The following is a 285,539-nucleotide window of genomic DNA, read 5'->3' as shown; positions in this document are numbered from 1 at the left end:
TGGAGTGTGTGTGTGTGTCAGTGTGAGGTTGGAGTGTGTGTGTGTGTGTCAGTGACAGATTGGAGTGTGTGTGTGTGTCAGTGTGAGATTGGAGTGTGTGTGTGTGTCAGTATGAGTTTGGAGTGTGTGTGTGTGTCAGTATGAGACTGGAGCTTGTGTGTGTTTGTCAGTGAGAGATTGGAACGTGTGCATGTGTCAGTGTGAGATTGGAGTGTGTGTGTGTGTGTCAGTGTGAGGTTGGAGTGAGTGTGTGTGTGCCAGTGACAGATTGCAGCTTGTGTGCATGTCAGTGTGAGATTGGATTGTGTGTGTGTGTGTCAGTTTGAGGTTGGAGTGTGTGTGTGTGTGTCAGTGACAGATTGGACCGTGTGTGTTTGTCAGTGTGAGATTGGAGTGTGTGTTTGTGTCAGTATGAGGTTGGAGTGTATGTGTCAGTGTGAGACTGGAGTGTATGTGTTTGTGTGTGTACATCAACGTGTGCGTGTGTGTGTGTGTGTGTCAGTGTCAATGTGAGATTGGAGTGTGTGTTTGTCAGTGTGAGATTGGAGTGTGTGTGTTTGTCAGTGTGAGGCTGGAGTGTTTGTGTGTGTGTCAGTGTGAGATTGGAGTATCTGTGTGTGTCAGTGTGAGATTGGAATGTGTGTGTGTGTCAGTGACAGATTGGAGCGTGTGTTTTTGTCATTGTGAGATTGGAGTGTGTGTGTGTCAGTATGAGTTTGGTGTGTGTGTGTGTCAGTGTGATACTGGGGTGTATGTGTTTGTGTGTGTGCATCCACGTGCGCGTGTGTGTGTATGTGTGTGTCAGAGTCAATGTGAGATTGGAGTAGGTGTTTGTCAGTGTGAGATTGGAGTGTGTGTGTGTGCCAGTGACAGATTGGAGCGTGTATGTGTGTCAGTGTGAGATTGGAGTGTGTGTGTGTGTGTCAGTATGTGTTTGGAGTGTGTGTGTGTGTCAGTATGAGGTTGGAGTGTGTGTTTGTGTCTGTGTGTGTGTGTGTGTGTGCCAGTGACAGATTGGAGCATGTGTGTGTGTCAGTGTGAGATTGGAGTTTGTGTGTGTGTGTCAGTATGAGGTTGGAGTGTGTGTGTGTGTCAGTGACAGATTGGAGTGTCTGTGTGTGTCAGTGTGAGATTGGAATGTGTGTGTGTGTGTCAGTGTGAGATTGGAGTGTGTGTGTGTCAGTGTGAGATTGGAGGGTGTGTGTGTGTCAGTGTGAGGTTGGAGTGTGTGTGTGTGAGTGTGAGATTGGAGTGTGTGTGTGTCAGTATGAGGTTGGAGTGTGTGTGTGGGTCAGTGACAGATTGGAGCATGTGTGTTTGTCATTGTGAGATTGGAGCGTGTGTCTGTCAGTATGAGGTTGGAGTGTGTGTCAGTGTGAGACTGGAGTGTGTGTGTGTGCCAGTGACAGATTGGAGCATGTGTGTGTGTTAGTGTGAGATTGGAGTGTTTGTGTGTGTGTCAGTATGAGGTTGGAGTGTGTTTGTGTGTCAGTATGAGGTTGGAGTGTGTGTGTGTGTGTGTGTGTGTGTGTGTGTGTGTGTGTGCCAGTGACAGATTGGAGCATGTGTGTGTGTCAGTGTGAGATTGGAGCGTGTGTGTTTGTCACTGTGTGATTGGAGTTTGTGTGTGCGTCAGTATGAGGTTGGAGTGTGTATGTGTGTCAGTATGAGGTTGGAGTGTGTGTGTGTTTGTCAGTGAGAGATTGGAGCGTGTACATGTGTCAGTGTGAGATTGGATCTTGTGTGTGTTTGTCAGTGTGAGATTGGAGCGTGTACATGTGTCAGTATGAGGTTGGAGTGTGTATGTGTGTGTCAGTGAGAGATGGCAGCGTGTCTGTGTGTTTGCCAGTGTGACATTGGAGTGTGTGTGTGTGTGTCAGTGTGAGATTGGATTGTGTGTGTGTCAGTGTGAGATTGGAGTGTGTGTGTGTGTGTGTGTGTAGCAGTGTGAGTTTAGAGTATGTGTGTGACAGTGTGAGATTGGAGAGTGTGTGCGTGTGTCTGTAGCAGTGTGAGTTTAGAGTATGTGTATGACAGTGTGAGGTTGCAGTGTGTGTGTGTCAGTGTAAAACTGGAGTGTGTGTGTGTGGTAGTGTGAGATTGTAGTGTGTATGGGTGGAAGTGTGAGATTGGAGTGTGGCAGTGTGAGATTAGGGTGTGCGTGTTTGTGAGAGATTGTAGAGTGTGTCTGTGTCAGTGTGAGACTGGAGTGTATTTGTTTGTGCGTGTACATGCACGTGCATGTGTGCGTGTGTTTGTGTGTGTGTGTGTCAGTGTCAATCTGAGTTTGGAGTGTGTGTTTGTCAGTGTGAGATTGGAATGTGTGTGTGTCAGTATGAGGTTGGAGTGTGTGTGTGTGTCAGTGACAGATTGGAGCATGTGTGTTTGTCATTGTGAGATTGGAGGGTGTGTGTGTGTGTCAGTGTGAGGTTGGAGTGTGTGTGTGTGTGTCAGTGACAGATTGGAGTGTCTGTGTGTGTCAGTGTGAGATTGGAGTGTGTGTGTGTCAGTATGAGGTTGGACTGTGTGTGTGTCAGTGACAGATTGGAGCGCGTGTGTTTGTCATTGTGAGATTGGAGTGTGTGTGTGTGTCAGTATGAGTTTGGAGTGTGTGTGTGTCAGTGGGATACTGTAGTGTATGTGTTTGTGTGTGTGCATCCACGTGCGCTTGTTTGTGTATGTGTGTGTCAGTGTCAATGTGAGATTGGAGTGTGTGTGTGTCAGTGTGAGATTGGAGTGTGTGTGTGTGTGTCAGGGTGAGGTTGGAGTGTGTGTGTGTGTGTGCCAGTGACAGATTGCAGCATGTGTGCGTGTCAGTGTGAGATAGGATTGTGTGTGTGTGTGTGTCAGTATGAGGTTGGAGTGTGTGTGTGTGTGTGTCAGTGACAGATTGGAGCGTGTGTGTTTGTCAGTGTGAGATTGGAGTGTGTGTTTGTGTCAGTATGAGGTTGGAGTGTGTGTGTCAGTGTGAGACTGCAGTGTATGTGTTTGTGTGTACATCAACGTGCGCGTGTGTGTGTGTGTGTGTGTCAGTGTCAATGTGAGATTGGAGTGTGTGTTTGTCAGTGTGAGATTGGAGTGTGTGTGTTTGTCAGTGTGAGGTTGGAGTGTTTGTGTGTGTGTCAGAGACAGATTGGAGTGTCTGTGTGTGTCAGTGTGAGATTGGAATATGTGTGTGTGTTAGTGTGAGATTGGAGTGTGTGTGTGTGTCAGTGTGAGATTGGAGTGTGTGTGTGTCAGTATGAGGTTGGAGTGTGTGTATGTGTCAGTGACAGATTGGAGCGTGTGTGTTTGTCATTGTGAGATTGGAGTGTGTGTGTGTCACTATGAGTTTGGAGTGTGTGTGTGTCAGTGTGATACTGGAGTGCATATGTTTGTGTGTGTGCATCCACGTGTGCGTGTGTGTGTATGTGTGTGTCAGTGTCAATGTGAGATTGGAGTAGGTGTTTGTCAGTGTGAGATTGGAGTGTGTGTGTGTGTGTGCACGTGACAGATTGGAGCGTGTATGTGTGTCAGTGTGAGATTGGAGTGTGTGTGTGTGTGTGTCAGTATGAGGTTGGAGTTTGTGTGTGTGTCAGTATGAGGTTGGAGTGTGTGTGTGTGTGTGTGTGTGTGTGTGTGTGTGTGTGCCAGTGACAGATTGGAGCATGTGTGTGTGTCAGTGCGAGATTGGAGTGTGTGTGTGTCAGTGTGAGATTGGAGTGTGTGTGTGTGTGTCACTGTGAGATTGGAGGGTTTGTGTGTGTCAGTGTGAGGTTGGAGTGTGTGTGTGTGTGTTTCAGTGACAGATTGGAGTGTCTGTGTGTGTCAGTATGAGGTTGGAGTGTGTGCGTGTGTGTGTGTGTGTGTGTGCCAGTGACAGATTGCTGCGTGTGTGTGTGTCAGTGTGAGATTGGAGTAGGTGTTTGTCAGTGTGAGATTGGAGTGTGTGTGTGTGTGTGTGTGTGTGTGTGTGTGTCAATGACAGATTGGAGCTTGTGTGTGTGTCAGTGACTGATTGCAATGTGTGTGTTTGTCCTTGTGAGATTGGAGTGTGTGTGTGTGTGTGTCAGTGTGAGTTTGGCGTGTGTGTGTTTCAGTGTGCGACTGGAGTGTATGTGTTTGTGTGTGTGCATCCACGTGCGCGCGCGTGTGTGTGTGTGTGTGTATGTCAGTGTCAATGTGAGATTGGAGTGTGTGTTTGTCAGTGTGAGATTGGAGTGTGTGTGTGTGTGTCAGTGACAGATTGTAGCATGTGTGTGTGTCAGTGTGAGATTGGAGTGTGTGTGTGTCAGTGTGAGATTGGAGTGTGTGTGTGTGTCAGTGTGTGATTGGAGGGTGTGTGTGTGTCAGTGTGAGGTTGGAGTGTGTGTGTGTTTCAGTGACAGATTGGAGTGTCTGTGTGTATCAGTGTGAGATTGGAGTGTGTGTGTGTGTCAGTATGAGGGTGGAGTGTGTGTGTGTGTCAGTGACTGATTGGAGCATGTGTGTTTGTCCTTGTGAGATTCGAGCGTGTGTTTGTTTGTCAGTGTGAGATTGGAGCGTGTGTGTGTTTGTCAGTGTGAGATTGGAGCGTGTGTGTGTGTGTGTGTGTGGCAGTGTGAAATTGGAGTGTGTGTGTGTGTGGTAGTGTGAGATTGTAGTGTGTGTGGATGGAAGTGTGAGATTGGAGTGTGACAATGTGAGATTAGGGTGTGCATGTGTGTGAGAGATTGGAGAGTGTATGTGTGTCAGTGTGAGACTGGAGTGTATGTGTTTGTGGGTGTACATGCACATGCGTGTGTGTGTGTGTGTGTGTGTGTGTGTGTGTCAGTGTCAATCTGAGATTGTAGTGTGTGTTTGTCAGTGTGAGATTGGAGTGTCTGTGTTTGTCAGTGCAAGACTGGAGCTTGTGTGTGTGTGTCAGTGAGAGATTGGAGTGTGTATGTGTGTCAGTATGAGGTTGGAGTGTGTGTGTGTGTGTCAGTGACAGATTGGAGTGTCTGTGTGTGTCAGTGTGAGATTGGAGTGTGTGTGTGTGTCAGTATGAGTTTGAAGTGTGTGTGTGTCAGTGTGAGACTGGAGTGTATGTGTTGGTGTGTGTGCATCCACATTCGCGCGCGCGTGTGTGAGTGTGTGTGCGTCAGTGTCAATTTGGACCGTGTGTGTGTGTTAGTGTGAGATTGGAGTGTGTTTGTGTGTGTGTCAGTATGAGGTTGGAGTGTGTTTGTGTGTCAGTATGAGGTTGGAGTGTGTGTGTGTTTGTCAGTGAGAGATTGGAGCGTGTGCATGTGTCAGTGTGAGATTGGAGTTTGTGTGTGTGGTAATGTGAGATTGTAGTGTGTGTGGGTGGAAGTTTGAGAGTAGGTGTGTGTGTGTGAGAGAGAATGGAGTGTGTGTGTGTGTGTCAGTGTGAGATTGGGTGGGTGTGTGTGTGTGTGGCTGTATGAGATTGGTGTGTGTGAGTGTGTGTGTGGCAGTGTGAGATTGGAGTGTGTGTGTGTGGAAGTGTGAGATTGTAGTGTGTGTGGGTCGAAGTGTGGAATTGGAATATGGCAGTGTGACATTAGGGTGAGTGTGTGTGTGTGTGAGACTGGAGTGTATGTGTTGTGTGTGTACATGCATGTGCGTGTGTGTGTGTCAGTGACAGATTGGAGGGTGTGTGTGTGTCAATGAGAGATTGGAGCGTGTGTGTGTGTATCAGTGACAGATTGGAGCATGTGTGTCTTTGTCAGTGTGAGATTGGAGCGTGTGTGGGTGGAAGTGTGAGATTGGACTGTGGCAGCATGAGATTAGGGTGTGTGTGTGTGTGTGAGAGAGATTGGAAATTGTGTGTGTGTGTGTGTCAGTGTGAGATTGGGGTGTGTGAGTGTGTGTGTGGCAGTGTGAGATTGGAGTGTGTGGTAGTGTGAGATTGTAGTGTGTGTGTGGGTGGAAGTGTGAGACTGGAGTGTATGTATTTGTGTGTGTACATGCACATGCGTGCACGTGTGTGTGTGTGTGTGCGTGTGTCAGTGTCAATCTGAGATTGGAGTGCGTGTTTGTCAGTGTGAGATTGGAGTGTATGTGTTTGTGTGTGTGCATCCACGTGCGCGCGCGTCTGTGTGTGTGTGTCAGTGTCAATGTGAGATTGGAGTGTGTGTGTGTGTCAGTGTAAGGTTGGACTGTGTGTGTGTGTGTCAGTGACAGATTGGGGCGTGTGTGTTTGTCAGTGTGAGATTAGAGTGTGTGTGTGTGTCAGTATGAGGTTGGAGTGTGTGTGTTTGTGCGTGTACATGCACGTGCATGTGTGCGTGTGTTTGTGTGTGTGTGTGTCAATGTCAATCTGAGTTTGGAGTGTGTGTGTCAGTGTGAGTTTGGAGTGTGTGTGTATGTCAGTATGAGGTTGGAGTGTGTGTGTGTGTCAGTATGAGGTTGGAGTGTGTGTGTGTTTGTCAGTGAGAGATTGGAGCGTGTGCATGTGTCAGTGTGAGATTGGAGTGTGTGTGTGTGTGTCAGGGTGAGGTTGGAGTGTGTGTGTGTGTGTGCCAGTGACAGATTGCAGCATGTGTGCGTGTCAGTGTGAGATAGGATTGTGTGTGTGTGTGTCAGTAGGAGGTTGGAGTGTGTGTGTGTGTGTCAGTGACCGATTGGAGCGTGTGTGTTTGTCACTGTGTGATTGGAGTTTGTGTGTGCGTCAGTATGAGGTTGGAGTGTGTATGTGTGTCAGTATGAGGTTGGAGTGTGTGTGTGTGTGTCAGTGACAGATTGCAGCATGTGTGCGTGTCAGTGTGAGATAGGATTGTGTGTGTGTGTGTCAGTATGAGGTTGGAGTGTGTGTGTGTGTGCGTGTGTGTGTGTGTGTGTGTGCCAGTGACAGATTGGAGCATGTGTGTGTGTCAGTGTGAGATTGGAGTTTGTGTGTGTGTGTCAGTATGAGGTTGGAGTGTGTGTGTGTGTCAGTGACAGATTGGAGTGTCTGTGTGTGTCAGTGTGAGATTGGAATGTGTGTGTGTGTGTCAGTGTGAGATTGGAGTGTGTGTGTGTCAGTGTGAGATTGGAGGGTGTGTGTGTGTCAGTGTGAGGTTAGAGTGTGTGTGTGTGTCAGTGACAGATTGGAGTGTCTGTGTATGTCAGTGTGAGATTGGAGTGTGTGTGTGTCACTATGAGTTTGGAGTGTGTGTGTGTCAGTGTGATACTGGAGTGTATGTGTTTATGTGTGTGCATCCACATGCACGTGTGTGTGTATGTGTGTGTCAGTGTCAATGTGAGATTGGAGTAGGTGTTTGTCAGTGTGAGATTGGAGTGTGTGTGTGTGTGTGCCAGTGACAGATTGGAGCGTGTATGTGTGTCAGTGTGAGATTGGAGTGTGTGTGTGTGTGTCAGTATGAGGTTGGAGTGTGTGTGTGTGTGTGTGTGTGTGTGTGCCAGTGACAGATTGGAGCGTGTGTGTGTGTCAGTGTGAGATTGGAGTTTGTGTGTGTGTGTCAGTATGAGGTTGTAGTGTGTGTGTGTGTGTCAGTGACCGATTGGAGCATGTGTGTTTGTCACTGTGTGATTGGAGTTTGTGTGTGCGTCAGTATGAGGTTGGAGTGTGTATGTGTGTCAGTATGAGGTTGGAGTGTGTGTGTGTTTGTCAGTGAGAGATTGGAGCGTGTACATGTGTCAGTGTGAGATTGGAGTGTGTGTGTGTGCGTGTGTGTAGCAGTGTGAGTTTAGAGTATGTGTGTGACAGTGTGAGATTGGAGAGTGTGTGTGTGTGTCTGTAGCAGTGTGAGTTTAGAGTATGTGTATGACAGTGTGAGGATGCAGTGTGTGTGTGTCAGTGTGAAACTGGAGTGTGTTTGTGTGGTAGTGTGAGATTGTAGTGTGTGTGGGTGGAAGTGTGAGATTGGAGTGTGGCAGTGTGAGATTAGGGTGTGCGTGTTTGTGAGAGATTGTTGAGTGTGTCTGTGTCAGTGTGAGACTGGAGTGTATTTGTTTGTGCGTGTACATGCACGTGCATGTGTGCGTGTGTTTGTGTGTGTGTGTGTCAGTGTCAATCTGAGTTTGGAGTGTGTGTTTGTCAGTGTGAGATTGGAATGTGTGTGTGTCAGTATGAGGTTGGAGTGTGTGTGTGTGTCAGTGACAGATTGGAGCATGTGTGTTTGTCAGTGTGAGATTGGAGTGTGTGTGTGTGTCAGTGTGAGATTGGAGGGTGTGTGTGTGTCAGTGTGAGGCTGGAGTGTGTGTGTGTGTGTGTGTCAGTGACAGATTGGAGTGTCTGTGTGTGTCAGTGTGAGATTGGAGTGTGTGTGTGTGTCAGTATGAGTTTGAAGTGTGTGTGTGTGTCAGTGTGAGACTGGAGTGTATGTGTTTGTGTGTGTGCATCCACATTCGCGCGCGCGTGTGTGAGTGTGTGTGCGTCAGTGTCAATTTGGACCGTGTGTGTGTGTTAGTGTGAGATTGGAGTGTGTGTGTGTGTGTGTCAGTATGAGGTTGGAGTGTGTTTGTGTGTCAGTATGAGGTTGGAGTGTGTGTCAGTGTGAGATTGGAGTGTGTGTGTGTGTGTGCCAGTGACAGATTGGAGCGTGTGTGTGTGTTAGTGTGAGTTTGGAGTGTGTGTGTGTGTCAGTATGAGGTTGGAGTGTGTGTGTGTGTCAGTATGAGATTGGAGTGTGTGTGTGTGTCAGTGACTGATTGGAGCATGTGTCTTTGTCCTTGTGAGATTCGAGCGTGTGTTTGTTTGTCAGTGTGAGATTGGAGCGTGTGTGTGTTTGTCAGTGTGAGATTGGCGCGTGTGTGTGTGTGTGTGTGTGTGGCAGTGTGAAATTGGAGTGTGTGGGTGTGTGGTAGTGTGAGATTGTAGTGTGTGTGTGTGTCAGTATGAGTTTGAAGTGTGTGTGTGTCAGTGTGAGACTGGAGTGTATGTGTTTGTGTGTGTGCATCCACATTCGCGCGCGCGTGTGTGAGTGTGTGTGCGTCAGTGTCAATTTGGACCGTGTGTGTGTGTTAATGTGAGATTGGAGTGTGTTTGTGTGTGTGTCAGTATGAGGTTGGAGTGTGTTTGTGTGTCAGTATGAGGTTGGAGTGTGTGTGTGTTTGTCAGTGTGAGATTGGAGTGTGTGTGTGTGTGTCAGTATGAGGTTGGAGTGTGTTTGTGTGTCAGTATGAGGTTGGAGTGTGTGTGTGTTTGTCAGTGAGAGATTGGAGCGTGTGCATGTGTCAGTGTGAGATTGGAGTTTGTGTGTGTGGTAATGTGAGATTGTAGTGTGTGTGGGTGGAAGTTTGAGAGTAGGTGTGTGTGTGTGAGAGAGAATGGAGTGTGTGTGTGTGTGTGTGTCAGTGTGAGATTGGGTGGGTGTGTGTGTGTGTGGCTGTATGAGATTGGCGTGTGTGAGTGTGTGTGTGGCAGTGTGAGATTGGAGTTTGTGTGTGTGTGGAAGTGTGAGATTGTAGTGTGTGTGGGTGGAAGTGTGGAATTGGAATATGGCAGTGTGACATTAGGGTGAGTGTGTGTGTGTGTGTGAGACTGGAGTGTATGTGTTGTGTGTGTACATGCATGTGCGTGTGTGTGTGTCAGTGACAGATTGGAGGGTGTGTGTGTGTCAATGAGAGATTGGAGCGTGTGTGTGTGTATCAGTGACAGATTGGAGCATGTGTGTGTTTGTCAGTGTGAGATTGGAGTGTGTGTGTGTCAGTGACAGATTGGAGCATGTGTGTCTTTGTCAGTGTGAGATTGGAGCGTGTGTGGGTGGAAGTGTGAGATTGGACTGTGGCAGCATGAGATTAGGGTGTGTGTGTGTGTGTGAGAGAGATTGGAGATTGTGTGTGTGTGTGTGTCAGTGTGAGATTGGGGTGTGTGAGTGTGTGTGTGGCAGTGTGAGATTGGAGTGTGTGGTAGTGTGAGATTGTAGTGTGTGTGTGGGTGGAAGTGTGAGACTGGAGTGTATGTATTTGTGTGTGTACATGCACGTGCGTGCATGTGTGTGTGCGTGTGTCAGTGTCAATCTGAGATTGGAGTGCGTGTTTGTCAGTGTGAGATTGGAGTGTATGTGTTTGTGTGTGTGCATCCACGTGCGCGCGCGTCTGTGTGTGTGTGTCAGTGTCAATGTGAGATTGGAGTGTGTGTTTGTCAGTGTGAGATTAGAGTGTATGTGTGTGTGTGCCAGTGACAGATTGGAGCGTGTGTGTTTGTCAGTGTGAGTTTGGAGTGTGTGTGTATGTCAGTATGAGGTTGGAGTGTGTGTTTGTTTGTCAGTGAGAGATTGGAGCGTGTGCATGTGCCAATGTCAGATTGGGGCTTCTGTGTGTTTGTCAATGAGAGTTTGGAGCATGTGCATGTGTCAGTGTGAGATTGGAGTGTGTGTGTGTGTCAGTGTAAGGTTGGAGTGTGTGTGTGTGTGTGTCAGTGACAGATTGGGGCGTGTGTGTTTGTCAGTGTGAGATTAGAGTGTGTGTGTGTGTCAGTATGAGGTTGGAGTGTGTGTGTTTGTGCGTGTACATGCACGTGCATGTGTGCGTGTGTTTGTGTGTGTGTGTGTCAATGTCAATCTGAGTTTGGAGTGTGTGTTTGTCAGTGACCAATTGGAGCGTGTGTGTTTGTCACTGTGTGATTGGAGTTTGTGTGTGCGTCAGTATGAGGTTGGAGTGTGTATGTGTGTCACTATGAGGTTGGAGTGTGTGTGTGTTCGTCAGTGAGAGATTGGAGCGTGTACATGTGTCAGTGTGAGATTGGAGGTTGTGTGTGTTTGTCAGTGTGAGATTGGAGCGTGTATGTGTGTCAGTATGAGGTTGGAGTGTGTATGTGTGTGTCAGTGAGAGATGGGAGCGTGTCTGTGTGTTTGCCAGTGTGACATTGGAGTGTGTGTGTGTGTGTCAGTGTGAGATTGGAGTGTGTGTGTGTGTAGCAGTGTGAGTTTAGAGTATGTGTGTGACAGTGTGAGATTGGAGAGTGTGTGTGTGTGTCTGTAGCAGTGTGAGTTTAGAGTATGTGTATGACAGTGTGAGGATGCAGTGTGTGTGTGTCAGTGTGAAACTGGAGTGTGTGTGTGTGGTAGTGTGAGATTGTAGTGTGTGTGGGTGGAAGTGTGAGATTGGAGTGTGGCAGCGTGAGATTAGGGTGTGCGTGTTTGTGAGAGATTGTCGAGTGTGTCTGTGTCAGTGTGAGACTGGAGTGTATTTGTTTGTGCGTGTACATGCACGTGCATGTGTGCGTGCGTTTGTGTGTGTGTGTCAGTGAAAATCTGAGTTTGGAGTGTGTGTTTGTCAGTGTGAGATTGGAATGTGTGTGTGTCAGTATGAGGTTGGAGTGTGTGTGTGTGTCAGTGTGAGATTGGAGGGTGTGTGTGTGTCAGTGTGAGGTTGGAGTGTGTGTGTGTGAGTGTGAGATTGGAGTGTGTGTGTGTCAGTATGAGGTTGGAGTGTGTGTGTGTGTCAGTGACAGATTGGAGCATGTGTGTTTGTCATTGTGAGATTGGAGGGTGTGTGTGTGTGTCAGTGTGAGGTTGGAATGTGTGTGTGTGTGTCAGTGACAGATTGGAGTGTCTGTGTGTGTCAGTGTGAGATTGGAGTGTGTGTGTGTCAGTATGAGTTTGGAGTGTGTGTGTGTCAGTGTGATACTGGAGTGTATGTGTTTGTGTGTGTGCATCCACGTGCGCTTGTGTGTGTATGTGTGTGTCAGTGTCAATGTGAGATTGGAGTGTGTGTTTGTCAGTGTGAGATTGGAGTGTGTGTGTGTGTGTGTCAGTGACAGATTGGAGCTTGTGTGTGTGTCAGTGACTGATTGGAGCGTGTGTGTTTGTCCTTGTGAGATTGGAGTGTGTGTTTGTTTCTAAGAGTGAGATTGGAGTGTGTGTGTGTGTCATTATGAGTTTGGAGTGTGTGTGTTTCAGTGTGCGACTGGAGTGTATGTGTTTGTGTGTGTGCATCCACGTGCGTGTGTGTGTGTGTCAGTGTCAATGTGAGATTGGAGTGTGTGTTTGTCAGTGTGAGATTGGAGTGTGTGTGTGTGTGTCAGTGACAGATTGGAGCATGTGTGTGTGTCAGTGTGAGATTGGTGTGTGTGTGTGTCAGTGTGAGATTGGAGTGTGTGTGTGTGTCAGTGTGAGATTGGAGGGTTTGTGTGTGTCAGTGTGAGGTTGGAGTGTGTGTGTGTGTGTGTCAGTGACAGATTGGAGTGTCTGTGTGTGTCAGTGTGAGGTTGGAGTGTGTGTGTGTGTCAGTGACTGATTGGAGCATGTGTGTTTGTCCTTGTGAGATTCGAGCGTGTGTTTGTTTGTCAGTGTGAGATTGGAGCGTGTGTGTGTTTGTCAGTGTGAGATTGGAGCGTGTGTGTGTGTGTGTGTGTGTGTGGCAGTGTGAAATTGGAGTGTATGTGTTTGTGGGTGTACATGCACGTGCGTGTGTGTATATGTGCGTGTGTGTGTCAGTGTCAATGTGAGATTGGAGTAGGTCTTTGTCAATGTGAGATTGGAGTGTGTGTGTGTGTGCCAGTGACAGATTGGAGCGTGTATGTGTGTCAGTGTGAGATTGGAGTGTGTGTGTGTGTGTCAGTTTGAGGTTGGAGTGTGTGTGTGTGTCAGTATGAGGTTGGAGTGTGTGTGTGTGTGTGTGTGTGTGTGCCAGTGACAGATTGGAGCGTGTGTGTGTGTCAGTGTGAGACTGGAGTTTGTGTGTGTGTATCAGTATGAGGTTGGAGTGTGTGTGTGTGTCAGTGACAGATTGGAGTGTCTGTGTGTGGCAGTGTGAGATTGGAATGTGTGTGTGTGTCAGTGTGAGATTGGAGTGTGTGTGTGTGTCAGTGTGAGATTGGAGGGTGTGTGTGTGTCAGTGTGAGGTTGGAGTGTGTGTGGGTGTCAGTGACAGATTGGAGCATGTGTGTGTGTTTGCCAGTGTGACATTGGAGTGTGTGTGTGTGTCAGTGTTTGATTGGAGTGTGTGTGTGTTTGTCAGTGTGAGATTGGAGCGTGTATGTGTGTCAGTATGAGGTTGGAGTGTGTATGTGTGTGTCAGTGAGAGATGGGAGCGTGTGTGTGTGTTTGCCAGTGTGACATTGGAGTTTGTGTGTGTGTGTCAGTGTGAGATTGGAGTGTGTGTGTGTGTCTGTATGAGGCTGGAGTGTGTGTGTGTTTGTCAGTGTGAGATTGGAGTGTGTGTGTGTCAGTGTGAGATTGGAGTGTGTGTGTGTGTGTGTGTGTGTAGCAGTGTGTGTTCAGAGTATGTGTGTGACAGTGTGAGGGTGCAGTGTGTGTGTGTCAGTGTGAAACTGGAGTGTGTGTGTGTGGTAGTGTGAGATTGTAGTGTGTGTGGGTGGAAGTTTGAGATTGGAGTGTGTGTGGGTGGAAGTGTGAGAATGGAGTGTGGCAGTGTGAGATTAGGGTGTGCGTGTTTGGGAGATATTGTCGAGTGTGTCTGTGTCAGTGTGAGACTGGAGTAAATGTGTTTGTGCATGTACATGCAGGTGCATGTGTGCGTGTGTTTGTGTGTGTGTTTGTCAGTGTCAATCTGAGATTGGAGTGTGTGTTTGTCAGTGAGAGATTGGAGTGTGTGTGTTTGTGTGCAAGACTGGAGCTTGTGTGTGTGTGTCAGTGAGAGATTGGAGCGTGTGTGTATGTCAGTGTGAGATGGGAGCGTGTGTGTGTGTCAGTGAGAGTTTGGAGTGTGTATGTGTGTCAGTATGAGGTTGGAGTGTGTGTGTGTTTGTCAGTGAGAGATTGGAACATGTGTGTGTGTGTCAGTGTCAGACTGGAGTGTGCCTGTGTGTGTGTGTCAGTGACAGTTTGGAGCATGTGTGTGTCAGTGTGTGATTGGAGTATGTGTGTGTGTCAGTGTGAGATTGGAGTGTGTGTGTGTGTCAGTGTGAGATTGGAGGGTATGTGTTTGTCAGTGTGAGGTTGGAGTGTGTGTGTGTGTGTGTGTGTCAGTGACAGATTGGAGCCTGTGTCTTTGTCATTGTGAGATTGGAGTGTGTGTGTGTGTCAGTATGAGTTTGGAGTGTGTGTGTTTCAGTGTGCGACTGGAGTGTATGTGTTTTTGTGTGTGCATCCAAGTGCGCGTGTGTGTGTGTGTGTGTGTCAGTGTCAATGTGAGATTGGAGTGTGTGTTTGTCAGTGTGAGATTGGAGTGTGTGTGTCTGTGTCAGTGACTGATTGGATTGTGTGTGTGTCAGTATGAAGTTGGAGTGTGTGTATGTGTCAGTGACAGATTGGAGCGTGTGTGTTTGTCATTGTGAGATTGGAGTGTGTGTGTGTCAGTATGAGTTTGGAGTGTGTGTGTGTCAGTGTGATACTGGAGTGTATGTGTTTGTGTGTGTGCATCCACGTGCGCGTGTGTGTGTATGTGTGTGTCAGTGTCAATGTGAGATTGGAGTAGGTGTTTGTCAGTGTGAGATTGGAGTGTGTGTTTGTGTGTGCCAGTGACAGATTGGAGCGTGTATGTGTGTCAGTGTGAGATTGGAGTGTGTGTGTGTGTGTCAGTATGAGGTTGGAGTGTGTGTGTGTGTCAGTATGAGGTTGGAGTGTGTGTGTGTGTGTGTGTGTGTGTGTGTGTGTGTGTGCCAGTGACAGATTGGAGCGTGTGTGTGTGTCAGTGTGAGATTGGAGTAGGTGTTTGTCAGTGTGAGATTGGAGTGTGTGTGTGTTTGTCAATGACAGATTGTAGCATGTGTGTGTGTCAGTGTGAGATTGGAGTGTGTGTGTGTCAGTGTGAGATTGGAGTGTGTGTGTGTCAGTGTGTGATTGGAGGGTGTGTGTGTGTCAGTGTGAGGTTGGAGTGTGTGTGTGTTTCAGTGACAGATTGGAGTGTCTGTGTGTATCAGTGTGAGATTGGAGTGTGTGTGTGTGTCAGTATGAGGGTGGAGTGTGTGTGTGTGTCAGTGACTGATTGGAGCATGTGTGTTTGTCCTTGTGAGATTCGAGCGTGTGTTTGTTTGTCAGTGTGAGATTGGAGCGTGTGTGTGTTTGTCAGTGTGAGATTGGAGCGTGTGTGTGTGTGTGTGTGTGGCAGTGTGAAATTGGAGTGTGTGTGTGTGTGGTAGTGTGAGATTGTAGTGTGTGTGGATGGAAGTGTGAGATTGGAGTGTGACAATGTGAGATTAGGGTGTGCGTGTGTGTGAGAGATTGGAGAGTGTATGTGTGTCAGTGTGAGACTGGAGTGTATGTGTTTGTGGGTGTACATGCACATGCGTGTGTGTGTGTGTGTGTGTGTGTGTGTGTCAGTGTCAATCTGAGATTGTAGTGTGTGTTTGTCAGTGTGAGATTGGAGTGTCTGTGTTTGTCAGTGCAAGACTGGAGCTTGTGTGTGTGTGTCAGTGAGAGATTGGAGTGTGTATGTGTGTCTGTATGAGGTTGGAGTGTGTGTGTGTGTGTCAGTGACAGATTGGAGTGTCTGTGTGTGTCAGTGTGAGATTGGAGTGTGTGTGTGTGTCAGTATGAGTTTGAAGTGTGTGTGTGTCAGTGTGAGACTGGAGTGTATGTGTTGGTGTGTGTGCATCCACATTCGCGCGCGCGTGTGTGAGTGTGTGTGCGTCAGTGTCAATTTGGACCGTGTGTGTGTGTTAGTGTGAGATTGGAGTGTGTTTGTGTGTGTGTCAGTATGAGGTTGGAGTGTGTTTGTGTGTCAGTATGAGGTTGGAGTGTGTGTGTGTTTGTCAGTGAGAGATTGGAGCGTGTGCATGTGTCAGTGTGAGATTGGAGTTTGTGTGTGTGGTAATGTGAGATTGTAGTGTGTGTGGGTGGAAGTTTGAGAGTAGGTGTGTGTGTGTGAGAGAGAATGGAGTGTGTGTGTGTGTGTCAGTGTGAGATTGGGTGTGTGTGTGTGTGTGTGGCTGTATGAGATTGGTGTGTGTGAGTGTGTGTGTGGCAGTGTGAGATTGGAGTGTGTGTGTGTGTGGAAGTGTGAGATTGTAGTGTGTGTGGGTGGAAGTGTGGAATTGGAATATGGCAGTGTGACATTAGGGTGAGTGTGTGTGTGTGTGTGAGACTGGAGTGTATGTGTTGTGTGTGTACATGCATGTGCGTGTGTGTGTGTCAGTGACAGATTGGAGGGTGTGTGTGTGTCAATGAGAGATTGGAGCGTGTGTGTGTGTATCAGTGACAGATTGGAGCATGTGTGTCTTTGTCAGTGTGAGATTGGAGCGTGTGTGGGTGGAAGTGTGAGATTGGACTGTGGCAGCATGAGATTAGGGTGTGTGTGTGTGTGTGAGAGAGATTGGAGATTGTGTGTGTGTGTGTGTCAGTGTGAGATTGGGGTGTGTGAGTGTGTGTGTGGCAGTGTGAGATTGGAGTGTGTGGTAGTGTGAGATTGTAGTGTGTGTGTGGGTGGAAGTGTGAGACTGGAGTGTATGTATTTGTGTGTGTACATGCACATGCGTGCACGTGTGTGTGTGTGTGTGTGCGTGTGTCAGTGTCAATCTGAGATTGGAGTGCGTGTTTGTCAGTGTGAGATTGGAGTGTATGTGTTTGTGTGTGTGCATCCACGTGCGCGCGCGTCTGTGTGTGTGTGTCAGTGTCAATGTGAGATTGGAGTGTGTGTGTGTGTCAGTGTAAGGTTGGACTGTGTGTGTGTGTGTCAGTGACAGATTGGGGCGTGTGTGTTTGTCAGTGTGAGATTAGAGTGTGTGTGTGTGTCAGTATGAGGTTGGAGTGTGTGTGTTTGTGCGTGTACATGCACGTGCATGTGTGCGTGTGTTTGTGTGTGTGTGTGTCAATGTCAATCTGAGTTTGGAGTGTGTGTTTGTCAGTGTGAGATTGGAATGTGTGTGTGTCAGTATGAGGTTGGAGTGTGTGTGTTTGTGCGTGTACATGCACGTGCATGTGTGCGTGTGTTTGTGTGTGTGTGTGTCAATGTCAATCTGAGTTTGGAGTGTGTGTTTGTCAGTGTGAGATTGGAATGTGTGTGTGTCAGTATGAGGTTGGAGCGTGTGTGTGTGTCAGTATGAGGTTGGAGTGTGTGTGTGTTTGTCAATGAGAGATTGGAGCTTGTGTGTGTTTGTCAATGAGAGATTGGAGCGTGTGCATGTGTCAGTGTGAGATTGGAGGGTGTGTGTGTGTGTCAGGGTGAGGTTGGAGTGTGTGTGTGTGTGTGCCAGTGACAGATTGGAGCGTGTGTGTTTGTCACTGTGTGATTGGAGTTTCTGTGTGCGTCAGTATGAGGTTGGAGTGTGTGTGTGTCAGTGGGATACTGGAGTGTATGTGTTTGTGTGTGTGCATCCACGTGCGCTTGTTTGTGTATGTGTGTGTCACTGTCAGTGTGAGGTTGGAGTGTGTGTGTGTGTGTCAGGGTGAGGTTGGAGTGTGTGTGTGTGTGTGCCAGTGACAGATTGCAGCATGTGTGCGTGTCAGTGTGAGATAGGATTGTGTGTGTGTGTGTCAGTATGAGGTTGGAGTGTGTGTGTGTGTGTGTGTGTGCCAGTGACAGATTGGAGCATGTGTGTGTGTCAGTGTGAGATTGGAGTTTGTGTGTGTGTGTCAGTATGAGGTTGGAGTGTGTGTGTGTGTCAGTGACAGATTGGAGTGTCTGTGTGTGTCAGTGTGAGATTGGAATGTGTGTGTGTGTGTCAGTGTGAGATTGGAGTGTGTGTGTGTCAGTGTGAGATTGGAGGGTGTGTGTGTGTCAGTGTGAGGTTAGAGTGTGTGTGTGTGTCAGTGACAGATTGGAGTGTCTGTGTATGTCAGTGTGAGATTGGAGTGTGTGTGTGTCAGTATGAGGTTGGAGTGTGTGTGTGTGTCAGTGGCAGATTGGCGCATGTGTGTTTGTCATTGTGAGATTGGAGTGTGTGTGTGTCACTATGAGTTTGGAGTGTGTGTGTGTCAGTGTGATACTGGAGTGTATGTGTTTGTGTGTGTGCATCCACATGCACGTGTGTGTGTATGTGTGTGTCAGTGTCAATGTGAGATTGGAGTAGGTGTTTGTCAGTGTGAGATTGGAGTGTGTGTGTGTGTGTGCCAGTGACAGATTGGAGCGTGTATGTGTGTCAGTGTGAGATTGGAGTGTGTGTGTGTGTGTCAGTATGAGGTTGGAGTGTGTGTGTGTGTGTGTGTGTGTGTGTGTGTGCCAGTGACAGATTGGAGCGTGTGTGTGTGTCAGTGTGAGATTGGAGTTTGTGTGTGTGTGTCAGTATGAGGTTGTAGTGTGTGTGTGTGTGTCAGTGACCGATTGGAGCATGTGTGTTTGTCACTGTGTGATTGGAGTTTGTGTGTGCGTCAGTATGAGGTTGGAGTGTGTATGTGTGTCAGTATGAGGTTGGAGTGTGTGTGTGTTTGTCAGTGAGAGATTGGAGCGTGTACATGTGTCAGTGTGAGATTGGAGTGTGTGTGTGTGCGTGTGTGTAGCAGTGTGAGTTTAGAGTATGTGTGTGACAGTGTGAGATTGGAGAGTGTGTGTGTGTGTCTGTAGCAGTGTGAGTTTAGAGTATGTGTATGACAGTGTGAGGATGCAGTGTGTGTGTGTCAGTGTGAAACTGGAGTGTGTGTGTGTGGTAGTGTGAGATTGTAGTGTGTGTGGGTGGAAGTGTGAGATTGGAGTGTGGCAGTGTGAGATTAGGGTGTGCGTGTTTGTGAGAGATTGTCGAGTGTGTCTGTGTCAGTGTGAGACTGGAGTGTATTTGTTTGTGCATGTACATGCACGTGCATGTGTGCGTGTGTTTGTGTGTGTGTGTGTCAGTGTCAATCTGAGTTTGGCGTGTGTGTTTGTCAGTGTGAGATTGGAATGTGTGTGTGTCAGTATGAGGTTGGAGTGTGTGTGTGTGTCAGTGACAGATTGGAGCATGTGTGTTTGTCAGTGTGAGATTGGAGTGTGTGTGTGTGTCAGTGTGAGATTGGAGGGTGTGTGTGTGTCAGTGTGAGGCTGGAGTGTGTGTGTGTGTGTGTGTCAGTGACAGATTGGAGTGTCTGTGTGTGTCAGTGTGAGATTGGAGTGTGTGTGTGTGTCAGTATGAGTTTGAAGTGTGTGTGTGTGTCAGTGTGAGACTGGAGTGTATGTGTTTGTGTGTGTGCATCCACATTCGCGCGCGTGTGTGTGAGTGTGTGTGCGTCAGTGTCAATTTGGACCGTGTGTGTGTGTTAGTGTGAGATTGGAGTGTGTGTGTGTGTGTGTCAGTATGAGGTTGGAGTGTGTTTGTGTGTCAGTATGAGGTTGGAGTGTGTGTCAGTGTGAGATTGGAGTGTGTGTGTGTGTGTGCCAGTGACAGATTGGAGCGTGTGTGTGTGTTAGTGTGAGTTTGGAGTGTGTGTGTATGTCAGTATGAGGTTGGAGTGTGTGTGTGTGTCAGTATGAGATTGGAGTGTGTGTGTGTGTCAGTGACTGATTGGAGCATGTGTCTTTGTCCTTGTGAGATTCGAGCGTGTGTTTGTTTGTCAGTGTGAGATTGGAGCGTGTGTGTGTTTGTCAGTGTGAGATTGGAGCGTGTGTGTGTGTGTGTGTGTGGCAGTGTGAAATTGGAGTGTGTGTGTGTGTGGTAGTGTGAGATTGTAGTGTGTGTGTGTGTCAGTATGAGTTTGAAGTGTGTGTGTGTCAGTGTGAGACTGGAGTGTATGTGTTTGTGTGTGTGCATCCACATTCGCGCGCGCGTGTGTGAGTGTGTGTGCGTCAGTGTCAATTTGGACCGTGTGTGTGTGTTAGTGTGAGATTGGAGTGTGTTTGTGTGTGTGTCAGTATGAGGTTGGAGTGTGTTTGTGTGTCAGTATGAGGTTGGAGTGTGTGTGTGTTTGTCAGTGAGAGATTGGAGCGTGTGCATGTGTCAGTGTGAGATTGGAGTTTGTGTGTGTGGTAATGTGAGATTGTAGTGTGTGTGGGTGGAAGTTTGAGAGTAGGTGTGTGTGTGTGAGAGAGAATGGAGTGTGTGTGTGTGTGTGTCAGTGTGAGATTGGGTGGGTATGTGTGTGTGTGGCTGTATGAGATTGGCGTGTGTGAGTGTGTGTGTGGCAGTGTGAGATTGGAGTTTGTGTGTGTGTGGAAGTGTGAGATTGTAGTGTGTGTGGGTGGAAGTGTGGAATTGGAATATGGCAGTGTGACATTAGGGTGAGTGTGTGTGTGTGTGTGAGACTGGAGTGTATGTGTTGTGTGTGTACATGCATGTGCGTGTGTGTGTGTGTCAGTGACAGATTGGAGGGTGTGTGTGTGTCAATGAGAGATTGGAGCGTGTGTGTGTGTATCAGTGACAGATTGGAGCATGTGTGTGTTTGTCAGTGTGAGATTGGAGTGTGTGTGTGTCAGTGTGAGATTGGAGGGTGTGTGTGTGTCAGTGTGAGGTTAGAGTGTGTGTGTGTGTCAGTGACAGATTGGAGTGTCTGTGTATGTCAGTGTGAGATTGGAGTGTGTGTTTGTCAGTGTGAGATTGGAGTGTGTGTGTGTGTGTGAATGACAGATTGGAGCATGTGTGTGTGTCAGTGTGAGATTGGTGTGTGTGTGTGTCAGTGTGAGATTGGAGTGTGTGTGTGTGTCAGTGTGAGATTGGAGGGTTTGTGTGTGTCAGTGTGAGGTTGGAGTGTGTGTGTGTGTGTGTCAGTGACAGATTGGAGTGTCTGTGTGTGTCAGTGTGAGGTTGGAGTGTGTGTGTGTGTGTGTCAGTGACAGATTGGAGTGTCTGTGTGTGTCAGTGTGAGGTTGGAGTGTGTGTGTGTGTCAGTGACTGATTGGAGCATGTGTGTTTGTCCTTGTGAGATTCGAGCGTGTGTTTGTTTGTCAGTGTGAGATTGGAGCGTGTGTGTGTTTGTCAGTGTGAGATTGGAGCGTGTGTGTGTGTGTGTGTGTGGCAGTGTGAAATTGGAGTGTATGTGTTTGTGGGTGTACATGCACGTGCGTGTGTGTATATGTGCGTGTGTGTGTCAGTGTCAATGTGAGATTGGAGTAGGTCTTTGTCAATGTGAGATTGGAGTGTGTGTGTGTGTGCCAGTGACAGATTGGAGCGTGTATGTGTGTCAGTGTGAGATTGGAGTGTGTGTGTGTGTGTCAGTTTGAGGTTGGAGTGTGTGTGTGTGTCAGTATGAGGTTGGAGTGTGTGTGTGTGTGTGTGTGTGTGTGCCAGTGACAGATTGGAGCGTGTGTGTGTGTCAGTGTGAGACTGGAGTTTGTGTGTGTGTATCAGTATGAGGTTGGAGTGTGTGTGTGTGTCAGTGACAGATTGGAGTGTCTGTGTGTGGCAGTGTGAGATTGGAATGTGTGTGTGTGTCAGTGTGAGATTGGAGTGTGTGTGTGTGTCAGTGTGAGATTGGAGGGTGTGTGTGTGTCAGTGTGAGGTTGGAGTGTGTGTGGGTGTCAGTGACAGATTGGAGCGTGTGTGTGTGTTTGCCAGTGTGACATTGGAGTGTGTGTGTGTGTCAGTGTTTGATTGGAGTGTGTGTGTGTTTGTCAGTGTGAGATTGGAGCGTGTATGTGTGTCAGTATGAGGTTGGAGTGTGTATGTGTGTGTCAGTGAGAGATGGGAGCGTGTGTGTGTGTTTGCCAGTGTGACATTGGAGTTTGTGTGTGTGTGTCAGTGTGAGATTGGAGTGTGTGTGTGTGTCTGTATGAGGCTGGAGTGTGTGTGTGTTTGTCAGTGTGAGATTGGAGTGTGTGTGTGTCAGTGTGAGATTGGAGTGTGTGTGTGTGTGTGTGTGTAGCAGTGTGTGTTCAGAGTATGTGTGTGACAGTGTGAGGGTGCAGTGTGTGTGTGTCAGTGTGAAACTGGAGTGTGTGTGTGTGGTAGTGTGAGATTGTAGTGTGTGTGGGTGGAAGTTTGAGATTGGAGTGTGTGTGGGTGGAAGTGTGAGAATGGAGTGTGGCAGTGTGAGATTAGGGTGTGCGTGTTTGGGAGATATTGTCGAGTGTGTCTGTGTCAGTGTGAGACTGGAGTAAATGTGTTTGTGCATGTACATGCAGGTGCATGTGTGCGTGTGTTTGTGTGTGTGTTTGTCAGTGTCAATCTGAGATTGGAGTGTGTGTTTGTCAGTGAGAGATTGGAGTGTGTGTGTTTGTGTGCAAGACTGGAGCTTGTGTGTGTGTGTCAGTGAGAGATTGGAGCGTGTGTGTATGTCAGTGTGAGATGGGAGCGTGTGTGTGTGTCAGTGTGAGTTTGGAGTGTGTATGTGTGTCAGTATGAGGTTGGAGTGTGTGTGTGTTTGTCAGTGAGAGATTGGAACATGTGTGTGTGTGTCAGTGTCAGACTGGAGTGTGCCTGTGTGTGTGTGTCAGTGACAGTTTGGAGCATGTGTGTGTCAGTGTGTGATTGGAGTATGTGTGTGTGTCAGTGTGAGATTGGAGTGTGTGTGTGTGTCAGTGTGAGATTGGAGGGTATGTGTTTGTCAGTGTGAGGTTGGAGTGTGTGTGTGTGTGTGTGTGTCAGTGACAGATTGGAGCCTGTGTGTTTGTCATTGTGAGATTGGAGTGTGTGTGTGTGTCAGTATGAGTTTGGAGTGTGTGTGTTTCAGTGTGCGACTGGAGTGTATGTGTTTTTGTGTGTGCATCCAAGTGCGCGTGTGTGTGTGTGTGTGTGTCAGTGTCAATGTGAGATTGGAGTGTGTGTTTGTCAGTGTGAGATTGGAGTGTGTGTGTCTGTGTCAGTGACTGATTGGATTGTGTGTGTGTCAGTATGAGGTTGGAGTGTGTGTATGTGTCAGTGACAGATTGGAGCGTGTGTGTTTGTCATTGTGAGATGGGAGTGTGTGTGTGTCAGTATGAGTTTGGAGTGTGTGTGTGTCAGTGTGATACTGGAGTGTATGTGCTTGTGTGTGTGCATCCACGTGCGCGTGTGTGTGTATGTGTGTGTCAGTGTCAATGTGAGATTGGAGTAGGTGTTTGTCAGTGTGAGATTGGAGTGTGTGTTTGTGTGTGCCAGTGACAGATTGGAGCGTGTATGTGTGTCAGTGTGAGATTGGAGTGTGTGTGTGTGTGTCAGTATGAGGTTGGAGTGTGTGTGTGTGTCAGTATGAGGTTGGAGTGTGTGTGTGTGTGTGTGTGTGTGTGTGTGCCAGTGACAGATTGGAGCGTGTGTGTGTGTCAGTGTGAGATTGGAGTAGGTGTTTGTCAGTGTGAGATTGGAGTGTGTGTGTGTTTGTCAATGACAGATTGTAGCATGTGTGTGTGTCAGTGTGAGATTGGAGTGTGTGTGTGTCAGTGTGAGATTGGAGTGTGTGTGTGTGTCAGTGTGTGATTGGAGGGTGTGTGTGTGTCAGTGTGAGGTTGGAGTGTGTGTGTGTTTCAGTGACAGATTGGAGTGTCTGTGTGTATCAGTGTGAGATTGGAGTGTGTGTGTGTGTCAGTATGAGGGTGGAGTGTGTGTGTGTGTCAGTGACTGATTGGAGCATGTGTGTTTGTCCTTGTGAGATTCGAGCGTGTGTTTGTTTGTCAGTGTGAGATTGGAGCGTGTGTGTGTTTGTCAGTGTGAGATTGGAGCGTGTGTGTGTGTGTGTGTGTGGCAGTGTGAAATTGGAGTGTGTGTGTGTGTGGTAGTGTGAGATTGTAGTGTGTGTGGATGGAAGTGTGAGATTGGAGTGTGACAATGTGAGATTAGGGTGTGCGTGTGTGTGAGAGATTGGAGAGTGTATGTGTGTCAGTGTGAGACTGGAGTGTATGTGTTTGTGGGTGTACATGCACATGCGTGTGTGTGTGTGTGTGTGTGTGTGTGTCAGTGTCAATCTGAGATTGTAGTGTGTGTTTGTCAGTGTGAGATTGGAGTGTCTGTGTTTGTCAGTGCAAGACTGGAGCTTGTGTGTGTGTGTCAGTGAGAGATTGGAGTGTGTATGTGTGTCAGTATGAGGTTGGAGTGTGTGTGTGTGTGTCAGTGACAGATTGGAGTGTCTGTGTGTGTCAGTGTGAGATTGGAGTGTGTGTGTGTGTCAGTATGAGTTTGAAGTGTGTGTGTGTCAGTGTGAGACTGGAGTGTATGTGTTGGTGTGTATGCATCCACATTCGCGCGCGCGTGTGTGAGTGTGTGTGCGTCAGTGTCAATTTGGACCGTGTGTGTGTGTTAGTGTGAGATTGGAGTGTGTTTGTGTGTGTGTCAGTATGAGGTTGGAGTGTGTTTGTGTGTCAGTATGAGGTTGGAGTGTGTGTGTGTTTGTCAGTGAGAGATTGGAGCGTGTGCATGTGTCAGTGTGAGATTGGAGTTTGTGTGTGTGGTAATGTGAGATTGTAGTGTGTGTGGGTGGAAGTTTGAGAGTAGGTGTGTGTGTGTGAGAGAGAATGGAGTGTGTGTGTGTGTGTCAGTGTGAGATTGGGTGGGTGTGTGTGTGTGTGGCTGTATGAGATTGGTGTGTGTGAGTGTGTGTGTGGCAGTGTGAGATTGGAGTGTGTGTGTGTGTGGAAGTGTGAGATTGTAGTGTGTGTGGGTGGAAGTGTGGAATTGGAATATGGCAGTGTGACATTAGGGTGAGTGTGTGTGTGTGTGTGAGACTGGAGTGTATGTGTTGTGTGTGTACATGCATGTGCGTGTGTGTGTGTCAGTGACAGATTGGAGGGTGTGTGTGTGTCAATGAGAGATTGGAGCGTGTGTGTGTGTATCAGTGACAGATTGGAGCATGTGTGTCTTTGTCAGTGTGAGATTGGAGCGTGTGTGGGTGGAAGTGTGAGATTGGACTGTGGCAGCATGAGATTAGGGTGTGTGTGTGTGTGTGAGAGAGATTGGAGATTGTGTGTGTGTGTGTGTCAGTGTGAGATTGGGGTGTGTGAGTGTGTGTGTGGCAGTGTGAGATTGGAGTGTGTGGTAGTGTGAGATTGTAGTGTGTGTGTGGGTGGAAGTGTGAGACTGGAGTGTATGTATTTGTGTGTGTACATGCACATGCGTGCACGTGTGTGTGTGTGTGTGTGCGTGTGTCAGTGTCAATCTGAGATTGGAGTGCGTGTTTGTCAGTGTGAGATTGGAGTGTATGTGTTTGTGTGTGTGCATCCACGTGCGCGCGCGTCTGTGTGTGTGTGTCAGTGTCAATGTGAGATTGGAGTGTGTGTGTGTGTCAGTGTAAGGTTGGACTGTGTGTGTGTGTGTCAGTGACAGATTGGGGCGTGTGTGTTTGTCAGTGTGAGATTAGAGTGTGTGTGTGTGTCAGTATGAGGTTGGAGTGTGTGTGTTTGTGCGTGTACATGCACGTGCATGTGTGCGTGTGTTTGTGTGTGTGTGTGTCAATGTCAATCTGAGTTTGGAGTGTGTGTTTGTCAGTGTGAGATTGGAATGTGTGTGTGTCAGTATGAGGTTGGAGTGTGTGTGTTTGTGCGTGTACATGCACGTGCATGTGTGCGTGTGTTTGTGTGTGTGTGTGTCAATGTCAATCTGAGTTTGGAGTGTGTGTTTGTCAGTGTGAGATTGGAATGTGTGTGTGTCAGTATGAGGTTGGAGTGTGTGTGTGTGTCAGTATGAGGTTGGAGTGTGTGTGTGTTTGTCAGTGAGAGATTGGAGCTTGTGTGTGTTTGTCAATGAGAGATTGGAGCGTGTGCATGTGTCAGTGTGAGATTGGAGGGTGTGTGTGTGTGTCAGGGTGAGGTTGGAGTGTGTGTGTGTGTGTGCCAGTGACAGATTGGAGCGTGTGTGTTTGTCACTGTGTGATTGGAGTTTCTGTGTGCGTCAGTATGAGGTTGGAGTGTGTGTGTGTCAGTGGGATACTGGAGTGTATGTGTTTGTGTGTGTGCATCCACGTGCGCTTGTTTGTGTATGTGTGTGTCACTGTCAATGTGAGATTGGAGTGTGTGTGTGTCAGTGTGAGGTTGGAGTGTGTGTGTGTGTGTCAGGGTGAGGTTGGAGTGTGTGTGTGTGTGTGCCAGTGACAGATTGCAGCATGTGTGCGTGTCAGTGTGAGATAGGATTGTGTGTGTGTGTGTCAGTATGAGGTTGGAGTGTGTGTGTGTGTGTGTGTGTGTGTGTGTGCCAGTGACAGATTGGAGCATGTGTGTGTGTCAGTGTGAGATTGGAGTTTGTGTGTGTGTGTCAGTATGAGGTTGGAATGTGTGTGTGTGTCAGTGACAGATTGGAGTGTCTGTGTGTGTCAGTGTGAGATTGGAATGTGTGTGTGTGTCAGTGTGAGATTGGAGTGTGTGTGTGTCAGTGTGAGATTGGAGGGTGTGTGTGTGTCAGTGTGAGGTTAGAGTGTGTGTGTGTGTCAGTGACAGATTGGAGTGTCTGTGTATGTCAGTGTGAGATTGGAGTGTGTGTGTGTCAGTATGAGGTTGGAGTGTGTGTGTGTGTCAGTGGCAGATTGGCGCATGTGTGTTTGTCATTGTGAGATTGGAGTGTGTGTGTGTCACTATGAGTTTGGAGTGTGTGTGTGTCAGTGTGATACTGGAGTGTATGTGTTTGTGTGTGTGCATCCACATGCACGTGTGTGTGTATGTGTGTGTCAGTGTCAATGTGAGATTGGAGTAGGTGTTTGTCAGTGTGAGATTGGAGTGTGTGTGTGTGTGTGCCAGTGACAGATTGGAGCGTGTATGTGTGTCAGTGTGAGATTGGAGTGTGTGTGTGTGTGTCAGTATGAGGTTGGAGTGTGTGTGTGTGTGTGTGTGTGTGTGTGTGCCAGTGACAGATTGGAGCGTGTGTGTGTGTCAGTGTGAGATTGGAGTTTGTGTGTGTGTGTCAGTATGAGGTTGTAGTGTGTGTGTGTGTGTCAGTGACCGATTGGAGCATGTGTGTTTGTCACTGTGTGATTGGAGTTTGTGTGTGCGTCAGTATGAGGTTGGAGTGTGTATGTGTGTCAGTATGAGGTTGGAGTGTGTGTGTGTTTGTCAGTGAGAGATTGGAGCGTGTACATGTGTCAGTGTGAGATTGGAGTGTGTGTGTGTGCGTGTGTGTAGCAGTGTGAGTTTAGAGTATGTGTGTGACAGTGTGAGATTGGAGAGTGTGTGTGTGTGTCTGTAGCAGTGTGAGTTTAGAGTATGTGTATGACAGTGTGAGGATGCAGTGTGTGTGTGTCAGTGTGAAACTGGAGTGTGTGTGTGTGGTAGTGTGAGATTGTAGTGTGTGTGGGTGGAAGTGTGAGATTGGAGTGTGGCAGTGTGAGATTAGGGTGTGCGTGTTTGTGAGAGATTGTCGAGTGTGTCTGTGTCAGTGTGAGACTGGAGTGTATTTGTTTGTGCGTGTACATGCACGTGCATGTGTGCGTGTGTTTGTGTGTGTGTATGTCAGTGTCAATCTGAGTTTGGCGTGTGTGTTTGTCAGTGTGAGATTGGAATGTGTGTGTGTCAGTATGAGGTTGGAGTGTGTGTGTGTGTCAGTGACAGATTGGAGCATGTGTGTTTGTCAGTGTGAGATTGGAGTGTGTGTGTGTGTCAGTGTGAGATTGGAGGGTGTGTGTGTGTCAGTGTGAGGCTGGAGTGTGTGTGTGTGTGTGTGTCAGTGACAGATTGGAGTGTCTGTGTGTGTCAGTGTGAGATTGGAGTGTGTGTGTGTGTCAGTGACAGATTGGAGTGTCTGTGTGTGTCAGTGTGAGGTTGGAGTGTGTGTGTGTGTCAGTGACTGATTGGAGCATGTGTCTTTGTCCTTGTGAGATTCGAGCGTGTGTTTGTTTGTCAGTGTGAGATTGGAGCGTGTGTGTGTTTGTCAGTGTGAGATTGGAGCGTGTGTGTGTGTGTGTGTGTGTGGCAGTGTGAAATTGGAGTGTGTGTGTGTGTGGTAGTGTGAGATTGTAGTGTGTGTGTGTGTCAGTATGAGTTTGAAGTGTGTGTGTGTCAGTGTGAGACTGGAGTGTATGTGTTGGTGTGTATGCATCCACATTCGCGCGCGCGTGTGTGAGTGTGTGTGCGTCAGTGTCAATTTGGACCGTGTGTGTGTGTTAGTGTGAGATTGGAGTGTGTTTGTGTGTGTGTCAGTATGAGGTTGGAGTGTGTTTGTGTGTCAGTATGAGGTTGGAGTGTGTTTGTGTGTCAGTATGAGGTTGGAGTGTGTGTCAGTGTGAGATTGGAGTGTGTGTGTGTGTGTGTGCCAGTGACAGATTGGAGCGTGTGTGTGTGTTAGTGTGAGTTTGGAGTGTGTGTGTATGTCAGTATGAGGTTGGAGTGTGTGTGTGTGTCAGTATGAGATTGGAGTGTGTGTGTGTGTCAGTGACTGATTGGAGCATGTGTCTTTGTCCTTGTGAGATTCGAGCGTGTGTTTGTTTGTCAGTGTGAGATTGGAGCGTGTGTGTGTTTGTCAGTGTGAGATTGGAGCGTGTGTGTGTGTGTGTGTGTGGCAGTGTGAAATTGGAGTGTGTGTGTGTGTGGTAGTGTGAGATTGTAGTGTGTGTGTGTGTCAGTATGTGTTTGAAGTGTGTGTGTGTCAGTGTGAGACTGGAGTGTATGTGTTTGTGTGTGTGCATCCACATTCGCGCGCGCGTGTGTGAGTGTGTGTGCGTCAGTGTCAATTTGGACCGTGTGTGTGTGTTAGTGTGAGATTGGAGTGTGTTTGTGTGTGTGTCAGTATGAGGTTGGAGTGTGTTTGTGTGTCAGTATGAGGTTGGAGTGTGTGTGTGTTTGTCAGTGAGAGATTGGAGCGTGTGCATGTGTCAGTGTGAGATTGGAGTTTGTGTGTGTGGTAATGTGAGATTGTAGTGTGTGTGGGTGGAAGTTTGAGAGTAGGTGTGTGTGTGTGAGAGAGAATGGAGTGTGTGTGTGTGTGTGTGTCAGTGTGAGATTGGGTGGGTATGTGTGTGTGTGGCTGTATGAGATTGGCGTGTGTGAGTGTGTGTGTGGCAGTGTGAGATTGGAGTTTGTGTGTGTGTGGAAGTGTGAGATTGTAGTGTGTGTGGGTGGAAGTGTGGAATTGGAATATGGCAGTGTGACATTAGGGTGAGTGTGTGTGTGTGTGTGAGACTGGAGTGTATGTGTTGTGTGTGTACATGCATGTGCGTGTGTGTGTGTGTCAGTGACAGATTGGAGGGTGTGTGTGTGTCAATGAGAGATTGGAGCGTGTGTGTGTGTATCAGTGACAGATTGGAGCATGTGTGTGTTTGTCAGTGTGAGATTGGAGTGTGTGTGTGTCAGTGACAGATTGGAGCATGTGTGTCTTTGTCAGTGTGAGATTGGAGCGTGTGTGGGTGGAAGTGTGAGATTGGACTGTGGCAGCATGAGATTAGGGTGTGTGTGTGTGTGTGAGAGAGATTGGAGATTGTGTGTGTGTGTGTGTCAGTGTGAGATTGGGGTGTGTGAGTGTGTGTGTGGCAGTGTGAGATTGGAGTGTGTGGTAGTGTGAGATTGTAGTGTGTGTGTGGGTGGAAGTGTGAGACTGGAGTGTATGTATTTGTGTGTGTACATGCACGTGCGTGCACGTGTGTGTGCGTGTGTCAGTGTCAATCTGAGATTGGAGTGCGTGTTTGTCAGTGTGAGATTGGAGTGTATGTGTTTGTGTGTGTGCATCCACGTGCGCGCGCGTCTGTGTGTGTGTGTCAGTGTCAATGTGAGATTGGAGTGTGTGTTTGTCAGTGTGAGATTAGAGTGTATGTGTGTGTGTGCCAGTGACAGATTGGAGCGTGTGTGTTTGTCAGTGTGAGTTTGGAGTGTGTGTGTATGTCAGTATGAGGTTGGAGTGTGTGTTTGTTTGTCAGTGAGAGATTGGAGCGTGTGCATGTGCCAATGTCAGATTGGGGCTTCTGTGTGTTTGTCAATGAGAGTTTGGAGCATGTGCATGTGTCAGTGTGAGATTGGAGTGTGTGTGTGTGTCAGTGTAAGGTTGGAGTGTGTGTGTGTGTGTGTCAGTGACAGATTGGGGCGTGTGTGTTTGTCAGTGTGAGATTAGAGTGTGTGTGTGTGTCAGTATGAGGTTGGAGTGTGTGTCAGTGTGAGACTGGAGTGTGTGTGTTTGTGCGTGTACATGCACGTGCATGTGTGCGTGTGTTTGTGTGTGTGTGTGTCAATGTCAATCTGAGTTTGGAGTGTGTGTTTGTCAGTGTGAGATTGGAATGTGTGTGTGTCAGTATGAGGTTGGAGTGTGTGTGTGTGTCAGTATAAGGTTGGAGTGTGTGTGTGTGTCAGTGTAAGGTTGGAGTGTGTGTGTGTGTCAGTGACAGATTGGAGCATCTGTGTGTGTCATTGTGAGATTGGAGGGTGTGTGTGTGTCAGTGTGAGGTTGGAGTGTGTGTGTGTGTGTCAGTGACAGATTGGAGTGTCTGTGTGTGTCAGTGTGAGATTGGAGTGTGTGTGTGTCAGTATGAGGTTGGACTGTGTGTGTGTGTCAGGGACAGATTGGAGCGCGTGTGTTTGTCATTGTGAGATTGGAGTGTGTGTATGTGTCAGTATGAGTTTGAAGTGTGTGTGTGTCAGTGTGATACTGGAGTGTATGTGTTTGTGTGTGTGCATCCACGTGCGCGCGCATCTGTGTGTGTGTGTCAGTGTCAATGTGAGATTGGAGTGTGTGTGTGTGTGTGTGCCAGTGACAGATTGGAGCGTGTGTGTTTGTCAGTGTGAGTTTGGAGTGTGTGTGTATGTCAGTATGAGGTTGGAGTGTGTGTGTGTGTCAGTATGAGGTTGGAGTGTGTGTTTGTTTGTCAGTGAGAGATTGGAGCGTGTGCATGTGCCAATGTCAGATTGGTGCCTCTGTGTGTTTGTCAATGAGAGTTTGGAGCATGTGCATGTGTCAGTGTGAGATTGGAGTGTGTGTGTGTGTCAGTGTAAGGTTGGAGTGTGTGTGTGTGTGTCAGTGACAGATTGGAGCGTGTGTGTTTGTCAGTGTGAGATTAGAGTGTGTGTGTGTGTCAGTATGAGGTTGGAGTGTGTGTGTGTGTCAATGTGCGACTGGAGTGTGTGTGTGTGTGCATCCAAGTGCGCGTGTGTGTGTGTGTGTCAGTGTGAGACTGGAGTGTATGTGTTTGTGTGTGTGCATCCACTTGCGCTTGTGTGTGTATGTGTGTGTCAGTGTCAATGTGAGATTGGAGTGTGTGTTTGTCAGTGTGAGATTGGAGTGTGTGTGTGTGTGTCAGTGACAGATTGGAGTGTGTGTGTTTGTCAGTGTGAGTTTGGAGTGTGTGTGTGTGTGTCAGTATGAGGTTGGAGTGTGTGTGTGTTTGTCAGTGAGAGATTGGAGCTTGTGTGTGTTTGTCAGTGTGAGACTGGAGTGTGTGTGTGTGTGTCAGTGACAGATTGGAGTGTGTGTGTTTGTCAGTGTGAGATTGGAGTGTGTGTGTGTGTCAGTGTGAGATTGGAGTGTGTGTGTGTGTCAGTGTGAGATTGGAGTGTGTGTGTGTGTCAGTGTGAGATTGGAGTGTGTGTGTGTGTCAGTGTGAGATTGGAGTGTGTGTGTGTGTGTCAGGGTGAGGTTGGAGTGTGTGTGTGTGTGTGCCAGTGACAGATTGCAGCATGTGTGCGTGTCAGTGTGAGATAGGATTGTGTGTGTGTGTGTCAGTATGAGGTTGGAGTGTGTGTGTGTGTGTGTCAGTGACAGATTGGAGCGTGTGTGTTTGTCAGTGTGAGATTGGAGTGTGTGTTTGTGTCAGTATGAGGTTGGAGTGTGTGTGTCAGTGTGAGACTGCAGTGTATGTGTTTGTGTGTACATCAACGTGCGCGTGTGTGTGTGTGTGTGTGTCAGTGTCAATGTGAGATTGGAGTGTGTGTTTGTCAATGTGAGATTGGAGTGTGTGTGTTTGTCAGTGTGAGGTTGGAGTGTTTGTGTGTGTGTCAGAGACAGATTGGAGTGTCTGTGTGTGTCAGTGTGAGATTGGAATATGTGTGTGTGTTAGTGTGAGATTGGAGTGTGTGTGTGTGTCAGTGTGAGATTGGAGTGTGTGTGTGTCAGTATGAGGTTGGAGTGTGTGTATGTGTCAGTGACAGATTGGAGCGTGTGTGTTTGTCATTGTGAGATTGGAGTGTGTGTGTGTCACTATGAGTTTGGAGTGTGTGTGTGTCAGTGTGATACTGGAGTGTATATGTTTGTGTGTGTGCATCCACGTGTACGTGTGTGTGTATGTGTGTGTCAGTGTCAATGTGAGATTGGAGTAGGTGTTTGTCAGTGTGAGATTGGAGTGTGTGTGTGTGTGTGTGTGTGTGCCAGTGACAGATTGGAGCGTGTATGTGTGTCAGTGTGAGATTGGAGTGTGTGTGTGTGTGTGTGTCAGTATGAGGTTGGAGTTTGTGTGTGTGTCAGTATGAGGTTGGAGTGTGTGTGTGTGTGTGTGTGTGTGTGTGTGTGTGTGTGTGTGTGTGTGCCAGTGACAGATTGGAGCATGTGTGTGTGTCAGTGTGAGATTGGAGTGTGTGTGTGTCAGTGTGAGATTGGAGTGTGTGTGTGTGTGTCACTGTGAGATTGGAGGGTTTGTGTGTGTCAGTGTGAGGTTGGAGTGTGTGTGTGTGTGTTTCAGTGACAGATTGGAGTGTCTGTGTGTGTCAGTGTGAGATTGGAGTGTGTGTGTGTGTCAGTATGAGGTTGGAGTGTGTGTGTGTGTCAGTGACTGGAGCGTGTGTGCTTGTCCTTGTGAGATTCGAGCGTGTGTTTGTTTGTCAGTGTGAGATTGGAGCGTGAGTGTGTTTGTCAGTGTGAGATTGGAGCGTGTGTGTGTGTGTGTATGTGTGTGTGGCAGTGTGAGGTTGGAGTGTGTGTGTGTGTCAGTGACTGGAGCATGTGTGCTTGTCCTTGTGAGATTCGAGCGTGTGTTTGTTTGTCAGTGTGAGATTGGAGCGTGAGTGTGTTTGTCAGTGTGAGATTGGAGTGTGTGTGTGTGTGTGTGTGTAGCAGTGTGAGTTTAGAGTATGTGTGTGACAGTGTGAGATTGGAGAGTGTGTGTGTGTGTCTGTAGCAGTGTGAGTTTAGAGTATGTGTATGACAGTGTGAGGAGCAGTGTGTGTGTGTCAGTGTGAAACTGGAGTGTGTGTGTGTGGTAGTGTGAGATTGTAGTGTGTGTGGGTGGAAGTGTGAGATTGGAGTGTGGCAGTGTGAGATTAGGGTGTGCGTGTTTGTGAGACATTGTCGAGTGTGTCTGTGTCAGTGTGAGACTGGAGTGTATTTGTTTGTGCGTGTACATGCACGTGCATGTGTGCGTGTGTTTGTGTGTGTGTGTGTGTCAGTGTCAATCTGAGTTTGGAGTGTGTGTTTGTCAGTGTGAGATTGGAATGTGTGTGTGTCAGTATGAGGTTGGAGTGTGTGTGTGTGTCAGTGACAGATTGGAGCATGTGTGTTTGTCATTGTGAGATTGGAGTGTATGTGTGTGTCAGTATGAGTTTGAAGTGTGTGTGTGTTAGTGTGATACTGGAGTGTATGTGTTTGTGTGTGTGCATCCACGTGCGCTTGTGTGTGTATGTGTGTGTCAGTGTCAATGTGAGATTGGAGTAGGTGTTTGTCAATGTGAGATTGGAGTGTGTGTGTGTGTGCCAGTGACAGATTGGAGCATGTATGTGTGTGTGTGAGATTGGAGTGTGTGTGTGTGTGTCAGTATGAGGTTGGAGTGTGTGTGTGTGTGTGTGTGTGTGTGTGTGTGTGTGTGTGTGTGCCAGTGACAGATTGGAGCGTGTGTGTGTGTCAGCGTGAGATTGGAGTTTGTGTGTGTGTATCAGTATGAGGTTGGAGTGTGTGTGTGTGTCAGTGACAGATTGGAGTGTCTGTGTGTGTCAGTGTGAGATTGGAATGTGTGTGTGTGTCAGTGTGAGATTGGAGTGTGTGTGTGTGTCAGTGTGAGATTGGAGGGTGTGTGTGTGTCAGTGTGAGGTTGGAGTGTGTGTGTGGGTGTCAGTGACAGATTGGAGCGTGTGTGTGTGTTTGCCAGTGTGACATTGGAGTGTGTGTGTGTGTCAGTGTGACATTGGAGTGTGTGTGTGTTTGTCAGTGTGAGATTGGAGCGTGTATGTGTGTCAGTATGAGGTTGGAGTGTGTATGTGTGTGTCAGTGAGAGATGGGAGCGTGTGTGTGTGTTTGCCAGTGTGACATTGGAGTGTGTGTGTGTGTCACTGTGAGATTGGAGTGTGTGTGTGTGTCTGAATGAGGTTGGAGTGTGTGTGTGTTTGTCAGTGTGAGATTGGAGTGTGTGTGTGTCAGTGTGAGATTGGAGTGTGTGTGTGTGTGTAGCAGTGTGAGTTTAGAGGATGTGTGTGACAGTGTGAGGGTGCAGTGTGTGTGTGTCAGTGTGAAACTGGAGTGTGTGTGTGTGGTAGTGTGAGATTGTAGTGTGTGTGGGTGGAAGTGTGAGATTGTAGTGTGTGTGGGTGGAAGTGTGAGATTGGAGTGTGTGTGGGTGGAAGTGTGAGATTGGAGTTTGTGTGTGTCAGTATGAGGTTGGAGTGTTTGTGTGTGTCAGTGACTGATTGGAGCGTGTGTGTTTGTCCTTGTGAGATTGGACTGTGTGTTTGTTTGTCAGTGTGAGATTGGAGTGTGTGTGTGTGTCAGTATGAGTTTGGAGTGTGTGTGTTTCAGTGTGCGACTGGAGTGTATTTGTTTGTGTGTGTGCATCCACGTGCGCGTGTGTGTGTATGTGTGTGTCAGTGTCAATGTGAGATAGGAGTAGGTGTTTGTCAGTGTGAGATTGGAGTGTGTGTGTGTGTGTGTGTCAGTGACTGATTGGAGCGTGTGTGTTTGTGCTTGTGAGATTGGAGTGTGTGTTTGATTGTCAGTGTGAGATTGGAGTGTGTGTGTGTGTGTGTCAGTATGAGTTTGGAGTGTGTGTGTTTCAGTGTGCGACTGGAGTGTGTGTGTGCATCCACGTGCGCATGTGTGTGTGTGTGTGTGTGTGTCAGTGTCAATGTGAGATTGGAGTGTGTGTTTGTCAGTGTGAGATTGGAGTGTGTGTGTGTGTGTCAGTGACAAATTGGAGCATGTGTGTGTGTCAGTGTGAGATTGGAGTGTGTGTGTGTCAGTGTGAGATTGGAGGGTGTGTGTGTGTCAGTGTGAGTTTGGAGGGTGTGTGTGTGTCAATGTGAGGTTGGAGTGTGTGTGTGTGTGTGTGTCAGTGACAGATTGGAGTGTCTGTGTGTGTCAGTGTGAGATTGGAGTGTGTGTGTGTGTGTCAGTATGAGGTTGGAGTGTGTGTGTGTGTCAGTGACTGATTGGAGCATGTGTGTTTGTCCTTGTGAGATTCGAGCGTGTGTTTGTTTGTCAGTGTGAGATTGGAGCGTGTGTGTGTTTGTCAGTGTGAGATTGGAGCGTGTGTGTGTGTGTGTGTGTGTGTGGCAGTTTGAAATTGGAGTGTGTGTGTGTGTGGTAGTGTGAGATTGTAGTGTGTGTGGATGGAAGTGTGAGATTGGAGTCTGACAATGTGAGATTAGGGTGTGCGTGTGTGTGAGAGATGGGAGAGTGTATGTGTGTCAGTGTGAGACTGGAGTGGATGTGTTTGTGGGTGTACATGCACATGCGTGTGTGAGTGTGTGTGTGTGTCAGTGTGAGATTGGGGTGTGTGATTGTGTGTGTGGCAGTGTGAGATTGGAGTGTGTGGTAGTGTGAGATTGTAATGTGTGTGTGGGTGGAATTGTGAGACTGGAGTGTATGTATTTGTGTGTGTACATGCACGTGCGTGCATGTGTGTGTGTGTGTGTGTGTGTGTCAGTGTCAATCTGAGATTGGAGTGTGTGTTTGTCAGTGTGAGATTGGAGTGTATGTGTTTGTGTGTGTGCATCCACGTGTGCGCGCGTGTGTGTGTGTGTGTCAGTGTCAATGTGAGTTTGGAGTGTGTGTTTGTCAGTGTGAGATTGGAGTGTGTGTGTGTGTGTGCCAGTGACAGATTGGAGCGTGTGTGTTTGTCATTGTGAGTTTGGAGTGTGTGTGTATGTCAGTATGAGGTTGGAGTGTGTGTGTTTGTCAGTATGAGGTTGGAGTGTGTGTTTGTTTGTCAGTGAGAGATTGGAGCGTGTGCATGTGCCAATGTCAGATTGGGGCTTCTTTGTGTTTGTCAATGAGAGTTTGGAGCATGTGCATGTGTCAGTGTGAGATTGGAGTGTGTGTGTGTGTCAGTGTGAGATTGGAGTGTGTGTGTGTGTCAGTGTGAGGTTGGAGTGTGTGTGTGTGTGTCAGTGACAGATTGGAGCGTGTGTGTTTGTCAGTGTGAGTTTGGAGTGTGTGTGTGTGTGTGTCAGTATGAGTTTGGAGTGTGTGTGTGTGTCAGTATGAGACTGGAGCTTGTGTGTGTTTGTCAGTGAGAGATTGGAACGTGTGCATGTGTCAGTGTGAGATTGGAGTGTGTGTGTGTGTGTCAGTGTGAGGTTGGAGTGAGTGTGTGTGTGCCAGTGACAGATTGCAGCATGTGTGCATGTCAGTGTGAGATTGGATTGTGTGTGTGTGTGTCAGTATGAGGTTGGAGTGTGTGTGTGTGTGTCAGTGACAGATTGGACCATGTGTGTTTGTCAGTGTGAGATTGGAGTGTGTGTTTGTGTCAGTATGAGGTTGGAGTGTATGTGTCAGTGTGAGACTGGAGTGTATGTGTTTGTGTGTGTACATCAACGTGTGCGTGTGTGTGTGTGTGTGTCAGTGTCAATGTGAGATTGGAGTGTGTGTTTGTCAGTGTGAGATTGGAGTGTGTGTGTTTGTCAGTGTGAGGCTGGAGTGTTTGTGTGTGTGTCAGTGTGAGATTGGAGTATCTGTGTGTGTCAGTGACAGATTGGAGCGTGTGTTTTTGTCATTGTGAGATTGGAGTGTGTGTGTGTCAGTATGAGTTTGGTGTGTGTGTGTGTCAGTGTGATACTGGGGTGTATGTGTTTGTGTGTGTGCATCCACGTGCGCGTGTGTGTGTATGTGTGTGTCAGAGTCAATGTGAGATTGGAGTAGGTGTTTGTCAGTGTGAGATTGGAGTGTGTGTGTGTGCCAGTGACAGATTGGAGCGTGTATGTGTGTCAGTGTGAGATTGGAGTGTGTGTGTGTGTGTCAGTATGAGTTTGGAGTGTGTGTGTGTGTCAGTATGAGGTTGGAGTGTGTATTTGTGTCTGTGTGTGTGTGTGTGTGTGCCAGTGACAGATTGGAGCATGTGTGTGTGTCAGTGTGAGATTGGAGTTTGTGTGTGTGTGTCAGTATGAGGTTGGAGTGTGTGTGTGTGTCAGTGACAGATTGGAGTGTCTGTGTGTGTCAGTGTGAGATTGGAATGTGTGTGTGTGTGTCAGTGTGAGATTGGAGTGTGTGTGTGTCAGTGTGAGATTGGAGGGTGTGTGTGTGTCAGTGTGAGGTTGGAGTGTGTGTGTGTGAGTGTGAGATTGGAGTGTGTGTGTGTCAGTATGAGGTTGGAGTGTGTGTGTGTGTCAGTGACAGATTGGAGCATGTGTGTTTGTCATTGTGAGATTGGAGCGTGTGTCTGTCAGTATGAGGTTGGAGTGTGTGTCAGTGTGAGACTGGAGTGTGTGTGTGTGCCAGTGACAGATTGGAGCATGTGTGTGTGTTAGTGTGAGATTGGAGTGTTTGTGTGTGTGTCAGTATGAGGTTGGAGTGTGTTTGTGTGTCAGTATGAGGTTGGAGTGTGTGTGTGTGTATGTGTGTGTGTGCCAGTGACAGATTGGAGCATGTGTGTGTGTCAGTGTGAGATTGGAGCGTGTGTGTTTGTCACTGTGTGATTGGAGTTTGTGTGTGCGTCAGTATGAGGTTGGAGTGTGTATGTGTGTCAGTATGAGGTTGGAGTGTGTGTGTGTTTGTCAGTGAGAGATTGGAGCGTGTACATGTGTCAGTGTGAGATTGGATCTTGTGTGTGTTTGTCAGTGTGAGATTGGAGCGTGTACATGTGTCAGTATGAGGTTGGAGTGTGTATGTGTGTGTCAGTGAGAGATGGCAGCGTGTCTGTGTGTTTGCCAGTGTGACATTGGAGTGTGTGTGTGTGTGTCAGTGTGAGATTGGATTGTGTGTGTGTCAGTGTGAGATTGGAGTGTGTGTGTGTGTGTAGCAGTGTGAGTTTAGAGTATGTGTGTGACAGTGTGAGATTGGAGAGTGTGTGTGTGTGTCTGTAGCAGTGTGAGTTTAGAGTATGTGTATGACAGTGTGAGGTTGCAGTGTGTGTGTGTCAGTGTGAAACTGGAGTGTGTGTGTGTGGTAGTGTGAGATTGTAGTGTGTATGGGTGGAAGTGTGAGATTGGAGTGTGGCAGTGTGAGATTAGGGTGTGCGTGTTTGTGAGAGATTGTAGAGTGTGTCTGTGTCAGTGTGAGACTGGAGTGTATTTGTTTGTGCGTGTACATGCACGTGCATGTGTGCGTGTGTTTGTGTGTGTGTGTGTCAGTGTCAATCTGAGTTTGGAGTGTGTGTTTGTCAGTGTGAGATTGGAATGTGTGTGTGTCAGTATCAGGTTGGAGTGTGTGTGTGTGTCAGTGACAGATTGGAGCATGTGTGTTTGTCATTGTGAGATTGGAGGGTGTGTGTGTGTGTCAGTGTGAGGTTGGAGTGTGTGTGTGTGTGTCAGTGACAGATTGGAGTGTCTGTGTGTGTCAGTGTGAGATTGGAGTGTGTGTGTGTCAGTATGAGGTTGGACTGTGTGTGTGTCAGTGACAGATTGGAGCACGTGTGTTTGTCATTGTGAGATTGGAGTGTGTGTGTGTGTCAGTATGAGTTTGGAGTGTGTGTGTGTGTCAGTGTGAGATTGGAGTGTGTGTGTGTGTCAGTGTGAGATTGGAGTGTATGTGTGTGTCAGTGTGAGATTGGAGTGTGTGTGTGTGTCAGTGTGAGATTGGAGTGTGTATGTGTGTGTCAGGGTGAGGTTGGAGTGTGTGTGTGTGTGTGCCAGTGACAGATTGCAGCATGTGTGCGTGTCAGTGTGAGATAGGATTGTGTGTGTGTGTGTCAGTATGAGGTTGGAGTGTGTGTGTGTGTGTGTCAGTGACAGATTGGAGCGTGTGTGTTTGTCAGTGTGAGATTGGAGTGTGTGTTTGTGTCAGTATGAGGTTGGAGTGTGTGTGTCAGTGTGAGACTGCAGTGTATGTGTTTGTGTGTACATCAACGTGCGCGTGTGTGTGTGTGTGTGTGTCAGTGTCAATGTGAGATTGGAGTGTGTGTTTGTCAGTGTGAGATTGGAGTGTGTGTGTTTGTCAGTGTGAGGTTGGAGTGTTTGTGTGTGTGTCAGAGACAGATTGGAGTGTCTGTGTGTGTCAGTGTGAGATTGGAATATGTGTGTGTGTTAGTGTGAGATTGGAGTGTGTGTGTGTGTCAGTGTGAGATTGGAGTGTGTGTGTGTCAGTATGAGGTTGGAGTGTGTGTATGTGTCAGTGACAGATTGGAGCGTGTGTGTTTGTCATTGTGAGATTGGAGTGTGTGTGTGTGTGTGCCAGTGACAGATTGGAGCGTGTGTGTTTGTCATTGTGAGTTTGGAGTGTGTGTGTATGTCAGTATGAGGTTGGAGTGTGTGTGTTTGTCAGTATGAGGTTGGAGTGTGTGTTTGTTTGTCAGTGAGAGATTGGAGCGTGTGCATGTGCCAATGTCAGATTGGGGCTTCTTTGTGTTTGTCAATGAGAGTTTGGAGCATGTGCATGTGTCAGTGTGAGATTGGAGTGTGTGTGTGTGTCAGTGTGAGATTGGAGTGTGTGTGTGTGTCAGTGTGAGGTTGGAGTGTGTGTGTGTGTGTGTCAGTGACAGATTGGAGCGTGTGTGTTTGTCAGTGTGAGTTTGGAGTGTGTGTGTGTGTGTGTCAGTATGAGTTTGGAGTGTGTGTGTGTGTCAGTATGAGACTGGAGCTTGTGTGTGTTTGTCAGTGAGAGATTGGAACGTGTGCATGTGTCAGTGTGAGATTGGAGTGTGTGTGTGTGTGTCAGTGTGAGGTTGGAGTGAGTGTGTGTGTGCCAGTGACAGATTGCAGCATGTGTGCATGTCAGTGTGAGATTGGATTGTGTGTGTGTGTGTCAGTATGAGGTTGGAGTGTGTGTGTGTGTGTCAGTGACAGATTGGACCATGTGTGTTTGTCAGTGTGAGATTGGAGTGTGTGTTTGTGTCAGTATGAGGTTGGAGTGTATGTGTCAGTGTGAGACTGGAGTGTATGTGTTTGTGTGTGTACATCAACGTGTGCGTGTGTGTGTGTGTGTGTCAGTGTCAATGTGAGATTGGAGTGTGTGTTTGTCAGTGTGAGATTGGAGTGTGTGTGTTTGTCAGTGTGAGGCTGGAGTGTTTGTGTGTGTGTCAGTGTGAGATTGGAGTATCTGTGTGTGTCAGTGACAGATTGGAGCGTGTGTTTTTGTCATTGTGAGATTGGAGTGTGTGTGTGTCAGTATGAGTTTGGTGTGTGTGTGTGTCAGTGTGATACTGGGGTGTATGTGTTTGTGTGTGTGCATCCACGTGCGCGTGTGTGTGTATGTGTGTGTCAGAGTCAATGTGAGATTGGAGTAGGTGTTTGTCAGTGTGAGATTGGAGTGTGTGTGTGTGCCAGTGACAGATTGGAGCGTGTATGTGTGTCAGTGTGAGATTGGAGTGTGTGTGTGTGTGTCAGTATGAGTTTGGAGTGTGTGTGTGTGTCAGTATGAGGTTGGAGTGTGTATTTGTGTCTGTGTGTGTGTGTGTGTGTGCCAGTGACAGATTGGAGCATGTGTGTGTGTCAGTGTGAGATTGGAGTTTGTGTGTGTGTGTCAGTATGAGGTTGGAGTGTGTGTGTGTGTCAGTGACAGATTGGAGTGTCTGTGTGTGTCAGTGTGAGATTGGAATGTGTGTGTGTGTGTCAGTGTGAGATTGGAGTGTGTGTGTGTCAGTGTGAGATTGGAGGGTGTGTGTGTGTCAGTGTGAGGTTGGAGTGTGTGTGTGTGAGTGTGAGATTGGAGTGTGTGTGTGTCAGTATGAGGTTGGAGTGTGTGTGTGTGTCAGTGACAGATTGGAGCATGTGTGTTTGTCATTGTGAGATTGGAGCGTGTGTCTGTCAGTATGAGGTTGGAGTGTGTGTCAGTGTGAGACTGGAGTGTGTGTGTGTGCCAGTGACAGATTGGAGCATGTGTGTGTGTTAGTGTGAGATTGGAGTGTTTGTGTGTGTGTCAGTATGAGGTTGGAGTGTGTTTGTGTGTCAGTATGAGGTTGGAGTGTGTGTGTGTGTGTGTGTGTGTGTGCCAGTGACAGATTGGAGCATGTGTGTGTGTCAGTGTGAGATTGGAGCGTGTGTGTTTGTCACTGTGTGATTGGAGTTTGTGTGTGCGTCAGTATGAGGTTGGAGTGTGTATGTGTGTCAGTATGAGGTTGGAGTGTGTGTGTGTTTGTCAGTGAGAGATTGGAGCGTGTACATGTGTCAGTGTGAGATTGGATCTTGTGTGTGTTTGTCAGTGTGAGATTGGAGCGTGTACATGTGTCAGTATGAGGTTGGAGTGTGTATGTGTGTGTCAGTGAGAGATGGCAGCGTGTCTGTGTGTTTGCCAGTGTGACATTGGAGTGTGTGTGTGTGTGTCAGTGTGAGATTGGATTGTGTGTGTGTCAGTGTGAGATTGGAGTGTGTGTGTGTGTGTAGCAGTGTGAGTTTAGAGTATGTGTGTGACAGTGTGAGATTGGAGAGTGTGTGTGTGTGTCTGTAGCAGTGTGAGTTTAGAGTATGTGTATGACAGTGTGAGGTTGCAGTGTGTGTGTGTCAGTGTGAAACTGGAGTGTGTGTGTGTGGTAGTGTGAGATTGTAGTGTGTATGGGTGGAAGTGTGAGATTGGAGTGTGGCAGTGTGAGATTAGGGTGTGCGTGTTTGTGAGAGATTGTAGAGTGTGTCTGTGTCAGTGTGAGACTGGAGTGTATTTGTTTGTGCGTGTACATGCACGTGCATGTGTGCGTGTGTTTGTGTGTGTGTGTGTCAGTGTCAATCTGAGTTTGGAGTGTGTGTTTGTCAGTGTGAGATTGGAATGTGTGTGTGTCAGTATCAGGTTGGAGTGTGTGTGTGTGTCAGTGACAGATTGGAGCATGTGTGTTTGTCATTGTGAGATTGGAGGGTGTGTGTGTGTGTCAGTGTGAGGTTGGAGTGTGTGTGTGTGTGTCAGTGACAGATTGGAGTGTCTGTGTGTGTCAGTGTGAGATTGGAGTGTGTGTGTGTCAGTATGAGGTTGGACTGTGTGTGTGTCAGTGACAGATTGGAGCACGTGTGTTTGTCATTGTGAGATTGGAGTGTGTGTGTGTGTCAGTATGAGTTTGGAGTGTGTGTGTGTGTCAGTGTGAGATTGGAGTGTGTGTGTGTGTCAGTGTGAGATTGGAGTGTGTGTGTGTGTCAGTGTGAGATTGGAGTGTGTGTGTGTGTCAGTGTGAGATTGGAGTGTGTATGTGTGTGTCAGGGTGAGGTTGGAGTGTGTGTGTGTGTGTGCCAGTGACAGATTGCAGCATGTGTGCGTGTCAGTGTGAGATAGGATTGTGTGTGTGTGTGTCAGTATGAGGTTGGAGTGTGTGTGTGTGTGTGTCAGTGACAGATTGGAGCGTGTGTGTTTGTCAGTGTGAGATTGGAGTGTGTGTTTGTGTCAGTATGAGGTTGGAGTGTGTGTGTCAGTGTGAGACTGCAGTGTATGTGTTTGTGTGTACATCAACGTGCGCGTGTGTGTGTGTGTGTGTGTCAGTGTCAATGTGAGATTGGAGTGTGTGTTTGTCAGTGTGAGATTGGAGTGTGTGTGTTTGTCAGTGTGAGGTTGGAGTGTTTGTGTGTGTGTCAGAGACAGATTGGAGTGTCTGTGTGTGTCAGTGTGAGATTGGAATATGTGTGTGTGTTAGTGTGAGATTGGAGTGTGTGTGTGTGTCAGTGTGAGATTGGAGTGTGTGTGTGTCAGTATGAGGTTGGAGTGTGTGTATGTGTCAGTGACAGATTGGAGCGTGTGTGTTTGTCATTGTGAGATTGGAGTGTGTGTGTGTCACTATGAGTTTGGAGTGTGTGTGTGTCAGTGTGATACTGGAGTGTATATGTTTGTGTGTGTGCATCCACGTGTACGTGTGTGTGTATGTGTGTGTCAGTGTCAATGTGAGATTGGAGTAGGTGTTTGTCAGTGTGAGATTGGAGTGTGTGTGTGTGTGTGTGTGTGTGCCAGTGACAGATTGGAGCGTGTATGTGTGTCAGTGTGAGATTGGAGTGTGTGTGTGTGTGTGTGTCAGTATGAGGTTGGAGTTTGTGTGTGTGTCAGTATGAGGTTGGAGTGTGTGTGTGTGTGTGTGTGTGTGTGTGTGTGTGTGTGTGACAGTGACAGATTGGAGCATGTGTGTGTGTCAGTGTGAGATTGGAGTGTGTGTGTGTCAGTGTGAGATTGGAGTGTGTGTGTGTGTGTCACTGTGAGATTGGAGGGTTTGTGTGTGTCAGTGTGAGGTTGGAGTGTGTGTGTGTGTGTTTCAGTGACAGATTGGAGTGTCTGTGTGTGTCAGTGTGAGATTGGAGTGTGTGTGTGTGTCAGTATGAGGTTGGTGTGTGTGTGTGTGTCAGTGACTGGAGCGTGTGTGCTTGTCCTTGTGAGATTCGTGCGTGTGTTTGTTTGTCAGTGTGAGATTGGAGCGTGAGTGTGTTTGTCAGTGTGAGATTGGAGCGTGTGTGTGTGTGTGTATGTGTGTGTGGCAGTGTGAGGTTGGAGTGTGTGTGTGTGTCAGTGACTGGAGCGTGTGTGCTTGTCCTTGTGAGATTCGAGCGTGTGTTTGTTTGTCAGTGTTAGATTGGAGCGTGAGTGTGTTTGTCAGTGTGAGATTGGAGTGTGTGTGTGTGTGTGTGTGTAGCAGTGTGAGTTTAGAGTATGTGTGTGACAGTGTGAGATTGGAGAGTGTGTGTGTGTGTCTGTAGCAGTGTGAGTTTAGAGTATGTGTATGACAGTGTGAGGAGCAGTGTGTGTGTGTCAGTGTGAAACTGGAGTGTGTGTGTGTGGTAGTGTGAGATTGTAGTGTGGCAGTGTGAGATTAGGGTGTGCGTGTTTGTGAGAGATTGTCGAGTGTGTCTGTGTCAGTGTGAGACTGGAGTGTATTTGTTTGTGCGTGTACATGCACGTGCATGTGTGCGTGTGTTTGTGTGTGTGTGTGTGTCAGTGTCAATCTGAGTTTGGAGTGTGTGTTTGTCAGTGTGAGATTGGAATGTGTGTGTGTCAGTATCAGGTTGGAGTGTGTGTGTGTGTCAGTGACAGATTGGAGCATGTGTGTTTGTCATTGTGAGATTGGAGGGTGTGTGTGTGTGTCAGTGTGAGGTTGGAGTGTGTGTGTGTGTGTCAGTGACAGATTGGAGTGTCTGTGTGTGTCAGTGTGAGATTGGAGTGTGTGTGTGTCAGTATGAGGTTGGACTGTGTGTGTGTCAGTGACAGATTGGAGCACGTGTGTTTGTCATTGTGAGATTGGAGTGTGTGTGTGTGTCAGTATGAGTTTGGAGTGTGTGTGTGTGTCAGTGTGAGATTGGAGTGTGTGTGTGTGTCAGTGTGAGATTGGAGTGTGTGTGTGTGTCAGTGTGAGATTGGAGTGTGTGTGTGTGTCAGTGTGAGATTGGAGTGTGTATGTGTGTGTCAGGGTGAGGTTGGAGTGTGTGTGTGTGTGTGCCAGTGACAGATTGCAGCATGTGTGCGTGTCAGTGTGAGATAGGATTGTGTGTGTGTGTGTCAGTATGAGGTTGGAGTGTGTGTGTGTGTGTGTCAGTGACAGATTGGAGCGTGTGTGTTTGTCAGTGTGAGATTGGAGTGTGTGTTTGTGTCAGTATGAGGTTGGAGTGTGTGTGTCAGTGTGAGACTGCAGTGTATGTGTTTGTGTGTACATCAACGTGCGCGTGTGTGTGTGTGTGTGTGTCAGTGTCAATGTGAGATTGGAGTGTGTGTTTGTCAGTGTGAGATTGGAGTGTGTGTGTTTGTCAGTGTGAGGTTGGAGTGTTTGTGTGTGTGTCAGAGACAGATTGGAGTGTCTGTGTGTGTCAGTGTGAGATTGGAATATGTGTGTGTGTTAGTGTGAGATTGGAGTGTGTGTGTGTGTCAGTGTGAGATTGGAGTGTGTGTGTGTCAGTATGAGGTTGGAGTGTGTGTATGTGTCAGTGACAGATTGGAGCGTGTGTGTTTGTCATTGTGAGATTGGAGTGTGTGTGTGTCACTATGAGTTTGGAGTGTGTGTGTGTCAGTGTGATACTGGAGTGTATATGTTTGTGTGTGTGCATCCACGTGTACGTGTGTGTGTATGTGTGTGTCAGTGTCAATGTGAGATTGGAGTAGGTGTTTGTCAGTGTGAGATTGGAGTGTGTGTGTGTGTGTGTGTGTGTGCCAGTGACAGATTGGAGCGTGTATGTGTGTCAGTGTGAGATTGGAGTGTGTGTGTGTGTGTGTGTCAGTATGAGGTTGGAGTTTGTGTGTGTGTCAGTATGAGGTTGGAGTGTGTGTGTGTGTGTGTGTGTGTGTGTGTGTGTGTGTGTGTGTGCCAGTGACAGATTGGAGCATGTGTGTGTGTCAGTGTGAGATTGGAGTGTGTGTGTGTCAGTGTGAGATTGGAGTGTGTGTGTGTGTGTCACTGTGAGATTGGAGGGTTTGTGTGTGTCAGTGTGAGGTTGGAGTGTGTGTGTGTGTGTTTCAGTGACAGATTGGAGTGTCTGTGTGTGTCAGTGTGAGATTGGAGTGTGTGTGTGTGTCAGTATGAGGTTGGTGTGTGTGTGTGTGTCAGTGACTGGAGCGTGTGTGCTTGTCCTTGTGAGATTCGAGCGTGTGTTTGTTTGTCAGTGTGAGATTGGAGCGTGAGTGTGTTTGTCAGTGTGAGATTGGAGCGTGTGTGTGTGTGTGTATGTGTGTGTGGCAGTGTGAGGTTGGAGTGTGTGTGTGTGTCAGTGACTGGAGCGTGTGTGCTTGTCCTTGTGAGATTCGAGCGTGTGTTTGTTTGTCAGTGTTAGATTGGAGCGTGAGTGTGTTTGTCAGTGTGAGATTGGAGTGTGTGTGTGTGTGTGTGTGTAGCAGTGTGAGTTTAGAGTATGTGTGTGACAGTGTGAGATTGGAGAGTGTGTGTGTGTGTCTGTAGCAGTGTGAGTTTAGAGTATGTGTATGACAGTGTGAGGAGCAGTGTGTGTGTGTCAGTGTGAAACTGGAGTGTGTGTGTGTGGTAGTGTGAGATTGTAGTGTGGCAGTGTGAGATTAGGGTGTGCGTGTTTGTGAGAGATTGTCGAGTGTGTCTGTGTCAGTGTGAGACTGGAGTGTATTTGTTTGTGCGTGTACATGCACGTGCATGTGTGCGTGTGTTTGTGTGTGTGTGTGTGTCAGTGTCAATCTGAGTTTGGAGTGTGTGTTTGTCAGTGTGAGATTGGAATGTGTGTGTGTCAGTATGAGGTTGGAGTGTGTGTGTGTGTCAGTGACAGATTGGAGCATGTGTGTTTGTCATTGTGAGATTGGAGTGTATGTGTGTGTCAGTATGAGTTTGAAGTGTGTGTGTGTTAGTGTGATACTGGAGTGTATGTGTTTGTGTGTGTGCATCCACGTGCGCTTGTGTGTGTATGTGTGTGTCAGTGTCAATGTGAGATTGGAGTAGGTGTTTGTCAATGTGAGATTGGAGTGTGTGTGTGTGTGCCAGTGACAGATTGGAGCATGTATGTGTGTGTGTGAGATTGGAGTGTGTGTGTGTGTGTCAGTATGAGGTTGGAGTGTGTGTGTGTGTGTGTGTGTGTGTGTGTGTGTGTGCCAGTGACAGATTGGAGCGTGTGTGTGTGTCAGCGTGAGATTGGAGTTTGTGTGTGTGTATCAGTATGAGGTTGGAGTGTGTGTGTGTGTCAGTGACAGATTGGAGTGTCTGTGTGTGTCAGTGTGAGATTGGAATGTGTGTGTGTGTCAGTGTGAGATTGGAGTGTGTGTGTGTGTCAGTGTGAGATTGGAGGGTGTGTGTGTGTCAGTGTGAGGTTGGAGTGTGTGTGTGGGTGTCAGTGACAGATTGGAGCGTGTGTGTGTGTTTGCCAGTGTGACATTGGAGTGTGTGTGTGTGTCAGTGTGACATTGGAGTGTGTGTGTGTTTGTCAGTGTGAGATTGGAGCGTGTATGTGTGTCAGTATGAGGTTGGAGTGTGTATGTGTGTGTCAGTGAGAGATGGGAGCGTGTGTGTGTGTTTGCCAGTGTGACATTGGAGTGTGTGTGTGTGTCAGTGTGAGATTGGAGTGTGTGTGTGTGTCTGAATGAGGTTGGAGTGTGTGTGTGTTTGTCAGTGTGAGATTGGAGTGTGTGTGTGTCAGTGTGAGATTGGAGTGTGTGTGTGTGTGTAGCAGTGTGAGTTTAGAGGATGTGTGTGACAGTGTGAGGGTGCAGTGTGTGTGTGTCAGTGTGAAACTGGAGTGTGTGTGTGTGGTAGTGTGAGATTGTAGTGTGTGTGGGTGGAAGTGTGAGATTGTAGTGTGTGTGGGTGGAAGTGTGAGATTGGAGTGTGTGTGGGTGGAAGTGTGAGATTGGAGTTTGTGTGTGTCAGTATGAGGTTGGAGTGTTTGTGTGTGTCAGTGACTGATTGGAGCGTGTGTGTTTGTCCTTGTGAGATTGGACTGTGTGTTTGTTTGTCAGTGTGAGATTGGAGTGTGTGTGTGTGTCAGTATGAGTTTGGAGTGTGTGTGTTTCAGTGTGCGACTGGAGTGTATTTGTTTGTGTGTGTGCATCCACGTGCGCGTGTGTGTGTATGTGTGTGTCAGTGTCAATGTGAGATAGGAGTAGGTGTTTGTCAGTGTGAGATTGGAGTGTGTGTGTGTGTGTGTCAGTGACTGATTGGAGCGTGTGTGTTTGTGCTTGTGAGATTGGAGTGTGTGTTTGATTGTCAGTGTGAGATTGGAGTGTGTGTGTGTGTGTGTCAGTATGAGTTTGGAGTGTGTGTGTTTCAGTGTGCGACTGGAGTGTGTGTGTGCATCCACGTGCGCATGTGTGTGTGTGTGTGTGTGTGTCAGTGTCAATGTGAGATTGGAGTGTGTGTTTGTCAGTGTGAGATTGGAGTGTGTGTGTGTGTGTCAGTGACAAATTGGAGCATGTGTGTGTGTCAGTGTGAGATTGGAGTGTGTGTGTGTCAGTGTGAGATTGGAGTGTGTGTGTGTGTCAGTGTGAGTTTGGAGGGTGTGTGTGTGTCAATGTGAGGTTGGAGTGTGTGTGTGTGTGTGTGTTAGTGACAGATTGGAGTGTCTGTGTGTGTCAGTGTGAGATTGGAGTGTGTGTGTGTGTGTCAGTATGAGGTTGGAGTGTGTGTGTGTGTCAGTGACTGATTGGAGCATGTGTGTTTGTCCTTGTGAGATTCGAGCGTGTGTTTGTTTGTCAGTGTGAGATTGGAGCGTGTGTGTGTTTGTCAGTGTGAGATTGGAGCGTGTGTGTGTGTGTGTGTGTGTGGCAGTTTGAAATTGGAGTGTGTGTGTGTGTGGTAGTGTGAGATTGTAGTGTGTGTGGATGGAAGTGTGAGATTGGAGTCTGACAATGTGAGATTAGGGTGTGCGTGTGTGTGAGAGATGGGAGAGTGTATGTGTGTCAGTGTGAGACTGGAGTGGATGTGTTTGTGGGTGTACATGCACATGCGTGTGTGAGTGTGTGTGTGTGTCAGTGTGAGATTGGGGTGTGTGATTGTGTGTGTGGCAGTGTGAGATTGGAGTGTGTGGTAGTGTGAGATTGTAATGTGTGTGTGGGTGGAAGTGTGAGACTGGAGTGTATGTATTTGTGTGTGTACATGCACGTGCGTGCATGTGTGTGTGTGTGTGTGTGTGTGTGTCAGTGTCAATCTGAGATTGGAGTGTGTGTTTGTCAGTGTGAGATTGGAGTGTATGTGTTTGTGTGTGTGCATCCACGTGTGCGCGCGTGTGTGTGTGTGTGTCAGTGTCAATGTGAGTTTGGAGTGTGTGTTTGTCAGTGTGAGATTGGAGTGTGTGTGTGTGTGTGCCAGTGACAGATTGGAGCGTGTGTGTTTGTCATTGTGAGTTTGGAGTGTGTGTGTATGTCAGTATGAGGTTGGAGTGTGTGTGTTTGTCAGTATGAGGTTGGAGTGTGTGTTTGTTTGTCAGTGAGAGATTGGAGCGTGTGCATGTGCCAATGTCAGATTGGGGCTTCTTTGTGTTTGTCAATGAGAGTTTGGAGCATGTGCATGTGTCAGTGTGAGATTGGAGTGTGTGTGTGTGTCAGTGTGAGATTGGAGTGTGTGTGTGTGTCAGTGTGAGGTTGGAGTGTGTGTGTGTGTGTCAGTGACAGATTGGAGCGTGTGTGTTTGTCAGTGTGAGTTTGGAGTGTGTGTGTGTGTGTCAGTATGAGTTTGGAGTGTGTGTGTGTGTCAGTATGAGACTGGAGCTTGTGTGTGTTTGTCAGTGAGAGATTGGAACGTGTGCATGTGTCAGTGTGAGATTGGAGTGTGTGTGTGTGTGTGTCAGTGTGAGGTTGGAGTGAGTGTGTGTGTGCCAGTGACAGATTGCAGCATGTGTGCATGTCAGTGTGAGATTGGATTGTGTGTGTGTGTGTGTCAGTATGAGGTTGGAGTGTGTGTGTGTGTGTCAGTGACAGATTGGACCGTGTGTGTTTGTCAGTGTGAGATTGGAGTGTGTGTTTGTGTCAGTATGAGGTTGGAGTGTATGTGTCAGTGTGAGACTGGAGTGTATGTGTTTGTGTGTGTACATCAACGTGTGCGTGTGTGTGTGTGTGTGTCAGTGTCAATGTGAGATTGGAGTGTGTGTTTGTCAGTGTGAGATTGGAGTGTGTGTGTTTGTCAGTGTGAGGCTGGAGTGTTTGTGTGTGTGTCAGTGTGAGATTGGAGTATCTGTGTGTGTCAGTGACAGATTGGAGCGTGTGTTTTTGTCATTGTGAGATTGGAGTGTGTGTGTGTCAGTATGAGTTTGGTGTGTGTGTGTGTCAGTGTGATACTGGGGTGTATGTGTTTGTGTGTGTGCATCCACGTGCGCGTGTGTGTGTATGTGTGTGTCAGAGTCAATGTGAGATTGGAGTAGGTGTTTGTCAGTGTGAGATTGGAGTGTGTGTGTGTGCCAGTGACAGATAGGAGCGTGTATGTGTGTCAGTGTGAGATTGGAGTGTGTGTGTGTGTGTCAGTATGAGTTTGGAGTGTGTGTGTGTGTCAGTATGAGGTTGGAGTGTGTGTTTGTGTGTGTGTGTGTGTGTGTGTGTGCCAGTGACAGATTGGAGCATGTGTGTGTGTCAGTGTGAGATTGGAGTTTGTGTGTGTGTGTCAGTATGAGGTTGGAGTGTGTGTGTGTGTCAGTGACAGATTGGAGTGTCTGTGTGTGTCAGTGTGAGATTGGAATGTGTGTGTGTGTGTCAGTGTGAGATTGGAGTGTGTGTGTGTCAGTGTGAGATTGGAGGGTGTGTGTGTGTCAGTGTGAGGTTGGAGTGTGTGTGTGTGAGTGTGAGATTGGAGTGTGTGTGTGTCAGTATGAGGTTGGAGTGTGTGTGTGTGTCAGTGACAGATTGGAGCATGTGTGTTTGTCATTGTGAGATTGGAGCGTGTGTCTGTCAGTATGAGGTTGGAGTGTGTGTCAGTGTGAGACTGGAGTGTGTGTGTGTGCCAGTGACAGATTGGAGCATGTGTGTGTGTTAGTGTGAGATTGGAGTGTTTGTGTGTGTATCAGTATGAGGTTGGAGTGTGTTTGTGTGTCAGTATGAGGTTGGAGTGTGTGTGTGTGTGTGTGTGTGTGTGTGTGCCAGTGACAGATTGGAGCATGTGTGTGTGTCAGTGTGAGATTGGAGCGTGTGTGTTTGTCACTGTGTGATTGGAGTTTGTGTGTGCGTCAGTATGAGGTTGGAGTGTGTATGTGTGTCAGTATGAGGTTGGAGTGTGTGTGTGTTTGTCAGTGAGAGATTGGAGCGTGTACATGTGTCAGTGTGAGATTGGATCTTGTGTGTGTTTGTCAGTGTGAGATTGGAGCGTGTACATGTGTCAGTATGAGGTTGGAGTGTGTATGTGTGTGTCAGTGAGAGATGGCAGCGTGTCTGTGTGTTTGCCAGTGTGACATTGGAGTGTGTGTGTGTGTGTCAGTGTGAGATTGGATTGTGTGTGTGTCAGTGTGAGATTGGAGTGTGTGTGTGTGTGTGTGTGTGTAGCAGTGTGAGTTTAGAGTATGTGTGTGACAGTGTGAGATTGGAGAGTGTGTGTGTGTGTCTGTAGCAGTGTGAGTTTAGAGTATGTGTATGACAGTGTGAGGTTGCAGTGTGTGTGTGTCAGTGTGAAACTGGAGTGTGTGTGTGTGGTAGTGTGAGATTGTAGTGTGTATGGGTGGAAGTGTGAGATTGGAGTGTGGCAGTGTGAGATTAGGGTGTGCGTGTTTGTGAGAGATTGTAGAGTGTGTCTGTGTCAGTGTGAGACTGGAGTGTATTTGTTTGTGCGTGTACATGCACGTGCATGTGTGCGTGTGTTTGTGTGTGTGTGTGTCAGTGTCAATCTGAGTTTGGAGTGTGTGTTTGTCAGTGTGAGATTGGAATGTGTGTGTGTCAGTATCAGGTTGGAGTGTGTGTGTGTGTCAGTGACAGATTGGAGCATGTGTGTTTGTCATTGTGAGATTGGAGGGTGTGTGTGTGTGTCAGTGTGAGGTTGGAGTGTGTGTGTGTGTGTCAGTGACAGATTGGAGTGTCTGTGTGTGTCAGTGTGAGATTGGAGTGTGTGTGTGTCAGTATGAGGTTGGACTGTGTGTGTGTCAGTGACAGATTGGAGCACGTGTGTTTGTCATTGTGAGATTGGAGTGTGTGTGTGTGTCAGTATGAGTTTGGAGTGTGTGTGTGTCAGTGGGATACTGGAGTGTATGTGTTTGTGTGTGTGCATCCACGTGCGCTTGTTTGTGTATATGTGTGTCAGTGTCAATGTGAGATTGGAGTGTGTGTGTGTCAGTGTGAGATTGGAGTGTGTGTGTGTGTGTCAGGGTGAGGTTGGAGTGTGTGTGTGTGTGTGCCAGTGACAGATTGCAGCATGTGTGCGTGTCAGTGTGAGATAGGATTGTGTGTGTGTGTGTCAGTATGAGGTTGGAGTGTGTGTGTGTGTGTGTCAGTGACAGATTGGAGCGTGTGTGTTTGTCAGTGTGAGATTGGAGTGTGTGTTTGTGTCAGTATGAGGTTGGAGTGTGTGTGTCAGTGTGAGACTGCAGTGTATGTGTTTGTGTGTACATCAACGTGCGCGTGTGTGTGTGTGTGTGTGTGTCAGTGTCAATGTGAGATTGGAGTGTGTGTTTGTCAGTGTGAGATTGGAGTGTGTGTGTTTGTCAGTGTGAGGTTGGAGTGTTTGTGTGTGTGTCAGAGACAGATTGGAGTGTCTGTGTGTGTCAGTGTGAGATTGGAATATGTGTGTGTGTTAGTGTGAGATTGAGTTTGTGTGTGTGGTAATGTGAGATTGTAGTGTGTGTGGGTGGAAGTTTGAGAGTAGGTGTGTGTGTGTGAGAGAGAATGGAGTGTGTGTGTGTGTGTCAGTGTGAGATTGGGTGGGTGTGTGTGTGTGTGGCTGTATGAGATTGGTGTGTGTGAGTGTGTGTGTGGCAGTGTGAGATTGTAGTGTGTGTGGGTGGAAGTGTGGAATTGGAATATGGCAGTGTGACATTAGGGTGAGTGTGTGTGTGTGTGAGACTGGAGTGTATGTGTTGTGTGTGTACATGCATGTGCGTGTGTGTGTGTCAGTGACAGATTGGAGGGTGTGTGTGTGTCAATGAGAGATTGGAGCGTGTGTGTGTGTATCAGTGACAGATTGGAGCATGTGTGTCTTTGTCAGTGTGAGATTGGAGCGTGTGTGGGTGGAAGTGTGAGATTGGACTGTGGCAGCATGAGATTAGGGTGTGTGTGTGTGTGTGAGAGAGATTGGAGATTGTGTGTGTGTGTGTGTCAGGGTGAGGTTGGAGTGTGTTTGTGTGTGTGCCAGTGACAGATTGCAGCATGTGTGCGTGTCAGTGTGAGATAGGATTGTGTGTGTGTGTGTCAGTATGAGGTTGGAGTGTGTGTGTGTGTGTGTCAGTGACAGATTGGAGCGTGTGTGTTTGTCAGTGTGAGATTGGAGTGTGTGTTTGTGTCAGTATGAGGTTGGAGTGTGTGTGTCAGTGTGAGACTGCAGTGTATGTGTTTGTGTGTACATCAACGTGCGCGTGTGTGTGTGTGTGTGTGTGTCAGTGTCAATGTGAGATTGGAGTGTGTGTTTGTCAGTGTGAGATTGGAGTGTGTGTGTTTGTCAGTGTGAGGTTGGAGTGTTTGTGTGTGTGTCAGAGACAGATTGGAGTGTCTGTGTGTGTCAGTGTGAGATTGGAATATGTGTGTGTGTTAGTGTGAGATTGGAGTGTGTGTGTGTGTCAGTGTGAGATTGGAGTGTGTGTGTGTCAGTATGAGGTTGGAGTGTGTGTATGTGTCAGTGACAGATTGGAGCGTGTGTGTTTGTCATTGTGAGATTGGAGTGTGTGTGTGTCACTATGAGTTTGGAGTGTGTGTGTGTCAGTGTGATACTGGAGTGTATATGTTTGTGTGTGTGCATCCACGTGTGCGTGTGTGTGTATGTGTGTGTCAGTGTCAATGTGAGATTGGAGTAGGTGTTTGTCAGTGTGAGATTGGAGTGTGTGTGTGTGTGTGTGTGCCAGTGACAGATTGGAGCGTGTATGTGTGTCAGTGTGAGATTGGAGTGTGTGTGTGTGTGTGTGTCAGTATGAGGTTGGAGTTTGTGTGTGTGTCAGTATGAGGTTGGAGTGTGTGTGTGTGTGTGTGTGTGTGTGTGTGTGCCAGTGACAGATTGGAGCGTGTGTGTGTGTCAGTGTGAGATTGGAGTGTGTGTGTGTCAGTGTGAGATTGGAGTGTGTGTGTGTCAGTGTGAGATTGGAGTGTGTGTGTGTCAGTGTGTGATTGGAGTGTGTGTGTGTGTGTCACTGTGAGATTGGAGGGTTTGTGTGTGTCAGTGTGAGGTTGGAGTGTGTGTGTGTGTGTTTCAGTGACAGATTGGAGTGTCTGTGAGTGTCAGTGTGAGATTGGAGTGTGTGTGTGTGTCAGTATGAGGTTGGAGTGTGTGTGTGTGTCAGTATGAGGTTGGAGTGTGTGTGTGTGTCAGTATGAGGTTGGAGTGTGTGTGTGTGTGTGTGTGTGTGTGTGTGCCAGTGACAGATTGGAGCGTGTGTGTGTGTCAGTGTGAGATTGGAGTGTGTGTGTGTCAGTGTGAGATTGGAGTGTGTGTGTGTGTCAGTGTGTGATTGGAGGGTGTGTGTGTGTCAGTGTGAGGTTGGAGTGTGTGTGTGTTTCAGTGACAGATTGGAGTGTCTGTGTGTATCAGTGTGAGATTGGAGTGTGTGTGTGTGTCAGTATGAGGGTGGAGTGTGTGTGTGTGTCAGTGACTGATTGGAGCATGTGTGTTTGTCCTTGTGAGATTCGAGCGTGTGTTTGTTTGTCAGTGTGAGATTGGAGCGTGTGTGTGTTTGTCAGTGTGAGATTGGAGCGTGTGTGTGTGTGTGTGTGTGGCAGTGTGAAATTGGAGTGTGTGTGTGTGTGGTAGTGTGAGATTGTAGTGTGTGTGGATGGAAGTGTGAGATTGGAGTGTGACAATGTGAGATTAGGGTGTGCGTGTGTGTGAGAGATTGGAGAGTGTATGTGTGTCAGTGTGAGACTGGAGTGTATGTGTTTGTGGGTGTACATGCACATGCGTGTGTGTGTGTGTGTGTGAGTGTGTGTGTGTGTGTGTCAGTGTCAATCTGAGATTGTAGTGTGTGTTTGTCAGTGTGAGATTGGAGTGTCTGCGTTTGTCAGTGCAAGACTGGAGCTTGTGTGTGTGTGTCAGTGAGAGATTGGAGTGTGTATGTGTGTCAGTATGAGGTTGGAGTGTGTGTGTGTGTGTCAGTGACAGATTGGAGTGTCTGTGTGTGTCAGTGTGAGATTGGAGTGTGTGTGTGTGTCAGTATGAGTTTGAAGTGTGTGTGTGTCAGTGTGAGACTGGAGTGTATGTGTTGGTGTGTATGCATCCACATTCGCGCGCGCGTGTGTGAGTGTGTGTGCGTCAGTCAATTTGGACCGTGTGTGTGTGTTAGTGTGAGATTGGAGTGTGTTTGTGTGTGTGTCAGTATGAGGTTGGAGTGTGTTTGTGTGTCAGTATGAGGTTGGAGTGTGTGTGTGTTTGTCAGTGACAGATTGGAGCGTGTGCATGTGTCAGTGTGAGATTGGAGTTTGTGTGTGTGGTAATGTGAGATTGTAGTGTGTGTGGGTGGAAGTTTGAGAGTAGGTGTGTGTGTGTGAGAGAGAATGGAGTGTGTGTGTGTGTGTCAGTGTGAGATTTGGTGGGTGTGTGTGTGTGTGGCTGTATGAGATTGGTGTGTGTGAGTGTGTGTGTGGCAGTGTGAGATTGGAGTGTGTGTGTGTGGAAGTGTGAGATTGTAGTGTGTGTGGGTGGAAGTGTGGAATTGGAATATGACAGTGTGACATTAGGGTGAGTGTGTGTGTGTGTGAGACTGGAGTGTATGTGTTGTGTGTGTACATGCATGTGCGTGTGTGTGTGTCAGTGACAGATTGGAGGGTGTGTGTGTGTCAATGAGAGATTGGAGCGTGTGTGTGTGTATCAGTGACAGATTGGAGCATGTGTGTGTTTGTCAGTGTGAGATTGGAGCGTGTGTGGGTGGAAGTGTGAGATTGGACTGTGGCAGCATGAGATTAGGGTGTGTGTGTGTGTGAGAGAGATTGGAGATTGTGTGTGTGTGTGTGTCAGTGTGAGATTGGGGTGTGTGAGTGTGTGTGTGGCAGTGTGAGATTGGAGTGTGTGGTAGTGTGAGATTGTAGTGTGTGTGTGGGTGGAAGTGTGAGACTGGAGTGTATGTATTTGTGTGTGTACATGCACGTGCGTGCACGTGTGTGTGTGTGTGTGCGTGTGTCAGTGTCAATCTGAGATTGGAGTGCGTGTTTGTCAGTGTGAGATTGGAGTGTATGTGTTTGTGTGTGTGCATCCACGTGCGCGTGCGTCTGTGTGTGTGTGTCAGTGTCAATGTGAGATTGGAGTGTGTGTGTGTGTCAGTGTAAGGTTGGAGTGTGTGTGTGTGTGTCAGTGACAGATTGGGGCGTGTGTGTTTGTCAGTGTGAGATTAGAGTGTGTGTGTGTGTCAGTATGAGGTTGGAGTGTGTGTGTTTGTGCGTGTACATGCACGTGCATGTGTGCGTGTGTTTGTGTGTGTGTGTGTCAATGTCAATCTGAGTTTGGAGTGTGTGTGTCAGTGTGAGTTTGGAGTGTGTGTGTATGTCAGTATGAGGTTGGAGTGTGTGTGTGTGTCAGTATGAGGTTGGAGTGTGTGTGTGTTTGTCAGTGAGAGATTGGAGCGTGTGTGTGTTTGTCAATGAGAGATTGGAGCATGTGCATGTGTCAGTGTGAGATTGGAGTGTGTGTGTGTGTGTCAGGGTGAGGTTGGAGTGTGTGTGTGTGTGTGCCAGTGACAGATTGCAGCATGTGTGCGTGTCAGTGTGAGATAGGATTGTGTGTGTGTGTGTCAGTAGGAGGTTGGAGTGTGTGTGTGTGTGTCAGTGACCGATTGGAGCGTGTGTGTTTGTCACTGTGTGATTGGAGTTTGTGTGTGCGTCAGTATGAGGTTGGAGTGTGTATGTTTGACAGTATGAGGTTGGAGTGTGTGTGTGTGTGTCAGTGACAGATTGCAGCATGTGTGCGTGTCAGTGTGAGATAGGATTGTGTGTGTGTGTGTCAGTATGAGGTTGGAGTGTGTATGTGTGTGTGTGTGTGTGTGTGTGTGTGTGTGCCAGTGACAGATTGGAGCATGTGTGTGTGTCAGTGTGAGATTGGAGTTTGTGTGTGTGTGTCAGTATGAGGTTGGAGTGTGTGTGTGTGTCAGTGACAGATTGGACTGTCTGTGTGTGTCAGTGTGAGATTGGAATGTGTGTGTGTGTGTCAGTGTGAGACTGGAGTGTGTGTCTGTCAGTGTGAGATTGGAGGGTGTGTGTGTGTCAGTGTGAGGTTAGAGTCTGTGTGTGTGTCAGTGACAGATTGGAGTGTCTGTGTATGTCAGTGTGAGATTGGAGTGTGTGTGTGTCAGTATGAGGTTGGAGTGTGTGTGTGTGTCAGTGGCAGATTGGCGCATGTGTGTTTGTCATTGTGAGATTGGAGTGTGTGTGTGTCACTATGAGTTTGGAGTGTGTGTGTGTCAGTGTGATACTGGAGTGTATGTGTTTGTGTGCGTGCATCCACATGCACGTGTGTGTGTATGTGTGTGTCAGTGTCAATGTGAGATTGGAGTAGGTGTTTGTCAGCGTGAGATTGGAGTGTGTGTGTGTGTGTGTGTGCCAGTGACAGATTGGAGCGTGTATGTGTGTCAGTGTGAGATTGGAGTGTGTGTGTGTGTGTCAGTATGAGGTTGGAGTGTGTGTGTGTGTGTGTGTGTGTGTGTGCCAGTGACAGATTGGAGCGTGTGTGTGTGTCAGTGTGAGATTGGAGTTTGTGTGTGTGTGTCAGTATGAGGTTGTAGTGTGTGTGTGTGTGTCAGTGACCGATTGGAGCATGTGTGTTTGTCACTGTGTGATTGGAGTTTGTGTGTGCGTCAGTATGAGGTTGGAGTGTGTATGTGTGTCAGTATGAGGTTGGAGTGTGTGTGTGTTTGTCAGTGAGAGATTGGAGCGTGTACATGTGTCAGTGTGAGATTGGAGTGTGTGTGTGTGCGTGTGTGTAGCAGTGTGAGTTTAGAGTATGTGTGTGACAGTGTGAGATTGGAGAGTGTGTGTGTGTGTCTGTAGCAGTGTGAGTTTAGAGTATGTGTATGACAGTGTGAGGATGCAGTGTGTGTGTGTCAGTGTGAAACTGGAGTGTGTGTGTGTGGTAGTGTGAGATTGTAGTGTGTGTGGGTGGAAGTGTGAGATTGGAGTGTGGCAGTGTGAGATTAGGGTGTGCGTGTTTGTGAGAGATTGTCGAGTGTGTCTGTGTCAGTGTGAGACTGGAGTGTATTTGTTTGTGCGTGTACATGCACGTGCATGTGTGCGTGTGTTTGTGTGTGTGTGTGTCAGTGTCAATCTGAGTTTGGAGTGTGTGTTTGTCAGTGTGAGATTGGAATGTGTGTGTGTCAGTATGAGGTTGGAGTGTGTGTGTGTGTCAGTGACAGATTGGAGCATGTGTGTTTGTCAGTGTGAGATTGGAGTGTGTGTGTGTGTCAGTGTGAGATTGGAGGGTGTGTGTGTGTCAGTGTGAGGCTGGAGTGTGTGTGTGTGTGTGTGTCAGTGACAGATTGGAGTGTCTGTGTGTGTCAGTGTGAGATTGGAGTGTGTGTGTGTGTCAGTATGAGTTTGAAGTGTGTGTGTGTGTCAGTGTGAGACTGGAGTGTATGTGTTTGTGTGTGTGCATCCACATTCGCGCGCGCGTGTGTGAGTGTGTGTGCGTCAGTGTCAATTTGGACCGTGTGTGTGTGTTAGTGTGAGATTGGAGTGTGTGTGTGTGTGTGTCAGTATGAGGTTGGAGTGTGTTTGTGTGTCAGTATGAGGTTGGAGTGTGTGTCAGTGTGAGATTGGAGTGTGTGTGTGTGTGTGTGCCAGTGACAGATTGGAGCGTGTGTGTGTGTTAGTGTGAGTTTGGAGTGTGTGTGTATGTCAGTATGAGGTTGGAGTGTGTGTGTGTGTCAGTATGAGATTGGAGTGTGTGTGTGTGTCAGTGACTGATTGGAGCATGTGTCTTTGTCCTTGTGAGATTCGAGCGTGTGTTTGTTTGTCAGTGTGAGATTGGAGCGTGTGTGTGTTTGTCAGTGTGAGATTGGAGCGTGTGTGTGTGTGTGTGTGTGGCAGTGTGAAATTGGAGTGTGTGTGTGTGTGGTAGTGTGAGATTGTAGTGTGTGTGTGTGTCAGTATGAGTTTGAAGTGTGTGTGTGTCAGTGTGAGACTGGAGTGTATGTGTTTGTGTGTGTGCATCCACATTCGCGCGCACGTGTGTGAGTGTGTGTGCGTCAGTGTCAATTTGGACCGTGTGTGTGTGTTAGTGTGAGATTGGAGTGTGTTTGTGTGTGTGTCAGTATGAGGTTGGAGTGTGTTTGTGTGTCAGTATGAGGTTGGAGTGTGTGTGTGTTTGTCAGTGTGAGATTGGAGTGTGTGTGTGTGTGTCAGTATGAGGTTGGAGTGTGTTTGTGTGTCAGTATGAGGTTGGAGTGTGTGTGTGTTTGTCAGTGAGAGATTGGAGCGTGTGCATGTGTCAGTGTGAGATTGGAGTTTGTGTGTGTGGTAATGTGAGATTGTAGTGTGTGTGGGTGGAAGTTTGAGAGTAGGTGTGTGTGTGTGAGAGAGAATGGAGTGTGTGTGTGTGTGTGTGTCAGTGTGAGATTGGGTGGGTGTGTGTGTGTGTGGCTGTATGAGATTGGCGTGTGTGAGTGTGTGTGTGGCAGTGTGAGATTGGAGTTTGTGTGTGTGTGGAAGTGTGAGATTGTAGTGTGTGTGGGTGGAAGTGTGGAATTGGAATATGGCAGTGTGACATTAGGGTGAGTGTGTGTGTGTGTGTGAGACTGGAGTGTATGTGTTGTGTGTGTACATGCATGTGCGTGTGTGTGTGTCAGTGACAGATTGGAGGGTGTGTGTGTGTCAATGAGAGATTGGAGCGTGTGTGTGTGTATCAGTGACAGATTGGAGCATGTGTGTGTTTGTCAGTGTGAGATTGGAGCGTGTGTGGGTGGAAGTGTGAGATTGGACTGTGGCAGCATGAGATTAGGGTGTGTGTGTGTGTGTGAGAGAGATTGGAGATTGTGTGTGTGTGTGTGTCAGTGTGAGATTGGGGTGTGTGAGTGTGTGTGTGGCAGTGTGAGATTGGAGTGTGTGGTAGTGTGAGATTGTAGTGTGTGTGTGGGTGGAAGTGTGAGACTGGAGTGTATGTATTTGTGTGTGTACATGCACGTGCGTGCACGTGTGTGTGCGTGTGTCAGTGTCAATCTGAGATTGGAGTGCGTGTTTGTCAGTGTGAGATTGGAGTGTATGTGTTTGTGTGTGTGCATCCACGTGCGCGCGCGTCTGTGTGTGTGTGTCAGTGTCAATGTGAGATTGGAGTGTGTGTTTGTCAGTGTGAGATTAGAGTGTATGTGTGTGTGTGCCAGTGACAGATTGGAGCGTGTGTGTTTGTCAGTGTGAGTTTGGAGTGTGTGTGTATGTCAGTATGAGGTTGGAGTGTGTGTTTGTTTGTCAGTGAGAGATTGGAGCGTGTGCATGTGCCAATGTCAGATTGGGGCTTCTGTGTGTTTGTCAATGAGAGTTTGGAGCATGTGCATGTGTCAGTGTGAGATTGGAGTGTGTGTGTGTGTCAGTGTAAGGTTGGAGTGTGTGTGTGTGTGTGTCAGTGACAGATTGGGGCGTGTGTGTTTGTCAGTGTGAGATTAGAGTGTGTGTGTGTGTCAGTATGAGGTTGGAGTGTGTGTCAGTGTGAGACTGGAGTGTGTGTGTTTGTGCGTGTACATGCACGTGCATGTGTGCGTGTGTTTGTGTGTGTGTGTGTCAATGTCAATCTGAGTTTGGAGTGTGTGTTTGTCAGTGTGAGATTGGAATGTGTGTGTGTCAGTATGAGGTTGGAGTGTGTGTGTGTGTCAGTATAAGGTTGGAGTGTGTGTGTGTGTCAGGGTGAGGTTGGAGTGTGTGTGTGTGTGTGTGCCAGTGACAGATTGCAGCATGTGTGCGTGTCAGTGTGAGATAGGATTGTGTGTGTGTGTGTGTCAGTATGAGGTTGGAGTGTGTGTGTGTGTGTCAGTGACCGATTGGAGCGTGTGTGTTTGTCACTGTGTGATTGGAGTTTGTGTGTGCGTCAGTATGAGGTTGGAGTGTGTATGTGTGTCACTATGAGGTTGGAGTGTGTGTGTGTTCGTCAGTGAGAGATTGGAGCGTGTACATGTGTCAGTGTGAGATTGGAGGTTGTGTGTGTTTGTCAGTGTGAGATTGGAGCGTGTATGTGTGTCAGTATGAGGTTGGAGTGTGTATGTGTGTGTCAGTGAGAGATGGGAGCGTGTCTGTGTGTTTGCCAGTGTGACATTGGAGTGTGTGTGTGTGTGTCAGTGTGAGATTGGAGTGTGTGTGTGTGTGTGTGTGTAGCAGTGTGAGTTTAGAGTATGTGTGTGACAGTGTGAGATTGGAGAGTGTGTGTGTGTGTCTGTAGCAGTGTGAGTTTAGAGTATGTGTATGACAGTGTGAGGATGCAGTGTGTGTGTGTCAGTGTGAAACTGGAGTGTGTGTGTGTGGTAGTGTGAGATTGTAGTGTGTGTGGGTGGAAGTGTGAGATTGGAGTGTGGCAGTGTGAGATTAGGGTGTGCGTGTTTGTGAGAGATTGTCGAGTGTGTCTGTGTCAGTGTGAGACTGGAGTGTATTTGTTTGTGCGTGTACATGCACGTGCATGTGTGTGTGTGTTTGTGTGTGTGTGTGTCAGTGTCAATCTGAGTTTGGAGTGTGTGTTTGTCAGTGTGAGATTGGAATGTGTGTGTGTCAGTATGAGGTTGGAGTGTGTGTGTGTGTCAGTGACAGATTGGAGCATGTGTGTTTGTCATTGTGAGATTGGAGGGTGTGTGTGTGTCAGTGTGAGGTTGGAGTGTGTGTGTGTGTGTCAGTGACAGATTGGAGTGTCTGTGTGTGTCAGTGTGAGATTGGAGTGTGTGTGTGTCAGTATGAGGTTGGACTGTGTGTGTGTGTCAGGGACAGATTGGAGCGCGTGTGTTTGTCATTGTGAGATTGGAGTGTGTGTGTGTGTCAGTATGAGTTTGAAGTGTGTGTGTGTCAGTGTGATACTGGAGTGTATGTGTTTGTGTGTGTGCATCCACGTGCGCGCGCGTCTGTGTGTGTGTGTCAGTGTCAATGTGAGATTGGAGTGTGTGTGTGTGTGTGTGCCAGTGACAGATTGGAGCGTGTGTGTTTGTCAGTGTGAGTTTGGAGTGTGTGTGTATGTCAGTATGAGGTTGGAGTGTGTGTGTGTGTCAGTATGAGGTTGGAGTGTGTGTTTGTTTGTCAGTCAGAGATTGGAGCGTGTGCATGTGCCAATGTCAGATTGGTGCCTCTGTGTGTTTGTCAATGAGAGTTTGGAGTTTGGTGTGTCAGTGTAAGGTTGGAGTGTGTGTGTGTGTGTCAGTGACAGATTGGAGCGTGTGTGTTTGTCAGTGTGAGATTAGAGTGTGTGTGTGTGTCAGTATGAGGTTGGAGTGTGTGTGTGTGTCAATGTGCGACTGGAGTGTATGTGTTTGTGTGTGTGCATCCAAGTGCGCGCGTGTGTGTGTGTGTCAGTGTCAATGTGAGATTGGAGTGTGTGTTTGTCAGTGTGAGATTGGAGTGTGTGTGTGTGTGTCAGTGACAGATTGGAGTGTGTGTGTTTGTCATTGTGAGTTTGGAGTGTGTGTGTGTGTCAGTATGAGGTTGGAGTGTGTGTGTGTGTCAGTATGAGTTTGGAGTGTGTGTGTGTGTCAGTATGAGACTGGAGCTTGTGTGTGTTTGTCAATGAGAGATTGGAGCGTGTGCATGTGTCAGTGTGAGATTGGAGTGTGTGTGTGTGTGTCAGGGTGAGGTTGGAGTGTGTGTGTGTGTGTGTGCCAGTGACAGATTGCAGCATGTGTGCGTGTCAGTGTGAGATAGGATTGTGTGTGTGTGTGTCAGTATGAGGTTGGAGTGTGTGTGTGTGTGTGTCAGTGACAGATTGGAGCGTGTGTGTTTGTCAGTGTGAGATTGGAGTGTGTGTTTGTGTCAGTATGAGGTTGGAGTGTGTGTGTCAGTGTGAGACTGCAGTGTATGTGTTTGTGTGTACCTCAACGTGCGCGTGTGTGTGTGTGTGTGTGTCAGTGTCATTGTGAGATTGGAGTGTGTGTTTGTCAGTGTGAGATTGGAGTGTGTGTGTTTGTCAGTGTGAGGTTGGAGTGTTTGTGTGTGTGTCAGAGACAGATTGGAGTGTCTGTGTGTGTCAGTGTGAGATTGGAATATGTGTGTGTGTTAGTGTGAGATTGGAGTGTGTGTGTGTGTCAGTGTGAGATTGGAGTGTGTGTGTGTCAGTATGAGGTTGGAGTGTGTGTATGTGTCAGTGACAGATTGGAGCGTGTGTGTTTGTCATTGTGAGATTGGAGTGTGTGTGTGTCACTATGAGTTTGGAGTGTGTGTGTGTCAGTGTGATACTGGAGTGTATATGTTTGTTTGTGTGCATCCACGTGTGCGTGTGTGTGTATGTGTGTGTCAGTGTCAATGTGAGATTGGAGTAGGTGTTTGTCAGTGTGAGATTGGAGTGTGTGTGTGTGTGTGTGTGCCAGTGACAGATTGGAGCGTATATGTGTGTCAGTGTGAGATTGGAGTGTGTGTGTGTGTGTGTGTCAGTATGAGGTTGGAGTTTGTGTGTGTGTCAGTATGAGGTTGGAGTGTGTGTGTGTGTGTGTGTGTGTGTGTGTGTGTGTGTGTGCCAGTGACAGATTGGAGCATGTGTGTGTGTCAGTGTGAGATTGGAGTGTGTGTGTGTCAGTGTGAGATTGGAGTGTGTGTGTGTGTGTCACTGTGAGATTGGAGGGTTTGTGTGTGTCAGTGTGAGGTTGGAGTGTGTGTGTGTGTTTCAGTGACAGATTGGAGTGTCTGTGTGTGTCAGTGTGAGATTGGAGTGTGTGTGTGTGTCAGTATGAGGTTGGAGTGTGTGTGTGTGTCAGTGACTGGAGCGTGTGTGCTTGTCCTTGTGAGATTCGAGCGTGTGTTTGTTTGTCAGTGTGAGATTGGAGCGTGAGTGTGTTTGTCAGTGTGAGATTGGAGCGTGTGTGTGTGTGTGTATGTGTGTGTGGCAGTGTGAGGTTGGAGTGTGTGTGTGTGTCAGTGACTGGAGCGTGTGTGCTTGTCCTTGTGAGATTCGAGCGTGTGTTTGTTTGTCAGTGTGAGATTGGAGCGTGAGTGTGTTTGTCAGTGTGAGATTGGAGTGTGTGTGTGTGTGTGTAGCAGTGTGAGTTTAGAGTATGTGTGTGACAGTGTGAGATTGGAGAGTGTGTGTGTGTGTCTGTAGCAGTGTGAGTTTAGAGTATGTGTATGACAGTGTGAGGAGCAGTGTGTGTGTGTCAGTGTGAAACTGGAGTGTGTGTGTGTGGTAGTGTGAGATTGTAGTGTGTGTGGGTGGAAGTGTGAGATTGGAGTGTGGCAGTGTGAGATTAGGGTGTGCGTGTTTGTGAGAGATTGTCGAGTGTGTCTGTGTCAGTGTGAGACTGGAGTGTATTTGTTTGTGCGTGTACATGCACGTGCATGTGTGCGTGTGTTTGTGTGTGTGTGTGTGTCAGTGTCAATCTGAGTTTGGAGTGTGTGTTTGTCAGTGTGAGATTGGAATGTGTGTGTGTCAGTATGAGGTTGGAGTGTGTGTGTGTGTCAGTGACAGATTGGAGCATGTGTGTTTGTCATTGTGAGATTGGAGTGTATGTGTGTGTCAGTATGAGTTTGAAGTGTGTGTGTGTTAGTGTGATACTGGAGTGTATGTGTTTGTGTGTGTGCATCCACGTGCGCTTGTGTGTGTATGTGTGTGTCAGTGTCAATGTGAGATTGGAGTAGGTGTTTGTCAATGTGAGATTGGAGTGTGTGTGTGTGTGCCAGTGACAGATTGGAGCATGTATGTGTGTGTGTGAGATTGGAGTGTGTGTGTGTGTGTCAGTATGAGGTTGGAGTGTGTGTGTGTGTGTGTGTGTGTGTGTGTGTGTGTGCCAGTGACAGATTGGAGCGTGTGTGTGTGTTTGCCAGTGTGACATTGGAGTGTGTGTGTGTGTCAGTGTGAGATTGGAGTGTGTGTGTGTGTCTGAATGAGGTTGGAGTGTGTGTGTGTTTGTCAGTGTGAGATTGGAGTGTGTGTGTGTCAGTGTGAGATTGGAGTGTGTGTGTGTGTGTGTGTAGCAGTGTGAGTTTAGAGGATGTGTGTGACAGTGTGAGGGTGCAGTGTGTGTGTGTCAGTGTGAAACTGGAGTGTGTGTGTGTGGTAGTGTGAGATTGTAGTGTGTGTGGGTGGAAGTGTGAGATTGGAGTGTGTGTGGGTGGAAGTGTGGGATGGGAGCGTGTGTGTGTCAGTAAGAGGTTGGAGTGTTTGTGTGTGTCAGTGACTGATTGGAGCGTGTGTGTTTGTTCTTGTGAGATTGGACTGTGTGTTTGTTTGTCAGTGTGAGATTGGAGTGTGTGTGTCAGTATGAGTTTGGAGTGTGTGTGTTTCAGTGTGCGACTGGAGTGTATTTGTTTGTGTGTGTGCATCCACGTGCGCGTGTGTGTGTATGTGTGTGTCAGTGTCAATGTGAGATAGGAGTAGGTGTTTGTCAGTGTGAGATTGGAGTGTGTGTGTGTGTGTCAGTGACAGATTGGAGTGTGTGTGTGTGTGTGTCAGTGACTGATTGGAGCGTGTGTGTTTGTCCTTGTGAGATTGGAGTGTGTGTTTGATTGTCAGTGTGAGATTGGAGTGTGTGTGTGTGTGTGTCAGTATGAGTTTGGAGTGTGTGTGTTTCAGTGTGCGACTGGAGTGTGTGTGTTTGTGTGTGTGCATCCACGTGCGCATGTGTGTGTGTGTGTGTGTGTGTCAGTGTCAATGTGAGATTGGAGTGTGTGTTTGTCAGTGTGAGATTGGAGTGTGTGTGTGTGTGTCAGTGACAAATTGGAGCATGTGTGTGTGTCAGTGTGAGATTGGAGTGTGTGTGTGTCAGTGTGAGATTGGAGTGTGTGTGTGTGTCAGTGTGAGTTTGGAGGGTGTGTGTGTGTCAATGTGAGGTTGGAGTGTGTGTGTGTGTGTGTGTGTCAGTGACAGATTGGAGTGTCTGTGTGTGTCAGTGTGAGATTGGAGTGTGTGTGTGTGTGTCAGTATGAGGTTGGAGTGTGTGTGTGTGTCAGTGACTGGAGCATGTGTGTTTGTCCTTGTGAGATTCGAGCGTGTGTTTGTTTGTCAGTGTGAGATTGGAGCGTGTGTGTGTGTGTGTGTGTGTGTGGCAGTTTGAAATTGGAGTGTGTGTGTGTGTGGTAGTGTGAGATTGTAGTGTGTGTGGATGGAAGTGTGAGATTGGAGTCTGACAATGTGAGATTAGGGTGTGCGTGTGTGTGAGAGATGGGAGAGTGTATGTGTGTCAGTGTGAGACTGGAGTGGATGTGTTTGTGGGTGTACATGCACATGCGTGTGTGAGTGTGTGTGTGTGTCAGTGTGAGATTGGGGTGTGTGATTGTGTGTGTGGCAGTGTGAGATTGGAGTGTGTGGTAGTGTGAGATTGTAATGTGTGTGTGGGTGGAAGTGTGAGACTGGAGTGTATGTATTTGTGTGTGTACATGCACGTGCGTGCATGTGTGTGTGTGTGTGTGTGTGTGTCAGTGTCAATCTGAGATTGGAGTGTGTGTTTGTCAGTGTGAGATTGGAGTGTATGTGTTTGTGTGTGTGCATCCACGTGTGCGCGCGTGTGTGTGTGTGTGTCAGTGTCAATGTGAGTTTGGAGTGTGTGTTTGTCAGTGTGAGATTGGAGTGTGTGTGTGTGTGTGCCAGTGACAGATTGGAGCGTGTGTGTTTGTCATTGTGAGTTTGGAGTGTGTGTGTATGTCAGTATGAGGTTGGAGTGTGTGTGTTTGTCAGTATGAGGTTGGAGTGTGTGTTTGTTTGTCAGTGAGAGATTGGAGCGTGTGCATGTGCCAATGTCAGATTGGGGCTTCTTTGTGTTTGTCAATGAGAGTTTGGAGCATGTGCATGTGTCAGTGTGAGATTGGAGTGTGTGTGTGTGTCAGTGTGAGATTGGAGTGTGTGTGTGTGTCAGTGTGAGGTTGGAGTGTGTGTGTGTGTGTCAGTGACAGATTGGAGCGTGTGTGTTTGTCAGTGTGAGTTTGGAGTGTGTGTGTGTGTCAGTATGAGTTTGGAGTGTGTGTGTGTGTCAGTATGAGACTGGAGCTTGTGTGTGTTTGTCAGTGAGAGATTGGAACGTGTGCATGTGTCAGTGTGAGATTGGAGTGTGTGTGTGTGTGTCAGTGTGAGGTTGGAGTGAGTGTGTGTGTGCCAGTGACAGATTGCAGCATGTGTGCATGTCAGTGTGAGATTGGATTGTGTGTGTGTGTGTGTCAGTATGAGGTTGGAGTGTGTGTGTGTGTGTCAGTGACAGATTGGACCGTGTGTGTTTGTCAGTGTGAGATTGGAGTGTGTGTCTGTCAGTATGAGGTTGGAGTGTGTGTCAGTGTGAGACTGGAGTGTGTGTGTGTGCCAGTGACAGATTGGAGCATGTGTGTGTGTTAGTGTGAGATTGGAGTGTTTGTGTGTGTGTCAGTATGAGGTTGGAGTGTGTTTGTGTGTCAGTATGAGGTTGGAGTGTGTGTGTGTGTGTGTGTGTGTGTGTGTGTGTGCCAGTGACAGATTGGAGCATGTGTGTGTGTCAGTGTGAGATTGGAGCGTGTGTGTTTGTCACTGTGTGATTGGAGTTTGTGTGTGCGTCAGTATGAGGTTGGAGTGTGTATGTGTGTCAGTATGAGGTTGGAGTGTGTGTGTGTTTGTCAGTGAGAGATTGGAGCGTGTACATGTGTCAGTGTGAGATTGGATCTTGTGTGTGTTTGTCAGTGTGAGATTGGAGCGTGTACATGTGTCAGTATGAGGTTGGAGTGTGTATGTGTGTGTCAGTGAGAGATGGCAGCGTGTCTGTGTGTTTGCCAGTGTGACATTGGAGTGTGTGTGTGTCAGTGTGAGATTGGATTGTGTGTGTGTCAGTGTGAGATTGGAGTGTGTGTGTGTGTGTGTAGCAGTGTGAGTTTAGAGTATGTGTGTGACAGTGTGAGATTGGAGAGTGTGTGTGTGTGTCTGTAGCAGTGTGAGTTTAGAGTATGTGTATGACAGTGTGAGGTTGCAGTGTGTGTGTGTCAGTGTGAAACTGGAGTGTGTGTGTGTGGTAGTGTGAGATTGTAGTGTGTATGGGTGGAAGTGTGAGATTGGAGTGTGGCAGTGTGAGATTAGGGTGTGCGTGTTTGTGAGAGATTGTCGAGTGTGTCTGTGTCAGTGTGAGACTGGAGTGTATTTGTTTGTGCGTGTACATGCACGTGCATGTGTGCGTGTGTTTGTGTGTGTGTGTGTCAGTGTCAATCTGAGTTTGGAGTGTGTGTTTGTTAGTGTGAGATTGGAATGTGTGTGTGTCAGTATGAGGTTGGAGTGTGTGTGTGTGTCAGTGACAGATTGGAGCATGTGTGTTTGTCATTGTGAGATTGGAGGGTGTGTGTGTGTCAGTGTGAGGTTGGAGTGTGTGTGTGTGTGTCAGTGACAGATTGGAGTGTCTGTGTGTGTCAGTGTGAGATTGGAGTGTGTGTGTGTCAGTATGAGGTTGGACTGTGTGTGTGTCAGTGACAGATTGGAGCGCGTGTGTTTGTCATTGTGAGATTGGAGTGTGTGTGTGTGTCAGTATGAGTTTGGAGTGTGTGTGTGTCAGTGGGATACTGGAGTGTATGCGTTTGTGTGTGTGCATCCACGTGCGCTTGTTTGTGTATGTGTGTGTCAGTGTCAATGTGAGATTGGAGTGTGTGTTTGTCAGTGTGAGATTGGAGTGAATGTGTTTGTGTGTGTGCATCCACGTGCGCACGCGTGTGTGTGTGTGTGTGTGTCAGTGTCAATGTGAGTTTGGAGTGTGTGTTTGTCAGTGTGAGATTGGAGTGTGTGTGTGTGTGTGCCAGTGACAGATTGGAGCGTGTGTGTTTGTCATTGTGAGTTTGGAGTGTGTGTGTATGTCAGTATGAGGTTGGAGTGTGTGTGTTTGTCAGTATGAGGTTGGAGTGTGTGTTTGTTTGTCAGTGAGAGATTGGAGCGTGTGCATGTGCCAATGTCAGATTGGGGCTTCTTTGTGTTTGTCAATGAGAGTTTGGAGCATGTGCATGTGTCAGTGTGAGATTGGAGTGTGTGTGTGTGTCAGTGTGAGGTTGGAGTGTGTGTGTGTGTGTCAGTGACAGGTTGGAGCGTGTGTGTTTGTCAGTGTGAGATTAGAGTGTTTGTGTGTGTCAGTATGAGGTTGGAGTGTGTGTGTGTGTCAATGTGCAACTGGAGTGTATGTGTTTGTGTGTGTGCATCCACGTGCGCGCGTGTGTGTGTGTGTGTCAGTGTTAATGTGAGATTGGAGTGTGTGTTTGTCAGTGTGAGATTGGAGTGTGTGTGTGTGTGTGTCAGTGACAGATTGGAGTGTGTGTGTTTGTCAGTGTGAGTTTGGAGTGTGTGTGTGTGTCAGTATGAGTTTGGAGTGTGTGTGTGTGTCAGTATGAGATTGGAGTGTGTGTGTGTGTGTGTGTGTCAGTGTGAGGTTGGAGTGAGTGTGTGTGTGTGTGTGCCAGTGACAGATTGCAGCATGTGTGCATGTCAATGTGAGATTGGATTGTGTGTGTGTGTGTCAGTATGAGGTTGGAGTGTGTGTGTGTGTGTGTGTCAGTGACAGATTGGACCGTGTGTGTTTGTCAGTGTGAGATTGGAGTGTGTGTTTGTGTCAGTATGAGGTTGGAGTGTATGTGTCAGTGTGAGACTGGAGTGTATGTGTTTGTGTGTGTACATCAACGTGCGTGTGTGTGTGTGTGTGTGTCAGTGTCAATGTGAGATTGGAGTGTGTGTTTGTCAGTGTGAGATTGGCGTGTGTGTGTTTGTGTGTGTGCATCCACGTGCGCTTGTTTGTGTATTTGTGTGTCAGTGTCAATGACAGATTGGAGCGTGTGTGTGTGTCAGTGTGAGATTGGAGTGTGTGTGTGTGTGTGTCAGTATGAGGTTGGAGTGTGTGTGTGTGTCAGTATGAGGTTGGAGTGTGTGTGTGTGTGTGTGTGTGTGTGTGTGTGCCAGTGACAGATTGGAGCGTGTGTGTGTGTCAGTGTGAGATTGGAGTTTGTGTGTGTGTGTCAGTATGAGGTTGGAGTGTGTGTGTGTGTCAGTGACAGATTGGAGTGTCTGTGTGTGTCAGTGTGAGATTGGAATGTGTGTGTGTGTCAGTGTGAGATTGGAGTGTGTGTGTGTCAGTGTGAGATTGGAGGGTGTGTGTGTGTCAGTGTGAGGTTGGAGTGTGTGTGTGGGTGTCAGTGACAGATTGGAGCGTGTGTTTGTGTTTGCCAGTGTGACATTGGAGTGTGTGTGTGTGTTAGTGTGAGATTGGAGTGTGTGTGTGTGTCAGTATGAGGTTGGAGTGTGTATGTGTGTGTCAGTGAGAGATGGGAGCGTGTGTGTTTGTCAGTGTGAGTTTGGAGTGTGTGTGTGTGTCAGTATGAGTTTGGAGTGTGTGTGTGTGTCAGTATGAGACTGGAGCTTGTGTGTGTTTGTCAGTGAGAGATTGGAACGTGTGCATGTGTCAGTGTGAGATTGGAGTGTGTGTGTGTGTGCCAGTGACAGATTGCAGCATGTGTGCATGTCAGTGTGAGATTGGATTGTGTGTGTGTGTGTCAGTATGAGGTTGGAGTGTGTGTGTGTGTGTCAGTGACAGATTGGACCGTGTGTGTTTGTCAGTGTGAGATTGGAGTGTGTGTTTGTGTCAGTATGAGGTTGGAGTGTATGTGTCAGTGTGAGACTGGAGTGTATGTGTTTGTGTGTGTACATCAACGTGTGCGTGTGTGTGTGTGTGTGTCAGTGTCAATGTGAGATTGGAGTGTGTTTGTCAGTGTGAGATTGGAGTGTGTGTGTTTGTCAGTGTGAGGCTGGAGTGTTTGTGTGTGTGTCAGTGTGAGATTGGAGTATCTGTGTGTGTCAGTGTGAGATTGGAATGTGTGTGTGTGTCAGTGACAGATTGGAGCGTGTGTTTTTGTCATTGTGAGATTGGAGTGTGTGTGTGTCAGTATGAGTTTGGTGTGTGTGTGTGTCAGTGTGATACTGGGGTGTATGTGTTTGTGTGTGTGCATCCACGTGCGCATGTGTGTGTATGTGTGTGTCAGAGTCAATGTGAGATTGGAGTAGGTGTTTGTCAGTGTGAGATTGGAGTGTGTGTGTGTGCCAGTGACAGATTGGAGCGTGTATGTGTGTCAGTGTGAGATTGGAGTGTGTGTGTGTGTGTCAGTATGAGTTTGGAGTGTGTGTGTGTGTCAGTATGAGGTTGGAGTGTGTGTTTGTGTCTGTGTGTGTGTGTGTGTGTATGTGCCAGTGACAGATTGGAGCATGTGTGTGTGTCAGTGTGAGATTGGAGTTTGTGTGTGTGTGTCAGTATGAGGTTGGAGTGTGTGTGTGTGTCAGTGACAGATTGGAGTGTCTGTGTGTGTCAGTGTGAGATTGGAATGTGTGTGTGTGTGTCAGTGTGAGATTGGAGTGTGTGTGTGTCAGTGTGAGATTGGAGGGTGTGTGTGTGTCAGTGTGAGGTTGGAGTGTGTGTGTGTGAGTGTGAGATTGGAGTGTGTGTGTGTCAGTATGAGGTTGGAGTGTGTGTGTGGGTCAGTGACAGATTGGAGCATGTGTGTTTGTCATTGTGAGATTGGAGCGTGTGTCTGTCAGTATGAGGTTGGAGTGTGTGTCAGTGTGAGACTGGAGCATGTGTGTGTGTCAGTGTGAGATTGGAGCGTGTGTGTTTGTCACTGTGTGATTGGAGTTTGTGTGTGCGTCAGTATGAGGTTGGAGTGTGTATGTGTGTCAGTATGAGGTTGGAGTGTGTGTGTGTTTGTCAGTGAGAGATTGGAGCGTGTACATGTGTCAGTGTGAGATTGGATCTTGTGTGTGTTTGTCAGTGTGAGATTGGAGCGTGTACATGTGTCAGTATGAGGTTGGAGTGTGTATGTGTGTGTCAGTGAGAGATGGCAGCGTGTCTGTGTGTTTGCCAGTGTGACATTGGAGTGTGTGTGTGTGTGTCAGTGTCAATGTGAGATTGGAGTGTGTGTTTGTCAGTGTGAGATTGGAGTATGTGTGTGTGTGTCAGTGACAGATTGGAGTGTGTGTGTGTTTGTCAATGAGAGATTGGAGCGTGTGCATGTGTCAGTATGAGGTTGGAGTGTGTGTGTGTGTGTCAGGGTGAGGTTGGAGTGTGTGTGTGTGTGTGTGTGCCAGTGACAGATTGCAGCATGTGTGCGTGTCAGTGTGAGATAGGATTGTGTGTGTGTGTGTCAGTATGAGGTTGGAGTGTGTGTGTGTGTGTGTCAGTGACAGATTGGAGCGTGTGTGTTTGTCAGTGTGAGATTGGAGTGTGTGTTTGTGTCAGTATGAGGTTGGAGTGTGTGTGTCAGTGTGAGACTGCAGTGTATGTGTTTGTGTGTACCTCAACGTGCGCGTGTGTGTGTGTGTGTGTGTCAGTGTCATTGTGAGATTGGAGTGTGTGTTTGTCAGTGTGAGATTGGAGTGTGTGTGTTTGTCAGTGTGAGGTTGGAGTGTTTGTGTGTGTGTCAGAGACAGATTGGAGTGTCTGTGTGTGTCAGTGTGAGATTGGAATATGTGTGTGTGTTAGTGTGAGATTGGAGTGTGTGTGTGTGTCAGTGTGAGATTGGAGTGTGTGTGTGTCAGTATGAGGTTGGAGTGTGTGTATGTGTCAGTGACAGATTGGAGCGTGTGTGTTTGTCATTGTGAGATTGGAGTGTGTGTGTGTCACTATGAGTTTGGAGTGTGTGTGTGTCAGTGTGATACTGGAGTGTATATGTTTGTTTGTGTGCATCCACGTGTGCGTGTGTGTGTATGTGTGTGTCAGTGTCAATGTGAGATTGGAGTAGGTGTTTGTCAGTGTGAGATTGGAGTGTGTGTGTGTGTGTGTGTGTGCCAGTGACAGATTGGAGCGTATATGTGTGTCAGTGTGAGATTGGAGTGTGTGTGTGTGTGTGTGTCAGTATGAGGTTGGAGTTTGTGTGTGTGTCAGTATGAGGTTGGAGTGTGTGTGTGTGTGTGTGTGTGTGTGTGCCAGTGACAGATTGGAGCATGTGTGTGTGTCAGTGTGAGATTGGAGTGTGTGTGTGTCAGTGTGAGATTGGAGTGTGTGTGTGTGTGTCACTGTGAGATTGGAGGGTTTGTGTGTGTCAGTGTGAGGTTGGAGTGTGTGTGTGTGTGTTTCAGTGACAGATTGGAGTGTCTGTGTGTGTCAGTGTGAGATTGGAGTGTGTGTGTGTGTCAGTATGAGGTTGGAGTGTGTGTGTGTGTCAGTGACTGGAGCGTGTGTGCTTGTCCTTGTGAGATTCGAGCGTGTGTTTGTTTGTCAGTGTGAGATTGGAGCGTGAGTGTGTTTGTCAGTGTGAGATTGGAGCGTGTGTGTGTGTGTGTATGTGTGTGTGGCAGTGTGAGGTTGGAGTGTGTGTGTGTGTCAGTGACTGGAGCGTGTGTGCTTGTCCTTGTGAGATTCGAGCGTGTGTTTGTTTGTCAGTGTGAGATTGGAGCGTGAGTGTGTTTGTCAGTGTGAGATTGGAGTGTGTGTGTGTGTGTGTAGCAGTGTGAGTTTAGAGTATGTGTGTGACAGTGTGAGATTGGAGAGTGTGTGTGTGTGTCTGTAGCAGTGTGAGTTTAGAGTATGTGTATGACAGTGTGAGGAGCAGTGTGTGTGTGTCAGTGTGAAACTGGAGTGTGTGTGTGTGGTAGTGTGAGATTGTAGTGTGTGTGGGTGGAAGTGTGAGATTGGAGTGTGGCAGTGTGAGATTAGGGTGTGCGTGTTTGTGAGAGATTGTCGAGTGTGTCTGTGTCAGTGTGAGACTGGAGTGTATTTGTTTGTGCGTGTACATGCACGTGCATGTGTGCGTGTGTTTGTGTGTGTGTGTGTGTCAGTGTCAATCTGAGTTTGGCGTGTGTGTTTGTCAGTGTGAGATTGGAATGTGTGTGTGTAAGTATGAGGTTGGAGTGTGTGTGTGTGTCAGTGACAGATTGGAGCATGTGTGTTTGTCATTGTGAGATTGGAGTGTATGTGTGTGTCAGTATGAGTTTGAAGTGTGTGTGTGTTAGTGTGATACTGGAGTGTATGTGTTTGTGTGTGTGCATCCACGTGCGCTTGTGTGTGTATGTGTGTGTCAGTGTCAATGTGAGATTGGAGTAGGTGTTTGTCAATGTGAGATTGGAGTGTGTGTGTGTGTGCCAGTGACAGATTGGAGCATGTATGTGTGTGTGTGAGATTGGAGTGTGTGTGTGTGTGTCAGTATGAGGTTGGAGTGTGTGTGTGTGTGTGTGTGTGTGTGTGTGTGTGTGTGTGCCAGTGACAGATTGGAGCGTGTGTGTGTGTCAGCGTGAGATTGGAGTTTGTGTGTGTGTATCAGTATGAGGTTGGAGTGTGTGTGTGTGTCAGTGACAGATTGGAGTGTCTGTGTGTGTCAGTGTGAGATTGGAATGTGTGTGTGTGTCAGTGTGAGATTGGAGTGTGTGTGTGTGTCAGTGTGAGATTGGAGGGTGTGTGTGTGTCAGTGTGAGGTTGGAGTGTGTGTGTGGGTGTCAGTGACAGATTGGAGCGTGTGTGTGTGTTTGCCAGTGTGACATTGGAGTGTGTGTGTGTGTCAGTGTGACATTGGAGTGTGTGTGTGTTTGTCAGTGTGAGATTGGAGCGTGTATGTGTGTCAGTATGAGGTTGGAGTGTGTATGTGTGTGTCAGTGAGAGATGGGAGCGTGTGTGTGTGTTTGCCAGTGTGACATTGGAGTGTGTGTGTGTGTCACTGTGAGATTGGAGTGTGTGTGTGTGTCTGAATGAGGTTGGAGTGTGTGTGTGTTTGTCAGTGTGAGATTGGAGTGTGTGTGTGTCAGTGTGAGATTGGAGTGTGTGTGTGTGTGTGTGTAGCAGTGTGAGTTTAGAGGATGTGTGTGACAGTGTGAGGGTGCAGTGTGTGTGTGTCAGTGTGAAACTGGAGTGTGTGTGTGTGGTAGTGTGAGATTGTAGTGTGTGTGGGTGGAAGTGTGAGATTGTAGTGTGTGTGGGTGGAAGTGTGAGTTTGGAGTGTGTGTGGGTGGAAGTGTGGGATGGGAGCGTGTGTGTGTCAGTAAGAGGTTGGAGTGTTTGTGTGTGTCAGTGACTGATTGGAGCGTGTGTGTTTGTTCTTGTGAGATTGGACTGTGTGTTTGTTTGTCAGTGTGAGATTGGAGTGTGTGTGTCAGTATGAGTTTGGAGTGTGTGTGTTTCAGTGTGCGACTGGAGTGTATTTGTTTGTGTGTGTGCATCCACGTGCGCGTGTGTGTGTATGTGTGTGTCAGTGTCAATGTGAGATAGGAGTAGGTGTTTGTCAGTGTGAGATTGGAGTGTGTGTGTGTGTGTCAGTGACAGATTGGAGCGTGTGTGTTTGTCCTTGTGAGATTGGAGTGTGTGTTTGATTGTCAGTGTGAGATTGGAGTGTGTGTGTGTGTGTGTCAGTATGAGTTTGGAGTGTGTGTGTTTCAGTGTGCGACTGGAGTGTGTGTGTTTGTGTGTGTGCATCCACGTGCGCATGTGTGTGTGTGTGTGTGTGTGTCAGTGTCAATGTGAGATTGGAGTGTGTGTTTGTCAGTGTGAGATTGGAGTGTGTGTGTGTGTGTCAGTGACAAATTGGAGCATGTGTGTGTGTCAGTGTGAGATTGGAGTGTGTGTGTGTCAGTGTGAGATTGGAGTGTGTGTGTGTGTCAGTGTGAGTTTGGAGGGTGTGTGTGTGTTAATGTGAGGTTGGAGTGTGTGTGTGTGTGTGTGTGTCAGTGACAGATTGGAGTGTCTGTGTGTGTCAGTGTGAGATTGGAGTGTGTGTGTGTGTGTCAGTATGAGGTTGGAGTGTGTGTGTGTGTCAGTGACTGAAGCATGTGTGTTTGTCCTTGTGAGATTCGAGCGTGTGTTTGTTTGTCAGTGTGAGATTGGAGCGTGTGTGTGTTTGTCAGTGTGAGATTGGAGCGTGTGTGTGTGTGTGTGTGTGTGGCAGTTTGAAATTGGAGTGTGTGTGTGTGTGTGGTAGTGTGAGATTGTAGTGTGTGTGGATGGAAGTGTGAGATTGGAGTCTGACAATGTGAGATTAGGGTGTGCGTGTGTGTGAGAGATGGGAGAGTGTATGTGTGTCAGTGTGAGACTGGAGTGGATGTGTTTGTGGGTGTACATGCACATGCGTGTGTGAGTGTGTGTGTGTGTCAGTGTGAGATTGGGGTGTGTGATTGTGTGTGTGGCAGTGTGAGATTGGAGTGTGTGGTAGTGTGAGATTGTAATGTGTGTGTGGGTGGAAGTGTGAGACTGGAGTGTATGTATTTGTGTGTGTACATGCACGTGCGTGCATGTGTGTGTGTGTGTGTGTGTGTGTCAGTGTCAATCTGAGTTTGGAGTGTGTGTTTGTCAGTGTGAGATTGGAGTGTATGTGTTTGTGTGTGTGCATCCACGTGTGCGCGCGTGTGTGTGTGTGTGTCAGTGTCAATGTGAGTTTGGAGTGTGTGTTTGTCAGTGTGAGATTGGAGTGTGTGTGTGTGTGTGCCAGTGACAGATTGGAGCGTGTGTGTTTGTCATTGTGAGTTTGGAGTGTGTGTGTATGTCAGTATGAGGTTGGAGTGTGTGTGTTTGTCAGTATGAGGTTGGAGTGTGTGTTTGTTTGTCAGTGAGAGATTGGAGCGTGTGCATGTGCCAATGTCATATTGGGGCTTCTTTGTGTTTGTCAATAAGAGTTTGGAGCATGTGCATGTGTCAGTGTGAGATTGGAGTGTGTGTGTGTGTCAGTGTGAGATTGGAGTGTGTGTGTGTGTCAGTGTGAGGTTGGAGTGTGTGTGTGTGTGTCAGTGACAGATTGGAGCGTGTGTGTTTGTCAGTGTGAGTTTGGAGTGTGTGTGTGTCAGTATGAGTTTGGAGTGTGTGTGTGTGTCAGTATGAGACTGGAGCTTGTGTGTGTTTGTCAGTGAGAGATTGGAACGTGTGCATGTGTCAGTGTGAGATTGGAGTGTGTGTGTGTGTGTCAGTGTGAGGTTGGAGTGAGTGTGTGTGTGCCAGTGACAGATTGCAGCATGTGTGCATGTCAGTGTGACATTGGATTGTGTGTGTGTGTGTGTCAGTATGAGGTTGGAGTGTGTGTGTGTGTGTCAGTGACAGATTGGACCGTGTGTGTTTGTCAGTGTGAGATTGGAGTGTGTGTCTGTCAGTATGAGGTTGGAGTGTGTGTCAGTGTGAGACTGGAGTGTGTGTGTGTGTGCCAGTGACAGATTGGAGCATGTGTGTGTGTTAGTGTGAGATTGGAATGTTTGTGTGTGTGTCAGTATGAGGTTGGAGTGTGTTTGTGTGTCAGTATGAGGTTGGAGTGTGTGTCTGTGTGTGTGTGTGTGTGTGCCAGTGACAGATTGGAGCGTGTGTGTGTGTCATTGTGAGATTGGAGTGTGTGTGTGTGTCAGTATGAGGTTGGTGTGTGTGTGTGTGTCAGTGACAGATTGGAGCATGTGTGTTTGTCAGTGTGAGATTGGAGTGTGTGTGTGTCAGTATGAGGTTGGAGTGTGTGTCAGTGTGAGACTGGAGTGTGTGTGTGTGCCAGTGACAGATTGGAGCATGTGTGTGTGTTAGTGTGAGATTGGAGTGTTTGTGTGTGTGTCAGTATGAGGTTGGAGTGTGTTTGTGTGTCAGTATGAGGTTGGTGTGTGTGTGTGTGTGTGTGTGTGTGTGTGTGCGTGTGCCAGTGACAGATTGGAGCATGTGTGTGTGTCAGTGTGAGATTGGAGTTTGTGTGTGTGTGTCAGTATGAGGTTGTAGTGTGTGTGTGTGTGTCAGTGACCGATTGGAGCGTGTGTGTTTGTCACTGTGTGATTGGAGTTTGTGTGTGCGTCAGTATGAGGTTGGAGTGTGTATGTGTGTCAGTATGAGGTTGGAGTGTGTGTGTGTTTGTCAGTGAGAGATTGGAGCGTGTACATGTGTCAGTGTGAGATTGGATCTTGTGTGTGTTTGTCAGTGTGAGATTGGAGCGTGTACATGTGTCAGTATGTGTTTGGAGTGTGTATGTGTGTGTCAGTGAGAGATGGCAGCGTGTCTGTGTGTTTGCCAGTGTGACATTGGAGTGTGTGTGTGTGTGTCAGTGTGAGATTGGATTGTGTGTGTGTCAGTGTGAGATTGGAGTGTGTGTGTGTGTGTGTGTAGCAGTGTGAGTTTAGAGTATGTGTGTGACAGTGTGAGATTGGAGAGTGTGTGTGTGTGTCTGTAGCAGTGTGAGTTTAGAGTATGTGTATGACAGTGTGAGGTTGCAGTGTGTGTGTGTCAGTGTGAAACTGGAGTGTGTGTGTGTGGTAGTGTGAGATTGTAGTGTGTATGGGTGGAAGTGTGAGATTGGAGTGTGGCAGTGTGAGATTAGGGTGTGCGTGTTTGTGAGAGATTGTCGAGTGTGTCTGTGTCAGTGTGAGACTGGAGTGTATTTGTTTGTGCGTGTACATGCACGTGCATGTGTGCGTGTGTTTGTGTGTGTGTGTGTCAGTGTCAATCTGAGTTTGGAGTGTGTGTTTGTTAGTGTGAGATTGGAATGTGTGTGTGTCAGTATGAGGTTGGAGTGTGTGTGTGTGTCAGTGACAGATTGGAGCATGTGTGTTTGTCATTGTGAGATTGGAGGGTGTGTGTGTGTCAGTGTGAGGTTGGAGTGTGTGTGTGTGTGTCAGTGACAGATTGGAGTGTCTGTGTGTGTCAGTGTGAGATTGGAGTGTGTGTGTGTCAGTATGAGGTTGGACTGTGTGTGTGTCAGTGACAGATTGGAGCGCGTGTGTTTGTCATTGTGAGATTGGAGTGTGTGTGTGTGTCAGTATGAGTTTGGAGTGTGTGTGTGTCAGTGGGATACTGGAGTGTATGCGTTTGTGTGTGTGCATCCACGTGCGCTTGTTTGTGTATGTGTGTGTCAGTGTCAATGTGAGATTGGAGTGTGTGTTTGTCAGTGTGAGATTGGAGTGAATGTGTTTGTGTGTGTGCATCCACGTGCGCACGCGTGTGTGTGTGTGTGTGTGTCAGTGTCAATGTGAGTTTGGAGTGTGTGTTTGTCAGTGTGAGATTGGAGTGTGTGTGTGTGTGTGCCAGTGACAGATTGGAGCGTGTGTGTTTGTCATTGTGAGTTTGGAGTGTGTGTGTATGTCAGTATGAGGTTGGAGTGTGTGTGTTTGTCAGTATGAGGTTGGAGTGTGTGTTTGTTTGTCAGTGAGAGATTGGAGCGTGTGCATGTGCCAATGTCAGATTGGGGCTTCTTTGTGTTTGTCAATGAGAGTTTGGAGCATGTGCATGTGTCAGTGTGAGATTGGAGTGTGTGTGTGTGTCAGTGTGAGGTTGGAGTGTGTGTGTGTGTGTCAGTGACAGGTTGGAGCGTGTGTGTTTGTCAGTGTGAGATTAGAGTGTTTGTGTGTGTCAGTATGAGGTTGGAGTGTGTGTGTGTGTCAATGTGCAACTGGAGTGTATGTGTTTGTGTGTGTGCATCCACGTGCGCGCGTGTGTGTGTGTGTGTCAGTGTTAATGTGAGATTGGAGTGTGTGTTTGTCAGTGTGAGATTGGAGTGTGTGTGTGTGTGTGTCAGTGACAGATTGGAGTGTGTGTGTTTGTCAGTGTGAGTTTGGAGTGTGTGTGTGTGTCAGTATGAGTTTGGAGTGTGTGTGTGTGTCAGTATGAGATTGGAGTGTGTGTGTGTGTGTGTGTGTCAGTGTGAGGTTGGAGTGAGTGTGTGTGTGTGTGTGCCAGTGACAGATTGCAGCATGTGTGCATGTCAATGTGAGATTGGATTGTGTGTGTGTGTGTCAGTATGAGGTTGGAGTGTGTGTGTGTGTGTGTGTCAGTGACAGATTGGACCGTGTGTGTTTGTCAGTGTGAGATTGGAGTGTGTGTTTGTGTCAGTATGAGGTTGGAGTGTATGTGTCAGTGTGAGACTGGAGTGTATGTGTTTGTGTGTGTACATCAACGTGCGTGTGTGTGTGTGTGTGTGTCAGTGTCAATGTGAGATTGGAGTGTGTGTTTGTCAGTGTGAGATTGGCGTGTGTGTGTTTTTGTGTGTGCATCCACGTGCGCTTGTTTGTGTATTTGTGTGTCAGTGTCAATGACAGATTGGAGCGTGTATGTGTGTCAGTGTGAGATTGGAGTGTGTGTGTGTGTGTGTCAGTATGAGGTTGGAGTGTGTGTGTGTGTCAGTATGAGGTTGGAGTGTGTGTGTGTGTGTGTGTGTGTGTGTGTGTGTGCCAGTGACAGATTGGAGCGTGTGTGTGTGTCAGTGTGAGATTGGAGTTTGTGTGTGTGTGTCAGTATGAGGTTGGAGTGTGTGTGTGTGTCAGTGACAGATTGGAGTGTCTGTGTGTGTCAGTGTGAGATTGGAATGTGTGTGTGTGTCAGTGTGAGATTGGAGTGTGTGTGTGTCAGTGTGAGATTGGAGGGTGTGTGTGTGTCAGTGTGAGGTTGGAGTGTGTGTGGGTGTCAGTGACAGATTGGAGCGTGTGTTTGTGTTTGCCAGTGTGACATTGGAGTGTGTGTGTGTGTTAGTGTGAGATTGGAGTGTGTTTGTGTGTGTGTCAGTATGAGGTTGGAGTGTGTGTGTGTGTCAGTATGAGGTTGGAGTGTGTATGTGTGTGTCAGTGAGAGATGGGAGCGTGTGTGTTTGTCAGTGTGAGTTTGGAGTGTGTGTGTGTGTCAGTATGAGTTTGGAGTGTGTGTGTGTGTCAGTATGAGACTGGAGCTTGTGTGTGTTTGTCAGTGAGAGATTGGAACGTGTGCATGTGTCAGTGTGAGATTGGAGTGTGTGTGTGTGTGTCAGTGTGAGGTTGGAGTGAGTGTGTGTGTGCCAGTGACAGATTGCAGCATGTGTGCATGTCAGTGTGAGATTGGATTGTGTGTGTGTGTGTCAGTATGAGGTTGGAGTGTGTGTGTGTGTGTCAGTGACAGATTGGACCGTGTGTGTTTGTCAGTGTGAGATTGGAGTGTGTGTTTGTGTCAGTATGAGGTTGGAGTGTATGTGTCAGTGTGAGACTGGAGTGTATGTGTTTGTGTGTGTACATCAACGTGTGCGTGTGTGTGTGTGTGTGTCAGTGTCAATGTGAGATTGGAGTGTGTTTGTCAGTGTGAGATTGGAGTGTGTGTGTTTGTCAGTGTGAGGCTGGAGTGTTTGTGTGTGTGTCAGTGTGAGATTGGAGTATCTGTGTGTGTCAGTGTGAGATTGGAATGTGTGTGTGTGTCAGTGACAGATTGGAGCGTGTGTTTTTGTCATTGTGAGATTGGAGTGTGTGTGTGTCAGTATGAGTTTGGTGTGTGTGTGTGTCAGTGTGATACTGGGGTGTATGTGTTTGTGTGTGTGCATCCACGTGCGCGTGTGTGTGTATGTGTGTGTCAGAGTCAATGTGAGATTGGAGTAGGTGTTTGTCAGTGTGAGATTGGAGTGTGTGTGTGTGCCAGTGACAGATTGGAGCGTGTATGTGTGTCAGTGTGAGATTGGAGTGTGTGTGTGTGTGTCAGTATGAGTTTGGAGTGTGTGTGTGTGTCAGTATGAGGTTGGAGTGTGTGTTTGTGTCTGTGTGTGTGTGTGTGTGTGTGTGCCAGTGACAGATTGGAGCATGTGTGTGTGTCAGTGTGAGATTGGAGTTTGTGTGTGTGTGTCAGTATGAGGTTGGAGTGTGTGTGTGTGTCAGTGACAGATTGGAGTGTCTGTGTGCGTCAGTGTGAGATTGGAATGTGTGTGTGTGTGTCAGTGTGAGATTGGAGTGTGTGTGTGTCAGTGTGAGATTGGAGGGTGTGTGTGTGTCAGTGTGAGGTTGGAGTGTGTGTGTGTGAGTGTGAGATTGGAGTGTGTGTGTGTCAGTATGAGGTTGGAGTGTGTGTGTGGGTCAGTGACAGATTGGAGCATGTGTGTTTGTCATTGTGAGATTGGAGCGTGTGTCTGTCAGTATGAGGTTGGAGTGTGTGTCAGTGTGAGACTGGAGTGTGTGTGTGTGCCAGTGACAGATTGGAGCATGTGTGTGTGTTAGTGTGAGATTGGAGTGTTTGTGTGTGTGTCAGTATGAGGTTGGAGTGTGTTTGTGTGTCAGTATGAGGTTGGAGTGTGTGTGTGTGTGTGTGTGTGTGTGTGCCAGTGACAGATTGGAGCATGTGTGTGTGTCAGTGTGAGATTGGAGCGTGTGTGTTTGTCACTGTGTGATTGGAGTTTGTGTGTGCGTCAGTATGAGGTTGGAGTGTGTATGTGTGTCAGTATGAGGTTGGAGTGTGTGTGTGTTTGTCAGTGAGAGATTGGAGCGTGTACATGTGTCAGTGTGAGATTGGATCTTGTGTGTGTTTGTCAGTGTGAGATTGGAGCGTGTACATGTGTCAGTATGAGGTTGGAGTGTGTATGTGTGTGTCAGTGAGAGATGGCAGCGTGTCTGTGTGTTTGCCAGTGTGACATTGGAGTGTGTGTGTGTGTGTCAGTGTGAGATTGGATTGTGTGTGTGTCAGTGTGAGATTGGAGTGTGTGTGTGTGTGTGTAGCAGTGTGAGTTTAGAGTATGTGTGTGACAGTGTGAGATTGGAGAGTGTGTGTGTGTGTCTGTAGCAGTGTGAGTTTAGAGTATGTGTATGACAGTGTGAGGTTGCAGTGTGTGTGTCAGTGTGAAACTGGAGTGTGTGTGTGTGGTAGTGTGAGATTGTAGTGTGTATGGGTGGAAGTGTGAGATTGGAGTGTGGCAGTGTGAGATTAGGGTGTGCGTGTTTGTGAGAGATTGTAGAGTGTGTCTGTGTCAGTGTGAGACTGGAGTGTATTTGTTTGTGCGTGTACATGCACGTGCGTGTGTGCGTGTGTTTGTGTGTGTGTGTGTCCGTGTCAATCTGAGTTTGGAGTGTGTGTTTGTCAGTGTGAGATTGGAATGTGTGTGTGTCAGTATGAGGTTGGAGTGTGTGTGTGTGTCAGTGACAGATTGGAGCATGTGTGTTTGTCATTGTGAGATTGGAGGGTGTGTGTGTGTGTCAGTGTGAGGTTGGAGTGTGTGTGTGTGTGTCAGTGACAGATTGGAGTGTCTGTGTGTGTCAGTGTGAGATTGGAGTGTGTGTGTGTCAGTATGAGGTTGGACTGTGTGTGTGTCAGTGACAGATTGGAGCGCGTGTGTTTGTCATTGTGAGATTGGAGTGTGTGTGTGTGTCAGTATGAGTTTGGAGTGTGTGTGTGTCAGTGGGATACTGGAGTGTATGTGTTTGTGTGTGTGCATCCACGTGCGCTTGTTTGTGTATGTGTGTGTCAGTGTCAATGTGAGATTGGAGTGTGTGTTTGTCAGTGTGAGATTGGAGTGTATGTGTTTGTGTGTGTGCATCCACGTGCGCGCGCGTGTGTGTGTGTGTGTGTGTGTCAGTGTCAATGTGAGTTTGGAGTGTGTGTTTGTCAGTGTGAGATTGGAGTGTGTGTGTGTGTGTGCCAGTGACAGATTGGAGCGTGTGTGTTTGTCATTGTGAGTTTGGAGTGTGTGTGTATGTCAGTATGAGGTTGGAGTGTGTGTGTTTGTCAGTATGAGGTTGGAGTGTGTGTTTGTTTGTCAGTGAGAGATTGGAGCGTGTGCATGTGCCAATGTCAGATTGGGGCTTCTTTGTGTTTGTCAATGAGAGTTTGGAGCATGTGCATGTGTCAGTGTGAGATTGGAGTGTGTGTGTGTGTCAGTGTGAGGTTGGAGTGTGTGTGTGTGTGTCAGTGACAGGTTGGAGCGTGTGTGTTTGTCAGTGTGAGATTAGAGTGTTTGTGTGTGTCAGTATGAGGTTGGAGTGTGTGTGTGTGTCAATGTGCAACTGGAGTGTATGTGTTTGTGTGTGTGCATCCACGTGCGCGCGTGTGTGTGTGTGTGTGTCAGTGTCAATGTGAGATTGGAGTGTGTGTTTGTCAGTGTGAGATTGGAGTGAGTGTGTGTGTGTGTCAGTGACAGATTGGAGTGTGTGTGTTTGTCAGTGTGAGTTTGGAGTGTGTGTGTGTGTCAGTATGAGTTTGGAGTGTGTGTGTGTGTCAGTATGAGATTGGAGTGTGTGTGTGTGTGTGTCAGTGTGAGGTTGGAGTGAGTGTGTGTGTGTGTGTGCCAGTGACAGATTGCAGCATGTGTGCATGTCAATGTGAGATTGGATTGTGTGTGTGTGTTTCAGTATGAGGTTGGAGTGTGTGTGTGTGTGTGTGTGTCAGTGACAGATTGGACCGTGTGTGTTTGTCAGTGTGAGATTGGAGTGTGTGTTTGTGTCAGTATGAGGTTGGAGTGTATGTGTCAGTGTGAGACTGGAGTGTATGTGTTTGTGTGTGTACATCAACGTGCGTGTGTGTGTGTGTGTGTCAGTGTCAATGTGAGATTGGAGTGTGTGTTTGTCAGTGTGAGATTGGAGTGTGTGTGTTTGTGTGTGTGCATCCACGTGCGCTTGTTTGTGTATTTGTGTGTCAGTGTCAATGACAGATTGGAGCGTGTATGTGTGTCAGTGTGAGATTGGAGTGTGTGTGTGTGTGTGTCAGTATGGGGTTGGAGTGTGTGTGTGTGTCAGTATGAGGTTGGAGTGTGTGTGTGTGTGTGTGTGTGTGCTAGTGACAGATTGGAGCGTGTGTGTGTGTCAGTGTGAGATTGGAGTTTGTGTGTGTGTGTCAGTATGAGGTTGGAGTGTGTGTTTGTGTCAGTGACAGATTGGAGCGTGTGTGTTTGTTACTATGTGATTGGAGTGTGTGTGTGTGTCTGTATGAGGTTGGAGTGTGTGTGTGTGTCAGTATGAGGTTGGAGTGTGTATGTGTGTCACTATGAGGTTGGAGTGTGTGTGTGTGTGTCAGTGTGAGATTGGAGTTTGTGTGTGTGTGTCAGTATGAGGTTGGAGTGTGTGTGTGTGTCAGTGACAGATTGGAATGTCTGTGTGTGTCAGTGTGAGATTGGAATGTGTGTGTGTGTCAGTGTGAGATTGGAGTGTGTGTGTGTCAGTGTGAGATTGGAGGGTGTGTGTGTGTCAGTGTGAGGTTGGAGTGTGTGTGTGTGTCAGTGTGAGATTGGAGGGTGTGTGTGTGTCAGTGTGAGGTTGGAGTGTGTGTGTGTGTCAGTGTGACATTGGAGCGTGTATGTGTGTCAGTATGAGGTTGGAGTGTGTATGTGTGTGTCAGTGAGAGATGGGAGCGTGTGTGTGTGTTTGCCAGTGTGACCTTGGAGTGTGTGTGTGTGTCAGTGTGAGATTGGAGTGTGTGTGTGTGTGTGTGTAGCAGTGTGAGTTTAGAGTATGTGTGTGACAGTGTGAGGTTGGAGTGTGTGTGTGTCAGTGTGAGATTGGAGTGTGTGTGTGTGTCAGTGTGAGATTGGAGTGTGTGTTTGCGTCAGTGTGAGATTGGAGTGTGTGTGTGTCAGTGTGAGATTGGAGTGTGTGACTGTCAATGTGTGGTTGGTGTGTGTCAGTGTGAGATTGGAGTATGTGTCAGTGTGAGATTGGAGTGTGTGAGTGTTAATGTGGGGTTGGAGTGTGTCAGTGTGAGATTGGAGTGTGTGTGTCAGTGTGAGATTGGAGTGTGTGTGTGTGTTAGTGTGAGACTGGAGTGTGTGTGTGTGGGCAGTGTGAGATTGGAGTGTGTGTGTGTGTCAGTGTGAGGTTGCAGTGTGTGTGTGTGTCAGTGTGAGATTTGAGTGTGTGTGTGTCAGTGTGAGATCAGAGTGTGTATGTGTCAATGTGAGATTAGAGTTTGTGTGCATCAGTGTGAGTTTGGAGTGTGTATCTGTGTATGTGGCAGTGTGAGATTGGAGTGTGTGTGTCTGGCAGTGTGAGATTGGAGTGTGGCAGTGTGTGTGAGAGATTGGAGAGTATGTGTGACAGTGTGAGATTGGAGCGTATGTGTGTGTTAATATGAAAATGATATGTGTGTGTATTTTGGTGTAAGATTATAGTGTGTCGATCTGCCAGTGAAAGTTAAGATTGTGCGTTTGTGTGTTCCGGTGTCAATGTATGTCAGTGTGTGTATGTGTGATTGGAGTGCATGTCAGTCTGAGATTGGAGCATATGTGTGAAATGAGAGTGTGTGTCAGTGGGAGATTGGAGTGCGTGTGTGAAATGGGAGTGTGTGTGTGTCAGTGGGAGTTTAGGGTGTGTGTGTCAGTGTGAGATTGCAGTGTGTGTGTTTGTGTGTGCGTGTGAGCGTGTGAGTTTGTGTGTGTGTCAGTGTCAATGCGAGATTAGGGTGCTTATGAGATTGGAGTATGTTTATGAATGTATGTGTGTGTCAGTGTGAGATTGGAGTGTGTGTGTGTGTGTGTGTGTGTGTAGCAGTGTGAGTTTAGAGTATGTGTGTGCGTCAGTGTGAGGTTGGAGTGTGTGTGTGTGTCAGTGTGAGATTGCACTGTTTGTGTGAGTTTGGTGTGTGTGCCAGTATGAAATTGGAGTGTGTGTGATAGAATGGAGTATGTGTCAGTGTGAGTTTGGAGTGTGCGTGTGTGTCTGTGTTTTTCAAGCTGTGATTGAGTGTGTGTGTGTGTCAGTGTGAGATCAGAGTATGTGCGTGTGTGTGTCAGTGTGAGATTGGAGTGTATGTGTGTCACTGTGAGATTGGAGTGTGTGTGTGTGTCAGTGTGAGATTGGAGTGTGTGTGTTAGTGTGAGATTGGTGTGTGTGTGTCAGTGTGAGATTGGTGTGTGTGTCAGTATGAGATTGTAGTGTGTGTGAGTGGAAGTGTGAGATTGGAGTGTGTGTGTGTGTCAGTGTGAGATTGGAGTGTGTATGTCAGTGTGAGATTGGCGCGTGTGTCTCAGTGTGAGATTGAAACATGTGTGTCAGTGTGAGATTGGAGTGTGTGTGTCAGTGTGAGATTGGAGTGTGTGTGTGTGTGTCAGTGTGAGATTGGAGTGTGTGAGTGTGGCAGTGTGAGATTGTAGAGTGTGAGTGTGTCAGTGTGAGGTTGGAGTGCGTGTGTGTGTGTCAGTGTGAGATTTGAGTGTTTGTATTTCAGTGTGAGATCGAAGTGTGTGTCAGTATGAGATTGGAGTGTGTGTATTGTCAGTGTGAATTTGGAGTGTGTGTCTGTGTATGTGGCAGTGTGAGATTGGAGTGTGTGTGTCTGGCAGTGTGAGATTGGAATGTGGCAGTGTGTGAGAGAGATTGGAGAGTATGTGTGACCGTGTGAGTATGGATTGTATGTGTGTGTTAATATGAGAATGCTATGTGTCTGTATGTTGGTGTAAGATTATAATGTGTCCATCTGCCAGTGAGAGTTAAGATTGTGCGTTTGTGTGTTCCGGTGTCAATGTATGTCGGTGTGTTTATGTGTGATTGGAGTGCATGTCAGTCTGAGATTGGAGCATATGTGTGAAATTAGAGCGTGTGTCAGTGGGAGATTGGAGTGCGTGTGTGAGATGGGAGTGTGTGTGTGTCAGTGGGAGTTTAGGGTGTTTGTGTCAGTGGGAGATTGAAGTGTGTGTGTTTGTGTGTGTGTGTGAGCGTGTGAGTTTGTGTGTGTGTGTCCGTGTCAACGCGAGATTAGGGTGAGTATGAGATTGGAGTATGTTTATGAATGTTTGTGTGTCAGTGTGAGATTGGAGTGTGTGTGTGTGTGTGTGTGTGTGTGTGTGTGTAGCAGTGTGAGTTTAGAGTATGTGTGTGTGTCAGTGTGAGGTTGGATTGTGTGTGTGTGAGTCAGTGTGAGTTTGGTGTGTGTGCCAGTATGAAATTGGAGTGTGTGTGATAGAATGGAGTGTGGGTCAGTGCGAGATTGGAGTGTGCATGTGTGTCTGTGTTTGTCAAGCTGTGATTGAGTGTGTGTGTGTGTGTCAGTGTGAGATCGGAGTGTGTGCCTGTGTGTGTCAGTTTGAGACTGGAGTGTATTTATTTGTGTGTCTGCGTGCACATGCAACTGTGTGTCTCTGTGTCAATGTGAGACTGGAGTATGTATGAGATTGGAATGTGTATTTGTGTCAGTGTGAGATTGGTGTGTGTGTGTCAGTGTGAGATTGGAGTGTGTGTTTGCGTCAGTGTGAGATTGAAGTGTGTGTGTGTCAGTGTGAGGGTGGAGTGTGTGTTTGTGTGTCAGTGTGAGATTGGAGTGTGTGACTGTCAATGTGTGGTTGCTGTGTGTCAGTGTGAGATTGGAGTATGTGTCAGTGTGAGGTTGGAGTGTGTGAGTGTGTTAGTGTGAGATTGGAGTGTGTGTGTCAGTGTGTGATTGGCGCGTGAGTCTCAGTGTGAGATTGAAGCATGTGTGTCAGTGTGAGATTGGAGTTTGAGTGTGTGTGTCAGTTTGAGATTGGAGTGTGGCAGTGTGTGAGAGAGATTGGAGAGTATGTGTGACAGTGTGAGATTGGAGTGTATGTGTGTGTTAATATGAGAATGATATGTGTGTTTATGTTGGTGTAAGATTATAATGTGTCCATCTGCCAGTGAGAGTTAAGATTGTGTGTTTGTGTGTTCCGGTGTCAATGTATGTCGGTGTGTTTATGTGTGATTGGAGTGCATGTCAGTCTGAGATTGGAGCATTTGTGTGAAATTAGAGTGTGTGTCAGTGGGAGATTGGAGTGCGTGTGTGAGATGGGAGTGTGTGTGTGTCAGTGGGAGTTTAGGGTGTGCGTGTCAGTGGGAGATTGGAGTGTGTGTGTTTGTGTGTGCATGTGAGCGTGTGAGTTTGTGTGTGTGTGTGCGTGTCAACGCGAGATTAGGGTGTGTATGAGATTGGAGTATGTTTATGAATGTGTGTGTCAGTGTGAGATTGGAGTGTGTGTGTGTGTGTGCGTGTGTAGCAGTGTGAGTTTAGAGTATGTGTGTGTGTCAGTGTGAGGTTGGAGTGTGTGTGTGAGTCAGTGTGAATTTGGTGTGTGTGCTAGTATGAAATTGGAGTGTGTGTGATAGAATGGAGTGTGGGTCAGTGTGAGATTGGAGTGTGCATGTGTGTCTGTGTTTGTCAAGCTGTGATTTAGTGTTTGTGTGTGTGTCAGTGTGAGATCGGAGTGTGTGTGTGTGTCAGTTTGAGACTGGAGTGTATTTATTTTTTTGTCTGCGTGCACAAGCAAGTGTGTGTCTGTGTCAATGTGAGATTGGAGTATGTATGAGTTTGGAATGTGTGTTTGTGTCAGTGTGAGATTGGTGTGTGTGTGTGTGTGTGGTGGTAGTGTGAGATTGGAGTGTGTGTGTGTGTCAGTGCGAGTTTGGAGTGTCTGTGTGTGTCAGTGTGAGATTGAGTGTGTGTGTCAGTGTGTGGTTGGATTGTGTCAGTGTGACATTGAGTGTGTGTGTGTGTGTCAATGTGTGGTTGGATTGTGTCAGTGTGAGATTGGAGTGTGTTTGTCAGTGTGGGATTGGAGCGTGTGTATTTGTCAGTGTGAGATTGGAGCGTGTGTGTTTGTAAGTATGAGATTTGCTCTGTGTGTGTGTGTGTGTGTGTGTGTGTGTGTTTGTCAGTGTGAGATTAGAGTGTGTGAGTGTGGCAGTGTTAGATTGGAGTGTGTGAGTCTGTCAGTGTGAGGTTGGAGAGTGTGTGTGTGTCAGTGTGAGATTGGAGTGTATGTGTGTCACTGTGAGATTGGAGTGTGTGTGTGTGTCAGTGTGAGATTGGAGTGTGTGTGTTAGTGTGAGATTGGTGTGTGTGTGTCAGTGTGAGATTGGTGTGTGTGTCAGTATGAGATTGTAGTGTGTGTGAGTGGAAGTGTGAGATTGGAGTGGGTGTGTGTGTCAGTGTGAGATTGAAGTGTGTGTGTCAGTGTGAGATTGGCGCGTGTGTCTCAGTGTAAGATTGAAACATGTGTGTCAGTGTGAGATTGGAGTGTGTGTGTCAGTGTGAGATTGGAGTGTGTGTGTGTGTGTCAGAGTGAGATTGGAGTGTGTGAGTGTGGCAGTGTGAGATTGTAGAGTGTGAGTGTGTCAGTGTGAGGTTGGAGTGTGTGTGTGTGTGTCAGTGTGAGATTTGAGTGTTTGTGTTTCAGTGTGAGATCGGAGTGTGTGTCAGTGTGAGATTGGAATGTGTGTATTGTCAGTGTGAATTTGGAGTGTGTGTCTGTGTATGTGGCAGTGTGAGATTGGAGTGTGTGTGTCTGGCAGTGTGAGATTGGAATGTGGCAGTGTGTGAGAGAGATTGGAGACTATGTGTGACAGTGTGAGTTTGGAGTGTATGTGTGTGTTAATATGAGAATGCTATGTGTGTGTATGTTGGTGTAAGATTATAATGTGTCCATCTGCCAGTGAGAGTTAAGATTGTGCGTTTGTGTGTTCCGGTGTCAATGTATGTCGGTGTGTTTATGTGTGATTGGAGTGCATGTCAGTCTGAGACTGGAGCATATGTGTGAAATGAGAGTGTGTGTCAGTGGGAGATTGGATTGCGTGTGTGAGATGGGAGTGTGTGTGTGTCAGTGGGAGTTTAGGGTGTGTGTGTCAGTGTGAGATTGGAGTGTGTGTGTTTGTGTGTGCGTGTGAGCATGTGAGATTGTGTGTGTGTGTGTGTGTGTGTGTGTGTCCGTGTCAACGCGAGATTAGGGTGCTTATGAGATTGGAGTATGTTTATTAATGTGTGTGTGTGTGTGTCAATGTGAGATTGGAGTGTGTGTGTGTGTGTGTGTGTGTGTGTGTGTGTGTAGCAGTGTGAGTTTAGAGTATGTGTGTGCGTCAGTGTGAGGTTGGAGTGTGTGTGTGTGTCAGTGTGAGATTGCACTGTTTGTGTGAGTTTGGTGTGTGTGCCAGTATGAAATTGGAGTGTGTGTGATAGAATGGAGTAGTGTCAGTGTGAGTTTGGAGTGTGCGTGTGTATCTGTGTTTGTCAAGCTGTGATTGAGTGTATGTGTGTGTGTCAGTGTGAGATCGGAGTATGTGCGTGTGTGTGTCAGTTTGAGACTGGAGTGTATTTATTTGTGTGTCTGCGTGCACAAGCAAGTGTGTGTGTCTGTGTCAATATGAGATTGGAGTATGTATGAGATTGGAATATGTGTTTGTGTCAGTGTGAGATCGGTGTGTGTATGTGTGGGGGCAGTGTGAGATTGGAGTGTGTGTTTGTGTCAGTGAGAGGTTGGAGTGTGTGTGTGTGTCAGTGTGTGGTTTGATTGTGTCAGTGTGACATTGAGTGTGTGTGTGTGTCAGTGTGTGGTTGGATTGCGTCAGTGTGAGATTGGAGTGTGTTTGTCAGTGTGGGATTGGAGTGTGTGTATTTGACAGTGTGAGATTGGAGCGTGTGTGTTTGTCAGTATGAGACTCGCTCTGTGTGTGTGTGTGTGTGTGTTTGTCAGTGTGAGATTAGAGTTTGTGTGTGTGTCAGTGTGAGATTGGAGTGTGTGAGTGTGGCAGTGTGAGATTGGAGTCTGTGAGTGTGTCAGTGTGAGGTTGGAGAGTGTGTGTGTGTGTCAGTGTGTGATTGGAGTGTATGTGTGTCAGTGTGAGATTGGAGTGTGTGTGTGTGTGTGTGTGTGTGTGTGTGTCAGTGTGAGATTGGCGTGTGTGTGTTAGTGTGAGACTGGTGTGTGTGTGTCAGTTTGAGATTGGTGTGTGTGTGTCAGTATGAGATTGTAGTGTGTGTGAGTGGAAGTGTGAGATTGGAGTGTGTGAGTGTGTGTGCGTGTGTGTCAGTGTGAGATTGGAGTGTGTGTGTTAGTGTGAGACTGATGTGTGTGTGTGTCAGTGTGAGATTGGTGTGTGTGTGTCAGTATGAGATTGTAGTGTGTGTGAGTGGAAGTGTAAGATTGGAGTGTGTGAGTGTGTTAGTGTGAGATTGAAGCATGTGTGTCAGTGTGAGATCGGACTGTGTGTGTCAGTGTGAGAATGGAGTTTGTGTGTGTGTGTCAGTTTGAGATTGGAGTGTGTGTGTGTCAGTGTGACATTGAGTGTGTGTGTGTCAGTGTTTGGTTGGATTGTGTCAGTGTAAGATTGGAGTGTGTTTGTCAGTTTGGGATTGGAGCGTGTGCATTTGTCAGTGTGAGATTGGAGCGTGTGTGTTTGTCAGTATGAGATTTGCCGTGTGTGTGTGTGTGTGTGTGTGTGTGTGTGTGTGTGTTTCTCAGTGTGAGATTGGAGTGTGTGAGTGTGGCAGTGTGAGATTGGAGTTTGTGAGTGAGTCAGTGTGAGGTATGGAGAGTGTGTGTGTCAGTGTGAGATTTTAGTGTGTGTGTGTCAGTGTGAGATTGGAGTGTGTGTTTGTATGTCAGTGTGATTTTGGAGTGTTTGTGTGTCAGTGTGAGATTGGTGTGTGTGTGTCAGTGTGAGATTGGAGTGTGTGTGTGTGTGTGTGTGTGAGAGTGTGAGATTGGAGTGTGCGTGTTAGTGTGAGACTGGTGTGTGTGTGTCAGTGTGAGATTGGTGTGTGTGTGTCAGTATGAGATTTTAGTGTGTGTGAATGGAACTGTGCGTTTGGAGTGTGTGTGTGTGTCAGTGTGAGATTGAGTGTGTGTGTCAGTGTGAGATTGGAGTGTGTGTGTGTGTCAGTGCGAGTTTGGAGTGTGTGTGTGTCAGTGTGAGATTGAGTGTGTGTGTCAGCGTGAGATTTTAGTGTGTTAGTGTGTCAGTGTGAGATTGAGTGTGTGTGTCAGTGTGAGATTGGAGTGTGTGTGTGTGTCAGTGCGAGTTTGGATTGTGTGTGTGTCAGTGTGAGATTGAGTGTGTGTGTCAGCATGAGATTTTAGTGTGTGAGTGTGTCAGTGTGAGGTTGGAGAGTGTGTGTGTGTGTCAGTGTGAGATTTGAGTGAGTGTGTGTCAGTGTGAGATCAGAGTGTGTGTGTGTCCGTGTGAGATCGGAGTGCGTGTGTCAGTGTGAGATTGGAGTGTCTGTGCGTCAGTGTGAATTTGGAGTGTGTGTCTGTGTATGTGGCAGTGTGAGATTGGAGTGTGGCAGTGTGTGAGAGAGATTGGAGAGTATATGTGACAGTGTGAGTTTGGAGTGTATGTGTGTGTTAATATGAGAATGATATGTGTGTTTATGTTGGTGTAAGGTTATAATGTGTCCATCTGCCAGTGAGAGTTAAGATTGTGTGTTTGTGTGTTCCGGTGTCAATGTATGTCGGTGTGTTTATGTGTGATTGGAGTGCATGTCAGTCTGAGATTGGAGCATATGTGTGAAATGAGAGTGTGTGTCAGTGGGAGATTGGATTGCGTGTGTGAGATGGGAGTGTGTGTGTGTCAGTGGGAGTTTAGGGTGTGTGTGTCAGTGTGAGATTGGAGTGTGTGTGTTTGTGTGTGCGTGTGAGCATGTGAGATTGTGTGTGTGTGTGTGTGTGTGTGTGTGTCCGTGTCAACGCGAGATTAGGGTGCTTATGAGATTGGAGTATGTTTATTAATGTGTGTGTGTGTGTCAATGTGAGATTGGAGTGTGTGTGTGTGTGTGTGTGTGTGTGTGTGTGTGTGTAGCAGTGTGAGTTTAGAGTATGTGTGTGCGTCAGTGTGAGGTTGGAGTGTGTGTGTGTGTCAGTGTGAGATTGCACTGTTTGTGTGAGTTTGGTGTGTGTGCCAGTATGAAATTGGAGTGTGTGTGATAGAATGGAGTAGTGTCAGTGTGAGTTTGGAGTGTGCGTGTGTATCTGTGTTTGTCAAGCTGTGATTGAGTGTATGTGTGTGTGTCAGTGTGAGATCGGAGTATGTGCGTGTGTGTGTCAGTTTGAGACTGGAGTGTATTTATTTGTGTGTCTGCGTGCACAAGCAAGTGTGTGTGTCTGTGTCAATATGAGATTGGAGTATGTATGAGATTGGAATACGTGTTTGTGTCAGTGTGAGATCGGTGTGTGTATGTGTGGGGGCAGTGTGAGATTGGAGTGTGTGTTTGTGTCAGTGAGAGGTTGGAGTGTGTGTGTGTGTCAGTGTGTGGTTTGATTGTGTCAGTGTGACATTGAGTGTGTGTGTGTGTCAGTGTGTGGTTGGATTGCGTCAGTGTGAGATTGGAGTGTGTTTGTCAGTGTGGGATTGGAGTGTGTGTATTTGACAGTGTGAGATTGGAGCGTGTGTGTTTGTCAGTATGAGACTCGCTCTGTGTGTGTGTGTGTGTGTGTTTGTCAGTGTGAGATTAGAGTTTGTGTGTGTGTCAGTGTGAGATTGGAGTGTGTGAGTGTGGCAGTGTGAGATTGGAGTCTGTGAGTGTGTCAGTGTGAGGTTGGAGAGTGTGTGTGTGTGTCAGTGTGTGATTGGAGTGTATGTGTGTCAGTGTGAGATTGGAGTGTGTGTGTGTGTTTGTGTGTGTGTGTGTCAGTGTGAGATTGGCGTGTGTGTGTTAGTGTGAGACTGGTGTGTGTGTGTCAGTTTGAGATTGGTGTGTGTGTGTCAGTATGAGATTGTAGTGTGTGTGAGTGGAAGTGTGAGATTGGAGTGTGTGAGTGTGTGTGCGTGTGTGTCAGTGTGAGATTGGAGTGTGTGTGTTAGTGTGAGACTGATGTGTGTGTGTGTCAGTGTGAGATTGGTGTGTGTGTGTCAGTATGAGATTGTAGTGTGTGTGAGTGGAAGTGTAAGATTGGAGTGTGTGAGTGTGTTAGTGTGAGATTGAAGCATGTGTGTCAGTGTGAGATCGGACTGTGTGTGTCAGTGTGAGAATGGAGTTTGTGTGTGTGTGTCAGTTTGAGATTGGAGTGTGTGTGTGTCAGTGTGACATTGAGTGTGTGTGTGTCAGTGTTTGGTTGGATTGTGTCAGTGTAAGATTGGAGTGTGTTTGTCAGTTTGGGATTGGAGCGTGTGCATTTGTCAGTGTGAGATTGGAGCGTGTGTGTTTGTCAGTATGAGATTTGCCGTGTGTGTGTGTGTGTGTGTGTGTTTCTCAGTGTGAGATTGGAGTGTGTGAGTGTGGCAGTGTGAGATTGGAGTTTGTGAGTGAGTCAGTGTGAGGTATGGAGAGTGTGTGTGTCAGTGTGAGATTTTAGTGTGTGTGTGTCAGTGTGAGATTGGAGTGTGTGTTTGTATGTCAGTGTGATTTTGGAGTGTTTGTGTGTCAGTGTGAGATTGGTGTGTGTGTGTCAGTGTGAGATTGGAGTGTGTGTGTGTGTGTGTGTGAGAGTGTGAGATTGGAGTGTGCGTGTTAGTGTGAGACTGGTGTGTGTGTGTCAGTGTGAGATTGGTGTGTGTGTGTCAGTATGAGATTTTAGTGTGTGTGAATGGAACTGTGCGTTTGGAGTGTGTGTGTGTGTCAGTGTGAGATTGAGTGTGTGTGTCAGTGTGAGATTGGAGTGTGTGTGTGTGTCAGTGCGAGTTTGGAGTGTGTGTGTGTCAGTGTGAGATTGAGTGTGTGTGTCAGCGTGAGATTTTAGTGTGTTAGTGTGTCAGTGTGAGATTGAGTGTGTGTGTCAGTGTGAGACTGGAGTGTGTGTGTGTGTCAGTGCGAGTTTGGATTGTGTGTGTGTCAGTGTGAGATTGAGTGTGTGTGTCAGCGTGAGATTTTAGTGTGTGAGTGTGTCAGTGTGAGGTTGGAGAGTGTGTGTGTGTGTCAGTGTGAGATTTGAGTGAGTGTGTGTCAGTGTGAGATCAGAGTGTGTGTGTGTCCGTGTGAGATCGGAGTGCGTGTGTCAGTGTGAGATTGGAGTGTCTGTGCGTCAGTGTGAATTTGGAGTGTGTGTCTGTGTATGTGGCAGTGTGAGATTGGAGTGTGGCAGTGTGTGAGAGAGATTGGAGAGTATATGTGACAGTGTGAGATTGGAGTGTATGTGTGTGTTAATATGAGAATGATATGTGTGTTTATGTTGGTGTAAGGTTATAATGTGTCCATCTGCCAGTGAGAGTTAAGATTGTGTGTTTGTGTGTTCCGGTGTCAATATATGTCGGTGTGTTTATGTGTGATTGGAGTGCATGTCAGTCTGAGATTGGAGCATTTGTGTGAAATTAGAGTGTGTGTCAGAGGGAGATTGGAGTGCGTGTGTGAGATGGGAGTGTGTGTGTGTCAGTGGGAGTTTAGGGTGTGTGTGTCAGTGGGAGATTGGAGTGTGTGTGTTTGTGTGTGCCTGTGAGCGTGTGAGTTTGTGTGTGTGTGTGCGTGTCAACGCGAGATTAGGGTGCTTATGAGATTGGAGTATGTTTATGAATGTGTGTGTGTCAGTGTGAGATTGGAGAGTGTGTGTGTGTGTGTACGTGTGTGTAGCAGTGTGAGTTTAGAGTATGTGTGTGTGTCAGTGTGAGGTTGGAGTGTGTGTGTGAGTCAGTGTGAATTTGGTGTGTGTGCTAGTATGAAATTGGAGTGTGTGTGATAGAATGGAGTGTGGGTCAGTGTGAGATTGGAGTGTGCATGTGTGTCTGTGTTTGTCAAGCTGTGATTTAGTGTTTGTGTGTGTGTGTCAGTGTGAGATCGGATTATGTGCGTGTGTGTGTCAGTTTGAGACTGGAGTGTATTTATTTGTGTGTCTGCGTGCACAAGCAAGTGTGTGTGTCTGTGTCAATGTGAGATTGGAGTATGTATGAGTTTGAAATGTGTGTTTGTGTCAGTGTGAGATTGGAGTGTATGTGTGTGTCAGTGCGAGTTTGGAGTGTGTGTGTGTCAGTGTGAGATTGAGTGTGTGTGTCAGTGTGAGATTGGAGTGTGTGTGTGTGTGTGTGTCAGTGTGAGATTGGAGTGTGCGTGTTAGTGTGAGACTGGTGTGTGTGTGTCAGTGTGAGATTGGTGTGTGTGTGTCAGTATGAGATTTTAGTGTGTGTGAATGGAACTGTGCGTTTGGAGTGTGTGTGTGTGTCAGTGTGAGATTGAGTGTGTGTGTCAGTGTGAGATTGGAGTGTGTGTGTGTGTCAGTGCGAGTTTGGAGTGTGTGTGTGTCAGTGTGAGATTGAGTGTGTGTGTCAGCGTGAGATTTTAGTGTGTTAGTGTGTCAGTGTGAGATTGAGTGTGTGTGTCAGTGTGAGATTGGAGTGTGTGTGTGTGTCAGTGCGAGTTTGGATTGTGTGTGTGTCAGTGTGAGATTGAGTGTGTGTGTCAGCGTGAGATTTTAGTGTGTGAGTGTGTCAGTGTGAGGTTGGAGAGTGTGTGTGTGTGTCAGTGTGAGATTTGAGTGAGTGTGTGTCAGTGTGAGATCGGAGTGTGTGTGTCAGTGTGAGATTGGAGTGTGTGTGCGTCAGTGTGAATTTGCAGTGTGTGTCTGTGTATGTGGCAGTGTGAGATTGGAGTGTGGCAGTGTGTGAGAGAGATTGGAGAGTACGTGTGACAGTGTGAGATTGGAGTGTATGTGTGTGTTAATATGAGAATGATATGTGTGTTTATGTTGGTGTAAGATTATAATGTGTCCATCTGCCAGTGAGAGTTAAGATTGTGTGTTTGTGTGTTCCGGTGTCAATGTATGTCGGTGTGTTTATGTGTGATTGGAGTGCATGTCAGTCTGAGATTGGAGAATATGTGTGAAATTAGAGTGTGTGTCAGAGGGAGATTGGAGTGCGTGTGTGAGATGGGAGTGTGTGTGTGTCAGTGGGAGTTTAGGGTGTGTGTGTCAGTGGGAGATTGGAGTGTGTGTGTTTGTGTGTGCGTGTGAGCGTGTGAGTTTGTGTGTGTGTGTGCATGTCAACGCGAGATTAGGGTGCTTATGAGATTGGAGTATGTTTATTAATGTGTGTGTGTGTCAGTCTGAGATTGGAGTGTGTGTGTGTAGCAGTGTGAGTTTAGAGTATGTGTCAGTGTGTCAGTGTGAGGTTGGAGTGTGTGTGTGTGTCAGTGTGAGATTGCACTGTTTGTGTGAGTTTGGTGTGTGTGCCAGTATGAAATTGGAGTGTGTGTGATAGAATGGAGTATATGTCAGTGTGAGTTTGGAGTGTGCTTGTGTGTCTGTGTTTGTCAAGCAGTGATTGTGTGTGTGTGTGTGTCAGTGTGAGATCAGAGTATGTGCGTGTGTGTGTCAGTTTGAGACTGGAGTGTATTTATTTGTGTGTCTGCGTGCACAAGCAAGTGTGTGTGTCTGTGTCAATGTGAGATTGGAGTATGTATGAGATTGGAATATGTGTTTGTGTCAGCGTGAGATTGGTGTGTGTGTGTGGGGGGGGGGGCAGTGTGAGATTGGAGTGTGTGTGTGTGTGTTCAGTGAGAGGTTGGAGTGTGTGTGTGTGTCAGTGTGAGATTGAGTGTGTGTGTCAGTGTGTGGTTTGATTGTGTCAGTGTGACATTGAGTGTGTGTGTGTGTCAGTATGAGATTTGCTCTGTGTGTGTGTGTGTGTGTGTGTGTTTGTCAGTGTGAAATTGGAGTGTATGTGTGTCACTGTGAGATTGGAGTTTGTGTGTGTGTGTGTGTTTGTGTCAGTGTGAGATTGGAGTGTGTGTGTTAGTGTGAGACTGGTGTGTGTGTGTCAGTATGAGATTGTAGTGTGTGTGAGTGGAAGTGTGAGATTGGAGTGTGTGAGTGTGTTAGTGTGAGATTGGAGTGTGTGTGTCAGTGTGAGATTGGCGCGTGTGTGTCAGTGTGAGATTGGAGTTTGTCTGTGTGTGTCAGTTTGAGATTGGAGTGTGTGTGTGTCAGTGTGACATTGAGTGTGTGTGTGTCAGTGTTTGGTTGGATTGTGTCAGTGTAAGATTGAAGTGTGTTTGTCAGTGTGGGATTGGAGCGTGTGTATTTGTCAGTGTGAGATTGGAGCGTGTGTGTTTGTCAGTATGAGATTTGCCGTGTGTGTGTGTGTGTATGTGTGTTTCTCAGTGTGAGATTGGAGTGTGTGAGTGTGGCAGTGTGAGATTAGAGTTTGTGAGTGAATCAGTGTGAGGTTGGAGAGTGTGTGTGTCAGTGTGAGATTTTAGTGTGTGTGTGTCAGTGTGAGATTGGAGTGTGTGTTTGAATGTCAGTGTGAGTTTGGAGTGTGTGTGTGTGTTAGTGTGAGATTGGTGTGTGTGTCTCAGTGTGAGATTGGACTGTGTGAGTGTGTCAGTGTGAGGTTGGAGAGTGTGTGTGTGTGTCAGTGTGAGATTTGAGTGTGTGTGTGTCAGTGTGAGATCGGAGTGTGTGTGTCAGTGTGAGATTGGAGTGTGTGTGCATCAGTGTGAATTTGGAGTGTGTGTCTGTGTTTGTGGCAGTGTGAGATTGGAGTGTGGCAGTGTGTGAGAGAGATTGGAGAGTATGTGTGACAGTGTGAGATTGGAGTGTATGTGTGTGTTAATATGATAATGATATGTGTGTTTATGTTGGTGTAAGATTATAATGTGTCCATCTGCTATTGAGAGTTAAGATTGTGTGTTTGTGTGTTCCAGTGTCAATGTATGTCAGTGTGTTTATGTGTGATTGGAGTGCATGTCAGTCTGAGATTGGAGCATATGTGTGAAATTAGAGTATGTGTCAGTGGGAGATTGGAGTGCGTGTGTGAGATGGGAGTGTGTGTGTGTCAGTGGGAGTTTAGGGTGTGTGTGTCAGTGGGAGATTGGAGTGTGTGTGTTTGTGTGTGCGTGTGAGCATGTGAGTTTGTGTGTGTGTATGCGTGTCAACGCGAGATTAGGGTGCTTATGAGATTGGAGTATGTTTATGAATGTGTGTGTGTGTGTGTGTGTGTGTGTGTGTGTAGCAATGTGAGTTTAGAGTATGTGTGTTTGTCAGTGTGAGGTTGGAGTGTATGTGTGAGTCAGTGTGAATTTGGTGTGTGTGCTAGTATAAAATTGGAGTGTGTGTGATAGAATGGAGTGTGGGTCAGTGTGAGATTGGAGTGTGCGTGTGTGTCTGTGTTTGTCAAGCTGTGATTTAGTGTTTGTGTGTGTGTCAGTGTGAGATCGGATTATGTGCGTGTGCGTGTCAGTTTGAGACTGGAGTGTATTTATTTGTGTGTCTGCGTGCACAAGCAAGTGTGTGTGTCTGTGACAACGTGAGATTGGAGTATGTATGAGTTTGAAATGTGTGTTTGTGTCAGTGTGAGATTGGAGTGTGTGTGTGTGTCAGTGCGAGTTTGGAGTGTGTGTGTGTGTCAGTGTGAGATTGAATGTGTGTGTCAGTGTGTGGTTGGATTGTGTCAGTGTGACATTGAGTGTGTGTGTGTGTGTCAGTGTGTGGTTGGATTGTGTCAGTGTGAGATTGGAGTGTGTTTGTCAGTGTGGGATTGGAGCATGTGTATTTGTCAGTGTGAGATTGGAGCGTGTGTGTTTGTAAGTATGAGATTTGCTCTGTGTGTGTGTGTGTGTTTGTCAGTGTGAGATTAGAGTGTGTGAGTGTGGCAGTGTTAGATTGGAGTGTGTGAGTGTATCAGTGTGAGGTTGGAGAGTGTGTGTGTGTGTCAGTGTGCGATTGGGGTGTATGTGTGTCACTGTGAGATTGGAGTTTGTGTGTGTGTCAGTGTGAGATTGGAGTGTGTGTGTCAGTGTGAGATTGGAGTTTGTCTGTGTGTGTCAGCGTGAGATTGGAGTGTGTCAGTGTGGCAGTGTGAGATTGTAGTGTGTGAGTGTGTCAGTGTGAGGTTGGAGAGTGTGTGTGTGTGTCAGTGTGAGATATGAGTGTGTGTGTGTCAGTGTGAGATCGGAGTGTGTGTTAGTGTGAGTTTGGAGTGTGTGTATTGTCAGTGTGAATTTGGAGTGTGTGTCTGTGTATGTGGCAGTGTGAGATTGGAGTGTGTGTGTCTGGCACTGTGAGATTGGAGTGTGGCAGTGTGTGAGAGAGATTGGAGAGTATGTGTGACCGTGTGAGTTTGGAGTGTATGTGTGTGTTAATATGAGAATGATATGTGTATGTATGTTGGTGTAAGATTATAATGTGTCCATCTGCCAGTGAGAGTTAAGATTGTGCGTTTGTGTGTTCCGGTGTCAATGTATGTCGGTGTGTTTATGTGTGATTGGAGTGCATGTCAGTCTGAGATTGGAGCATATGTGTGAAATTAGAGCGTGTGTCAGTGGGAGATTGGAGTGCGTGTGTGAGATGGGAGTGTGTGTGTGTCAGTGAGAGTTTAGGGTGTGTGTGTCAGTGGGAGATTGGAGTGTGTGTGTTTGTGTGTGCGTGTGAGCGTGTGAGTTTGTGTGTGTGTGTGTGCGTGTCAACGCGAGATTAGGGTGTGTATGAGATTGGAGTATGTTTATGTATGTGTGTGTGTCAGTGTGAGATTGGAGTGTGTGTGTGTGTGTAGCAGTGTGAGTTTAGAGTATGTGTGTGTTGGAGTGTGTGTGTGAGTCAGTGTGAATTTGGTGTGTGTGCCAGTATGAAATTGGAGTGTGTGTGATAGAATGGTGTGTGGGTCAGTGCGAGATTGGAGTGTGCATGTGTGTCTGTGTTTGTCAAGCTGTGATTGAGTGTGTGTGTGTGTGTGTCAGTGTGAGATCGGAGTATGTGCCTGTGTGTGTCAGTTTGAAACTGGAGTGTATTTATTTGTGTGTCTGCGTGCACATGCAACTGTGTGTGTCTGTGTCAATGTGAGATTGGAGTATGTATGAGATTGGAATGTGTGTTTGTGTCAGTGTGAGATTGGTGTGTGTGTGGGTGGGCAGTGTGATATTGGAGTGTGTGTGTGTGTCAGTGTGAGGTTGGAGTGTGTGTGTGTTTTTCAGTGTGAGATTGGAGTGTGTGTGTCAGTGTGTGTCATTGTGAGGTTGGTGTTTATGTGTGTGTTGGTGTAAGATTACATTGTGTCCATGTGCCACTGAGAGTTTAGATTGTGCATCTGTGTGTTTCGGTGTCAATGTATGTTGGTGTGTGTCAGTGTGAGATTGAGTGTGTGTGTGTGTCAGTGTGTGGTTGGATTGTGTCAGTGTGACATTGAGTGTGTGTGTGTGTGTGTGTGTCAGTGTGTGGTTGGATTGTGGCAGTGTGAGATTGGCGTGTGTTTGTCAGTGTAGGATTGGAGCGTGTGTATTTGTCAGTGTGAGATTGGAGCATGTGTGTTTGTCAGTATGAGATTTGCCGTGTGTGTGTGTGTATGTGTGTGTGTGTTTGTCAATGTGAGATTGGAGTTTGTGTGTGGGGGGCAGTGTGAGATTGGAGAGTGAGAGTGTGGCAGTGTGAGATTGGAGTGTGTGAGTGTGTCAGTGTGAGATTGGAGTGTGTGTGTGTGTGTCAGTGTGAGATTGGAGTGTGTGTGTTACTGTGAGATTAGTGTGTGTGTGTCAGTGTGAGATTGGTGTGTGTGTGTCAGTATGAGATTGTAGTGTGTGTGAGTGGAAGTGTGAGATTGGAGTGTGTCAGTGTGAGATTGGAGTGTGTGTGTCAGTGAGAGATTGGAGTGTGTGTGTCAGTGTGAGATTGGAGTGTGTGTGTGTGTGTCAGTTTGAGATTGGTGTGTGTGTGTGTCAGTGCGACATTGAGTGTGTATGTGTGTGTCAGTGTGAGATTGGAGTGTGTGTGTGTTAGTGTGAGTTTGGAGTGTGTGTGTGTGTCAGTGTGAGATTGGAGTGTGTGTGTCAGTGTGAGATTGGAGTGTGTGTGTGTGTTAGTGTGAGATTGGAGTGTGTGTGTGTCAGTATGAATTTGGCGTGTGTGTCTGTGTATATGGCAATGTGAGATTGGGGTGTGTGTGTGTCAGTGTGAGATTGGAGTGTAGCAGTGTGTGTGAGAGATTGGAGAGTATGTGTGACAGTCTGAGATTGGAATGTATGTGTGTGTTCGTATGAGAATGATATATGTGTGTATGTTGGTGTAAGATTATAATGTGTCCATCTGCCAGTGAGAGTTTAGATTGTGCGTTTGCGTGTTCCGGTGTCAATGTATATCGGTGTGTGTATGTGTGATTGGAGTGCATGTCAGTCTGAGATTGGAGCATATGTGTGAAATTAGAGTGTATGTCAGTGGGAGATTGGAGCGCGTGTGTGAGATTGGAGTGTGTGTGTGTCAGCGGGAGATCATGGTGTGTGTATCAGCGGGAGATTAGAGTGTATGTGTGTGTCAGTGTGTGCTTGGAGTGTGTGCGTCAGTGTGAGATTGAAGCATGTGTGTCAGGGTGAGATTGGAGTGTGTGTGTCAGTGTGAGATTGAGAGTGTGTGTGTTTGTCAGTATGAGATTGGAGCATGTGTGTGTGTGTGTTTGTGTGTTTGTCAGTGTGAGATTCGAGCTGTGTGTGTGTGTATCTTTGTCAGTGAGAGATTGGAGCATGTGTGTGTGTGTGTGTTTGTGTGTGTCAGTGAGAGATTGGAGCGTATGTGTGTGTGTCAGTGAGAGATTGGAGCGTGTGCTTGTGTCAGTGTGAGAATGGAGCATGTGTATTTGTCAGTGTGAGATTGGAGCGCGTGTTTCTTTGTTAAGGTGCGATTGGAGCATGCATGTGTTTGTCAGTGTGAGATTGGACCATGGGTGTGTGTCAGTGTGAGGTTGGAGTGTGTGTGTGTGTGTCAGTGTGAGGTTGGAGTGTGTGTGTGTGTGTCAGTGTGAGGTTGGAGTGTGTGTGTGTGTGTGTGAACTTGGAGTGTGTGTGTGTGTGTGTGTGTGTGTCAGTGTGAGATTAGGGTGCCTTTGTGTGAGAGATTGGAGAGTGTGTGTGTGTTTGTCAGTGTGAGACTGGAGTGTATGTGTTTGTGTCTGCATGCACGTGCATGTGTGTGTGTCAGTGTCAATGTGAGATTAGAGTGTGTGCATGTCAGTGTGAGATTGGAGTGTATGTGTGCGTCAGTGTGAGATTGGAGCTTGTGTGTGTGTTTGTACCAGTGAGAGATTGGAGTGTGTGTGTGTGTGTGTGTCAGTGTGAGATGGGAGTGTGTGTGTGTGTCAGTGTGAGATTGGAGTGTGTGTGTGTGTGTGTGTCAGTGTGAGATGGGCGTGTGTGTGTGTGTGTGTCAGTGTGAGATGGGAGTGTGTGTGTGTGTCAGTGTGAGATTGGAGTGTGTGTGTGTGTCAGTGTAAGATTGGAGTGTGTGTGTGTGTCAGTGTGAGATTGGAGTGTGTGTGTGTGTCAGTGTGAGATTGGAGTGTGTGTGTGTGTCAGTGTGAGATTGGAGTGTGTGTGTGTGTCAGTGTGAGATTGGAGTGTGTGTGTGTTTGTGTGTGTGTGTGTTTCAGTGTGAGATTGGAGTGTGTGGGGGGGCAGTGAGATTGGAGTGTGTGTGTTTGTGCGCACGTGTGAGCGTGTGTGCGTGTGAGTTTGTGTGTGTGTGTCTGTGTCCGTGTCAACATGAGATTGGGGTGTGTATGAGATTGGAGTATGTTTATGAATGTGTGTGGGTGTCAGTGTGAGATCAGAGTGTGTGTGTGTGTGTGGCAATATGAGATTGAAGTGTGTGAGTGTGTGTGTGTGTGGCAGTGTGAGATCGGAGTGTGTCTGGGTGGAAGTGTGAGATTGGAGTGCAGCATTATGAAATTAGGGTGCGTGTGTGTGAGAGATTGGAGAGTGTGTGTGTGATTGTCAGTGTGAGACTGGAGTGTATGTGTTTGTGTGTGCATGCATGTGCATGTGTGTGTATGTGTCAGTGTCAATGTGAGATTGGAGCATGTGCGTGTGTCAGTGTGAGATTGGAGGGTGTGTGTGTGACAGTGTGAGATTGGAGTATATGTGTGTGTTAATATGAGGCTGATATGTGTGTGTATGTTGGTGTAAGATTATAGTGTGTCCATCTGCCAGTGAGAATTAAGATTGTGCATTTGTGTGTTCTAGTGTCAATGTATGTCGGTGTGTGTATGTGTGATTGGAGTGCATGTCAGTCTGAGATTGGAGCACATGTGTGAAATTAGAGTGTGTGTCAGTGGGAGATTGGAGCGCATGTGTGTGTCAGTGTGAGATTGAAGCATGTGTGTCAGAGTGAGATTGGAGTGTGTGTGTCAGTGTGAGATTGGAGTGTGTATGTGTGTGTGTGTGTGTGTGTCAGTGTGAGATTGGAGTGTGTGTGTCAGTCTGAGATTGGTGCATGTGTGTCAGTGTGAGATTGGACTGTGTGTGTCTGTGTGAGATTGGAGTGTGTGTGTATCAGTGTGTGGTTGGATTGTGTGTGTGTGTGTGTGAGATTGGAGTGTGTGTGTGTGTGTGTGTCAGTGTGAGATAGAAGAGTATGTGGGTGTGGCAGTGTGAGATTGGAGTATGTGAGTGTGTGTGTGTGTGTCAGTGTGAGATTGGAGTGTGTGGGGGGGGCAGTGAGATTGGAGCGTGCGTGTGTGTGTGTCAGTGAGAGATTCGAGCGTGTGTGGGCGTGTCAGTGAGAGATTAGAGTGAGTGCGTGTGTCAGTGTGAGATTGGAGCATGTGTGTGTGTGTCAGTGTGAGTTTGGAGTGTATATTTGTGTCAGTGTGAGATTGGAGTGTATGTGTAGTGTGAGATTGGAGTGTGTGTGTCAGTGTGAGAGTGGAGTGTATGTGTAATGTGAGATTGGAGTGTGTGTGTCAGTGTGAGATTGGAGTGTGTGCATGTGTCAATGTGAGGTTGGAGTGTGTGTGTGTGTGGGTCAGTGTGAGGTTGGAGTGTGTATGTGTGTGTGTGTGTGTGTGTGTGTCTGTGTGAGATTGGTGCATGTGTGTCAGTGTGAGATTGGACTGTGTGTCTGTGTGAGATTGGAGTGTGTGTGTATCAGTGTGGTTGGATTGTGTGTGTGTGTGTGTGTGTGTCAGTTTGAGTTTGGACCGTCTGTGTTTGTCAGTGTGAGATTGGAGCGTGTGTGTTTGTCAGTGTGAGATTGGAGCGTGTGTGTTTATCATTATGAGATTGGAGCGTGTGTGTGTGTGTTTATCAGTATGAGATTGGAGCGTTTGTGTGCGTTTGTCAGTGTGAGATTGGAGCATGTGTGTGTGTGTGTCAGTGAGATTGGAGCGTGTGTGTTTGTCAGTGTGAGACTGGAGTGCGTGTATGTGTGTGTGTGTGTGTGTTTGTGTGTTTGTCAGTGAGAGATTGGAGCCTGTGTGTGTGTATCTTTGTCAGTGAGGGATTGGAGCATGTGTGTGTGTGTGTGTGTGTGTGTGTGTCAGTGAGAGATTCGAACCTGTGTGTGTTAGTGAGAGATTGGAGCGTATGTGTGTGTGTCAGTGAGAGATTGGAGCGTGTGCATGTGTCAGTGTGAGAATGGAGCATGTGTGTTTGTCAGTGTGAGGTTGGAGTCTGTGTGTGTCAGTGTGAGGTTCGAGTGTGTGTGTGTGTGTGTGTGTGTGTCAGTGTGAGGTTGGAGTGTGCATGTGTGTCAGTGTGAAATTGGAGTGCGTGTGGGTTGCAGTGTGAGATTGTAGTGTGTGTTGTTAGAAGTGTGAGATTGGAGTGTGTGTGTGTCAGTGTGAGATTGGAGTGTGTGTGTCAGTGTGTGATTGGAGTGTGTGTCTCAGTGTGAGATTGAAGCATGTGTGTCAGTGTGAGATTGGAGTGTGTGTGTCAGTGTGAAATTGGAGTGTGTGTGTGTGTGTGTCAGTTTGAGATTGGAGTGTGTGTGTGTCAGTGTGAGATTTAGTGTGTGTGTGTGTGTCAGTGTGAGGTTGGAGTGTGTGTGTCGGTGTGTGATTGGAGTGTGTGTCTCAGTGTGAGATTGAAGCATGTGTGTCAGTGTGAGATTGGAGTGTGTGTGTCAGTGTGAAATTGGAGTCTGTGTGTGTGTTTCAGTTTGAGATTGGAGTGTGTGTGTGTCAGTGTGAGATTGAGTGTGTGTGTGTGTGTCAGTGTGTGGTTGGATTGTGTCAGTGTGAAATTGGAGTGTGTTTGTCAGTGTGAGATTGGAGTGTGTGAGTGTCAGTGTGAGATTGAAGCATGTATGTCAGTGTGAGGTTGGAGTGTGTGTGTCAGTATGAGATTGAGTGTGTGTGTGTCAGTGTGTGGTTGGATTGTGTCAGTGTGAGATTGGAGCGTGTGTGTTTCAGTGTGTGGTTGGAGTGTGTGTGTATGTGTGTGTGTCAGTGTGAGATTGGAGTTTGTGTGTGTCAGTGTCAGTGTGAGAGTGGAGTGTGTGTGTGTCAGTGTGTGGTTGGAGTGTGTCAGTATGAGATTGAAGTGTGTGTGTCAATGTGTGGTTGGAGCGTGTGTGGCATTGTGAGATTGGAGTGTGTGCGTGTGAGATTGTAGTGTGTGCGTGTGAGATTGGAGTGTGTGTGTGTCAGTGGCAGTGTGAGATTGGAGTGTGTGTGTGTCAGTGTGTGGTTGCAGTGTGTCAGTGTGAGATTGGAATGTGTCAGTGTGAGATTGGAGTGTGTGTGCGTCAGTGTGAGATTGGAGTATGTGTGTGTGTCAGTGTGAGACTGGAGTTTTTGTGAGTGTGTCAGTGTGAGATTTGAGTGTGTGTGTGTCAGTGTGAGATTGGAATGTGTGTGTGTCAGTGTGAATTTAGAGTGTGTGTCTGTGTATGTGGCAGTGTGAGATTGAATCAAGTGTGTCAGTGTGAGGTTAGAGTGCGCAGGTCAGTGTGAGATTGAGTGTGTGTGTGTCAGTTTGAGATTGGCATGTGTGTGGGGGGGCCAGTGTGAGGTTCGATGGTGTGTATGGGGGGCAGTGTGAGATTGCAGTATGTGAGTGTGTCAGTATGAGATTGGAGTGTGCCGGTAAGTCTGTGTATGTCAGACTGTGATTGAATGTGTGTGTGTGTGTGTGTGTGTGTGTGTGTGTGTCGGTGTGAGATTGGAGTGTGTGTGTGTGTGTGTGTGTGTGTGTGTGCGCGGCAGTGTGAGATTGGAGTGTGTTTGTCAGTGTGAGATTGCAACGTGTGTGTGTGTGTGTGTGTGTGTGTTTGTCAGTGAGAGATTGGAGCCTGTGTGTGTGTGTGTGTCAGTGAGATTGGAGCCTGTGTGTTAGTGAGAGTTTGGAGCATGTGTGTGTGTCAGTGTGAGATTGGAGTGTGTGTGTTTGTCAGTGTGAGATTGGACCATGTTTGTTTGTCAGTATGAGATTGGAACGTGTGTGTGTGTGCGTTTGTCAGTGTGAGATTTGAGCATGTGTGTGTGTTTGTCAGTGAGAGATTGGAGCCTGTGTGTGTGTGTGTGTTTGTCAGTGAGAGATTGGAGCCTGTGTGTGTGTGTGTGTGTGTGTGTGTCGGTGTGAGATTGGAGTGTGTGTGTGTGTGTGTGTGTGTGCGCGGCAGTGTGAGATTGGAGTGAGTGTGTTTGTCAGTGTGAGATTGGAGCGTGTGTGTTTATCAGTATGAGATTGGAACATGTGTGTGTGCCTTTGTCAGTGTGAGATTGGAGCCTGTGTGTGTGTGTGTGTTTGTCAGTGAGATTGGAGCGTATGTGTGTGAGTCAGTGAGAGATTGGAACGTATGTGTGTGTGTCAGTGTGAGATTGGAGTGTGTGTGTCAGTGTGAGATTGGAGTGTGTGCATGTGTCAATGTGAGGTTGGAGTGTGTGTGTGTCAATGTGAAGTTGGAGTGTGTGTGTGTGGGTCAGTGTGAGATTGGAGTGTGTGTGTGTGTCAGTGTGAGGTTGAAGTGTGTATGTGTGTGTGTGTGTGTGTGTCAGTGTGAGATTGGACTGTGTGTGTCAGTGTGAGATTGGAGTTTGTGTGTATCAGTGTGTGGTTGGATTGTGTGTGTGTGTGTGTGTGTATGTGTGTGTCAGTTTGAGATTGGAGCCTGTGTGTGTGTGTGTGTGTGTGTCAGTGAGATTGGAGCCTGTTTGTTAGTGAGAGATTGGAGCGTATGTGTGTGTGTCAGTGAGCGATTGGAGCGTGTGTGTTTGTCAGTGAGATTGGAGCATCTGTGTGTGTGTTTGTCAGTGAGATTGGAGCGTATGTGTGTGTGTCAGTGAGAGATTGGAGTGTATGTGTGTGTGTCAGTGAGAGATTGGAGCGTGTGCTTGTGTCAGTGTGAGAATGGAGCATGTGTGTTTGTCAGTGTGTGATTGGAGCGTGCGTGTGTCAGTGTGAGATGGGAGCGTGGGTGTGTGTCAGTGTGAGGTTGGAGTGTGTGTGTGTCAGTGTGAGGATGGAGTGTGTGTGTGTGTGTCAGTGTGAGATTGGACTGTGTGTGTCAGTGTCTGGTTGGATTGTGTGTGTGTGTGTGTCAATGTGAGGTTGGAGTGTGTGTGTGTCAGTGTGAGGTTGAAGTGTGTGTGTGTGTGTCAGTGTGAGATTGGAGTGTGTGTCTGTCAGTGTGAGATTGGAGTGTCTGCGTGTCAGTGTGTGGTTGGAGTGTGTGTGTCAGTGTGAGATTGGAGTGTATTCGTGTGAAATTGGAGTGTGTGCGTGTGAGATTGGAGTGTATATGCGTCATTATGAGAGTGGAGTGTGCGTGGGAGTATGCGTGTGTCAGTGTGAGAATGGAGGGTGCATGTATGTGTCAATGCAAGATTGGTGTGTTTGAGTCAGTACAAGATTGTAGTGAGTGTGTGTGTCAGTGAGAGATTGGAGTGTGTGTCAGTGTGAGATTGGAGTGTATGCATGTGTGTCAGTGTGAGGTTTGAGTGTGTATGTACTGTGAGATTGGAGTGTGCGGGTGTCAGTGTGAGATTGGTGTGTGTGTTTCAGTGTGAGATTGGAGTGTGTGTCAGTCTTAGATTGGAGTGTATGCGTGTGTGTCAGTGTGAGGTTTGACTGTGTATGTACTGTGAGATTGGAGTGTGCGAGTGTCAGTGTGATATTGGTGTGTGTGCTTCAGTGTGAGATTGGAGTGTGTGTGTGTGTGTGTCAGTGTGAGATTGGAGCATATGTGGGGGTCGCAGTGTGAGATTGGAGTGTATGTGGGGGGGGCAGTGAGATTGGAGTGTGTGTGTGTCAGTGTGAGACTGGAGTGTGTGTGTCAGTGTGAGATTGGAGTGTGTGTGTGTGTGTGTGTCAGTGTGAGATTGGAGTGTGGGGGGGGGCAGTGAGATTGGAGTGTGTGTGTTTGTGTGCGCGTGTGAGCGTGTGTGCGTGTGAGTTTGTGTGTGTGTGTGTCCATGTCAACACGAGATTGGGGTGTGTATGAGATTGGAGTATGTTTATGAATGTGTGTGTGTGTCTCAGTGTGAGATCGGATTGTGTGTGTGTGTGTGTGTGTGTGTGTGTGACAATATGAGATTGAAGGGTGTGTGTGTGTGTGTGTGGCAGTGTGAGATTGGAGTGTGTCTGGGTGGATGTGTGAGATTGGAGTGCGGCAGTATGAGATTAGGGTGTGTGTGTGTGAGAGATTGGAGAGTGTGTGTGTGTTTGTCAGTGTGAGACTGGAGTGTATGTGTTTGTGTGTGCATGCACATGCATGTGTGTGTGTGTCAGTGTCAATGTGAGATTGGAGTGTGTGCATGTCAGTGTGAGACTGGAGTGTGTGTGTGTGCCAGTGAGAGATTGGAGTGTGTGTGTGTGTATGTCAGTGAGAGATTGGAGCGTGTGCGTGTCTGTCAGTGTGAGATTGGAGTGTATGTGTGTGTGTGACAGTGTGAGATTGGAGTGTATGTGTGTGTTAATATGAAAATGATATGTGTGTGTATGTTGGTGTAAGATTATCGTGTGTCCATCTGCCAGTGAAAGTGAAGATTGTGTGTTTGTGTGTTCTGGTGTCAATGTATGTCGGTGTCTGTATGTGTGATTGGAGTGCATGTCAGTCTGAGATTGGAGCATATGTGTGAAATTAGAGTGTGTGTCAGTGGGAGATTGGAGTGCGTGTGTTTGTCAGTGTGAAATTGAGTGTGTGTGTGTTTGTCAGGGTGAGATTGGAGCGTGTGTGTTTGTCAGTATGAGATTGGAGCGTGTGTATGTGTGTGTGTGTGTGTTTGTGTGTTTGTCAGTGAGAGATTGGAGCCTGTGTGTGTGTATCTTTGTCAGTGAGAGATTGGAGCATGTGTGTGTGTGTGTGTGTGTGTGTGTGTGTATGTGTGTGTGTCAGTGAGAGGTTGGAACCTGTGTGTGTTAGTGAGAGATTGGAGCGTATGTGTGTGTGTCAGTGAGAGATTGGAGCGTGTGCATGTGTCAGTGTGAGAATGGAGCATGTGTGTTTGTCAGTGTGAGGTTGGAGTCTGTGTGTGTCAGTGTGAGGTTCGAGTGTGTGTGTGTGTGTGTCAGTGTGAGGTTGGAGTGTGCATGTGTGTCAGTGTGAAATTGGAGTGCGTGTGGGTTGCAGTGTGTGTTTGTAGTGTGTGTTGTTGGAAGTGTGAGATTGGAGTGTGTGTGTGTCAGTGTGAGATTGGAGTGTGTGTGTCAGTGTGTGATTGGAGTGTGTGTCTCAGTGTGAGATTGAGGCATGTGTGTCAGTGTGAGATTGGAGTGTGTGTGTCAGTGTGAAATTGGAGTGTGTCTGTGTGTGTGTCAGTTTGAGATTGGAGTTAGTGTGTGTCAGTGTGAGATTGAGTGTGTGTGTGTGTCAGTTTGAGATTGGAGTGTGTGTGTGTCAGTGTGAGATTGAGTGTGTGTGTGTGTGTCAGTGTGAGATTGAAGCATGTGTGTCAGTGTGAGATTGGAGTGTGTGTGTCAGTGTGAAATTGGAGTGTGTGTGTGTCAGTTTGAGATTGGAGTGTGTGTGTGTCAGTGTGAGATTGAGTGTGTGTGTGTGTCAGTGTGTGGTTGGATTGTGTCAGTGTGAGATTGGAGTGTGTGAGTGTCAGTGTGAGATTGAAGCATGTGTGTCAGTGTGAGGTTGGAGTGTGTGTGTCAGTATGAGATTGAGTGTGTGTGTGTCAGTGTGTGGTTGGATTGTGTCAATGTGAGATTGGAGCATGTGTGTTTCAGTGTGTGGTTGCAGTGTGTGTGTATGTGTGTGTGTCAGTGTGAGATTGGAGTGCGTGTCTGTCAGTGTGAGATTGGAGTTTGTGTGTGTCAGTGTCAGTGTGAGAGTGGAGTGTGTGTGTGTCAGTGTGTGGTTGGAGTGTGTCAGTATGAGATTGAAGTGTGTGTGTCAGTGTGTGGTTGGAGCGTGTGTGGCATTGTGAGATTGGAGTGTGTGCGTGTGAGATTGTACTGTGTGCGTGTGAGATTGGAGTGTGTGTGTGTCAGTGGCAGTGTGAGATTGGAGTGTGTGTGTGTCAGCGTGAGATTGGAGTGTATGTGTGCGTCAGTGTGAGATTGGAGTGTGTGTGTGTGTCAGTGTGAGACTGGAGTTTTTGTGAGTGTGTCAGTGTGAGACTGGAGTGTGTGTGTGTCAGTGTGAGATTGGAATGTGTGTGTGTCAGTGTGAAATTAGAGTGTGTGTCTGTGTATGTGGCCGTGTGAGATTGGAGTGTGTGTGTGTGTGCGTGTGTCAGTGTGAGATTGGAGTGTATGTGGGGGAGGCAGTGTGAGATTGGAGTATGTGGGGGGGGAGGCAGTGAGATTGGAGTGTGTGTGTGTCAGTGTGAGATTGGAGTGTGTGTGTGTCAGTGTGAGATTGGAGTGTGTGTGTGTGTGTGTGTGTGTGGCTGTCAGTGTGAGATTGGAGTGTATGTGGGGGAGGCAGTGTGAGATTGGGGTGTGTGTGGGGGGGGCGGTGAGATTGGAGTGTGTGTGTGTCAGTGTGAGATTGGAGTGTATATGTTTCAGTATGAGATTGGAGTGTGTGTGTGTGTCAGTGTGAGATTGGAGTTTGTGTGATTGTGTCAGTGTGAGATTTGAGTGTGTGTGTGTCAGTGTGAGATTGGAGTGTGTGTGTCAGTGTGAATTTGGAGTGTGTGTCTGTGTATGTGGCAGTGTGAGATTGGAGTGTGTGTGTGTGTGTGTCAGTGTGAGATTGGAGTGTGGCAGTGTGTGTGAGAGATTGGAGAGTGTGTGTGACAGTGACAGATTGGAGTGTATGTGTGTGTTAATATGAGAATGATATGTGTGAGTATGTTGGTGTAAGATTATAGTGTGTCCATCTGCCAGTGAGAGTTTAGATTGTGCGTTTGTGTGTTCCGGTGTCTATGTATGTTGGTGTGTGTATGTGTGATTGGAGGCATGTCAGTCTGAGATTGAAGCATATGTGTGAAATTAGAGTGTGTGTCAGTGGGAGATTGGAGTGTGTGTGTGAGACTGGAGTTTGTGTGTGTGTCAGTGTGAGATTGAATCATGTCTGTCAGTGTGAGGTTGGAGTGCGCGGGTCAGTGTGAGATTGAGTGTGTGTGTGTCAGTTTGAGATTGGCGTGTGTGTGGGGGGGCCAGTGTGAGATTTGATGGTGTGTATGGGGGGCAGTGTGAGATTGCAGTATGTGAGTGTGTCAGTATGAGATTGGAGTGTGCCGGTATGTCTGTGTATGTCAGACTGTGATTGAATGTGTGTGTGTGTGTGTGTCGGTGTGAGATTGGAGTGTGTGTGTGTGTGTGTGTGTGTGCGGCAGTGTGAGATTGGAGTGAGTGTGTGTAGAAGTGAGATTGGAGTGTGGCAGTGTGAGATTGGAGTGTGTGTCAGTGTGAGATTGGAGTGTGTGTGTGTCAGTGTGAGATTGGTGTGTCTGTGTATCAGTGTGTTTTTGGAGTGTGTGTGTGTGTCAGTGTGAGATTGGAGTTTGTGTGTGTCAGTGTAAGATTGGAGTGTGTGTGTGTCAGTGTGAGATTGGAGTGTGTGTGTGTCAGTGTGAGATTGGAGCGTGGCAGTGTGTGTGAGAGGTTGGAGTGTGTGTGTGTGTCAGTGTGAGATTGGAGTGTATGTGTGTGTTAATATGAGAATGATATGTGTGTGTATGTTGGTGTAAGATTATAGTGTGTCCATCTGCCAGTGAGAGTTTAGATTGTGCGTTTGTGTGTTCTGGTGTCAATGTATGTCGGTTTGTGTATGTGTGATTGGAGTGCATGTCAGTCTGAGATTGGAGCATATGTGTGAAATTAGCGTGTGTGTCAGTGGGAGATTGGAGTGTGGGTGTGAGATTGGAGTGTGTGCGTGTGAGATTGTAGTGTGTCAGTGGGAGATTGGAGTGTGTATGTGAGATTGGAGTTTGTGTGTGTGTCAGTGTGAGATTGAATCATGTATGTCAGTGTGAGGTTGGAGTGTGCGGGTCAGTGTGAGATTGAGTGTGTGTGTGTCAGTTTGAGATTGGCGTGTGTGTGGGGGGGCCAGTGTGAGATTCGATGGTGTGTATGGGGGGCAGTGTGAGATTGCAGTATGTGAGTGTGTCAGTATGAGATTGGAGTGTGCTGGTATGTCTGTGTATGTCAGACTGTGATTGAATGTGTGTGTGTGTGTGTGTGTGTGTGTGTCGGTGTGAGATTGGAGTGTGTGTGTGTGTGTGTGTGCGGCAGTGTGAGATTGGAGTGAGTGTGTGTAGAAGTGAGATTGGAGTGTGGCAGTGTGAGATTGGAGTATGTGTGTCAGTGTGAGTTTGGAGTGTGTGTGTGTCAGTGTGAGATTGCTGTGTCTGTGTATCAGTGTGTTTTTGGAGTGTGTGTGTGTGTCAGTGTGTGATTGGAGTTTGTGAGTGTCAATGTATGGTTGGAGAGTGTCAGTGCGAGATTGGAGTGTGTCTGTCAGTGTGAGATTGGAGTGTGTGTGTGTCAGTGTGAGATTGGAGTGTGGCAGTGTGTGTGAGAGATTGGAGTGTGTGTGTGTGTCAGTGTGAGATTGGAGTGTATGTGTGTGTTAATATGAGAATGATATGTGTGTGTATGTTGGTGTAAGATTATAGTGTGTCCATCAGCCAGTGAGAGTTTAGATTGTGCGTTTGTGTGTTCTGGTGTCAATGTATGTCGGTGTGTGTATGTGTGATTGGAGTGCATGTCAGTCTGAGATTGGAGCATATGTGTGAAATTAGCGTGTGTGTCAGTGGGAGATTGGAGGGCGTGTGTGAGATTGGATTGTGTGTGTGTGTCAGTGTGAGACTGAAGTGTGTGTGGGTCAGTGTGTGGTTGGACTGTGTGAGGCAGTGTGAGATTGGAGTGTGTGCGTGTGAGATTGTAGTGTGTGCGTGTGAGATTGGAGTGCGTGTGTGTCACTGTCAGTGTGAGATTGGAGTGTGTGTGTGTCAGTGAGAGATTGGAGCGTGTGCATGTGTCAGTGTGAGAATGGAGCATGTGCGTTTGTCAGTGTGAGATTGGAGCGTGTGTGTGTCAGTGTGAGGTTGGAGTGTGTGTGTGTCAGTGTGAGGTTGGAGTGTGTGTGTGTCAGTGTGAGGTTCGAGTGTGTGTGTGTGTGTGTGTGTGTGTGTCAGTGTGAGGTTGGAGTGTGTGTGGGTTGCAGTGTGAGATTGTAGTGTGTGTTGTTGGAAGTGTGAGATTGGAGTGTGTGTGTGTCAGTGTGAGATTGGAGTGTGTGTGTCAGTGTGTGATTGGAGTGTGTGTCTCAGTGTGAGATTGAGGCATGTGTGTCAGTGTGAGATTGGAGTGTGTGTGTCAGTGTGAAATTGGAGTGTGTATGTGTGTCAGTTTGAGATTGGAGTGTGTGTGTGTATCAGTGTGAGATTGAGTGTGTGTGTGTGTGTGTCAGTTTGAGATTGGAGAGTGTGTGTGTCAGTGTGAGATTGAGTGTGTGTGTGTGTGTGTGTGTGTCAGTGTGAGGTTGGAGTGTGTGTGTCAGTGTGTGATTGGAGTGTGTGCCTCAGTGTGAGATTGAAGCATGTGTGTCAGTGTGAGATTGGAGTGTGTGTGTCAGTGTGAAATTGGAGTGTGTGTGTGTGTTTCAGTTTGAGATTGGAGTGTGTGTGTGTCAGTGTGAGATTGAGTGTGTGTGTGTGTCAGTCTGTGGTTGGATTGTGTCAGTGTGAGATTGGAGTGTGTTTGTCAGTGTGAGATTGGAGTGTGTGAGTGTCAGTGTGAGATTGAAGCATGTGTGTCAGTGTGAGGTTGGAGTGTGTGTGTCAGTATGAGATTGAGTGTGTGTGTGTCAGTGTGTGGTTGGATTGTGTCAGTGTGAGATTGGAGCATGTGTGTTTCAGTGTGTGGTTGCAGTGTGTGTGTATGTGTGTGTGTCAGTGTGAGATTGGAGTGCGTGTCTGTCAGTGTGAGATTGGAGTTTGTGTGTGTCAGTGTCAGTGTGAGAGTGGAGTGTGTGTGTGTCAGTGTGTGGCTGGAGTGTGTCAGTATGAGATTGAAGTGTGTGTGTCAGTGTGTGGTTGGAGCATGTGTGGCATTGTGAGATTGGAGTGTGTGCGTCTGAGATTGTAGTGTGTGCGTGTGAGATTGGAGTGTGTGTGTGTCAGTTTCAGTGTGAGATTGGAGTGTGTGTGTGTCAGTGTGTGGTTGCAGTGTGTCAGTGTGAGATTGGAGTGTGTCAGTGTGAGATTGGAGTGTGTGTGTGTGCCAGCGTGAGATTGGAGTGTATGTGTGCGTCAGTGTGAGATTGGAGTATGTGTGTGTGTCAGTGTGAGACTGGAGTTTTTGTGAGTGTGTCAGTGTGAGATTTGAGTGTGTGTGTGTCAGTGTGAGATTGGAGTGTGTGTGTGTCAGTGTGAATTTGGAGTGTGTGTCTGTGTATGTGGCAGTGTGAGATTGGAGTGTGTGTGTGTGTGTCAGTGTGAGATTGGAGTGTGTGTGGGGGGGGGCAGTGAGATTGGAGTGTGTGTGTTTCAGTGTGTGCGTGTCAGTGTGAGATTGGAGTGTGTGTGTGTGTGGCTGTCAGTGTGAGATTGGAGTGTGTGTGTGTGTGTGTGTGGCAGTGTGAGATTGGAGTGTGCGGGGGGGCAGTGATATTGGAGTGTGTGTGTGTCAGTGTGAGATTGGAGTGTGTGTGTGTGTGTGGCTGTCAGTGTGAGATTGGAGTGTGTGTGGGGGGGGGCAGTGAGATTGGAGTGTGTGTGTGCCAGTGTGAGATTGGAGTGTGTATGTGTCAGTATGAGATTGGAGTGTGTGTGTGTGTCAGTGTGAGATTGGAGTTTGTGTGAATGTGTCAGTGTGAGATTTGAGTGTGTGTGTGTCAGTGTGAGATTGGAGTGTGTGTGTGTCAGTGTGAATTTGGAGTGTGTGTCTGTGTATGTGGCAGTGTGAGATTGGAGTGTGTGTGTGTGTCAGTGTGAGATTGGAGTGTGGCAGTGTGTGTGAGAGATTGGAGAGTGTATGTGACAGTGACAGATTGGAGTGTATGTGTGTGTTAATATGAGAATGATATGTGTGAGTATGTTGATGTAAGATTATAGTGTGTCCATCTGCCAGTGAGAGTTTAGATTGTGCGTTTGTGTGTTCCGGTGTCTATGTATGTCGGTATGTGTATGTGTGATTGGAGTGCATGTCAGTCTGAGATTGAAGCATATGTGTGAAATTAGAGTGTCTGTCAGTGGGAGATCGGAGTGTGTATGTGAGATTGGAGTTTGTGTGTGTGTCAGTGTGAGATTGAATCATGTATGTCAGTGTGAGGTTGGAGTGTGCGGGTCAGTGTGAGATTGAGTGTGTGTGTGTCAGTTTGAGATTGGTGTGTGTGTGGGGAGGCCAGTGTGAGATTCGATGGTGTGTATGGGGGGCAGTGTGAGATTGCAGTATGTGAGTGTGTCAGTATGAGATTGGAGTGTGCCGGTATGTCTGTGTATGTCAGACTGTGATTGAATGTGTGTGTGTGTGTGTGTGTGTGTCGGTGTGAGATTGGAGTGTGTGTGTGTGTGTGTGTGCGGCAGTGTGAGATTGGAGTGAGTGTGTGTAGAAGTGAGATTGGAGTGTGGCAGTGTGAGATTGGAGTATATGTGTCAGTGTGAGTTTGGAGTGTGTGTGTGTCAGTGTGAGATTGGTGTGTCTGTGTATCAGTGTGTTTTTGGAGTGTGTGTGTGTGTGTCAGTGTGAGATTGGAGTTTGTGAGTGTCAATGTATGGTTTGAGAGTGTCAGTGCGAGATTGGAGTGTGTGTGCGTCAGTGTGAGATTGGAGTGTGTGTGTGTCAGTGTGAGATTGGAGTGTGGCAGTGTGTGTGAGAGATTGGAGTGTGTGTGTGTGTCAGTGTGAGATTGGTGTGTATGTGTGTGTTAATATGAGAATGATATGTGTGTGTATGTTGGTGTAAGATTATAGTGTGTCCATCAGCGAGTGAGAGTTTAGATTGTGCGTTTGTGAGTTCTGGTGTCAATGTATGTCGGTGTGTGTATGTGTGATTGGAGTGCATGTCAGTCTGAGATGGGAGCATATGTGTGAAATTAGCATGTGCGTCAGTGGGAGATTGGAGGGCATGTGTGAGATTGGAGTGTGTGTGTGTGTCAGTGTGAGATTGAAGTGTGTGTGTGTCAGTGTGTGGTTGGACTGTGTGATGCAGTGTGAGATTGGAGTGTGTGCGTGTGTGATTGTAGTGTGTACGTGTGAGATTGGAGTGCGTGTGTGTCACTGTCAGTGTGAGATTGGAGTGTGTCTGTGTCAGTGTGAGATTGGTGTGTATGTGTCAGTGTGAGATTGGAGTGTGTGTTTGTGTCAGTATGAGATTGAGTGTGTGTGTGTCAGTGTGCGGTTGGATTGTGTCAGTGTGAGATTGGAGCGTGGGTGTGTGTCAGTGTGAGATTGGAATGTGTGTGTGTCAGTGTGAGGTTGGAGTGTGCGTGTATGTGTGTGTGTCCGTGTGAGATTGGAGTGCGTGTCTGTCAGTGTGAGATTGGAGTGTCTGTGTGTCAGTGTGGGGTTGGAGTGTGTCAGTGTGTGGTTGGAGTGTGTGTGGCAGTGTGAGATCGGAGTGTGTGCGTGTGAGATTGTAGTGTGTGCGTGTGAGATTGGAGTGTGTGTGTGTGGGTGTCAGTGTGAGATTGGAGTGTGTGGGGGGGGCAGTGAGATCGGAGTGTGTGTGTTTGTGTGCGCGTGTGAGCGTGTGTGCATGTGAGTTTGTGTGTGTGTGTGTCCGTGTCAACACGAGATTGGGGTGTGTATGAGATTGGAGTATGTTTATGAATGTGTGTGTGTGTCAGCGTCAGATCGGATTGTGTGTGTGTGTGTGTGTGTGTGTGTGGCAATATGATATTGAAGTGTGTGAGTGTGTGTGTGTGGCAGTGTGAGATTGGAGTGTGTCTGGGTGGAAGTGTGAGATTGGAGTGCGGCAGTATGAGATTAGGGTGTGTGTGTGTGTGAGAGATTGGAGAGTGCGTGTGTGTTTGTCAGTGTGAGACTGGAGTGTATGTGTTTGTGTGTGTACATGAACATCCGTGTGTGTGTGTATGTGTCAGTGTCAATGTGAGATTGGAGTGTGTGCATGTCAGTGTGAGATTGGAGTGTGTGTGTGTGTCAGTGTGAGATTGGAGTGTATGTGTGTGTTAATATGAGAATGATATGGGCGTGTATGTTGGTGTAAGATTATAGTGTGTCCATCTGCCAGTGAGAGTTAAGATTATGCGTTTGTGTGTTCCGGTGTCTATGTATGTCGGTGTGTGTATGTGTGATTGGAGTGCATGTCAGTCTGAGATTGGAGCATATGTGTGAAATTAGAGTGTGTGTCAGTGGGAGATTGGAGCGCGTGTGTGTGTCAGTGTGAGATTGAGTGTGTGTGTCAGTGTGAGATTGAGCGTGTGTGTGTTTGTCAGTGAGAGATTGGAGCATGTGTGTGTGTGTGTGTCAGTGAGAGATTGGATTGTGTGTGTGTCAGTGTGAGATTGAGTGTGTGCGTGTGTGTCAGTTTGAGATTGGAGTGTGTTAGTGTCAGTGTGAGATTGAGTGTGTGTGTGTGTGTCAGTGTGAGGTTGGAGTGTGTGTGTCAGTGTGTGATTGGAGAGTGTGTCTCAGTGTGAGATTGAAGCATGTGTGTCAGTGTGAGATTGGAGTGTGTGTGTCAGTGTGAAATTGGAGAGTGTGTGTGTGTGTTTCAGTTTGAGATTGGAGTGTGTGTGTGTCAGTGTGAGATTGAGTGTGTGTGTGTGTGTGTCAGTGTGTGGTTGGATTGTGTCAGTGTGAGATTGGAGTGTGTTTGTCAGTGTGAGATTGGAGTGTGTGAGTGTCAGTGTGAGATTGAAGCATGCGTGTCAGTGTGAGGTTGGAGTGTGTGTGTCAGTATGAGATTGAGTGTGTGTGTGTCAGTGTGTGGTTGGATTGTGTCAGTGTGAGATTGGAGCGTGTGTGTTTCAGTGTGTGGTTGGAGTGTGTGTGTATGTGTGTGTGTCAGTGTGAGATTGGAGTTTGTGTGTGTCAGTGTCAGTGTGAGAGTGGAGTGTGTGTGTGTCAGTGTGTGGTTGGAGTGTGTCAGTATGAGATTGAAGTGTGTGTGTCAATGTGTGGTTGGAGCGTGTGTGGCATTGTGAGATTGGAGTGTGTGCGTGTGAGATTGTAGTGTGTGCGTGTGAGATTGGAGTGTGTGTGTGTCAGTGGCAGTGTGAGATTGGAGTGTGTGTGTGTCAGTGTGTGGTTGCAGTGTGTCAGTGTGAGATTGGAGTGTGTCAGTGTGAGATTGGAGTGTGTGTGTGTCAGCGTGAGATTGGAGTGTATGTGTGCGTCAGTGTGAGATTGGAGTGTGTGTGTGTGTCAGTGTGAGACTGGAGTTTTTGTGAGTGTGTCAGTGTGAGATTTGAGTGTGTGTGTGTCAGTGTGAGATTGGAATGTGTGTGTGTCAGTGTGAATTTGGAGTGTGTGTCTGTGTATGTGGCAGTGTGAGATTGGAGTGTGTGTGTGTGTGTGTGTGTGTCAGTGTGAGATTGGAGTGTATATGGGGGAGGCAGTGTGAGATTGGAGTATGCGGGGGGGGCAATGAGATTGGAGTGTGTGTGTGTCAGTGTGAGATTGGAGTGTGTGTGTGTCAGTGTGAGATTGGAGTGTGTGTGTGTGTGTGTGTGTGGCTGTCAGTGTGAGATTGGAGTGTGTGTGTGTGTGTGTGTCAGTGTGAGATTGGATTGTATGTGGGGGAGGCAGTGTGAGATTGGAGTGTGTGTGTGTCAGTGTGAGATTGCAGTGTGTGTGTGTCAGTGTGAGATTGGAGTGTGTCTGTGTCAGTGTGAGATTGTAGTGTGTGTTTGCGTCAGTATGAGATTGAGTGTGTGTGTGTCAGTGTGAGGTTGGAGCTTGGATGTGTGTCAGTGTGAGGTTGGAATGTGTGTGTGTCAGTGTGAGGTTGGAGTGTGTGTGTGTGTGTCAGTGTGAGATTGGAGTGCCTGTCTGTCAGTGTGAGATTGGAGTGTCTGTGTGTCAGTGTGGTGTTGGAGTGTGTCAGTGTGTGGTTGGAGTGTGTGTGGCAGTGTGAGATCGGAGTGTGTGCGTGTGAGATTGTAGTGTGTGCGTGTGAGATTGGAGTGTGTGTGTGTGTGTCAGTGTGAGATTGGAGTGTGTGGGGGGGGCAGTGAGATCGGAGTGTGTGTGTTTGTGTGCGCGTGTGAGCGTGTGTGCGTGTGAGTTTGTGTGTGTGTGTGTGTCCGTGTCAACACGAGATTGTGGTGTGTATGAGATTGGAGTATGTTTATGAATGTGTGTGTGTGTCAGCGTGAGATCGGATTGTGTGTGTGTGGCAATATGATATTGAAGTGTGTGAGTGTGTGTGTGGCAGTGTGAGATTGGAGTGTGTCTGGGTGGAAGTGTGAGATTGGAGTGCGGCAGTATGAGATTAGGGTGTGCGTGTGTGAGAGATTGGAGAGTGTGTGTGTGATTGTCAGTGTGAGACTGGAGTGTATGTGTTTGTGTGTGTACATGAACATCCGTGTGTGTGTGTATGTGTCAGTGTCAATGTGAGATTGGAGTGTGTGTGTTTGTCAGTGTGAGAATGGAGCTTGTTTGTGTGTGTGTCAGTGCGAGATTGGAGTGTGTGTGTGTGTGTGTATGGGGGGCAGTGTGTCAGTGAGATTGGAGCGTGTGCTTGTGTCAGTGTGAGAATGGAGCGCGTGTGTTTGTCAGTGTGAGATTGGAGCATGTATGTGTGTTTGTCAGTGCGATTGGAGCGTGTGTGTGTGTGTGTTTGTCAGTGCGATTGGAGCGTGTGTGTGTGTGTGTTTGTCAGTGCGATTGGAGCGTGTGTGTGTGTGTGTTTGTCAGTGCGATTGGAGCGTGTGTGTGTGTGTGTTTGTCAGTGAGAGATTGGAGCGTATGTGTGTGTGTCAGTGTGAGATTGGAGCATGTTTGTGTGTGTGTCAGTGAGCGATTGGAGCGTATGTGTGTGTGTCAGTGTGAGATTGGAGCGTGTGTGTGTGTGTGTTTGTCAGTGCGATTGGAGCGTGTGTGTGTGTGTGTTTGTCAGTGCGATTGGAGCGTGTGTGTGTGTGTGTTTGTCAGTGCGATTGGAGCGTGTGTGTGTGTGTGTTTGTCAGTGCGATTGGAGCGTGTGTGTGTGTGTGTTTGTCAGTGCGATTGGAGCGTGTGTGTGTGTGTGTTTGTCAGTGAGAGATTGGAGCGTATGTGTGTGTGTCAGTGTGAGATTGGAGCGTATGTGTGTGTGTCAGTGAGAGATTGGAGTGTATGTGTGTGTGTCAGTGAGCGATTGGAGCGTGTGCTTGTGTCAGTGTGAGAATGGAGCATGTGTGTTTGTCAGTGTGAGATTGGAGCGCGTGTGTTTGTCAATGTGCGATCGGAGCGCGTGTGTGTCTGTGTGTGATTGGAGCATGGGTGTGTATCAGTGTGAGGTTGGAATGTATATGTGTCAGTGTGAGGTTGGAGTGTTTGCATGTCAGTGTGTGGTTGGAGTGTGTGTATCAGTGTGAGATCGGAGTGTGTGCGTGTGAGATTGGAGTGTGTGCATGTGAAATTGGAGTGCGTTTGTGTCAGTGTGAGATTGGAGTATGTGTCTGTCAGTGTGAGATTGGAGTGTGTGCGTGTCAGTGTGTGGTTGGAGTGTGTGTGTCAGTGTGAGATTGGAGTGTGGTGTGTGTGAGATTGGAGTGTGTGCGTGTGAGATTGGTGTGTGTGCATGTGAGTTTGGAGTGTGTGCGTGTGAGATTGGAGTGCGTTTGTGTCAGTGTGAGATTGGAGTATGTGTCTGCCAATGTGAGATTGGAGTGTGTGCGTGTCAGTGTGTGGTTGGAGTGTGTGTGTCAGTGTGAGATTGGAGTGTGGTGCGTGTGAGATTGGAGTGTGTGCGTGTGAGATTGGTGTGTGTGCGTGTGAGTTTGGAGTGTGTGCGTGTGAGATTGGTGTGTGTGCGTGTGAGTTTGGAGTGTGTGCGTGTGAGATTGGAGTGTGTATGTGTCATTATGAGAGTGGAGTGTGTGTGGGTGTGTGCATGTGTCAGTGTGAGATTGGAGGGTGCGTGTATGTATCAATGCAAGATTGGTGTGTTTGAGTCAGTACAAGATTGTAGTGAGTGTGTGTCAGTGAGAGATTAGAGTTTGTGTGTTAATGTGAGATTGGAGTGTGTCTGTGTCAGTGTGAGATTGTAGTGTGTGTTTGCGTCAGTATGAGATTGAGTGTGTGTGTGTCAGTGTGAGATTGGAGCGTGTGTGTGTGTCAGTGTGAGATTGGAGCGTGTGTGTGTGTCAGTGTGAGGTTGGAATGTGTGTGTGTCAGTGTGAGGTTAGAGTGTGCGTGTATGTGTGTGTGTCAGTGTGAGATTGGAGTGCGTGTCTGTCAGTGTGAGATTGGAGTGTCTGTGTGTCAGTGTGGTGTTGGAGTGTGTCAGTGTGTGGTTGGAGTGTGTGTGGCAGTGTGAGATCGGAGTGTGTGCGTGTGAGATTGTAGTGTGTGCGTGTGAGATTGGAGTGTGTGTGTGTGTGTCAGTGTGAGATTGGAGTGTGTGGGGGGGGCAGTGAGATCGGAGTGTGTGTGTTTGTGTGTGCGTGTGAGCGTGTGTGCGTGTGAGTTTGTGTGTGTGTGTGTGTCCGTGTCAACACGAGATTGTGGTGTGTATGAGATTGGAGTATGTTTATGAATGTGTGTGTGTGTCAGCGTGAGATCGGATTGTGTGTGTGTGTGGCAATATGATATTGAAGTGTGTGAGTGTGTGTGTGGCAGTGTGAGATTGGAGTGTGTCTGGGTGGAAGTGTGAGATTGGAGTGCGGCAGTATGAGATTAGGGTGTGTGTGTGTGAGAGATTGGAGAGTGCGTGTGTGTTTGTCAGTGTGAGACTGGAGTGTATGTGTTTGTGTGTGTACATGAACATCCGTGTGTGCGTGTATGTGTCAGTGTCAATGTGAGATTGGAGTGTGCGCATGTCAGTGTGAGATTGGAGTGTGTGTGTTTGTCAGTGCGAGATTGGAGCGTGTGTGTGTGTATATCAGTGAGAGATTGGATCATGTGTGTTTGTCAGTGTGAGATTGGAGCCTGTGTGTGTGTGTGTGTGTGTGTGTGTCAGTGAGATTGGAGCGTGTGCTTGTGTCAGTGTGAGAATGGAGCGCGTGTGTTTGTCAGTGAGATTGGAGCATCTGTGTGTGTGTTTGTCAGTGAGATTGGAGCGTATGTGTGTGTGTCAGTGAGAGATTGGAGTGTATGTGTGTGTGTCAGTGTGAGATTGGAGCCTGTGTGTGTCAGTGAGAGATTGGAGTGTATGTGTGTGTGTCAGTGAGCGATTGGAGCGTGTGTGTTTGTCAGTGAGATTGGAGCATCTGTGTGTGTGTTTGTCAGTGAGATTGGAGCGTATGTGTGTGTGTCAGTGAGAGATTGGAGTGTATGTGTGTGTGTCAGTGAGCGATTGGAGCGTGTGCTTGTGTCAGTGTGAGAATGGAGCATGTGTGTTTGTCAGTGTGAGATTGGAGCGCGTGTGTTTGTCAATGTGCGATCGGAGCGCGTGTGTGTCTGTGTGTGATTGGAGCATGGGTGTGTATCAGTGTGAGGTTGGAATGTATATGTGTCAGTGTGAGGTTGGAGTGTGTGCATGTCAGTGTGTGGTTGGAGTGTGTGTATCAGTGTGAGATCGGAGTGTGTGCGTGTGAGATTGGAGTGTGTGCATGTGAGATTGGAGTGCGTTTGTGTCAGTGTGAGATTGGAGTATGTGTCTGTCAGTGTGAGATTGGAGTGTGTGCGTGTCAGTGTGTGGTTGGAGTGTGTGTGTCAGTGTGAGATTGGAGTGTGGTGCGTGTGAGATTGGAGTGTGTGCGTGTGAGATTGGTGTGTGTGCGTGTGAGTTTGGAGTGTGTGCGTGTGAGATTGGTGTGTGTGCGTGTGAGTTTGGAGTGTGTGCGTGTGAGATTGGTGTGTGTGCGTGTGAGTTTGGAGTGTGTGCGTGTGAGATTGGAGTGTGTGTGCGTCATTATGAGAGTGGAGTGTGTGTGGGTGTGTGCATGTGTCAGTGTGAGATTGGAGGGTGCGTGTATGTATCAATGCAAGATTGGTGTGTTTGAGTCAGTACAAGATTGTAGTGAGTGTGTGTCAGTGAGAGATTAGAGTTTGTGTGTTAATGTGAGATTGGAGTGTGTGTATGGGTATTTGCGTGTGTCAGTGTTAGATTGGAGAGTGTGTGTGTGTCAGTGAGAGAGTGCTGAGTGTGTGTCAGTGTGAGATTGGAGTGTGCATGTGTGTGTCAATGCAAGATTGGTGTGTGTGTGTGTCAGTACAAGATTGGAGTGAGTGTGTGTCAATGAGAGGTTAGAGAGTGTGTGTGTCAGTGTGAGATTGGAGAGTATGTGTCTGTCACTGTGAGATGGGAGTATGTGTGTGTGTGTGTGTGTGTGCGCGCGCAAGTGTGTGTCAGTGTCAATATGAGATTGGAGTGTGTTTATTAATATGTGTCTGTGTTTGTGTGCGATTGGTGTGTGTGTGTTTGTGTGCGTGTGTGTGTGCATGTGCGCGAGTATGTGTCAGTGCCAATGTGGGTTTGAAGTGTGTTTATTAATGTGTGAGTGTCAGTGTGAGATTGGAATGTGTGTGTGAGAGAGAGAGAGGGAGGAAGAAAGAGAGATTGTGAGATTAGAGTACGTGTCAGTATATTGTGTGTGTTGGATGGAGATGGTTTGAGGGGATGATGACTGGGTTCAAGTTTTTCCAGAATGACTGCAGAACAGTTCTAACCTCCAATACTAAGGTGTTGTATTCTGTGACTCCTCAGACTGCTCCAGTGTGGACAACCTTTCGAGTGGGGCTGCAGTGTGGAATCATACTGGCACTGATGGTGCTGATAATTATCAAAGGTAAGCTTTTGGCACCAGCCAACTGGGAAGGAGCAAAGGTCTCATTGTGTATTCTCAAGTTATTTGTAAACAACACTTCTGACAGGCTGGCATGAATAATTCAACGACATCTGCGTATCAAGTGACTGTAGCAGACAGGCAACTCCAGTAACACAGGTCAGCACGACATTCACTGTCAAAAGGGTAATGAGTAGAGTGAGGCCTAGCTCACAGGCTGCAGAGTGAGAGGCCTGCAGGCCTCTTTTACAGCCTCTCATGTAACTTCACACTTCCAAGATCTGCAGGGCAGAGCTCTAAAGAAGAGTCATATTGGACCCGAAATGTTAACTCTGTTTCTCTCGCCACAGAAGCTGCCGGACCCACTGAGTTTTTCCAGCTTTTTCTGTTTCTATTTCGGATTTCCAGCATCCGCAGTATTTTGCTTTTATCTCAGATAGTGTTACTTGCTGCAGCTCAACATTAATAGTTTAGGAAAGAGGGCGTTCGAATATTTACCTTTCTCTGAAATTCTCTGAATTATCACTTTCACGGAATGAAATAATCATAAGAAAAGTAGCATGGGATGTCTTACATATTTCACGGGGCTTGTGTCTTGTTCCTCTTGTTGCTTCTGCAGGCTATAATTGAGCATGTAAGGAAGCACAGGCACCACAAAGGCCTATTGGTAATGTTGTCAGCTCACGATAGACGTATATTCCTGGAGACTTCATATGGAGCTACTGCCTCTAACCACCTCACCCAATATGTCCCCACCTCCCACAGCCAATCATTAATGAATAGATTCTGCATTACCTAATTGGATGATCCTTGACTTTCAAACAACCCAATGTCCAACATTTATCCAACACTCAGTGACCTATCAAACTCTCTCTTGCCTTAGATCCTAACCTTTTCCTTTAGTTCTCCACTTGAAGGCAGGTCCCACCCACAGGGCCACCATCTCCACCATGGGTAGGCCAAGGAGTTGGTCCCAAATCCACTCCAGCTGGAATGGGGATCGAAACCCGTGCTGTTGGCCCCAATCTGATCCACACCGGCCGTCCAGCCAACCAGCACCCCTCAAGGAATCCAGGTTGCTGTGACAACATGCACTTTTACATGTATGTTGTAGCCTGGAGCTAGAGAGAGTGATGGTAGAGGCTCCAACGTTCTTTCCTTCACATGGCCGACCAGGAATCTCTCCCATTCTTTCCGCCTGCCATTGATGTGTGTTGGAAGGATTTGCAGGTTGAACCTCAGCCTGTTTGTCCATCAAGTCCTGGTTCATCTTCTGCCTCAACTCCATTTTCCCTCTCTTGATTCCCCAAGACACCAAAAATCCATTTATCCCAGCCTTAAACATGTTCAGTGATGGAGTATCCACAACCCCTGGGCTAGACAATTCCAAAGATTCACAACCCTTTGAGTGAAGACATTTCTTGTCACCTCAGTCCTAAATGATCGGCCCCTTACCATGAGACAGTGACCCCGTGATCTAGATTCCCCAGCCAGAGGGAAACAATCTCTCAGTGTCCAACCTATCAAAACCTTGCACAAGACCTAACCTGCAGCAGCAGCAGCCAATCACAGGAGGTGTGACAAAGATTGACATTTCAATGGACCAATTAATGCAGTAGAAAAATAATCACAAGTTTTAAGAATTCGATCACAAGACACTGAGTGAAGCTAAATTATCCTTACAAATTGCACCTGTAGATAAATCCACAAGAGGTGTAAATACTGAAATTTCTCCAGTGCCTCTATATTCTTTATATAATATGGTGGCCAGAATTGCTCTAGTTAAACATGCTGTCCAATCAGTGTTTTGTTACAGCCCATTGGTCAAGTGGGAAGTCTGTTGCCTCCACCTATCCATAGCCAGAACAGTATTACACCATTCCTCACTGAATTTGATTTTTCCCTAGGTATCTACGTATCCCAGGAAGCCAGCGTGTGGCCCCTACTTAGGGCCTATAGAGGAGGCTTCATTGTGATTGAGTTTGTCTTCCTGTTGGGAATTAACACCTATGGCTGGAGAAAGGCCGGAGTGAACCACACTTTGATTTTTGAACTTGACCCCAGGAACCACCTCTCCCACCATCAATTCTTTGAGGTGAGTCTGGTGACATCCTTCCTAAGCGAGGGTGGGAGCTGCTGACTTGTCAAGGCCGTAGAAGAGGGTAACCTAACACTCTGTGAAATTGGGCTGAAGTCAGACACCAATTTTCCACCAGGCCTGGTTTTACTCTCCATTGAGGACCTAAAACAGGAGTTGGTGCAATACTCTATATGCAGGGGCACCGTGGTGAAGCAGCTGTGTCACTGGACTAAAATAATCCAGAGAATATGACTTCAACTCCCACCATGGTAGCCGGAGAATTTGAATTCAGTCTTTAAAAATATGCAGATAAGAAGTTGGCATCAGTAAATGTGACTGTGAAGCTGTTTGATTATCATAAATGTCCCTTTTGGGAAATCAGGCAACCATACTTGGTCTGGCCTACTTGTGACTGTACGCCCACAGCATTGTAGTTGACCCTGAACTCCTCTGAAGTAGCCACACAAGCCATTCATTTGCACCCAGCCAGTCACCACCATCTTTTTAGGATGGACAATAAATGCTGGCCTTGCCAGCGATGCCCAAGAAAGAACTTTATAAAGTATGTTTGTGTCAATGTGTCAGTGGATTCTGTGTGCAAAAGGCCCAAATATTTGAGTTTCCCATGTGCCTCTTTCCCTTGCAGTTAGCAGGTTTCCTGGGGGTCCTCTGGTGCCTGAGTTTGCTCGCCTGCCTCTTCAGTACTTACATCCATACTCCAATGCCAGTCAATCCCTTGGTCCTATATGGATTCATGTTGTTGCTGCTCCTGAACCCCACCAAAACCTTCTACTACAAGTCCCGGGTCTGGTTATTAAAAGTCTTGGTAAGTACATTAGCACTGCACTGGGAGAAAGCAAGAACTTGCGTTTATATAGCACCTTTCATGGCCTCAGGATATCCCAAAGAAAAGAAGGCTGAGAGGAAATCTGATAGAGGTGCTCAAAACCATGAGTAGATAGGGAGAAACTGTTCCACACATGGAAGGACTGAGAACGAGAGGGCACGGGTTTAAAGCAATTAGTAAAAGAAGCAAAAAAAAGTGATGAGGAAATATTTTTTTCACGGAGCGAGTGGTTAAGGCCTGGAATGCACCACCCGAGAGTGCGAAGGAGGCAGGTTCAACTGAAACATTCAAAAGGGAATCAGAATGTTACCTGAAATGGGGAAGAATGTGCAGGGTTACGTGGAGAAGGAGGGAGAATGGCACCAGGCGAGTTGCTCATTCATAGAGCTGGTGCAGACACAATGGGCTGAATGGCCTCCTCCTGCACCATGACAATTAAGTGGTTCTGTACAAAAAACAGCACCTGGATGGGAAAAGGCCCCATTTTCCAGCTGTGAATCCCTATGGATGGGAAGGATCCCATTCTTGTGACTCTTGCTTCCTAAACCCCTTGATAACTTAACCTTCAGGCAACGGTGACCAACATTGAGAATCCTTGCAGAAAGACCTTCATGGTCTCAATGTCCTTGGTGGGTGGAGCAGATGAGCGGAGGGTTGAGGTTACACGCTCCCTTGTCCTACTGGAGGTAGAGAGAAATCCCTGGGAGATGTTCCCTCTCCTACCATGTCCGCTCAGCAGCTGGTAGAGGGTTGGGTCAGCATGTGTGTGTGTGCTACCATTCTTACCAGGGAATGGCATGGTGTCACAGGACAGAATAGCACACCACCCCCCTCCCCCACCTGCCACCCACCAGTAAACAAAGGCCAGGGTCTTCCATTCGTCGGGCGGGCTCGGTGGGAGCAGGATGGGGTGGTCACGGTGCCTGCGATCAGCTCCGCGCCACGATTTCACGCCGATGGGCCAATTGAGGCCGGCCCTGCATGGATCGTGAGCGGCAGCACTGTGAGCGCTGCCTATGCGGGCAGAGGTACGGAGCTGCCTCAGGGGAATTGAAACGCTTTAAGAAAAATTTAATAAAGAGCAGAAAAATTCAACGAAACATGTCCCTTCATGTGACTGTGTCAGGTCGGATGGTACATGCTTTTAAGTTCAAATGAAACTTTTTACTTAATTTGTAACGGCTTCAGGAAACCTCATCCGGCCCGTGGATGAGGTTCCCTAAAAAATGTAAAAGCCGCTTGGCCTTTTCGCTTGGACGAGCAGCGTAAAATTCAGGTTAATTAGCTGGTTAGTGGCCTTAATAGGCCTTTCAATTATCGGCGGGCGTAAAACTGACTCCGGTGTGTGCCCACCAGACAAAATACTGCGGGACTTCGCAATGATGTTGGGACACACATGTGTCCCGAATGTAAAATTCTGCCCTAAAGGCTTTCGGCAATCAATGCATTCATAAAGGGAAAGGGGCTTCGGGGGGCTGGAAGCTCTTACTTTCAGTATCATCACTCTGATGGAGAGTGCTGCCCTGCGGAATGGTCATACTGAAAGCGGCAAGTCCAAAGGGAAATGCACCTAATATAAGATTTTAACTATGACCATTTTGGGCCCTGGTTTCTGTGCTTGTCAAGATGAGTAACATCAGTCCTGGAAGTGTACTGGACTCTAATAACCAGGTGACACACTTCCATGATAACTTGCAAAAGGCCCAAAGAGGGGTTAAGAATTTCTTTCAATGCAACAAGTTATTACGCCCTGCCTGAAAGGGTGGCGAGACCAGATTCAATCAAAGTTTTTTAAAGCAGAATTGGACAAATGCCGGAAAGGGGAAATGTTTGCAGGGCTATGGAGAAAGGGCAGACGGCAGTGTGCAACGCTTTGAATAAAATCATTCATAGAATTAGCACGAGGCAGAGTGGGCCGACTGCTTCTGTAACTGAAAGATCCTGTGATTCAGCTGATCCGTGACGTGGTTTCGGGCTTTAACGGTTGCTGTCTTCGATTCCTCTAAAACAGTGTCGCTCGGTAACTGCTCCGTTCCATAAGGTCAACTTTGCTGATTTCTGGCTGGCGGATCAACTCAACAGCATGGGAACCGTCTTCCTCGACCTCTGGTCCCTGATCTGCTTCTACATCTTTGAAGTGAACTGGGAAAACAACCAGGGCCTCCTGAGCCCCCCAGCAGGTGAAGCACAACGTTCAAAATAACTATCATCAATGAGCCCCACCACCATAATGTAACTGTGTGTTGACACAAGAGGGGAACATTCTGTATTTATTAAAGGCTTGAAATATGTAGAAGTAAAAAGACTGGCAAGACGCACTGCCGGTCGGTTTTGGTCTGTACGTTTTTTATTTGATCTCTGAGTGGACAAAAGGGGGCAAAGCTGGCATTTATTGCCCATCCCTAGTTGTCCTTGAGAAGGTGGAGGCAGTGGTAAACCATTTTCTTGAATCACTGCAGTCTTTGAGGTGAAGGTGCTCCCACTATGGTCTCAGACGGGCACTTTGAGGGTTATGAGCCAGTGATAATAAAGGAAAAGCTGATATAGATCCAAGTCAGGGTGGTGTGTGAATTAGAGGAGAATTTTTAAAAATTCTTTCATTTGGATGTGGGCATCGCTGCCTAGGCCAGCATTTATTGTCCATCCTTAACTGCTCTTGAGAAGGTGGTAGTGAGCAGCCTTCTTGCGCCACTGCCAGCCATGTGGTGTAGGTACACAATTGGAGGCTAGGGTTTTGCTTCTCCAGTCACATGACGACTGGCTGCAGTGCATCCTGTAGACAGTGCACAGTGGAAAGCAGTTGGTTACTGACCCTGGTAGCAGGAGTGCTGATGGAGCAGAATGCTATGACCTGGACGGTGTTGAGCATTTTCAGTGTTCCTGTAGCTGCTCCCAACCAGGAGAGCGGTGGATTTTTGGTCCAGTTCTTCACAAGAGTACCAATTGGTGCTTAATTGGCTTCTTTTTCTGGGATGTTATATCACACATTGGCCATCCCCTGCCTGAAGGTTTCTCCCCACCCCAAACCGCGCTTACAGCCCATGAATTTTCTGGTTCTCTGTTTTATTGACATATGAATATCAGAAAGTTCACGCGCTTTCAGAAGTGAAGAGAAAAGTTTAGATAAGTGCAGCTCTGTTGATGAAGCATGTCATATATGCTGATGCACATTAATAAAGACAATATCATTAAATTTTAATCATTCTTCATGAGTTTTCAGCCCTGCCTCACACATCATGTACTCGAATTTTTATTGAGAATCCTGTATGTGACATTTACTTCACTTTATCCTAACATGATGTCTGTTGCCTGCCGCAGATAAATTTGGGGGTACTGGTTACTCCTATGGAGTGACCTGTATCATCCAGTGTATCCCGCCCTGGATCCGGTTCGCTCAGTGTCTCCGTCGATACAGGGACAGCAGGAATGCATTCCCACATCTAGCGAATGCCGGAAAGTACTCCACGGTTTTCATCATGGTGACCTTTGCGGCCCTGTACTCAACTGAAAAAGGCAAGTTAAATTGCTTGTCTACTGATCCAGGACACACCCGGTTCGCCAGAGATATATATAAATATATATATATGCTTCACCGCATCTAAGGTCCGTTCACTGAGTTAGGGATCAGGAAATGGGAGAAGGTGTCAGTTCAGATCTAGTGAACAGTTAACTCCACCCAGGTACAACTCGTGCGATGATTTTCTAACGCTGGAGAGTTTTTGCACCCTCTGATTCTTAAAGACTATGATTTTCTCCAAAACCACGTGGGTATTCTTAAAATAAAAACTAAAACTCGCTTTGAATCCTGAGGGTGCCCATTTCCAGCGGCCAAACCAAAATCAACACTTTTCAAGACAGGAAGGAGTGGGTGATCACTCATTACAGAGGCCAAGAATAGTCCGATTATGATGGGAGTCAGCCACCTCCACTGGGAGGATAAGCAACACAGAGCACATACTCAGATAATTCATGATTTACGAGAGTGTAAAGTTAGTGGCAGTGAGCAACTGGGGTTTTGGCAGCTGTTTGCTGTGAACAGTTTCACAATGTGGGTTTACTGTAACTGAGGATGATGGGCTAAAAATGCACTGGGGGCGAGAGAGAATGGAGCAGCAATCGAAAGAAGCTTAAAAACCTCTTCCAAGCGCTCCAGCACTGGCAGCCATGCCTTCAGCTCCCTAGGACTTGAAGCTCTGGGATCTTCTCCCTCAACCTCTCTGCTCCTTTTAAGATATGCCTTAAAACCTACTTCTTTGACTGAGCTGTCTTTATATTTCTTTATGTCTCTCGATGTTCAACTGTGGGGTACCTGGGACAATTTAATACACTGTATTAAAGGTGCTGTATAAATGCGAGGAGGCCGGTTAGCTAGTGTGTGGTCCAGAATAACACCAACAGCACAGGTTCGATTCCTGCTCCAGCTGAGATAGACTTTGAGACCTGCCTGGTAGCCCTGCTCCTGAGAGTGGAAAGCAATCTCAAGACACCACTGACCAAACTACCCAAGAAGATAGTTCAGGATGAATCATCTGCAGGCCAGAGCCAAAGACCCGCCTTTGGGCAAAGCACACATGACATAAATGCAAGTTGTTGTTACGATGTAATTTGGTGTTCTTGCCCTAAGAGTTGTGCAGTCCAAGGCAGTTCTAGTTTGCTTCAGAGCAGCATAAGATAACCAGAGTCATGTCAATCCTAGGTCAACATTACACGTCCAGAGTCAACTTCCTAATAGCGCAATAACATTGAAATTGGGCTTTTAAACTAAAAAGAAGTGGATTGGGCTAAATCATGAGGCTTTTTGAATATATCTTTATAAATATTTGAATTGAAGAGTTATGCATGAATGGACCAAGCTCCAGTCTCACGAGGCCTTTAGACACTCTTTGTATAATAGTTAGCAAACACTAGCTTATCATTAAAAAAGCTTCAGATTTAATTCTGACCATCAGTAATCCACATAGTTGCATTAAAAATAAGAATTGGGCAACAATTGCCTCAGAACCAGGGTGTCCAAATAAGGAGGGCACTTACTGAAGAATCCTGAGTGCGCTAATAGCTACACTAACAACTAATTTAAGATAATCAATCAAGCTCATAACGTGGCTCATTTACACTTGCTAGAAGTGACATAAATTCTTACACAGGGACTGTTCTCTGCAAACAAAAGGAATATGTTCAAACCTTGCACCTTTTTTTTTGAATTACCCAGAAGTATGGGGAGCCTATAGTTCCCCGTTGCTTTCTCCACAGTAATGCCTCGGCCAATCAGAGTTGACTTGCCAACCAATCAGCACACTTTTCTCCTGTAGTATAAATTGTGATCGTTTGAAATTTGGCATTCTTGCATTCGTCCTGATGAGTGCAAGATGAAAAGCTTCAGCAACATGTCTCTCTTCTCAACAATATTTAAGTTCTGTATGACCAAGCAACTGTAAATAAGGAAAGGTTAATATGCATCCCCTCAGGACCACTTACAGGATCAGGTTTGATACATCCTCTCTGTTCTCTATCATGTACTCCTGATATACCCTTCAATTAGGACAATGGATGAATAGCTGCCATAACCTTTGGCAGCTTCATCCTGCTTTTTTCAGGCCTTGACGATACTCTTTTTGGGTAAATTCCCACCCTCTCTTCAAAGTTACCTCTTTCCCTTTGCCCAGCTGGCCTGCCACCTCTACAGAGTGGCATGGAGACTGGACTGTTGCATATGCCTTTGTGATTGGCCAGGCATAACACCCCGCTTCTTAATTTTTCCTTCCCTTCCTGCCCATTTGGAGATATACATCAATTTCCACTTGATGTCTCACTGCTCATTGTGACTCAGATTGGATCCATTCGGACCGAGACTCAAACCTGCACCTGCCCTGCTTCATGTTACTACCCGAGTGCCACTAACTGCCTCCACCCAATGTCCACTCCCCACCCTATCACCATCGACCAGCATCTGTCACCAACTAGAGTTAGAACAGAGCGCCGCATCCCCCAACCAAGTGTTCATCTGGTAAATGTGTGGCCAGGACAATTTAGAAATGTGGAGGTAAGACCTCTAACATTTTCTCTCATCAATAATGCCTGACTTGGAAACGTGCCATGCAAAGCTGGTGATTTTATCACAGAAGAAGGTACAAACATTTTGACATGCTTTCCTTGCCTCGCCATGGTTACACCTTGCTGTAGAGTTCTATTGGTCACTAACAATCCTGCCCCCCTACAAATTTCATCACCCCAATGTTTGGGAGACTCAGTTGTTCACTCTGACATGCTGCCGAGGTGAAGCTGAATGAATTCTAACACTCGAGTGCCTGCAATGTGCTCTCTCTCTCTCCCTCAGAACGCCCACAGCTGACGATTGGTGTGAAGGTTTACTTTTACCTGTGGGCCGTAACTTCCTGTGTCAGCACCATTTTTACTGTCGGGTGGGACCTGAAGATGGACTGGGGGCTGTTAGACAAGAAGACCAAAGAGAACAAATACCTGAGGGAGGAGACAGTATATCAAAATAAAGTAAGTGCATTTCTAACTTAAAATACATTCACAGTAACTGACTAACAGTATAATCCCTGAGAAAGCTGAAGGTTTCATCCTGTGGAACCTTCATGTGTACAAATCGCCCATTGTATTTATCTATAACAAATTAAAAATCTCACATCAGGGTGCACTTGCAGCCTACAAAAAAAACTTATTTCCTTTTGTCATTGCTTTTGTCACACTTATGTCAACTTCTTTAACCATAAATTCATCTGCCTACATTTACAGTGGAAATTGTCTATGTAAACTTGTCACACTGTAATTACACCCTCCTGCCAGTGGGGGCACTGGAACCTCAGTTTTGCCTCTTCCGGTTTTTCAGCTGGTACTGCAGAGAAACCCTCACACTCCAACTGACTCTATTGTTATTCATAATTCAAACTGGAAAACTTGCAGTGATGTGGGAGGCAGAGAAGTAAAGTATCAAAAAGATATGACTTTAAAATGGGGATTGAATTATGTTGTGTTACACTTGTCCTCTAATCCCATTTCACCTGAAGACTCAGCCTTTGACTCCCCATGGGATGTTGACAATTGCCAAATGTTCATCTTTTCTGGCTTTTAGCTGTTTAAGCTCACTTTATGCCATGTTTGAGACCGATGGTCGCTCTCACACCAAAGTCTGCCCGCCCAACTCTTCAGGTGGATGTTACAGCTGTCATGAGAAAGCGATGTGGCCCTTTACCCAGAGAGGGGGTGGGGGGAGGAACATGGAACTCGTGACCACGTGGTAGAACTGGCATAGATTGTTCAAATATTATTCAATCATAGGATGCAGTTACCACTAATAAGGTCAGCATTTATTGTCTGCCCTCATGAAGGTGCTGGTGATGATCTGGCTTCTTAACAACTGAGTGGCTTGGCTAAGCCATTTCAGAGAGCAGTTAAGAGTCAGTTACATTGTGGTGGACCTGGAGTCACACATCAGACCAGGCCAGGTAGGAGCAGCAAGCTTCCTTCCCTAGGAGGGCATTAACCAACCGAATGAATTTTTATGACAATCCAGCAGTTTCATGGTCACCATAGCCTTTTATTCAAGATTTTTTTTTTCTATTTTTAATTGACTGAATTTAAATTCCCCAGCTGTCATTTGAACTCCTGTCCCCAGGTCTATTAATCCAGGCTCTGGCTTTATAGTTCAGCAACATAAAAACATAAGAAATAGGAACAGGAATAGACTATTCGGCCCCTCGAGCCTGCTCTGCCATTCAATAAGATCATGGCTGAGCTTCTTGCGTTTCGATTTCCACATTCTCGTCTAACCCCGATAACTTTTCCCTTGTCTAACAAGAATCTATCTACCTCTGCCTTAAAAATATTCAGTGACCCCGCTTCCACCGCCTTCTGAGGCTGCGAGTTCCAAAGTCGCACAACCCTCTGAGAGAAAAATTTCTCATCTCTGTCCTTAAAGGATGACCCCTGATTTTAAAACAGCGCCCCCTAGTTCTGGACTCACCCACAAGAGGAAACATCCTTTCCATGACCACCTTGTCAAGTCCGTTCAGGATCTTGTACGCTTCAATCAAATCATCCCCCCACTCTTCTAAACTCCGGCGGAAACAAGCCCAGTCTGTCCAACCTTTCCTCATAAGACAACCCACCCATTCCGGATATCGATCCAGTGAACCGCCTCTGAACTGCCTCCAGCATAACCACCATGCTACCCCATCGGGGGAAGTTAGGTAAGTACATGAGGGAGAAAGGGTCAGAGGGATATGTTGATGGAGTGAGATGAAATTAGGTGGGAGGAGGCTCATGTGAAGCATAAATACCAGCATGGACCAGTCAGGCCAAAAGGCCTGGTTCTGAATACCATATATATTGCAATAAGATGGGCATTTTGGAAGGACAAGATTGAATGGGAACAAGGACCCTCCTTTTTCAGAACCTGTAGTGTTGTCAGTCATTTCCTCATTGTCAATTGGTTCTGACCTGGACTCCCTCTGCCCTGTAGGTCTACTATTACTGCGCCATGCTTCAGGATGTGATACTGCGCGTTGCCTGGGCCCTCAATATCTTGTTTGTTCAGAATAAGCAATCCAATATGGCAGAAATCATCTCGACTACCTTGGCTCCCCTGGAGGTCTTCAGGTGAGAGGTGATGCGGTTTCAACAGGAAGTCAGGGTCAGACGAAGCTCCTGGCCCTGTCGAATTGTTTTCTTTTCCCAACCCCTTGGAGGAAGATCCTAGTCCCGTTGCGCAGGATGGTGGCTGGGTTTAAAAAGAAGAGTAGGAGGGCAAATGAAGAAGTGATGGGGGGATAACATCAAACTTGGGTTCTTAAAGGGCACGAAGAGAGTTGGAGGAAGGGATTACTGAGGGAGGTTTTGGGATCCTGGGGCATAATCAGGTTAAGTGAGAGATTGTACATCGTGTCTCCATTTCGATGAGGAGGTGGCGGAGGGCGCTGAGGTGCAGGGTAATATTTGGAAACTCACTGGGTGACATCCTCCCCTCTGAGTTAGAGCGATGTGGGTTCAAGTTCCAGCCCAGGGGCTTTGGGCACAATATCGAGGCTGCTGTTTCAGTGCAGTACTGAGGGAGCACCGCACTGTCTCGCGAGGCCACGGCCAGTTGCATCGCCCCTCTGTCTTGGCTCAGTGCCGTTTCCAGGCAGGTGCAATTACCAGCTGAGCCAGGAGGGGACCTCAGCAGCCATAATCTTAAAGGTAAATGGATGGAGCCATCACCAGAGTGACGAAAATCAAAGTGCCGCAGATGCTGGAAATCGGAAAGGAAACAGAAAACGTTGGAAGTCCTGAGCGGCTCAGGCAGCATCTCAGACAGAGTTAACGGGCCTAATCTTCCGGTCTCTGGGTCATTGGTGACTGGACGTATAACTACACGTTGGAGACCCTGTGAAAGTTCTGACACAGGGGCCTATGTGGGGATCTCCAGGGAAGTTTTACTTTTTGATGGTCATTTCCTCTGCTCCCCGGGCACTCAGCAAATGTCTCCAACTCTGAGTTAGAGTCAGAGGCTTGGAACAGTTCTGTGGTACTTAGCTGAATAGTTACCCGGGAAATGTTAGACAGATTAAAACCTAGTCTAATTCTGGGTAACTAAATGACTGCCCCTCTAACCACCTCCCTCAGCCCATCCCAGCTAACCCCGACCCATGCCAACTAACCCCCCTGACCCATGCCAACTACCCCCCGACCCATGCCAACTACCCCCCCGACCCATGCCAACTACCCCCCTGACCCATGTCAACTAGCCCCCGACCCATGCCAACTAGCCCCCGACCCATGCCAACTACCCCCCGACCCATGCCAACTACCCCCCCAACCCATGCCAACTACCCCCCCGACCCATGCCAACTACCCCCAACCAACCTGACCACCCTCCTAACCCAACTACACCCCTCCTGACCAGACACAACCACCCCCCATGACCTGATCCAACTCCACCGCCGACCCAATCACCCTCCTAACCCGATTACACCCTTCCAGCCCATCTGCCTCCCCAGACCAGACCAGACTGCCCATCCTGACCGGACCCTACCACTGCACCCAACCAGACCTGGCTACCATCAACAACCCGACCTGACTACTCACCCACCCCCAACCAGCTGACTACCCTCCCGGCCCAACTATTGCCCCCAACAACCTGACTACCCCCAACCACTTAAATAGCTTCCTGACCCAACCCAACTACCCCCCCAATAACTTCACAACCCCCCCCCCCCCGACCCATGCGGACCACGTGATTACCCACCTGACCTATCCATTCGCCCACCTACCTATCTCACCCACTTACCCTCCTACCTCGCTATCCACCTCACCCATCTACCCATCTCACCCAACTACACCCCCGAACCAACCCCCGAAGCCTGCCTACCAACCTCACGCAACTACCCATTCACCTACTCACCCACTCGCTAACATAGAAACCAGACGTTTAAAGTTACTACGCAGCAGCTTAGGCCATAAAGAAGGGGGTGTGTTCCCAGCTCTCCCCTCCCCCGCCCTGACTCCACACCACTCCGACAACAGTTCCCTGAGGGACGCTGCGCTTCGTATTTCTGTGGAAGTCAAGCTCGTTCGACACCGGAAGAAACGCTCAACAGTGTCGAGTCGGGGAATTCTCGATCGTGGCACCAAATCCGACGGTCACTGGCACCTGCTGGGCCAAGGTTTCAGGTTTGTGACATTTTGAGTCGTGGTGAGATGTCACCGACCTGAAACCTTAACTCCTGCTCCTCTCTCCACAGAGGCTGCCGGGCATGCTGAGTTTTCCCAGCATTTTCTGTTCTTACTTCTTATGACTATTGACCGAGTGTCAACCCATGGGTTGGAGGCTTGGCAGGACTCACCACAGAGTAGTTGAATAGTCGACTAGAGCCCATTTAAAAATGAGAGTCTGTACGAACCACAGCTACTCGGAGATCATGACCAGAACTACAGCAGGAATTAGGTGAACACTCCAGAAAGATTACAGAGAGCGGAGGATAGTTACATAATACAAATTCCGTGCTTAACATGAAACCCCAGTCACTTAGAGCGAAGAGTGCTCCTGGGCGTGTTTGACATCGGAATTATTTAATAATTTCCACTCTGACTGCTGGCACAATAAGCACCAACAATGATGTGGAGGCAGAAGTGGAGGGTGGGTGCAGGGGTGATGGGGGAGCAATTTAACATCTTTAAGCGCAGATATTTAACGCCAAGTATGGCTCATTTGTCCAGTGGTTTTTTTTTGCTGCACTTATGTATTGAGCAGTTGCTGATTTGTGTGGTTTCCTTTTTTGTTTTTTTTACAAATTCCTCTCCACAGGCGGTTTGTCTGGAACTTCTTCCGACTGGAGAACGAGCACCTGAACAACTGCGGCCAGTTCCGGGCAGTCCGAGACATTTCCATAGCGCCCGCAACCGGCTTCAACCAGGCGGCTCTGCTGCTGATGATGGACCAGCAAGAAGGGGTCAGGAATCGCGGAAAGGTCAAAGGTGGCAATCAGAAAACCAAATTCTCCTTCAAGTGGTCGAGGTCAGTTCACAGCACCTTTGGAATGGCCCAAGGTGCTTTCACAGGAACATTTACCAGACAGAACGAGGGAACGCTAGGGTCGGCGACCCAAAGGCTTGCTGAAAGCTGTAGTTTTTTAAAGGAACGTCTTCGAGGAGGAGAGAGGTGGAAAGATTTAAGGAGCACCACTGTTGGAGCTCCCTAAATAAAATCAGGGATGTGCAAGAGGTGAGAATTTGAGAAGCAGATATCAGGTGGAGAGAGAGAGAGAGAGAGAGATCCCAATCAGACACTGCTCCTACAACCAGTAGGATGTGGCACAAGGTTTATTTTTAAACGAAACTCAAATAGCCATAAAATGTTCACCAGGTTTCCATCTTGTCTCACAACTCAGGTTTTAGGTCTTTTATCCAGCTCTACTTGTCCCCCACCCCCCCTTAAACCAGCTTATCTTTCACCTCCTTTCTATTTTTACTTAGTCCTGTTGAAGGGTCATTCGGACTCGAAATGTGAACTGTGTTCCTCTCCGCAGATGCTGCCAGACCTGCTGAGTTTTTCCAGGTATTTTTGTTTTTGTTCAGGATTTAGGCCTGTTTCCTTGCATAAAATGGAGCCTTACAAACCCGGTCCCCTTTCCCCTACCCAGCCAGAAGGGAAAAATACCCAGTAAAACTGGGAAATGCGAGTACTGGTCTGAACTGGTCTTGTATACCTTGAAACGGAACACCAGTAAAACTGGGAAATAAGGGTACTGGCCCAAGCTGTTTTTTTACAGTGGTGTAAATGGATATTAGCCAAGGCCCCAGTGCCGAAGGGCTAGTGATTATCAGCGGAACATCAGCTAAGGTTCCAGTCACCATCAAGTGACCCCTTCTGGAAAGCCCTGGGCGTGACGTTCTGCTGTCATTTTCTTCAACCTGAGCATCTCCCATCCCCAGCTCCCTACAATCAACGTCTAAATTCACCAACGAAGATAACGTCCACATGAGCAAGGCACCAGGACACAGCTGGAATCATATCCTATCTTAATTCAGCGGCTTCAAGGGCAGAGGGGAGGAAAACTAAAGTTTGGGAGTGAATGACATATTGGGAGAATAATAATCGACCGGTTTCCAGGTGATTTTTGCAGGAGCCATTTGTGATCAGCAGGTGGCACTGCTGCTCTTTGTAAACTGTCCATCGAGCACCTAAAATTACAAAATGGTGCCACCCATTGACAGAAAGCTGGTACTGCACCCCTTAGATAGCAATTTGCATTGTGGACCTTCCACTAAAAATGGAACAAAATTAAGATACTATGGTAAATCCACCCATGTCATTAATCCTATTCATATTTTTGCATCAATGTTTCAAAGCATCTTCACAATTGTCACCAAACCCCTTTTTTGTTGAACGACCCCTTTTCAAACGGAACAGTAATAATGGAACCTACCCCTCCATCTAAATTATGATGCCATATGATTTCTATAAAACGAAAGTTGAATGTTAAGACTGCTTCATCTATGCTTCCAGAAGGGAATTGGATAAGCACCCGAAGGAGAAAAAGTCACAGGCTAGGGGGAAAGGGGTGAGGGGGTGCTAGCTTAAGGGGCTGCTTAGTTCTTAAGGAGAGCAGCCAAGGGCTCAGTGGGTCAAAAGGCCTCCTCCATGCTGTAGCCTTTTTAATGACTCTTTTGTGCTGCTCTGGGTGTTTTTATCGTGTGTGAGACAGGCAGTCTACACTGAGTTACACATGTAGTGGCCAAATCACTTCCCCTGTTATTTTGCAGGCTTCCTGGCAAATCTTAATAGACACCCAGGGGCCCAAGTTTGAGAACCACACCTTTAAAACACTTTTTCCACCCCTAAAGTAGCGATTTGAAGTTGGGTACGATGGCAGATTTCGGCCATTGTTTCCGTGCACTCTGGAATTTCCCATCGTCCATTTTGTTGACACGTCTCTTCCCATCTGCACAAGACTCACCTCTGCAACAGTGGGTTCAGTTCCCCCTAACATTCTTAACTGTGTCCCGGCGTCCATCATAAAAACATAAGAAACATGAACAGGAGTAGGCCGCATTGCCCCTCGAGTCTGCTCCAACATTTAATAAGGTCACGGTTGATCCTCGACTCAACTCCAGTTTCCCACCTCAATCCCCATAACTCCTAATTCCCTTAAGTGTGCAAAAAAATCCATCGATTTCAGCCTTCGGTATATTTAGCGGCCCTGTATCCACACTCCTCTGGGGTGAGGAACTTCAAATACAGCCTTCTGAGTGACCCTTTATCCTAAGACTACGCCCCCTGGTTCTAAACACTCCAGCCCGGGGAAATATCCTCTCAGCATCTACCATGTCAAACCCCCTCAGGATCCTACCTGATTCAATGAGATCACCTCATATTCTTCTAAGCTTCAAAGAATGTAGGCCCCTGTCCCAGTGAAGCACCTTGGGACATTTTGTCACAGCTGAGATCCTTAGAAACAAACCACTTTCTGTGAGCGTCAGTGATCTCGCTATTTATTTACCGGAGTGTAAATTCATAGGGTCACATCAGGTTTCAATAAGAGGTCTTAAAAACAAAATGCTTTTGCTTCTTTATTTTCTTTCTGCATTTCGGTTCCTGTTTGTAGTGGGCTTTTCCTTTTAAAATCACGATTGTGATAGCAAGAGCCAGGTAGCTCAATATATTTCACTGAAACCTTCCCAATTATCAGATAAGAGCGTTGGTGCTTTTAAAAAATATTTTTAAATTCCTCTTCATGATGTGGGCATCAGCATGCCAACAAGGCTGGCATCTCCCGAGAAAGTGGAGGGAGTGGTAAGCAGCCTCATGCGTTACAGTCCACCTGGCGAAGGTATTCCCCACAGTGCTGTTCGATAACAAGTTCCATGATTCTGAAGCAACATCAATATATGGCACTGGAAGGTACTCATGCAGGCTCTTTGGCATCTCAGAACATCACAATTCTAGAACAAATGGAGAAGCTCCCAGCCTGTTCAACTGGATATGTTTTAAAAATCCCATAGCAGAAGGACAGTTGAGCTGACCATTTATCTCATTCCTGTTTGTGTCATCTTACTGTGTGCAAAATGGTTAGTTTCTCACATTAGAGCAATTAGCTATCTGTGAAACACTTTGAAATGTTCTGGAGATGTGACCAAGTACTGCTTGAGTGCAAGTCTTTTCTTAAAGAAAATGTATTTCTTTGTAGTAAATGCTTAAAAATTCTCTCCCTCCGTCAGGAGGGTGATGGAATATTCTCTCCACTTGCCTGGATGGGTGCAGCTCCAACAACACTCAAGAAACTCAACATCATCCAGGAACAAGCAGCCCACTTGAGTGCCACACCATCCACCATCTCAAACATTCACACCATCCACCACCAACGCACAGTAGCAGCAGTGTGTACCATTTACAAGATGCACTGCAGCAACTCACCAAGGCTTCTTTGGCAGCACCTTCCAAACCTGTGACCTCTACCACCTAGAAGGACAAGGGCAGCATATAGATGGGAACACCATCACCTGCAAGTTCCCCTAAAAGCCACACACCATCCTGACTCAGAAATATATCACTGTTCCTTCACTGTCGCTGTGTCAAAATCCAGAACTCCCTCCCTAACAGCACTGTGGTGTACCTACACCACATGGACTGCAGCGGTTCAAGAAGGCAGCTCACCACCACCTTCTCAAGGGCAACTAGGGATGGGTAAATGCTGGCCCAGCCAGCAACACCCATGTCCTGTGAATGAATAAATAAAAATAAATGCTCTTTGTTTGTTTTTCAGAGCCAAGAACTTAGAAACTCAAGTTCATATTGAAGAGATGGAGGGTGATGCTACAAAGAGCTGAACTCTGGTCCTTTTTAACAGCCGAAAGAAGACATGGGGTTGTTTCACACACTCCAAGGCTCACCCAGCCGAAGTGAGAACTTTTCAACGATGTAAAGGCTCTGAAGCCACTGACTTCAGAAAATTTTTACACTTTGGTAAAACAAAGTACTTTTAAAAAAATAATGCTTTTCAAATGTTCCTGCGTTTGCAAAGGGTTTTCTTGCTCTGTCTGTCTCCTTGGTCCCAATGTCTGTGCCCAGACTGTAACAGTGAGAGACCTGCTCTCGCCCTAGGCTCCCAACTCTGTCTGGTTCACTCTCTGACTGTGCTTTTCTGTGGAATGAGTACCTGGCCTCTCCTCACACTTCACCATCCTCCCCCCACCCCACTTTCCCGTCCCCTTCCCCACCCATTCATTCTGCCTCTTTGGGGGTGGGCAATTGTGGGTGTAAATCCTTGTCCAATCATTGTGTTGGAGCGTTAACATCATCGGTATGTCTCTAAATTAGAGATCTGGACAGTTAATGTCGATTTGCACTAAAGGGTCCAAATCGACAGTACAATTAATGACACAAAGCAAAATTGAGTAATAGAATTGGGTATAATTTTGACAGGAAACTTTCAAAGGATACAGCCACAGCGACAGTGTAGGGAATGACATGCTTGCATACACACAAACACACACACTGTTGTAGGCAGGTGGACAGTTTAGAGCCAGACTCGGACTGCTACAGAGAAGCAGATATTAGAGACAGAGAAGTTGACACACATACAAACAGACCAGTAGACAGTACTAGAGATACACAGCTCAAGAAAAAGCTGCAGAGTGCTAGCCATCTGGGTAGACAGACTCTCTTAGAGAAATACATGACTAGAGTAGGCAGGAGGGAAAAAAAAAATCCGAAACGACTTAGAAGGAAGATAAATGTTTGGAATATTTTGGATAGTACGTTGGATGTTTGAATGAAGCAGTTCTACTCCAGACTGAAGACTCATACTCAGAGAAAAAAATGGTTAAAATCCCAGATTGGCATTACTTAATATTGGAAACGCATGAGCGTTCAAGTGCTTACTTGGCCTCGGTCTCATTTTACAGTTCAACAGCTTGGTTGCAAGGTCAAGCGATGGGAGCTCATAGGCAAGCTGCTGCCCATTAGTGTTAGCTGTGTGTGGGGGAAGTAGCACAAAGTGGCTCCTCATTATGTAGGTAGGTGAACATCAACACTGTGCTTTTATGTAGAATCAGTTGTTTTAATATATTTGTAATGGGCGGTTTGTAAAACTGGATCAACTCACTCTGTTTCGTGAACTACCCTTCCTGGAGGGTATGTAGAATGGAGCTGTAATCGAGTACCACCAATGAGGCCATGGGGATGGAAGACATGAGGTTGTGTCCATGTCCTGGTGGTGCCCAATTTTGACCTTGAGGGCAAATCCAAACAGGTCAATTAAACATCATGTGGGCTGTAATACTGTCTGGCTGGAGAATGTAGGCTCACTGCACACAAACAGAGGCAGGCAAACAGTAGGAGGTAGAAAAATATGTAAATAATTTGGGTGTATATAATCAAAATATTTTTCAGGTTTAATCTTGTATATAGTCTTCCCGTGAGAATGATGTTTTATAATGGGGGAAAAAAATTCTATGTAGCTCCTGTTTTTTCATCCTCTTGTATATAAAGTATTTTTGTGCACTGCTTTTTGTGATTGCTTTGAATAATATTAAATTTCTTAGAAATAAACCGGTTGTGTGTATGGAAGTGATTATTCTGGATGTGAAGCCGGCCCTGTAACATTATGATACTGTGCCGGATTTTGCTGCGAGTTAGTTGGACTATTTTCTGAGCTTCTCGGCTCACAATTACTTTTCACGCCAACTTGCTGGGGGTGCGAGCGCTGATAACGACACAGCGAGAGCAACATGCCATCTGAGACCTCGAAGGCTATCTCTTTAACTAAAGTGGTGTAAGGTTCGAGTAAGAGAAATAAAGAAAGATTGGAGTAAAAGCGACATACGAAGACTAACAGAAATGAAAAGGGAGGCAAAAAAAAAATCCATTTTAATTTGGTGTTTTGAAGATCTCTAACAGCTACCGCAAGGATGAAATTTTAACAGTTTAAATTGTGCCCGTTAGGGACCAGAGAGGTCATTTGCAATGCATCAACAGTTATATTGTTAAAAAGGCACAAATTGCCAGGCTTAAGTTTCTGCAGCCGGTTTAATGTGAAATTAATATGCAAATCCAAGCGGTTAAAAATAACAAGGATGCTGAGGGCAAGATGCCACTTATGTGGTGTAACATCACCAGCAAGTTCTGGAGTTTTGCATTTACTTCATATCTCTTCATCGCTGGAGCTTGCTGGCTGATTTGCGCGTTAATGATTACTTGACGATGGTATTGTAAATCTAGACTACCATCCAATGCTGCGCTGAGGAATTGCTGCACTGTCAGCAGTGCTGTCTTGCAGGCAAGATGTTAAACTCAAGCACTGTCTTCCCTCTCAGGTGGAGGAGAGAAGTTATCCCTGGTGTCCTGGTCAATATTTATCCCTTATTCAACATTGATGCAGAAAGGATGTGTGCCATAGTTGGGGAGTCTAGAACCAGGGAACAGAGTCTCCAAATGAAGGGTAGGCCATTTAGGACTGAGATAGGAGGAATTTCTTCACTCAAAGGATGGTGAATCTATGGAATTCTCTACTGCAGAGGGCAGTGAAGGCTCTGTCATTGAATATGTTCAAAGCAGAGATCGATAGATTTCTAGATACCAATGACATCAAGGGATATGGGGATAGAGCAGGAAGATGGCATTGAGGGAGATGATCAGCCATGATCTAGTTAAATGGTGGAGCAGGCTCGAGGGGCTGAATGGCCTACTCCTGCTCCTATGTTCCTCCTATCGTCCTATAACAAAAACAGATTATCTGGTGATCATCGCGTTGCTGCACTTCATTTTGGGATGTCCTGAGATTGTGAAAAGCACTAAATAAATGCAAATCTGTCCTTTTTACCAGCCCGACTGACAGACCAGCCTCAGTCCACTGGAGTTGGTAGGTGCTCGGGGCTACCTTGATACAGTTCCCAAAGGCCATGATTAACACCAAATAGAGAAGGCCACAGGTTGGCCAGCATGCAAGGAGGACCAAAATGTCAGAGTAATGTAATGCATCAGTGGAGAAAAGCCACTAACCAGATTTCAGGCAGTATCAAGTAGGAAAACAGAAATATTTTTACAAACAGGGAAAAAAAAAATTAGACCAACTGCTTCCCAGAGTGGGAAAGCAGCTCAGTAAAATATTGGGGGCGAGCGTGAAGTGATGGTGTTCACAGTAACAGAACATCTCATTCAGCGTGTACTAATACTGTCGTCAAAAGCCAGCACCTCCTTGCAAAGCAGCACCGATAAAAATATCTGTTACTGGCACTCAGAGCTGGTGAGAATCCCACAGCACAGGAACATGATAATTAACTGAGCAGGAAATAACAGCATCACCTCTTACTGTCATTTACCAAGTAACTTGCAGCAGTTCACGTGATCCACTGCCACCCAGGAGCCTGCACTGGTGCAAGAGTTCTAGCAAATACCCGACAATTGGGAGATCCTTTTGACTCAGTGGGTAGCCCTCATCTCCAAGTCAGAGGCTGTGGGTACAAGCTCCACTCCAGAGGCTTGAGCACATAATCTAGGTTGGCGCTCCCAGTGAGGGAGTGCTACACAAGCAGAACTATCCGAGACATTAAACCCTGTCTGGGCTCTCAGATGGATGCGACAGATTTGATGGCTGCCATTTCAAAGAAGAGCAGAGAGTTATCCCTGGTTTCCTTAGCTAATATAAATTAGCTGCTCATTATCATATTGTGTGCGCGAGCTTTCTGCATTCAAATTGGTTGTCACATTTTCTACATTACAACAGTGACTACAGTTCAGAAGTACTTAATTAGCTCTATGGGATATGCTGAAGGTGTCAAAAGCACTATACAAATGAAAGGCTTTTTTAACTCCATGAGAACAGCTCAGTGTGGCACTGAATCACAGATTGAAGTTCTAGATTTGATCCCAGGTCTTTGCTGAGTTGACTAAGCTAAACTGGGTCAGGATCAATGCTGCAATGTCCTTAGGTTAAAGGAGGGGGCGAGAGAGAGAAACATCAACTTAGGAGCTCGATGATCTCAACCTATTATCTTGTGCCTTCAACCAAGAAGATTTGCATACTCAGTGCCAAGGAACTGCAGGCTGAGTCTTGGATGCAATGTCCTCTCCCACAATCCTAGAACCCAAGGAGAAATAGTTTGCTGATGTTTACTAGGTTCACACGTGAAGGTGGTTTACTAATGGTGAGGCATCGGCATCCTGAAAACATTATCCGAGGACAGAATGTTTAACCTGGGGTAGATACTACAGAGGGGTCTCGCGGCACAGTGGGCAGTGTCTCTACCGGAAGTTACCAGCCAGAAACTCCGGGTTCATGGTCCCATGGAAGCTGTGTTCATAACATGGTTAAACAGGTTGATGATCAATCCACAAACCCTTCCGTACACCTACGACAGCAGTCCCTTGGCCAGCGTGAACCTGCAGTGCCTTGTCTACTGTAACCATGGGTCAACACATAGAAGACCAAAGTTGTCCATCCCTCTTAAGTCATGGTACCTGGAAAGCGAGCGAGAGTGAGATGCTAGAGCTGGTGCTGGTTTCATGATGTCAGCCAAAGACAAGCTGGCAGAGCTTGAATTGGTACAACTTATTACCTGTGCCCACAGCAGCACCTCGCTCTGAAGTATATGTGTCGGCACTGGTAAACGTCACCCAGACCACAGATGACCAACTCCCAGTGGCAGGTGACCAGTGTTTCACATCCAGATTGCCATCTATCCAAACAGGCTCTCATTATTGATATGTAAATCATGTTTTCCCTTTCTGAAGTGGTGTCACTACTTAGGGATGCAAAAATATTTTTCAGTAACAAAGTCAGGGCTTCTGCCCTCCCATTCTCCATCCCACCTCCACCCAAAAGTCCCCTTCCTGTCTGGTTTTGAGTTTGACAGAAGCAAACATCTTCAGTTTGATACAGGACACAGCCTCTGGTCCTTTCACAGATCCTGCAAACCTTCTGCCACCTAGTGCAAATGTGGGGACATTGCACACAAATACCAGCCCACCTGAGATAGAAAGTCCCAATGCAGGTGGAGATCCCCCTTCATAGGCAGCAGGGAAATGACTGCCCTGCGCCACAAGAGGGGCATCTCCCCCGTCACGATGCTCTCCCCCAGGACCCTCGCGTAGTCGCTCCCAGGACGTCCCAGAATGCCCTGAAGAACTCCACGGTCAGCCTGTCCAGCCCCAGGGATTTGCCCCTGGAGAGACTGTCGAGGGCGCCAGTCAGCTCCCCCAGATTTATAGGGGAGTCGAACTTTCCAGCGCCCGCATTGGTCTTTGTGGGATCTTGCTATGGGCAAATTGGCTGCTGCATTTCCTACATTATAACAGTGACTACATTTCAGAAGTACTTCATTGGCTGTAAAGTGTTTTGGGATGAGTTTGTGAAAAGCACTATATAAATGCAAGTCTTTTTATTTCTTTACATCCATACCCTGGTTTGTTGTGGTATCTACAGGGTTTCACAGGTGATTTCAAAGGGTAGTTAAGGGTCAAGCAGATTGCTATGAGTGTGGAATCACGTATAGGTCCGAGTAAGGACAATCATTACCTTCCTTAAATGACATTAGTGAATGCAGATGGGTTTTTACGGACAATCCAGCAGTTTCATGGTCACCATTACTGATGCTAGCTTTTTATTCCACAGAAACTTTAAATTCTCCCTGTTGCTGAGGTGGGGTTTGAATTCATGTCTCCAGGTCATTAATCTAGGCCTCTGACCACTAAATCAGCAATATAGCCACTATGCTAGTGCACCCCCATTCTAACATGAACACTCTAGCCTTGAAGCTCACTTCTACCTTGGCAGAACAATGACAAAGGCCAGGAACTAGACGTGGGATCTACCTGGTCTCTGTCATGTCACGTTATACATGTACTGACTCACTGAACACAGCTAACACCATTTCAGCTCTATATTCTGGAGTAAGACTAAAACATTTTACGCTAGTTCTTTTTTTGCATTACAGCCCAAATGCATTTACTGGTTAGACCTCTAACACTCCGGTGTGGTTTCAAATTACTGATTAAGCTCTTGGAACATCAAAGCTGAGAGGAAAAGCCAGCAAGATATTCACCTGTTTCAAGAATACAGATCTGACTGTCCTACTTTGTAGAGTTATAAAGTTGGAACTCAATTTTTTTAAAAAATTTGTTCAGATCTAAATTGACTATCCCAAATGTGACCTTTAATTAAGCAGCTGTAAAGAGTGACTTCTGAATGTTAAAATGGCTAGGAACGCAACTAATTTTAATGTTACATTTGCCATGCCATTGTTCTTCTGAACAAATGCCACTGTGCATTATGCAAATGACACATCATACCCAGTTCACACCACATTTGCATGATGCACAAGGCTTGCATTGTGATAAGCTGCAGCAATATTAATAGACTATACGTTAGATGCCTCAGTGAGTAATGAACACGCTCTGTACTGGAATGTAGAGATCAGCAAGTTTCTGTGTTTTGGTCTGTGATCTCCATCAAATTAGCCCATCTCAACCTGCTTTGTTGCTTCATTTGGTCTGTGTCTGGAGTAGGGGATTGGGCTGGGACTGTTAAAAAGAAAAGTGATAGTGTCAGCCCTTCATCGCTGTCTAGTGACCACTAATGGACTGTAAGTTTGTGGGGTATTATTGGTATCGATTTCCAATAACCTGAATTGAGCCCCAAATCTGCACAATTGGTTAAAATGCCTCTCGTTTCCTTGCGGAGATGTTGACACGTCTGAAGGAAAATGGGGCTGCATGCATGTTAGTCGTGATCATTGGTGTGTATTTCCATTGTTATTCGAGTTCCATTGGCCCAATCTCTGCCATACAAAGACACAAATTTATCCAGGGCTACAATTCTGCTGCATCTCAGTTTAAATTTCTTCAGTCTAACAGTTTGCTGATAAGAGAAGATTAGAAAGTGGCTGAGGTTATGTGCCCAACAAGCTTAACATGAGACTGTGCTTCAACAATTTTCCCTTTAGACACATCAATATCTCTTGCGACAAAACCAGTGGAATTTTAACAATTTCACTGGTTGGGCCCGACCAATCACAGGCCCTTTTCGTGCAACAGGAAATGTACAGGTCAGAATATCAAGCACGGATTCAGGTTTTAACTGCTGCCATTCTGAAGGTTAGTGCAGAAAACACTACACTGGCTTGCCCTTTCAGGCACAGTCTGATTTGTTTTGTATCACCAGCGTTAGCAATTTTTATTCCCCATTCTTAAGACTTGCATTTGTTCTTTCGAGGAAAGATTAGCTTGCGTTTTACATCACAATCTTTTGCTCGCTTCCTTAAATGAGGGTGAACTGCACACCACATTAAACAGCCTCCAACTTCATTTTATTATTTTCTTCAGATTTGCACAGGACTGCAGTCATATGGAACCCAAAATCTGTTAACCGGATACTAGCTGCTGACTACAGAACTCTTAAAACAACATAGTCTCACCTACAAATCAGTATCAGTGTTGCCGGCAAATTAGCAGCTTGCCAAGGCTGTAGATGATCAGAGGCCGCCAATTGATTCACCAACATGCTCACCGAGCAGTGGACAGATATTAACTTTCTAAAATAGGTGCCACCTTGACAGGGTGCTTTGATGCCCAATTCCAATTGTTTCAGGGCTTTGTCCTCAATTATTCAGATTGAATATACAAACTGACCTAATCTCTAAATGCATGGTGGATCAACAGATTAAATACAGACTATAAATTTCAACCTTGCAAGTATAAAACAACACTTGTTTTGTGTGCATCTCTTATACAACCCCCACTTTACCCCACACTTGGCAGCCACCCAGGCCTTAAACTCTAGAATTCCTTCCCTTTCTCCTTTAAAGGCACTCCTTGAGACCCAACTCAATTTTTGTCTGATTACATTTGTCAAGTATCTTAGCACCTTTAATGCAGTAAAATGTCCCATATAAGTCAATTTGTATATTATATAGATAAATGTATGCATGCATGGGTTAAATCCTCTTGATCAAAAGCAGATGATTTTAAACTCATTCCCAGAGAGCAGTTAGCAATCCTTTCCTACAGTAACCATGTTTGTAGTTGAGTGACATTACTAATTAGTGACAATCTATGGGCAGTTTGTTAAGACACTTGTGCTTGAGGGTGACTTGTTGTGACTGTCTACTTGTTCACTAGAAGCACTTGGTCAAAGCAGGCAGCATCGTTCCTAACAAGGGCTGAATTCAGGCATGTTCATCCAAAGCTACTAATGCTCAAAGAAACCTAAACCTTTTAGGTTCTAGAGTTTCCCACAGGTTTGTGCACAGCTATTTGCCAGCAGTGTTGCCCTGGGTAAACAGTAATGAAGGCATAGTTCAAGGCTAAATGGACAAGGTAGCATCTTTCCAGTCACCACATGCACCAATTCTTTTGATAAGATCTTTCTGTGGACAATTGCCATGCCATATTTAATTAGCACAGAGTTCGAACTTCAGCCAGAGCATTTAATTGGGTGTTCCATGTACACAAATAGGTTTGAGACTTAGCTGTTAATAGGATCCCACAGAGGAAGTGAACCAGTTCCCTACCAGTCAAAGTCACTTACAGCACAGTAGGCTGCCATCTGGTCCATCGAGTTCATGCCTGCTCTCCGGAGAGCAATCTAGTCAGTCTCGTTGCCCCTGCTTGATCCCCGTAATCCCTGCACATTTATTTCCTTCAAATGCCAACCCTTTTGATACAGTTCGCTCATTTTGATAGCACCACCCTCCTCTCTTGGAGAACGTGTGAAGTAGTGGAAGGATTCACAGGTTTGTGTTGGTGCTTGGGGCCTAGGCAACTGATGACCAATAGCATATTCTTCCCATGGCCATAACCATTTCTACATCAGCCTGGTTGAATCCTAAACTTTATATTCTTATTCAACAGATTTCACAGCGACTGATTATAGAAAACCCAAACAACAGAGTTTTTCAATGGGACATAAATATGGAGCCACATAATGTGCTCTCAAGGGTCTTGCTATGAGCAATAATAACTTGGAATCATATGTCATTAGTGCAAAAACATGCCAAGATGCTTACCAAATGGACATGGATACTGAACCAGGAAGAGATTAGGGAGGTGATTAAAAGCTTGGTTTTGAAGAATTCATCTCAGGACACAAATTTATTACTCAAACTGGCCTGTGCCTTAGGTCTAGGAAAGGTCAGGAATCCCACTCCCACCCACAGTCCAGCAGGCCAGATCAGGACTGAACTCATCTCTGCTGTTTTCTGTAGCTGAATGCCCTGCTAGAACTTGCCATCTGGACTCCTAACAATGAACCCCTTGTATATTTAAATCAAGCATTTAAACAGAACCCCGCAAAAAACTGCTAGGAAACTATATAAAGGTGAATAACCCCAATGGTATATGTTAATTCTTTTATATCTTGCAACTCTGCTCTCACATCCTAACTTGCACCAAATCCCATCATCAATCACTCATGCTCGCTGACCCAGTCTGGGTATGACTTAATTTTAAAATTCTCATCCTCATTTTCAAATCTGTCGGTGGACTTGCACCTTCCTCTTTTTAACCTCCATCAGCTCTACAACCCTCAAAGATCACCCCATTCCTCCAATTTTGGCCTCCTGCACATACCTAATTTTCATCTCTCCATCATTGTCATCAGTTGCCTAGGACTAAACACTACAATTTCCTCCCTAAACCTCCCTGCCTCTCCCCTCCATTAAGAGGACCCTTCAAACCTCTCTATGGCCAAGCTTTTGTTTGCCTGTCTGAATATCTCCGCACATGGCTTCACGTTAATTTTTTTTTTTACATCCCTGTGAAACACTTTGGGACTACATTAAAAATGCTATTTAAGTGCAAGCTGTTGCTGCATGAGGAATCATTCTACTATCAACAGTAATGACCGATTTTGAATTGATATTAAACTTCTTTGCCAGCTATTTTCGTTTTGTACAATTGTGTGCACCCATGTCAAATTACTGCTCCGATGGTAAGGTAATACTCCTAAGGCAGCACCTGTAAACATGAGTACCCAACCTATAACAGGGGAATAAGATCTTTATATTAGAGTACCAGGGCCACTAGTGCAGATGCGAATCCTGTACAAATTTGGGCGTTGGACACACTCCATTAAATGATTTACAGTGCTTTCAAGAGAATTGTAAAAGAGTACTTCAGAGATAAAGCCGAGATTTAAAAACTCAAAACAGCAGAAATAGAAATATCCAGAAATGCACAACAGGGCAATGAGCTTCTGAAAGTGAGTGATAGTCCCACCCAAATTGTTAGCCTAAGGAGTTCCACTTAAAGCAATCTTTTCAAGACTAACTAACCTACTTCCAGTACTTCTTTCCTCTACTCTCTCTTTAAAACTAGTCCTATTTACCCATTCAATGAGCCAGGAAGGAACTTGCACGTATTTAATTTCTTTCATGACCTCAGGTTAGCCCACATCACAGCCAGTTGTCACCTGTCCTAATGTCACCTCCTGTGGCTTGGTAATAATTTTTGCCTGATCACTCTCACAAAGCAACAGGGGGTGTTTTACTATATTAGAGGTGTTATATACAGTACGTATTTTTGTACAAGTCTCTCATGTAAAAGTCCACTCTAGTTTTTCAGGGGTCAAAGCCCAAAAATTTCAGAAACAAAAGTATAATCCTGGAGATGGTTGCCATTCTATTTCATCGTAAATGTAGAAATAGGAGTACCGGTAAAGAAATGCTTAAAACATCCATATGTTTTAGTTTTGTTTTTATTTATTCAAGTTATTAAAGATCAGATTATGAATGACAAATAAAAGTATTGTGATTTTTACTTATTAGTCATTACTTTGGTTCATTAATTTAAAGGCACAAACAGGAACCACTTGGGCCCAAATCAAGTCAAGCGTACATGTTAACCCCTCAAAAACATGACTTGTGTAAATTGACCCCATGGCTTTTGGCCTAAAAAAAAATTGGTCTCAAAAATTGGACTTCTACACACGTATTTATTGCAACTATAAGTTGTTAAAGTTTAGTAAGGAAATGCAGCAATTTGCACACAGCAAGGCCCTACAAACAAGGAGATAAATGACCAGGTAACCTGCTTTAGTTATGTTGTTTGAGGACAGATTTTGAGCAAGGCACCATTAGAATTTACCTGTTCTTCAAATAGTGCCATGGGAATTTTTATGTCTGGCTAAGAGGCAGGAGGATCCTCAGTTTAATACCTCATTCCAAAGACAGCAATTGCGACTCCCTCGTACTGCACTGTAGGGTCAGCCTCAATTTGCACTCAAGTCTCTGGAGTGGGGTTTGAACCCACAACCGAGAGATTCAGAGGGGAGTGCATTGCCAAGTGTCAACATAAACTCCCTTGATTATCACATTGCCAAAGTTTTCTCACACTTGAAAATTGCCAGTGTTCTGAGATAAAAAGCCACCATATCAACTGTTTCAAAAGGCTGTAATACAAATGTGAATGTGCAAAAAAAAAAAAAGATTTTTTAAAAATCCACATAGAAATAAATAGTTATCTTACTCATGAGATGTGGGCTTCGTTGGCAAGGCCAATATTTATTACCCATTACATATTGCCCTGGAGAAGATGCTAGTGAGCCCTTTACTTGAACCACATAGGAGTATCGGGATTTTGACCCAGCAATGAAACAGTAACTGCAAGATATTCCTAATTCAGGATGATATGCAACTTGGAAGGGAACTTACAGGTGGTGATGTCGCCATGTGCCTGCTGCCCTTGTCCTTCAAGCAGGCTGCTTTGGCCTGAATGGTTGAACTTAAGTGCATTAACTTATAAGAAATGCAGCAATAGAAAGTTTTACAGACTGGAGAAAGCACCAAACAGACGAAAAGCATGAGAGTAGACATAAAAACAGTACAAGTGTGTTACTTTTATTGAACACATTATATCTTGGCCAAGTCTAGAAACAGTCCCAGAATTTAACAGTCATCTTGCTGGAGGTAACAGACCCAACAGCGCCATTTTCAGTAAGGCAGCTTTACCAATACAATCTTTCATAGAACTCAAAAGGTGCAAATGTGTTGAAATGGCTCATAGACATTTTACAGCGTCATTTAAAAATAAAAACTCACATTTTTACAAACCTGCAGCAGGTCAGGCTAATCTCAACAAACTTCTTTTTCCATACTTAATACCCTTTCCAGCTTTAGTCAGAGAGAAGGGCACAAAAACATGGAACATTCTTTCAATCCTGATAGATTAAGACAAGTTTGAGGCCTTATTATAGTTACTATGATGCAGCAAACTTTCTGCAGTTGTATCACAGTTAGAGCTGTGATTTTGCGTTTGGTTGCTCTGCTTTACAGACTTCAAAAAGGCAAGGGGGAGCAAAAGAAAAAGAATGAACATTACTGCTGAGTATCCTGGAAGACATGGACAAACTTCCATCGAATCTGAATACTCTTCCTTTTTAAAGCCGAGAAAAACAAAGGACTTGCATTTATACAGCACTGTTCACGATCTCAAGATGTCACAAAGCTCTATACAGCTGAGTACTTTTGAAGCATAGCCACCTCACAGCAGAAAGGGCCTCAGTATAACATCTCATATGAAAGATGGCACCTCCGACTGTACAGCTTTCCCTCAGTACTGGCACTGGAGTGTCAAAGGTGACAAGTGACTATAGCTTCACACCCAAACTTTACATTGTTAGATTAACTGATCTCCTGTGCCACTGCTCAGTGAGTTTGAGATTACACTGCTGAGGCAGGTGGGGCTGAGTGGAGGGAGGCTGCAGGGATTGAAAATAAGTGTACAAGTTGTGCTCAGGGACAGTGACTATGTGTGCCTTTGATTGATTCCAGAAAAAAAGCTAATTATGTTTTTGTTAGTGTGATAAATATGCTTTTCTAGAGATGTATCACTGGGGGCTTAGAATACAGTTTGTACAAGAAAGAAAAATAAATTGAGTTAACTTAATGTTGAGGGCTTTCCAATCAAACTCACTTGTATTGTAGAGACTGACTGGGATGCAGAATATAGGAGTTATTACAATAAATGTACCTCTTTGGGTGGGAGAGGTGTGACAAGGCTTTTGTGTTTAAAAACTTCAGCTTTTAATTAAAGCAAATAAAGATAAAATTGCAAATGACCAGTTTTTCCTTAAATCTCTTTAAGCAGCATAAGTCATTAAGCTCCCAAGTTCTTTTTAAAAAGGTGCAACATTACTTGCTTTCTGAAAATATTTACTATTTTACACAACGGTGTTTCACCTATTGATCACTCTGGGACCACACAGGTGAGGGAGGTTCGATGCTTGGTCTGTGCCAAGTTGGCTGATCTCAGGCATAATATTCAAGTTGACTTTAATGCAGCTGGCTTTTGAGTTTTGGGGCAGTGGGTGGAGAGACAATAAATCAGCTAGAATGCCTGCTGCCATTCTTTGTTCAACAATGCATGGTCTAAATTGTTGCACTCTAGGTGTGAACAAGGATTGGGCTGAGGTTTTTCAAAAGCACGTCGGCCAGCATTCAATGTTCAGGCTCACATGGCTATATGGGAAGGTACTGAATTGTTACAGGCACAAAAGGAATTGCACCCCAGTGGGAATAAAATGCCTTGGAGGGGCTGAAAGAGCGGAAGGGGAGTGAAAAAAATTGGAAAGTAATTCAACAGCAAACCAACCAAACGTTATGAAATCTTAAAACTGTAAATGCTTGCATTTCACAATATTTGTGCTAACCATACCAGGTCCTGTTTATTCAGCAGGTCTAGAGAGATTTCTTCACTTTGTCCCTCTCTTGCAAGTTTCCCTGTTCAGATGAATTTGAAAACTGGGTCTTGAGCAGACTCGGTTACAATTTCAAGCTTCCATACCAAGATGATGCAACTCTTGGAACAGTTTTAACAAACCCCTTCATTCTGCCACTACAGACAGGGAACACCAATCATTTTCTTAGATCTACAGTACTTTTAAGATACAAAACTTTCAAATCAGTAACATTTGTGATTCTCAATCTAGAATTCAAAAGCATTTCTATGTTGTATCTTTAAAATAATAAAATGTCAGAACAATCACTGCACAAAAGAAGTTTATGAGAAGAGTGTTTCACACATTAGTGATCAGTGTTTGAGAGCAAAATGCAGAGACTGCTGTCTGCAAGCGTCCACAATAAGGAATTCCAGCAGTAAGAAACCAGGCAACCAAAATCAGCAGGCCACTGATACAGTTTTGAGGGAGAATGGGAAGATAATTACAAGTCCTTATAAAAGTGGACTTCATCATTAATGTTGAGTCAAATGCCATCACATGTTTTACATTCTTGATGAGGACAGTTGCTCTCACCTGTAGGAATGTAACTGCTGCCTGTTGGAAATTGTTGACGAATGCATGGAGGACCCCCGATTTCATGGTTAGCATTACCTAGAATTGCTGGCTGAAAAATTGAGAAATTCTTGGAACACACGGGGCTTTTAAAGGCAATTACAAGGGTTAACATCTAACATATACACATAGTGACTTCGTTAACAATTAGTTGTCTTTCTTTTGTGACTTTAACTTTTTAAACAATATTAAACAATACTTTTCGGTTAAACACGGGAGCGTCTGGCATTTATTTTGATGTAGAGCAAAAAAGCCTAAAAATAACGTGCACAGGTTGGTACCTCTTCAGACAAACAAGTATGAGAAATTTGATAAATATTTGATTACAAGAATTAGTCAGATCACATATCTCACAACTGCATGCAATAAAAAAGCAACTCTTTGTGCAGCATTTGTGAAAATATGTCCCTGCCACCGAATCATCAGTTGTAAAGTTCTACTGATAAAGATATCAGAAAACTAAGAGGGGCAGCTTTTGGATCCGACAGATATTAAAACCAGCAAATCTATAATATCTTGACAGCATCTTCAATGGTCTAATTGTCGGATCATTAAATACACCAATAATTCAGGTGATACACACCCCAGACTCACCAATTCCTATTACCCTTCAGCAAAGTCTGCAGGACTTTCAGTGTCCTTTTCGGTTTTTTCCTCCTGCCTCATCCCCACTCTTTCATGCCAGGAGTTTCTTTAAATTTTGAAGCTCTCACTTTAATTTTCCTGCCTGGTTACTGTAATCTCTAACTAGTGCAATTTCACTCACGCGCTACACTTAACTGAACAGTTATTTTAATAAAGAATTATTTTAGTTTTTTTTTAAAGCTCAGGGATTCAAGAGTTTTTAAAAACCCTCATGTCAAAACTCAAAGATGCTAAATTTACAGTTGCAGCTACTACATTTCAAATGGTTGCTTTTCAAAGTCAATATATTGATACTGTTCCTATAAATGCTCGTGTGTAGGTTAAAATTATTACAAAACTACTCCAGCACAGTAGCCAGGAATATTTCTATACCAGAAATTGTATTTCATAATATTTATTTATTTTTGCAGTCCTACACCACAATTTATAATTCAACTTCACCAAGTTCCATTGTTTTCCTATCTGGCTTCGACATTTTAAAGTGATAGGATGTACTGACTGATTATGAATCAATTGACCACACCCATTCAGGCCCAACACAGGGAAGCACCATTTGACTTCAAAGCTTCTGGCACAGGGAATTTCCTGGGCACAGGGAACAGTTTCACACCAGCGGGTGGCAAAAACTGTCGCCTCCCCCTTCACGTGTTCAATCACTTGCCCATATCTCACCATGACACAGGGCTGCTCGCCAGAGCCAGAGGAGGTAAATTCATAAACAAAAAGTATCTTTTCCAAAAAAAAAGTATTTCTTCAAAACTTAACCAAATGTTTCTCAAACTGCGTCTGGGATTATTAAACTTGAAGGGAGCAAGTACAAGGGCCATAAAGGCCTCATTACCAAGATAGCCTCAACCAAACTATTATGTATTTTTCAGAACTACATTTGATTGGGTTAATACTTATCACTGCACTTTTGATACAGTGAAACTCCTCAAAGTTTTCTTGAGCAAAACTTTTCAAAACTAAAAATTTATTACATTTCTACAAATTAGGCCCTACAAATATGAAACTCACTCAGTTGGTCCAATGGCTGGGCCAATTAACATTTTACAGTGCTCCAAAGTACACCACATTAGGAAGCTCAATGGTGTGGTGCTTATGACAAGGTGCTAGTCAGCCTATTGTTCCCATGGTTATCAGGGAGCATATTATGGGAATAAACTAATTTGTAGTTACTGAAGCTTGCACTGGAGATTGTTTAAAGCAGATGACTTGCTCCTCCAGTTGAAAGTTATTCCTTTACCATTGAATTGGACATTATGGTTTACTGCAAATACTAAGCATTAAAATCTTTTTTTTTGTAAATTTCAGTGTCTGTACTTGTGGAAACTTCCATGGAAATGTTATCATATCTTGTTCAATTTATTTTACATTAATGTTTCACATTTATTCTCAACAACAAATTGCGGCTTCTGACAAGATGCTTGGTGGGTTCATAGGGATTAGGTTTCCTTCATCAGGTCAGTGATTCAACTGTCTGAAATGTGCCTTTGCCATGCTGGGATCATGGTGTGCACTGGCCTGTCAAGCTGGTGAAGAGAATGTAGAGGAGGAAGTGGAGAAATCAAAAAGGAACAAAATTACTGCAACACAACAACTACGACTGTAAAAGCTGTGTCAGTACACAACAAATGGAACATTCCACCATTCTGTTATTTAAATCATTGGTTTTTTTTTGGGGGGGGGAAGGTTAGGAGGGGGTGTTGCAAGGAAGAACAGGTCTAAAAAGTAGAGTAGAAATAAAGGGCAGGATTTTCTGACTCCTCCCGCCAAAGTCAATGGAGATTTGAATGGTTCGCCGTATCTGCTGTGGGGGGGAACCCGCCATGGGGTGTGGGGGAGGGGGTGTGGTGGCGGCTGAAAATCCCAGCTAAAATGAGTTAAAGGAAGACAGGCAGGAAGAAGATCTATTCTAAAATAAAAATGGAAGTGCTGGAAAAACTCAGCAGGTCTGGAAACATCTGTGGAGAGAAAAACAGAGTTAATGTTTTGAGTCCATTATGATGCTTCTTCAGAACCCCTAGATCTACTCCGTCACCACTGTGGATTTACTGTTCCAGTAGCTGACATTTCCATTGCAAGAAAGAGAACTGTGCCACTCCAACCTAAGAAACTGTATAGGGAATGCTGAGGAAGCTCGCCCCTTCTCAGTCACTAATTCATAACATTAGGATTACACAGTGAATTCGTGCTGCAGAATTCAATACCACCCACTATATAGCTCCAACAGCCTTTGGAATTACTGCAAAAATTGGAATACAAGTCAAACTTTAATATATCCTTTAAGCAGGGCATGCTTAGGGCTTTTAATCAAAATGTAGTGGTAACTTAAGAGGAACAAATTGCACAATGAGTTTTGTTCAAGCCAAAACATGCTAACCAGTGGATAAGTTCAAAACAAAAACAAAAATACCTGGAAAAACTCAGGTCTGATAATTCAGACAGGTGAAAATTGCACCCATCTGAGAAGAGAATGTTCAGCTACAGAGTGGACTTGTCCAGAGTGCTCTCTGGTTTATCCTCTCCAAATAACAAGGACATGTGAAAGCACAGCATTGAGAATAATCAAAGAAGGCACCTGTATTTATCCAATGATTTTCCAATGGAACCTTTAACGCTTCCAAATAGTGCGTTTAATACAGAGCCACTTCATAATCACCAAATAGGCAGTACGGAAATATCCCTGGTGGCTAGACGAAATGCTGCTGCAGTGATTTACAACACGAACACAAATTTGACTCTAAAAAGAAGTAGAACCAAAGTATTGGGCAGCACAGTCACACCAGCAATAAGACAGGATTGGGCAGATCAATTTCCCAGTGTCCTCAACTCCAAGTCTGAATATACCAAGAAAGAGGCATGAAGAGAAGGCTGCAGGAGCTTCTGAAGCTATGGGAGGAGGATAATAAATTGAAACATTTTTAATTTTGAATGGTAGCCATTGCCTCCCAAATGGGGCCAGCAAAATAAGGCAGCACCAGATCAATAACAGCTAACCATCGATCCTCTGAACAGAAGTTAACATGGATTGAACAATGGGGATAGGTTGTCTCAGAGTAAAAAGTATAGTTTAAAAAAAGACGAGCATTGATGACATGCAGGAACAGTTAATGGATCTTCTACAGGAAGAGAAGGGAAAGGAGAGAAGAGAAAATTATATACTGGATTTAATCCACGATTCTACTCAGTAACCAAATCACATGAATTGGAAGAGAAAGGAAGGATCTTAATCACATGTTATTGGACCAATGGCAAAGTCAGCATTCTGTAAGCACATTTCAGGCAATGACATCACTGTTACTCTTGGAGGAACGTTCCTGTTTTAGTAATGCAGGTAGAAGTCTAGTCACTGCTTAATCAACTTGGCAATTCCTCCACAAAATTAACAAGTAGGAAAATATTAACTATATTAGAGGATTTATAATTGACGAGGATTTTTCATAACCTTCTAGCATGTACGATAAAGTGCATCGTTACAGTGTATCGCGAAATGTTCAAGTTGTAAGGGTTATATGGCCAAGCTTTTGAATGGCACTTTCGACTTCTATTTAAAAATCTGTCAAGGGAATGATCAGTTTGGTCAGAAGAAAAACAAAAATATTTTCCGCAAAGTGCATTTAGCTAACAGTCTTATTAACAGCACTGTTTTTGTACCAGCATTGCTGAAACAAAGTAGGAACTATTTGGAAAATTCACATACTGGTGAATAAATCTGTATTATACATAAATACTGTTAAGTCACTTAAATACTATGGGCGCTCTTTTACACATTCACAAAAATAATCAGCTCAAATAGAATGGGATTTTTCTTTCCAAGGAGGAGGGAATAAATCAAATATCTAAGGCACATGGTTCTGCGTGTTTACAATCTATGAAATATTTTATGATAATCTACATCTTAAGCATGATCAACAATGCTCAGTCTAGTCACAGCATGCAAAAACCCTTGTTCACGCAATTATTAGCTCATTCTAAGATTTCGTTTGGACTTTTTTCCCCCTACAGTAAGTATTTCTTACTTTAAGAAACAAATGAATGCTTAAAGCCCAAACTGCTTTCCTGAAACTGCTGCCCTCTGACCTGTAAAATGCCCAAAACATTACCAGCAAACATGAGCAGAATAATATCAAGACTTCTTACCAGGTGAAAAACAAATGCTTGCTTCATAGTCAAATATAAATCATATAATATATATATAAATCATATATAATATATAAATCAGACATTATATATATATATGCACATATATATATAAAAATCTATATATATATATAATATAAATATATATATATATATATATAGATTTATATGTCTGAAAAAATTTCAACAGTCAGATTATGCTAAATATTAAATTCCAGCTAGATAAGCTAGCACACACTAGTAGTTTACTTGGCCATGGCGGTATGGGAAGAACAGAGCCAGATTGACACAAGGATGAGAACATAATTTTTCTTTTTAAAAAAAAAAATTACACTTTGCGATCCCATTTTCCATCACAGTTAGTGTGTTTTTGTATGTGCAGGTCAGTTCCATTTTAAGAGTTTGTTAATGGGCCAACAGTGCTAAAATGATCTGGACACTATTTACCATCATGAAAGGCAACTTTCAAATCACCCCAGTTGCTCCTCATTCCGGCCTTTCGATGGGAAGAGACTGCAAATTCTGTTGTCGCCTCCATAAGACGAGTTGAACTGGAAAGATCTGTTTCAGTGTTATAAAGGCGTCTTCATTTCTTCATGGCATACTGTATACAGGTGGGATAAAAGTTACGTCTTCAGGCAACGGGTACAGGTCAGTGGCTTAAGTAACACTGCCAAATGTTGAGAGTGTTAGTATGCATGCAAGCCATTTCAAATAACATGATGCGCTTCCTTCTGACCACAGTGAAAATCTTCACAAGGTCCCTGCATACGTTCCATCCAGTTTGCGCATGGGTGTTTCAGATCTATTGTTAGAGGAAGCTTCCTCTTGATCAAAAGTGTGGCCTGTGCTGGGTGTGTCAGGGGCCAAAATATTAGATCCAGCAGCTTCTCTTATTACCGACTCCATCATTTCATTCTGTTCACAGGACTGGTCGGATTTGGGGGACTCCACGTCTATGCTGACAGGATTTGTTCTTTCTCCAAGTACAGTCCCAGGGTCATTTCTCTTCTCAGCTTGGCTACTTTGCTCAAATGTCGACCCAGTTCCATACAGCTCCGGGTCCAAGCTGCCTCCACCACCTGCGTCGCCAATAACTGTACGGTACACTTCCATCCCGTCAGGCAACATCGATTTGATCTTGGGAAGCCAGCGTTTGCGAACCCTTCGAGCGTTAGTGCACATGTCAGCAGCAATCACATTCATTTCACTTTCTTTGAAATTGGGAGCAAAATTCTGACAATATACTGTATAAAAAAAAACAAATTCAAACAAAAATTAACCATAAGACAAAATATTACCATCTATTAGAGAATTCCGCCTACAGAGAGCCAATAGCATATATCACACAATGCTAAGCACTAAAGCCTACTGGGATAAAAAGTTATGATTAAGTGACCAATTTAATAAGTAAAGAGGATTCACATCGAAAAGGTGAAAACTGCGTCAATTCTTGCAAAAGCGCAAAAAGAACTAGAACTTACTTAGTATTTTTTACAACTTCAAGGCATCCCAAAGCACTTTACAATCAGTGAAGTACATTTTAAAGTGTAGTCACTACAAGTGTAATGCAGGAGATGCAGAAGCCAATTTGCACATAGCAAGATGCCACAAATAGCAATATGTAACAATCAGATAACCTAATTCAAAGATGTTGGCTGTGGGATAAATATTCTTTAGGACGCTGGAAAGAAATCCCATGCTCTTTGCAATTGTGGCATGGGATCTCTTACGCCCACCTGACAAGGCAGATGGGACCTCAGTTTAGCATGTCATCCAAAAGATGGCACCTTAAACAGTGCAGCTCTCCCTCAGTACAGTACTAAACTGTCAGTCTAAATTACGTTCTCAAGTCTGTAAAGCAGGGTTCGAATGCACAACATTCTGACACAGAGTTGAATGTGCTGCCAACTGAACCAATGTCATCGGTAGGTAAAGCGGTTTCAGTCTAAAATGTTTCTCTATAATGTTAAAGACTTGCATTTATAGTCATGGTCATCCCTTTATAGCCAATTAAGTACTTTTTGAAATGTGGTCACTGTTATATGTAGAAAGTATGGCAGCTAATTTGTGCACAGCAAACTCCCACAAAAAAGTGATAATCTGTTTTTGTGATATTGATTAAGGGATAAATATTGGCCAGCATGGTGGGGATAATGCCCCTGCTTAACTTCAAAATAGTGCCATGGGATCTTTCGCATCCACCCAAGCTGGCATATGTGGACTCAGTTTAATGTCTCATCTGAATGGCAGCCCCTCCGGCAGCAATCCCTCATTACTGCAGTGGAATGTCACCCTTGATTTTTGAGCTCAAGCCCTGAAGTGGGACTTGAACCCAGAACCTTGTGACTCAGAAGCGAGTGTGCTATGAACTGAGCCACAGTTAAGACTGTCAAGTTCAAAACAAATTTATTTCTTCACCTTCTTGAAAGATTTCCACAGTTGAGCACCCTGTAGAGGCATTGATGTTTTTTTTTAAAATTCACATATATAGTCTTCATTGGAAATCGGTAGATTGCAATATTTCATTCCCAGCCTCAATTAGGGTAATGCCTGACCTGATGTTATTATACATTTATGATAACAAGAGTACTTAAGTACTTATACCACTCATAGCACTACATTCAAACAAACTGAACTCATTATTCCACTTGGGGAACTTCTGCCTGCACTTGATTCAAATTCCAGTACAAAAGTTAAATACATTTACTGATCACATGTCTATTCTGAAGGGCACGACATTCTAAGAGCCATTTTCCAATTTTCCATTTCTGCAGTTCCCAGTTTATAGTTTATATTATTTAATAGATAGATATTACATATATATGTATATATATTTATATTTTGATGATGTGGCAGTTTGAGGAGTCATTCTCATATGTTTACGTTCTGAGCCTCTCCCACTATAATGCAGAATTCAACAAACTTGCACAGACCAGCTCTTGCAAGCAACAGTAAAACTTTGGCACACAGAATCTTGTTTTAGAGGTTTGAATTCTAAAACATGATGAAGAGTTAATGTACTTGGTACTGGTAAGGTTTCCATCCATGGTCTTCCACTAGGGAATTTTCACAGGAGTTACACAATGAGTGCAGCCAATGGCTGCATTAATTTAAAAAATTCAACAGATTTTCTTTAAATATGTCCTTAGAGGGCATGGAGATTAAGCTTTATTGAAGGTTGTTCCAGTCCTTATTTGGTCTTGGCAAAAAGGAGTTGGCAAAGGGAGCACATTGGGCGTATACAGTTGGATCTGCTGGTTATGAACTTTCGGGCTTAGTGTTTTGCTTATAAATATTTAATTGTCCATTCAAAATTTTACAAATGTAGAAGTGTTTTCTAATATTTGCCAGGAGGTGCAAGAGCAATTTCCCTATTTCTCTTCTGATGGAGACAGCTTTCCTTTGGATCATTTGGTATAACTGAACTTAAATTTCTCCATTTTGATAACCTGTTACTTTCAATCACCTTTGAACAGCGATGCCTTGCCAGAATAAACAGGATTATAAAACTGGTTTGGGACTATTCAATGCAGCAATAATGGAAGCTCAATGCAATTTTAGTTCTTAGTTTCTTTTATATGCAATATTAATTATTTTGTTCAAGTCACAAAATTACTTAAGCTTGAGAACCAAAAGGATGTGCTTTTTCATCAATTTTCCTCGTTATTGTTGCTGATAACCAGTGATATGCAGGCATTACCCTCACTTTAGTCACCACCAGGCTGGAATACTGTCATGTTCATCCTCCCAACCACCAATCACCATAAAATCAGCTCATCCAAAAATCTGTTGCCTACATCTGCCCAGCTCCAAGTTGAAGTCCCACTTTTCAATCACCACACCAGAATCCTCAATGGCCAATATTGGTTCTGAGTCACTTCAAATTTAAAAATGTTAGGCTAATGTTTACATTTTTCCCCAGTCTTTACCTTTTCCAACCTCTGAAACCTTCTTTAGACCTACAAGCCATTCCCCAAATTCTTTGTTATTCTGATTCTAGCCCACCTCGTCTTCAGCAAACCAAATCCCATGCCCTGGAATTTCCTCCCTAGACTCCTTTACCTTCTTTTCTCCTTCAAGGTTCTTCTTAGAGCCCATCTCTATGGCCATGCTCCTGGTCACCCTACCTCATATCTCCTCCTTTGCCTTGCTGTCAGTTGTGCTCACATGTCTGAAATGCCTTGGCATGATTTACTACATTAAAACGAGCCAATTAATGCAAATTATTGGTGATGTATGTTTTCATGTTCATGATGCCAATCATCCTTTAGCTGTGGCCTAGAAATGTCTAGCACCAATTATGGTGATGGGAAGATTGCTAGGCCCCACCATGTTGTGGTTTTGAAGTCCTTTAGAAAAAATATTAAACAAGAAGTGTGGGGGGGGTGCGGTGTCACTGGGAAGAAGAACCACAATACCCCATGAAACCTTCTCAATTCTAGATATTTCTCCAAGATCCTCAAGTGAACAGTACATTCTTTCTCATTGATTATCCTACAACTTCAGGACATGTGCAAAACTTCACTCTTCATCTATGATAAGAATAAATCACCTACAACTCACATTTTACTGCATTCAGGACCCTGCTATCCAAAGGCTTTCTGCTGGGGTCACTAGTGGAGGAACGAATTCCAGTGCCACAGCTATTTGCCAAAGTGTTGCTGAAAAGATAATGAAAAGCATCATTATTCTTTGTGGACCCAGAGCACATTAGCTGAGCAAAGGACGCAATTTAAACCCAACTGGAACACTGCATAGTCAAGGCACTTGCCACTCACCGGTCAAAGAATGAGGCAAGTAGGCGGCGGAGGAGGACCTTATGTTTGACCCCTGCACAGAGGTGGCAGTTCATCAGCTGACCTCGTGTGATATAAACTCCTGAACCTGCAAAAGGATGAAAGCATTAAATGCCTGTGCTTTACAGTTGTACTTGTGCTGTATGGTTTTCACAATAGATAATAAAGATAACAGTTTAATTAATGGTAGACTATCTTTGCTTCAGATGGCTTCTTAAAGGAAAATTAGTGCCTCCTACATTGAGGGGGGTACACATTTTAATAACTGAAAAATATACATGTAAAGGAGTACCCTCCAAATTCCTGCCAGGGACAGCTCATTGGTTATATGTGGATACAGCCAGAAATGAGGTAGCAGAGATAGCCATCAGATCAGGTTGCAAGGGGTGCCAGACTAGCAGCAGAAAAGTCGTCATTATAAGATGGGAAACAGTGCTTATTTTTATATTCTAATTCAAGCTGTTATGTTAGTAAAATCACAGATTTTCCATTTTTAGCTGCTTATCAGGACATTCTCTAACATTTTCTAATGTCGCATTTGCTAATCCCAATTCGAATACTCAGTTTTATTGCCACCTCTCCATCCAGATTCAAAAAGTACTGATTTTATTTGAAGTGAGCTTCATGTCTACAGAAGTACCCATACACACTAAGAATCAAATAATTAATAAATAAACAAACCTTGGTACATTTTTCTCAGCATATGTGCTTTACATTGTCTAATCTTTTGCTTGCCACAGAATCCATCACATCTCTGGAGGGATTGGTTGGACATAGAAACCCTTAAAGGTTTGCGTAATTAGAGCACACAACTAGTCATGAATAAATGTAATTTACATAAATGTTTCATTCATTAGAAACCCTTTCATTTGTTCCATTGAGGAGCTATGTATCAACACTAGTTATGCAAGGTTGAGCATAAAGGACATACTGAAAGAATGCAGCATATTTTCAATTTTGCACATTGATGCGAAATCTTTTGGAACAAAAAAGATTATTCAATAGTAATTGATTTTCATGTGCAGAGTTTATGCATATTTAAATAGATGCATCAGATAACATGCTTAGAAAATCTGAGATACATCATGGAGTTTCTTGTTAAAAATTTGGTACCAAAATATTCACAATGCTGGTTCTCAATTTATTTTATTGCCAGCAGTCCCATGTCTCCTGTATGAATTGAGCCTCTGAGCTCGGATTTTAGGTGCAAGGGTACAGGTATCTAAAATTCAGAGAATACTTCTTTTCTGTGGGAAATTTGAGGGTCAACATGCTCATAAAAATGCATTCAGAACTATTCAATATTTTATCAACAATCCATTAAAAGAAAAATCCTCAGCATGTGGGCTTCTATGCCATGGCCAGCATTTGTTACCCTTGTGAAAATGGTGACGAGCTGCCTTCTTGAATTACTATAATCTATGTGGTGAAAGTTCTCCCAATAGTCCTGCTCAGGAGGGAATTACAGGACTTTGAATCAGTAACGTTGAAGGAATGGTAAAGATATATCTTCAGGGTCAGGATAGTGTGCGACTTGGGAGGGAAACTTGCAAATGGTGAAATGGGAAGATCATCTTCTGCCCTTGCCCCCTAGATGATAGCAGTCATGGGTTTGAAAATGTTATGAAGCCCTGGCAAGTTGCTGTACTGCATCTTGTAGACAGTACACATTGGAGCCACAGCATATCTATGGTGCAGGGAGTGGATGAACTGATCAAGTAGACAGTTTTGTACTGTCAGGTGTTGCTGCAGCTGCACCTCTCCAGACAAGTGGAGAGTATCCCATCAGATTAGTAATGTGTGCATTGTAGGTGGTGGCAAGGCTATGGGAAGTCAAGAGATAAGCCACAAGCTAATTAAGTTGTACTAGCATATGCATGTTAAAGAGATGCTAACTTGTTTAACCCTGCTTGAAAAGAGTGAACAAGGTAACGTCATATGAATTATAAGACTTCAGGTTGCAATGTAAGTAATTATCTACTTATTAGAATTATAAAAATGTCCTATTAGTAATGTAAGACTTCAAAATATCCTTTTCTAAACTTCTCAAAGACTGTATTAGAACTTAAAATTAAACACAAGTTTTGCCCCATTGATTTGTGTGCTTTACAGGGAGTCGCTGGTGCATATACCCCTTTACATAAACTACTGGTGTGTATCTAACACATTCTCAAAAACCAGTAAGTCACAATGTCACTGATGGAGTGAGTACCAAAAAAGGATCATTGCTGAAATGTCATGCCTCCTTTAAATCATGAAAAATGTTGGTGGTGAACATTTGTGCCCAGGTTGCAAGTGAGGCAGAAAATGCAGTCATGGGTCAGGTCAAAAGGGGCAGCTCAGTAGCAATCTGCAACTGAAAACTGCAGAGTAAATTCCAAACTTCAAAATCAATCTATGTCATTCCAGCATGCATTAAACCCCAGAATAGCAAGTGTTTCTCTACCACTATTCCAACTCAAAAACAAACTGCAAAATGCTCCTGGCAGGTAGAATAACACATTGCAGTAGCAAAACCCATTTCATCATGCTTTCACCACTGAATTCCTTCAGAGGAAAACTAAAAATGGGGGTTTGATCAAACAGGTGACAACAGTGCAGTGTTATAATATATTTAAAATTGCATTGAGCATTTTCTCCGCTTAAGACTACCATACACAAGTACCAGCAGAGGGAGTCTAGGAGAATAAAGGAATCCATGTTTTAACAGCATGTGTAGTTCTGATTCGGAATGTTCCTTACTGAATCTCATTGTTCCTTCCTATGACCTTCACAATGGTGATGAATAGGGTGAAATATGAAACATTACTTTCTGGTATTAAGTTTCTGGAAGATGTTTGTCTACTTTCTGAAGACAGCATTTTAAGTTCGGGATTTAGGGAACACGTTGCAGCTGGAGCCTGTTATTACAGCTCGAGATCAGCAATGTGCACGCACACTGATCTCACAAAAAAACCAAAGAAATATTAATCTCAGATCAGCACAGAGATGTTTTTCTTTGAAAGGAATGTGATCCCAGATCCTTATCACACATTATTGCTGCACTGCAAATCAAGATGGCATTGCCCATTCCTAAACTACATTTTAATTTGCATTTGGAACCATTGTCTGTATTCCCCCAAGAGGTTGCGATGTTTCAAAGGTACAATGGCAGATTTTTCAGTCATAGATGACCAAAAAAAAGGTGGAGAATTGGAAGGTATATTTTGAGACACTTACACCTGAGCTATGGCTCAGCCAAAAATGCACCAAGAACCTATTTCACATCCAAGAAAAATACAACATACAAAACAATCATCTCACTACCCAGCAAAATGAACTAAGACTAATACCACCAGAGGGGTGCCACAGCACAAGGGCAAGAGGATGCAGCTCCTGTAGAAGCGATGACCCTGTATATATTTTTGTGCTATCTTTTGGATACAGCAACCAGCCACGTGTGACAGTGACCACTGGCTGCTCGGGACATTGCTGCTCTCATTGACAAATGCTCCTGTATCTATGTCATGGAAAACAAAATGTTCAACGAGCTTTAGGATTATCCCATTCTCTACAAACCAGGCAGTACTAAAATTACCCTTACAATAATGACAAACCACAAAGTTCTCAGGACTTTTCAAATACCAGTCTCATGCAAATAAACTAGAACAAATGCTGTTTACTATGTCATATCTGGTAAATGTGACACTATCAGTTTCCAAATGGCAACAGATATGCAGATTTACAGTCATGTACACGATTCCTATGGATACCAACAACATTCTAGAATGGTATGCTGACCACTTCATCAACATCTGCAAACTGAAAGGCGTTACATGCAAGCTGCATGTATACCTTAATGTGCCCCGTCACACAATGTAGATGAATACCTTTGCATGTCAGAAAGCAGAGAGAAGGAAAGAACTTCAGCACCTACTTGGCCTTGACATTATGAAAGAAAGTTGGGGGATAAGCCTACCCCACCCTTCGCTCTCACTCATACAAGTCATCAAGAAACCCAAGAATGAGAACCAGGTTAGAATCTACGCTGAAATTTAGTCACCAAACCAAGCCACACAAGACAGACACCTCACACCAACAATCGATGATATCAGAGATAAAGTAAATGGTGCTAACACTTTGCAAAACTTGACCTCAATGCAGGCCACCATCAAATCAAGCTTGCAGAGAGATTGATGTACCTTACAGTTTTCTCCACTCATCAGATTTTTTCTATACAAAAGGTTCAACTTTGGAGTCAACTCAGCAGCTGAGCTATCTCAGCAAATGATCCAATCTGCACTGCAAGGACTTGAAGGAACACTGAACATCAGTGATGATGTTCTCATCTAAGGTCGCCTGAAAGTGAACTCGAAACACACCTACATGCATGCCTACAATGTTTGAGAGAATGTAACCTCATCTTGAACAAAGGTAAGTGCTTGCTCAATGAAAACAGAATTGAATTCTTCAGTCATGTGCTCAGCTGAGAAGGATATGACCTGATCCATGGAAGGTTGAAGCTATTGCAAACACTGCAGATCCTACAAACGTTCAGGAATCGTGGAATCTGCCATGACTCATCACGTACTGTAGTCACTTCATTCCTGACCTTGCGACATTATCTGCCCCCTATATGATCTGACAAAAGAGACCAAGTTGGGGTGGACTAACTCTCACAAGACAGGCTGCACACCAAATCAAACAACGGATGTCAGCAAGTTGCACAAATGCCTATTTCGATACTGAGAAAACCACCTACTAGTTATGGATGCAAGCCTGTTAACTTAGATGTTCTCATGCAGAAAGACAAGATAGGCAGCCCATCAATCCTTGCGATGGCAAGCAGATCGCTAAAACCTATACAGCAATGTTATTCATATATTACTAGGGAAGTACTCAATCACATGGGCATCTCACACTTGCATCTCCCTTTCTCTGGGTGAGAGTTTAAGGTAATAAATCATAGGCCAGTAGTAAGCTTGTTTAACAATCCATATAGCGCCCACTGAATAGAACGAATATAAGAGTATGAGCTCCATGTTGAGCATCAGCCAAGCAAGCTCAACCCAGCAGCTTTTCATCTCATCTTTTAGAACCATAGAAAAGTTACAGCACAGGAGGAAGCCATTCGGCCCATCTTGTCCATACCAACCTGAGGACATCCAGGTGCCCTTTCTAATCCCATCCTCCTGCACCCGGCCCATTGCCTGCAGCTTACAGCACTTTAGGTGCAGATCCAGGTACTTTTTAAAAAGAGTTTTGAGTTTCTGCCTCTATCACCAACTTGGGCAGTGAATTCTAGACACCCACTATCCTCTGCATAAAAAAGTTCTTCCTCATGTCCCCCCTACACCTTCTGCCAATTATCTTGAATCTATGTCCCCTGGTTCTAGAAGTCTCCACCAAGGGAAACAATTTTATCCTGTCCACTCTATCTATTCCCCTCATAATTTTGTACACCTCAAGCAAGTCACCTCTCAGCCTTCTTTGTTCTAAGGAAAATAACCCCAACCTATCCAATCTCTCCTCGTAGCTACACTTTTCTAACCCTGGCAACATTCTTGTAAACCTCCTCTGCACTCTCTCCAGAGCTATTACATCCTTCCTGTAATGTGGTGACCAGAACTGCATACAATACTCCAGTTGTGGCCTCACCAGTGTTTTATATAATTCCAACATTATATCCTTACTTTTATATTCTATACCTCTGCCAATGAAGGAGAGCATTCCATATGCCTTCTTTACAACCTTGTCTATGAACTGCTGCCTTCAGGGGCCTGTGTACTTGTATGCCAAGATCTCTCACTTCATCTACCTCTCTTAGTATATTCCCATTTATTTTGTAATCCCTGTAACTGTCTGACCTCCCTAAATGTATGACCTCACACTTCTCTATGTTAAAATCCATCTGTCACTTTACCGCCCACTCCACCAACCCATCTATATCATTTTGGAGATTATGGCTATCCTCTACACTATCCACTACTTGGCCAATCTTTGTCATCAGTCAGTCCTACTAGTCGTGAAGAAAAGATTGCCAAACACCATCTTAACTAGGTAAGCCTAAATACAATGCCAAAGTAACTAAAATTAGTTGACAAAGTGGCAACAAAACAAGATGAGGCATTGTAACCATGTATGACAGTCCATGGAATCTCAAAACTGTAAAGATGAGATCAACATAGAGTATCGACAAACAAAATTGCTCACACACAAGGTCTTTACAATGCTCAAAATGAGTTCACTTTTGCAACCACATCGAGTCTAGTGTTACACAACAAGTGCATTGTCATTCCACAATTATTGAGGGAATGTGTTGTAGACATAGCACATGAAGGACACCAGGGAATTGGCAAAACCAAACAACTCTTAGAGAAAAGGTATGGTTCGCAGAAATTGACAATGGTAGAGCACAAAAATCAGTGTTTGCCACATTAAGCAATTGCATTGTCAAATCTTCCTAATCCTCTCAAGATGTCTGAACTACTTCCAGGACCATGGATTGAAATTAGCATCGATTTCACAGATTTGCACACTGGTGAACCCCTGCTTGTTGTCACTGATGACGGCAGCAGATTCCCAATCGTGGAAATAGTTAACGTCTACTTCAATGAAAGCAGTCATCCCAGAGCTTGACCAGGCTTGTGCTTTGTTTGGAGTCCCTCAAACAGTCAGAAGTGACAACGGGCCTCCATTCAACAGAAACACATTGAGTAAATTCTCTGGGCTTCATTCATTGAAAAAAAATCACACCCTTGTTGGCTAAGAGCTATTGGAGAAGTTCAGTGATTTATACACACCTTGAATAAAGTGATACGTAAAACTATAGCTGAGTTCGAGTTGTGGAAGCAAGAGCTGCATTACTTTCTGCTCAATTAGAGAGACTCTTCACTTGTCTACTGGAAAACCTCCAGCTACACACATCTTTGCACATCATATGTGCAAACATCTTCCTGAGCTACCCCATGAATCTAATGATCAACATGTATATGGACACAATCAAGAACAGAAGGATCCAATGAAGTAAATTAGAGCGAAACATGAAATTTAGAGCTACACTGCTAAAGCCAGGTCATAAACTACTTGTGAAGCATGATGGTAACACTGAAAAGTTTTTCCAGCGTTTTCTGTTTTTATTTCAGATTTCCAGCATCCGCAGTATTTTGCTTTTATCTGGTCAAATACATCCTTTGTATATCATATGACCTCCCCAAAGCTGCTAGAACCTGTAATATTGCCGTCTGGAACTGAACCCAGGCAGTCTACCATTTTACCATTTAACAAGCAGCAGCAGAAAGAGCTCTGACCAACTAAGTTGCCTGGCCCTCATCTACACTCTGAACCACTGGAACATGTGACTTCTACATCTGTGCCTTCAAGTCTAATGCATCTCTCTGTGTCTTCTCCCATCATGGAAGTCCTCACTTCTGAAAAGACTGATCACCCTGCAACAGTAAGCCTGCTACCCTCTGAAGGAATATACCATTGGACTTTTCATTCTGGACTCTAGACTCACGTGAAACCATAACTCTTTTTTACTGTGGTCTTGCCCTGCACCCCTTTCTTCCCCTTATCCCTCTTTTATGGAGTGAGTCCAAAAAGGAGCAGATGTTGAATAAACCAACCCCCTTGTCTTACCTGATCCCGAGTTTGCTGTGGGGTTATTAATAGAGGATTGGATCACTCCAAACTGAAGAGTTGGGGAAAACACACCACCACTTATAAAGGGCGGAGTCAGAAATCGAAAACACCTGTTTACATACAGGTAGAGGAGAAATCAGAGCTGTTTAAATTAATCCCCCTCCTGTCCCTAACACACTGAAAACACCATTTGTAACCATTGAATCAGATTGACATCGACAACTCAGATGAAGAACACAAGTAAAATGAGACTATGCCTGATGTCGATATCCTACTCGTGAGAGAAAATTCGCACCATACTTAAGTGATTATGTTACAAAGTAAAGGTTAGTGAACAATTCTTACATCCTATTTTGTGTGACTAAGTACGTTGTTAAACTAATATAAAAGTTTGCATATGTAATTGGTGAAGTTGAAGGTTCAAGTTATGCTTAAGTTTATCATTTACACAAACCTCTGAAATGCATTACGCCTTGGAAGAATGTAGTGTATTGAAAACTGCATTGTAAATTTTGTCCACTAAAGGCTACCCATAAATACGTATCAGGAGAGGGAGTTTAAAAAGGGAGCAAAGAAATTCATGTTTTAACAGCACATGCAGTTCAGATTTTGAATACTCCTTACTGAGTCTTACCAAGGCTTGTGAAGTTCTTGGGACAAAACAGCAAGCATTACCACCTGAAAGGGCAAGTTACAAGTCTAGCTGATGTTAAAATGTTATCCAATTTTCACAACAATAATCTATCGACTACATTTCTAAATTAGCCAAAACGCATTGAAATCTAAGCTTATGTTGTGTTCAAGATACAGGTGCCTATATTTCTTAGTATGTAGCTATCACTTCAATATCAACATCTGAAACATGAAATATTACCTGTCAGAGTATAAATTTAAAATATAATAGCTAAACCCTGTTCTTATACAATAACCTCCAGGCTTAAACGTTTAGATGCAGTAAACCAAATCTGTAACAGGAGAAAGACCATCAATCAGTACAGTAGAATGAACGAGGCATGAGAAGTTATGATAGTGGACTTCAGGAACCCAGAACTGTGTCCATTAAGATGTACTAGATGAATACAAACTATTAAAAGATAAAAGAAGGGAAGTATAAATTACTGCATAACTTTCGAACATTCATTTCACTGGAGGAAACTTTTTTTTTTAAAAACAAAAAGGTCTCTTTGGTGTTCTTTTTGGCCTGATCTCAAAACATTTTCTAACAAAATTGAGCCCTGAAACAAATAAGCATTAGCAACTGACGACCTAGAAGTATATAGCATTGGTGTAGGTGCTGTACTAATGTGGTAGACAGGCTTCTAACTCAGCTCAGCCAGGCAATGGGAGAAGTGTGGACTGAGATTATGCGGCTCCCACTGGGAAGAAAGAAAAATCATTTGAACAATTCGCTGGCTGCGAAGGCGGGGTTACAAACACAAAACTAAACACAGTTAGAAAATTGAAGTAAAACAGTAGTCAGATTATTTATACTTTGCAATCTTTATACTTACAGGTGCCACTGGTTATTTCCTTTGTTGTTGCAATTTTCAGTGGAAGTTGAACACTGTGTTCAGTGCATATTGCAGATATTTCAGAAAAAGTCAAGTGGCTGGAAACAGGTTTGAGACGACACCTACTTGCATTTATACAGTGCTTATTAACGTAGTAAAAACATTCCAAGGCACTTCATAGGAACATTTGACAAAATCTGACACTGAACCATGCAAAAGGAGATACAAGGGCAAGTGACAATACACTTGGTCAAAAGAGAGACAGGAACACAGAGAGGTTTAGTGAGAGAATTGCAAAGCTTAAGGCCTAGGAGGCTGAAGGCATGGGCACCCAATTGAAAATAATTGGGGTTGTACAAGAGGCCAGAATTGAAGGAATGAAGAGGTCTAAGGAACAGAGCGCCACAGGCGGTTACAGAGATAGGGAGGAGCAAAACCATGGAGGGATTTGAATACATCAGTGAGAAGCTTTTTCTACTTGGAGGCAGGAACAAAGTAAAGATTCTACATGGGTAAGCTGGCAGGTAATGGAGTGCAGTTGGAAAATAAGCAGAGGTCAACTTGCAGAATTTTGACTTGAAGAGAGGTAGGCCAGTAAATTACAGCATCAAACAGCCAACTGTTTGAAAATAATAATTTTAGCCTGGTGGACATAAAAATGTATGCATTTAAAATGGCAGGAGTCTAATTAACTGATAAAACTGCTAACTGAAAGATGATCAGCTATGGCTCAGATAAGACTACTGTATTAGATGTACACACCCACAGTCCCCCCCACACACACCCACAGTCCCCCCTCACACCCACACAGAGCTCCCTAACCACACACACACACACACACACACACACACACACACACACACACACACACACACACACACAGAGGAAAGGAGGGTACTGAAGGCTCTAAAACATACAATTATTGTTCATCAAGTGAAATAGCATTCTACTGATTGACGGATAGCTCCAAGTGTTCTAAACCTACTGGTGTTTCTCAGGCAACTACTGTCCCATCATTAAAAAACATATTGAATATCTGCTTAAAAGCTACCAGCTAACGGTAGCTGAAAGCAAACATTTTGCCTTGCAAAATTTCTCTATGATGTACGTACAAGCATACAAAGAAAGACGGACAGGAAAAGGCTGGCTAGCTCATTAAGCCTGTGCCAAACGGTTATAATACAACAAAGTATCATAACTCCTAGTATGTTCTCTTACATGTAGTCATGTAAACAAACTGCTTGATATCCATCCTGGTCCTATACTCAGAGCTCACTGATTGCTTCGGTAGGTATCAAGTCAGAGGTAACAGACAAAGCTTGAATTAATGGTCTCGTGAATTTGTGTATAGCATAAGTTCCTGCTATGAACCGATCATGGTGTTTTGAAGTTATAATGCCAAGAGAAAGCGTTTGCCCAACTTCTAGGACATTAACACTTCAACAAGCTTATTACAAAAATTACCAGAAATGCAAAAAAGGCTCAACTGTCTGGACTTTGAGCGCCAGATAATCAGGATCAAGGGACAATATATCACAAGTCATGGCTTGGACATCCCCCAACTCCAATTAGATGAATGCAGCTTGGGTGATGGTGATAGAGACACTCAAATTGGTTCCAGCACTCAACTGAGCCAAGGTAGGAGGCAAAAAGAGAGGGAAAAGAAAGGTGAGCAAAATATAAAGATCAGTCAAGGATCCTTGCTTCTCAATTGCCATCCCTGCTGATTGATATATGTGGACATTGTCACAGTTCAACCTGATCCTATCATTGGATTGTCAACTCACTTAGGGCTATATTTTATTGTACTTCAGAAATATTCTACAGTACAGTATTTAAACCAAGTCAACAAAAGGTGCAGAAAAAGAGCTAGAAGGTGAATCACTACTACAGCCAGAGCTATAATTTTATAGTGCACATACACATCATCAGTTCAGTGGCTTACAGCCATTGATCATTAGGGAATTATTACCAAGGAACAACTCCTCCTTTCCCCATTGGGCTAAAAGTAATGCACTTGGAACAGATGTGTGCCCAGCACAGGATTCTCCTAGCTCCCCTTGAGAACACAATTCTCCAGGGTTTCCACTTCTCAGCTCTCCTGCCCAAGTGGGTTACAGTAAAGACCCATTCATCACAGGCATTTAAAAAACCAAAATCAAGGAACTCAAGAGGTATCAATAACGCATGCACTTGGCTCAGTGGTTTCCTAAAAAAACTGCAGTGTGGAGAAACCTTCTGAAGTCATGAGTCAGGAGGCCCAGTCCATGGTTCGTGTTTATTTTTCAGTAATTCGAGAGCCTTAGGTCTCTTTCACAAGTGACTGATCAACATTTTAAAATTATGTTTACCTGAGACAAGTTCTAGCTTCTCACCAGGATCACCCTCTGAGTACAGCTTCGGGTGACATCTGTAGCCAATCTGACTGATGAGACTAGCAGGAAGTGCGACCAGATCACGACGAACAAGCACACAGGAGCGATTTTCTACTGTCAAGTGGCTTGACAACTGCCCAACTTTCTCTTGTGCTAAAAAAGAGAAATACGTAAAAAACAATGAAAACTACAGTAATGTATAATAACACAGCAGACATGACATTCAAATGAACAAACTGGAGTGGCTGGAGAGAAGGAAGTTGGGATTTACATTCCGTTACCTTGGGATGCAAGAAAATTTGGATAATTTTTAACAACTGAATAAAAGCAAGCAGCTGTTTCTCCTCAACAAAATGCTTTAACTAAAAATACCTGTGGTTAAATATGCTTGTAAGTGGTGACTAATGTTCAGTCAGAAGCCTTTTTGGTCTTAAGTTTGATGTTGGCAATTAAGCAGTTTCATCAATCGTTCAGCACCTCCTGTAATTCACAAGTAACTTACTTATAATGAAAAAGCTGAAGGTTTAACACAAAAGTCTTCCCAGCATTGCTCTGAAGTATGTTACAACTTAAAACTGATAGTTTCTGCCGATGCTAAAAAGATCAGATTTAAAACAAATGTGCCAAAAACAAACAAATGAAAAATCTGACAGTGGAGTCAGACTAGGAATTGACCAAAGCTTTCATTGTGCCACTCTTTTGTGGAATTACTCTAATTAAAAGATGTGTGTGAAATAATAGAATTATAGAACGTTATAGCAGAGAAGGATGCCATTTGGCTCATCAAGTCCCCACCAGCTCTTTGGAAGAACATTCCAGTTAGACCTACTCACCTGATCTTGCCCCATATCCCTGCAGCTTTTTCTCCCTCAAGTGTTTATCCAATACCCCTATCAGGCAGCGCATTCCAAATCCTAAACACCCGTTGATTAGAAAATCTTTTCCTCATGTTGCCTCTTCTTTTGCAATCGTCTTAGTTTTACACAGTGATCATGGAATTAAAAACTGCATGTTTATTGAATTTGAGGTTTAATTAGGAATTACCAATTTGAGAGCACAGATACAAAGTAAAATAATTCAGTTTAAAGAATAGGAAGCTTGCAATTTATTTCCCCTTGGAATTAGTGTTCATACCTTCACAATGTCAGTTATTTCCCTTAACCACTATACTAACATCAACGTGACCATAATTTCTTTTTTTAAAAAATGAAAAAATCTGCAACATTCTTCCTTTGGTCAGGGCTTCTAAATGGAAAAGCATGAACCTGCATTTAAATAGAGTCTTTCTCGACCTCCGGTTGTTCCAAAACATTTTACAACCAAGTAAGTACTTTTGAAGTTCAGTTACTGTTGTAAAATAGGGATATAGGGCAATCAATTTGCATAGTGCAAGGTCCTACAAACAGCAATGAGGAGGAACGATTACTTTGTTTACCGGACATGGGTATTGAATAATATCACAAAACCAGAAGCCTAGTAGATTTTAAAAGACCATTGACGATACGTGCAAAGCTACCCACTAGTGATAATGAATAGATGTTTACAGCATAGGTGGTGACCATTCAGCCAAATAATTCTGTGCCAGCTCTTTGTTAGAATAATTCAAAACTAATTCCACTGTCCTATGCACATGCCATAGCCTGCATCTTCCTCTGCTTCAATACATTCCTTAAAAGATGCAATGGCCACTCTCATATAACTCCCTGCAGCAAAGTATTCCTTGCTTCAACAAATCTCTGCATAAAGAAATTTATCTTCACCACAGTGACTTCCCAGCCAGAGGAAATACTTTTGTTATTAATAACTTGCACTTACATATGCCTTTAATATAGTAAAATGTCCCAACCACCTTACAGGAGTGCTATCAAACACAACAGTTAGGTTTTAAGGAGCATCTTAAAGGAAGAGAAAGAGGTAGGGAGAGATGCAAAGATGGAATTCCAGAGTTTAAGGCCTAAATAGTTGAAGGCCACCAATAAGACAAGATAAAAGAAATCAGGGATACACAAGAGGTCAGATTTGGAGGAATGTAGACTTCTTGCAGGGTTATAGGTCTGGAGGAGGTAAGAGAAATAGGAAGAAACAAGGCCACTGAGGGATCTGAAATCAAGGCTGGTAATTTTAAATTTGAGGTATTGCAGATTGGGAGTCAATACAGATCTGCAAACAAATGAAGGATGAACAAAGCTTGCTGCAGGATATGGACAGCAAAGTTTTGGATAAGCTGACGTTTGAGGGTGGAAGATGGGAGGTTGGCCAGGAAAGCATTGGAATAGTCAAATCTTGTGGTAACAAAAGGATGGGTGAGATCTTCAGCAGCATATTGGCTGCAGGAGGACAGAGACAGGTGATATTACAGAGTTGAACCTTGGTGATGGAAAAATGAGGTTCGGAGCTCAGCTCAGATTCAAATAGAACTTTAAGGCTGCAAACAGTCTGATTCTTAAGTACACTCTGATGTGGTCTAGCAAGCTATTCAGACAGGGTAACTAGGGATGATACCCAAAACAGGAGAATGAATTTTTAAAAATGATTAGATAATACTCAGTGAACTTTGTGTTTCAATAGTTTTCTATGGTCTAATAATGCTAGAATTTGAAATGAATTCACAAAGAATATCATCTTTAATTCATTTTTAAAAAACCTAATAGCAAGAGGGTTCAGATAATATACAAACCACCAACTTTACTCACAAGGTTTATATGCTCACCTTAACCTCTTAATTTTCCTGTAAATAATTAAATTGTATTATCCTCCCAAGCAAGCCAAACAGAATATTTTTGGGACAGCTCCGAACAATGTGGACAAGCACAGGGCAACCTTCAACTGAAATGTCAAGCAAGGTTGAGTGGAAATACTTGCAGGAATACTGTAAGTGAGACCTGGCACTCAGTGATAGTGCATTTAATACACTGTGGTGTCACAAGAGTACAGGACAGCTTCACAATAAGGATTCCCAATGCCACACGATTCTGATTGGCATTGAGGGACACGCTGAGCAATGGTTAGATATTTTCTTGAGAAAAGAACGTCACACCACAACCTGTGTGTTCCTCCCAAAGGCTACTTGAGGGACTAGCAAAGATCTGAATGACCAAAAGCAGGTTGAGAATGGAGGAGGAAAAATCAAATGGAAACAACCTACATGAAGATATACAATCCTCAGCAACGACAATATTAAAAACAGAAATTAGTACCATATTCAATATGGTAAGACCATTTTTCCATTGTAGGACTGTAGATAAGAGTATTTTTAGCCAAGCTTGTTTCCTTGCGCACATTAATCCTTTTATTTTCACTGCTTAAATTAAAGCAAATTGATTAGAACAGCACTTTCATATAAAAAGAAACTGAGAGATCAGTCTGAAGATTGAAATTAATAAAGCATGTCTAACAGGTATTGTACGGAGTTTCCACAATAACACGAATGAATGCTTGTGCAATGGAGGTGGGATTAAGTAATCCAGGTCAAAACTACCTCCCTCTGAGTAACTTCCCATGTTCTCAATATTCTGACCAACTGCATATGTGAATATCTCTCTTTAGCCTTTATTTCATTTGGGGCTCCTTTCTCTTTGCTAGATATGGCTAGGGGTAGCTATTAGGGGTATTTGATAGGGTAGACATGGAGAAAACGCTTCCTCTTGTGGGAAACCTAAAACTAGGGGTTATGAATATGAGATTGTCACTAATTAATCCAATAAGGAATTGAGGAGAAGCTTCTTCACCCCTGGAGCAGTTAGAATGTGGAACAACTTCTACATGGAGCAGTTGAGGCAAATAGCATAGATGTATTTAAGAGGAAGCTATGCAAGTACATGAAGGAGAGAGGAAATGTTGATCTGGTTAGATGAAGGAGAGTGGGAGGAGGCTCATGTGGAGCCTAAATACTGGCACAGACTAGTTGTGCCAAATGGCCTGTTTCTGTGCAGTAAATTCTATGTAATTCCAAGCAAGTCTCATTTTAACAGTTTGGGTAACTTTCTTTGCAATCCAAATCCAGAGTGATATTTCAATAAAGTAAACTGTCACTCATAAGCTTCTCAATGCAAGAACTTTGCATGTAAACAGGCTCTAAATACTCACATGGGTGTCCTTGTTGCTTTTTTGCTAGGTCATGTGATAGCAATTTTATTCAGGAGGCTCTAATATCTAGCCACAGTCTTTGAATTAAATGTTATCAGATCGCTGCAACTTCATTCCTGTCAAAGATTCTAGCGCCTATTTTTGTGCCCTCAAATTAGGTTCTTTAAATATTAATTCTCAATTTTGCAAATTTCTTCATCTACTAAAACCAACAGGAATTAATTTCACGCAACAGTTATACATCAATATTCGATTAGTCTAAATTTAAAGCAGTGATGCAAGGTAAGGGATGTGAATAATGTGGAATTAACATTTTTCCCACTATCAGCATTGACAGCATTACTTCAACTGTTTGTGTACTTTATACAGGAACAGTCCAAGTACAGTGAGTCTTACATGAAATGCAGAGAAGCAAACATCCCTCAAATTGCTTATTTGTAGTTTCCATGCTTTCTAAGTGCAATTTGCACTGAAGAAACCTCCTTAGAATTTTGCTACATTGCATAAAAATCTTCACTGGGGTTTGATGGCAGATATTACTCAATTTAATTAAACCAATGAGTGCATTGGGTACCTATGGTGACATTTGAAACCATGAATTCCTGAACATAATCATTAACAAAACAAAGCTTTTCATTCTGTTAATTAACCTTGCCAGATTAGAAACTTTGTGTAGCTTTGCAATCACCGAAGTGGCTATGTTCAAAAGTTCCCAGGATAAAAGCAGCTAGCCTAGAACTTAAATATTTAATAATCATAGAATCAAGTTAACAGTTTAAATCTCAAGTAACTTTCATTTAAAATTCAAGGGTAAAAAGCTCAACCAGGTTGCGGTGAAATGGAAGTGGCTTGGCAGTTTTCCTTGCAAAATAAATTGATCCTTGTACTGTATTTTGGGTTTTCAAAGCTAATTCTACTTTGTGCAGTGATTTATTGTGCAATTATAACTTCTTCTGCAAATTCAGTCATTCCTGGGTAAGTGGCCTACTGACATTTTGGTGGTTTTCTGAAGTTCCATTGGGCTCCCCTGGTGAATAAAGGAAATATCAACAACTTAAATTTATATAGTTCCTTTTCCTGCGGTGTGACAACTCAAGGTGTTTCACAGGAGTGCAATGAAACAAAATCTGACTGCCACCCACATAAGGAGATATTAAGGCAGCTGACCAGTAGTTTGATCAAAAAGGTAGGTTTTAAGGAACAAAGGCAAGTGGAGAGATTTAGGGAGAAAGTTTTGGAGCTTGGAGCTCTGACAGCTGAAGACATGAAGCCAATGTTGGGGTGATTAAAACTGCAGCCAGAACTGGAGCATATTTCAACAGATAGGCAAGTGGCAAAATACATTCTTTTTGCATGGGGTACAATATCCTGAGTGGGAAGATAAAAATAATACGAGAAAAAGAGACCAAGCCCCGGAAAAGAATCAGCAGACTATGCAATGAGATGACAACTTACACAAGACTTTGACCAATAATTATTCTTGCATTTAATTTGGAAGGCTAACAATTGAAATGTAGATGATGGCAGTTCTACAGGATATCACCTGCTGTTTGACAGTAAGGCAGAGTCTTTTTTAGTCATGATCTTTCTTTTGCCAACTGTGGCATGGCTGTTAAAACAATCACAGTGACAAATGACACTGGCATCACGAAGTATAATGCAATGTAGCAGTAGTCAATTGGCTTCAATGAGTTGGCAAATAGTAAGGCAGGTGGTTATAAATGAAAAACATGAGAAAATCCAATCAGGGTGAATGGTGTGACATTTAGAAAGGATTGTGCCATAAACAGAGGTTTAACTAGCTATATGAAACCAAGTTAAATAGATCAGAACACTTCATTTACTGGATCATTGGGCACAATGGGGAAGGCATAAAAACAGAGGTCAAGTAGAAACATCAGCTTTTTGACCTTTAAATGGAACAACTGACCTGAAGTTACTTCTAATTCAGAAATGGCTATTATGCCCATAGTAAAAACACTGCATAAAGAAATGGAGCCTGAAGTACCCTCAAGATTAACTATAGTTGTTTTTAAAGCTACTGTACAATACAGGTAGCAAAGGGTACATCAATTTAAAAAGTACAATCTGGCCTGATGGTAATACAAGCAGCTAATAAGTGACATCTACACACAGCTATGCTATTCATTGCTGTATGTAAACCATGGTCTCATCATTACGTCTGCTGGAATAAAATAGGCATGCAACAGTTAGTCAGTCAGAGTTATTAACAGCACAGGAGTGCGGCATTTGCCCATCGAGTTCATATCAGCTCCCCTCAAAGCAACCCATAAGTCCCACTCCCCCACTTGATCCCCATTGCCGTGGAAGTTTACTTTTTTCAAGTACCCATCCAATTTCCTTTTGAAATCATTGATCGTTTCTGCTTTCACCACCCTCATTACCACGTGCTACTTAAAAAGGTCTACCTTACATTCCTCCTGCAACGCTTGCCTAAAATCTTAAATCTGTGCCTCCTTGTACCAGCAGCTAAATGGAAAGAGATTTTCCTTGTCTAGCTTATCTAAGCCTGTCATAATCTTATGCACTTTTATCAAATCTCCCCTCAATTTTCTTTGATCCAAGAACAACAACGCCAGCTTTTCCAATCTAACCTTGTAACTCAACCCCTCATCCCTGGAACCATTCTCCTAAATCTCCTCTGCACCCTCTCAAGGACCTTCACATCTTTCCTAAAGTATGAAACCAGAACTGGACACAAAACTCTAGTGAGGGCCTAACCAGAAGTTTTATAAACGTTCAGCATAACTTCCCTCTTTTTGTACCTGACGCTTCCATTTATGAAGTCTAGGATCCAAGATGTTTTGCTAACCATTCTCACAACATGTCCTGCTATAGCCAAAGATCGATGCACGTGCACCTCAAGGTCCCCTGCTCCTGCGCACTTTAGAATTCTGTCATTAAGTCTACATTGCCTCTCTGCATCCCTTCTGCCAATTCAGAGACCCAGGGACCCGAGTTTGAATCCCACCACGGCAGATGGTGAAATTTGAATTCAATAAGAAAAATTTTGGAATCAGAAGTCGCTCGATATCCATGAAACCATTGTTGATTGTTGTAAAAACCCATCTGGTTCCCTAATTTCCTTTAGGGAAGGAAGTCTGCCATCCTTACCTGGTCTGGCCTACATGTGACGCCAGACCCACAGCAATGTGGTTGACTCTTAAATGCCATCTGAAATGGCCTAGTAAGCCACTAAGTTCTCAAGGGCAATTAGGGATGGCAATAAATGCTGGCCTAGCCAACTTCATGAACGAGTAAAAAAAAATCCCCTTCAACCTCTGATACTGCATCAAAAATATCAATTAGATTAGTCAAACACAATCTGCCTTTTGCAAACAATTAACTCAAACCTCTCCGAGTGCCTGTTGAATTTTTTCCTGATTATGGATTTCAAACTTGACTCACCATTGATGCTAAACTAACCAGCCTGTAGTTGCAAGGACTATCCTTAAATGATAAAGATCAAGCAACAAAATATATGATTCAAATAAACAGGTCTCAGGTGAAAAAAACCTCCAAAGATGAATGATTTTAAAAGAAAAAGTTTTTTTTTTAAAATAAAAAGTTGTAACGCCAGTTAAGATTTAGAGACCTCAGTCAAGCTACCAAATATTGGTAATACAGAAATATTGGTCATGATCATTCCCAACACCAGATTCTAATATTAAGGCACCCTGGCCCCTTTAAGGTTTAAATATTTTGATAGAACAGCTTCTATGACAACACAACTATAAACTGATGAAAGGCCCACTGAAGTCCACTCCTTTGACAAGGGCCCAGAATTTGTTGGGAAAATAACAGCAAGTTTAATACACAGTCCTAGTGGAACATAAATAACCTAGCAATTTGCAGCAAAGAAAACACTCCCTGAATTGCAAATTGCTGCAGGATTTGCACCACTCGACGTTGTGAAAACTGAAGCTCAGCATCAACTGCCCTGCCATTTAAGCAATTACAGAATTTTTGCCATAAATACAGATTAAAATCATTGCAGAAAGTTAGTGCTGCTCTATCTCACTGCATAAAGCCTCTATTAATGGAGTGATTTATAGTTTTGGCCTCAACCCTGGAGGCCCAGAAAAGGAACAACTGTGGTGTCTCACTCCTGCAGGTAGTAAACTATTCCTAGAGACTTATAAATTTTAAAAAGATGCTTTCTTACTTCTCCTGTTTTCTTTCGCAATTCAAATTTTGTCTGTCTTTATTTCTCTTTATCTAACTTGACGCCATTTCACCCCCATCGCCTTTGTTGTCACTCAGTTTCTTTCTCAATTCTTATTGGACGACATGGGCTTTTAGCTCCTTTTTGGCGAGAAGAATAAAAAAAGAAACATACCTAAATTGTAAGAGATTACAGAGCTCCAAGATGCAGAGGGATTTGGGCGTCCTAGTGCATGAATCACAAAAGGTTAGTATGCATGTAGAGCAAGTAATTAGGAAAGCTATTAGAATGTTATAATCTATTGCGAGGGGAATTGAATACAAGAGTAGGGAAGTTATGCTTCAGTTATACAGAGAATTGGGGAGACCAAATCTGGAGGACTGTACATAGTATTAGTCTCCATATTTAAGGAAGGATGTAAATAAATTGGAAGCAGTTCAGAGAAGGTTTACTACACTAATACCTGGAATAGGCAGGTTGACTTATGAGGAAAGGCTAGGCTTATATCCGCTGGAGTTTAGAAGAGTAAGAGGCGACTTGATTGAAACATACAAAAATCCTGCAGGGTCTTGACAGGGTGGATGTGCAAAGGACCCCTTGTGAAAGAACCTAGAACTAGGGATCAATATTTAAATATAAGGGGTCACCCATTTAAGCCAGATATGAGGAGAATTTTTTTCTCCGAGGGTCTTGAGCCTTTGAATAATTTTAAGGCAGAGGTAGATAGATTCTTGTTAAGCAAGGGGGTGAAAGGTTATCAGGGATAGGCGGGAATGTGGAGTTGAGGTTACTTACAATCAGATCAGCCATGACCTTATTGAATGGCGGAGCAGGTTCGAGGGGCTGAGTGGCCTACTCCTGCTTGTAATTCATATGTTCATATGTCACTTATCAAGGTCACAGATGTCACCTCAGCCTCACCTATTAACTTGCACTTCCAACAATTTGTGGTGAAAAACAAAAGATTGGTGCTGAAAGGTGAGGGTACCTGGCTCCAGTAAATTCTAGGCAATTAAAATAAACATCTAATTTAAAAGGGAAGCTGTTGAGAGGATTCAGAAAATCACATTTTTGTTTTCTTCACATCCACTTTTGAAATATTTTTCCACATACAATTATAATTGATATTAACTCGAATTCAGACAGTGTCATCCAATGTTGCTGGGATTATAGCGCGGCACTATGATAATGAAAAATTTATGCCCAACGACCTAGGATTTTTGGCTATGGTATCCAATACCCCATTCTCAGCACTAAGCCTTGCATCCAGCACCTCTGTAATTTCCATCTCATTCCAGCAATACAAACCTGAAAATTCTGGATTAACATTAAAAACAGATTGATTTGAAAACAACAATTTAAATCAAAAATAAACAAATAAGGCTCCCAAATACAATACCCCGAGTCCTTCTATGTCCTACTGAGGGATGTGAATAACGGAAAGGAAAACTACCAAAAGGAAAAGGAAAAAAATCGTTACCATTCTAATCCGGTGAAATCATTTGGGTATTAACCCAGTCACAATCAGGCCTTTTTTTACAAATGCAGTCATGGGTTGTTGGCATTGCTGGCTAGGCCAGCATTTATTGCCCATCCCTAATTGCCCTTGAGGTGGTGGTGAGTTGCCTTCAAGAACCACTGCAGTCCATGTGGTGTAGGTACACCCACAGTGCTGTTAGGGACAGAGTTCCAGGATTTTGACCCAGCGACAGAACAGTGATATAGTTCCAAGTCAGAGTGGTGTGTGGCTTGGAGGAGCACTTCCTGCTGGTGGTGCTCCCATGTGTCTGCTACCCTTCTTCTATGTGGTAGTGGTCGCGAGTTTGGAAGGTGCTGTCTAAGGAGCCTTGGCGAGTTCCTGCAGTGCATCTCGTAGATGGTAGACATTGCTGCTACTGTGCATCCATGGCAGAGGGAGCGAATGTTTGTGGATGGATTGCCAATCAAGCAGGCTGCTGTGTTCTGGGTGGTGTCAAGCTTGAGTGTTGTTGGAGCTGCACTCATCCAGGCAGATGGAGTGTATTCCATCACACTCCTGACTTGTGCCTTGTAGATGGTGGACAGGCTTTGAGGAGTCAGGTGGTGAGTTACTCACCACAGGATTCCTAGCTTCTGACCTGCTCTTGTAGCCAGTGTTTATATGGCTAGTCCAATTCAGTTTCTGGTCAATGGTAACCCTCAGGGTGTTGATAGTGGGGGATTCAGCGATGGTAATACCATTGAATGTCAAGGGACGATTCAGATTCTCTCTTATTGGAAATGGTCATTGCCTGGCACGAATGGTACTTGCCACTTGTCAACCCAAGTCTGGATATTGTCCAAGACATTTGGATATGGACTGCTTCAGAATCTGAGTCGTCACGAATGGTGAACATTTGCACAATCAGCAGCGACCATTCCCACTTCTGATCTTATGATGGAAGGAAGGTCATTGATGAAGCAGCTGAGACGGTTGGGCTAAGGACATTGCCCGGAGGAACTCCTGCAGTGATGTCCTGGAACTGAGATGATTGCCCTTCAACAACTACAATGATTTTCCTTTGTGCTTGGTATGACTCCAACCAGCTGAGAGTTTTCCCCCCGATTCCCTCTGATTCCAGTTTTGCTAGGGCTCTTTAATGCCATTCTCGGTCAAGTGCTTTCTTGACATCAAGGGCAGTCACTCTCACCTCGGGAGTTCATTCTTTTGTCCATGTTTGAACCCAGGCTGTAATGAGGTCAGGAGCTGAGTGACCCTGGCAAAATCCAAACTGAGTAATAAATGTGCTCACTGATGCTAAGCAAGTGCCACTTGATAGTATGGAACCAATGAAAGGATATGGTGCGGGAAAAAAGCCATTCAGCCCGTCATCTGTGCCAGCCAAAAAGAGAAATAAAGAAACTAGCCACTTATTTTAACCCCGCTTTCCAGCACCTATTTGCAGCCTTGGAGGGTACAGCACTTCAGATGCAGATTCAGGTACCTTTCTAATGAGTTGAGTGGTTCAGCCTCAACCACCAAGTTAGGCAGAGAGTTCCAGACACCCACCACTGTCTGGGTGAAAAAGGTTTTCCTCATGTCCCTTCTAATCCTTCTACCAATCACCTAAAATCTGTGCCCACTGGTAACTGACCCCTCAACTAGGGGAAAACAAGTCTTTCCTGTCTACCCTATCTAGGTCCGTCATCATTTTGTACACCACAATTAGGTCACCCCTTAGCCTCCTCTGTTCTCAGGAAAACAACCGTATCTATCCAATCTCTCCTCAAAGCTGCAATTTTCAAGCCCTGGCAACATTCTTGCAAATCTCCTCTGCACCCTCTCCACAGCAATTACGTCCTTCCTAATGTGGTGATCAGAACTGTACACAAAATTCCAGCTGTGGCCTAACCAGTGTTTTATGGAGTTCCATCATTACATCCCTGCTTGTGTATTCAATGCCTCGCCCAATAAAGGAAAGCATTCCATATGCTTTCTTGACCACCTTGGCCACCTGTCCTGCCACCTTCAAGGATGTGTGGACATGCACTCCAAGGTGTCTCACTTCCTCTATCCCTCTCAATAACTTCCCATTTATTGAGTATTCTCTTGCTTTAAGTTTGCCCTCCCCAAATGCATTACCTCACACTTTTCCAGATTGAATTCCATTTGCCACTTCTCTGCCCATTCAACCAAACCATTGATATCACTCTGGAGTCAACAGCTACCTTCTTCACTATCATCTACATGGCCAATTTTTGTGTCATTTGCAAATTTCCCAATTATGCTTCCCTCATTTAAGTCTAGATCATTAATATATACAACAAACAGCAAGGGCCCCAACCTTGAGCCCTGTGGAATACTACTGGAAACCATTTTCCATTCGCAAAAACATCCATCAACTACTACCCTTTGTTTCCCGTCACTGAGCCAACTTTAGATCCAACTGCCACCTTCCCCTGTATCCCATGAGATCTCACTTTCCTGACCAGTCTGCCATATGGGATCTTGCTAAATGCCTTACTGAAATCCATGTAGACAACATCCACTGCACTACCCTCATTAATCCTCCTTGTTACTTCAAAAAATTCTATTAAGTTAGTAAGGCAGGATCTTCCCCTAACAAAACCATGCTAACTACCCCTGTGTCTTTCTAAGTGACAGCTTATCCTGTGTCTCAGAATCGTTTCCAATAATTTGCCCACCACTGAAGTCAGACTGACTGACCTGTAATTTCCTGGCTTACCCCTTGCACCCTTTTTAAATAATGGCATAATGTTCACAGACCTCTAATCCTCTGGGACCTCACCTGTATTTAGTGAGAATTGGAAAATGATTCTCAGAGCACCCGCTGTTTCCTCCCTGGCTTCCTTCAACAGCCTGGGATACAATCCACCTGACCCTAGTGATATATCCACCTTCAAGGATGCCAGTCCCTCCAGTACTTCCTCTCTCACTATACTTATTCTGTATCTAATATTTTACACTCCTCTACCTAACATGTGTGCACAATCCCTCTCCTTAGTGAAGATTGAGACAAAGTACTCACTGAGACCCTTCCCAAATCTTCTGCATCAACCCACAAGCTACCATGTACATCTCTGATAGGCCCTAGCTTTTCCTTATTTATTCTCTTGCTTAATGTGCTGGCAAAACATCTTAGGATTTTCTTCGATTTTACCTGCCAATATTTTTTCGTATCCTCTTTGCTTTCCTAATTTCCATTTTTACTTTACCTCTGTGCTTTCCAAGTCTTTTGTGACTGTCATAAGCTTTCTTATTCTGCTTTATCTTGGCCTTTACGCTTCTAGATTTGGCAGTATTACCCTTTCTCTTTGTAGGGACATGTCTGCACTGTGCCCGCAGAAACTCGCTTTTGAATGCCTCCCACTGATTTGACAGTTTTCCATCTAATAGCTGTATCCAGTCCACTCTTTCCAGCTTACCCCTCAGCTTTGTAATCTTCATCTTCCCCCAATTTAGAACTTTTCCTCCTGTTCTTTGCCACAATAATGCTAAATTTAACTGTATTATGGTCACTGTCGCCAAAATGCTCTCCCACTGCTACTTCATCCACTTGCCCAGCTTCATTTCCTAAGACTAAATTTAGAATTGCGCCCTCTCTCATTGGGCTTATTACATGCTGGCTACAAAAGTTCTCTTGAATGCAGTTCAAGAATTTTGCGCCCTCTGTGCCCTTAACATTGTTTGTATCCCAATTGATATTAGGGTAGTTGAAGTCCCCAACGATTACTGCCCTATTGTTTTTACACTCAAATCTGTTTACATATCTGCTCTTCTAACTCACTTCCACTATGTGGAGGTCTATAGTACATTCCTAGCGGTGTGGGTGCCCCTTTTATTATTTGAGTTCAACCCATATGGCCTCATTTGATGCTTCATTTAGTATATCATCCCCCTCTCACAGCTGTATTTGATTCCTTAATCAATATTGCTACACCCCCACCGTTTTTATTCCCTTCCCTGTCCTGCCCAAAAACGCAATATCCAGGGATGTTGAACTGCCATTTTTGTCCCTCAAGACAAATTTCTGTTATAGTGATGATATCATGCTGCCAAGCATCTGCGCCATTAGCTCATCGGCTTTATTTACTATGCTCCTTGCATTTACATATATACCTTTTGACACTGCCAAATTCCTGTGCTGTACACTTTTTAACCTGTGCTGCTTCTGTCTTTCAGAGTCACTCACTAATTCTCCATCTCCTGTTTCCTGCCCTGAATTTGCCCTCGGGTTCCCATTCCCCCTGCCAACCTAGTTTAACCACCCCACCTCCCTCCCCAACAGCATTAGCAAATCTCCCTGAGAGGACGTTCGTCCTAGTCCTATTAAGGTGTAGATCGTCCAAGCTTGTACAGGTCCTACCTTCCCCAGAACCAATCCCAATGCCTTAGGAATCTGATGCCATCTCTCCTACATCAGCTTTCCAGCCATGTGTTTATTTGCTCAATTCTCTTATTTCTATACTCACTTGCACATGGGACTGGGAGTAAACCAGAGATTACTGCTTTTCAATCTCCTTCCTAGCTCCCTAAAGTCTTCTTTCAGGACCTCACCTGCTTTCCTATCTAAGTCACTGGTACCAACGTGGACCATGACCTGTGGCTGATCACCCTCCCCTAGAAGAATGCCCTGTAGCCGCTCAGTGACCCTGGCATCAGGGAGGCAACACACCACCCTGGAGTCACATCTACAGCCACGGAAATGCCTGTCTGCTCCCCTAACTAATGAATCCCGTATTACTACTGTTCTTCCCCTCCTGTTCAGCCAAGCTGCCTGTGGTGCCAAAAACCTGGCTCTGACTGCACTTCTCCGAGGAACTAATGCCCTCACCAGTATCCAAAATGGAAAACCGATTGGAGACAGGACCCCAGGGTACTCCTGGACTACCTGCCTAATTTTTTGGACTGCCTGGCAGTCACCCATTCCCTTTCTGACTCCAGGCTCCTAAACTGTGGTGTAACCACCTCTCTGAATATGCTATCCACATAGCTCTCAGCCTCACAGATGCACCACAGTGACTCCAGCCACCGCTCAAGTACCAAAACCCGGAGCTCAAGGCTCTGCAGCTGGTGACACTTCCTGCACACGTGGTCATCAAGGACACTAGTAGCATCCACAACATCCCACATATTAAAGACATGCATTCCACACAACTGAGCTGTTCTGCCATGGCTTCAATTTACTTCCCTTGAGTTAACTTTATTTTACTTTGGTTTACATAGAGAGCTTCATCTTAAACTTTATTTCCCTATTGCTTGTATTTCTTACTTAAATGTAAGTAGCCCCTTATTTTAAAAAGGATGTGTGTTTTTCTAATTCTCAGCCAATTGATATTCTCTAACAGCAACTTCTCACCAACCAATAAGCTTATGTTTCTCCTGTGATGTTAAGTGCTAGATGCTGCTGACTGCCCAGCTTAGGGACCTCCTCTCGCACTCTCCTCCTGTTGATGGCCCCTTCCATCACTTTACCGATGATTGAGTGTGGACTAATGGGGCAGTAATTGGCCAGGTTGGATTTGTCCTGCTTTGTGTACACAGGACATACCTGGGCAATTTTCCACATTGCTGGGTAGATGCCAGTGCTGTAGCTGTACTCAAACACTTTGGCTAGGGCCACAGCAAGCTCTGGAGCACAAGTCTTAAACAAGAGAGAATCTAACCATCTTCGCTTGACATTCAATGGCATTACCATCCTCAATCCCCCACTATCAACATCCTAGGGGTTATCATTGACCAGAAACTGAACTGGACCAGCCATATAAATAAAGTGGCTACATGAACAAGTCAGAGGTTGGGAATCCTGCAGTGAGTAACTCACCTGCTGACTCCCCAAACCCTGTCTACCATCTACAAGACACAAGTCAGGAGTGTGATGGAATACTCCCCACTTGCTTGGATCAGTGCAGCTCCAACAACACAAGAAGCTTGACACCATCCAGGACAAAGCAACCTGCTTGATCAGTACCCCATCCACAAACATTCACTCCCTCTGCCACCAATGCACAGTGGCAGCAGTGTGTCCCATCTACAAGATGCACTGCAAGAACTCACCTTAAGGTACCAAGGTACCTTAAACAGCACCTTCTAGACCCACAACCGTTACCATCTAGAAGCACAAGGGCAGCAGATGCATGGGGACACCATCTTCTGCAAGTTCACCTTCAGCCACATACCATCTCGACTTCGAAATATATCACCGTTCCTTCTCTGTCACTGGGTCAAAATCCTAGAACTCTCTTCCTAACAGCACTGTGGGTTTATCTACACCACATGGGGTGCTGTGGTTCAAGAAGGCAGCTTCACCAGGTTGACACCTCATTGTTTGGTATGCCTGGTGCTGGTCCTGGCATGCCTTCGTGCACTCTTCATTGAACCAGGGTTGATTCCCAGGCTTCGTAGTAATGGTAGAGTGAGGGATATGCCAGGTCATGAGGTTACAGATTGTGACCAAAAACAATTCTGCTTCTGTTGATGGCCCACAGCGCTTCATGGTTGCCCAGTTTTGAATTGCCAGATCTGTTCTAAATCTATCCCATTTAGCACGGTGGTGGTGCCACACAACACGATGGAGGGTATCCTCAATGGACCCACAAGGACTGTGGGGTGGTCACTCCTACCAATATTGTTGTCATGGACAGATGCATCTGCAACAGGTAGGTAAGGATGAGGTCAGGTATGTTTTCCCTCTTATTGGTTTCCTTATCGCCACAGGTCTAGTCTAGCAGCTATGCGCTTTAGGACTCAGCCAGCTCCATCAGTAGTGGGGCTTTTGAGCCACTCAATAATGGACCTTGAAGTCCCTACCCATAGTACATTCGGTAACCTTGCCACCCTCAGTGCTTCCTCCAAGTGCTGCTGCCTGACTAGTCTGAGACAGCTCTCCCAATTTTGGCACTAGCCCCCAGATGTTAGTAAGGAGGACTTTGCAGGGTCAACAGGGCTAAGTTTGCCATCGTCTTTTCCGATGCCTAGGTTGATGCCAGGTGGTCCGTGTGGTTCCATTCCTTTTAGACTCTGAGCAGTTTGATAGAACTGAGTGGCTTGCTAGGCCATTTCAGGTGGCATTTAAGAGTCAACCACATTGCTTTGGATCTGGAGTCAAATGTAGGCCAAACCAGGTAGGGACGGTAGATTTCCTTCCCTAAAGGACATTAGTGAACCAGATGGGTTTTTACGACAATTGACAATGATTTCATGATCATTTGACATTTAATTCTGCCATGGTGGGATTTGAACCCAGGTCCCCAGAGTTTTACCCTGGGTGTCTGGATTACTAGTCCAGCGACAATGCCACCACCTTCCCTAGGCTTCCCTGTGGCATACTGATTGAATACTTTCATTTCACAAATTAAAACATTTCCTTATATTTGAGAGATGATAGTAGTAACTTTATTCCATAGTTATGATTATATTTGTAATGTAAAACTAACTTTTTCCACACTGCATTTTGCAAAAATAAACAGTTTGTACTGGTTCACTGCGTTCCCATCATTTTCTGCAAAAGGTTTTCAAGAGGAACAGGACCTATAATTTTAAAGAAATGGTCAGACTGTGTTCAAACAATATAGAATTAAATGGCACCTTACTTAAAAAAAAGGAACCATGCCTGCAAGAACAAGAAATTCTGAAGTGATTTTGTAGAGGTGTTTAAAGTAATGAAGGGGCAGAGTAGAGTGGATAGAAGAAGATGGATTCCAATGGTTGAGAACACTAGGACAAGAGGGCCAAGATTAGATGAAAAAGCTTTAGAACAGAGATGATTTTTTTTCTCTACAAACAGTTGTGAGGTTGTGGAATGCATGAACAGAGTTATTAATTGAAGCAGAGACCATGTCATCTTTTAAGAATTGGTTAAAATTGGTGATTGAAGCAAAGGGAGATACAGGAGCAGGACAGGAAGGTGAGATTAGAAAAACTGCTTGTTTAAAGGATAAGTACTAACTCATTGGGTTGAATGGCAGGTTCCGTGTTTATAATCTCTATGCAATTTCTATTCAACCAAAAGGGCAGATATATTTATAGTTTGTTTCATTGGGTTGGACAACTTGTATTAGCCAAAAAAGAAATCCAAACAGAAAAGTTGTATTATATTTTAAGATGCAGAACATGCATTTAGTCAGGAAGTGCCACAGATGGCTTAGGGGTATTAGAATATTCAATTAACTTTGTTTCAATAATTTATTACAAAATCAGCATTAAAAGTTTGCAAACAGCTTTACACAATTGATATCTGTTTATAGAAATTTAATAACTCTATGAAGTCCAAAGCACATTGGTATTTCTATTGCATTAGTTTTGTTAAGCATAGAGAGTAGTTGGCCACAATATTCAAACCTGAACAGACATGGTGTTTTAACTAATTGCATTGTTTAAATAGGCTTTTCAAAGCTTTTTGCTTGACTTTTAATAGATCATTATTTTCAAGAATTTGTGACAGCGTAACACCACAGAGGAAACTGACAAAACTGTACGTAGTTCATGTTTAGTGTTTGTTAACAGTTATCGGTATAATTTAATAAAATGTTTGAGAATGGATAGGAAATTGACTAAATGGTGCAAAGCTGCAGGTACTTGAAGCACAATGTCAAAATAGGGGCAGGGCCGAATGGAACAGGTTGGGATTGCTGTCGGAATCTATACTATTCCTCATTTACATTATAATCTTGGATTTAGTAGCTTCGTACAAACTGGTCAGATTTGCAGACAATACCTATGAGTGGGGTTGGTGGGACAAGTTGCATAAGAGAAGGCAGTGGGAGACCTATAAAATAAGTTAGATATGTTAGCGAACAGAAGTGGTCAATTAAATTTGATACAGATATCTATAAACAATTGAACACAATGAAAAATGGACTCTCTAAATTATCTTTGAATGGCCAAGGATCAAATTGAGAGAGATCTAGAAATGTTAACAGACCCTGAGTTCAACATGTCCAATCACTGTAAAGCAGCCATTAACAAAGAAAACGGATTACTGCTTCATCTCTACAATCCAGCAGAGTGCAAGTCAAAGGAAGCCATGCTTATACCTGGATAGTGCTCTACTCAGACCACATCTTGGGTACTATGTCCCGTTCTGGTCACAGACACAAAGCCGACCATTGAGCCTTGGAAGTGGGGCACAGTAGAGTCACAGCACTGAGCCCAATTATCAGGGGATGGAGCTTTTAGGGGTGGTTTGAAGGTCATAAACAGTGAAAAGGTGAAAGCCACAACACTTTTGCAAATGAACTCATGACAACAGGTTCAAACTACTGAAAGGCAAATTTAAAATTGATATCAGGATATTTTTCAGTGCTTAACACATAGAATGGGCTTCTGCATATAGCAATAGAGGCAAAACTCTGGAATCTTCAAGAAAATCTGGATGCTGATATGGTGAGGGGGTAGGAAACTGGAAGCATCATCTAGATAGATAATCTAGGATGGGCCAATTGGCCTTCTGTATGCATCATATCATCAAGAATTTCAAGCAACAAAGTAGTCATTAAAAGGGCACCAAGTCTGGTTAGACCACACCTGGGGTACAGCAAACTTGGGAGACAGTCTAATTAGAGCAAGACCTTTCAGTGATGAAATTGGGAAACACTTCTACACATAAATCTGGAACTTTTTGGAAAATGAAAATTGATGCTAGATCAATTGTAAATTTTAAATGGAATCAATAGATTTTTGTTATCCCAAGATATTAAGTGATATGGGGCAAAGGCAGGTATATGGAGTTAGGTTTCAAATCAGTCATGATCTCACTGAATGGCATGAGCAGGCATGAGGGTCTACTCCTGTTCCTATGTTCCCATTAAAGTTCTTTCCTCTGATGCTTCAACTCCTCTGTCACAATATCCCACTAAATCCTTCCACATCAGCTGTCTTTCTGAACTGTAGAACTTACTTTTTTAATGTTTTTCACACTCTAGTTGAGTCTTTTCCCTCTATACCTTTTTTCAATCCATATCCTATATTTTTAATATTCATTGCTGGCGTTAAAGCCAAAGCTGAAAATTATTCGAAGTGTGGCCTGATCAGTGCACTATAAAAGCTCAATGTGACTTCTGTAGTCTGTAATTCTATGATTCTGGCTATACATCCGAGCATTCCTTTGGTCTACAGGATTAACAATAAAAGTAATATATCTATTACCCCCAGATTTGGATCTAAGTCTCCTTCTGAAAATTTAATTCCGTCAATTTTTTTTTGACACTAATCACTGTTAAATTCAATTCTGCTCAATTATATATCACATAGAATTTACCAGCACTGAAACAAGCCAATTGAGTCAGAGTCATATGAGGTCCACAGCACAGAAAAAGGCCCTTTGGCCCATCAAGTCTGCGCCGGTCAAACAAGTACCTAACAATTCTAATCCCATTTTCCAGCACTAGGCCCATAGCCTTGTATGCCATGGCATCGCAAGTGCACATCCAAATATTTCTTAAATGTTATGAGGGTTTCTGCCTCTAACACCCTTTCAGGCAGTGAGTTCCAGATTCCCACCACCCTCTGGGTGAAAAAATTCTTCCTCACATCCCTTTAAACCTCCTGCCCCTTACCTTAAATCTATGGCCTCTGGTTATTGATCCCTCCACCAAGGGGATAAGTTCCTTCCTGTCTACCTTATCTATGGCCCTCAATGTTAAACACCTCAATCATGTCCCTTCACAATCTCCTCTGCTCCAGGGAAAATAACCCCAGTCTATCCAATCTCTCCTCATAACTAAAACTCTCCAGCCCAGGCAACATCCTGGTAAATCTCCTCTGTACTCTCTAGTGCAATCACATCTTTCATATAATGTGGATTCCAGGACTGAACGTAATACTCTAGCTGTGGTCTAACCAGCATTTTATACTGTTCCAGAATAACCTCCCTGCTCTTAAATTCTATGCCTCAGCTAATAAAGGTAAGTATCCCATATGCCTTCTTAACCACCATATCTATCTGTCCTGCTACCTTAAGAGACCGGTGGACATGCACACCAAGGTCCCTCTGATCCTCTGTACTTCCCAGGTTCCTGTCATTCATCGTATATTCCTATGCCTTTTTTGTCCTGCCCCAGTGCATCACCTCACACTTATCCGGATTAAATTCCATTTGCCACTGATCAGCCCGTCTATATCCTCCTGCTATCTAAGGCTATCCTCCTCACTATTTACCATCCCACCAATTTTCATGTCATTCGCGAACTTACTGATCAACCCTCCTACATTCAAGTCCAAATCGTTTATATATACCACAAACAGCAAGGGACCCAACATCAGTCCCTGTGGAACCCTACTGGACACAGGCATCCAATCACAGAAACACCGTTGACCATCACCCTCTGCTTCCTGCCACTTAGGCAATTCTGGATCCAATTTGCCAAATTGCCGTGGATCCCATGGGCTCTTACCTTCATTATCAGTCTCTCATGCGGGACCTTATCAAAAGCCTTGCTGAAGTCCAAGTGGACTACATCAAATGCATTGCCCTCATCTACACACCTGGTCACCTCTTCGAAAAATTTAATCAAATTGGTCAGGCTTGACCTCCCTTTAACAAAACCATGCTGACTGTCCTTGATTAATCCCTGCCTCTCCAAGTGTAGATTAATTCCCTCAGAATTGCTTAAAATAGTTTCCCCACCACTGAGGTTAAGCTAACTGGCCTGTAGTTCCCTGGTTTATCCTTTCCTCCCTCCTTGAATAACAGTACCACATTGGTTGTCCTCTGGCACCTCTCCTGTGGCCAGAGAGGTGTTGAAAATTATTGCCAGCATCCCTGCTATCTCCACCCTTGCCTCACTCAATAGCCTGGGATACATTTCATCCGGGGCTGGAGATTTATCTACTTTTAAACCTGCCAGACCACTTAGAACCTCCTCCCTTTCTATGCTATTTTCTTTAATTATATCACAGTCCTTCTGCCTGATTTCCATATCCACATCGTCCCTCTCACTTATGAACACTGACACAAAGTATTCATTTAGAACCCTACCTACGTCTTCCTGCTCCGCACATAAATTATCACTATGGTTCTTAATGGGCCCTATTCTTTCCATAGTTATCCTCTTACTCTTAATGTACTTGTAAAATAACTGGATTTTCCTTCATTTTACCTGCCAATGTTTTTTCATGCCCCCTTTTTGCTCTCCTAATTTCCTTTTTAAGTTCCCCACTATACATTCTATACTCCCCTAAGACTTCTGCTGTTTTGAGCCCTCGGTGTCTGCCATTAGCCTCCCTTTTTCTCTTTATCCAATCCTGAATATCCCCCAACATCCAAGGTTCCCTGGATTTGTTGGTTCCACCCTTTGTCTTTACTGGAATATGTTGGCCCTGTACTCTCCTGGTTTCCTTCTTGAATGAGCTCTGACACAGATTTACCTAAAAAAAAATAGCTACTCCCAGTCCAGCCTGGCCAAAATATATCTGACCTTATTAAAATCGGCCTTCCCCCTATTTGGGACTCTGATTTCAGGCTCTTCCTTGTCCTTTTCCATAACAACCTTAAATCCAATGGAGTTATGATTACTATCTGCAAAACGTTCCCCCACTGATACCTCTAGCACTTGCCCAGCTTCATTCCCTAAAATTAAGTCCAGGACCGCCCCCTCTCTTGTAGGGCCTTCTACGTACTGGCTTAAAAAGCTCTCCTGGATGCATTTTAAGAATTCCACTCCCTCTAAACCTATCACACTGTGACTAACCCAGTTAGTGTTGGGGAAGTTGAAATCCCCCACTATTACTACCCTATTATTTTTACACTTCTCCGAAATTTGCCTACATATCTTCTCCTCTATTTCCCTGACTGTTTGGGGGCCTATAGTACTCCCCCAATAATGTGATTGCTCCTTTTTTGATTTCAAGTTCTACCCATATGGCTTCATTAGAGGAGCCTTCTAAGATGTCATCCCTCCTTACTGCTGTAATTGATTCTTTGATCAATATTGCCATACCCCCTTCTCTTTTACTTCCTTCCCTGTCTTGCCTGAAGACCCTATAATCCTGGAATATTGAGCTGCCAATCCTGCCTCTCTCTCAACCATGTCTCTGGGGCAGCAATTGACATCATACTTCCATGTGTTAATTTGTGCCCTCAACTCATCTGCCTTATTCGTCAGACCCCTTGCATTAAAATAAATACCATCCAACTTTGCCAAACTCCCTTGTGCCTTAACTGGCCTATAATTTCTATGCATTCCAGACTCATTTGCTTGCTCTTCTAATTTTGGCTGTGCATCTCCCCCTGCTGAACCTCCTCTCAGGATTCCATCCCCCTGCCAAGTTAACTTGCCCCAATTGGTTTATGCAGTGTTGAAGCTTCACATAAGCCTCCTTCCATCCTACTTTGTCGAAACCTATCGACGTATCCTTGTCAGGTTATTTTTGTAAATAGTTAGCTGTATTTCCCATCTCTTTTGCCCTCAATTTGTTACCAAATTTAATCAAGTTATTTTTAGTAACTCATGTAGATTAGGAACACTACAGTTACACTACACTCCCTCCCCAGTTTTATTACATACAAGTTCATTTTTATTAAAAAAGCAAAATACTGATGCTGAAAATCTGAAATAACAAACAGAAAATGCTGTAAATACTCAGCAGGTCTGGCAGCATCAGTTATCAAGAAAACAAGAAACTGTAATATTTTTCTTCTGTTAATAACCCTGTGATATGTCTTCTGTATTGGAAGTCAGGCTGTTGGGGGATGTAAATATGATAATTGGAGTAAGAGCCAGAGTGACTGCAAGAGTTTAGAGCCAACAGTAAGAAGTGGTTTTGATATGTTAGTGAACCAAGAGGTTCTGATGAAGTCATATGGACTTGAAACGTTAACTCTGTCTTCCTCTCCACAGATGCTGTCAGACCTGCTGAGTTTTTCCAGCAATGTTTGCTTTTGTTTCAGATTTCCAGCATCCGCAGTATTTTGCTTTTAATTTCAGAGTTTTACATAAAACAATAACAGTAGTTTTGAATCAAGTTGTTTTAGTTCAATATGCAGGCTGTAAAAGATAGGGTAAGTTTATATTTTTTTAAAAGCTTAAGAGCTAAAGTAAAGAGTCTAATCAAGTCTGGGAAGAAAGCATTTCTAAAGAGACTGGTTTGGACAATAGAGAGATCAAAGGAAAGGAACGCATTCAAGGAAATACTGAAGCCTATGTGGGGGGTAGCTGCTTAGATCTCCCAGAAGACAGGAGGATAGCTGGTCAGAACTCCCAGAAGACAGTGTGAACAAGGTCAGACCTGAAGAGCCAGTTGCTGTCAGCCTCAGAGGACACCCCAAGGGAAAAGGCACTGTGTGGTAAAACTTACTGGAATTCTATAGATTTTGAAAACTTTAAGAATAGTTGCTGAACGAAAAAGGGACAGTTTAGCTCTGAGGGTAGTTAAATTAAGATCTTTTGGAACTGTTTTAAAGTACTGTTTACTGTGTGAAGTCATTCTTATGTTTAAGTGTAATTGTGTTTTTTTTTGCTTTATTCTTTAACAAACATTTACTATAACATCACCACAAGTAGTCGGAGACATCATTTACTGACTTCAGAACCTCTCCTCATACTAGCAAATTGCAAAAACCATTTTGGCAACTGGTTCAAGTCTCACTTTGGGAATTGGGCAGCTCAGCATTTGCCATCAGCTGTGCCATAACATTGTGGCAAGGGAAACGGAGTTAACATTTCAAGCTGTTGATCTTTGTCAGTTCTGATGAAAGGTCATCAACCTGAAACCTTAACAGCTTCTTTCGGTACATATTCTACCTCATCTGCTATTTCCTGCATTTTCTGTTTGTTTCTATCTCTTTTTTACTAAATTAGCTTCTTGCTCAGTTGCATGTTCTACCCTAGACTTGTAAGGCTTTCAGTTTAATTAGGTCTTTCATGTCTTGGTTTCTGGAAATCCAAATCAACATTACAGTGAGTACTGCTATTTGTCTGTAATGATCTGAAGAAAATCGAGGTGGTTTGTCAACCAAAATCCTCCCTTTCCAAATCCATGTTCAGTGCTTATTAAGTTATTGCTACTGCGCAGGCCCTCACAATGGATTCAATTACTTCATCCTCATTGATTTTAAATTAATGGAGCTTTAGTTGTTTGGGACAGATATGATATCCTTTTTAGAACATAGACCCTGTTTTTCTGTTTCCAGTCATGAAAACTGCTCTATGCTAAATCTGGGAGCTTTCAAAATTGGATTAACACTGTTTGAATTGAAGATCATATTCTTCACACAACCATTTTTTAAACTGACTTTTATTGGAGCAGTGGTGTAAAAATTATGGCCTGGGACTTCTCACCTTTATCCCTCAAACTGCAGCTCTATATGTGTTGCTAGACTCTATCCTCAACACAATTCTAGGAAGAGGCTGAAGTCAAATTCAGGGAAGGAGGGCTGGAGATAATGCGAGTGAACAAATGACCAAGGGAAAAATGTATAGTTAGTACTGGATCAACACAAGTCAGCATCTCTTACCAGGGTATCCCGTTGATGCCTTGATATACATCTGTCCATATTGATCTTCTGCCATTGTCTCATATGCTTCATCGTCATCATCCTCTTCCTCGTTATGGTATGAAGTTGGACTGTCTGTGGTTTGATTACTGCTTCCGCCTGGGCTTGTGCGCTCTGTTTGAACATAGGTTACCGGCTGAACAAAAGGTGTGGCGCCCCAAGATCCAGAATAAGAAACTCTGGGTAACTTCAAAGGTGTTGCATAGTTTAGGTGGCTGGCACTCTCACGCTGGCTAGCCTCCAGTGGACGCTTTGTTGCAAGGGCATGAATGCCAGGCATCGTCAGATCTTGCTCACAGTGTTCACTCTTCACCCGAGAAAGCAATGGAATAGGTAATGCTGGAGACACAACTGTCGGGGTGGCAGTTAGCTGTAGGGGGCAAGGACTCTGTGGCGCGGAGCCAGTGTCTTCGATGGAGGTCGTCTGAGAGTCACAGTGTGGGGAGCTCACTTTGAACATCAGTTCAGTCCCTTTCTCGACAATGCGCTGTATTTGCAAGAAGCCTGCTGTGTACATCACCACCAGCTGCTCGCTGGCTGCCATGGTGAGCTTGCCGGTGTAACAAAAGGAGAGGATCTGCTGAAAGCAGGCAGGCGGTACTGTGGCGGGCAACTCAAATGCACTTTTGCTGTTGCCACTGAACAGGTCCCGGAAATAGAGGCTGTTGGCAGCCAGCACGGCACGGTGTGCCTTGAAGGCTTGACCTTTGACCACAATAGAGACATCACAAAATAACCCCATTAGCCGCTGTTCGTTCAGGCATCCCAGGACATTGTTCCCAAAATTCGGAATCTCGAGATGAAGGATCTGAGCCATGGCTAAGATGAAGTGCAGGTCCTTGTAAGAGTCACAGCGACAACATCGAAACACAGCTGCAAACAACAAAATATAAAGGGTGGGGGGGTGTGAGAGAAAGAAAAAAAATCAACAGGTCAGAGCTGGCTCTATTCCACATCCTAATGAAAAGCAACCAGAACCATAAACAAAACTCAAAATCGTGCACATTTGTTTCCAAACTAAAGCCATTAAGAATGTGTCAGCACAAATTACCTGGTTTTTAAAAAAAATGCAGGATCAAATCCCTGCTTTAGCCAGCTCAGACTGTACAAGTCAAGTCCCTGTACTGCTGTGCACTGAATGTAAATGAACAGGAGGGACAGCGATTAACATTCAGGCTACACACTTGAATGAATGGAGCTTTTGACTGACGGCCCTAAATGCCCACCAGCTTAGAAACGAGACTTCCAAACACAGTACTGTTATCTTGTTGCTAAAGTGAAGTTTTGCTTTGGTACAAGCTGTAGTTTGATGACTCACTGCAAAGATGGCAGTGTATGCTTTGTCTCACCGTTGAGCAATGCCTGGGAAACGGAGATCGTTTTGAATTATGTATGTACCCAAGAGCTCCCACTGCAGTTTAGTCAATAGAGCCATTCACAATGCTAAAACATTTCAATCATTCCAAGTATTCAGCCCTGTTAAAACTACAGGTTGTTACATTAAACGTTAAAACTAAGTTACAATAGCCGATGTACCCACCTATCAACGAAGATTAATGCCACAGCCTTTTCTGTATTAATGCAAATACAGTATGTGGTCTGACTAAATATTCCAACACACGCTAGTCTACAGCAGTCATGTGTCATGTTAGACAGCAAGCTCAGTGCAGGAAATGTGCCAATAATTCGAACTATTCAGTGACTATGCAGTACTGCAACGTTAATGAAATCGTTTAGACTGAGTTTAAAGCTGAAAAGGCACCACTGGAATTTAGAGGTAAAAATATTTTTAATTTTACTTTTAAGCATATGATCAATAAAATCTTTCAGGACAGGTGGTGGTCATTCAACTATCATACTTGTGCTGTTGAGAGGGCTGTTCAATTAGTCCTACTTCCTATTCTTTTCCCAGAACCCTGCAAATTTTTCTTTTTTAAGTGTACATCCAAACTACTATTGAATCTGCTTCCACCATCCTTTCAGGCAGTGCAATGCAGATCATAAGTCGCGGAATTTAGAAATAAAATCTCATCTCCCATGTGGTTCATTTACCAATCATCTTAAATCTTTGTTGTCTGGTTACATTGGAAACAGTTTCTCCTTATCTACTCCATCAAACACCTCAATTTTAAGCACCTATATTGATGTACAGTCACTGGTCTAAAACATTAACCCTGTTTCCCTCTCCAGTGATGTTGCCTTACCTGCTGAGCATTTCCAGCACTTGCAAAATTTTGCTTTTGGAACTAGGTAAATCATCTTGTAGATGGGAAGGAGAGAAATTAATACACAAGCGTCGCATGGTGTCAGTTCACAAGACATAAGTTATCCCACTGAAGGAAGCTCTAAAGGGTGCTTGCAAGTCAATACATTATCAGGGTCAAATCTCGCAACAACAGCGTAGGCTTTATTTGCAAAGCATGCGAAAAATGTGTAGGTATTTACTGGACACCCAATTTCCTTATAAATCATCAACAACATATCACAAGAATTGTTTTCGGACAGAGATCATGTAAGTTTTCAGAGTATGTAGCTTTAAACGATCAAACACATTAAACAATTTACAACAGTATATTGTTCCTGTTTCATGTTGTGTACAGCCTCAACGTAAGATAAGTGAGGAGATGAGATTGGGGAGATGAAGTGACCAAATCTTAATATCCAAAATTTTTTTTTTTTAAAAAGCATAAAAAAATTACATGGACAATGTTTCTAATTGACATGAAAAATTCTGCTCTTGGGCCTATGGAAACCATGTCTCTTTAGGTTTTTGGATAGGCATTGGCTTTAATACAGAAATTGATGAGTATTTGCCATGCCAAATAGTTTGAGGTTTCCTTTTATTAGAATACAGAAAATAGTCTTCAGCATCACAACAAAGTCATGAATGTTAGAACATTTGTCATACTGACATAGGGCATCAGTATAATGGCACTGATGCTGGACTTGGAACTCAGATGCAGGGAGTTCAAATCCCACTTCAGCAAACTGTGAACTTTGAATTTCAGAGTATGTAGCTTTAAATGATCAAACACATTAAACAATTTATAACAGTATATTGTTCCTGTTTTGGCCATGTATGGACTAACACCTGGAAAACAGCTATTCTCATGCTTTGATTGTTCTCTGATGTCCAACAGGGAAGGGAAACTGCCACTTCTATCTTTGCCTGATCTACACAACTCCAGCGCCACATTAGGTGGTTGACTCAATGTCCTCAGTGGCTGAGCATTCAAATAGTAAACAATCATAACAGAATGGAATTAAAGGCCACAATGGTTGAAGTGGAATTCAAAAAGCAGCTTTTCCAGCAGTGCTGAATTTTGCAACAAATTAAATAAAACACAAGCCAAAGCAGAGGTTACAGAGCTTTAGTGAGCTCATAGACAATTAAAGTAAAACTGATCACTGCTTCATAAAATGGGTGCAACTTCCTGGAGCAAAATGCCTCAGGACAGAATAGTCTCCTCAAGGGATCTGATGAAATAATGTACAATTTCTTCTGCTGGTTCACAATAGAATTTACATTGCAGATCTGCATTATTTGGTGTTCCATTCTTGCTTCAAGTCAAAGGTTTATCGGGTTCAAGGTCCATTCTAGGACTTGAGCACAAAATTCAAGCTGACTCTCAGTGCAGTACCAAGGGAGTGCAGTCTTTCAGAAGAGAAGTTAAACCAAGCTCCACCTGCCTGCTCAGGTGGATGTAAAAATGCCCATGGCAGTATGTTAAAGAGGAGCATGAGTATTATCCAAGGTGTCCAGGCCAATATTTATCCCTCAATCAATATCACAAGGAGAGATTATTTGGTCATTTTCACATTGTGCACAGCAAACTCCCACAAATGTTAAACTGGCTGCTGCATTTTCCATATTGCAAGTCATTACATTTCAAAAGTACTTCATTGGGTGTGAAGCACTTTTGGATGTCTGTGGGTTGTGAAAGATGTTATATAAATGCAAGTCTCTCGTTTTACTAGCCTGTCCAGCTAAAACAAATACCATGTAGGTCAAGTCTTACTAAGGGTTTTACAATTATGGTTCTGCAACAGTCCATTAAAAAAAATGTATAATAACTCTGCAGATCCTAATTAAATTTACCTTCATATTAATTTTAGTTTTTTTTTTACACCCAAATACCCAGTTTTAACTGGGAACAAGTTAGGGCCACCTGATCTTAGGGCAGTGAAACAGATCTGTATTATATTGTAGTTAATTTTTAATTGGATGGAAACCAGTGATACTTGTCAACATGAATAATCAAGAGATGAACATAACGAGGCCACATGACAAAGCTTCAGATTCAAATTTAGTCTCAATAAAATCAATCTGTGAAGCATTTGCAGTTAGTTATTTTGATCTCACTTCTTAATGATTTCTGCCTTTGCCACACAAGAATCAAGCACTAAAAGAAAATGAATGTCTTCACACAATTTTAATAAGCTCTGCAAAGAAAAAATATATTGCCTGCATTCAGTATGATTGAATGGAAAATTCTTCATCCTGAATACTTCTAGCAAGAGAATTACTGTGCTGTTGGATCATACTCAAACTTGACAGCAGCCAAAGCCATCTCTGTTTCACTTCAATATCAATAAATTCTGAACGTCATGCCACACACGTTCATCTGCTCGTCACACTGTTCCCACCCCACCTTGTTTCTCAACACCCCTTGCTCATGTAATATCTGGTATTCACACCACCAGTGTGGTATGAAATTCTGCAAAGAAAATCTCAGCATTGCTTGCTCATCAATAATAATAAAAAAATCAATGCTTTCTTAACCTAAAACAGTACATCTTGCATGACTCATGAGACTGGTTTCCTAAAGTTAGTTCTAAAAATGAGTCAATACCATAAAAAGTCAATTAGTGACTAGCTTCAGTGAATCAGATTCTGTCACTTTCATTGCTTCATTACCATTTATGGTGGTACAGCTTGGTATTTTATTAGCAAATCAGTTCCTGAGTCAGCATTACTCGACATGAGAACATCAGGACAGAGTGCCCATTTATTTTGCATCGAATGTTGTGAAAACAGAGTTTAGCTGGGACATGTGCCATGTACTCATTTCCCCCTTTGTGCTCCTAACAGATTACTGTTTCTGCCAGTTTGCAGATTTACGACTGAAGACATGTTAAAAATACCATTTCCCCTTCGGGTCCGTTTCTCTTCTCAAACTATGCAATGGTCAGCAATGCTGGGGAAAAGACTCTCATGAGCTGGCTGAGCCAATTCTAATCTACAGTACAAGTATCGCCGAGCAGAACACAAAGCAGCCCAAATAAACACTTCAGCATGCTGAATTTTTAAAAAATTACAAGTATTTCAGCTGTGCTAATTATATCATACTGAAGCAGAAATTTATAACAAGGTGTTACTGGTTAGTGACATGATTAGTAGGCTTAAATGATACAAGTCACCATTTTATAAAAGCTGTCATGCACTACAGTTAATGCCATCCCAATGTTTGCTTCACACAGATTTAACATGCCAGGCCTCCATGAAGTAGCTCTAAATGAAAAGAACTGGCAAGAGTTGAAGAATTCACGCCATGTTTGAACTGTATAGGCACTTATTAATCAAAGAATGGATTCGGGCAGAGGTTTATTTTACTCAAATAAAAACAGAAAATGCTGGAAAAACTCAGCAGGTCTGGCAACATCCATGGAGAGAGAAACGGAGTTAAGGTTTCAGATTTCTGGCCTTTTACCTATGTTTTGGTCTTCCGATTGTTCAGCTGGAAGGAAGTTAGGGTCATCCACAGCTCAAGTAAAACAGTTCTGAAGAGTCATACAGACTTGAAACCTTAACTCTGTTCCTCTCTCTACAGATGCTGCCAGATCTGCTGAGTATTTCTAGCATTTTCTATTTTTATTTCAGATTTTCAGTATTCGTAATATTTTGATATTAAAAACAGGCAAGTCTAGGCAATAGGAAACAAGAACAGAATTACCTGGAAAAACTCAGCAGGTCTGGCAGCATCGGCGGCGAAGAAAAGAGTTGACGTTTCGAGTCCTCATGATCGTTCAACAGTTCTGTTGAAGGGTCATGAGGACTCGAAACGTCAACTCTTTTCTTCTCCGCCGATGCTGCCAGACCTGCTGAGTTTTTCCAGGTAATTCTGTTTTTGTTTTGGATTTCCAGCATCTGCAGTTTTTTGTTTTTATCTCTAGGCAATAGGACTAGCCGGATCACTATTTTTTCTCTACTCCTTTAGTAGGCTGTAGTTACAGCACTATATGAGGTTCTGGGAAATCTAACGAAGGATTAAAAAGAAAATCAATGGAAAAGGTGCAGCATAGGTTCACTAAGAGGCTACCAGGGATGAGAAGTCAGTGACGAACTATTGTGAAGAAAACAAATTGGCAAGTTGGGGATCTCTTTTTCAAGTTGATAAAGCGAATGGGTGGGCAAAGAGCAGTTTTCAAAATTTATGAAGGATTATGATGAGCCAACTAGTGTTGGATTATTTCCATTAGTGGACAAGATGGCAGCCAGAAGGCACCAATAATATAATTTAAAAGAATTAAAAGGGGAAGTGTTATGTTTTGGATTTCTTTGCCACAGAGATTTTGGAAGCATAGGTAAACATCAAAATCTCAATATTTAAAAGTGTGTTTTCACACAAGCTTAGAAAAAAGAACAACACAAAAGATTAAAAATATTAATAGAAGTAATTTTCCATTTGTTAGCTTGCCCTGGTAATTGAAAAACACCTTACAACATTCTGCCAGGAAGTCTCTCGTCCAACCTATGAACAGAAGGAATTTTAAAAAAATAACAGAAGCAGATACATGGGCAATCAGCCAGATCCAGTAAACGATGCAAAGTGAATTCGGCTTTTAACAAATAAAGCATGTTCATTTTTTTGGAGAATATTACAAGAACAAGGAGTACTCTAAGTCAAGCAGGTCAAATCATCTTGCTCTGTACATTCACCAATGAAATATTACAACTTAACTATTTATACCTGGCCTTGCCTCAGCAGGTATTCTCTTAAGTTTGTTTTTGAAAAGTTTAGAGGCACCAATTATTGGCATATGTGAAAGGCTCAAATATCTGGTTCCAATCACAGCAAAGTACTATTATTACATCCAAGTGTCATGCTATTGTTAGATATCAGGCAGTACAGATGTTCAGACTGTTTTATGGAAGTGAATGGCACTGCTGGGCCCAACAGAATGTCTACAGCAAGCGCGTAAGTTGTAAATGGGGAAAAGAACAGAAATTCTTAGAGGATGGCTGAAATGCAGAATCTTCCACCACAGAACATTGCTGAAGCACAGTTCAGAAATCCCTTCAAAACAGAATTAGTTGTTCAGGTTCCTCCAAATAAATATTGGGAAGACTCAAGCCATTGTTTTTGGTTCCCACTCCAAACTGTTTGCGAGCCACTGGCTTCATCCGTCTCCTTGGCAACAGTCTGCTACTAAGCCAGTCTGTTAAGAACACAATTGACCCCGAGATGAGCTTCTAACCTCATATTCACACCATCATTAAGACTGCCTACTTCCATCTCTAGAACATCGCCCAACTTCACCCGATCTCAGCTCATCTGCTGTTGAAACCCTCATTCATGCCTTTGCTGTCTCTAGACTTGACTACTCTATGCACTCTGGCTGCTCTGCCACATTCTACCCTCACAAATTTGAGGCCATCCAAAACTCTGCTGCCTCTGTGTCAACTCACAGCAAGCCCTGCTCTCTTATCACCCCTGTGTTTGCAGGCCTACAATGGCTCTGGTTCAAGCAACATCTTATTTTTAAAAAAATCAGTCTTGTTTTCAAATCCCTCCCAATCTCTGTAACCTCCTTCAGCCCCACAAACTCACGTATCTGCCCTCTGGTTCTGGCTTCTTGAGCATCCTCGATTTTAATTGCTCTGAAATTCCCTTCCTACATCTGTCTCTCTCAGCGACTCCTTAAAACTCTTTGACCAATCTTTTGGTCACCTGGCCTAACAAATACCACCTTATGTCATATTTGTTTTATAATGCTCCTGTGAAGCACCTTGGGGCATTTTATTATGTTAAAAGCAGCTATATAATTTGCTATTGTTGAAAAAGAGAAATATTAAAAAGAGTCCCAGGATTGACCAGGTGAGTGGGAGTAGACATGTTAACATGGAGAAAAATGTCAATGTTACTGTGTTGGAACATTCAGATTCTGGGTTTCCTCGTCATCTGTTCCATGTCTGAGAAACACCTTAGAATCTTTCATTGCGCTAAAAGCACTATTTATTATAGTGGTCCTTGTTACACAATGTTACAGCTTTGGAAGAGGATTTTTATTGTGAAATTACAAAACCGTAAGGAATCCCATGTAAATATTGAGTCAAAACCCTACTTGCCAAAGGCTTAAAATACATGTTAGAACTTTTCCAACCACAAATCAGCAAAAATGACTGTTGATAATCTCATGATATAACATTAACAACAGGTATGTCTCATGGAAGTGTTCTAAATCCACTGTTCTTTCACTGCTAGGGCCTGGACTGAAACCAGCCGAGATGAAATGCTCATCTCTCTGATAATTCCAAATAAGCAGTTTCAACATTGACTGCTATTCCAAAGCATTAATTTGACAACAACTCAGTTACAAAATGGACAGGAAGAATTGCAAGAATGGGAAACACAGTGACCCAATGTCACATTTCTCTTCAGAGGCTGGGATGGAGTTATATTCATACAATAGAATTGAGACAGCTCTTCTATGCATCCAGTCATGATAGCCCTGGATCTTAAGAGTATCTAAGCAGACTCAGGGTATAAAAAACACAAATATTTCACTCGAGGGCATAGGATTCACTTCCAAACTGTCCAAATCTACTTACTTAAATTAAACATCAAAAAATGTAATACCCAAGAGTTTATATCATTTTACTGCATAAGTTTAAAATCTAGATGAGAAATGCTCACAAGCATGCAGGTGGAAGAACGCTAACAGAATTATAGAGAAATTTAACCTTTACAACCACAGCACTGAACATGCTTAATGGAATCATTAACAAGGTGGAAACTATTGCTGAATAATTTACTTTTAGTTGTCGCAAGGCTGTAACTGTTTGAAGTACCACAAGAGCACATTTGTAAATATGCCAATGCTTGTTTAAAGTTTGCTGCATTTTCCCCACAAGCATAGTTTTCCTGTAAAAGTGTTCCTTGATCATTCACTTGTGGGAAGCATAAGCCAAAGGAAAACAGCTGCATAATTACAGAATTGTTCAAAATCTGCAGCAACTCTACTTCATAGATTCTGCAAAATGATCTTCAAAAAGGTGATAATTTTCCCAAGTATGCTGGGCATGGGAAGATTTTTTTCCTTTAAAAAAGTTGCCTCAAAGCCATGAGGAGTTTCAAAGTAAAAACAAATGTCATCGGTCCGGTAGCAATAATTCTTAGAAGCACAATAGGAGTTTGATTCTGTTGTTTCTCCATAAGGCTAGCATGAAATAGCACCGTAATGTAATTCTTCAGCGAAATACACTAGCTGGTCTCAATTTCCTTTAAAACATACATAAATATATTTCATATATTACTAATAATAGATCTCCAGTGAGGCATAAGATCAGCTGTTTTCTAACAATGGGGGGTGCTTAATCAATGTTGGGCAGAAGATTGAATTACAGGGACTGCATAAACTGAATTCCATTTTTATTAAACCATAGGTGTGGGTTTTTATGGTGCTTTGGGGACTGAATTCCACAAATCAGGCCATCATTCTGTGAAAATGTTTTAAGCCACTACAGGGTAAAAGTTAAAGCTGACAAATATAAAAAGTTGGTATGCAGGATATACCAATTGAAGGTCAGTAATTTGGTATTGAGTAGTATGAGAACGGTTGGGGGGCGGGGGGGCTAGGATTGGGGGTTGGTTGGGAGCAACAGGAAATAGCAACTAGCTGCCCTCAGTGGGCAATCCAGCACTTTAGTGGCGTGTGGGAATAATCCTCAGGTTTTGCAGAAGTAGTATGCGTGTCTTGGAGGTTGACACACTAGTGGACCTAGAGGTACTTGGCAGCAAACCTGAGGTTTGGCACAATGGCGTGTTGAATGCAAGGTCTGGTGCACTGAGATTCCTGATGCTGGTAGACAGTGAACAGAGGAGCAGGGTACTGGGTGGGGTTGAAACCTAGATCTGGCAGCACTGCACTGGGATTTTCTAAGGAATCGCCATAAACGTTGAATTTTGAAAGCTTTCACTATCACGAGTTTTGTTACAAATTGGTCATGAGAATGCTTACATTGTCCTATAGCTGAGAGAGACAGAGACAGATGCATACAGAACTAAACGTAGAATATGAGGATGCTGAAAATCTAAAATAAAAACAGAAAAATGCTGGAAATACTCAGGTCAGGCAGCATCTCTGGAGAGAGAAATAGAGTTATGTTTCAGGTCGATGACCTTTCTTCAGAGTTTATGAGAAATGATGGACTGCGGAGGTTCAAGAAGGCAGCTCACCACCACTTTCTCAAGGGCAATTATGGATGGGCAATAAGTGCTGGCCTAGCCAGTGATGCCCATGAATTTTTTTTTAAAAATCAGTTCTGGTGAAAGGCCATTGACCTGAAACATTAACAGTTTCTCTCTCCACGGATGCTGCCTGACCCATTGACTATTTCCAGAATTTTCTGTTTTTATTGCGCAGACATAGAAATTGGCTAGAAGTCATTCATAAAACACCAAATTCAGGTTTGGCATAGCTGAGTTTTGAGGGAAAGATGCTCAAAAAAAATTCCATTAGTACAGCTGACTGAACAATGTTAATCTATGCTGTACTAGAAATTTAGCTCAGACTAACAACCCATTTCAGTTTAGAGCACCACAGATGTGGACAAAAATATCAAACGCAGACTTTACAGAAGACTAAGGCTTTCAAGTAAAAACATAAGAATTAGGGGGAGTAGGCCACTCAGCCCCCTCAAGCCTGCTCTGCCATTCAATAAGATCATGGTTGATCTGATTGTAACTTCCTGCCTACCCCCGATAACCTTTCACCCCCTTAATTATCTAGGATCTACCTCTGCCTTAAAAATATTCGAAGACTTAAATTTAATGAAGATAGCAAAACACCATAAAATTATGTTCAGTGGTTAAATGTAATCATTGTGAAATACATTTTTTTTAAATCCTTAAATTTGGACATCAGAAATTTTATTTACTGACAAGATAGCCTTCAAGTTTATTCCCCTCAATTGCCTATCCAACCCTTTTTCAAATCATTCAGTCTCTGCTTCCACTACCCTCGTGTGTCAGTTCCAGGGCATTATCATTCTACCCTGCATTTCTTACACAAAAATCTTAAATTTGTGTCCCCTAATCCTTGTACTATTTTTTGTCTACTTTATCCAAACATGTCCTAAACCTGTCCACTTCCATCAAATCTCTCCTCAACACCCTCTGCTCCAAAGAAAACAAACCCAGCTTTTCCAACCTAACCTTGTAGCTAAAGTCCCTCATCCCTGGAACCATTCTGCTGCATTTGTCTTGGTGATCTGCATTCTGAATGTAGACACGCTAACTTACAGTGGAAGCTGACTTGAAAGTGTGACAATAGGTGATGAAGAATTATATTTTAGGGAGAGAATGTGCAAATAGAAGCTGGATTTTTCATCAAACACTGATAAATTCTCTGTAGCATTGCACATGAAGAGTGAAAAACAGGCGGTTCCGAGTATAATCTCAAGGCTGAGGTGCTACAGCAGTACCTGTGAGGAGTTTCCATGAGAAACGTGGACATATGAACTTTCTTATGGAAAAAGTTTGCACAGGGAGTGCACAGAAAAAAAATTTTGAATGAAATATAGATGATATATACATTTCCTGTTCCACTATTCATGAAAGAAATAGTTCATCCTCCATGTCACTTATCAATGATACCATTCATAGTTAAGACCAATAACAGGGGAGCTTTTTTAGTGATCCTATTTCTGTATACTGATCTTGAGTTCAAATCCAATGAGCATGGAAATACCATGTCCATTGCCAGGGACAAAAATCAACCATTATCAAATAAATTGAAGCCTATTAAATCCCCTCAACTGCTTTAAATAGAATTGGACCAAAGTCCTGTCAACTAACAAATCAGCCTAGTCACACGGTTACCAACAGCTGGTGAAAATTGCTAAAAGCTGATGGCAATTTCTAAATGACCAGTGAAATTGCTACAAAGTTTGATGATCACCATTGCTCACTGGGATTCCTAAAAGACTGACACTAATTGGAAAGGTTGTAAGATTTTTAATGGGATCCAGCTTCATTTTATGTTATTATAGATAATAGTCAGGAGTTATCTATCGGTTGCAGTTTTTTTTCTGCACCATTTACCTGAAATCTGCCAAACCAGTGCAAACGATAATGGAATTTTAAGCGCAGATTATGTTCAGCACAATTCAAGTGTTCATGACCTTTTGCTCAAGTTTAAAAACAAAACTTACTATAAGACAAACCCATCCACAAAACTGGCCACATCCAGATCAGCTTAGTCACCACTGAGTTTCCACTAAATGCCCTTGTTTGCAGGTCTTCCAGAAGGCTCTAAAAAGTGATTTTTTAAAGTCATTTTCAGTTCTTGGAAAACAGCTTAAATCACAGCTGGTGATTTAACAGATTAAAATGCTTATTTTGCAATAAACCCATTTTCAGGTATGTTAATCAAGCTGCCCTACTCTGAAATATATCGAGAATTTTTTTAAAGCAAAATATTTTAAAATTTACCTTCCAAATAGATGCCTGATTCAATGTAAACTGTCACGAAATAGTGCAATGATATGTAAATGAGCTCGAGCAGACAGTCAAGGGAAAAAATGCACTTCTGAAAACCAGCTCAATTTTGGCCACAACTTGCATCCAGATTGCCAACTGAACCCAAAAGGAGAAACTTCCCCAATATGGTTCTACATCCACAGACAAGGCACACATTATAATAAAACCTAGCTGTATGATGCAGCCTTCTATTGAGTCATCGAGAAGCTGGAACTGACGACTCATTTCTAGGAAGAGGAAACATATATGCCAAAAGGCACAAACCTCCCAGTGTGTCCCTGCTTTTCATTCTTGATAATTTACACAATGTTGAAGCTTCATTGTGGGCAGCATATTTTTCACTGGCAGTCCTCTGCTCTTTCCCTGTATCCTTACCTTGGAACCTTTGCTTCTCACTATCCCTCAGCAAAGCACATTACTTACTCCTGGTTTTAGGCACTAACTCAAAAATACAAGCATTGTGCAATTAAATAGTCATTTGGTAATACTCAGAACTTGAGTATTGCTGAAAAGAGATATGTCAAAGCTTTTCATCTTGCACTCATCAGGACACATGCAATCAACATGAACACTAAAAATTCAAGTCTTGGCAGCTCAAGATACCAGGTGAAGGCAACTCAAAAAAATTCCACTAATAATTCACACAGCAGAATACAAATAGCCAACATGTGCTAAATACTCTAACACTTCATTTCTGGTCACCTTTCATCAGACGCATTCTGCTAAACCTCAGTTTACACATATGTTACATTTGTCTGCACTATGTAAGCAAGCTGCATTAAATATCATTTCATTACAGCAAACACCAGAAACAGATATGTAGCACATTACTGTAGCCCTCGCATGCACAATGACCTGGAATTTCAAAAGACATCTGAATGGCTAAAGTGCACAGCAAAGGTAACCTGGTCGCACATATTAAATTTTATGGGGCCAAGGGCTCTGGTAACTAGCTTTACAACAGTATCATGTGTATCTCAACATGCACTGATTGTGGTCAATGGTTGGCTCCTGTTGTCAGATTCAGTACTCTAACTAATAGAAATGCCTATTCAGGGGTCTCTTTAAAAGCTCTGCAACTGAAGCAGAATGCAATTCAGCCATTTTCACGCTGAATTTGCACCACCACAAGCACAAATCTGGCTTGAAAAATCATAGAATGACAACAGGATTAATTGTCAATTTGGTCATTAGTGTGCCAACATTTTTTGATGATATTCTCTTACCATCTTGCCCCAGCAAGATGTTTCGTCCCCCATTTCCCATTCCAGCTATTCTGTGCTCTCTGTCTTTGAGCACTCATGTCAATTGGGCAGCATTTGTGATACATACCCACTTGAAATAAATGAGCTAGGGCAATCTTAATTAAAAGGTAGGGCCCTGAAACAACAAAGTGATAAAATGATCACAGTAACATCAGTCCAACCTGGAATCTAAACACAGATGCCAGAGGTGAAAATAAAAAAACTGATGCAGCCTTCTGGATTTTAGCATTCAACTAATCAGGTGCAAACAGTGTACCCAACACACGTTCAGTCGTCTATTTTGTGTGTCAGTGTTACGTATGTTGCACAATGTCCGCCAGTCCAAAAAGCTACTTCCGTTTCACACCGTGATAATTCAATTAAGTGAAAACTCACTGCTAATAAAATAATTTAGATTGCAATGATTTGACAGTTCAGTTACAAAAACAACTCAATGAAGGGAGAGTTACTGATACTCAGTTACTGTAATATTTGAGAGTCTGATCGACTATGAAAGCATCACATTTGGAACAATACTCAAGTCAAGGAGCTGCTCCAGAAACCAGATAAGACAAACATTTCTAGTAGCAAGTACAAAAATATTTAAGTCTGTCTCAAGGCATCAATGAGATTTAACCATACTGTACTGTGTTTGCAGCAGGAAACCCAATGGTGCGAGAGAGAAAAAGTTTCCACATTCAGGCATTCTGCAAACCAACAATTCTACACACACTGAAACCACAAGACCAGAATTTCCTTTTAACATTTATTGCAACATCAAAAGATTTTTTATGTACTGTAAATCCTGCTGATTCAGAAGAGAAAAATGACAGTCATTCATGAAGCACAAAGAGGCTGAAAATTAAGTGTGCTGTATTAAACAGGCACATTTTTATTTGCTCAGCACACTGTCACAGTTGGATGGTTTTGAGCCAAGGATGAAATTAAGCTCGATAATCCTTCTCCGCTTCTAAGTGCTCCATATTTCTTAACAGGGAAAGGCCTGATTCAGTGAGTGAGACTGTTAAATTTCACTGGCTGTCAGATTAATATTTCTAACATGTGACAGTCAAGTACAATAACTCTCGGATGTGAATCAATTAATGATCAGTGGCAGGACAAAATGATCCTGAATTCATTTAAGATGTGTGTCAGGTTCTATCGAGACTTGCACACACACCTACACAAACAAACAATTTGGCACCTGGGTTCCAATCCAGCCCTTATAGGATAAAAACTTCATATGCCTGGCAAGATGCGACACTAAATTAGAGAGATGGGCTACAACACAAAACTGGCATTCTCATTGAAAGAACATTGCCTCAGTCCTTAGTAGATGTCTAGGTTCCATTAAAAAAAAGTATTTCATCACAATTATTTCATTATTCACCCCCCTGTCTGCATTAGAGGACTTGAATTCCACCCATTAAGTTGTGGAAAGACTATCATAACTCAGCTACCAAATGAAAATGAGTTGTAGAGCTCTTGCATTCTTCTCTTCAGATCGACAAAAAATCCAGTTGTGATATAGGCTTTGTAATGTCAACTGTGGCTCAGTTGGCGGCACTCTCCTTTGAGTCAAAAGGTTTCAGATTCTAGTGCCACTCCAGGATTTGAAAACAAACCTGAGGGAGTGCTGCAATGTTGGAGGTGCCACCTTTTGGGTGAGACGTTAAATTGAGGTCTCAACTGCCTACTCAGGTGGATATAAAAGTTCCCATGGCATGATTTTGAAGAGGAGAAGTCATCCATGCTGTCCTGGTCAATACTTATCCCCCAATCAGGATCACAAAAGCAGATTATCTGCTCATTATCACATTGCTGTTTGTGGGAGTTTGCTACGTGTAAATTGGCTGCTGCATTTCTTACAACAGTGACTGCACTTCAAAAATACTTCACTAGCTGTAACATGCTTTGAGAGGTCCAATGGCTGTGAAAAGTACTATATTAATGCAACCCTTTCTTACATATAAATTCACGTCTTCTGGCATTGTGAAAAGAGGCAAAATTAGTGCCTAGGATTTAAAGGAAAACATACATATACAAATCAGTGTCTATTAAATTTCCTTTGACATGATTTGCCCATTCTGGCAGGTTGAGTCACCAAAGTCTCCACCCACCAACACATCAAGCCAAAGGAACCAAATGCAAATTACAACGGCAGCCTTCCATCTTGCGAGACGGTGGCTTGCGCCATGGTGATCAGGTTAACTTGACCTTAAACGTACACAGACTCCAATATACATAGACAGCCACACCAACCCAAAGGGGTCTCCTGGAATCAGAATACACAATAGTTTCATAAATAGAAACAGAAACTAGAAGGAGTAGGCCATTCGGCCCTTCGAGCCTGCTCTGCCATTCATTATGATCATGGCTGATCATCCAACTCAATAGCCTGCTCCCGCTATCTCCCCATACCCTTTGATCCCTTTCGCCCCAAGAGCTACATCTAACTCCTTCTTGAGAGCATACAATGTTTTGGTCTCAACTACTTTCTGTGGTAACGAATTCCACAGGCTCACCACTCTCTGGGTGAAGAAATTTCTCCTCATCTCAGTTCTAGATGGTCTATCCCGTATCCCCAGACTGTGACCCCTGGTTCTGGGCTCCCCCCACCATCGGTAACATCCTTCCTGCAGCTACCCTCTCTAGTCCTGTTAGAATTTTATAGGCTTCTATGAGATCCCCCTGAACTCCAGCGAATATAATCCTAATCGACTCAATCTCTCCTCATATGTCAGTCTCACCATCCCAGGAATCAGTCAGGTAAACCTTCGCTGCACTCTCTCTTTAGCAAGAACATCCATCCTCAGATAAGGAGACCAAAACTGCACACAATATTCCAGGTGTGGTCTCACCAAGGCCCTGTACAATTGCAGCAAGACATCCCTGTTCCTGTACTCAAATCCTCTGGCTTTGAAGGACAACATACCATTTGCCTTCTTTACCACCTGCTGCACCTGCATGCTTACCTTCAGCCACTGGTGTACAAGGACACCCAGGTCTCGTAGCACATTCCCCTCTCTAAATTTATAGCCATTCAGATAATAATCTGCCTTCCTGTTTTTGCTACCAAAATGGATAACCTCACATTTATCCACATTATACTGCATCTGCCATACATTTGCCCACTCAGTCAGCTTGTTCAAATCACACTGAAGCATCTCTGCATCCTCCTCACAGCTCACTCTCCCATCCAGCTTTGAGTCATCTGCAAATTTGGAGGTATTACATGTAATTCCATCTAAATCATTAATATATATTGTGAATAACTGGGGTCCCAGCACTGATCCCTGCGGTACCGCACTAGTCACTGCCGGCCATTCAGAAACAGACCTGTTTATCTTGTACATTAGTATAATATTCTGGATGTTTATTTAAAAAGGGGGGCATAAAAGCATTTGCCTTCCCCCAATGCAAACTGTCTTAGCTAAGAACTCAAGCCATACAGTTGAAGTGGTCACACTTTCAGTGCCTGGTATATGCTGAATCAGCAAATCTAGATCAATCAGCAAGGAGAGATATCTTGCAGTGTTATTACTTTCTTGTCTGGATTTAAGAGGTTGGGCAGAGAGAACAATGAAGGGGAAAAATAAAAGCAGAAAAGCTCCTGTTCCTAATGGCTACCCGGTGATAACAGGTGCAAAAAAGAAGTGTTCATTTCCACAGATGTAAGGTCAAGATAGAATTGAGCTCTGCTGTGACACCCCCTGGCCAAATAGCCTGCTGGCAATTATTTAGTTTTGTACATCATTTGGCCAAGATAGGTGTGGAAAACCAACAAAACACCAATGGATGGCAATTTCAGGCCTGGAAACAAATTATTCTTAAAAAAAAGAGGATTTTTTTCTGGATCTGCCTGCTGGGCACAGCAAAAAAAATCAGATTGCGCAGCTACAATGGAACCCACATCAGTTAATGCAGGAAAATCAGACAGGTTTCTTTCAAGGCAGGCGCTCTAAATCGCCCAATTTTTTGCACTTTGGAGCAGTGCAGGAAAATCTGCCCCAAAATCTTCAAAATACATTGCTTGATTAATAACAGACAAAAAAATGCTTTTAAATTAGACCAAACAGCAGATGCATACTTCTGCCACTTAAGATTTATCTAGCCTAATTTCACTAAACGATTTTCCATAATCCATTGCTCATGTATCCTCTATTACACATGCATATAGTGCCTAAAACTGTCGAGTTCACAGCACTACACCAAAATGAGATCAGAACTTTTTTTTTTAAAAAAGCCTTCAAGTGACAGTGGATTTATCAATTTAGCAGGAGGGGGTGATAATTTCAGTTCTCCAACCTCTAGTAATACTGTACATTACCATGTTTTTGTTTTACCCAGAAGGAATGATGGAAATTTCTGCATGTAATCTGGAGGAATGCCAACTTCATTGTGCCAGCAAGTCGCAGAGAACCCCTACCAGGTTAAAGTGGAAGGGAAGGGGCACAAACAAACCAGATACAATTGACAGTAGGTGAAAGCAAATTGCAAACAATGTGTTAATACAATGGAAATGATTGGAAATTCAAAAGAAAAATAACCAAGTTAAGTTAACTCTTTATGTTTCAGTGTGTGCCAGGTTTCTTTCTCCGCCAACTGGAACCTTAAAGTATAAGTAGAATCCAGAGGAAGGGTCTTCGACATGAAATTTCGACTCATCACTTCTGTTTCTTAGAAGATAGTGCTTGATTGACCTGCTTAATATTTCCAGCTTTTTTGTCTTCAATTGTGTTGAAATTCAGCTGAAGGTAATCTAAAGGATCCAAGTACAGGATAATGTAGAGATGTGTGGCACAATGGTAGAAAAATAATTTTATTATTTTGCAGATTAGATTATTCAGTGCTTGCTGCCAGACAGGTCAGGCGTTCAGGTGTGAACATGATACACAGAGGTGAACTATCAGTACTCTGGGTAGGCTACTAAAAGCAGCAAAACCAGATGATCACCTTGTACTACTGCTTCTATCAGGGGGACAGTCAGGGCTGATGGGATGAAAGAGAGGGGAGGGTTATAGAGGCTATTTGTGGCAGGCATTGTTATGGGGTAGATATATTTTTGTTGCATTGTCTAATAAGTTTGAGAAATTTCATTCATTTCAGGTGGTGATGGGGGGTATGCCTAGTGGGAAAGCAACCATAGGTGTATGTAGAAATTACAACCTGGAAAGAGGCCATCTGGCCCACACTGGTGTTTAACATACAGACCATAATCTCACATCCATCCTTTTCTCTTATCCCTTTGACTCCTCTTTCCTTCAACCACACCCTTTAATTTGCCTATCCCACTGCCACATTGTTAGTCTATTCTCCAATGTTTACACATCTGTTTCAATTAGTAACTCCAAAGTGGATTCCACAGCCTCAATTTTCAGAGAATATCTCTCAGGGTCCAGATCTTAAACATCGACCATTTGATCTTTATTAAAACCAGCTTACTTTTCACCCTCTCCTATTTTTACTTAGTTCTGTTGAAGGGTCATGAGGACTCGAAACGTCAACCTTGTTCTTCTCCGCCGATGCTGCCAGACCTGCTGAGTTTTTCCAGGTATTTCTGTTTTTGATTTGATCTTTGTTGTCTTGTTCTAAATCAACCACTGGAAACAGTCTGTCCCATTCCCTCAGTTTTAAACATCTCTACTGACTCACTCTTCCTGCACCAACAAGAACAGCAAAGGCAGCAGGGTCTGGTTTTTTTCCCTTCAGTGCAATATGATTGGAAAGAAACTATGGAGTGTGAAAGAATTTGTGTAATCAAATTTTCATATTCAGTCTTTCATTAATGTGGGAGAAGAAAGTTGACAACTTCACAGCAGACACTGGAGTCAGGGTTATCAAAGGATTATTAGAGTAGGGATGATGAGGGACCAAAATGGGAATTTACACCTGGAGGCAGAGGGCATAACTGAGGTACAAAGTTAATACTTTGCATCTGTCTTTACCAAGGAAGATAATGCTAGCCAGGCCATGGCAAAAGAAGAGGGAATTCAGGCACAAGGGGTTTAAAATTGAAAAGGAGGTGGCATTAGATAGTTATCTGCACTTAAAGTAGTATGGCGCCAGGACCGGATGAGTTACACCCAAGGAGACTGAGGGAAGCAAGTGGAAATTGCAGAGGCGCTGGCCATCAGGGGTGATGCCAGAGGACTGCAAAATTGCAAACATAACCCCCTTGTTCAAAAAAGGGTATAAGGATAAGCATAGCAATTATGGGCCAGTCAGTTTAACATCAGTGGTGGGGAAACTTCTACAAACAATAATTCGGGACAAAGTTAATAGTCACATGGACAAATGCAGGTTAGTTAAGGAAAGCTAGCACTGATTTCTTAAGGAAAAATAGTGTTTAACTAACTTGGAGTATTTTGAAGAGGTAACAACGAGGGTTGATGAGGGCAATGCTATTGATGTGGCATACATGGATTCCAAAGACGTTTGATACAGTGCCGCACAATGGACTTGTGAGCAAATGTTATAGTTCATGGAATAAAAAGGAAAGCAGCAACATGGATACAGAATTGGCTGAGTGGAAGTAAATGAAAAATAGTGGTTAATAGATTTTTTAGTGCTGCAGGAAGGTTTGTAACGGAGTTCGCCAAGGGTCAGTGTTGTGACCCTTGCTTTTCTTCTTATACATTAATGACCTAGAGCTTGGGGTACAGTGCACAATTTCAAAGATTGAAGATGATTCAAAACTCCGAAGCATTGTGATCTGTGAGGAGCATAATGTAGAACTTCAAAAGGACTTAGACAAGTTGGTGGAATGGGTGGACAGGTGACAGATGATGCAGAGGAATGTGAAGTGATTCATTTAGGCAAGAAGGACATGGAGAGACAATATAAGATAGGGAGTGCTATTCTAAAGGAGGTGCAGGAGCAGAGGAACCTGGATCTATATGTGTATAAACCATTGAAGGTGGCAGGACAGGTTGAGAGAATGGTTAATAGAGCATACAGTATCCTGGGCTTTATTAATAGGGACATAACATACAAGAGCAAGGAGGTTATGTTGAACTTGTATGAGTCACTGTTTCAGTCTCAGCTAGAGTATCATGCCCAGTTCTGGGCATCATACTTTAGGAAGGATGTAAAGGCATTGGAGAAAGCCCAGAAAAGATTCACAAAAATGGTTCCAGAAATGAGGAACTTGAGTTACAAAGATAGATTGGAGAAATTAGGACTGTTTTCCTTGGAGAAAAAGCAGCCGAGAGGTGATTTGATAGAGGTATTCAAAGTCATGAGGGGTCTAGGCAAAGTAGATAGGGAGAAACAGTTACCACTAATGAAAGGATCAAGAATGAGAGAGCACAGATTTAAAGTAATTAGTAAAAGAAGCAATAGTGATGAGGAAAAACTTTTTCAAGTATGAATGGTTAGGATCTGGAATGCTCTGTCCGAGAGTGTGGTGGAGGCAGGTTCAACAGAAGCATTCAAAAGGGAATTCAGCTGCTATTTTAAAAGAAAGATGTGCAGGGTTACGGGAAGGAGGGAGAATAAAAACAGGTGAGCTGCTTATTCAGAGAGCCAGTGCAGGTACGAAGGGCTAAATAGCCTCCTTCTGCACTATAACAGTTGTGATTCACAAATGACAGAAAACCTATTATACAGAAAAAGAGCTCCGCTTAGAAAGCTAAAACCCATGTAGAATCACAGAACCTTACAGCACAAGAGGCAGCCATTTGGCCAATCAGGCCTCTGCCAATTATTTGAAAAAAACTTACTTAATCCCACACCCCAGCTTTCCTCCTATAACCTTGCAAATTAGTCCTCTTCAAGTACATGTCCAATTGCCTTTTATTTGGAATCTGATTCCACCATCCTTTTAAGTAGTGAGTTCCATACTTTAACCATCAGAAGAATTTTTTCATTTCCCCTCCTAGTCCTTTTGACCAAATACTTTAAATCTAGGATCTTTAGTTACTGACCCATTTGCTGGAAGAAAGAGTTTCTCCTAGGTTGCTTTTATCAAAACCTCATGTAAGTCTGACCCACCTATTAGTGGAGAAGGAAGTCATTTATTAATGCCTCTGCTCCTGGAACAAAATTCTCACTATTAAAGAGGGAAGTTGAAGCTGGCAACAGCTCAAGGAACCTGAAAAATTGCAATTCTACATTGCCGACAGATTTCTAGAGGTCGTTAGTCTGGAGTGCGCCATTGGTAAGGGGGCAATCACACACATACCAATAGCATTCAGTGTTAAAGTGCAGGTAAAGTAGGAATACAGTGGCATAGAGGTTTTGTTGTTGGACTAATAATCCAAGAGGCCTGGAATCCAGAAACATGAGTTGTAGTCCCACCACAGCAGTAGGGGAATTTAAAATTTAGTTAGCTGAATAAACGTGGAATAAAAAGCTTGAATTAGTAAGGGTGACCATGAAGCTACCAGACCGAAATAAAAAAAACATGTGGCTCACTAAATCAATCATCCTTAGCCAACCTGGCTCAAATGTGAGTCCAGATCCAAGATAATATGATTGATTCTTAACTGCCCTCTGAAATTGCCTAGCAAGCAACTCAATTGTATAGGGGTGGGCATTAATGGCAAAGCAGCTTGATTGTATAGGGGTGGGCAATAAATGCAGGCCTTGCCAGCAACACCCACATCCCGTGAATGAATTAAAAATTACAATCCAATCTAGACTAATGAGGCGGGAGCTCCCTTATGCTGTACAGTTCTGTCAATTAAACAATTCAGGCATTCAATGCAATGTCCAATGGTCACAAATCCACAGCATAGAATTGGCCATGAATTGCCAATGTGACTTTGCAAGGCCAGCTGCTGTGGGAAATGGAGAGGTGCAGAAGGAACTTTCATCTGAACTCAGGGCGGGGTTAAGGCTCATTGTAGGGGAGTGGTGCAGAGTTGCTTTTAATTGTGCTTCATGTGGGTACTTGGAATTTCCAGGATGAACAATACTATGCTTAATGAGGATAAAGGACACTAAACCTTTCAATCAGCAAGCTCATAATTGACTGATAAAACCACCTATGCAATGAAATCACAGAGCGGTTTACTTTTTTCCAGGAATGCTAAAGCTTACTGCTTCCAGCTGCCAGTTTATTTCATAAATATAGAGGATAATGACATGATAAAGCACTGAAAAAAATACAAACTATAACTGTAATCCAGTCTATATTTTAAAATATGTATTTTCACTCCAATAGTGAACCTTTATAATAACATTACTGCCTTTTAATTCACTTCATTTAATCCATCACTTATTTGCCAGTTCAGAGATATTAAAAATTCCTTGGCAATTTGATAATTTTAGGATAAACAATGGCCATTGGCTAGTTGAGTCTGATTTGTAAAAAAAAAGTGGCTAACATCAAAAAAGGATATTGTGACTATGACAATCAAATATCACCTACAGCAGTGACCAGTTGAAAAGAAATTCCCCCTGTAGAAATTGAAGCTTATAAAAACTAATTCTCACATTACCACTGGTTTCCTTCAAGTCGTCCTGTACATTACAGCAAAGTTTATAGAGTTTTTATAGAGTTCATGAGTCAATGTATCATAATGTATTCACTTAAGTGCAAATGGTACCATGTAACATCCATTCTGTACATATTAAGATCCCACAAACATCATCAAGATGAATAGTTTTCTTGGAATTGGTTAATAGGACTGCATTGGTCAGGGCAATGTCAAACTCTTTGTTGTTCTCACTCCCACTCAATGCAAAATCAAGTGCAAAAATCAAGGCTGAAGCATTTACAGCCACCTTCAGCCAGGAGTGCCAAGTGGATGATCCATCTTGGCCTTCACGAGGCGTCCAGCGTCATAAATGCTTGTCCTCAGCCAATTCGACTCTCTCCATGTGATATCAGGAAACGGCTGAAGGCACTGGATACTGCAAAGACTGCGGGCCTTGAAATCATTCCAGCAACAGTACTGAAGACTTGTGCTCCAGAACTAGCCGCACCCCAGCCAAGCTATTCCAGTACAGCTACAACATTGGCATCTACCTGGCAATGTGAATGATTGACAGGTATGTCCGTCCACAAAACGCAGGACAGAACAGTGTACTCTTGATCAAAGTGATAGAAGGTATTGTTGAAAATGCTATCAAGCAGCACTTTTTAAAATTCATTGAGATGTGGGCATCGCTGGCTTGGCCAGCATTTATTGCCCATACCCAGTTGCCCTTCAGGTGGTGGTGGTGAGCTGCCTTCTTGAACCACTGCAGTCCATGTGATGCAGGTACACCCAGTGTCAGGGAGGGAGTTCCAGGATTTTGACCCAGCAACAGTAAAGGAACAGCGATATATTTCAAAGTCAGGATGCTGAGTGTTGGAGGGGAACTTCCAGGTGGTGTTCCTGTGTGTCTGCTGCCGTTGTCCTCCTAGATGGAGGTGATCACAGGTTTGGAAGGTGTTAAGAAGCCTTGCCGAGTTCCTGCAGTGCGTCTTGTAAATGGTATACAAAGTTGCCACTGTGCATCGATGTAGGAGGGAGCAAATGTTCATGAATGGGGTGCTAATCAAGTGTGATGCTCTGTTCTGGATAGTGTCAAGCTTCTTGAGTGCTGTTGGAGCTGCACTCATCCAGGCAAGTGGAGAGTATTCCATCACACTCCTTACCTGTGCCTTGTAGATCTTGGACAGGCTTTGAGGAGTCGGGAGATGAGTTACTCGCCTCATGATTCCTAGCCTCTGACATTTCTTGTAGCCACAGTATTTATATGGCTGGTCCACTTCAGTTTTTGATCAATGGTAAACCCTAGGATGTTGATAGTGGGCGTTTATAGTAATGCCATTCAATGTCAAGTGGAGATGGTTAGATTATGGAGATGGTCATTGCCTGGCATTTATGTGGCACAAGTGTTACTTGCCACTTGTCAGCCCAAGCCTACATGTTGTCCAGGTCTTGGTGTATTTGTACATGAATTGTTTCAGTATCTGATGTGTTGCAAATGGTACTGAACATTGTGCAATCATCAGTGAACATCCCCACTTCTGACCTCATGATGGAAGGAAGGTCGTTGATGAAGGAGCTGAAGACGGTTGGGCTTAGGATACTACCCTAAGGAACTCTGCAACGATGTCCTGGAACTGAGATGATTGACCTCCAACAACCATAACCGTCTTCCTTTGTGCTAGTTATGACTCCAACCAGCAGAGAGTTTTCCCCAATTCCCACTGACCCCAGTTTCATCAGGGCTCCCTTAGGGAGCATTCTGTCAAATGCTGCCTTGACGTCAAAGACAGTCACTCTCACCTCACCTCTTGAATTCAGCTGTTTAGTCCATGTTGAACCAAGGCTGTAGTGAGGTCAAAAGCTGAGTGACCATGCTGGAACCCAAGCATCAATGAGCAGGTTATTGCGAAGCAAGTGCCACTTGGCAGCATTGTTGATGATCCCTTCCATCACTTTGATGATGATTGAGAGTAGCGGTAATTGGCTGGGTTGGATTTATCTTGCTTTGTGTACAGGACATACCTGGGCAATTTTCCACATTGCCAGATAGATGCCAGTGTTGTAGTTTACTCAGCAATAATCTGCTCACTGATGTTCATTTGATTTCTGCCAATGCCACTCACCTCCTGACCTCATTATAGCCTTGGTCCAAACATGGACAAAAGAGCTGAATTCAAGAAGTGAGCCGAGAGTGACTGCCCTTGACATCAAGGCAGCATTTGACAGACTGCTCCCTCAGGGAGCCCTAGCGAAACTGGAGTCGATGGGAATTGGGGAAAACTCTCTGCTGGTTGGAGTCATATCTAGCACAAAGGAAGATGTTTGTTGAAGGTCAATCATCTCAGTCCCAGGACATCACCACAGGAGTTCCTGAGGCTACTGTCCTAGGCCCGACCTACTTTATCTGCTTCATCAATGCCCTTCCCTCCATCATATGATGAGAAATATGGACATTCACTGATGATTGCACAATGTTCAGCACCATTCACGCCTCTTCAGACACTGAAGCAGCTAGTGTGTGTAACCAGCAAGACCTAGACAATATTCAAACTTGGGTTGATTAGTGGCAAATAACATTCATACCACAAGTGTAAGGCAATGACCAAGGGAAAATCTAACCATCTGCCCTTCATATTCAGTGGCATTACCATCACTGAATCCCCCACTATTAACATCCTGCAGGTCACCATTGACTAGAAACAAAACTGGACCAGCCATATAAAGACAGGGGCTACAAGAGCAGGTCAGAGACTGGGAATTTTATGGAGAGTAACTCACTCCTGCCTCACCAAAGCCTGTCCACCATCTGCAAAGCACAAGTCAGGAGTGTGATGGAATACTCTCCACTTGCCTGGATGAGTGCAGCTCCAACAACATGCAAGAAACTCAACACCACTCAGGACAAAGTAAATCATATGATTGGCCAATCACCACCTTCAACATTCATTCCCTCCACCACTGACTGCAAGTTCCCCTCCAAGCCACACACCATCCTGGACTTGGAACTATATCCCTATTCCTTCATTGCTGCTGAGGCAAAATCCCTTCCTCACAGCACTGCGGGTGTTCCTATAAAACATGGACTGTAGCGGTTCAAGAAGACAACTCACCACCACCTTCTCAAGGGTGATTAGGGAAGGGCAATAAATGTCAGTATCTAGCCAACGATGCCCACATCCCATGAACAAAAAATTTTTTTTTTTTTAAAACATATTTTACTGCGTGGACACCAACTCAAGTCAACAAAGCACCAGCATTTTACAGCAGCATCAGCCCAGATCACGTGCTCAGTTCCTATTTTGGCACTACAATCAGGGTTGATCAAAAAAACTCTTACTTTAAATCAACTCGGCACATTAAGTAATGCCTGTACAATTCTTGGGCCACCATTTTGTTAGCACTAAGCAAGGCACTTCAGTCACGAGCTTCTAGCAAAGCAATCTCTTTCGTAAGCTGGTTTCAGTTATACAAATAGTGGCTTGGTAGTACAAGACTTAATTTCTGTAAAAGAGACATGCTGTTGAAACTTTTCATCTTGCACTCACGAGGACAGATGCAAGAATGCCAAATTTCAAGTGGAACAATATTTTATACTGCATGGAAAAAAAGGGTGTGCTTAGCTAGGTCAGCTCCGATTGGTTGAGACATTGCCATGGCAAATGCACCAGGGAGCTACAGTCCTCCATGCTTTTCCTTATTCAAAAAAGATGCAATATATGGACATAATTCCTTTTGCCTGAAGAGGACAGGTCCCTGCATGGGAATATATGGAGCTTCCAGCATGTGTAAGCGAGCTTTGTTGCAAGCCCGACTGATAATCTTAAAGTGACTGTTAGTGGCAAATAACGTTCACACCACACAAGTGTCTGGCAATGACCACCCCAACAAGAGAATATCCAAGATAAAAGCAAAAAACTGCAGATGCTGGAAATCCAAAACAAAAAACAAAAATACCTGGAAAAACTCAGCAGGTCTGGCATCATCTGCGGAGAGGAGCACAGTTAACATTTCGAGTCCGCATTACTCTTCGACAAAACTAAGTAAAAATAGAAGAGAGGTGAAATATAAGCTGGTTTAAGGGGGTGGGGTGGGACAAGTAGAGCTGGATAGAGGGCCAGTGATAGATGGAGATAACCAAAAGATGTCACAGTAAAAGGACAAAGAGGTGTTGAAGGTGGTGATATTATCTAAGGAATGTGCTAATTAAAGAAAGCAGGACAAGCAAGTTTCAGATAGCCTTAGTGGGGGTGGGGTGAAGGAATCGAAATAGGCTAAAAAGGTAGAGATAAAACAATGGATGGAAATACATTTAAAAATAATGGAAGTAGGTGGGAAAAGAAAAATCTAGATAAATTATTGGAAAGAAAGGGGGGGTGAAAATCATAAAAGGGGTGGGGATGGAGGAGAGAGTTCATGATCTAAAATTGTTGAACTCCACATTCAGTCCAGAAGGCTGTAAAGTGACTAGTCTGAAGATGAGGTGCTGTTCCTCCAGTTTGCGTTCAGCTTCACTGGAACAATGCAGCAAGCAGAGGACGGACATGTGGGCATGAGAGCAGGGTGGAGTGTTGAAATGGCAAGCGACAGGGAGGTCTGGGTAATGCTTGCGGACAGACCGAAGGTGTTCTGCAAAGCGGTCACCCAGTCTGCGTTTGGTCTCTCCAGTGTAGGAAACTGCATTGGGAGCAACGAATGCAGTAGACTAAATTGAGGGAAGTGCAAGCGAAATGCTTCTTCACTTGAAAGGAGCATTTGGGCCCTTGGACGTTGAGGGCAGGGGAAGTAAAGGGGCAGGTGTTGCACCTTCTGCGGTTGCATGGGAAGGTGCCGTGGAAGGGGGTTGAGGTGTAGGGGGTGACGGAGGAGTGGACCAGGGTGTCCCGGAGGGAACGATCCCTGCGGAATGCCGCCGGGGGGGTGAAGGGAGGATGTGTTTGGTGGTGGCATCATGCTGGAGTTGGCGGAAATGGCGGAGAATGATCCTTTGAATGCGGAGGCTGGTGGGGTGATAAGTGAGGACAAGGGGGACCCTATCATGTTTCTGGGAGGGAGAATAAGGTGTGAGGGCGGATGCGCGGGAGATGGGCCAGACAAGGTTGAGCGCCCTGTCAACCACCGTGGGTGGAAAACCTCAGTTAAGGAAGAAGGAGGACACGTTAGAGGAACTGTCTTTGAAAGTGGAATCATCAGAACAGATGCGACGGAGGTGAAGCAACTGAGAGAATGGGATGGAGTCCTTACAGGAAGCGGGGTGTGAGGAGCTGTAGTCGAGGTAACATTGGGAGTCGGTAGGCTTGTAATGGATATTGGTGGACAGTCTATCAACAGAAATTGAGATAGAGAGGTCAAGGAAGGGAAGTGTCAGAGATGGACCATGTGAAAATGATGGAGGGGTGGAAATTGGAAGCAAAATTAATAAATATTTCCAGGTCCAGACAAGACATGAAGCAGCACCGAAGTAATCATCGATGTACCGGAGAAAGAGTTGGCCTAGAGTTCCTTGGCCCCAACCGCCGCCTCTTCACCATGGACTTCCAATCCCTCTACACCTCCATTCCCCACCGGGATGGTCTGATGGCTCTCCGCTTCTTCCTCGAACAGAGGCCCGAACAATCTCCATTCACCACTGCTCTCCTCAGTCTGGCTGAACTTGTTCTCACACTGAACAATTTCTCCTTAAATTCCTCTCACTTCCTCCAAATAAAAGGTGTGGCTATGGGTACCTGCATGGGCCCCAGCTACGCCTGTCTCTTTATGGGGTATGTGGAACATTCCTTGTTCCAGTCCTACTCTGGCCCCCTCCCACAACTCTTTCTCTGGTACATCGATGATTACTTCGGTGCTGCTTCATGCTCTCGTCGGGACCTGGAAAAATGTATTAATTTTGCTTCCAATTACCACCCCTCCATCATTTTCAAATGGTCCAACTCTGACACTTCCCTTCCTTGACCTCTCTATCTCAATTTCTGATGATAGATGGTCCACCAATATCCATTACAAGCCTACCGACTCCCACAGCTACCTCGACTACAGCTCCTCATATCCCGCTTCCTGTAAGGACTCCATCCCATTTCTCAGTTCCTTCGCCTCAATCACATCTGTTCTGATGATGCCACTTTCAAAAACAGTTCCTCTGACGTCCTCCTTCTCCCTTAACCGAGGTTTTCCACCCACGGTGATTGACAGGGCCCTCAACCGTGTCCGGCCCATCTCCCACGCACCGCCCTCACACCTTCTTCTCCCTCCCAGAAACATGATAGGGTCCCCCTTGTCCTCACTTATCACCCCACCAGCCTCCGCATTCAAAGGATCATCCGCCACCATTTCCGCCAACTCAAGCATGATGCCACCACCAAACACATCTTCCCTTCACCCCCCCCTATCTGCATTCCGTAGGGATCGTTCCCTCCGGGACATTCTGGTCCACTCCTCCATCACTCCCTACTCCTCAACCCCCTCCTATGGCACCACCCCATGCAACCGCAGAAGGTGCAACACCTGCCCCTTCACTTCCCCTCTCCTCACCGTCCAAGGGCCCAAACACTCCTTTTAACTGAAGCAGCATTTCACTTGCACTTCCCTCAATTTAGTCTACTGCATTTGTTGCTCCCAATGCAGTTTCCTCTACATTGGAGAGACCAAACGCAGACTGGGTGACCGCTTTGCAGAACACCTTCGGTCTGCCCGCAAGCATTACCCAGACCTCCCTGTCGCTTGCCATTTCAACACTCCACCCTGCTCTCATGCCCACATGTCCATCCTTGGCTTGATGCATTGTTCCAGTGAAGCTCAACGCAAACTGGAGGAACAGCACCACATCTTCAGACTAGGCACTTTACAGCCTTCTGGACTGAATATTGAGTTCAACAATTTTAGATCATGAACTCTCTCCTCCATCCGCCACCCGCCCCCCCCCACCCTTTCCAATTTCCACCTCCCCCCTTTTTTTCTCCAATAATTTATCTAGATTTTTCTTTTCCCACCTACTTCCATTATTTTTAAAAAGTATTTCCACCCATTGTTTTATCTCTACCTTTTGGCTTTTGTCGATTCCTTCACCCCACCCGGGCTATCTGTACCTTGCTTGTCCTGCTTTCTACCCTTAATTAGCACATTCCTTAGATAATATCACCACCTTCAACACCTCTTTGTCCTTTTACTGTGACATCTTTTGGTTATCTCCACCCATCATTGGCCCTCTAACCAGCTCTACTTGTCCCACCCCCCCTTAAACCAGCTTATATTTCACATCTCTTCTATTTTTACTTAGTTCTGTTGAAGAGTCATACAGACTCGAAACATTAACTGTGTTCCTCTCCGCAGATGCTGCCGGACCTGCTGAGTTTTTCCAGGTATTTTTGTTTTTGTTTTGAAGAGAATATCCAACCTTCTCCCTTTGATGTTCAATGGCATTACCATAACCGAGTCAAGAAGCTTGACACTGTCCAGGACATAGCAGCCTGCTTGACTGGCACAAATATTCACTCCCTCCACCAGCGACACACAGCAGCAGCAGTATGTACCATCTACAAAATGCCCTGCAGGAATTTACCAAGGCTCCTTAAGCAGCACCTTCCAAACCCATGACCACTACCATCTAGAAGAACAAGGCTAGCAGGTAGATAGGAACACCACCACCTGGAAGTTCCCCTCCAAGTCATCCACCATCCTGAATTGGAAATATATCACCATTCCTTCACTGTGGCTGGGTCAAAATCCTGGAACTCCCTTCCTAACAGCACTGTGGGCGTACCTACACCATATGGACTGCAGCGGTTCAAGAAGGCAGCTCACTACCACTTTTTCATGGGCAACCAAGGATGGGCAATAAATGCTGGCCCAGCCACTGAAGCCCACATCTCATGAAGTAATAAAAAAAAATCTTAGCACATATGGGAAGTGCTGCCTAATCGCAGAAACACAGCTAACGTTCTGAGTTTTGCAAGCACGGGTTGTTTTGAGTACGGTCAGTATTCTGCCTATTGTGAACAGTCAAAGAGACATGCTGTTTGATTCGATTCACTGCTTGTTGGGACGTATGGCCAATGTTCCTGGCATCACACCAGCACTGAAATTCATATAGCTTATTACTTATAGCTTATTATTTATTTGTGTGGTAGGCTGAATGTCTTTTTAGCTTAAGTTTGAGATAATTTATCCTTCCAGGGCAATTTGAGGTAGACTGGGCACTTTTCAGGGCTTTAGGCTCAATTGTAAGTATGCTTGCATCGTGCAATAATCTGATTGGGGTAGCCATAGATAGCTTTGATACATCCTATTTCAGCGTCAAGCTTACACTGAGTAAATGGCTCAGGCCAGATTTACGAGATTGCCAATAATTTGAACAGGTGAAGCTAACCATTTCACGCTGCTATTATGGAGTGGCAATATGAATGGTGGTTTCCACTAACAGGACGCTGCCGTCAAGCCAAAAAGATGCTTCACCTACCATGCCAATGAGCAATGAGGTATATGAATTTCAATGCTGGCTCAATGCCAAGTGGCCAGGCTGTACATCCCAACAACTGGCAGATCGTAGCACATCCCTTCAGCTTTTCGCAATAGGCAGAGTACTGACAATACTCAACCAACCCAAGCTTGCAAAACTCAGAACAATATCCAACATTAGATTGGACAACGTTTGCTGAATTATCCCAAGTGTGCTCAGAATTACACTAAATCAATTTAAGTTCAGTTGGGCTTGCAATTGTGCTTGCTGGAAGCTACATATATTCATGTGCAGGGACCCATCCTCTGCAAGCACAAGGAATATATCCAGTCATTGCATTGTTTTTGAATAAACAAAAGCATGAGGGACAATAGCTTCCTGGCACAATCGTCATGGCAACATCTCAACCAGAACCAACCTGCCGACTAATCAGCACCCCTTTTCTCATGCAGTATAAATTGTCGTTGCCTTTAAAATATGGCGTTTTTGGATCGTTTTGATGAGCGGTAAACGAAAAGCTCCAACAGCATGCCTTTTTTTAAACAATACTCCAAGTTTTGGTTATCTTTATTACAAAACCAAACCATTGCAATAGTTTCTTTCAAACAACCTCAGAAACACTGCTTGCATCTTGTCCAACCTCTATGAATAATTCTGTCACCAATAAGACACACCAAGATCAATGCTCAAAGGTGTCCAATATTCTTTCTGTAATTTCTATTAAGTTCTGGTTTCTGGACACATTTTCAGGCAGGATTTTCCCAGGGCTCTTATATTGCTGAAAAAGAGAGACACATATGGAGACATTTCATCTTGCACTCATCAGGGCAATTCACAAGAATACCAATAAGAGGAAAGCAACAATTTATATTGTATGAGAAGAGAATTCTGATTGGTTGCCAAGTGAACTCTGATTGGCAGAGATGTTGCCATGGAGAATGCACCAATTGATGGTGACTCAGAGTAATGCCTTGACCAATCAGCGTCAAGCTGCTTGGTTTAAATGTCAAACAATGCTTGGCAGTTAACTGTCAGCCACCAATCGGTGTATTCTCCATGGCAATGCCTCTACCAGAGTCCACTTGCCAACCAATCGGCACTCTTTTCATATGATATAAATTGTTGCTTTCCCCTTATTGGTATTCTTGTGAAGTGTCCTGATGAGCGCAAGACAAAAAGCTTCAATGTCTTTTTTTCAGCAATCCTCAAGTTCTGTATTACCAAACGACTTTTACATTGGTGGAAAAAGAAACTCTATTCCAACTTTTAGGAATGGGTAACCAAATTATGTCCTTCAGTCTATGGCTATCCATGACACTTCACTTCTTCGGGTGAATTTTGCAGGACTGTAGGTTTGGTAAGGGTTTCTCTGCACTGCTCCCTCGATGGTCCATGTAGTGATAATACTGCCCCCTCATTCACAGATAAATACTTACTAAGCCTTTACATTCACTTTCCCTCGCTATATTGATTTTTAAAATCCATTTTGTTGTAAGTTTATCCAAAACGCTGACTTTTTAAAATAAAATGTTCTTGGGACGTGAACAGCACTCTCTCTGCTGAGGGCATTAAGACTGAACCATTGTGTGGAACTAGGTCTGGGTACGGCAGGCAGGAGAACATTAGCAAATGAGCCCACAAATCAGATTTATTAAATTGCTAGTCCAAGATGACAATACGGTACTCTTGGTGTGAAACACAAGAAATAAGATGCAGGTTGAAGATTACATAGCGCAGAGGGAAAGGATGCATAAGCTGAACAAAATTAATTTAAATGGTTCACAGATTAAAAGACTTGCATTTATGCAAGAGAAGATCTAACAGAGGTGTTCAAAATCGAGGAGTCTTTCTTAGTAATCAAAGGAAAGAGATTTAAAGTAGCTAATAAAAGGAATCAGAAGGGAGACAAAAAGACTTTTTTGTATATGCAGCAAATTATGATCTGGAGTGCATTGCTTGGAAGGGTGGTGGAAGCAGATTCAATGGCTACTTTCAAAAGGAATTGGATAGAGACTTGAACAGGTAAAACCTACAGGACTATGAGGAAGAGCAATGGAGTGTAACTAATGCAATAGTTCTTTGAAAGAGCCAGCACAGGCAGGATGGGATGGGCTTTCATCTGTGCTGTATGATTCTATATTTCTTATGATCTTATAGCACCTTCACAGCTAATAGAGAGACAACAAAGGTGCCTAACTGCTTGAAATGCAGAATGTGATAAAGTCATGGCCAGGCACAGAAATTGTGACATTGCAAACAAAAAGCGTTTCTTCAGCACTACAAATGTATGCAAGATTTCAAGTCCCTGCCTCAAGCTCACAAGCTAAAAAGGTGCAACATGTATCCGAACAGTTGAACAGAATACTGGAGGTTGCCCATACCCTAAAAAAAAGTTGGAACAAATTCAAATTCTAAGGATACAGGGTCGAAAAGCAGTGTAAATGATGTGCAATTTGGAACATGATAGTAAGGCTCCATTGCCCCTCCCTGCCATTACAGGGACATACTTCTCTGCCAATATTCTGAAGTTCCACTCAACAGGTGAAATCTAACCCAGGAAGTTCGCTTACCCTAAATGTCTGAAGGCTGAAAAATTCCACAAAACTTATTCAGAACATCTACGCCCAAAAATGAAGCTCACAGTTCAACCTAGCTTTGTCAAGCAGATCTTCAGTTAAAATCAAATCATAAGCTGGCTTAAGGTGCAGAGGTAATTTCAATAGAAACATAGGAGCAGGAGTAGGCCCTTCAGCCTGCTCCACCATTCTGCTAGATCATGACTGATTGTCTACCTCAATGGCATTTTCCTGCTATCTCCATATCCCTTGATGTCATTAGTATCTAGAAATCTATCGATCTCAGTCTTGAACATACTCAATGACGGAGCCTCCACAACCCTGGGCAGTAGAGAATTCCAAACAATCACCACCCTTTGAAGAAATTGCTCCTCATCTCAGTCCTAATTGGCTTTCCTCTTATTCTGAGTCTGTGTCACCTGTTCTAGGTGTCCCCAGTCAGGAGAAACATCTTTCTGCAATACCCTGTCTAACCCTTAAGAGTTTAGTAAGTTTCAATGAGATCACATCTCATTCTAAACTCTAGAAAACACAAGCCCAGTTCTCCTCAATCTCTTGTAGGGCAGTCCCACTATCCCAGGAATGTGTCTGGTGAGCTTTCACTACACTCTCTCCATGGCAAGTATATTCTTCCTTAGATAAAGGGGCCAAAACTGTACACAATACTACAGCATACTATGAGAAATTACAGAAGCTGCAATGGGGCACTGGCATCACTAATGAGGTAGAAGGGAGCTGTTCCAGTGGGACACGCTTCACTTAAACTGTGCTGGGTCCAGTGCCCTGGCAAATCGAATAACTAGGACTGTGTGGAGGGCATCAAACTAAATGCTGGGGGAGGGGGAGCGGGGGGAGAAGAGAGATTCTGGATGGGGGAAGACGTAAGCTTACAAAGCAAAAGGATATGGCAGCATTGCAGGGCAGCTATTTAGGCAATAATACCCAGAATGTGACAGGAAGGGAGAGTGTACAAACATAAAAAACAGCAGAAAATAGGGTCAAAGGGGGGAAGAAGTGGTAAGAAGGCAAAATTAATGGCTCTTTACTTAAATATATGTAGTATACGGAACAAAATAAATGAATTAACGGAACAGAAGTTAATGGGTATGATCTTATAGCCATTACGAAGACAAGATTACAAGGAGATCAAAGCTGGGAACTAAATATTCAGGGATGTGAGACTTTTCAAAAGGGCAAGCAGGAAGGAAAGGGTGTGGGGTAGCTTTGTTAGTATGAGATGGAATAAGTACGATAGCAAGAAGTAATCTTGGATCAGGAGATGTAGAATTTATATGGGTGGAGATAAGAAATAACAAGGGGGAGACAACACTGGTTGGGGTAGTCTATATGCTCCCTAACAGTAGTAGGGCAGAATAAATCAGGAGATAATGAGGGCATGTAAAAAATGCAGTGTGTTAATCATGCGTGACTTGGGATAATTAAACTGGCAGAGGTAATCATGAGCAAGAATTCATGGAGTGTATTCAGGATAGTTTCCTAGAACAATATGTTGTGGATCCAACAGGGATCAGACTATTTAGGATCCGGTAATGTGTAATGGGGCAGGTTTAATAAATGATCTCAGAGTAAAAGATCCCCTAGGAGACAGTGACCATAACATGGTAGAATTTAATAGTTAGTTTGAGTGAAAGAAACTTGGGTCCAAAACTGTGCTAAACTTACATAAGGGGAATTACAAAGGAATGAGGGCAGAGTTGGCTGGAGTGGACTGGGAAAGGAGTTTAGCAGAAAAGATGGTTGATGAACAATGGCAGACGTTCAAGAAAATAGTTCATGATTCACAAAGATATATCCTAGTGAGGAAGGAGGATTCTGGGAAGAGGACAAACCAACCATGGTTAACCAAGGAAGTTAAGGATAGTATCAAATTGAAAGAAAAACATACAATGTGGCAAAGATTAGTGGTAAGCCAGAGGATTGGGAACATTTTAAAAACCAAAAGATGACAAGGTAAAAGGGAGAAAATAAACTTTGAGGCTAAAGTAGCAAGTAAAATAAAAACAGGCAGGCAGAGCTTCTTTCAGTATATAAAAAGGAAGGGCGAGGCAGAAGTGAACACAGGCCCCTAAGAGAACGAGGCTGGAGAAATAATAATGGGGAACCAGGAAATGGCAGGGGATTTGAATAAATACTTTGCATCAGTCTTCACGATAGAAGATATTAACAGCATTCCAAAAATACTAAATAACCAAGGGGAAAAAAAAGGGGGGGTCGGGGGAGGAAATAAACACAATAACTATCACTAGAGAAATAGTACCAGGGAAACTAATGGGGCTAAAGGCTGATAAGTCCCCTGGACCTGATGGGTGGCATCCTAGGATATTAAAGGAAGTTGCTACAGAGATAGCGAATGCACTGGTAGGAATCTTCCAAGAATCCTTAGATTCTGAAAAGTCCCAGAGGATTGGAAAACTGCCAATGTAACACCCTTATTCAAAAAGAGAGAGGGACAAAAATAGGTAACTATGGGCCAGTTAGCTTAACATCCGTCATTGGGAAAAGATTAGAATCTATTATAAAGGATGCAATAGCAGAACATTTAGAATTACATAATCTAATTAAGCAGGGTCAGCATGGTTTCATGAAGGGGAAAATCATGCCCGACAAATTTATTAGAATTCTTTGAGGAGGTAACAAGCAGGATAGATAAAAGGGGAACCAGTAGATGTAATATATTTGGATTTCCAAAAGGCATTCAATGAGGTACCTCCACACACAAACCACACAGAAAAACTAATCTGAACCCCACTATTAACCTTCAGATAAAAGCAAAAAACTGCGGATGCTGGAAATCCAAAACAAAAACAAAAATACCTGGAAAAACTCAGCAGGTCTGGCAGCATCTGCGGAGAGGAGCACAGTTAACATTTCAAGTCCGAATGACCCTTCAACAGAACCCACTATTAACCTACCTTTACAATAAATCACAATATTATGAAAATTATATTTTCATGATAATTCTTCCTGCCAAAATGCATAACCTCACATTTTCCCACATTATCTTCCATCTGCCACATTTTTGCTCACTCACTCAACCTGTCTACATCTCTCTGTAGACTCTGTGTCATCCTCACCACTTGCCTTCCCATCTATATTTGTGTCATCAGCAAACTTGGTGATAGTATATCCATTTCCCTCATCCAAGTCATTCATATATATTGTAAATAATTGTGGCCCCAACACTGATCCCTGTGGCACTCCACTAGTTACAGGTTGGCATCCTGAAAATGCCTCCCTTATCCCAACTCTGTCTTCTATTAGTTAGCCAATCCTCGATCCATGCTAATATACTATCCTCACCACCATGGGCTCTTATCTTATTAAGAAGCCTTATGGTGCAGTACCTCATTGAATGCCTTTTGGAAATCCAAATATATTACATCTACTGGTTCCCCTTTATCTATCCTGCTTGTTATCTCCTCAAAGAATTCTAATAAATTTGTTGGGCATGATTTTCCCCTTCATGAAACCATGCTGACCCTGCTTAATTAGATTATGTAATTCTAAATGCTCTGCTATTGCATCCTTTATAATAGATTCTAATCTTTTCCCAATGACTGATGTTAAGCTAATTGGCCCATAGTTACCTATTTTTGTCCCTCTCTCTTTTTGAATAAGGGTGTTACATTGGCAGTTTTCCAATCCTCTGGGACTTTTCAGAATCTAAGGATTCTTGGAAGATTCCTACCAGTGCATTCGCTATCTCTGTAGCAACTTCCTTTAATATCCTAGGATGCGACCCATTAATTGAATTAGAGACAGCTAGTCTGGAGCTTTTGAGTGTTCAAAAGGGAAGCTAGGTTTAAAATACTAAATTCGTAAACATGGCTGAAGTTTTAGAATGTGAGGTGTGAGGAACATTTGCATTTTTAGATAAACCAGAGTAGTGAATTTCAAAGAGATGGTAAGGTATTACACCTTGCCATAAAAGGCTAAGCCAGTGTGTTTATTTTTCCCCCAAAGATTACTGATAATATGAGTACTATGAAAGATTTATATTATGGAAAAAGCAAAACTGCCCAAAGACATATTGCAACTACGGGATTTACATTAAAAAAGAAAAAACATGTATGAAGGAGCTGAGGTTATGTGTAAGGAGAAGGAATTCTAAGATCTAACCAGTGTGAAAAGCCTCTAGCCATCAAGTTGCTGTCCACAGGAACCAAATTTAAGAAAACTCAGTCTGAATATCACCGCCCAGGGTATTATATGCTTTGCCTGGGTCTGTTGAAAGATATTTGTTTTTACTGTTGTCTTAATGAAGGTGTAACTGGGAGTCAGATTAATTAGGGAGCTAGGAGTTATAGTAGTAATTGGTAGAACTGCGCACTTAAAATCATCTCTTTTATTAAGAAATGTTTAAGTTAGTTTTGTAAGAAGCCTCAGACTTGGTGGACTTGTTACTACAGAATTCAAGGAAACCATGTCAAAATAAAAATAGAAATTGCAATACAGTTATGGCAGATGTTTCAAGTTTCCCTCCGGGATTTGAGCAGCTCAGCACTTACCATCAGCTGCGCCAAAACAGGATAGAGGAGCTGAATATTATTTAAATGGAGAAAGACTGCAAAAAGCTGCAGCACAGGGGGATTTGGGGGTCCTTGCGCATGAATCACAAAAAGCTAGCATACAAGTCAGCAGGTAATGGGGAAGGCAAATGGAATGTTGGCCTATATTTCAACGGGAATGAAGTAGTAAAATAGGGAAGTTTTGCTAAAACTATACAAGGCACTAGTTAGACCACACCTAGAATACTGTGAAGATTTTTGATCCCCTTATCTAAAGGAAAAAAAATTAGCATTGAAGGCAGTCCAGAGAAGGTTCACTAGGTTGATCCCAGGTATGGAAGGATTTTCTTATGAGGTGAGGTTTGAGTAGGTTGAGCCAGTACTCACTGGAGTTTAGAATGAGAGGAGACCTTATTGAAACATAAGATTCTTAGGGGGCTTGACAGGGTAGATACTGAGAGATTGTCTGCCCTTGTGGGAAGAGTCTAGGACCAGGAGGCATAATCTCAGAGTAAGGGGTTGCGCATTTAAGACAGACATGAGGAGGAATTTTTTCCTCTGAGGGTAGTGAATCTGTGGAATTCTTTACCACAGGGGGCTCCAGAGGCTGGGTCATTAAATATATTCAAGGTGGAGAAGAACAGATTTTTAAATTAGTAAAGGAATCAAGGTTTATGGGAAAAAGGCAGGAAAGTGGAACTGAGGATTATCAGATCAGCCACAATCTCATTGAATAGTGGACCAGACTCAATGGGCCGAATGGCCTACTTCTGCTCCTAGGTCTTATGATTATGGTCTTATGGTGCTGGACAGAGTGGATAGGAATGACCTATTTCCCTCCGCAGAGGGAACAATAACCAGGAGGTATAGATTTAAAATAATTGGAAGAAGAATTAGAGGCGAGTTGAGAAAGTTTTGAACCAGAGGGTTGTGGGGGTCTGGAACCCACTGCCTAACAGGATGCTAAAGGCAAAATCCTTCGTTGCATTTATAAAAACAACTTGGATATGCACTTGGAGTTCCTAAAGGGCTGTAGACCAAGTGCTGGAAATAGGGATCAGGCTGGATAGCTCCTTCTGCCTGGCATGGTCGGGATGAGCCGAGTGACCTTCCTCTGTTGTAAATTTTCTTGAAAGTTAGTTGTCTGTGATGGCTCGCAACTATACAATAAACTTTCCCGAAAGATGTTTTGTCCAATCTCCCATGTTCACTTAAGGCCATGTGGGATGATGAGACAATGATAAGCCTCTTGTTCTTCTCTACACACCAGGCAAACAGAGAAATGAAGCTGCATTGCCGAAACAGCTGTACTGTCCCGGAATTGGAACCCAGCCAAAATGCCAGACCTGAAACAAGGAACAGGAATATTTTTTCACCTTGTTTTGTTAATTGAAGCTTTTTGATTTGTGAAACAAGACACAGAAGTGTACATGGAATAATAGGGTATATTAAGCAACAGGAGACTAGTGACACTGCAGTCCAGTGCTGATAAGAGTGATTTATTGTTGGAGGTCTCAAGGTTTGGAAGTTAACCTGAAGCCTTATGTACTTCATCAAGGGCGAAGGTAGATGCAAGGTGACAGCACATTTCAAAAAGGAATTTCTCTCAATATTTTGACCATTTTTTCTTTCATTCAACTCCTTCTCAAGGGCAATTATGGATGGGCAATCCAGCAACTCCCACATCCCATGAATGAATAAAAAAGACTCCAAAAATTCATCAACTGCTCACACTTATCATTGCTGTCTGCAGGACTTTGGTGGACAGTTACTAAACGAGGGCACACAAAAGAGCACTGATCAATCCTGTGCTCGCTGACATACATTGGCTCCGGGTTGAGAAATGCCTTGATTTTTAAAATTCTCATCTTGTTTTTAAATCCCTCTGTGGCTTTATCCCTCACCATCTCTGTAACCTTCTCCAGTCCTACAAGCCTCCAAGTTCTGGCAAATGCTATTCAAGAAAGGGTGTAAGCAACTACAAGCCGGTTAGTTTAAAAATCAGTGGAGGGTAAGGTTTGGAAATCCATTATCGGGGGAAAAAAAAATCAACGAGAAGTTTAAGTTAATTAAGAGCAAGTGCAGATTTGTAAAAGAAGATTCGGATTGACTAACTTAATTGAATTTTTTGATATAGTAACAGAGAAAGTTGATGAACGCGACGGATGTTGTCCATTTGGATGTTATGAAAGCATTTTACAAGGCACCACATAAAAGGCCAATTAACAAAATGAAGGCTTATTGAATAGGGGAGCCAGTGTCCAATTGGATTAAAAAAAACTGGCTTAAGGAAAGAAAGCAGCAAGTCATGGTGAATGGTTGTTTTTTTGAACTGGAGGGAGGAAGAGAGTGGTGTTCCCCAAAGGGTCAGTGCTCATTTTGCTATACTTATATATAAATAACACGGATCTTGGAATACAGAGTGAAGTTTCAAAATTTGAAGCTACCAAACTTGACAAGCAGTGTGGATTACAAGTTTACCTAAAAGTCTAGGTAAGAAAGACTGGAATTTATTTCTTTGGAGCGAAGAAAATAGAGGGAAGATTTGACAGATGTGCACAAGATTATGACAGGCTAGGATAAGGGTCATGAGGACTCGAAACGTCAACTCTTTTCTTCTCCGCCGATGCTGCCAGACCTGCTGAGTTTTTCCAGGTAATTCTGTTTTTGTTTAGGATAAGGTAAACAGGTATAAAGGACTAGGGGCAAGGTTAAGATCTTGGACAAGAGATGCTGGGTGTAGATGAGGAAGAACTTTTTTATTATATGTAGCAGGTGGTAATGACCTGGAACACTCTGCCCACAAGGGTGCTGCAAGCAGAAACAATGATTTCAAAAGGAAATTAGATTGAAGGAAATAAACTTGCAGGGCTACACTGCTCAAGTGGGTAAGTGTGACTGACTGGATACTCCATGGGGAGCCGTTATGTACTCAATGGGCCAAATGACTCTCTTCTACGTCATAAATGGCTCTGACTATCTCTAATGTTCTACGAACTCTGGCTGAGTTTCCCTGATTTTCTTCACTCCACAATTGATGGCCACACCTTCAGCTTCCAAAATCCTAAGCTCTGGAATCGCTCCCTAAACCCTTTTGCCTCTCTCTTCCCTCATTTACAACACTCCTCAAAACTTCTCTTTGACCATGCTTTCAGTCATCTCCCCTAATATCTCCTTACCTGGCTCAATATCATACAAACTTTGTGTGAAGCTCCCTGGGGTGTTTTACTACATTAAAGAAATTAGATAAATTCGTTGTTGAGAGAATGCAAAAGGAAGAGTGGAAGAGAGAGAGATGATCAGTTTCTGTTTAAAAAAAAGTCCTCATATCCCTCCTAAATTTGTCTTTTGGTTTGTACCAGGCAAGCACATGTATAAAATGATTTCTGGTGATAGACTGTCAACCTCTACTACTAGCTTAATGACTCCAGCAGCTACCTTGATTATCTTTCTTCCCATCCTACTTCTTGTAAGACCTCTATTCCATACTCCCAGTTTCTCTGTTGCATATGTTCTGACAATGCCACCTTTCATGCCAATGATTACAGTGTGTTCCTTTTACCTCAAATAAGCATTCCCCTGCTCCACAGTTTGTGGATCCAGAGTGTCCACCTTATTTATTTCCCACAATTCTGCTCTTGTCCATCCCCTGTCCCAAAACTATAGGCTTCCCCCTATCTTCATCTTCCACCCCACTAGCCTCCACATTCAACAGTTCATCCTCTGCCTTTCTGATCACCCCCAGAGTGATACCAGCATCAAAAACATCTTATCTTTAAAATCATCCTTATTTTTAGACCAGAACTAGGGGACAAAGTTTAAAAATAAGGGGTCTCCCATTTAAGATGGAGATAAGGAGAATTTTCTTCTCCAAGGCTCGTGAGTTTGTGGAACACTCTTCCCCAGCGAGTGGTAGAGGCAGGGTCATTCCATATTTTTAAGGCAGTAGTAGATAGATTTTTGACTAACAAGGGAGTCAACAGGGGGTAGGTAGGAAAGTTGCACTGAGATCAGCCATGCTCTTATTGAATGGTAGAGCAGGCTCGAGGGGCCAAATGGCCCACTACTGCTCTTAACTTGTATGTTTTTATGTATGTTCATATCTCCTCCCCTTTCAGAATTGCAAAATGACCATGCTCTTTCAAAATCCTAGTCCACTCTTCTATTCCCTCCACCAGCCCAACCCCTTCCCACCATCCAAGGCCACACTCACCTTGCAGGTGAAGCAATGTACTTCTTTCATTTTATATACTGCATTTGCAGCTAACATTTCAGCCTCCTCTACATTTGGAAGACTGATTGAGTGATTGCTTTGCTTAATACTTGCTATCAGTCACAAGCATGCCCCTGAGCTTCCAGTTGCTTACATTTTTAACTCTCCACTCCACTCTGACCTTGCTGTCCTTTGCCTCCTATACTGTTCTAATGAAGTTCATTGGAATCTAGAGGAAAAGCACCTCACATATTGATTAGGTGCATAACAGCCTTTGGGACTAAACATTTTAGTTCCAACAATCTCAGATCAGTACCACTGCTCCCATTTTTTCAGATGCAGATGTTGGTAAGGATTCTGCTGTTCATCAAATCAATTCTGCCTTCCACCCTATTGCAGACCTTCCCCTTCAATCTTTCCCCATTCTCTCTCCTTTCCCTGATTCTATATTTGCTTAAAACATGCTCCATCTATAACATTTTCCGATTCTAACAAAAGGTCACACACCTGAAAGTTACAGGTACCTGTTTCTCTCTCCTCAGAGGCTGCCTGACTTGCTGTGTTTCTTCAGCATTTTCTGTTTATACTTCCTATTTGCAGCATCTGCAGTATTTAGGCTTTTATAAAAGGAATGAAACTGTGTTGAAACAACTCTGAGGCTCAAAGACAAGTACTAAAACCCAATCTCTCATCGAATGGAATTAAAGAAATTCTTTAAAATCTTTTGCGATTGAAGAGATTCAGATACTGCATCTTTCTATCATTATTTGGAGCCTATTTATAGGACCTTGCTTGCTGGTCCAAGATTCAGACACCTGGTTAATTGAGCAAAAACTCAATAATTTAAATTATTATTCATCTCTCTGTGCCTCTGGATCTGGTTGGACACCATATAATTGGGATTATTTAACTGAAACCGTAACATGAAATCTATAATCCAAAGCAGTATTTTTCAATCCCCTTTGTGCTCCACCTGGCAGAGCCCTGCCGTTTTAGCAGGAGGCAAGTAAATCAAATGGAAAAATTGGCATGATAAAGGGGATTTTTCTTATTCATAGCAAATTTCACACAGGGAAATTTTATACTTCTTTATTCAGCAGCCACCATGCCAAGTAAAAAGCTTCCATTTTATGCAATTATACTTCTAATTTCCATCTTATTCAAAACTAATAATCCTGAACACATTGTGAAATGTTTGTGAGCACTGCAGTCATGAGTCATATAGCTCCTAGATCTGGGGAAAAAAATACTTCTGTTCCCAAATATCAGATTAGTGGACTCTAAAGAACTGCATTGCTTTGTTAATAATCTGGCAACTGATCTTAAGTTTTGGCAATATTCATTAACATTGCAACTGATGCACTGCTAACATATACTAACAAATGTCCCAGTGGTGTTCTTCTAGAGTAAGCAGTTTAGAATGAGGGAGACATTATTTGCAGTTCCATCTTTCCAGAACAACAGAAATCAAACAGAGACCCCCAGACAGATTAGGCTGACACGTGGATTTCAGCTGAAATTCCATCCCTCATGTTTCGAACCCACCCAGGATTACAGGTATCTCCGGGACATACAACGCTCCTCGGACTGCTGTTCTCGTTGCATCCTGAGATCCACACTCAGTGCCATGCGCCGCCATATGAACACACTCAACCTCTCCCCCCAGTAGCACTGCCGCACCCTTTTTCAAAGCTACGCATGCCCCCAGTTTCATTTTATTCTTCATCTCATCCGATGCCTCAACAAGAAACTTTTTCTCTTTCTCAACAATTTTAGATCATGAACTCTCTCCTCCATCCCCACCCCCTTTCCGTTTTATCCCCCTCCTTTTTGTTTTTTTCCAATAATTTATATAGATTTTTCTTTTTCCACCTATTTCCATTATTTTTAAATGTATTTCCATCCATTGTTTTATCTCTACCTTTTAGCCTTTTTCGATTCCTTCACCCCACCCCCACTAGGGCTATCTGTACCTTGCTTGTCCTGCTTTCTGCCCTTAATTAGCACATTCCTTTAGATAATATCACCACTTTCAACACCTCTTTGTCCTTTTGTCTGTGACATCTTTTGGTTATCTCCACCTATCACTGGCCCTCTACCTAGCTCTTCTTGTCCCAACCCCACCCCTTAAACCAGCTTATATTTCACCCCTTTCCTATTTTTACTTAGTTCTGTTGAAGGGCATGAGGACTCGAAACGTCAACTGCGCTCCTCTCCACCGATGCTGCCAGACCTGCTGAGTTTTTCCAGGTATTTTTGTTTTTGATGTGGTAGATGTTGTTTAATGTGTACAAACATAAAGGTGATAAGATCGCTTAGAAGAGATAAACAGTAGAAATACAAGACAAATGCTGGTAGACTACAGAACGTACCACAGTAAGGAATCAAAGGTATGATAAATGTCTTCAGCAGAGATGGGAAACAAGATCTTAGGATGCTGGGCCAGAGGGGGTATAGCATAAGCGTCAGAGTAAATAGCAGCATCAGTCATGGCTCAGTGGAGTCGCAAAATACCAGGTTCAATTCTCACCCCAGGATTTGAGCACAAAAATCAAGGCCACCACTGTAGCACAGTACTGAAGGAATGTTGCACTGTCAGAGGTGCAACCTTTCAGAAACATTAAACCGAAGCCCTGTTTTCCCTCTCGGGCGGATGTAAAAAATTCCATAGGTCTATACTGAGTTATCCCCAGTGTCCCGGCCAATATTTATCCTCCAAATCAACATCACACAAAAAATCTTTGGTCATCACTACATTTGCTGTTTGTGGGAGCTTGCTGAGTACAAACTGGTTACTGTGTTTCCTTAATTACAATAGTAATTTCACTTCACTGGAGATGTCCAGTGGCATGAAAAGTACTATATATAAAAAAAAACTTGCTTTTATATGGAGGACACCTAACCAGAGAACTGCATGTAAATTCTGGGCAACGGGGACATCCAGCTAGAAAGGGATAGAGGAAGCAGTTAAACTGATGAAAAGAATTAGATGCCTGAGCAATGAGCAGAGGTTAAAGAAGTTGCATTGTTTACATTTTGAGAAAAGACAGCTCAAGATTCTAAAAGCTACAAATAAACTGATCTGACATAACCAATAACATGGACTGAAGCTCGGAATAAGGAAAGTTAGCAATTTAGGTTTAACTGAACTGCTCCTAATAGTGATTTTTGGTGTTATAAATTTGAATTATCCAATAACTTGAATTAACCAAATGCAAAGAACATGGCAAAGTGGAAATTTAGTGCTTAAAAAAATGTGCAGAATTTTTGAATTAAACAGTTTTGAAACAAGACCATGTTGTACTTCTGGCAGCTTGGTGAATGTGTCAAACTGACAGCCAAATAGATAGTGCTGGCAAATTCAAGAGACAGCTGAAGTTATTTTTGGTGAAAGGAACAATAAAGGGGTATAAGAGATTGAGCAGTATAGGAATGTTTGAAATGCATTTGAACCTTAAGTTGGCCAGATGGACTGAATGAGTCTTTTACAGTTTTGTGCAATGTTCCATGGGTCACAGGTCACACAAGAGGGGGATGGTGGCATAGCGGTTACGTCACTGGAATAGCAATCCGGAGACCCAGGCTAATGATAAATAAATCTGGAATTAAAAACTGATCTCAGTAATGATGACTATCAGTTGTTGTAAAAACCCATCTGGAAATCCCAAGGAAAACCCAAGGAAATCTGCCATTCTTACCTGGCCTGGCCTACACTTGACTCCAGATCCACAGCATTGTGACTGACTCTTAATTGCCCTCCGAATGGTATGGAAAACCATTCAGTTCAAGGACAACTAGGGAAGGGCAACAAATGCTGGCCTTGTCAGTGATGCCCACATCCCATGAAAGAATAAAATTAAGGCAAAATGTACTAAAATATATAACCTGTTGATGACATTTTTATATCATAAGATTGACCTCTAGCTTTGTTACTCTTTCATAGCAAATCATGCTCAAGTTCTACCCAACAGAATAGTGGCTATTGAAGGAGAGGGAAAAGGAGTACAAAATATTCAATAGTCCCAGTCCTCCAGTGAAATATATTTTGTTCCAAGTATACATTTCACAGGGCTTCAGAACATGTGGAGAGTAGATCAGAGATGGACTAGATCAGTCATGGATAGAGGTGCAGGAAGAACAGGAAATTATTTTCTGACTCCAGCCAAAAAATGTGCTCTCAACAAACATTCCCTTCCAACAACCATTACTTCAAAAGTACGATAATGATGATGGTGATGGTTATGATGATATGAGGAACACCATTATAAATGCACGTTTATTTTGTTTAAAGGACAATTGCACAGCACTAAAAAATTCCCAGATTGTTTAATCTAGCTTTCCAATTGATGAAATCATGCATGTCTGAATGAACACCAAGGCAAGGCCAACATTACACATGTATGATCTTATCAGAATTAAAGAGAAAAAAACCCCACTAAAACTAAATTTACCAAACAAGAATGAGAATTCAAGCAAAAGAAGCAATGAAAATCTGTTGAGCAAAACAAAGAGCCTTTAAGGGATGCAATCACCAGTGTATTGAGCCAGTGTACATGCGTGAGTAGATCGAACTTTAAACTAGGATAAAAAAAGCTAAAAATCTCTCAAATCAGCAGTTCACAGAAAGCAGCAAAGCCCTAGGCCATGTACCTAACTTAAACTTAAGGGGAAATACAACAAAAGAATTGAACACCACGGAAGACCTCTAGACTCTAGAGAGAAGAAACATGAAAATTTAAAACATCAAAAAAGCACCTTTGAGGAAATTTAAAGATTTTGGTCTGGATTAAAGTTGAATCTGCTTGCTGAAAGTATTACTTATATGGGTGTGTACTCCACTGGATAAGAGGCTAAAGGTGGCTGACAAAAGAAACTTGAAAATTTACTTCAGTGATTTGATTGCTCAAATTAGCAATTAAAACAAAACCAAACTGATTAAAACACTGAAATCTGTAACAGAAAACTGAACAATTTGTCTGTATTTCAGCATGGTGAAATGAACAGGATCATTATCTGAGCCAATCTTAAAACAACATTGCACATTTATGGAGATAATGGATTCCCACATACTGAGAGGCACAGTACATACATTTTTTGGATGCAATGCCCTACAGATGCACTCTACACAAAAAGGCTTTAATTAAATTTAAAAATTACAGAGTTGCAGTTAGCAGGTTTGCCTTTCAGTGGAATAGGTGCAGCAGCTGGCACCATGCCATCAAACTCCATGCTCAGCCATGGCCCGTTCAATGTTTGCATGAAGAAAAACTCAAAACAAATTACACAATTATTCATGAACAAGGCGCTTTTTCTAAATCATAAACTTAGGCAAAGGTCCAAAGCACTACCACAGCTAAAAAGTCACATGTGGAGATAAATTAGATGGCACCGAGATGGAGTTTTGAAAGCCTGTGTTTATGCAAGGAAGGAATGACTGAGGCAGCAAGAAACTATACACTATAAAGATCATGAAAACAATTGAGTGTAGGAGCTGAGTTACCAAGTTTTAATTTCAACATATTGCTACACAATCTTTATTTTTAATAAAAGTACATTACCATTTATTCAGTCTCTATCATACGATCTATACTTCTGTTTCTGAATCTGTCATTAAGTATTATCCTCAAAGTGTTCTCTGCTGGAGCTACCATTGCGATACAATGGAGTGTATTTTACTGATCTGAGTTGGACTGAAAATTGTCAGATGAATCCATGCTACACCTCTGGAAATTATGACAACTAACACCCTTTAAAAGCTTTTTGGAGATTCAAACTATTATTCTCCTAACTATTGGAACACTGGAACCAAAATTCTTTTCCTATCAGCCTTGACCAGATTTAATGCTGAACTACAAAGAGGAAGCCGCTTCTATAACCCAAGGAGTGTGTGTGGTCAAAAGTGTTTTAATCCAAAGAGACTGGCATAATTAATGTGGTGAAAGTCTCTTGCATCAAATTCAGGACACATGCCCCCTCTCAGGATCATAGAACATGGAGGGTGGTCTAGTGAATCTGCCCATGAATGGAATACCTTTTGCCTTCCATTTACTGAATTATTGGGAAAATTGAGATGCACAGTAGTTGGAATTTAATTGAAAATTTATATTATACAGTCTATGATTGACACACTATGTTTGTGCAGCTTATGGTTCAATCTAAGAAATAACATTTCATAAATGCTGCAGGGTTCACTGCATTTCTGTTGTCATCTACACAGACAAAAACAGTGCCCAAACAAGTGAAGAGGGCACTCAGTAGAGAATGAGGCAGACGTCAAGTTTCTGGTACCAAAAATGGATGAAATTGGCAAGGCTGGTTCCCACACAAGGCTTGGATATCACTGGACAGGCAGAATTATCTTTTCTCATTCCCCCATACTTACATATCATAAAATGAAATCATATTTAAATTACAGTACATAGACCAAACTCAATTCTAAAGTTACCTTGACTACAGGAGGAGTGATTGGGAACCAGCAGTGAAAGGAATCAGTATGAAGAGCTTTTAAAAATGCTCCAGTGCTCATTCTTCTGAATGAAATAGCAATCACACCAATGCCTTTGTGTGAAACTCTCAATTCAACATCTCAAATTGTTCCCACCACCACCCAGCCGACGAGAATCCACCAGGCCATCACCTTGGTGACAGACAGCTCTAAACACTGTCTCCAGATGCATCCCAAACTTGGACTGTAAAAGGCTATAATTCCACAGCTAGATGTTTCTCAGAGCTCAATTAGATACATGCTCAGTATAATGTTTCACTCCAATCTTGATGATATGCACGTAATTTTCCCAATTAGTAACCAGTGCCCAAGTACAGTCTACTCCTGGCAATTCCAAGTCATTTTTGCACTCCAAATTGGAAATCATCCAACACAACACAAGGGAGAAAATGAATCCATTGCTAAAAAAAATTAAATGATCAGATAGTGTGGGTTTAGCAACTTTGAATTAAGGGTAGACTTCACCCGGAATGTCCAGTGAGGCAAACTGAATAGACTTGAGACAGGTAAAAAGTAGCACGATAAGCTAGATCCTAAAAACACATTACATGTCTGAATTTTATCAAAATGTATGCATTTAATATTACACATTTCAGGTTTAAAGAGGTCATCAGGTGTCAAATTTGCAAAAAGTGTGATATTTGAGCAACTACATGAATTATCAAATATTCTAATCAAGCGCAATGTAAATTCTGCATTTGTAATAACCAGAGTTCTCCTACAAAACTACCTTATAATTTGAAACATAACCAATAATATTCTCAATGTCACTCATTGGGTTTTTTTTAATGCATAAACATAGAATAGGTCCAAAAATTGAGATGAAACTCAAATGCTTATCTTCTTTGGTTCATAGGTCAGGAACTCTGGTTCCCGACGAACCTCGGGCCTCTTGCGCATGTGCCGGTCAGAAAATGGCCACACATGCTTTTTTTTTAAGAAACGTTCTTCTGGCCAGGGACCTGCCCTCTGTGCCTGTGCACAAGGGAGAAGAGAAAGCAGTGCGGAGAGGCAGGTCAAATGACCTGATACGGAACACCATCATCTTGTAGATACTCCAGGGAGAGGTCCCAAAACAGGAAGGGAGACAGAGAGAGGTCCCAAGAAGTCGCAGGTAAGAGATAACAACAAGGATCAGAAATGGGTCCCATTAATTCAAGTTAAAAGAAAAGAGCAGAGACATAGGCTCCTAACTAAAGAGAGAGCTGCAGGGAGCAGACTTTAAGCAAAGTGGGCATAAGAAAAGCCCTTAAGATCTGAGAAGGCAACTGTTGGTAACTCCATGCTACAGGCGATTGGGGCAAAGGGGTGCCCCTTTCGGTGCAGTGGTGTTCCGCTTGGCACAGCTGAAGGTCTGAAACTGAGCTTGGAAGGTGAAGCTTGAACGTCCTCCGAGATCCAGAGGATAGGCAAGATTGAAATCCTGCGAGGTGGGTCATTGTTGAAACTGTCAGACTAGGAGCAACTTTGAGAGAATTCCAATGCGAGGTATTCAAATGTGGAGATTGGAAACCATCGTGAGAAGACGAAGTTGCAGTGAGATTGGTCGGCTCACAATGTGACAAACATCTGGGTATGTTAGTGTGAAATCCACTGAATCTGTTTTGGTCTCATCTGTCATCTATTGTGTAGTGTAGTGCATCCGATCACCGTTCGCCTGTTAATTCACATGTATTTCATGCCTACCCTGAATGTTAGAGCATAAGATAGATATTATACATTGTTTTATCTTTCTAAACTTGTATAGTAAAGTTCATTTTTGTTTATTCCAAACCAGTGGAATTTTGTGGCTTTATTTACTTAGCAAGTATCTTGACACTCAAACTTTGTCTACTTTAAACAAAACATTACTGGTCCCTAATTGGGTCTCTCTCCACATCCCAGAGTCTGGCCAAGGATCACAAAATTAACACCAGTGAGTTGACCAAAACCAATAGTTTTACCATTAACCAATTAAGTCTAAACCAATGCACCAATGAATGCCGCATCACAGAAGTGACAACACTTCAAAAGTAATTTAATTTGCAGTAAAATGTTTTTGGGAACCCTAAGGTCATGCAAGGTACTATATAAATGCAATTCTTTCCTTTTGCACTTCAGGTGTCAGCCCCAACACCTGGAATGCAGCACAATGCTCAAATTTCCTTCATGCATTTTTTATGTATACAAGTATTCAGAACAATGCTAGAGTTTGTCTTCCTCAAGTCACTACATACTTAAATGAAACTACAGCAATAGAATTACAAAAATATAATAGTTACATTGTACTAAAGCATCTTCCTACAGATATGATCTACTCAATGACCAGACATTCCCAGACAATTTTGTAAAGTAATGGTTCCTTTTCCAATATTGAGTGCATCTGTTTTCAAAAAAAGTGGCCTCCCTAAAACAGCAAGACAAAGCAAAATTTCTTGAAATACAACTTATATGCAAAACTTACAGGATTGAAAAAACAGAAATGAAAGTCCCTTGTCATAGAAACACTGGTGTCACAGAGCCTGCTGAGATTGGCACACACCAACATATTTTTCCTGAGAGAATAGTATCCAGCATATAAATTGTGAAATCTTGCAACTGTACCGTACAAAAGGTTTAAAATCACGGAAAATACCATTTCCTGTTCCAGCCTTTATAAGTATCTTTTGTAATAGATACAAACTGATCAAAGCTCTCCCTCAAAAGTGAAAACATTCTATCATTTATCCATTACAAAATACAACGCCTTGAATCAGGTATCCACATGTAATCACCATCAACCTTCAAACAGTCAGCAGCTTTTTGAAGATTATTGGCTTTCAAACAAAGTATTCAGATTTCCTCAAGCCAGAACAGTATTTGACTCCCAAAAATATACATTCCCAAGCCATAAAGAACAGTCTGTAAATTACAACTTTTCCACTCATCCTTTATTCAGAATTCCCACGTCAGCTGGATCCAGCTTACAATACCTCAACTATCCAAATTTTCATATCCCAAGTATAACCCTAAGTATTCAACTGCACCAGTGTAAACTAAATCAAGTTTATAACTGCAAGTGAATTGCAGAAAAAAAATCAAATTATTCAATGAGGAAGTAGTGCAGGTTTTATATGCTGTGGCAAGGTCATCTCAAAATAACCAAGTCCACAATGGGTCTAATGGGAAAATAATTTTACTTATTTAAAGACATAATCCAGAAATGATAAAGTGAAGGATCATAGTCCATTGCAAAGGACATTACGAAAGCCAATGAGAGAACAGAAGGTGTACTACAAAGTAACAACATGGTGATACCAACCTCACTGCTTAGAGCCCTATAGGTAACAGTAGGAAATGCTGATTAATGGGAGGTAAGGGACTCCATTTGTCAGATCTTGGGAAAGAACAAATTGGTGTAGGAGACTGTCAATTGTGCAATGATTTTAATCACATGCAAGATCCCTTTTTGCTTTGCAATCTTGGAAGAAAAGAAAAAAGTGACTAATTTATATACCACTTTTCACAACCATAGGATGTCTTACAGCCAATGAAGTACTTTTGGAGCATAGTCACTGTTGTAATGTAGGAAATGCAGCAACAAAATTGCACAGAGCAAGCAGCCATAAACGTCATGTTGAAAACAATCAGATTAGTTTTTGTGACTTTTACTGAGGGCGAAGTATCAGCCAGGACCACAAGGAATAATTTCCTCGTTCCCCTTCAAAATCTTGTCATGGGATCTTTTGCATCTTATCTGAAAGACAGCACCTCTGATAGTAGCACTCTCTCAATACCGCACCACAATGTCAGCCTTGAATTTTGTACTCAAGTCCTAGATTGGGACGTGAACCTACAACCTTCTGATTTAGACAAGAGTGCGCTACCAACTGAGCAATTGCTGACAAGCCATAAAATGCCAATAGTGCTTTATACTTGTGTGATCAGTGTTATGATTTCTTTTCGTAATCTATGTGTAGATTTCCCCAACTCTCTTTTTGCTGTAAACAGCACCTATAAGATAATGAAATGTCCCAAGGTGCTTCAAAGGAGCATTATAAAGCAAAGTATGGCACTGAGCCACATAAGGAGATATTAGATCAGATGGGCAAAATCTTGGTCAGAAGTACGTTTTAGCAAGTGTTTTAAACGAATAAAGCGAGTTAGAGTGGTGGAGGTGTCAGAAAGGCGGGGATATTCCAGAGCTTAGCGTGTAGGCAACTAAAGGCGTGGTGACCAATGTTGGAGCAATTAAAATTGGGGATGCACAACTCGTATGACAAGGGATAATTGAAGCAAAACACAGGTGCAGTTATAGAGAAGCTAAATAATGACAGGAGAGAGAAAGGTATGTTGATAGGGTTGGTGAGTAGAATGGAGGAGGGTTGATCGAGTATAATGCCAGCATAGAGCAGTTGGGCCAATTTTTTTTTTATTCTTTCCCAGGATTTGGGCATAGGTGACCAGGCCAGCACTGGTTGCCCACCCCTAACTGCCCTCGGGACTGATCAGTCTTGTTGAACCACTGTATTTCATGTGGTGTAAGGTGCACCCACAGTGCTTTGAGGAAGGGAGTTCCAGGATTTTGACCCAGCAACAGTGAAGGCACAGTGGTATTGTTCCAAGTCAGGATGGTGTGTGGCTTGGAGGGAACTTGTAAGTGATGGTGTTCCCATGCATCTATTTCTTTATTCATTCATGGACATCACTGGCTAGGCCAGCATTTATTGCCCATCCTGAATTGCCCTTGAAAAGGTGGTGGTGAGATGACTTCCATTAGTGAGGGAGTTCCAGGATTTTGACCCAGCGACAGTGAAGGAACGTCGATATATTTCCAAGTCAGGATGGTGAATGGCTTCGAGGGGAACTTCCAGGTGGTGGTGTTCCCATGTGTCTACTGCCCCATCCTTCTAGATGGTAGCAGTCAGGAGTTTGAAAAGGTGCTAAGGAGACTTGGTGAGTTCCGAAAGTGCATCTTGTTGATGGCACACACTGCTGCTACTGTGCATCAGTAGTGATGGTAGCAGTGACTGTTTTAGATGCTGGATGGGGTGCCAATCAAGTGGGCTGCTTTGTCCTGGGTGGTGTTGAGCTTCTTGTATTGTTGGAGCTGCACTCATCCAGGCAAGTGGACAGTATTCCATCACACTCCTGACTTGTGCCTTGTAAATAGTGAACAGACTTTAGGGTGTCAGGAGGTGGGCTAATCGCTGCAGAATTCTCAGTCTCTGACCTGCTCTTGTAGCAGCAGTATTTGTAAGGCTGGTCCAGTTCTCTTGCTGGTCAATGGTAACCCCTAGAATGTTGACAGTGGGGGATTCAGCAGTGATAACACCATAGAATGTCAACAGGAGATGGTTAGATTCTCTCTTGTCAGACATGCTATTGTCTGGCCCATGTGCGAAGGTTGGCCTGACCTTGCTGCATGTGGACACTGACTTCCTCAGATAATGAAGCATCACAAATGGTACTGTACATGACACAACCGTCAGTAAACATCCCCACTTCTCACCTTATATGAAGGAACGGTCATCTATGAAACAGCTGAAGATGGTTGGGTCTCGGAGACTACCCTAAAGAACACTTACAGTGACGCCCTGGGACAGAGATGACATACCAACCACAACAACCATCTTCCTTTGTGCTAGGTAAAACTCCAACTGGTGGAGAAAATCAAGCCCCCCACCCCCAAATTTCACCTAGGGCTCCATAATACCACATACGAACATACGAATTACGAGCAAGAGTGGGCCACTTGGCACCTCGAACCTACTCCGGCATTCAATAAGATCATGGCTGATCTGAAAGTAACTTCAACCCCACATTCCTAACTACCCCCAATAAGCTTTCACCCTCTTGTTAATCAAGAATCTATCTAGGTATGCCTTAAATATATTCAAAGACTCTGCTTCCACCACCTTTTGAGAAAGACAGTGCCAAAGACTCACAACCCTCAGAAAAAATTTCTCATCTGCCTCAAATGAGCGACCCCTTATTTTTAAACAGGGATCCCTAGTTCTAGATTCTCCCACAAGAGGAGACATCCTCTTCACATCCACCCTGCCAAGACCCCTCAAGATCTTAAAAGGTATCAATTAAGTCGCCTCTTCCTCTAAATTCCAGTGGATACAAGCCTAACCTGTCCAACTTTTCCTCAAAAGACAACCAGCCTATCCCTGGTATTAATCTCGTGAACCTTCTCTGAACTGCTTCCAATGCATTTACATCTCCCCTTAAATAGGGAGATCAGTACTGTACACAGTACTCCAGATGTGGTCTCACCAATTCCCTGTACAACTGAAGCATAAATTCCCTACTTCTGTAATCAATTCCCCTCACAATAAATGGTAACACTGTTAGTTTTCCTAATTAACTGCTTTACCTGCATACTAACGTTTTGTGATTCATGCACGAGGACACTCTACTCCCTCTGAATCTCAGAGCTCTACAAACTCGCCCCATTTAGATAATAAGCTTCTTTTTTATTCTTCCTGTCAAAATGAACAATTTCACATTTGCCCACACTATACTCCATCTGCCATATCTTTGCCCACTCACTTAACCTATGTCACTTTGTAGCCTCCTTACACCTCTTCACAATTTACTTTCCTACTTGTCTTTGTGTCGTCAGCAAATTTAACAACCATTCCTTCAGTCCCTTCATCCAAGTCATTTATATAAATTGTAAAAAAGTTGAGGCCCAAGCACTGATCCCTGTGGCACACCACTCATCACCATCCTGCCAACCAGAAAATGACCCATTTATGCCAATTGCCTGCTTTGTTAGCTAACCAATCTTCTATCCATGCCAATATGTTACCCCCCACACCAGAAGCTTTTATTTTCTGCAATAACCTTTGATATGGCACCTTATCAAATGCCTTCTGAAAATCTAAGTACACTACATCCACAGGTTCCCCTTTATCCACAGCACATGTGACTCCTTCAAAGAACTACAATAAATTAGTTAAACATGATCTCCCTTTCACAAAACCAGGTTGAAGCTGCCTGATTGTTTTGAGTTTTTCTAAGTGTCCTACTATAACACCTTTAATAATAGCTCCTAACATTTTCCCTATGACAGATGTTAGGCTAACTGGCCTGTAGTTTCCTGCCTTCTGTCTCCCTCTCTTTTTAAATAGGGAGTTATATTTGCTATTTTCCAATCTATTGAAACCGTCCCCAAATCTAGGGAATTTTGGAAAATTAAAACCAGTGCATCCACTATCTCACTAACCACTTCTTTCAAGACCTTAGGATGAAGTTCATCCAGGCCTAGGGGTTTGTCAGCCTGCAGCCCAATTAGCTCAATACCACTTCCCTGGTGATTATAATTTCGTCAAGTTCCTCCCTCCCTTCCATTTCCTGATATGTCTATTTCTGGTATGTTACTTGTGTCCTCTATAGTGAAGATCGATGCAAAATACCCATTTAATTCATCTGCCATCTCCCTACTTTTTATCAATTCCCCAGATGCACTTTCTAGAGGGCCAACGCTCACTTTTCTTATTTAAATATCAACAGAAACTCTTCCTATCCATCTTTATATTAATAGCTAGCTTTCTCTCATACTCTAATTTTTCCTTCCTTATTAATTTTGTCATTCTCTGCTGTTCTTTATATCCTTTCCAACCTTCTGACCTGCCACCTGTATTTGCGTAATTATTGCGTTTTTTCTTTAAGTTTCATACTGTACTTAACTTTGTTAACCACAGATGGTGGACCCTCCCCTTAGAGTTTTTCTCTCTCATTGGATTGTACCCTTTTTGTGTAATCTGAAATATCCCTTTAAATGTCTGCTACTGAATCTCTATTGACCTATCCCTTACCCTCATTTGCCAGTTCACTTTAGCTGGCTCTGCTTTCATGCCCTCATAATTGCCCTTATATAAGTTTAAAATGCTAGTCTTGGGACACATTCGTCTCTCCCTCAAAATGAATGCAAAATTCAATCATATTATCATCACTGCTACCTGGTGGTGCCGTCAGTAGGAGGTTATCAATTAATCCTACCTCGTTACTCAATATCATGTCTAGTATAGCTTGCTCTCTGGTTGGCTTTAGAATTTGCTTTTCTAGGAAACTATCCCATAAACGTTCTATGAGCTCCTCATCTACGTTACCTTTTCCCATCTGATTTCTCCACGTCTATAAATAGATTAAAATCCCCCATGATTATTGCTGTACCTTTCTGGCAAGCTCCCATTATCTCTTCTTTTATACCATGTCCTGTGTAGTTATAGTTAGGAGGTCTGTACGCCACTCTCACAAATGACTTCTTGCCTTTTATCAATCCTCATCTCAACACAAACAGCTTCGACATCCTGGTTTCCTGAACTTAGGTCACCCTTCTCTAATGTGCTAATACCATCAATTAACAGAGCCACTTCCTATCGCTTCTAAACCGACATTGAGCGCGGCAGACACAGACAGATCGGTGGCCGAGAGTGTCCCAGCCAAAGTGGACGTCCCCATACCTGCTCCTCCCAATTCTGCCGCCGCCCCAGCCGCCAAGAAGGCCGCCTACCAGCTGCAGAAAAGCAGCGGCGCAGCAGTGGCTGAGTAGATCCTGGAAGCAGTGGCCGCCACCAAGGAGCACTAGGCGGCCAAGCTGAACGCCCTGAGGAAACCATTTCGGCCTCCGGCTACGAGCTAGAAATAGGCGGCAGCGCCTAGCCCAACCAGCCGCTCAGCACCTTGGCCAACCAGGGATTCGCGGGCAAGGGGGGCCTGGCACCTCCTCGGCCTCCCTCCACCCAGAGTAGCAGGAAAGGGAGGAAGGGGGACCCCAGAGAAAGGAGAGGGCAAGGAGCGCATCAAAAGGAGGAGCCAAGAGGAAAGCACCGATGGCCAAGAGAGCTGCCCCAAAGAGAGTGGTGGCCAAACAGGCCAAGAAAGCGTCAACCAAGAGCGCCCAAAAGGGGATGGCAGCCAAGCCGAGAAAAGTCCCCAAGCGACAATATCCAGGCCTGCGGGGTGTAAGAGGGTGGTGGGGAAGAGGAGGTAGAGGCACAAGGAGCGGAGAAAGATCTAAATGTCACATACCCTTTGATATTCAGGTCCCAATCTATGTCACTCTGTAGCCATGTCTCTATAATGGCTAGCAGATTGTACTTATTTATTTCTATTGGCACTATCAGTTCATCTGTTTTGTTTTGAATACTACGTGCATTTAGATACAGAGCCTTTTATTACTTTTGTAGCATCTAGCCTTATCTGATTTACTCTTAGATTTGTAGCCTTATCTGATTTACTCTTAGATTTGTATTCTCTGTCCCTTCCTGTCACAGTCTGTTTATCATTTCCCATATTAATACACATTTCTCTTGCCTTGTATCTACTCTTTGGTTTACCACATCTTCCCAAATTTGATCCCTTGCCCCCACTATTCAGTTTAAAACCCTCTCTACTTACCTATTTGGCAGCTCGTAACCCTGACACTATTCAGGTATAGGTCGTCCATGGAACAGATCTCACTTTCCCCAATACTGGTGTCAGTGCCCCACAAAACTGGAACCCACTTCTCCCACACCAGTCTTTAAGCAGCACATTAAGTTCTCTAACCTTATTTGTCCTACATCAATTTACACGTGGCACAGGTAATAATCTAGAAACTATTATCTTTGAGATTCTGCTTCTTAATTTGCTGTGCAGCTCATCATACTGACTATGCAGAGTCTCCTTCCTCATCCTGCCTATGTCAATGGTACCTACATGGACCATGACCACTGGATCCTCCCCCTCCCACTCCAAGCTCCTCTCCAGCCCTGAGCAGGTCCCGAACCCTGGAACTGGGCAAGCTGTGTGGACTCTCACTCTTTGCTACAGAGAACAGTGTCAATTGCCGTTACTATACTGTCCCCTACTACCTCTACATTCCTTTTTGCTCTCCCAAATCAGATGGCCTCCTGTACCATAGTGCCATGTTCAGTTTACTCATCTACACTCACCCAAACAAGCTGAGAGAACCTCAAACCTGTTGGATAATTGCAGAGGCTCATACTCCTGTCTTCTGGATCCCCTCCTATCCCTGGCCACTGACCAAATCAGAAGACCCTATCCGAAGTGGTGTGACTGCCTGCTGGTATAAAGCATCCAGGTAACTTTCCCTCTCCCTGATGTGTCGGAGTCTGCAGCTCAGCCTCCAGCTCAGTGACTCTGAGTCGAAGTTCCTCAAGCCTCAAACACTTACTGCAGACGTGTCTGTCCTGGATCACAATGTTATCCAGGAGCTCCCACATGCCGCAGGTCACCTTTCCTGCCATCCTTAAAGTGTTTAAATAATTACTTAATGGTATTAATCACTTATTTGTGTTGTTTTCTTATATATTTTATTAACTTTACCACCAAATTGTGTACTATTTTAAACATTAGGGATAGAATAAAAACTTACCAGATTCACCAAACAGTGAGCTTCTTTCCCCTTAGTAAAGCAAGAACCAATTTCTATATGGTGAAAAAGATAGAAAGAGGAAACAAACAAATTCCTTCTGCCCCTTCACTGAATTCCCTCTCACCAAACTCCAAGTCTTCACTCAGTCAGTCAGCTGCACTCCATTTGCCAAGGTTGCACTCAAGAACCATGAATTTATATAAACTGAGACTACAGTAACCAGATTCAACCATTTGGCTAATTAACTACTCATCTCCTACAACTGAGAGTGAGTTCACCCTGTCTAAATTGCAAGAAAGAACTGAGCCTGCTTACACAGTACTTTCCAGTTACTGCTAATTACAGACTAGATTAGATTTTAAACGTAAAATTTAGGAGCAAAATCAACACTGAAAATTCCCCTCTCACCAAACTCCAAGTCTTCACTCAGTCAGCTGCACTCTGTTTGTCTACATTCAGTCAATTGATGTCTTGATGTCAAGGGCAGTCACTGTCCCTCACCTCTGAGTTCAACTCTTTTGCCAATGTGCATCCAAAGCTGTAATGAGGTCAGGAGCCAAGTGGCCCTGACAGAACCCAAGCTGAGCATAAGCGAGCAGATTATTGCTTTGTAAGTGCCCCTTGATAGCACTGTTGACAACACCTTCCATCATTTTGCTGATGGCCTGTTTGTGCTGTAAATTCTACATAAAATTAATTTTCTGGAAACACAGCATTCTATAAATAAAACCTTCATTGGGGTTCTTCAGCCATTTTACTGAGTGTGTGGAACACTTGCATAAATCAACCATTGCTATATGTGATGTCAATGTCAAAAGAGTATGCTTTACTGTCATTTTTCCCAACATTCAGCTTTAGCACCAATCAGCAGCTCATTTTAAAAACAAGATTAAAATCACACTTCCAGATCATCACTCACTGTCGAACTTGCTCTCTGTGCCCTCCCTGCCAGCCTCGCCGTCTCCTCCCTAATAAAATAGACTCAATTGTTTAGGAGACAGAGATATTGACAAAATAGATTAGAGAAACGGGAGAAAAATGCGAATAAAATGGGAGTGTCAACATTTAAAAAGGAAAAGGAAACAAAGAACAATTTATGGGGATGAAAGGAAAACAAAATGCTAAATCTTGAATACATTTCCTGGATAACCAATAGCCAATTATGAATCTTCAATCCACGACGCAACATGCTGGTAGTTAAACTGCTTACAGTAGTTAAGACTTGGATGGATCATGTTGTGCATTAAAAACATTAATTAACAGTACCAACAGCAAATGGTATTTTCAACCCACAGACTGAAACCATGCTGTTACTTCGCATCGATTTGGGAAGTTGTGAAATGACTCAGGAAGGCATACGTTGTGCTCGTTACATATTATCATAGCTATTGCCTAGACCTGCACATTTCACTTAACCTTCTATTCCAGGTCATGTAAATAAAAGATATCGTGAGCTGTTAGTTTAATCAGCGATGAAACAGCTATCGCAAAAACTCACTTTAATATCAACAAACTCAGATGAGTCCCTACTGCTTGAAGCACTGGGTGAATTAAAGGGGCAAGAAACTGCAGCATGGGGCAGAGATGTAGTTTCCAACCCATTGGACTCTCATTGTAAAGTAACCCATCTAATATACCAGATTTGAACACTTTTTAAAGCTAGTCCTATAATTATGAAGGCTAGGTTTACTTTACAAGAGCTGTAGAATTTTTATTAGTAGCGGAATTAGCCACTTTAACTTCTACATAAAATCCTAAAGATTCTTAGTGCTAGTAGCTGGATTCTACTTCATGGGTCCCAAGGGCTGCTATTTAAATCAGGTAAAGAGGGGTCCAGCAGGTTAGCTGTAACTTTAAAATACTGTCACTAGGACAATGTGTGTTTTACTATTATCTATGATCAAAGTGTTTTTAATGGGTGAAGTTAGTATGTTTTTCCTTTCCCTCAGTGTTGTCTCAATTTAAATAACTTCCAGCAGTAAGTTATTGTGAATTTTAAAAATAAGGATGATTATTTGTCACATACATGCCTGAGGTTTTAATGCAACATCTTACATACACTACCACACAAAAAGTTGAGATACAGATGAAAAAAAACAATATAAGTTGTAATGATTTGTCTTTTTCATAGTAAGCCTGTAGTTTCTCAGTTGAATTGATACTTTAATTGTAGCAGAGGTCTTGAAAAACACAAGAATTTCAGACAGCCGCGATGCTCCTTGTAGTTGAATTTCTAGGAGGTTGGTTCTCAGGTGAGCTTGAAGTTGGAAAAGATTGGGGCAAAGATTCTCCCTCTTTCAAGGTAGATGTTCTACCCTGGCTGCATTGTCTTGCAGCTGCTTTGATGGATTTTCAAATGCCATTTCAAATCTGAACAGCTTCTGCTATTTTTAAAAAGAACAGGTAGCAAGCATGGCTGCCTCAAATCATGTGACCAATTACAAGTTCAAAGTCCCATTTCCAAAAAAGGATAATGGCTAGCTTTTCTTCACATCCTGTGTTTTAGCCTTTCAAACATCGAAGGCTTTTGAGATAGCCAAGGTCATCTTAATTGAGTGACCCATTCAATTCAAATTACCCTTTGAATGACTCTCACGAAAAGGACAATGAGTTTCAATGGTCCTATGGCCCAGGATCACGAGTCATTGGATGTGATAGTCTTGTTCTGTTTACAGTTCATCAAGTGCCTGGGATCGTTCCTATTTTAATGAGGTATTTGCTTGAGTTTCAGTTCTGTCTGGAGTCGATGATGCCAAAGTCATTATGTTGTCAGCCATCTTAAGTGTATAGTTTTAAGATCTGTAATATCTTCATGCTTGTACTGGACGTGACAATACTATGCCATTAGCCTTTTGAATCACAATCTCCTATTCTCTCATGACGTCGACACTTTTGAGATTAATGTGCACATTCTTTCACGATACTCACAATTCTGATTATATCTGCATTCATATAAAGAGAATAAAAATCAAATTTAACTGAAGTAATGCTGGTTGATGGATAATTACTATATAACCAGGACACCAGTTAGAGCTCCCCTGCTCTTTTTCAAAATAGTGCCATGAAATTTGTTTTACATCCATCCAAGAACACAAACATGGCCTCACTTTAAAGGCTCATCCAAAAGACAGTGCTTCCGACACTGGAGGGGATGAAATAAGTCAGAGACTTATTTCAAAGTGACATCTTTCAAAAAACTATCCACTGACTGAAGATAGAATTGGATTTGCTAAGATGGCTTCCATGGTCAAGTAGTTTACACCTGAAAGCAGCCAAATAATTGAGGTAGTTACTGCTGGGCATGCCAACACTTTCAGCAAAGGGAGAAACAGCATAGGGTGGGGGAGCTGTAGAAGAAAAGACTGCACTTAACAGCAATAAGATCACAGAGCTAAACTTTGCAAATGACAGACATTATAAGCAAGTAGCCAGAATGGTGCCCAATACAGATAATCTCAGTTAGTACCATTCAAGGACTCATCCACTATAGGGAAATTGAAATTGCCAACCCATCAGGCTCAATCACATATACAAACTTTAGATCTGGCTTTGCTAAAAATACACAGATTAAATCAATACTGCCTAATATTCCCACACCTCCGGGCTAGGAAAGATTTGTCCTTCTTAGAAATCCACAATCAGTGCAGCATGCTCTTTCTGTAGAGTAATTTAAGACTTCATGAATCCATCACCAACTTTTCCCACAGGCTCTCAGAGGATAACTTAAAATACATCACAAGACATCTCTGCATTTTGTTTCTCCATAGAAGACAAAAAGCTACATTTTGGTGGAGTGAAGATTCCATGTTAACTAATTGCCCTGGATAACAACCAGTAGGCAAGGGAACCACTGCTTGTCAGTTATCTGCCAATCTGCCATGTGGGTGATGCCAATGCTGGTCTCTGCCAGAGGGCTGCATACCCATCTCAAAGAAAATCACTTTTAATCTTTTACAACAAAGTCTTTAGAGACTAAGAAAGATTCACGTTACCATGAGGTGACATTCAAGATTTAGAAAATTCAATAAAGTTATTTGGAGAGTAAGCAGCAGAACTAGCAGTGGTGCACGGTACCGTCACCTTACACTCTAGACACTGGAATATTGGGGTGATACATATTATATTTACACAGCTCATCGATCCACCATCATTTTACTGGACTGGTTTAAAAATTACAAATTCGTAAAGGTTGTACCATTTATCTATGTTAAGGCAATGCAACAGCATGTTTCTTCTCTATTACAGGATACGTATCCATACTCTACTACTGCTGACTTTTAGTTTTAATAACAAACGATGAACAAATATTTAGATAGCGCAAGGGATAAGGGCTGAGAAAGAGATGAACTGCCCTTTAAACTGTACTGCACGTTCTAGTGATGAAAATACATTCTTGGAGACGCAGTTATGTCACCTTCTAGTCCTCGAGAAGTTGTAACCAAAATATTCAGAAAACACAATCAGACTTTCACTTGAGGAGGCTCCACAAATATCCCCATCCTCAATGGCAGGGGGGCCCAGCGCATTAGTGCAAAAGAGAAGCGGAAGCATGAAAAAAACAAGCGAGGTTCAAGGGAATACTGAAATTCAGATTTGGACCCTCGAGTACCAGTACTTCAGGAATTGTTCTGCTGCTTTACAATCGTACTTCCTTCCCCTGTGCATTCCTACATATTTCTAATTTTAGACTATCTGTATGAAAACTGTATTGAATTGACAGAGAGAATTATGGCATTTTCACAACATTGAGCTATAAAAGCATCACAGCTGGAACAAGGTGGCAACCATGTTAGCAAAAAAGTGCCAGAGGCAGGTAACTAAGCCACCTCACATCAAATGCCTTTCAAAACATGTGCCCAAAGTTCAGTTTTTCAGAATGAAAAACCTGCATGAAAGTACACCTTAATCATCAGGATTTAAGGCAAATGAACGCAGGAATTGTTAAATGAAAAAAAGACCATGGTCCATCTAGTTCACTGGATGGGACAGAGTGCATCCATAACTATTTGCAGAAAGATTATCAGGTGAGCACACAAATGATAAGACAAAGTATAAAATGAAGGAATTGAAATAGCATTGGGAGACTCAAAGGGTCTTGCGAGTAACAGTAGACTCAGCACTTCCAAAGGTGAGACAAATATATGGAGACATAATTAAAAAGGCATAAAGAATTTTGGATACACAATGGAACAATGCAGTACAAGTACGCTGATCGGAGCACACTCAAGAGTGATGAATGGACCCTGGTGTAAAGAGGAAAAGATGTGAGAATATATTTGTAAAAGCTGAGTTTTTAAAAATTAATTTCTTGAGACGAGGGCACCCTCAGCAAGGCCAATATTTATTATCCATTTCAAAATGCTTTCAAGAAGGTGGTGCCGAGCCACCTTGAGCACCCCAGCTTATGTAACGTTGGTACGCACACAGTGCTGTTAGGGAGAGATTTCCAGTGTTATGACCCAGAAATGGTGAAAGAATCCAAGTCACAGTGGTGTAACACTTTGAAGGGAACTGGCTGGTTTGTGTTCTCATATGCTTGCTGCCCCTGTTTTTCCAAGAGGTAGAGGCAGCAAGTTTAGAAGGTGCTGTCGAAGAAGACTGGCAAATTGCTGCAATGCACTTTATAGACAATGCACACTGCAGCCACAGTGTGCTAGTGGTGGAGTGAGAGAATGGTTAATGTGATAGATAGGATGCCTATTAAGCAATGGGAAGTTGGGGTAAGAGTAAAGTATAACTGTATAATTTTTAGAAGCCTGCGTATATACACACACTTCCAGCCCACAATTCTGATTCAATGCCAGCATATGTAAATATTTATCATGGAAAAAACCCCACAGAAACATGTCAACATTTATAATGGAAAAGAAAATTGCATAGGAAATTGTTGAATATTTCAGAAGTGAAAAAAATGCCTCACAATTTGTTTATACACTAAATGAATAAGTCAAATTTCCAATTGAAAAATGTTCATTTGCTACATTTCTTCTCAATAACTGAAATTTGGAATGCTCAAAATAAGGTTTCAAAGACAACTTTAAAACTCTAACAAATTGTGTGTTTTACAACAGCAAGTTTCCCTCTCTTTTGTCTCTCTTAATGCCCTTTGGAAGGCTTCAAATCTAATTCAAAAGCCTTGGCCTTTAATTGGATTATTTTTAAAACTTCTGAATGATTCTGACCATGCCTTTGCACTTTGAGCATATGCAGTCAGCTGGGTTCTCCAGCTGAAATTTTTAAACCTTTACTTCAAGCGAGTGAAAACACTGGCTTCACTTTCACATGAACATTTGCTTTTAGCAAATAACTGATTCAGTCTTTACAAGTAGCCAATACAACCTCCCTATCCTCAAAACCCATGCTGAACATAATTCCATTGCAGAAACACAACTTTGCAGTTATCAGCTTCATAGACACATGCAAAATTGATAACCCAGTTAACACAGTGCCAAGGAAAATTCTCTGCTGTGACCTCCAGTTGTACTTTTTACTTCCACTAGAAATACCGGACCCAACCAACGGCATTATGCCTACAGCCACATTACATATAAAACTGCAGAGATAATGTTAGTAAACTGAAACTAACGTGACTCACAAGCAAATTTTGACATCATGCCACAGCAGGGTTATCCAAGTTTTGTTCTTTGTTGTCTACTCAAGGTATTGTGAAAGTCTTGGAGGTCACACTTAAAGATTAAATGTCAGTCCCATTCATTTTCACAATTCAAACTGCTGACACCAACATCTCAATGCTCCGATTCACAATTTACTCAAAAAGGAAACCACAAAGGATCATCATGCCCCACTGCATCAATATTACAGAATAACTTGGGGAATTCAAATTAATTTGTGTTACATACTTAAGAACACATCCACAGCCAAGCTCACCTAATATTTTCATTCTAAATTTACAGAACTGACCTACTAGAGGGAAAATGCCCAATGTGCTGTGCCCCATACAAACAAGTTTTATTAGAAGCCTCGGTAATCGACTGGCAAAAGGTAAAAGTTAAATCTAGAAATCCTGCATTTTACATTAGCGATTTGACATGGCAGCTAACTTTAAATATTTCAGTCACAAGAAGTCACATAATTTATATAATAAATCTAGGTGTCACTTTTTAAAAAGTTTTCTTATCACTTAGACATTACAAATACGGAGTCAATTATACGGGTTTGATAGCTGAAACATGCATTGAAATGTATAGACGATTTCAATCCTATCTGCAAAAATACGAATCATTTCTATCGCAATGAATCTCAACAAACACAAACACGTACAGTTAGTTCGAGCATCTGAAGCTGCTGGCGATGTTCGGTTCCTCGCAGTTAAAACAATAGTATTATGCAATACATGCATAGATATATTATAGGCGAGTGTTAACTGCGACTTCAAAAAAGGCACTTATTAAATATTGCTCTTAAATAGAGGTTTACGACACCAGCAAACATTTAAGAACATTTTTTTTCTTCAAAAAGCCTGCTTCAAATTTACACTGATGAGATGATTAGCAATCTACTCATGCCCAGCATGGAAAACAAGCCGATTCCACTGGAGCAGAAAGCCTCTGGGGAGGCAGTTTCTACAAAAAGGGTGAAAAGGGAAGGAGGAAGGGCTGGCGGAGAGACACGAAAGGAACAGAGAGACTGGGTAATATTCAGAATTGCAATTTCCACGCCACCCTCTCTCCAACAGAGCTTGCAGAATACGCGAGAAGGGGCTGTTGAGTATTTGAAGAGGAAAGTTTTGTTGATTTTTTAAAAATTTCTCTGCCCTGGGCTGCAAACTTCCCAGACTTGAAGCGCCCGCGCGCTCCGACGATGTCCACCCCAGCGGGCGCGCATGCGCGGCCGTGCCCCGGAGAGCGGAGTCCCGTCCGGCCGTCGCTAGGCGATTGCCCGGCGACTCCCGACCCTCACCCCGCGGTCAGAGCCCCGCCGGGCTGATAAAATCGTCAAAAAAATAAACCTTCTTTACCTGCACTTTATCTCCATTGAACGGCAACGCCCGCAGTGTGTGTGTTTTTGTGTCTTTCTTTCTTCCCTTCACTCACACTCTTACTCTCCCTATCGCTCTCGTTGCCCGAGTGCAAGAGAAACAAGCGCAGCTTTCGACCGCACCGGAAATCAGCCCGCTTAGCAACGGATGTGACGTCACCGCCAGCCACCGATGACGGGGTATCCCAGCAACAGTCCCCGCCCACTGGTAAACAAAGCAAGGCACCTGTTCCTACAGCGCTCCACACCATTCCCATTCCCAGGGACAGAACAACTGGGAGCAGGAGTAGGCCTTTCAATTAGATCGCGTCTGATCTTCCCCCTCAATGCCATTTTCCTGTACTAGCTGCATATTTTTATTTATTCTTTCAAGGGACGTGGGTGTTGCTGGCAAGGCCAGCATTTGTTACCCCGCCCTAATTTCCCTTGAATTGAGTGACTTGCTAGGTCTGTTGAGAGGGCAGTCAACCACATTACTATGGACCTGGAGTCACATGTAGGCCAGACCAGGTAAGGATGATAGATTTCCTTCCCTATAGTGCATTAGCGAAGAACATGAGTTTTTATGACAACCGATGATACTTTCATAGTCATCCTCACTAAGACTAGGTCTCAATTCCATATGTTATTAATTGAATACAAGCTGCCATAGTGGGATTTGAACATGTGCCCTGCAGAGGGTGAGCCTGGGCTTTTGGATTACTAGTCCATTGACATTTCCACTGCAACACCATCTCCTCCTCATTATCTCTTGATGCCTTTAATATCTAGAAATCTATCCATCTCTGTCTTGAGCATACTCAAAGACTGAGCCACTGCAGTCCTCTGGGACAGAGATTCCAAAGATTCATCAATCTCCAACTGAAAGAATTCTTCCTCATCTCAATCCTAAGTAGCCTATCCTTATTTTGAGACTGTGTGCCTGCGTTCTAGACCCACTCCACCCTCCCCAGCCATATTCCTGCATCTATTCTGTTGAGCCCTGTAAGAATTTTGTATGTTCCAATGAAATCACCTCTCATTCTTCTGAACTCTGGAGAATACAGGCTCATTCTCCACATAGGACAATCCCACCATCCCAGGAATCAATCTGTCAAGCCATCACAGCTACAAAATATAACTTAAACGCTAATAAAATGTTGGTCTTTGTCTCAAAGGGGCTAGAATCTGAAGGGTTTTGTTACAGTTGCAAAAGCCCCAGTTGGATCCCATCTTACATATGAGCGTATGAACATGCGAATTAGGAGCAGGAGTAGGCCTCTCAGCCCCTTGAGCATGCTCCACGATTCAATAAGGTCATGGCTGATCTGATTGTAACCTCATTCTAACCTAACATTCCTGCCTACACCCAATAACCTCTCATCCCCTTGTTAATCAAGAATCTATCTAGCTCTGCCTTAAAAATATTCAAAGACTCTGCTTCCACCACCTTTTGAGGAAGAGAGTTCCAAAGACTCACGACCCTCTGAGAGAAAAAAATACTCCTCATCTCTATCTCAAATGAGCAACCCATTATTTTTAAGCAGTGACCCCAAGTTCTAGATTCTCCCACAAGAGGAAACATCCTCACCACATCCAACCTATCAAGACCCTTCAGGATCTTAAAGATTCAATCAAGTTGCCTCTTACTCTTCTAAACTCCGGTGGATACAAGCCTAACCTGTCCAACATTTCCTCATAAGGCAACCCGCCCATTCCTGGTATTAGTCTAGTAAACTTTCTCTGAACTGCTTCTAATGCATTTACATCTTTCATTAAATAAGGAGATCATTACTATGCACAGTATTCCAGATGTGGTCTCACCAGTGCCCTGTAAAACTGAAGCATAATCTCCCTACTTTTGCAATCAATTCCCCTTACAATAAATGATAACATTCTGTTAGCTTGTACCTGCATATTAGTGTTTTGTGATTCATGCATTAGAACACCCAGATCCCTCTGAATCTCAGAGCTCTGCAATCTTTCATCATTTAGGTAATAAGCTTTTTAACTCTTCCTGACAAAATGGACAATTTCACATTTACCCACATTGTACTCTATTGCCTGATCTTTGCCCATTAATTTAACTTTATCTATTTCCCTTTGTAGCCTCCCTATGTCCTCTTCACAATTTATTTTCCTACCTGTCTTTGTATCATCAGCAAATTTAACTACAAAACCTTCAGTCCCTTCATCCAAATCACATAAAAATTTGAGTCCGCAGCACTGATCTCTGTGGCACACTACTCGTCACATCTTGCCAACCAGAAAAAGACCCAAACTCTCTGCTTCCTGTTAGCTAGCAAATCTTCTATCCATGCCAATATGTTACCTCCTACACCATGAGCTCGTTTTTCCCACAATAACCTTTGATGTGGCACTTTATCAAATGCCTTCTGGAAATCTAAGTACAATACATCCACCAGTTCCCCTTTATCCACAGCACATGTGACTACTTCAAAGAACTCCAACAAATTAGCTAAACATGATTTCCCTTTCACAAAACCATGTTGACTCTGCCTGATTGCCTTGAATTCTTCTAAGTGCCCTGCTATAACATTTTTAATAATAGCTTCTAGCTATTCCCTATTTTCCCTAAGAGACATAGGCTAACTGGCCTGTAGTTTCTTGCTTTCTGTCTTTTTGAATAAAGGAGTTACATTTGCTATTTTCCAATCTAATGGAAAATTCCCAGAATCTAGGGAATTTTGGAAAATTAAAACCAATGCATCAACTATCTCACTAACCACTTCTTTCAAGACCTTAGGGTGAAGTCCATCTGGACCCAGGGATTTGTCAGCCCGCAGCCCCAACAATTGGCTCAATACCACTTCCTTGGTGACTGTTTCTCAAGTTCTTCCGTCCCTTCCACTTCCTGATTTACAGCTATTTCTGGGATGTTACTTGTATCCCCTATAGTGAAGTTCGATGCAAAATACCTGTTTAATTCATCCGCCATCTCCCTACTTTCCATTATCAATTCCCAAGGCGCACTTTCTATAGGACCAATGCTCACTTTGTTAACTCTTTTCTTATTTAAATATCTATAGGAACTCTTATTATCTGACTTTATATGACTAGCTAGCTTCCTCTCGTACTCTAATTTTTCCTTCCTTATTAATCTTTTTGTCATTCTCTGCTGTTCTTTATATTCTTTCCAATGTTCTGACCTGCCACCCATATTTGCACAATTATATGCTTATTCTTTAAGTTTCATATTGTCTTTAACTTTCTTAGTTAACCATGGATGGTGGGCCCTCCCCCTGGAATTTTTCTCTCTCATTGGAATATATCTATTTTGTGTATGCTGAAATATCCGTTTAAATGTCTGCCACTGAATCTTTATTGACCTACCCCTTAACCTCATTTGCTGGTTCACTTTAGCAAGCTCTGCTTTCATGCCCTCATAATTGCTCTTATTTAAGTTTAAAATACTAGTCTTGGACACACTCGTCTCTCCCTCAAAATGAATGTAAAATTCAATCAAATTATGATCGCTGCTATCTAGGGGTGCCTTCACTAGGAGGTTATCAATTAATCCCATCTCATTGCACAATACCAGGTCTGGTATAGCCTGTTCTCTGGTTAGCTCCAGAATGTGCTGTTCTGAGAAACTATCCCGAAAACATTCTATGAACTCCCATCTACGCTACCTTTGCCCATCTGATTTTTCCAGTCTATATGTAGATTAAAATCTCCCATGATTATCACTGTACCTTTCTGACCAGCCACCATTTGCTCTTTTTTATGCTCTGTCCTACTGTGTAGTTACAGTTAAGAGGCCTGTACATCACTCCCATAAGCGATGTCTTGCCTTTATCATTCCTCATCTCAACCCAAGCCACTTCTATATCCTGGTTTCCTGAACTTAAGTCATCCCTCTCTAATGTACTAATACCATCGTTAATTAACAGCGTCACCCCTCCTCTTTTTCCCAGCTTCCTGTCCCTCCTAATTGTCACGCAGCCTTCAATGTTCGAGTCCCCAACTATGTCATCCTGTAGCCATGTCTCTGTAATGGCTATCAGATTGAACTTGTTTATTTGTATTGGCACTATCAGTTCTTCTGTTTTGTTCTGAATGCTACTATTGCATTCAGTCCAGGGCACCATAGCACAAGAAGTGCAGTAAGGATATATTAACCATGGAGGGGGTGCAATGCACATTCACCAAAATGGCATCAGGATACTAAGATTTAAATCATGGAGTTAAGTTCTAGAAGCAAGTCTCGTATTCTCTTGAGTTTAGAAGATTAAGGGTGAATCCAATTTTAGTGTTTAAGATGTTCAAAGGAGTTGACAGGGTGGATAGAGAGAAACTATTTCTTTCGGTGGAGAAGTTCAGAACAAGTTGACATAGACTTTAGAATTAGAACTAGACCATTCAATGGTCATGTCAGAAACCGTTTCTTCACACAAAGTGGATTTGAAATCTGGAACTCTCTCCCCCAAAAAGCTGATAAGACAGAGATCCCATGGAAAATTTCAAACCTAGGATTGATAGATTTGTTAGCTAATGGTGTCAAGGGGCATGGAACCAGAATAGGTAAATGGAGTTGAGATACCAATCAACAATGATCTGATTGAATGGCAGAAAAAGCTTGGGGGGTGGGGGGGTTGAATGGCCTCCTCATTCTTATGTGCCCCTCATCAGTCTGAAGGCTCAGAGATGAGGGGAAGCTTCTAAACCACATTTGCTCTTCACAGATGAAGCCTTTTTCTAAAAAGGTCCATGGGTGTAGCACAGGAGCAACAAAACAAACAAACTTGCATGTATTCCCTCTTTTTAATGGACGTCATAAATAAGAGAACTTATACGTCGAGTGTACTTTTCAGCATAACAAAAGCAAACTTCTAAATTTAAATCATAACTTTGTTATTTGTGTCTACGAGACACAGTGCTGTGTCCTAACAGCACTGTGGGTGTACCAACACCATATGTACTGCAGCGATTCAAGAAAGCGGCTTACCACCACCTTCTCAAGGGAAATTAGGAGTGGGCAATAAATTCTGGCCTAGCCAGCCCCCATCCCACGACTGAATGAAAAAAAAGACACTCGTTCCTATCCGCCAGTCATGGAAGGGCTCCTCAATGATGCTACTGATCTATTGTGTATTTGCAACATTTTTTCATTTTTATTCCACCAATCAATTTTGGCCAGTTAAGAATCTCAATAATGCTTTGGTGCTGCCCCACCCGCCCGCAACCCCCCCCTCTCCCCCATTCCAAGCTTGGTGAGGGGAAAGGGGGCAAGACTTTGCAAAATTATACTCCCAAACCCACCAATGATATCTGGAATAAACTACAAGTATTTAACATTCACCATTACCCTAAGCAAAGTAAATCCTTTTACAGAAAAATGAACAATAGAACCACAGAAAAGTTACAATGCAGAAAAAGGCCATTCAGCCCATCATGTCTGTGCCAGCCAGAAAAAGAAATTAGCCGCTCATTTTAATCCCACATTCCAGCACCTGGTCCATAGCCTTGCAGGTTACAGCACTTCAGGTGCAGATCCAGGTACCTTTTAAATGAGTTGAGCATTTCAGCCTCAACCACCGATTTAGGTAGTGAATCCCAGGCACCCTCTTAGTGAAAAAGTTTTTCCTTATGTTCCCTCTAATTCCTTCTACCAGTCACCTTAAATCTATGCCCCTGGTACTTGACCCCTCAACCAGGGGAAACAGGTCTTTTCTGTCTTCCCTATCTAGGCCCCTCATAATTTTGTACACCTCAATTAGGTCACCCCTCAGCCTTCTCTGTTCTGAAGAAAACAACCCTAGCCTATCCAATCTTTCCTCATTACTGCAATTTTCAAGCCCTGGTAACATTCTTGTAAATCTCCTCTGTACTCTCTACAGAGCAATTATGTCCTTCCTGTATTGTGGTGACCAAAACTGTACACAAGATTCCAGCTGTGGCTTAACCAGAGTTTTATACAGTTTCACATTACATCCCTCTTTTTATATTCAATACCTCATCCAGTAAAGGAAAGCATTCCATATGCTTTCTTTACCACCTTATCCATCTGTCCTGCCACCTTCAGGGACCTGTGGACATGCACTCTAAGGTGTCTCACTTCCTCAACCCCTCTCATTATCCTCCCATTTATTAAGTATCCCTTGCTTTGTTTGCCCTCCCCAAATGCATTACTTCATACTTTTCCAGATTGAATTCCGTTTGCCACTTTTCTGCCCACTCAACCAAACCATTGATATCATTCTGGAGACAACAGCTATCCTCTTCATTATCAACTACACGGCCAATTTTTGTGTCATCTGCAAATTTCCTAATCATACCTCCCACATTTACATCCGAATCATTAATATATACAACAAACAGCAAGGGCCCCAACACTGAGCCCTGTGGAACACCACTGGAAACCGTTTTCCATTCGCAAAAACATCCATCAACCACTATCCTTCGTCTCCTGTCACTGAGCCAATTTGGATCCAACTTGCCACCTTCCTCTGTATCCCGTGAGATCTCACTTTCCTGACTAGTAAATGCTAACTTGTCTGGAAAAGTTTTAATATCTTTCTGTGATTTGGAGATTTTCTCCACAGCCATGAAGTTCCTGTCATGTACTATCACACAAAGTGATTAACACATTGATGAATGGAAAAGAGGGCATGAATCTGAACACTAAATTGTTATACATTTATGGTCCTAATCTTTTAATTGTAAGGAAATGGCCCTGATTGTAAACAAGGACATTTTACACTGCCTGCACATTAAGGGTTGTCTATATGGAAAAAATAAATTATAAGTGACTTTTTATTGGTATGATTTATTGGTGTATATAAATACAAGTTGTTGTTGTGTGGAATTAGTCAACTGTCTGTTCTACAATATGTTTTACCTAAACTGCTGGCATCAGCTCAACCCAGACATAGCTTGTATATTAAAATAGAGATACCCCTGGGTATTCATTTGTTCCATTCAGAAACAGATCTACCCTAATTACTTACTATTTACTCCTAGCAATCTTAAAATGGTTCCTGTGCTGTGAAGTTGTTACACAAGAAGAATCAAGAAGCAAAATGCTGTGCTTATTAGCAGTATTTAGATATAGCAGTTATCAGAGAACTTGTCATTTCAGATCCCTGCTTTGTATAGTATGAATGTTGCATTCTCCAATACTCTGCCTTGTAGCTTAGCATTTATGAGGATTGGCAGCTCGAAGAACTGACATATGCTGATCTCACAGAGAACAGTTTCACATGAATTCAACTTTAGGTGCCTCATTCATTTTAAGTCAGTTAATTGAGTAATACCAGAGGAATTGTATTTGCGAGCAGCTACTGTCAGTACATTAGTTTTTCGCACATTTCTGAAGAAATTGTGAGTGGGAAGTGGGAATTTTATTTATACATTCTGTGCAACTTGTATTTGAAAACACATTTTCTCTTAGTTTAGAAAAAGTGATTAAGTTAATTCAACATGCTTAATGAAGACAGCAACCAGGCAAGATCATTTTATTCAACCATTGCATTAAAGAGAAGTGGGTTGTTCAGTTGTTAAATTTTCCTTATTATTTGCTGTGTAAAGGTAACATGGGAACAAGATACTTGGTACAGAATCTTCTCTCCCCTTGTCCCACCTGCAGTGATGCCAAGATTTAAAGTGCTCCCTGTAAGAATAAAGAATGACGATCATGTTTTGGAATTCTTTTGACCTCTCTTTTGCACTGAAATGATTTAGAAAGAATGTTCAGTTTTCAAGCAAATGTAAAAGGCTCATAGACAAAGGGTAGCAAATATGTTAATGAAAGTTGTTTTCCCCAAGGAATAAAAAATAAGTAATTAGTTAACTTGTCTTGGTAATGAATAAATATCTCCCACACATTGAAAGTCTCCCATCCCAACCCAGCCATAGACAAAGGAAGACAGAACACAGACATAGGAAGAAAGCAGTATTTAAAAATACCTCAGGGCTTTTGCCGAGACTAAGAGGTTAGAAAGTGGAGGAACAACTAAAAATCATTTTGTTCCATTGAAGCCAACGTTGTGGGGAAATATGGCCTGTTCTTCATTTTATATTGTTGCATGAAGAAAAATTGAAGTGATTCAAAATAGTAGCCCTGATATTTCCAGGGAGCCAAAGAGGGGGCAGGAATGAAGGGCAGTCTTGTGGAAGCCTGGAAAACGAGTTACCCTCGGGCCCTGGTAAATTTGACAGCAGGACCTGATGACCATTTTGGAATCTGTTTCCCGGTTGCAGCCAGACCATAGCCTCAGGCTGCAGCTGGGGAGCATAGAGGAGGGAGGGAGGGCTGGGAGAGATCACATGCGGAGGGCTGGCAGAGATTGAGGGTCGCGGGATGCACTAATGGGGATGGGGTGCTGGGACTGATCAAACGTCAGTGGAGTTACACTGACAGTGTGGCTGGGAGAGATCGAGGAGGAGTGGAGTGGAGGGCATGGAGGCCTGGCATCATATTGCAGGGGCATGGAGGCGGGCTGATCACTGGGGGTGCTGACAGGCTTGCTTGGTGGTTGTGGGGAGCAGGGGGTGTGGAGAAACACTCCTGTGCCTCCTGTGACAAGCAGCACAGGAAAAGCACTTATCTGTTCCATGTGGCAGCCCTAGCCTCCCTATAGCTACCAGATTTTCAGTACCCCAGGAAACCCACCAGCCAATGTGAAAATTCTGAAGCACACAGTCTCATTCAAATAATTAAAAGAGGGATCCACCTCTTGGGAGTGGGTTGTTTGCTCGCTCCCCTCACACATCACGCCTGGCATGATTCCATTAAATTCAGAAATGGACAGGTTGGGCTCGGGTTCGAGTTCTTTTACGTCCCACCTGACCCAAATCCATCCATTTTAGGGGCAGGGGGAGGTGGGTTAAAATTCTCCCCATTGAGTCTGGCCTTTACTGCCATTGTAAAAATTTAACCCCCCTAAAACAGGTCATCAATTTGCATTGAGCGTCATCTCACCAAGTGTCTGTTCAGTCTCCTTTCAGAGAGATTGAAGAACTACACATGCAGAAGATGAGAATGCCTTATTGAATTAAAAAGGAAGGCACTGTTATAAGATGGTGTTACACTTTTCTACTAATAGGTACAAGGCAAAGTGAACCAACTCCCATAAGACTATGATGCTTGGAAGACTTAATCAGCGAATGATATCAGTGAACCCAAGTAAGCCTCTATAACAGACCTTAAACTTGCAAAAGTGACTTAGGATGAAGTTACACTATCACTTTTACATGAGTATGAAATACTTTTTGAGAATCAAACAACCAACAAGCATACTGAAGCCAAGACATGTTGTAAGCCACACTGAGCATTCAAGCAACAAAATTAAGGACACAAGCAACTTCTCTTTGCAGAAGTTGAGAACTCATAGGAATTCAGATCAACATCTAGATGTGAGTCACCACTCTCTTCACAGCATTCCCATTAACTGATGTACTGAGTGAACCTTAACAGTGGTAAATGCAAGGTGTCATGGATCTTTTCATTATTCACTATATTTCTAACTAAAGAAGCAGACAGTGTCTTTTGATCCAAAGATATAAGTGTTTTATTGACTTTCCTGATGGCCAGACTTATTCAATGTGTCTGGATCTTTGCAGACAGGAATGTATTTCAAACAGTCCAGGCAGTCTTTTGAAATTTTGTTTTTCAGTCAGCTAAGGACTCCATTTCTGCTCTGAAGCACAATCACAGAATCATACAGCACAGGAGGTCGTCATTCAGTCCATCCTGCTTACACTGGCTCTTTGAAAGAGCTGTAGAATAGTCCCATTCTCTCCCCTCCACCCCCTCTAACCCTATATCCCTGCAATTCTTTTCATGGTATTTATCCAATTCTACCACCCTTTCAGGCAGACATTCCAAATCATAACAACTTGCTGAATAAAAAAATTCTCCTTATCTTATCTCTGGTTCTTCTGCCTATTGCTTTAATGCAGTGTAGGAACATAGAAAATAGGAGCAGGAGCCATTCAAACCCATCAAGCCTGCTCCACTATTCAAACAGATCATGGCTGCTCATCTACCTCTACATCATTTTTCTCCACTATCCCCATTTCCCTTGATATCATTGGTATCCAGAAATCTATCAATTTCTGTCTTGAACATGCTCAATGATTGAGCTTCCACAGCCCTCTGGGGTAGAGAAAACCAAAGATTCACCACCTTCTGACTGAAGAAATTCCTCCTCATCTCAGTCTTAAATGGCCTACCCCTTATTCTGACCCTTTGCCAGTGCAAGTTATTTCTCCCTATTTACCCAATCAAAATGCCACAATATTACGATATTTTGATAACGTAAATGATATAAAAATGAAACCAGAAACTATCTGTAACAGTTATAGTTCTTCAGAATTCACAAAGAGCAAATGGCCCTTTACAGGATTTCTCATTGTATGATTGTTCAGATAGATAGTACTTCAATATTAAACAAATACTTGTGCTGCTTATTATTTAATTGGAAATAAATATTTTTGTTCTTTTAGTCAACAATAAAAATTACTCTAATCTGTTTGAAATCAATGGTTTCCAGATATAGTCATGGTTAGTCCTAAAAAGTACTGCCCTGCCAAGGTAGATGATCATGAATGTGTAGATATAGGATCACAGGAGATAAAGTTGGCTTACATGATTCACTGAGAGAAAATACCATAAAAACCTAAATTATAACATAAAGTGATACCTCCATCTATAATAATTGAACTGTACAGAAAATGCAATTTTATAATATATTCCAACTCAGTTAATGGGCACACTGTTAACTGGAATATTTGATTAAAGAAAACATTTGATGAAGCAAATTTATTTCCTGTGCATGTTAATGGAAAATATTATTTTATAGTTCATAGTTCGAGATTATTGCCTTCTCAGCAGCATTCTTAGGCAACACCATAACTGATGCATTGCTACACAGTTTGATTTAAGTAGGAGGTGCATTGGAGCGCGAGTCCTACTGTTATAAATTTTGATTTTATAGGACTGTTTATTCACTGTAGTTCTCCTAAGCAGACCCCGTTCACTGCAAATCCTGCCAATTGTGTAATCTGCTATTGCAAAACGTCATTGCTCAAGGAATTAACAAGTATTCTTACTCACAGTAATCTGTTTAAAGGGTTTATTCCTTCACACTACACTATTGTTACAAACAGGTGAGAAGGGGTGAACTGGTTCCCCTCTATTCAACCTCCTTGGTTGGTCACAACAAAGGTTTCAGTTTCTTTTTTTACGAGGATATGCCTCTTCCAAATCAGAATGTAACTATTTAAGCTGTGAGTAATAAGAAGCCAATGAAACAGTTTTCTTGAGTTAAAGAGCGAGCAAATTTATTAACCACTAAATCTGATAAAAATAATAAAAACACGACGTCAAGCATTCAACTCATGCAGTCATTAGGGCACACAGACACAGACACAGACATAAACACACGGTATGATAAATAAGGGGAGTTAGAGTCAAATAAAAAAAGGTAAATTAATATACAGTTAAGTGTCCTTTGATTGTCCTTGAGGCATAGATTTTAAATGTTGTGGCCAATTTAGGTTAGCTGGTTTCTTGGATGTGGTCAGATATAGATGATGTTGCAATTATTATGAGATTTTTTTTTGCTGGTAGGTTTTTGGTAGTGTTGGCTTCTCAAACAGGGTGACACATTTATTCCAAAAGAGAGAGTCCTGAGCGTGTTTCCTATCCTGATGACTTCCTGGACACCACCTATGTCACTTGCAACCTCTCTCTAGTGGCTGGCAGCATTGCCTTGAAATATTCATCCATTGTGTATTTCCAAGAGGTTTTTGGCAGCCATTGTTTCAATATCCAGTAATTTGCATTTTTAATGTCTCTTCCTTAGACTGTTAAGGGTTTCAATAGATATCTGGATTATGGGAAATGGCTCTCTCTTCACACTCCCAAAGGGTGATTTGTTGGTTTCTCACCTTCAACTTGGAATGTGGGCTTTGCATTTTTAAGCAATTTGCTCTTTCTCAGTTCAAATTGTAAAATCTCCAGTCCGTTGAGATTGAAAAATCATACAAACATACGCATTAAGAGCAGAAGTAGGCCACTTGGCCCCTCGAGCCTGCTCCACCATTCAAAAAGATCATGTCTGATCTGACTGTAACCTCAACTCCATATTCCCAACTACCCCCTATAACCTTTCACCCACCCCTTTCTTTATCAAAAATCAATATACCTCTGCCTTAAAAATATTTAAAGACTCTGCTTCCACTGCCTTTTGAGGAAGAGAGTTCCAAAAACTCATGACCCTCTGAGACAAAAAAATTCTCCCCATCTGTCTTAAATGGGCAACCCCTTATTTTTAAACAGTGACCGCTAGTTATAGATTCTCCCACAAGAGGGAACATCCTACTCACATCCACCTTCATAAGACCTCTCAGGATCTTATATGTTTCAATCAAGTCACCTCTTAATCTTCCAAACTCCAGCAGATACAAGCCTAGCCTGTCTAACCTTCCCTGATAAGTAAACTGCCCATTCCAGACATTAGTCTAGTAAACCTTCTCTGAACTGCTTCCAATGCATTTACATCCTTCCTTAAATAAGGAGGCCAATACTGTAAACAACACTCCAGATGTGGTCTCACCAGTGCCCTATATAACTGAAGCATAATTTCCCTACTTTTATATTCAATTCCCCTTCACATTAAATGCGAACATTACTATTAGCTTGCCTAGTTACTTGCTGTACCTGCATACTAACTTTTTGTGATTCATGCACTAGGACACTTAGATCCCTCCCTTGGTTCAAACATGAACAAAAGAGCTGAACTCCAGAGGTGAGGTGAGAGTGACTGCCCTTGACATCAATGCCCTGACATTTGACAGAGTGTGGCATCAAAAAGCCCTAGTAAAACTGGAGTCAATGGGAATCAGGGGGAAAACCCTCTGCTGGCTGGAGTCATACCAGCAGGAAGGAAGATGGTTGTGGTTGTTGGAGGTCAATCATCTCAGGTCCAGGACATCACTGCAAGCAGAGGCTAGGAATCCTGTGGCGAGTAACTCACCTTCTGACTCTCCAAAGCCTGTCCACCATCTACAAGGCACAAGTCAGGAATGTGATGGAATACTCTTCACTTGCCTGGGTGAATGCAGCTCCAACAACACTCAAGAGGCTTAACACCATCTCGGAAAAGCAGCCCGTTTGATTGGCACTCCATGCACAAACATTCACTCCCTCCACCACCGACATACAGTGGCAGCAAGGCTGGGATTTTCTGTGCCCAATCAGGATGGGCATGTTCAGTAGCAAGACTGGAGAATCTCGCAAGAAGGCCCTAGTCACGTTTCCCGACTACGTAAATCCAGGACACGGTTGATAAGGAGAAGGGAACCTCGGGGCAAGGGAAAATTTGCTGGGGGGTTCATGGCAGCCCTGACTGAAGCTTGAGCACAAACACATGCGTGGGGGAGGGGGACAAAATTGGCCAGGTTAATGGCAAAATATGTCAAAGATGAGCACTCCACCACAGCTGAGAGCATTTAGGTTGAGCTTAATTGACATACTCGGAGTCAGCCTAGTCAAGCAGTTGTGTCCACTCAAGTAGCACTAATTCCTCACGGTGCCAATGATTGCTCCTCTACTGTTAACCCCTCATGTGCACACTTCAAACTCAAATGAGTGCTATAGTGCTGCAGAACCATTAGGCGACCGGGCAAGCCTGAGGATCCTGTTGGGAAGGTGGCCATCGAACACCAATGGAAGGGTGCATTCCTAATCCCTTGCAATATGTTTCAGTTGACATTGAGAAGTCACCCTCATGGCACAAGTAAACCCAGAAGCCTTGGAGTCCAGGTTAGGAAATTCCTATGCCTGAGATGAGAGTTCAGGATGCAGTCGAGTGGCTGAAGCTGTTGCCACTCGGTCATGCGGTGTGGGGTGGTCCTGGGTGTGGGTGCGGTGAGTCATCATGTGCATTAAACACTGGGCATCCATGTGGTG

At 44.1% G+C, this 285,539-nt stretch overlaps 2 protein-coding genes across 2 annotated transcripts in view; one reads left to right on the top strand and one right to left on the bottom strand.

Annotated features, from left to right (window-relative positions):
* The window catches only part of LOC121281523 (xenotropic and polytropic retrovirus receptor 1-like), a 308,567-nt gene extending 165,800 nt beyond the window's left edge, over nt 1-142,767 (top strand). The window contains exons 7-18 of the mRNA XM_041194470.1: nt 124,432-124,513; nt 126,418-126,605; nt 127,237-127,416; nt 129,449-129,617; nt 130,756-130,962; nt 131,859-132,023; nt 133,772-133,944; nt 135,923-136,059; nt 138,746-138,955; nt 140,447-140,501; nt 140,704-140,783; nt 142,704-142,767. Coding sequence (XP_041050404.1) covers nt 124,432-124,513; nt 126,418-126,605; nt 127,237-127,416; nt 129,449-129,617; nt 130,756-130,962; nt 131,859-132,023; nt 133,772-133,944; nt 135,923-136,059; nt 138,746-138,955; nt 140,447-140,501; nt 140,704-140,783; nt 142,704-142,767 — 1,710 coding nt within the window. The remainder of the gene's footprint in view (nt 1-124,431; nt 124,514-126,417; nt 126,606-127,236; nt 127,417-129,448; nt 129,618-130,755; nt 130,963-131,858; nt 132,024-133,771; nt 133,945-135,922; nt 136,060-138,745; nt 138,956-140,446; nt 140,502-140,703; nt 140,784-142,703) is intronic.
* A 19,422-nt stretch (nt 142,768-162,189) lies between these two features.
* Nucleotides 162,190-271,745, bottom strand: LOC121280762 (nucleus accumbens-associated protein 2). Its single transcript, XM_041192926.1, has 6 exons — nt 271,602-271,745; nt 203,526-204,437; nt 178,296-178,472; nt 166,793-166,898; nt 166,578-166,675; nt 162,190-163,258 (listed from the first exon to the last, which is right to left on the bottom strand). The coding sequence occupies exons 2-6, from the start codon at nt 204,379-204,381 to the stop codon at nt 162,765-162,767; spliced, it is 1,731 nt and encodes a 576-aa protein (XP_041048860.1). The 5' UTR covers nt 204,382-204,437; nt 271,602-271,745; the 3' UTR covers nt 162,190-162,764.
* Nucleotides 271,746-285,539: the final 13,794 nt, after the last annotated feature.

The sequence above is a fragment of the Carcharodon carcharias genome, chromosome 8, assembly GCF_017639515.1.
Source record: "Carcharodon carcharias isolate sCarCar2 chromosome 8, sCarCar2.pri, whole genome shotgun sequence".
Lineage (NCBI taxonomy): Eukaryota > Metazoa > Chordata > Chondrichthyes > Lamniformes > Lamnidae > Carcharodon > Carcharodon carcharias.
Note: the sequence above shows the minus strand (reverse complement) of the source record. Positions and strands in the feature narration are given on the sequence as shown.

Bases quoted from the DNA above. Each gene is read 5' to 3' on its own strand.
- LOC121280762 (XM_041192926.1), bottom strand. From the start codon at position 204,381: ATGGCTCAGATCCTTCATCTCGAGATTCCGAATTTTGGGAACAATGTC. The intron at 166,899-178,295 runs GTAAACATAATT...ATCCTTTTGCAG, and splicing joins GAAGCTAGAACTTGTCTCAG to GTTCAGGAGTTTATATCACA. The intron at 163,259-166,577 runs GTGAGTTGTAGG...TTTTTTATACAG, and splicing joins GGTCCTGAATGCAGTAAAAT to TATATTGTCAGAATTTTGCT.